Raw genomic sequence first — 278,830 nt, forward strand, 5'->3', positions numbered from 1 at the left:
ATGGTCGTTTGTTTCGGCTCAAAACGCCTTACTATACATGGTTGTTTTTTTTGGGCTAAAAACGCCTTACTATAAAAAACATGGTCGTTTTTTCCGCAAAAACGGTGGGAGAGGAAAGACCCGTGTCAAATTACTGTCTGAAAATGTTGACAGCGGACAGCATGAAGCCAAATAAATTCAGACATTACACCCCAATCACGCAGATAAGCTTTTTTTCAGCGAAAACGTGCCGAATATTGCCAACAATCATCCTGCTTTGGGACTGCTACTCGTACCTATTAATCCAGACATCATCTTTGATTTTTTTTTTTTTAATCTGCACCGGGGGGGGGCGAGATGTTTTCCTCTTCCTAGTGGGGGCATGACAGAAAATAATTGAGAACCACTGATGTAACGGAACCCGTAAGGTGAGATGCCTCCCCCTTGAACCTATTCATCTCCTGCTGTCTTTTTTTTTTCCTGCCAATCAGCCTTCCAGCGGGTTTTGTCGCGCCTCTCCACCACCCGTAGGCAGATGGCCTTGACCGAGGTGAGTCACCAGCGAAGAAGCCCCCTGATCTGGCTGACATCTTTGTCACAGTCAAGGGCCCTTTAACAGGACCCAACCGGCTGAGCGGTGACTCAAGGTGAAAACAATTTAGCCCCAGACTGAGACGTGCAATCATACACCAGCAGCGCCGGTGTTTTTGTCTTTTTATCTATAGTTCCAACACGCCCCATGAACACAAAGACTACAAAAGCGGAGGTCTGCAGACCACCGCATACAACAGGATCTGAAGCTTGCTCGCCTTCTGACAATTTCATCAAAGTGTAAATGTCTCGGGTCATAAGAATCATGTAAATATGCAGAGCATCAAATAATCTTAGTCTCGAAACGATAAATGCTCTCCGCTGCAAATGACTGACTACCGGTAAATGACTTTGCAACTTTTGCACGTTTCCCACCACGTTGTTCCAAAATCAGCTTGGCACTGCACTTTTCTATTTTCAACCGCACATTAAGTTCGGAAAACTGGCGCAGTTGAGCGTTGGCTCAACTGCCAAACTGAAAAATACAAATTCAGAAGGACCTTGGGGAGGATTTAAAATGACGGGCACAAGCGCTGTCATCACTGTGTTTTGATTGGCCTGTGGTGGATGTCAAGGTGACATGGAAAAGTATGGATGCAAACGCTTTCAAAACGCTTGTCAGGGGTGAAGCAAAGTTCCCTCTTTAGCAATTTTGTCTCGAGCCGTACTGCTTTGAAAAAATGTGCAGCTCATCCGAGTGATACGAATTGTTATTGGCCGATCACACTCACGGAAGATCGCATCAGGGTTGGCGGATCAACACACTGACCGGAACACCTTCAAGTGATCCCTCCAGTAGTCAACAGATGGCGATTTTTAATCTATTTCATTACAGACTGATCCTACGAGGGTGGGTGAGTGATTAGTGATTATTTTCCTCCTTTCTTTTCAAATGGAGCTCACCGATGTGGGAATCCCCCCTTTGCAAGCACAAGAAGGTACTGTACTCGCAGTACATCGCGCCTCGCCTACGCTGGCTCTCTCAAAGCAGGTGCTGACAATCAGAACGTGAACAATCAAATGCATGAAAAACAGACAGACGTCACAGGCTTGGCAATAACTACCTTGTGACGCAACCCGAGCCTTCTACCGCGTATTCGTTCCACTCTAATTCCTGTTTCTTACGGTCTTAAAAAAAACACCAAAAAAACACAATGAAGTAATCAGACAAGGTCAAAGTTGAACTGTTCAAAAGGTGAACCAGCGCGTTGAAAATTGTATTCGCTGTTCATCTGCCTGTTCATCTGCTAATGTCTTTTTCTTTTCTTTTTTTTTTAACTGTGGGGAAAGCAGCACAAGCTCCGTATTGCTCGAGGCGATGTAATTCCAGTGAACGACAAGTCTTTATTTCACTTTGAAATATTCAGTGGTGAATCACTACAAAGAGGACAAGTTGCTTCACGCCGTTGCCCGTGGGCTGGTTGGGCTCCCTTATTAAGGAAACGTCACCTCAGGGCTAAGATTTGTTCACGGCAAAAAAATTGTTAAAAAATAAATAAAAAAGTGACTTGCAAGATTGCACTTTTTTTTGTAATTCACTTTTTATTTGATGACCCTTTTAGTTCACATGAAGTTACATCGCATTTTGATATGCTCGTGCGCTGTTCAAATATCGCGAATGGTTTGGTTCTGATGAATCAAGGTTAAGAAAACGAGGTCATCGTGTGGCTGATGTTGCAAAATAATGACTTTCGATCGCAGTTGAGGTTGTTTGACACCAGGATGTGCGACGCAAGTGAACAGCTACTTCTAAGATAACATTGTTAAATGTCACATTTCCACCACTCAAGTTCGCTGTGTTCACTCCCACAACGGCGTAAACGGCCCGTCTGCTTAAACTACCGAAATTTTGCACTGTGCTTTTGCGCTAAATTTGCACTCTTTCCCAAATTAGGGCCCTGAAATGTAAAGGCGGATGAGGAATAAGGAAAAATAAAACGAGTACGACAAGTTCGGTTTGATACAAACACGCGGCCACTAAATTCATGCCGTGAAGCAGTCCAACAATCTGAAACTTCAATTACTCGAACTTGAGCCTCCTCTCGAGGCTTGCATCCCTCCCACAGCCGCTGTGACTCGTCTGGAAGAGGCGCGCTGAAAGCAAAGAAACAGATTCCGTCGCCATGAGGGTGATGCTGATAAAAGCTTAAAACCAGCAACCAAACTTTCCATGAGCAGAAATGTTGCCGCCGTGTTTGGATGATTCCGGTAAGCAGCCCAAAGGATCCAGTCCCGGCAGGCCTGTTGGCGTCTGGGATCCGAGTCTGAAATTATCTCATGCGCTCATCATTCTTGTTTGTTGATATTGATCGTTTTTCGCCGTGCTCACGCTGCACATCATACTGAGCGCCGTTGCTCATATTTTGATATTGATATCATGGCAGTTCGGTGACTCAATTAATGAAGGCAAATTACCCGATTCAAATCATGAGATAAAGTTTTTCGGGGCGTTAAGGCCAAGCTGGTGTTTATCGTGACAGATGCCAGGCGGTGACGGGACGGGAGTCACTGACCTGATGCCGTCGTCGCCGATAAGCCCCATCGGGAAGGCTGGCCGGGAATGATTCCTTCGCAACAAAGTTTTTGTTTTCTGTGGAGTCGAGGGTACCTTGTGGTGTAAATGACACACAAAGGGTGAGTGTAGAAATGGGTGTCGTTTGTGTGATATTGGATTTGGGGGCAAATATTTGGTCTATAATGCAACAGGAAATTTTAGCTGCCTTTCATTATTGCATGAGTCATGCTGCCAGTCAAGAGGAAACAAACAGAGGGCAGTGTGACGTCATTCCGGAGAGGGAGAAGGGGATGGGGTAGGGGGTGGATGATTTGTCTCGATTTCCATGAAAACGATTCTAAGTGTCAATCAAAAGCTGAAGCGCTGAAATTTGGGCTCATTGGATTTGAGGCTGGTTAATATCGCGGTTGATGATTGCATAGCGAGTTGTATTCCAACTCGGATCGTGCAACGGAAAGTGGGCGAAATGTGTTTGGGGGCTGCGAGTTGATGTGCAGGGCATGTTGATTTGTGGTGAAGGGAATTAAAAAAAAAAAATCAACATTAACCCTTTTGGGGACCGCGGTTACTACAGTGGACAGCTTATCATGTTACAGGTTATCATTATTTGTGTAGGAAGTGCGGGGAGGAAGGGGGGGGGGGGCGCTTGCTTTCATTTCAGGTGACATGCAATCTTGCTCAAGCAGACAAGAAGCAGGAAGCGCCATTAATGATTAAAAACAGTTTGGGGCAGCAGGGAAAGGGTGACCAAGCGAGCGCTGCTTTCTTGTGAGTGTGTAACTGAAATGAGAAATCCTGCCAAATGGTCAAGACGACTGGAAAAAAAAAAAAAAAACAACTCTCATTCGTGGTGGAACGGACGCATTTTAAGGAGATCTCGAGTAAAAGTTGGACCGTAACCTTGTTTGGTGAAAAAAGAAGATTAACGTCTGTGCGTTTGCTTTGAATCGGATGATCCCGTTTAATCCCGTGTTGACGAAACATTTGCAATCTGCTTCGCTGCTTTGTGCTGTGGCCCAAACCGCCCAATCACACACCCCGCCCACCCAAGTCAGTCAGAAATACATTTCTGGATATTGTGGGGGTCTGTTCCTTTCCTTTGCCCTGAATATTTTATAAGCGATTGGATGCACAGCAGATGCTCCACTTTGCCCTTGATTCGGATGCAAGAGGTGGGGGGCGTGTCGCTTGGGTTTAAGGCCCCGGACGACTTGATGGGTCACAGTTCAGGGACGGACGGGGATTTAAAAGAGGTGGAAGGGAGGCCTGGCGAGGCTGGGCTGCCTCTTGCAGCCATATAACCTGCATGCTGCTCTCGAACACGCCACTTTTGCCTCTTTTACCAGCCACTGGTATAACAAAGCAAGAATTCAAACACAATAGGATCTAAATCACATGTGTCAAACTCAAGGCCCGTGGGCCAAATCCGGCCAGCTGGGTCATTTTATGTGGTCCGCGAAAGCAAACCATGTGTGTCAACTTGCTAAAATTTGGACCGAAATGTGCTGGAGCCTATCTCAGCTGTCTTTGGGCAGTAGGCGGGGGACACCCTGAACCGGTTGCCAGCCAATCGCAGGGCACACCGAGACAAACAACCATCCACGGTCACACTCACACCGCGGGACAATTTTGAGTGTTCAATCAGGCTGCCATGCACGTTTTTGGAATGTGGGAGGAAACCGGAGTACCCGGAGAAAACCCACGCAGGCCCGGGGAGAACATGCAAATTCCACACAGGGAGTCCGGAGCTGGAATTGAACCCGGTCCCTCTGCACTGGGCCGCACCTGATTTAAATGATTAGTTTTTTGTTTTGTTTTTTAATGAGGTTTTCATTTCCCATCAGATTTTTTTTTTTTTTTACGCTGAACCCTACCGCTGAATATGTGGTGAAACTAAGATATGCAAATAAATCTGATGCGCAGTGTCTTCCTGCATGCATCCTGACTCGCAACCCGTGTCCGACATAAAATTTTAGTGCGAAAGGAAGCCAGGAAAAACACTGAAAAATGGATCATAATGAATAACAAACACCTCCGACCTGTCGAGGAAAAAAATGAAAAAATGAAACCTGAGCGTTGCAGCCCTCGCGGTTGATCGTCGGCGCTGTTAAGCTATCTGGCGGATGCCCGCATAATTACAGGCTTCCCATCATAAATGTGGTCCAAATCCACACGAGGATCTTTCTTCGCGGTTCAGCGGCCAGGCAGCGCGTTAGCTCCATGACACTCCGACTTCCTGAGCCGCAGCACTTCCACCAGTGAGGCCTAATGGGAAAAAAATAATAATAAAGTGAACACGGCAAGCGATTCCAGTCCCGGCAGGGGGAAAAGTGATCAGATAAACATGCAGCAAAGCCTCCAACCAGGTCTTAACGTCGCCTTCTTGCAAGGCTGCAGGTGGGCCGGCAACGAGGTGGCGCTCTCGTCCCCCGTCCATCTCCCCCCCGTCTTATTGATTCGAAACAGGCCTCGTTAGCCGTCCGTTCATTTCCGCGCGCGTGGAGCAGGTGACGCGCGTCATCTCCAAGCGGGCTGCACGCACGTCCATCATCGCGGCGCTATCCTGAGGCGGGCTCCAACTCGATTTCGTTTTGCAATCATTAGCGTGTCACTTCCCGTTTTCATCAACGGCGGCGCGTGGGCGCCCGCGTATGTCATCAAGCCGCTCGAGGTCTCGACAATCGCTGGAGGCACGATGTGGATTGTGGCAAAAAAAATAATAATAATGATAATAATAATAATAATACTGTTTTTCATATATTAATAAAAACAGATTACTCTATTTATATGATGCCATTTGGATTTTTCCAGTTGCATCATACGTGATACACAACAATGATAACCTATGCAAGGGTGTGATTGACAGGTCATTAATCAAAATACTTTTACAATGAATAACGTAACATGAACCTCAAAGCAAGTGGAACTTACCGTAGGCGGAAGAAGTCTCCACACCCCTGTTTAATCATTCACGAGGGGAAGTTGAAGATGATCGACAAAGATTATGGACCACAGTCAAACTCATCTTGACCTGGCGAGAGAGAGAGAGAGAGAGAGAGACAACATCAGACAACGCTTACAAGAAAATTAATATTAAAATATGGTTTCGTTTTCAGCACGAACAGTGTTACAACCCTGGCAGACTACAAAAATTGTAGAAGTGTGGTTATCACTGTCCAAATTTTTACCCCACAAAAATAAATAAATGACGTCAATTGGGCAGCATGTGGGTGCGATGGAATAATCAAATCCCAAAAAGATTCGCTTGCGACAGCCCAACATCATATTTGTAGAGTATTAATATCAAACATGATTGAAAATTCAGTCAGGAGGGAGGGCGGCCATTTTTATGAACAGCACTTGTCATCAACATTTGTTGAAAATCGTCGGTGAATCCCGAGGAAACTATTTTAATGAAATTCATATATTCATTAGTTTACTTAGGAAGTCTTCCCCACTTGTTCCATCTGTTTCACCAAAATAATTACGTGCGGAGAGAAAACACACACGCGCACACTCGATATCGTCCTCTAGTGAGCTCATTTGCATGTTATAATCCTGCCATCTGTGAAACCAAAAACCAAATTATTTGCGCTGTGACCAGCAAAATGAACGGCGAATAGTAACAAAAATAGAGTCCGTGTTCAGCCAGGGTAAGGAGAGACGATAGCAAATCTGGAAGCCCGAGAAGAAAGATTAGATCAGCGTGAAAATGAAGTGTAGGCACCAACGCACAAACACGCTTCAAACAACCGAGCAGAAGTCAATAAATTTGTCATATGCATTTTGAGAACTGGGTAAAACAGCGGGAGGGTTAATTATAATTATGAAATACTTCCTCATTGTTACTCTGCGGTGTGCCGTAGCTAAAAGATGCTAACTTTTATTCGACTCCCCAAGAGTGAGACACACAAACACTTGAGAATGGCTGCTATTACAACCACAGATATGTCCATGAAATGACTCATTTATTCTCCGGACAGATGTGCGATTCCTTTCAAAAATCCGAAATAATGACAATATACCGAATGATATTTGTCTTGAAATTAGCAAGCTAGCATGTTTAACGTAGCTCTGAGTCCACCAAAATGCCATGAAGATAGGTTGGCGTTTTTAATCACGACAGTTGTCGACCGAGACGTACGTTTGTCGATGTTTGGACAGGCCTCGGGTCAGCTTTTGCTTTTTCAGGCGGAGCTACGGCTAGTCACACGGAGACGCTCGGTCTCCTGGATTCGACGCTTCCTGTCCTGCACGGTCCTCTAATCCCGCCGGAATTTTTATCACTAGCAAGATCCAATCGAGTGTCGATTGACTTCACACTTCTCGCTAAATTACTTTGTTGTTCTCCTTTTGGCAGAAAGTCTTGCTCGTCTTCTTCACTTTTCACTCTAAATTCCATCAGCCAAGATGGCTCCTTTCCTGTCGATGGCCTCACGTGTTCACGGTTTTACTGCTCCAAAGAGATGAAAGTGGACGAGCACGAGAATGTCATTGGATCATACGAGCAGTTTCCTGAGAGCTACATCAACTTTTTCCACTGAAAAAAAAAAAAAACAGAGCACAGACTGAATTTTACTCCACAAAAAAACTGAAACGGACTGACAATCTTCCCAAAGTCATCACAGGAATCACCACCAAGCCATACTCAATTTTAATAACTATTACTTGCCAATATTCACCCTTTCATGCACCCTATAACCTCATAACATGATAAACCGTCCACTTTAGTAACCGCTGTCCCCGAAAGGGTTAAAATTTGGAAATCAATGCCAACAAACTGGATAAGAGTCAACCAATGAATACATTGAAACAGAAACTCGCCGCTACAAAACTCGCCTTCTGTGTACTTATTTGTCTTTCTTCAGCGGGTGCGTGCGCGAGCGTGTGTTTGCGAGCTGGGATGATCCTGATCCTCCCCCGGCCTGGTGATGACACAACCCCCGTGGGTGGTCTTAACGGTCAACAACTGCTCTGTCAACTCCGCTGCACCCGAGCACCGAAGAGGTGATGAGACTCAACAGGCGGCGTTAGTTCACACCGGGTGAAGATAAAGATGAGCATCATCTTTTTTGCTCTGTGCTCTGAACCGGGAATATTTTCTCTTTCTCTCCATGACACCGTCTTGTTGTTTACCCTCAGCCTGCTTCCAAGCACGTCCTGCTCCGTGCCGACCCCCCCGCCCCCCCCCCCCCCGTCCCCTTTCCCCATGAGGAGCAAACGGAGCTAGACACATTAAATCATCTGTGAAATTCTGGCCGGTATTTGTCATGTGATTAACTGCACACGTGTCACGTCTACGGCAGAAAAGTGGCAGTCACACAAGCCGAGGTTGCAAGATGGAGGTGACTGCTCTCTCTCTCTCTCTCTCTCGCACAAAATACCGACAAATCGTGTTGGGGATTTATAGCTCCAGCATGGAACAAAAACTGAGCAGAGTTTCAAACTTCAGTTGTGTGGACAATTAAGAACACAGCCAAGGGGGGGTAGGTGGGGGGGGGGCACATTTGGCAGCCAACTCATCATCAACACCAACACGCCAGATTTGAAGTGAGGGTGTCACTCAACTCACATGTGGGTGACGACAAAGCTAAAGCGCCTCCTGATTCGTGTTCGCTAGCATTGATTGACAACACGTTTGCTGAGGTTGTTTTCCACCGGAGACGGGCCGGATCAATCAAATGTTGTCGGACCACGTTGTCGGGCGGAAGGATGGAATCAAAAAGCGGTTCGTCAGTCCATCACAGAGAGATTGGGCACAAATGCGATTGATGAGAAACGCACGGAGCCATGTTGCTCGCAATCTTCCCCATCCGTTAATTAACAGGTCATGTTGTCTACATGTCACGTCACTTATTGTATCCCAACACCAGTCCCTGAGGATTTTTTTTTTAAACAGGGAGCAGAACTGATATCTGTTGTGCTTTAAGTGGAAACCTCTCGGGTTACATTCAACCGTGGGTGAGGTTCAGCATTTTGTTCCCCAGCTTTCCCACAGAGGCTCAAGACATCGGAGTAGATTCTGTCAGGCATGAAACACTGTACGGGAATCGGACACCCCGGTCTCCTCAATCCAACCCCGAAGAGTTGAGAACGTGGAAGAAGCTTGTCTTTCAAATCCCACGTCTCACGCAGGGGGGCTTTGTATCATGTCAAGTAGTCCATATCTTGTAAGGCCTAATTCTGTTCAAAGAGACCCGAAATATGTTGTAAAAAGTCGATCTGCATTGGTCATTTTACGATTGTTCAAGAAGGGGCCGCAGATGGGACAATCCCCCTTCCAGGGTGACCAGGCTGCAATGGATGCCGAGTGGGCAACAATGTTGGTTACAATGATCCATTGAACAAGATGACAATGCTGTAGGGCACAGGTGTCAAACTCAAGTCCCGGGGGCCACATCTGGCCAGTCACATGATTTTATGTGGCCCGCGAAAACCAATCAAAGATGTCCACATTTATGATGCTTGCTAAAATCTCAAAATTTTCAATTCTCATTTGGGATAAATAAGAGTGATACTCGAAGCATTTTCTTGTTACCAACCCCCCTCATTAGTGTAACTTAAACAATAAGTAAATAAACTGTTATTCTTGACTTCTTTACATGGTTTCGGTCAAGGGAAACTGTAACTAAAATCCCCCCCCCCCTCCTATCACTTCAGTGAACTCCAGTAGGATTGTTGTATGAAACCGTCTCATTAGGTCTCACTCAGGTTACTGTCAATCAGTTACAGCGTGCACACAAGGAAGCAGGAAGTGCCTTTGTGCGCTTGAAAAGACATTAATTTCAATCCCGGTTCGAAAATGAAATATCCTTTTTTGGAATGAGGGTCCAAAAGTGTCATTGGAAAGCAATGGGATCTCTGTAGAAGGAATACAAGAATCACTAAGTGGAAAGCCAGTCCAGACAAGTCAGAAAAACAAAGCATCATCTGTTTGGGTGTTTTGAAGAAATGAGACATAACAACTGCAAGGGCGGAGGTATAAATCCCTGTGGGGCTCCAAATGCTCAACCAGCTCTCCTCTGCTGAGGCTCAAACTAATATTTCTTTGATTTTATTTTTTTTTGTCCTCGGCGCCGTGACAAGGTAGAGAACAGGTTTAGAAGAGATTGGAGCTCAGACATCAGAGGTCCGACTCAATTGTGGCAGGGGTGGAAAAGGTTTGAGGTTTTCATGCTGGTGGGGGGGGCGGAGGCGGGATGCAATCTGGCAGCGTTTTGCTAACGGGGATCGTCTGGTTCGGAAGCAGCTGCCTTGACCGACTTCTCCTTTGCTTGTGACTTGGGATATTGATGCGCCGAGATGTGCCAAGCAGACGGGAAACAGCTCTTTTTTTTTCTTTTGCGGGGGGACGTCGTACATTTTTGGCTTCAACTCGGAGACAGGCGGTCGAATCAAATGACATCCGCCACTTCACATTTGGAATTTGCCTTTCAAATGTCATTTAACAGTGCGCCTGCCGTGTGTATGTATGTATGTACGTATTGCGCTGGTGATTTAGAGTAGACTTGAATTGTGTGACGACGATTTGGAACATTTTACCCCTGTAGTGAAGCGAAATGAGGTAACCCAAATCTTAATTAACCAAAAAAATTAATTAAAAAAAATAAGAATATCCAGAAGTGAAACGCCCTCACCGTTTCGTATATCTAGGTGAAAATGATCCTTCGTCTAATTAGCATCTCTTGAAATAAATCTTGCAGATTTTTTTTTTTTGAGGATACAATCTCGTAGTAGATCTCATTGATTATGCACATTAGTGATCCGAAATCGCGGCGCATTTATGAGGAGACTGTTTTTCGCAGCGCTTGGTATTTTTGTGCTCATCTTCTTGAGCAATTCTAACCACTCAAAGACATGGCACGTTTCGACTCGACCGACTGACGTAATTTAAGAGCGGAAACAGCCATGATGTCAATGGCTTTAAGCGGAATGATGTCAGTGAACACAATCAGCAAAATCGTCAACAAACTGCGGTGCTGTGAAAAGGTTTGTGCCCCCTTCCGGATTTCGGTGTTCTTGATTCATCAAATGTGGTGCTAGCGTGTTGCCGGATTTAGAACACGCATGACAGTTGCCTGAAACTTTGCCTAAACTGTTGATCGTTACAGTTACATTGTGATTTAACATCGGGGGGAGGGGCAATTATGTTTTTTACAATGGAACAGGTCGTTTGGGATTTTTTTTTTTTATGAGCCCTAAAAAATTTAATTGGCATTTAGTATTTCCTTGGGTTGTCTCTCTGTGATATTAAGCCTTTCGTGCACCCCTGTAGCCCGATAACATGATTACATGCAGTAACCGCTATCCCACAAAAGGGTTCAAATTGGTTGGATGAACTGAAAACTTTGTGTGCAATGAATATGCAAAGAACACAGAAATCAGGTAAGCGGGCAAATACTTTTTTCCATCGGACTGCACAACACCAAAACAAACAAAAGGTCGCCAAAGCACTTTTGGAGACCTTTAGAACGGAAGCCTCATTATAATCATTCAATTGTAAACTCAAGTTCGGTGTCTAATCTTACCCAGGACTGTATCTCCTATTTCTTCTGCAAAACAGTACTTTGTGTTTTCTAAAAAAAAAAAAAAAAATCCAATGGTTTCCCCTTTATGAATTTCCTCAACATTGAGCCATTGATACGAAAATAAAAGAGCTCAAGTTGCCTGTGTGTTCATTCACGAGCGATAAAGTGATGCAAACAAACGTGGAGAGTGAAAAGGTTACGCCCATTGTTTGGAATCAACATCCTGAATGGAATAATCCCTGAAAAGAAGTGTGTATTGTATGTGTGTGCGCTGATAGTACTGTAGCGCGCATCCAACAAAAAAATTAATCGGACACAGACGCTACTGATGGCCTCACGACAGTCTAATGCGGTGAAGTAAACAGCAAAACATTTTTGTGTCGTCGTCATAATTTACACCATTTTGTCTATCATGAAGAATGAACTTTCTATGGAGCGTTTGCATTTTAAAGGTCACAAACAAACATCTTTTGTCCTGCTCAGAGTCTACACCTTTCCCCGGGCTTTCCACGCTGGAGGTTTGTTTAGAACGAGATGCAGTGAGGTCTGAGGACGTGGGTGTTGATGGATGCGGGTAGGATGAGTAGAAGTCGAGAAAGAGAAGGGCGAGAAGGGGAGGGGTGGGGGTGTGGGGGGGGGGGGGGACTCGGGAGAGCTTTATGCAGGCAGGCAGGTTATATCAGGTTAGAAGTAGAGCTGGATAGCCTGCAGCAGCAAGGAGGTGGTAACGTGACCTTTTTTTTTTTTTTTGGAGTCCTGCCCTCTGTTCAAGAACCAGCTCCCATGAAAGTGCTTTCGCCCCAAGGTTGATAAAGAGGAAAATAAATTGGGGAAAAAAATAAGAGCAGTATCAGTGGTGGAGAAAAGGCACAGAGAAGCAGTTGTGTGGTTCTATGCTAAAGTAGCCTATGACTGTATTTATTACTTTTTTTTATTTATTAGTACTTATTTGTCGTCATAAATCGTTTTTCGTGGTCCCAAAACCAGTCGCTGTTTTGTCTATTTGTTTTTGTTCTCAATTAAAGGCAAATGAAGCTTATTTAAGGTTTAAATGATCTGTCAGTTAGCTTAACTGTGACGTTAGCATAGCATGGCCTTGTGGCGTTGATCCCAACGTTAGACGTCAATGGTTGTTGCGTCTTTCATTTGCTAATCTTGCATGTTGATAGTTGCTTCTTTTCCTGTTTTATATGTGGAAAAAATATGCTCGAATGGAATAATGTAATCATCTTGGCTGCTCCCTTCTTTTCGCATCATGGCGTGCTAGCGCGCGGCCATGTTCACGTGCATCGCGCAATCTCAAACGGCACACAGTCTCCCTCGCACAAAGCATTTATTTTTCCCCCTAAATGGCAACTGGCGAGACTTGCTGAGTCGCGCAGCTCATATTTCACCAACCAGATCCCAAATCCTAAAAATTGTCACGTAATCCGAATTCCGTTTAATAAATTCAAAATATTTGATCATACTGGTTATTATGTATTGTATTATTATAACTATTCCCGCGACTGTATTGATCTTGCCTGGCTGTTTAAAATTTACAGTCGATGCTTCGGGTTTCATTGTTTTGTCTATTCTCTTGCGCACAGCGTCGATCCGTGTACCGTGTGTGTCGCTAAGTCCCGAACGCAAGCGATCAGGACATGACTCCGTGCCGTGTCAAATCGTTTCGTCTAATCGCTTGAAATCCAAGATTTACAGCAAGAGGCAAACGCCGCGTCAAGCCAGCGACTAATGTAAACACGGCACTGAACATTCCTCGCTGCAGATGAGTTCTGCAGACAGAAACAAACGGTAGTCGGAGGAAGGCGCATTCTTTCGACGACGGGACGTTCATCTGCCCGTCTTCTCTTTTGCCGCTTCGAACGTATACTCAACGGAAACGTTTGCCTCGGCTGGCCAATGCTGCGAAAATCAGGTGAGCGTTTATGTTTGAGAAAAGCGATGCCATTATTTTCGTCGTCATTATTTGGAAACGGTTTAGAAATCAATTGAAATGTCGAGTGGTGGCAAAATATGGAGTCAGTGTGACTGTGTTGACTTGTCGGTATTTTGCTCGCGTGACAGAACAAACGCAATAAAAATACGAGGCCGTGGTTCATATTCTGGAAAAGGAAATAACATTTTACCGCGGTTAATATTTAATGAACCGTGGAGGAACCACGGCTGAAACTTTGACTCGCATTAATGTGGACAATTGAGATAATGAGTGCAATTAAAATAATAGTGCTGTGACTCAGTGCAAATTTCTGTAACGTTATTCACGTTGCGGCGTGTTTTTTTTTTTTTCGCTCAGTGAAAAGCACAGCTGCTATTGGAGCAGCCCTGCACAGAAATCCCAACAGCTGCCGCTAACATCTGCATAGGCAGCAAGCGTTGGCGAGCAGAAAGTGCTGACCACAAGTTGGCAGCTTTGACGCATACGTGTGTCCTAGCTTTTTTTTTTTAAAGAATAAATGTAATTTTTTAAAACTATTTCCACTTTTCATCATCCTTGATTTTTTTTCTCTGTGGCTTCCTGTAATGTCCTTTAGTTAATTTAACTATTAACGGCACTAATAACCGATGACGTACACCTCCGAGCGCCGCCGAAAGGAAACCTCGCAGCTCTCAAAAAGAACGCCTGTCCCTTCCCTCACCGTGTCTCATGCCGTCCTCTCCACCCACATCCATCCCCCAAATCCAGATGCTATTTTCAGTGGACTAACAAGCACGCAAAGAACCAAGCGAGGGGTGCGTTTTGGAAGTACCGCTCACGTTCCCTTCACGGTCTTGCACGAGCTTCCAAAAGAATCAAAACGCAGCGATTCCTTTATAAAATCTCGACCTTGCCCAAACTTTTGAACGAGTCATGCCATGTGACCGATCCAGCAAATCTCTGCCAGTAAAGAATACAGGTGAAGAAATGATCTGATTGGCTCATTCTGGTCACATGATCACAATACAGGTAGCTGCGTTAGCAGGCTGTTACAAAAGGTACAAGAAATTGACAGCCGGACCGCATGAGAACTGTACTTGGTCCAGATTCAGACCAGGGTCTCTCTTCCGAACATGCATTGTGAGCCAGACCTCTTTCTGATCCCTCAATTCAAGATTCAATTTCAATTCAAATAATCAAGGTTATAAGGCAAACTATAAAGAAAACCGTTATCGCCAGTGTCCTACTTCATTTTCTTTTTTTAAATCCATGTTGCGCATTTGCTCTCCGAGCAGATTTTGCCTTTAACCGTCTTTTGATAATCCGGAGATGTGCAGGTATCATCACCACAAGGGGGTAAAAAACAGCGTGAGCCTGAAAAATGATTGATAGACGCTGGGGGGGAGGCGGGGGGTGTTTTGAAGACGCGAAAAGTAGGCCACTGGCAGACCGTGTACCATCTATTTATTTATTTTATTGGGCTTTTTTACTTTTATTTTTTTTGGGGGGGGGGGGGGGGTTGCAGATTTAAGCTCTGTGCAAAGGCCCGGCCAGTGCTCACCGAACATTTGAGGCACATTGCGGCGTTATTTATAACGCTCCCTTCCAAGAATTCCCTCCCGCGTCGTCACTGCCCACAGAGCACAAAAGGATGGATGGATACTCACCATAAATAAGCAGCAGAGCAAAGCCAAAAACCGCAATGTTTTCTCTCTGTGCTTTGTTTCGGGGCCTTGGACAGCTCGAGCAGAAACGAGCGGTCCAAATGTGCTGGATGCATCGCGCAGAGCAAAAAGCGGTCTTTTGGCACGCGATCGACTACACGGAGGGGAACAGAGGACGCGGCGATGGGACTGTGCCGACGACGTCGATTTTAAAAACAGAAACGATAAACTGGGGTTTATATGTCAATCTCGACAGAAAAAAAAAAAAAGTAGGCCGTTGATCGAGCAGTCTCATTTCCGCAGTCGCAAACGGGGCAAATTTACTGCTCATCTGTTTTCGATCCGAGTTTGCGGTCAGAAAATGTAATTGCTAAGCATTTCATAGAATCCATTATTTATAGCAATATGACAACATTGAATTGTAACTACCTCCAAATCTGGACTGGTTTTACTTTGAAGCATTTGTCACAAATTACATGCCTCAGGAAAATATTTGCATTCTGGGGATTTTGTGACCAAAGCTTTTCATTTGGCGAAATGATGTCAACTTCAGATGATCTACAACGAATACGAGAAAAACGTCCGTGCGAAATACGATGTTCCTGCACATACAACCTCAGCCCCATCGCCCTTCCAGATCTGTTTTTGTGTTCCTTCGACAAATATCACCTGATTTAAATGTTTTTTTTTAAACTCAAACTAAACGGCAGAATTTTGGGTGGCCCACAAAAAAAAAGATTCTCATCATCACATTCATCAACCTTAAATGGGGCTTAAAGGATCTCATTTCTGGCTGCTTTAGCGCACCCAGGAGATCAGTGGCCTGATTAAATCTGCAAACACACAGTAAACACACACACAATCACGCGCGCGTGCACACAAGGAGAGTGGATGAGCTTAATGTGTTTCGTCTGACACTTCACCAAACTGCAGAGATGTTGCATGCTGTTATCCTTGCAGTGAACATCTTTGCTGCAGAAATGAGAGTGTCAACACATAATCAAGCCTCATGTCACACCTCGGGCTGTCTGTTCTCGGCACATTGTCACAGGGCTCATGTCCGGAACAGTGGGGTCGGGGGGGTGGGGGGGGGCACAAGTGGCTGGATGGGATCAATTTGAGAGAGGAGGACGAGGCTTATTGCTCAGTGAAGAAGATGATTGGCAAGGAAGAGCCAAATTCAAGCGGCGCCGATATCGCGTGTCAGATCTGTGCACGGTAAATACAAAAGTGGGATTTTCAGCCCGTCTTGTCGCCGTCAATAACGCTCGGCTGTAAGCGGGGTAGGGGTGGGAATCAGCAGATCATGAATTTTAAAAACTTCTCTTGACACTGAAACATTATCCTGCAGTGGCTGCTGACAGAATGATGAACAGTTGGCTCCGTGGCAATCCAAGAGCAACGCGCAGGCAAATTACTCACTTGGGGGGAGAAGGTGTGCCTGCGCTGCGTACAATGAATGAACAAGTGTGAGCCATTAAAAAATAAAATAAAATACAAAAATACAGAGTTAACAGCAGAATTTGCGCCGCGTGCATGCGGCAATGCGATCCAAGTGCAATACTGTGTATTTATGGCCTTGGGGGGGGGGGGGGGGGTCAGCCTTCACCTCTATCACTGCCAAGCTGACGGCCGGATAAAAAGATGCCGTCGAGACTTGTATAACGAGCTATTCAGGTCACTGAAATACAACTGTGAAAATTATATTTAAATGAAACCCGCCATGTCGGTCAGGTTTGTTCAAAAGGGGCCTTGGACAGGCTTCCTCTCGGCCTCAATGCTCCACTGATGTGACCGTTTTAATTTTTGCTAATGGTACGGAATATTTAAGGGGGGAGAAAAAAAAGGAATTTAGCAATTTGCCTTGACTTCATGCTGTTCACTGCAGTTTTTGAGGTAGTGAATATGGCTGTGCTAGGCCAAGTATTACGACAGGGTGAAATCAGTGTGGTACAGTGGCAGGTGTTGTCATGGCCGGTGCTACGGTCAAACCAATGACGTTCGCTTTAGCACGCGGTCATTGTCGGCAAGTTACTGAACATAAAATTCTAGACGGAGCTACACTTTGCGCCACTGCAGTTGTACTGACGGCGATCACACGAGCCAAAGCTAGCGATGCGTGGCGACCCGCTTCAATCATCCACAACCGGGGCAAAAAAGGGCTAGCATACTTCATAGCCTTTTTCCTGTCAAGACTGTCGTCTTATCGCCTGGACATTTAGTTATCCACTTTTTACAACTGATCTCAAGATGGGGGAGACGCTGCTGCTTCTGCCTGTGACCACCTCCCGCGGTCAGAGTCCAAAATGCTGCGCTGTTAGCATCACAGCTAACAAATTCCGACTTGGCAGAAGGGCTGTTAGCAAACTAAGCAGGTTTAAACACACCAAAAACTGTCTCATGCCACTCCCAGGCCAGCGGCTTTATGGGCCAAACTATTCTAAACAGATTTAGAACACGCGTGACAGGCAGGCTTCCATTTCGGCGTTGCGTCACGTAGCGATGCCACACTCTAGCTACTTTAGCGAGCTGTTCTCGTGCTAGAAAATGTCATAACTATTATCAGCACGGAGAGATCTTATTACCAGGCAAAAGCTAAAAGGTTTTTCATGGTTGTGGGGTGTAAATCAGCACTCCGAGAGTGAGGCGACCTTTGGCAACAAAACAACATTGTGTCAAGAGTTACTCGTCTTCCCCTTTTTCTTGTGTGTTCTGCGCATTCCTCCGTGCCGCTGCCAGGCCTTGAGGTCACAGGGCACAAAGACGGAGAACGCTAGCTGAGGCCTGCTCTGTTTAAATCCATGCAGAAGAGCTAGGCAACTACGGGTAAACGCGGAGGGAAGAGGCGGGGGCTGCCAGGCGCGGGGAGGTTTGCTCCCGTAAATGTGTCCGAACAGGTTCACGAGAGAGTTTGAGGAACAGTCTTTCACATTGAGCGGCGAGGGGCTACCTCCGCGCACAGAAGAGCCGTTGTCCTCCCGCCTCCGTCCATTAAAACTTTGTTCGCCGCTTCGCTGGCGCGGCTCGCACGGCCCTGTGATCTCCGCGTATGACCGCTCGCACCCACTGTTGAACCCGGGCGTCGGGTTCTGCGGGGGCACTTATGCAACCCGCACGGTGCCGACACCTGGCGAGATGAAAGGCGGGCGGGATCATCTTTCACTGCCGCTATATCCGTGCTCAAAATATGCCATCATAACACCCGCGGACGATTGCACTCGCCGACTTGCAGCTCATGTAATCTGCTCGGGGTGAGGTTTAAAAGATAGCGCTGCCACGGCGGCTGTTGTCAGGGAGACGGGGGCCCAAAAGCAGCCGCTGATTGTTTGACTTTGTCGAGCTTCAAAAGGAGGATTTTGAGAGCGTAATTCAATCTGGCGAGAGAACGCGCAGCCGCTGGATCTGAAAATTTCCCACTGCCAGCAAACTGATAATGTATGTCAAGCATGAGTTGAACAAGCTGAAAAAAATGGCATGCCGCTGGAGAGCCAGCCCCGAAGGACCGATTCCATCCTGTCAGATGGTGATGGAAACGGAATGAACAACATTTCGCGTCTGTTTGAGTCACAGCGCCGATACAAACAAATTGAAAAACGTCTGATGCTTGCTTGTCATAGGAAACAGGTGCTGAAATGCACTTAAACACATCGCATAGGCCGAGAAGAATAGGGGCCGTGCCCACTTGAATGGGCTGCAGCTGCGCAGCGCATGCTGCATAAACAAGTTGACGAGTACGTCGCACGACACAATCATGTGAGGATATGACTGTTCGGCACGAACAATGAGAGCCACTCGGAGCCCGCGACTGTGATAAATGAGCTAACACACATCAGAGAGTTGTGGGAGTACAGGTTATTTCTCCTCCTCAAACATTGTTATCGCAAACAAGCAGCATAGTCTCAATGGCCGAGTGGCGGCATTTAATTTTCCATTTTATTTTTGCTCGCTTGTTTCTAATCGGGTCGATATGTGAATCTTCATAAACGCTCTACTAAACGCAATGCATTAAAGAGCTGAGCTGTGTGAAGGCGAGGAAAAGGTCATTTACTTTAAACATGAAACATTTTGCACAAATGAAAATGTTGTTTGCAAAAGCCATTGTGATGATTATTATCTAATGTCTGTATAGTGGAGATAGGGAACAGGATTCTGATGAATAATTATTATTACTAATACTATTATTATTATTAGATTTAAACTATATTTATAGAACTACCGTGACTATTCCTCAAATTAAAATAATATCAAAAGTATAATAAGACAAATAAATCTTGGCTGGTCCTGCTGTGTGTGCAGTGGCCTCTTATGTGCCTGCATGGAGTCCACAATTTACATTAAAATAATAGAAGAAAATTGGGATTTGGTTTTAGTATAACTCGTTTTTCACAGGTTAGGAAGAGTCTATGACTTCAAGTATGTGAGTGAATTTTGGTTATTTGAAGTAATAGCCATTCTGGAAGTATTTTGTCGATACTGTAATGTAAAATGGCAATTTTGTTATTTGGTTAAGAAGTGTGTGGCTTCCTGTATCGCTTGTCACAATTGTATTGACAAGAACAAATATTCGACAAAATGTCAGAACTTGGACGACATTTATAGGTCAAACGGTGCATATCAAGAAGGTATGTTCATTTTATTTTCATTATTGACAAAATATGTATGAACGTCTGTTCATATGTTAGGTCTCGTTCTGATAGTGACGTCACTTCTGCGGGAAGAGCAGGGGAGAGAGGGAGGGCAAGGGCGGCGCAAAGTCTGTGTTCGGACCAATCAGTGATTCGTATGCAAATGAGAGCATTTCGTCAGCGCGCAGCGGAGCCGACAGCGGTAGACTTACCGAGAAAAAGGCTTAGTCCGAATCTTGCAGCGCAACAGCCGGCGAGCGACTCCGTCTTCACGGCTGCGGATGGCTGCTTAACCGCAAGAGAAGTCCCTCTTTTTTTCTCATTGATGCGACACAAGCGGATATTTCTCATCTATTTTGGAATCTTCTAGAGGAGCTGCAAAATGAAATATAAAGTAAGTGACTGTTCACGGTGGCTCGGGTGTCATAAAGTAGGTTGCAGTTCTCCGATGAATCAAGTTTTAGACCGGCCTTGAACTATGTCTGAAAACGGATCGAATGTTGGTTCTAAGATGAAAAACGAACTGTCACTTTTGCTTCGTGGACGCTTGCTTGATTCGTGATCGCCTGTTTTGTGCACGCATGGACTCTTTTTTTTTTTTTCTTCGCCCCTATTTCAACAGTCATTTGAACGGCAGGGGCGTAAATAGGGCGAAAATGTGACTTGGTTCACCACGCTGCGCACCCGAGGAAGACAATGACATCCGATCATCGTTTTCCTATTTATTTGATAATTACTTCCTACATAACGTTATATTATACTTATTATAAAATGTAATAACCTGTAAAATTAGACAGGAATGCAACATAAATCTTAACGTCCAATTTTAAGATATCCTTTAGCGTGGGACAAATAAAGGATATCTTAAAATTGGACAGGAAGGCAACATAAATCTAGACGTACAGTTCAGTTACACATTAAATGCTTTTTGGAATTCCAGGTATGCTCTACAGCCCAATACACATAACATAAGCCTTTGAAGATGGTTATTCGTACCAGTACTTCAATATCTCGTCCTCTGTCTCAATTTATTAAAAGCCGTGTTTAATTTAATCCGCCAAATGGACTACGCCCAAGAAAAATAATTCACCTTAGCTTTCATATTCATTTGTATTCAACTAAGAGTCACTTTCTTATTACACCTCCGATATCAATGTTTTGCAAGATCGCACTTGGGCCGAAGCTCAAAGCTCAGAGGCACACCTTCTCCGATCACCGCTAACGCTCGATTCCCACACTAAAGTCATTGTTTTATACTGCTATAAAATAACCACAGGTTGCAGTTTAAGTACCATAAAGTGATCATGGTGCACGGGGCCCACATATGGACATCCGCAATTAGACTCACTTGACACAACAACAACAAGAAAATGCCTTCTCGATTTGTTTTCAAGCTTCAAATTCTTCACATAAAACGCCTTCCGCTGTGCTACTTCCACTAGCGGCGTAAGCGCGCCTTTAAATACGTTGTGACGCAAGACCTAGCTCGAGATTATCAGCCGCACGGGTGAACAGAATGTCCAGATCACCGAGCGCCCGTCGTTTCCAGCGCTGGTCTTCATTAGATGAGCTCACGGGCTCTACCGACTTTCGCAGGAATCTTTCGTGATTCAGAGGCTTTCAAGGACGGACAGGGGGTTTGGGTGGGGGGGCTGCAGTTTTTGTGGCTTGTTTTCTCAAGTTGCTATTTGTCAAGCTTCCCCTGTTGCTCAGCGGCAGCCAAGTCTGTCTTTTTTTTTTTTTTTTAGGGGGCGGGGATGAAGGAGACCAGTGGGCGTGCAGATGGCCTGACTCACGCTCTGTTAAATATACACTTTCGAGCAGGGCTCGTGGTTTCAGTCTCTGATCTTTGCAAGGGGGGGGGGGGGTATTTATGAATCAGATCGAGAAGAAGCATTTCAAGACTGAGCTGCGTGCAGGAAGGAAGCTGACACAGTGCGCGACGTCACGAACGCAGAATGGCGTCTAGGCGTCTTTGTTTTGTCTTTTTTTTTCTCCTGCCTTTCGAGATAGCGAGGCAGCCGGCGCTCTTGACTTACGATGCCGTATTTCCGCAAATAGCAGCCGAGGGCGTTTCGTTACTGTACTGCAAACAGATTTGAAGCGGGCATCTATTTATTTGCTCTTCTGTCTATCATTTGCTTCCATCTAGGCCATAAATATTAAAACTCATTCAGTGCCACCCAATTCTAGACCAAGTCCGAAAAGACGTTTAAAAACGTCTTTGGGAGTGAATGAGTTAAACAATAAAATTGGGAAAACCACAAAGTGAGCGCCGCATGACGACAGATTCTCACACCGCTACGTCAACTCAACCAAAATTCATCTCGACGTCGATTCGGTTTCAACAAGATGACGAGGACGAATACGTCATGAGCTTTGCAAGTTGCGTTACATTCACAAAAACCTCCACTGCTCCCGCGTGCGTTAAATCTACTCCGTATGACAACAAAACGGGAGGGCAGAACATTCACTGCTTTGGCGTCAAGGGATTCTGTTGAACTTAGTTGAGGAGTTTGATGGAGACACGAGTTGGTCACAATCAGCCATGACTGGTCGGGCGAAGCAACATTATGTAACATGGGGGGTGGGGGGGCAAATGAGGGTGGCACGGAATGGGAAGGAATGTGCCACTGCTTGGGTGACTAATTGTGCGCTGCATTGATCAGATTTTTTTTCAGGTCAGCTGCTTTGTTTCAAACGACTACCATGATTTACGATTAAGCAGGGGGGTGGGGTGGGGGGGTCAACTGGAGTCGAACTCGGCGCTGCTCGGTCACCTGTCGTCTGTCATAGAGGCTTTCCGAACAGGTGCTCAGGTGCGAGCAGAAGGCTTGTCGAAATCCCTTCAAGCGGGGGGGGGGGGGTACGCACCCCTCCGATCTACCGGCGAGGTCCGTGGCTTGTGTTCAGTGAGTGTTCAGACTGTTCTGGTGGAAAAAATTCCACCGATGCATCCACGGTGACACTTTTACGGCTGATGTCACTGTGGCCAAAATAGCTTCACCACCCGCAGTGATGAGGTGCCCAAAATGCGATTTCCTCTGTGTTTTTTGTTTTTTTTTTAATGGGTTCAACTTCCAGGCACCGGTCCAAAGGGTAAAGGGAGCTAGAGGAGGGCGAAGCGGACATTGTTCTGAGTGGGAGGAGAATCCCCGATGCTGAAAAGGGGCTGCGGCAAGTGAAAAGCAGAGGAAGTTGTGGGGGGCGACGAAAGGGCAAAGTTAGACGTGTTTGGCGACGTGGGGGAGGGGAAGGGAAGACAGAAGTTGAGGAGCTCCCTGTGAGAATGAGAACATTCCAGGACGTTGTGCATGGAAATGTCGTCCAGAAGATGCAGAGGATTTTTTTTCTTTCTTTCTCAAAGTGGCCCTTTGCGTTGTTAATGAGGCTGGCAAGAGGGCGCGCATAATTGGGCCCACAGTGGCAGTGTTTTGCGAGGAAACAATTCATTCAAAAATACGTCCACAACTTTGCCTACTTATTAAACTCGATTGAAATTTCCTTTTTACTTCCCAATCATTTTTTTTTTTTTTTTTTTTTGCCATGCATCATTTTAGTGAACGCGAAGAGCTGCTCCCCCAATGAGAATGAATGGTGCCCCCCGCCCCCTTCTTCCACCATCCCCCTCCGCCACCACTCATCCCGCTGCGCCATTGCGGCGTCATTGCGCCTTCGCACTTTCAACATTACGAGCCAGATCGAATTGTGAGAATTGCACAACATCAGCAATTCGAATTATTTCCACATTTGACCTTTTGGGCGGAAATAATTATTAGGTAACCCCCCCACCCCCACCCCTGAGGAATGCCAACTATTTTGCAGGGTCATCTCTTGAGATGGTGAGCCGCTTGTCGGAACGATTCCACCCGGGAGGTGGGGGGGGGGGGTTGACCTTCATGGTGGGAAGTCGGAAGCTGGACAGCTGAGAAAAGTTATTAATACCAGCGCAGAAGTTAGTTTAGGCGACAGCGCTTGTACTTTGAAATACACCAACTGCGATTCTATTTTTGTCCTATAATTGTTTTGTTTTTATTTTGGACTGAGAGCAACAATATGTTGAATTGATTTGACTTTGAATGACCAAGATTGAAATCCTTTTTTTTTTTTTTTTTTTTTGCTAATGTGGCTCTTCTTTTCTATAAAAGGACAAAAGGACTGCCTGACTTCTTTTCGGAGGGGGGCAGGGGAAGACAGGCACGGTTTTGTTTTGTTTTTGCAAGATCTTCGCTTAGCGTGAAATCTGCTAGACAGTGCAATGAATTTCCATCTCATTGGCAATTCCTACATGCAAAAACCATCCCAATGTGGCCCTGCAGTGACACCATGAAGATAATTTCGGATCTTGGCCCATAGCCCCCCCGCCCCACGGAGGGATTAGTTTGTGTCTCCAGGGCCTACCAAGACGCACCCACGGTAGCATTTGGCCTTGGCATCAGGCTTGGAAATAATAAGCCTCTTCTCTTTTGCCAATACTCTTGCTAGACGCTCTGCATTATTACCAAATCCAGATTGTGTTGTTTTGCGACATTTTTTTTAATATCAACTCCCTTTCCTGGGAGCAGAGTTCTGTACTTGGAACCAAACAAAACCCATCAAGTTGGCAGAGGCCCAGTGTGACATCCTTGGCACTTCAATGTGAGAGACAACTTCACCTCACGCCCCCCCCCGCCCCCGCTGCTTCCCGGTCGATATTCCGAGAGTCCAAAAACGTTTTGGCTTAAGACACGAAGCGACATTGCTTCAACATGCTCACGCAGCACTCACTCAGACGGAAGGAAATAGACGCGCTTAATTGTAGCTCTTGCTTAAAAACCGCCATCAAGCGGCACAAGACGGGAAACGATACAGGTCAGCAGGCCGTAAGTCGCCTGGTTCGCTTTAAATTCTGCGAGAGAAGGGAAGTGCTGTGGGCTAAGGAGTGGAGATGGCACCTATAATGCCGGGTGTTGCGTCAAGCTAGCTAGCAATTTACGTGGCATGTGCTGGCTAGCTTGACGCGCGGAAAATGACTTGGACCAATGGAAACGGGTGAAGAAGAGTCGGGGGAGTTCTCACTCCTAACCGAGACATGTCACAATCACTTCCTGTGACTGAATAAAACCTCAAAGTGTTGCACTCGAGTTGTATTCATCATCATTTCAGTTTAAGGCCTAAAGTGGCTTTCGTTTGTAATCCAATGACGTCAGCCCAAAGTGGTAGAGATTGTAGCGTTGCTGTTTTGAAACGTGTGCGTAGGTACGGCATCCAACATTTTCCACCCCCCCAAAAAAAAACACCCCTGGATTTTCATATCACCTGGTATTTCATTTCCTGAGCTAGCATGTCGCTACGCTGCGGCTCGCGTTTTATTAAGTCCCACTTCGCCATCTGGACTGTACCGCTGCTGGACTGTTGGTTAGGGATGTCACTCTAAATATACCAAAAATCTTTCCTGAAATATCATGGAGAGGTGTTGTTGGTCAGTCAATGGCAGTGATCACAAGGCTAGAATGAGCTATTGATTTTTATAGTCCGTTTCAAAGCACCGTAGTTATTCGCATACACTTGGTACATAAAAGGTCACCGTCTACGTCATATGGGAAGGTTAAATGATGTTTAATTCCATGCGCAAAGACTGCAATGGACAGCCATGTTATGTTTTCCATCCCATCTTTTTTTGTCCGCGGTTAAACTGAGCCTGCTGTATAATTATGCTTCTACACAGCCACTGGCAGAGGTTCTAAATAGGCTATAATCAGGGGGTTAAATCTTCCTGAAAAATGCCCCAAATGAAGAAATTACCATGTAGCCCGGGCACTGAACCACTTCCCATGAGTCTTTCCTCCCCAGAACCCTTCACACGGCCCATTTATTTGAACTGGCTCTCACCCGCAGCAGCCCTTTCACTCTGAGGAACGACTGGAACAAGTCATCAGGTCCTCATTATCGTCATTATCATAATTATTTTCTATATATAACCGCATAGAACGAGGCCACATGAGTGTGCTGCCCCCCCTCCCCCCTGTTTGACAAACTTACAGTGGTGGATTGTCACAGCTGGAGTGGAGCACTTTTTTTTTTTTTTTTTAGGGAGGAGGGTAGTTTGTTTGTCCTCTTTCATGCAGTGAGGACACATTTTGCGCAACAGCAGATGGGGATTTTGAGCATTTATGAGCTTCTTTAGTCAAAAGTTCTTTTCAACCGTCTACCCGAAAGCGCCCCAACGGCACAGAGAGCTCCGACTGGCAGCAAAGGTACTGCCCCCCCCCACCCCCACCCCTACCCGCCACCCCCATTTTCAAAAGGCAAGCGCGGTTACGTAAGGGCGAATTTATTTTTGGATTGGTCAGCGGCGGCGAGCGAGAGGAGGTTTACACAGTCTGCGTTGAGGCCAGACACCAATGGAAAAAACCTGTGTGAGTCATCGCTGTCTGTGTACGTAGAAAGGGGATCGGGGGGGGGGGGGGGGGGCACGGCAGAGAGGGTCAGACAGCTGGATCTTTAGGTTGTGTTCAGTGATCCAGGTGCATAGCCAGACAGTTCCGCTCTGCACTGTTGCATGCTTTCGACTGATGAAAACACGCAAGGCCTTAACCAGATGTTGTTGGGGGTGGGGGGGGGGGGGGAGCCTGGCAAAGGAAATAACACATTTTTGCTTTATGCCCGACTTGATCTTGGCACGCCGATTGATCTGAGAGACGAGAGATTCAGATTCCATCTTTCAAGACTAGGCCAAGGGAGACTGTTCATTTGTTGTAATATTGCAACTTTCTATCATCGCAGAACTCGAAGCATATGTTGCATTTGTAACCGGGATTCAAATCACGGATCTTCCAAGGCCGACGTTGTGGAACACTAACCGGCCAATGAAAATGACTCCCATGTGTAGCGACAGTTACACGTGAAACTTTTTTTTTTAATGGCACTAATTTTGGCGGCTCTGCCTGCATTTTTTTTGGGTGGCATCACAGGAGACTTCAAGAAGCCCAGAAAAAGGATCACGGCAGCAAAGCAGAGACTGGGGAGTACTACTGTAGCATTTCGAACCAAGGCACGGGAACAAACTAGCATTAGCATGCTAATGCTAATGGTTTTCATGACGAGCTCTCTACCCCCGCAAAAGTTTGACTGACACAACATTAGATTGCATTTGACCTTTTCTTTTAAATGAACCATTTTTCCTTTTCTTGTCAAGGCTATCGTTTCCTGTTGTAATTTTAATCAGGTTACAGATTCAGCCAGCCTTATCTGCGCAACTTCCTGCAATTTGCCAAGCGTTGTGATGTCGAAGAAGCGTGTCAGAACATCTCCTCCCTGCTCCCCCTCGCCAATTTGTTTTTTTATTTATTCATTTTTAGGTCATCGCAGCCACAAACGCATCATAGTTTTCTTGAGGGAGCGGTAGCACGACACGCCCTATCGTTGACCTCTACGTGATAACTTCCCCTGTTCAGACTCATGGGTGGGATTCGCAGAAGATCGCCCGCCCTTTCCTTTCCCTCCCCGCCCGCCGGCCCGCATCCAAATGGCAAACGCGTGTGTTTACAGCAGAGTCAATGGCAAAGCAGCGTCACGGTGTTGTGACTCATCCGTGTTTATGTCAGCGGCGCAACGCCTGGTTAATAGTCAAGTTTTATCGGCCCAAATTACAGCGGCGTCCACACGAGTCGAGGCAACAAACACGGCGATGAGAGCCGAGTGCGTCACGTCAGAACGGACACGCGCAGCGCTTATTTTTCACAAATGACCTATTGATGCAAATCTTGATGGCTCTTTTATTGCATTTTCCCCATGCTGGCCATTCAAATTTGCATTCATGCTTTTATATTGGGCTTTAAATCTAACCGAAGCCACGGGTGATGAATATTTCCTGGGTGAAGGGGCCGTTTGAAAGCGGTCATTATTCCTTCGAAGGAAGTCCGTGAGGAGATTTACCACGACGGATTATGACACGTGTTTGTTTCTCTTCTCTCGTTGGACGGATTCAATCACAAGGTTTACTGTCAACATGGGTTGATAGCAGCATGGCGTGATCATTTTACAGCGTTAATCCTGACCTAAATTGCAATCGTGGCAACCATGAATATTTTATCACAGTGGCTCTCAAACTTTTCATTCCAAGTATTACCTTTAAAAATGTGTATTTAATAATATTGGATGGAAGCTACTGTAAAGTTATATGTGAACATCGACAGTCCGCTTAGATATAGGAAAATAAAAACTGCTCAAACTGAAATATTTCATGAAATATCACCCATTAAAGCTGAATAAAAATTGCAACTAAAAACATTTTTGAAAAGTATTAGAAGATAATTTTCAATACAACTGACACTGTGACATTCTACAGTTTGAGTATTTAATTCAGTGATACTTCCATGCACCACCAGAGGGCGCATGCAAACTATTCGTGTCACATTGACCCCACTTTGAGAACCGTTTGTTTTAATATAGGTTGATGTATTGAGCTATCGCGAGTGTCAACCCTGACGTTCTGACCCGGTTCAGCGTTCTATGCAGTCTGTAATATTCCACTTCACAACTGCAGGGAGAGCCCTGGAGTAAAATCTATACATTTGGCGAAAAGAAAATGGAGCGCAACTTAAATTTTCATTCCGGAGCTTCACTACATACATTATATATATATATATATATATATATATATATATATATATATATATATATATATATATTATATTATACTGTATATACATTTTTGGGGGTCAGTTGTATTTCTTATCAAGAAGACGAATTGTACGACATCTTATGGCGCTTTCAGACCTGAAACAGAAGTACCGGAATAAGCATTTTCTATTCAAGCCATCTTGTGAAAAGCATGAGGATTATATTAAGTAGCATTTTCGGCTATTTAAAATAAATAAAGAAATAAAGGGCCCTGTGGCTGAAGTAAACAAACAGGCAAGTCGATGTATGCATTAATCTGCTCTGTGGCTTGTGATGTGATTAGCCTTGCATAAATGTATTGCAGAAGTGTACGCCGCTTTCCAAAGCCCAGAGTCACGTGGGACAGGCTCAAGCTTTCCAGTGACCCTGAAAAGGAGAGCGAGAACAGAATATGGGAAGCAGAGATGGTCTCGCAAGAGCCGCTCGCCTCTTCAGAAAGGATTTTTTTTTTTTAAATCATCAATGCGACCTCTCCGGGAGAATGTCTTGTCTACGGCTGGAGATTGTTTAACATTTTCTTTGGATGAGTCTGAGTGCGCGCTGTGGCTCGCATGGGAGCTTAAGCCAAGAGTTGCGCATTTCCAGAACAATCACTGTAATTAACGAGAGACAAAAGGAGCAGACAAAGGAGTCTGGCGCTCGTCGTTCTTGTGTCTGCGTCAGTCACCTACATGCTAGTGACACGCTAGCCACAGCAGGCTGACGACGCCATCGAAAGCAGCTTGAAGCATCGCCCCGCCCCCCCCCCCCCCGAGCACAAATAAGAGTTGCTGCAGTCGGGAGCACAGAAAAAAGCTTTTGCCTTTCCTCATGGATGACTCTGCTAGGCGACATAAAATGATCAGACCGTCACTTCCTGCTCCTATTGGATGACAGCGACCTCAAAGGTCGCGATCGAACACGCCGCAGGTCCAGCTAGTGGGTCGGCGGGTGGGGTGGGGGGGGGGGTGTCACGGGGGTGTGTCGGGTGTTGCCGACTAATGGTGCTGACAGCGCACTTAAGACAATGGCTGAAGCGGGCCAGAAGCACACCGAGAGATGGCGGCGTTCACGAGACGCCAGCGTTTCACGTGGGAAACGTTTGATTCAGGCCAAGAGGAAGGCCAAGGAGGGTGAAACATCAAATTAGAACACAGAGAACCTCAAAGCCAACTTCCTGCTTCTCACACCACGGAAAGGCTTGATAACAAGCAAGGAAATCGTTTATCTGATTCGACGCATGAGACTCAGCGACCAATAAAAGCAAAGACGCGCAAACGGTGTCAATCAGTCAGCAAGTTTAGGCAATTTCATTCTACTCGAGGAGTTTTTTAAAATAATTGTTTTATTTTTTAATCGGCGCTATAATACAGCACACGGTTGGCTATTTCTGTGTGCATCTCTCAAGCACGTGTAAATCCAGAGGGAGAGAAAATATTCCCAAAGGGAGACAACCTTGATGCAGTCACCGTTTAAAAAAAAAAAAAATTAAAAAAGGAGGGGCCAGGGAACCATTAGTTCCACACTTTCAAAGACAAAAAGCTTTGAAACAAGCCTCTTAATCAATTATTGAATCAATAAGTAGGATTGGCAGAACCTCTTAGTTCCCCCTCAATTCGTTTGTCATCGACATTTTGGACAATTCCATTTGGTTGAACCGTTTTAGGAGGCCCCTTTTGCAAGATCCAAAAGGTCCTGCTTGGACTTTGCTGTGGATGAACTGACAGCATCAAACAATTTTTGACACGCTTGACAAACGCCTCTTCAAATGGTCACAAACTGTCCAGTTTTGTTTCAAATAAATCAATAAATACGGCTTCCCGGAACACTGGAAGCTGTAAAAATGAAAAAGGTATCCAATACGGATAACTTGTTTGTGTGCAGAGCGTGCCACCTAATACAGTATTTGTTCAGGTGTCAGTATAAAGCCCCATTCGTGCCAAGTTGATTCTTTCCAGGCATAACCACCCCCAAAAAGGATAACGGTGCATTTAATGTGGCAATTAGCAGCAAATGCCTCCGTAAAACACTGCAACGGTGCGCTCCGGGGGGGCATCTGCTATCGCCAAAATCTGCCTGTTAGACTCATTATACCTCAAGCCCTCCCGCTGGCCGGAATACGGAAAACGTGCCCTGAAGCCGGGCGCAAGCTGAGAAAATCCCGTCAACTTCAGATGTGTTTGAAAGACATCTGGCGGAGAGTTGCGCTTCGAGTTCACTGGCACGATAGCGTAAATGTTAACACAGAGCAACGCGAGGCTCTCGCTAAACAAGCATGAAAAAAATGGTCTTTGTATTCAGAACCAAAACCAAAAATGTCTTTTTTTGTTGTTGTTGTTGTTTCCGTAGAACCTAATGGCCAAAGCGCTGTACGACAACATGCCCGAGTCCCCGGAGGAGCTGGCCTTCCGGAAAGGGGACATCCTGACCGTGATTGAACAGAACACCGGCGGCCTGGAGGGCTGGTGGCTCTGCTCCCTGCACGGCCGCCAAGGCATCGCCCCCGGCAACCGCCTCAAGCTGCTCATTGGGCCAAAGTTTGAGGCCCAGTCGGCGGCGGCCGCCGCCGCTGCTGCTGCGGCCCAGTCGCCGCACCCGAGCTCAAGCTTCCAGCAGAAGGCCGGTTCGGGGGCTCAGGGGCTGTACCAGGTTCCTCCTTCCCTGCAGAGTCCACAGCAGCAGAGCATCTACCAGGTGCCCTCTGGACAAGATGTCTATCAAGTGCCACCGAGGAGTACACTCGCTGTTGATAACACACCGAGCAAGGTGAGATACGATGAGATTTGAAGTTGCTTGAGTGACTGGTTGTTCGGGCACTGGCTAGGGATGGGGCAACTTAAATGATGGGGGAGAGCACTACTGAGGGAAGGCACATAAGACGGCACTCTTCCCAAAATGACAAAAATGTCATTTCTTAACACTTGGATAAAAGATACAGCATTCAATATCAAAGGGTTTGAACAATCAAAAATAAACAAATAACCACATACTGCCTCTCACGTATAAAAAAATGACCATTCAAGGGCGACACAAAACTCCTGAACAGCAAACCAACATGAAGTCCAAGCACGCATTCTGAGTATTCCCCCACCCGCCAACACAATTTTAAATTTTTATACTTTTCAGGTCCTATGTTTGTCCTGCGTATTATTCAAAATCTGCCAAAAGTTAGTCCGACTCAGGTTGCAGTATAGGGCAAGTGCAACCACGCCGTGTGTGCCATCAAGTGGTGAATGGTGATATTACAGCAAACCCTTACAGTGGAACACCACTATATTTTGGGACTGGGCTGCCCTGCGAAGAGCAAAAAAAAAACATGCATTCAGTACCAGCCAATTCTAGAACAAGTCTGAAAAGACGTTTAAAAATGTCTTTGGGAGTGAATGAGTTTAATTGATGGCCATAAAAAAAATAAATAAATAAAACACATTTAATTAGTTAGTTAGTGAATAAAAAGGCCGCTCAGAGTTTGGTTGCGCATGAGGTTCGCCACTTCCCCAACCGTGGTTTATCATTTTACTACCATTGCCCCAAATATGATGCAACAAACTATTTCAGCTATAAGTTGAGCCCATGTTTTGCTGTACTTATCAAACATTCACACTAGAGACCTCAAAATTATTATTATTTTTTTTTAATTGCTTCTGGACTGTCCTTTTGAGCCCAACAGTACAGTTTGCTACGGTCATTATGTTGTGCTGCTATGATGTTACACTGTTTACAACCATTACTATCCCATCTGGAAACCAAAGTTGGATCCAGCTTTATCGTTCCAAAACATAATCGAGCAAAACAGTGTAGCGCCGAATGGAAAATATGGTTTGAAAATTAACATTGCACTGGGGGGAGAAAAAAAAAATTCTAGAGGAGTAGCAAGAGAAGCCAAGTAAAGAATCACACGTTAAGAATGCCGCAAAACTGTGCCAAACCCGCTTTGATTGATCCCGGGGGGCTTTTCTGTGGGATCGGTGCAGATTTACAACAAAAAAAAACTCAAATGGTGGGTGTGGCCTTCATTCGCAAGGGTGGGCATATAGACGCAATAGGACATGACATGTGCACCATTGTGCTCGACTCCCATCATTGAACAAGTGGAAGAGCCGACATGTCGGGAGAGATTGCGGGTCTGCCGTGACAAATGTGGACAGGGTGTGCCGGGCCTGGTTTTTACCGCAGAGCAAGGGTGGTGTTTTTGTGCAAGGACTCCCGTTTGGCTGGAGCCGTGCAAGGGCGCATTGTGTGTAGCAGAGCCAGTTAAAGCCGCAGAGGCCGAGGGAATCAGTTCAGTGATGGGAAAAGAAAAACTGCACAAAGGCATTTTTCTTTTTTTAGGGGGAGGGGGTGGAGCCCAGCTGTCTTTAAAATAGATTTTTTCTTTTTTTTAATTGTTGGGTTACGGCTCACTAGCAAACACATAGCACTCAGCTTGGTCACTGACGCTAGCGCCGCGATAGTTAGTCATCGCTATGGTTGTTTTATTGCTGGATCGTATTTTTTTTTTTTTTTTACTTGCACAGCATATAATTTTTCTTGGGTTGCTCTAAAATATAGCGCATACATAAAAAAAGTGGGAAATAAATCACTGTAATGGAAAATGCTAACTATTACAATATAGTTGCAAAAAATAGTGTCGTTGATGCCCGACTTTCCATCATGAGCAGCAGCAGCACGCCTGGGAAGAGTTTGTTCACGTCAAGGCGACAAAAGCAACTGGAAACGCGTGAAACGAGAAGCGCGACAGGCCAAAAGCGTTGTTGGCAAAAAGTATTTGGGCGGGTTAAAAAAATTTGGTTGTCCTATCAAACAAATACATAGAGAATACACGACGCACCGTTGTTCGGCAAATTTGGTCAACCATTAATCGCACGCGTTTGCCAATGAGCATTTCAAGTGAGCCGCCTTCTCTTATTTATCGAGCTCGCTCCAGCACTTCAGGAGACGTACGAATCATACGTTGAACAAGCTTTTTGTTTCAAACAAAGCGCACACAGACATGCAAAAAAAAATTAAAATAAAATCTTATCTCCATTTTTCATTGCGAGGTTTAAGACGCCCGCCGTCTAAAAGGATTTGATGGTCGCATGGAAAATTGAACGTGCTTCCAAGGACAGCGTTTTTTTTTTTTTGCGCCTTCATCATGTTACGAGAGAGATTATATGAATATTTATGAGTATTTTTTTTTTTCTTTGGATGCGTGCTCGTCAGGGAGCGCAATTTCAGCGTAATGGAATTTGATTTTAGGTGGCGATAAGTGCGGCACATGCAAATGAATTTTCTCCTCGGGGTTCTCATTTGTGCATTGTTGGGAACCCAGACAAGGCTCTGTTGTTTTGCAATGACGTCGTCACGATTTGCGCGCGAGCAGCAACAGGCCCGTTTTGGAAACGCGTTTGGAAACGGTGCATGCTGATGGCCGTCATGGTTCAAGAATTCCTTTTTTTTTTTTTTTTTTTTTTGCTAGGTCTGCTGTTGATGCAGTCAGAGTTATTTTCCAAATGCATGAATGGGTCCTGTGGTTCTCTTTCGTGTAATGGAAGATGAGAAATGATAACATTCTTCATGTTGGGGAGACTTTCACCTCCAAATCACCTTCATTTCTTCTTCTGTTTTGTTTTTTTTTTTTGGGAGCGTGAACACACACACACACACACATCTTTCTTTGCATGCGTGTCAATAAGTCTTAAAATGAATCTCAAAATAGCTCTTGCTCAAGCATTTTGACCGAGGAAGATATCGAGTTCTAAGCTTCCACTGCAAAAAGGGGAGCAACTTTTTTTTTAAGCAAAAAAAAAAAAAGCGGATTGGATCGTTATAGTAACCGAACCGAGCAACAGGAGTGCAGCCAGGACAGCTGAATTCGATTCAAAGTGCGCCAACTCCATCCCCACGTCCCCCCGCCCCCTTTCACAACATGCTGGTTTGTAAATTCCAAAGCTCGAGTTGAAGATTGGATCGCTGTGATTTGTATGCAAAACAAAAATCCCGACAGATCCCCGTCCATGTTTTTTACGAGATTGTTGTTGTCGCGACTACTCGCTGCACATGCACCCACATGAGACGGACCAAATGAGCACGTGAAGCGCCACCTAATTGAGTACTACAGATGATCCCCTTTTCATCTACTACTAAAATAAGCCGACTTCAAATTTTGAGTCGCCGTCGCTCTAGTCCAATTTTTGCTCTCTGAACTGACCCGCCACGCTTTATTATTTCCTCCCAAATTTGTCCTCTGGTTTTGCACGACGCAGATCCAGATTGGCAACCGCCTATTTTCTCTTCATGTGGCGCGAGGCTTTTGGTGGAGAAATGCGCGCTGGGGTTTTGGCGCGGCCGTCTCCCTCCTGGTTTGATGTTGAGCCTTGTCCTTGACTGACCCTCATCAAGGCCTCGCAGCGGGGAGCCACGTGAGCCTTGAGACTCGGGGGGGGGGGGGGGGGGGGCAAAGAGGAGAAGCCATTGTGCTTACTTCTCAAGTTTCCCCTTTCTCTGCTTGCGTCGTGAAAGGTGCGTCTTGTTTCACTCCACGCTGCCTCCGAGTCCCTTGTGCTACCCCCCTCCCGCTCTGAGTCAGGCTCTGAGGTCACGGGTGTTTCAAAGATGGGTTGGGTTCAGAGTTCAAAGACCTCGGCCAAGCGTCTTATCTACGCCTACCAGACGGCCTATTCATTCCTCACTTCCTGCCCCCATGAGCTCGGCTCCATGTATGGGCATTTCCTGAATCCCCCCCCACCCCCGCACCCGCAGATCCGATGTCTTCCCGAGCGCCGTAAAAATATACGGGACCAACGGACTCCCACCCAAATCTCGAGGAAGCTTATCGAGAATTGTTGACGGCCGACGAGGGCGTGTCGCTCACCTCGATGGAGCGGCGCTTGGAAAAGTGACCGCGCGGGGTTGTCCCCCGAACGGCTCGTTTGTTTTTGCCGCTTCCTGGATGGGGCACGGCCGGTTTCTTCGAACGCTTCGAACCATTGTTGCCGCCGTGATGGATCGCTGGCCCGCGAGAAGCGACCGAGGGCGAAAGCTCATAAATCAGTTGTAGCAACAAAAAAATAAGTAAATAAATAAATCTGCGGCAACGGTTTGCATGCCAAGAGGACTTTGCTCCGTGAAGCTTTAGAGCAGCGCTCCTCGTAAATGAGTCATAAAGTTGACGTGCAGGTTTTTTTTTTTTTTTTTTAACGGCACAATTATAGCCTTTAACTCATTCACTCCCAAAGACGTTTTTAAACGTCTTTTCAGACTTGGTCCAGAATTGGCTGGTACTGAATGAGTTAAACAGCTTTTCGTGGTTGTACGCGCTGAAGGATTATTCCAACGTGCTCCACAATATCCCCTTTTTCTCCCGGGAACGACGATGCGCGGTGACGTTTTCCTGAGAAACAAAACGGCGCGTGTCATTTATTTCAATATTCCTCGGGATTGAAATGTCACTTTTGATCCAAGTGGATGAAAGATGATCCTCCTCATTAGTCGCCTAGTTCGTTTGGGCATTTTGGGGCTAGCTATCAGCGATGCAGCGCCGGATTAAATACTTCATTATTTTGGCTTTTCACATTTCGGAGGCGACGCCGAGCGGTCGTGGCGGAGAAGGGGGGGTGGGGGTGGGGGTTTGTGCAGTGATTCATTCAAAGTGGAGACACTCCCTGCTCCCATAAAAGTTGTACTGTTAACAGAGGTGATGTCATTGCGTGGCGCGTCTTTGAAGCTTTGTCAAACCTCCAGATAAGGAAGACGAGAGATCGGGATTAAGGAGGAGTTGCCCAATAGGACCGGAAGTGTCGTTGCCGCCATCTTTTGGTGAGCTCTCTCATTAGGCTTGTGGATTTATGTCACTAAGCCATTACGGAGAAGGAAGGCCGTCTCCAAACCCAATGACCGAGTGTGATTTGATGTCTTCCTGTTCATTTGAGCCAGAAACACACGGAGCTTCTTTTATCACAAGAGATCTTTCATTCTATTGATTTATAGCCAGAATCATTGTGTAAGCAGAGAGAGCTGCGCACTATAGTGTGATCCAATGCAAAACCTGCATTTTTTTTTCGCAATCATTTGACTAAATGTTGCAAACGACTCGCAGGATTATGCACTGCGGTTATACAACCATAACAAGAAACATTTTTTATGTTTGACTCTCAGGTTCGTTCCGTGCTTTTATCTACAGTAGACTTGATGACTGTAATGGTCTTCTGACTGGACACCCTCAGATCCGAACACGTTACTCACGTCCTGAAGGATTTAGACCGTCTCCCAATCAGCTGTCGAATAGATTTTAAAATTATGCCACGATCAATCAGTAAATGGCTCAGGGACGACATACGTGACAGAAATGCTCGTGGTATGAACCCAGTCGGGTTTTCAACAGACCCGGATTGATGACTGGAGTTCAAAGCAAACATGGTGCATCGGCATTTCACTGTTATGCTGTACACAAATAAGCTGCCAACTGAACCGTTTTCTTTTTTATGTCTTAAATGTAACTTCTCTCCCTTCACGGTTGTTATTTTTGTCGTTGCTTTCACATATTTCTCGATCACCACGCCGTTTGAGATGCAGTCCGTAAAATCCAAAAAGGTTTACAGCATGCTCACGAAGCAGTTGTTGAGGTTAGGACGACACCGCTCGAATGACTCTCCAAATGTCCGACCTGCCAAAATCCCGAGCGTGCCAACGTGCTAAGCCAACAGCAGGAGAGCCGTGACTCGCTCTGCGCCACGCAAGCGGAGCATTAGCGGCGCGTCGGTTTAGCTCCTCTGGGCGCCGGTCTAAACCTGATCCCGCTTGAGTCACAGTTTGCGCTGCCTCCCCCATGAAGGAATCCTTGCAGCCTTACACCTTAGTGGGAGCAAATGTTTGTTCGGTTGCTCTGGGAGGCCAGCCATGATGTCATCGCCTCGCCTGTGTTTTTTGCACTGACAAAAAAAAAGGGTGCCATCAGCGCCTTAAAAAGCACCAACCTCATTGGAGCTGGTAAATATTTACAAAGCACCAATTATGACTGGCCAACCCGCCCTCTGAGCAACAGCACGCTGGGTAAACAAGAGGGAGGAGTGCGCCCGCACTCTGAGGCGATGACGCGTACCTGCGGAAAAAGGTCACAGAGGGCCTTACGCGGACACCTTGCTGCCATCTGCATGTGGCAGCTGAGTCCAGATATCCTCTTATCGCCAACGCACAGATTCAACCCGCGGGGCTGGACGCGACCTTTAACAGGCTCTCTGTCTCGAGGCTTTTACTTTAGCTTCCATTCCGCCGAGCAGTTTAGTTTTACTGTCTTAACAGTGCAGTCAGGAACGGTAAAGTATTTACCATTCTAGAGGAGATGACAAAATAAACCCATCCGTCCATATTGTCATCGCTGTGATTGATATCATGGCAGTTATGCTACGTACGCTTCGGCAAGCTCGAGGTCGAGAATGCGGTTCACTCGGGCCCAACGAATTAGCTACATGAAGGTGCTACCAAAAGTAATTACGACAGAGAGGAAAAAGGAAGACAGCAAAATCTGCTGTTAGACTTTTTAGAAAGATAGAAACATAAGTAAATAATGCTTGACTTTTAAATAAGTTCAAGCGGCAGCCTCGGCTTCCCCGCGCCATGCTAGCGGTCCATTAACTTCTCAACTCAACTGTATTTATCGAGCACTTTCAAACAGCCATCGCTGAAAAACAAAGTGCTGTAACATGGAGCAACGAACATATACAACAGTAAAGCAACTCATCGGTAACAACTTCCTTTGAAAGAACATTGAGCAAACACGGTCGCAGATGCTACGTTGTTAGCCTGCCGCCGTGCGGTTCTATACGGCGGGAGATTTGGGGAGTCTATGGCCGGCGGTGCCTGACAAGAGCGAGAAGCAGCCCGTCTATTTATTCCTCGGCTGGTTTATTTCGGCCTCGGTGTACATTTCACTAGTGAGCCGCTCGCCGCCGCCTGCGTGGGCAGGTATGCTAGCAATGAACACCTTAAATCACCTCAAGCTTGTTCAACTCGGACTGATTGGAACCATATGAACGTCTCTCTGGACTCCCAACGTTGAATGGCATACCTTTCCATTCTCAGCAACATACTCTTGAGTTTCCATTCCTCACTGTTCCCTCACCCCCGCTTCTTTTTTTTTGTTTTCATAAATCTCTTTAACATACCAGTCCACCCCCCCTCCACAACCCGCGTCTCCTTTCCCATTAAGCCCGTTCCATGCTGGCTGAACTTTTCTTCCTTATCGCTGATCCTATTTAGCTCGTAAGCCGGCTCGATGATGACTCAAGAAGCGTGAATTCTATGAGTCAAGTCTCATAACCCTCAACGTGGAGACCTTTCCCCACTGCTCGCATTCGTACCGATTCCCATTTTCGAAAACCCAGTCATGAACCTTGCTCGTTCCGCCGAGGCGACGGTAGCAAGTGGGGGTGGAAAAAGCAATTCTGGGCCCAGAGAAGGACATTCCCAAAATTCCTTTGTCTGTCTGACGCAGAGAGGAGGTCTGCAACTCTGCTTTTAGGGGATACGAGAAAGCAGTGTGCCGGGTGGAGGAGGAGGAGGGGGCGGGGGGTGGAAAGAGTGGGATTAGGAGGTGTGGAAGGACTGATCAGCACTGACGGGAAAGGGCAATAGATGTCGGATTTAAAGGAAAGAAAAAAAATGTCACTGGTCCAAAAGAAGCCGGCAAGATGGTTTGCTTTCCAAGCAGTAATCATGTTATTATGCTCAAAGCCTGTTTGCAGCAAAGCGTTAAATTCTTATTTGGGTTGCTCCATCCGTTGTAACAGATATTTGAAAGTATGTGGCGTGAACCGTCATAAAACCACAACCGAAATCACTGCAAAACATTAAAAAAAATATTTTTTTTAAAGATGGTTTCGCAGGATCGGGTTTTTGCAGCTTTCATATTCTCTACACTCGCCGGAGTTCACTTAAACCCGTCTCTGTGTTTTTACCTGCAACCAGAGTCATCTACTCGTGACCTTGAACAATATGAACCGGATAGAAAATGGCTGCCGTTACGCTAACTTGACGCATAATGCCGTAGCTGAAAAATGACTTTAATGACTTACTCATGTTGATTTGAGTTTTTTTTTTAACCTTTTCAAACAACCATGTTCAGCACAGAACCGACAACTGACAGAGAGAGAGATGCTAACGAGGGCTGACAGCTAGCACACGGTCGGCGTCCAAAACCTCCCGGTTAGCACGACACCTAATCGATGTCCTCACGGCGACTGACTCGCACCAATTCCCGTGACGCCGTCAGAACCTTTTAGGACTTCAGTTTTCAGTCTCGGGTTCCTTTGCATACAACTCCCATGTTTTCGACAAACCGGACGTTTTGACTCTTGAGTGGCGGGAGGGCGTGTTTGCAAATGGGCAGCATTTGTCTTGGGGCACGCCGTAAACCAGGTGTCATTTTTAGACAGCCGCTCTCATTGTTTGTTCTTCTCCCTGCTGTGATTGGACAGGTGGTGACCCCCACCAGAGTGGGACAGTCGTACACCTACAGCCCAGGCCAGCACAACCAGCAGGACCTCTACGATGTCCCACCCAGTCGATCACAAGGGGTAAGTGTCCCTTTATTTTCGCACACAGAGTTAAATCTTCTCTAAAATTAATCAAGGTGAAGGTTATTTTGGTTGCTTAAAGGCTAATGATGATCCACATTCTTGCTGCTGGAGGCTGAAATTTCCCCAGTGTGGGACAAATAAAGGATATCTTAATTTACCGGATTGGTCTGCAACACTCCAGAAAATAGGCAAAGTTGTGGCTCACCTTCCTAAGTTGAAGAAAATGTTTGTTTGTTTGTTTTTGGGGGGAGGGGGTGTCAATAAAAGGCACACCCACACACACACAGGGCGCTTTGGTTTTCACCAATCAATGCTAACGCAACAAACAGAAAAAGTAAAGAACTGCTGACCTTGATTCCTGTGTTTGGCGTGTACACCAAAAGTAGTTCATTCCATGCCATTCCGGAAATGTCGTTGGTCGAGGTTGTCACAAACTGAAGACTTTCTGTAAAAATTTGAAAATGTTAAAATGAGACTTTTGGGCAATAATGCTGAAATTGGACCGATATGAATTATGCGTCAAATTTGAAAGTTGGCATTGCGGAGTTGTGGAGGAGAGGGACAAAGCTGGAGTGCAGGATAGACTCTAAAAGTATTTACTCACAAAAAAATGCAAATGAGGCATGGGGTAGTATTAAAACCCTCAATTTAAGTTTTAAAAAAATGTAAAAAGGGAATTTTCAATTTAATATAGAAACAAGAAAGCAAAGCACCGAACAACGAGGCACACCTGGAAAAGACTGGAGCAGCTGGAAGGAGATGATCGGTTGGCACGAGGAACAGGACTGTCGAGAACATGTGGAGACTAAAATCAAATGAGCGCAAAACATGATCAGTGGAAAACCTTTGACCAAACATGAAACAAAACTAAACCTAAATGAAGCCAAGAAGAACAAACATGACAGTCCTGAAATTCAATGCACCGATTGACATCAAAAGTGATCCCCCTTGCAGGAATCACAGAGTACGTAGCTGTGATGAATTTAATCAAGATGAACGGATTTAACCAGCCTTACCGAAGATTAAACTACCGTATTTTCCGCAATATAAGGCGCCTCGGAGTCTAAGGTACACCTTCAATGATTGGCCTATTTCAAAACTGTTTTCATATATCGGGCGCACCGCATTATAAGGCGCATAGAATAGAAGCCACTATTGTGGCTGTAGTTGCATGATGCATCCACTAGATGGAGCTACTCTTAAGGAATATAATACAATAATTATATCGAGCTTTAACAAACGCTGCAGCTGTAACAAAGCACTTGTCAGTACATTTCAAATACTACGCCCAAGAAATCAGAATATTGATCCTTATATGTATAAGGCGCATCGGATTATGAGGCGGCTTTTGAGAAAACTGAATGCTTTTAGGTGCACCTTGTAGTGCGGAAAATATGGAAAAAGCCAGAGAATGTAACGTTTGTTGTTTGTGTTCCTTTTTCAGGTTTATGACGTTCCACCCGGTCAAATGTTAGGCTCACCGTTCCCTGGACAGCACGGAGCTGCGCGCAACCAGGATATCTACGACGTACCCCCGTCTCAAGCCGACCTCAGGACACAAGGACAAGACGTTTACGACGTCCCTCCTTCTTTTCAAGCGGTAATAAAACACTCCGACAGAGGGACGACCTTACGCGATTTGCTTTGCGGAAGCAAGGAACAGCCGTGGAAGCGACGATTTTCAAGTTGTTAATACGGTTCCTGCCGTTTGTCACATTTGGCACGGATAAATTAATAACACGCTACACGTCACATTTATGACATTCTTGCGGTCGCGCTGAAAATAAGCTTTGCTTGCCAGAAGCGTTGAACCAAAGCTCCGTGAGTGTGGTTTATTCTGTCTCAAGCCTCCATGGGAAAATCCAAAACAAAACCCTCGACTTTCCACAGCTTCTACGTTTTTTTTTTTTTTCAGGCAGGCGTCCAGCCGTTTGCTTCTTCGAAGCAGAAATGCGGCGGGTGTCGTAGCTAATTAAAGTTGAGAAGTGCATTTCTATGATGGTGGGGATTATTTTTCTTTCCCCCCCATTTTCTGTGAAAAGTCGAACAACGCTGCGAAATCCAAAGCGCAATTTGTGTGGTTTCAAGTCGAGGTTACATATGGCGCTCCGTGAACTAGCGCACGAACGCTTTGCTATAAATTCAACGATGTTGCAATTTTTAATCGCAATCACGAGAGCGATTGTTCATGCCCAAATGTAAACATCGCGCCTGTCCTTGACCTTCAGGTCTACTCGGTACCACCCTGCAGAGCCAACCCCGCCCAGCAGGAGGGCACCTACGATTTCCCGCAGCCTCTCAAACAGATGCAAGAGGGCATCTATGACGTCCCCCCGCCCACCCTCGCCAAAACCACACAGAACCCTCAGTCCGTTTACGACTTCCCCGCCGGCGCGGAGCCCACCGGCCATCAGCAGCAACAGAACAGCAACGAGGGCATCTACGACGTACCTCCCACGGCCCTCCTGTCCGTCGGGGCGGTCTCACCCAGCGACGTCTACGACATCCCGAGGGGCATGCAGCTCTCCCAGCACAGAAGCTCGCCCGCCGACCGGGACAAGGGAGTGTACGACGTCCCCGCGCAGGAATCGCGGGCCGTCGCCGACGTGTCCGACGGCGTCAACCGCCTGTCCTTCTCCAGCACGGGCAGCACGCGAAGCAGCATGTCCACGTCGTCGTCCTCCACGGGAACCGGTTCCGAGGGCCGACTGGCTCTGGACGTGGACGCGGCGGTCCAGAGGTTGTACCGTCTGCAGCAGGCCGTGGAGGTCTCGGTGGGGGCTTTGCATTCGATGGCGGCATCCCCGCACTGGAGGACCTTTCCTTTCATGGAACGCCACGCCAACGAGGTCCGCACGGTGCTGGACAGGGTCCGAGCAGGTCTGGGGGACTTTATCGTATTCGGGAAAGGGGCTGCGGCCAACGCCGCGGCCCTTTCCGACTCGGCCCTTCACAGCAAGCTGAGGAGGCAGCTGGGACGCTTGGAGGACTCTCAGCAGATCCTCCTGCAGATCTACCAGGTCTTGGAGAATAGCAGCTGGGCGCTAAACGCGTTAGTCTCCTCCGCCGCTGGCAAGCATCACAACAAGAGCGACGAGCTGGACCGCTTCATCATGGTCTCCAGAACCGTGCCGGACGACGCCAAGCAGCTGGCCTCCACGATAGGGAACAGCGCCGAGCTGCTGTTCAGACGGACGCACATGGAGGGCTCCTTCTCGAGCGGGAGCACGCCCGACGACAACATGAGCCACCCGCTCACGTCGCCCTCATCGGACAGCGACACCTACGGGGGCCAGACCAAGCCCTTCCCGGTGCCCTCCAGCCAGGACAAGGACAACATGAACCACAACGAGAAGTGTGTTAAAAGCTGGATGGAAGACTACGACTACGTACACCTGCAGGTAGATTGCACGGCTACACCGGCACAACTGTGACAGTGGGGAGAAGCCTGACCTTTTGGGGACTTGAATGCCCCCGCATGTGGGAAAGGAGAGCCCGATGGGCTTCGTAGCCATTTATTGAATGCCGTAAGCAATGTAAACACAACAGGCATACACACACGGAAGCAGTTGTCGACCACAGATTTCTCAAACCACCCCACCAGGCCCCCCCCCGACTCTTAAATGCACACACATGTACACAGACGCTACATGAGTGTATTTGATGTATTTGATGGTCTGCAAAATCTGCAAAAATTGGCTGATGTTTTTTTTTTTTGTGGGTCTGGGGGGGCGAAATGTCATTATCTTGGTCTTCTGGTGTCGTGTGTTAATGTGTTGAGAAAAAAAAAGTCGGCTAATTTCTGGCTGGTATTTTGTACATATCGTACGCTCGAATGACAAAAATATTTCATATTTGAGGCTTTTCTCACATACCTGTCCTCCACTTGCAGGGCAAAGAAGACTTTGAGCGTCAACAAAAGGAGCTGTTGGAGAAAGAAAACATCATCAAGCAGAATCAAGCTCAGTTGGGCCAGGAGCAGGTGAGCTTGAGCAAGCCAAGCCAAAACATTGGATGCTGTGGATAATTTGGATGAACGCGACTTTAAAAGCCAAACCAAAGTACACGGGCTTGATGATATTAATGTGAAAATTGATGAGAATGTGAAACACGGAGCAGCAACATACTTTAACAGAGGCATAGAATTTGTCATGACTGCAGAAAAGCCTGCAGATTTTTTTTTTTGTTTTTCTTTTTTTTTTTTGAAAATGTAAATTGAAACTTTTAGCGTTTTGAAAGTAATTATATTGCTTCCATTTTTTTAAATATTGTAAAAAAAAGATTTATGTAGGTTTTTTTGCACAGGGCAAGAGGGGGGATTTTTTTATTATAATATTTTTATAATATAATAGTTATAATATATATTATAATATTTTAATATATTATTTTTAAATTATAATTTAAGGGGATACGTTAACCCCTTTCATAATTTTTTTTAGTAATTTTTGTATTTTGCATGCAAATGTTTAAAATTTCTATTTTTGTCTTTTATTCTTTCGCCATTAAATGTTGCATTTTGCCTTTAAATGTTTGCAACACTGTCAAGCACATTGAATTATCTTGTGTACGTAATATGCGATATAAATAAAGCTGCCTTGCCGCCGTTGACCTCCCGGGTGCAGAAGACCGACAATTAATATCAGTCTTGTGATTTATTTATTGATTTATTTTTGTCCAGATCAACCAATTCAAGAAGCTGGAGCAGGAGGTGATCAAACCCGTGGAGAACGACGTGTCACAGTGGATGCCTCACCAACACTCGGGCAGGACCGCCACCCCCCAAACGGAGACGACGACGTCCCAGTCCGCCTCCACGCGCACATGCGCGAGAGATCGCCAGCTGCTGGGTTTCTACTCGGAGCAGTGCGAGCAGCACTTTGTCACGCTGCTTAGCGCCGTGGACGCTTTTTTCAGCTGCGTGAGCGCCGGGCAGCCGCCGCGCATCTTCGTGGCGCACAGCAAGTTTGTCATCCTCAGTGCCCACAAACTGGTGTTCATCGGAGACACGCTGTCCCGGCAGGCCGCCGCCCCCGAGGTGGCCAACAGGGTGATGAACTCTAGTAACGTGCTGTGTGACTTGTTAAAAACGGTGGTGGCCGCCACCAAGACGGCGGCGCTCAACTACCCCAACACGCCCGCCATCCAGGAGATGGTGGACAGAGTCACTGATCTCTCACATCACGCACAACAGTTCAAAGAACAGTTGCTTCAAATGGCCAAATGGTGACGCTCTTTCCTCCGCCTGGTGTAAAAACGTTGTGTTGTGTAAATATTTGCTCTATTTTTTGGGGGGGGCGGGGACATAAAACACACAGATTGTTTTATGTGGACTTTTTTTTTTCATAACATTCCAGTCATATATTATGAAGCACCTTATGTTCGTTTCACCCATTGAGTGTCGTTGGCGTGTCGTACTGCTGGATGTGTGACAGTAGATCCGAAACTATGTTAATGTTTATAGGTGCGCGCGTGTGTGTGTGTTTACGTGGGAAATGGGGTGGTTCTCCGCAGATAAAGACTTGTTCATAACCTTGACCCCGTGTTTTCTTCAGTTCTTTACACACCTCAAAATGAGCTTCGTAGAGTACTTCATATCAAATATATATTTGAACTTTTTAACGCTGACGTAATATGCCCTCGACAAGAATCCTAACGAGGAGTGTCATCGATATCAAATGCCATCAACTGTTTTTTTTTTGTGGTTTTGTTTTAACGGGAATGGGCAGAGAGAAGTTAACATCAACTATGGCCAGTAGGTAGCAGTCTTGGCCTCTTTTGGAAGAGATTTTGTTTTTCAACCTTGTAAGGCAACCAAGAACAATTTCTCATTTACGTTGCTGACCTGAAGCCAACTCGGGGTTCAACATCTTGCCCCAAGGGCACTTCGACAGCCAACACTTTTGGCCGGGATTTCAACTCGCAACCCTTCGCACACCGGACGAGCCGTACTACCAACTGAACCACGGCCGACCATTTGAAGAAATATGCAGCCAATGTGGAAACTTTCTAATAGATGAGGAAACAAGGGTGTATTTTCATTTTTCTTCCCTGTCAAACTGTCATCACGACCAGACACTCAAAGAGTTATTCATAGCTTCTATTCTAAAAATAGCTGGTTATTTTTAACGTCGCTGGCCTGACTTCTCACTAAACAGGGTGTACTGCACTGGAAGCTAGCAGACGCTGGATAATTCCACAGCGTTCCTGTAGAATATTGGATGTGACAGAGGAAAATTAGGACATGATGTGTTTTGTACGCGTTCTGTGAGCCATGAGAGACTTTTTTTCAAAAAATGCCAACACACATTTTGTCCGGCTCGAAGGCCCTCTTCACATTGGGAGTTGTTTTTGCTAGCTACGCGTCATAGCTACCTGAAACATTCTTTTCCTCCACTACATCTTTACTCAACCAAACTAAGTTGGTTTAATTTCACGTCGATAAAATAGAGTGTCTCCCCAAAGAGGGGCTGCTCTTGATAGATGGCCCTACGCGAAGAATAGACGCCCATAATCACAGCGAGGTCCCTCACACCCCCCGTCAGCTCCCAATCAGAAAATCTCATTAAACCTCTTTTCAGCTCACACAGGCTGGCACTCTGTGCCACACAATTTGTTGGTTTTTTTTTTTTAATCATCTACCGCATTCCTGCTTGCGCTCTCCGGAGAGACGAGGAGGAAAAGGAATTTGCAAATGCAATCACTTTTTATAATGCTTCTCCATATGACTAAATAGTAATCGGAAGATGTCAGCTCAATTCGGCTTGAGCAAAGTCTTACTTGGCGCTAATCTGCTTTGCCAGGGTGAAGAACAGCAGTTTTATTGAGCTAATTGCAGGGAAATAAAAATTGGCGCCTGCCTAGCATGCAGTCAAATGTAAAAAATAGTTGAATATCGATCCAAGCTTCACTTTCATTCTCCAATATTTACTTATTAGGATGGCTCAGGGTGCTGGGCTAGCTAACTCATGTGTTCATAAAAATATACAGCAACAATTTTCTAGTGGTTAAGCGATACAACAGAAGTCAGACGATTAATTTGGTTGTAAATATGTCATGTGGGAAGAGACAACACAGAAAAGCTTCAAGTTCACCCTCCTGTCCCTTATGACGACATTGACTGGATCTGCTGCCATTTAAATTGAAGGCTAAACCACAACAGGAAAATGTCCAAAACTAGCTAAACATCACCTACAACAACATGCTGAGACAAACGGAAGAAAAGCAGTAATACAAAACTAAATCCATTTAAAACAAACCCCAAATGCTCGTGTATGTTAAGACAAAGATGAAAATGAATATTTTAATTGTCATTTCAATTGGCTTTAGTTAGGTTTGTAACCATAAGATGTAGTTTTCTGAAGCATTTTTGGTTATGTTTTTTTAATTGTCGTTTTAGTTATGTCGTTTTTCATCGACTCAAATAACCTTACAGAATATGAAAAAAGCTACCCAACAACAAAAACAACAAAACAGTAAAACATTTTGACTGTCAAGGCAGAGGTGCTAAGGACTACTCCAATGTCCTAAAAAAACTAAGGGTTTTTTTTTATATAGCTTGAAATATACAACAAATGAACACATCTTACGAGTGAGCTAAATAATTAAAGCGTGTTATTTTGCATTCAGTGGAAGAGTTATTGACGACAGAAAACACCAGGTCATGTCAGTGAATCAATGGAGTTATTTTTGTCCTGGCTGCTTCGAGTTAATCGACGCCAGCTTCCGTCCTTCAACGAGTGTTTATATGTCACCCTACAGACCAAACATTACAGACCTGTTTCTTTCTCTCTCTGCCGCAGTTACACAACTCGGCAAAGTGCTGCGAAAAAAACTGTCTGAGGCTGCAATTATACAATACAATACAATACAATACATGCTCGACACGCTGCAAAAGGGACGACAACGAACAGGTGTTGGGCTGTTGAGATTGAACATTAGCAGCGAGGGAGTGAACAAATGAGTGAAACGTCAGCTCACCTTGTCTACAAGGAGACGCCGTGTCGCTGAGCATGTAGCAGAAGCAGAGCGTGCACAGACAGCGGCAGAGAAAAGCACTGGAGAGATGTCATTTCCGTGGTTTACCACAATCATTTCCTGTAAAGTATTTACAGAATCTGAAATTACAACTTCTCAAAGAGAGAGAGAGAGAGAGAAAGAAGGGCCCAGCTGCAGGTTCAAGACCAAATCTGAAGGAGGGGAAGAGAGACTTCATGCAGAGAATAGAACTGCAAGTGGATGTTGTCTCGCAGGATGCACACGAATATCCAGGAAACGTGGTTGAACGAATTTGTACGATGATGAAAAAATTGCATACATGCACATTTGGCTGGTATGAATGTAACATGCTAAGGCACATATTTTGCACGCAGAAAAAAAGGGCATCTACCATCAAACGAACAAAAGTAACAATGTGGACGCAGGTTAATTTACCTTCTGCCATCTAGTGGAAGAGTACATCACTGTACATCGCTGACATGTACATAGGTGGTGAAACGAACAGCATACACACATAGTTAACAAGTGTGTCCCCTTTTTGTGACATTTAATTGAATATAAAATATGTGTCTGGGCTCAATAAAGGTTGGCAAACTACACTTGAGTGGGTCAAACCTGGACGTATAACAAAGCAGTATACGGCGAGGATTTTAGGTGCAATGCCGCCGTTTAGCGGTCGCTCTGGGAAATGCAGCTGAAAGGACCTCAACAAAAAAATAAAATATAGTACCAAAAATCTGAGATGGCTTTGTGTCCCAAAACACCTTTTTGATGGCGATTTAAAAATATCATCACTTTTTTCCCCACCCCATCGAGTTTTTCAATTTTTTTTTTTTAATTGACCGATAAAAGCTTAGGCAGTATGAATTTTACCCTGCGTTTTATCCATCACAAGTAAGGCTTTTCGAGTCGGGGGCATTTCCACATTTATTTCAGGATTGCATATATTTTAAAATATGTAATGTTCTATTCCAGGACATATTCTTTAAATACTTTCATATTACTTTTTGTTCAAAAAAGCTTTTGGTGCTGTCGTAATTAAAAACTACTGTGACAAATTGGTATTATAGTGAAAGTAACTTGTATTATTTTCTTTGTTTTCACCTGATGAATGAAATATGGGTATTTACGCAAGAAACACTTTTTTACTTTAAAGCTGGAAAGAGAAGAAACCAATTCAATGAGGACTTTAATATAAAAAAAAGACATTTGAGCAGAAAACAGGACTGAGCTCTAAGCATTTGATTTGAAGCGGTTACGCCACAGAAATGATCATCATCCATTAAAAGGTGTAAGTTGTATTTTCTACAGTTAACCTGTAAATAAAGAGGACAGCAATGCATTTGGCCCGGTTGTAGACGGAATATAAAAGGGGCTGATGTGATGAAAAAGAAAAAAAAAAAAACACGGACGCCATCGAGACTTGATGCTGGGCTGTATGAAAGTGCTCTATAAATGCAGTTGAGTTTAGAGATGGGGTTGGACGCCATGGGGGTGGCTTGTCTGCAGCAAGGGAGCATCCGTTTGGAGCTCCGGGATGTCAGCTTGTGTCGTTTGTAGCAGCATCAAAAACAAACACCACGCAACTTCGTCAGCTCCTTGCAAACCGCTCTTCAAATGTATATTATGTTTTTTAGGACCTTGGTAACAGCTGTTTTACCCAAATAAGTCTGTCATAGGGTTGACAACTTTAAGTTCATTGCAATTTAAGAAGGTCAAGAAGTTCATTGGTTGTATGTCAACTTAAAATCAGACACTCCATGGCCACTACAGTCGGTGCCCCCACCACTTTTTTTAAGCCCAATAATGAAGGGCTGACATCGAAATGGATGGCGCTGCAAATGGCTTTCAAGTCCTGTCACCAACCGAGTGTCAGTTGGGAAAGGTCCTCATTTAGTGTAAGGTGCGTAGTCAGTGGCGATCTACATGGTGCTCTCCGGGAAGGCAACTCTTTGCCGTGCAGTCCTGGGACGGTTGCGCACGGGGGCGGTGGCGGCGCGTTCGCGTTCGCTTTCGGACGGCTTTGCCTGCGCCGGCGGAGAGGCCGCGTCCCCAATGAGTTCGCGCAGGAACTTGAACTTGGACAAGAAGAGCTGCCAGACCACATACCAGCCTGTGACGGAGGCAACCAACATTGCAATGTTAAAGCCAGGCCATCATGTGCACTCTTGTCATTATCAGTTTGATAGTTTCGGACATACTGCTTACCTAGTGGAGCGCTTTTAAATCAGGAGAGACGGCCAAAACATACATTTATGTTTGTTTACATACATACAACATACAAACATGTATGTATGTATGTAACACGTACAGTACATTTGACAATAAAGTTTTATCCAATCCAATTTACAAATACAAAAATACTCTGATATAAACTAAATGTGATTTTTTTACACTAGTGATGAAAATGCATTTTGTATGTTAGAATATGACTCGCATCTATATTTGTGTATTCCCTTAAAATAGTGCCCCCAAGTGGTCAGATTGAGAACACGTAACTAAAATGACTTGTCTTACAGGCTAACTAAATTTGAGTGAAATGTGCAGCAAGGCTCTTTAATAAACGTGCGGATGGAGGTTACCATATCAGCAAAGACAAGCTGCGACGAAATATTAGTATTTTGTACTTTTACGCGGTCTCAACAATGGTATCGAAATACTATTTCACTATTCGCCATTTCACTACGTTGTTGCTTGTGTTTAGACACTTATATAACAACAATTGTGTACTGTACAACTGTTGCCATTTGATCCATAATGTGCACTTGCACAATGAAAATGTTTAAATGGGATTCCTGACATGGTTGATGGCAGTATCGCGTTAGTCTCAGTAGTCACCGACATGCCAGCAAAAGATAGTCTTGGGCGTCATCGAAACTTGTAAAAGACTATTAATCCTCGTTTCAATTGGACACAATCGTCTAAATGTTCACTGACAATGACGCACATTGGCCTTAAATGTAAGACACTGTATTATGTGAATTAAACATGTAGACAGTCGTCCTTCCAAACTTACCGCATAACATGAAGATAAGAACACAAAGCAACGTGGCCACAATGACCAGCAATGTGAGCCCGACACTTTGCCACATCTTAGCTGAACACTTGGCTTTGCGACGAGCAGGGGAGATAGCAGTTTATTTGCCAAGGTCCACCATCGAAAATACAGAAAGAAAGGTGCAGCAGCAGATTAGCTCCCTCCCGCCACTGGCCGAGACGAGAGACATACAATAACAAAACTGCGGCGCATCGCAAACTCACTCTAGCCTGTTAGCATGTGGCTACCGCAACTAGCTTAAGCTTAAACTATAGCCACTTTCAAACCCGTAAAGGCTATTTTACGGTAACCGGGCCCAGCATATTAGGGAGAGCCGGATTTGTGCTACATAACTGCAGAATGCCTTTGTTTTGCTAGCTCTTTAATGAGTAATTGTGGTGACAGGAGAGTGACACTGCGGCTGCGCCATGACGAATTGACTTCTGGGTAATGAAGTTATTCATCCATTTAGGGCAGGGGTGTCCAAACTTTTTGCCAAGGGGGCCAGATTTTATGTGGTAAAATGTCGGGGGGCCAACCTTGGCTGACATTCTTTACATTGAACAACAATATTGTTCAACAAATTTTAGTAAGCCAGTCTGTTTCACATTTCCATTTTTATTTTAATTTCAACAATCTTAAGAATTTCTTTTGGTTCATTTGAAACAGGTATATCACATGCAACTGCTTATTCACTTGACTTTTTCTTAAACAGAAGTCTCCTGAGTGCAAATTGATTGATTTGAAACATAAAATGTATCACCATGACTTTTCAATAGTCACAAAACCTTTGACTCGAACAACAGGGAAATGAACAAGCAATACACATATCCACAACTGCAAGGATCATTTGAAATATGACATATCAGTCAATATAAACACGGAGTGATGTCTTGTTAACTCGTGAGTGATGCCCTCTAGTGTCTAAATCCTATTACTAATTTAGTGAATGCTATTACTCATTTAGCCACTAGAGGGAAGCAGTACTCTATGAAACATCACTCACCAATCTACGAGACCTCAGTCAATGCAACACGTGTTCCATTGCGCCCAACCTGCGGGCCAGACGGCACTGATTTTATGACAGGGGCCGAGGGCCGGATGAAATTCGACCGCGGGCCGGACTTTGGACATGCCTGATTTAGGGTGCAGTTGCGGGAGCCTATACCAGCTGACTTTGGGCGGAAAGCAGACAACACCCCAATGTGTGTGTGTGTGTGTGTGCGGACGGAAAACCAAGAATTGTGTCTTAAATTGATTACAATAAATTCGGTACAAATGCATTTATTTATTGTCACGAACTATTCTACACCTCTGCCTTCTACGCAACTGCTGGGCCGTGGGGCGTTGCATGTTGTTCCTCAACTGTCCAGCAGGCGGAGACATTTACAAATTCTTCATATAGTCTGTAATTCAAGATCTAACAAACAGTAAAGTTCAGCATTTTTTTCTCACATAAAAAGCAACCATCCCGAAGTAACCATGAGAATACAATTGTGGGAATGCAACTGCAAAATTGTGTCTGTCTCTCTGGGATCATCAAACACCATAAACCCATTTAGCCATCAAAACTGGAGGGTAATAAATTGTCTTGAAATTATCTTCCACTAGATTTGTAATTCCTATTACCTTATCAACCTATCATACGAAAACAAGAATCGAAACACTTCACCACGTATGCCTTGGAAATCAGTCTGTCTGACGTGAGGACCATTCACGTGCGCACATCCAGGTCCAAATATCCTCCTTCCGTGCACTATTATTCACAGATTTTCAAACAAAGCATTCAAGGTGCATCATCGTCCAAAAGGTACACAAGCTTGTGTTGATGACAATCTTCTCGTCAAACCCTTCCTTAGCTCATCTTATTTTGGCTCTTCATCATGATGATCTTCGCCGCCAACATCTGAGGGTCCACTATAGACGGAAACATGTTCATGGCCGCGTCCACCAAGTCTGCGCTGAAGATAGCGAGGAGCTTGGTCCGGGTGACTTTTCTCTCATCCCTGTAAGTCGCGCGCCGGCGTGACTCCCCAAGCGCCATGTCAGCACTGTGCCGATATACTGGCGTGAGGCTGTGAGAGAGCTGCTGCTTTGCAAAACTTTGCGAAAAGGCAAAGTAATGGATATAACAGCGGCACGGCGCACTCCAAAGATGGCAAGTCGGCATTGGGTGGGATTTACCAGATGGCGGTTCATACTGTGCATGACAGTTAGCCTGTTGAGCCTCCACTGATTTATTCTCCATCGACCCTATGCCGGAGTCCAGCTGCTTCGGAGAGCCATGCTCAGAAGAGTCCAAACTGTTCTTCCCCTTTCTACACGAGACCTGCTGCTTCGAGTAGTGAATCGCTTTGTCTTTCTTCAAGGGGCTTTTCTCAAGGCCCAGGGTCAATGTCCTTGCCACATCTTCAGCTAATGAGAGGCTTTGGCTGGGGACGGGACTCCTGACAGAGGGGACCTTTGCATTTTCTCGAAGTTCATCGGCAAGCAACCAATTAGACTGCTTGACTCGCTCCGGGTGGAGATATTTGCATTTGAGTCCAAAGGTACATTTCTTTCCTGTGAAATGAACAATAAAAAGAGTGTCGGTTTAGAAACATGCGCTAACGTACCTGAATGCATTGTTGTCACATAAAATCATTGTGCCGGAGCTACTTTGATACCGTTTTATTGCCTGTAACTTTGCGAGCTCAATTTTTGGACAGTCTGCACAGTTTAAAGATGGTAGATACTGTACAGTGAGGCAAGTCAACGAAACTTTATTGACATAGCACATTACATACACAAGACAACTCAATGTGCTTCACAGGAGAAAAGACACCTAACAGCACTTTAAAACACAGCAGCTCATGACATTCAGAGGCAAAGCAGAGAAAAGAAAGCTCTTAATCTGGATTTACATTTACACTCGGGGTTGACTCACTTATTCCATTTGCGTGCAGCATAACAGTTAAATGCCGCTTCACCGTGTTTGCTTTGAGGCATTCAAATCAGTAATATGTCAACTTTACTCACTGTAAGGACATGGAGGTTTTTTCTGTGTCTTCGGGGACCACCGCAGGAAGTTCTCTAGGTTTGGACCGTCTCGGCCAAGTGGATCATCGGGAACCATGAACCTGCATTTGAGAAATACTGCATGTCAGGAATACCAATGAGAACACGTTTAGTGCTTTTCAAGATCCTCCAGTTTACCAGAGACGGTCAAATAACACAACAAAGAATAAAGTGTCATTTTTCCAAAGGCGAAATAAATCCCAACAATTAAAGTGAAACGATAATAAAAGTACTGGTCTGATCAACTAAGGTATAAAGCAGATGGCGGTTGCTAGATTGCATGTTTGCGCTAACAGCTCGCCTTGTGCTGATAGTGGGTGTGTTCCTCACAATTTTCCAAGATTGTGACCTTTGTGGAAAGCGGTCGGAGGTTGGCGTACACACACACACACACACACACACACACACAAAGAAAAATATGCAAATCCTGAAGCTCAAAGTGTACCTAATGAAATATACAGTATGTGGAGTGTTTTGTTTTTTTTCCCCCCAGTGACTTGAATGATACGAAGAACTCACTTGTCATTCACAAAGGAGTACATGAGCAGCCTCTCCTCGATGCAACTGTTCCACTCGGGCTTGCTGACTTGCAGGTCGTGGTAGACGTCGTTGGACACGATGATGCCGCCCGTGTCGAAAGCCAGCTGGACGATGAACTTGTCGTCGTTGCAGATCACCCGCTTTTGCCTCACCCGGCGTGACGGCGTGAACGTCAGGTACTTCTTCCTCTCCAGATCGACAAGGATATGCTGATCTGCAAAGCAAACGTTGCACGAGTTCAACATTAACTTTTAACCATTGACCTTCTCCGGTGGCGTAACTTTCGCAATATTCCGGGGTGGGGGGGGTTGTTTTTTTTTTCCTCATTGAAATTTTATTTGACGGTATATTTTAATTTCACACCGTCAGAAAACCCGTCAGTTACAGGCGAAACAACAATGTTGTCCCAATTTAAAAAACGCTGCAGAACAATGCATCTCATGTTTTGTAACATGTACGCGTGTTCCAACGATAATTTGACAACAGGGGACAACTAACAATTATCACACGTTCCCGATGAAACACGGTGCCAAGGTTCTGATTCTCTTCACTCCTTTATAAATCACGAGAAAAAAAAGAAAGAAAATCAGGAAGAACTAATAAACATGCATTTGGATTAATATTGAAATGTAAACGACAACTGCATTAAAGGGCCACTTTTTTTACTGCTTGACATTGGCTTCAAAGATATATCTCTTCATAATGGACGATTCAATATGCACCTCGATACAGCTGCCCGCATAGGAGAGGTGGTTTGTTCCACTGTGATGAAATCTTGGGTTTACTCCAAACAAGGTTAAAAGGTAGGCAGCAATAAATCAAAACGATCTCCCGTAGTCTTACCTGAAATTGGAACATCGGGTCTTGGGTGCTCTTTCCTCCAGGAGGGGACAAACACGGTGATGGCTGTGTGGCCTCGCTCCAAGAAAAAATCGACTGCCAACTGGATCCCCATACAGGAGAACACTTTATTGTTCCCATGGCTGATTAGAAAAAAAGAAAACAACGAAAACAATTCAGTTCGTTCAGAATTAAGGTCAGGCCTGCCACACCTTCATAAAAATTGCAGCACGCAACCCATGACACACACACACACACACACACACACGCGCGCGGATATTTCGGAGGCTACCGGTTGCAGTCATTGGGTGTGCTGCCTTTCTGTGACAGAGACTCCCCACGATTTGCTCTTTCATATACAGGTACAAAAGAAATTCAAAACGTAGTTAAGTAGAATAAAGGGCCCCTCTATCGAGGGCGACGGGTTTATTTCGCAGTTTGGGATATTCCAGTTTTATTACTATTTCGGTCTGACGCTTGTTTGTATCGGATGTAATTGCACTTTCCACCACTAGATGGGGCACACAGCAGGTGTAAATGTGAAACAAGAAAATGCACATGCAAACTCCACACAGCGAGGCCCAAGCTGGAATTGAACCTGTTACCGGAACCTCTGCACTGTGAGGTCGACGTGCTAACCACTGGATCACCAGTAGCATTTTTTTGGGGGGAGGGGGGGTCATGTCCTGTAATCCTACTTTTTACGCCTACAAAAAGCAGCAGTTGTAGGTTCATTGGGCATAATTATTGACGCATGTGAGATTACAGGTTCAATTTGTTAAAAAAAAGGGATTTGTTGACTGTACATTTGCACCTAGTCTCAACCATGGTAAGGGAACTATTTGAAGTAGTATTTCAAGGCACCAATGTATTTGGGTTGCGTCCAAGATCATTTCAGATGTCTGGCATGATAACTACAGGTATTTGAGTCTGGATCGCAGTCCAGCTGGTTACTGAGAAATCTCTGCTCTGATTTGCATATTCAAGCTTCGACTCTCTTACCTGCGCACATGCCTGACACACACCCATGCATGCAAAGCCACTTAATGGGTAAAATAAAGGGCAAGCGTGGACTTGTTTGTCATTCCTGAGGCGCTGTATATGCAAAACATTGGAAAGCTTTTAATGACTTCATGAAAGTCAAGACTCCGGCTTTCAAGATTGCGAAAGGCGAGAGATGCCAGTGTTGTGTAACCGCTAATCACAGCATTCTTTTATGATCACGGTACACATGGTGAGATGAACTCACCTCTGCGTTACCACCCTTACAAGCACGACGAGTCTATCTTTTTCCATGGTGGAGGATTAAAAAGATTTTATAAACCCTTTCAGGGGCAGCGGTCACTACAGTGGACAGCTTATCGTGTTATCAGGTTACAGGGTGCAGGAAAGCGTTAATGCAATTAGCCAAAGGGTTATCGTTTCAGAGCTTTTTTTTTTGGTTAGGAAACAGAATGCAATTTTTCAATAAATGGAGAAAAAAATGAATTTCAATTTTTGAATGTTTGTTTGTTGTTTTTTTTGCTTGAACTCCATACTTGCTTGCCGATGATATTTGAGTTAAGGACGTTTGCGTGAATGAGTGTGAAAAGAGTCAACACGAGGCTTCGTAGGGAATTCGGAGAGGTGTCTGAGGGAGCCGTATCACCTCCACAAATGAGAAACATTGCATTGTGAAGCGGAAACTCGTTTCTTTCCTCAGTATGGATGTGGGATAAGCCGTTTCATTTTTCAATATTTTCGTAAGTAAATTTCTCCACGTGGTAACAATAGCCAATGAATAATATAAAGGGAATTGCAAAGCACTAAAGTGCCACTTGACAGAAGCTAAATGAACCCTTTCACGCAGCCTGTAACCTGATAACACGATAAGTTATCCACAACCGCTGTCCCTCAATGGGTTAAAATCCTATTTGCTTTATTTCACATTTCGGACTCACGCTTGACAATATGACAATAACAATTAAGTTTTTACCTCATGGCTACGTTACTCCCATCGATGACAATGGGCCTGAGAGCATCTTTATCATCGCCGCCGTCCTTTCTGGTTGGAGAACCAGGCGGCAACATCCCGGTGGACTCCGTGGACGGGATGGTATCTTGGGTCACCGGTACCAAAAAGGTTGTGAGGGGCGGCGACGTCCCAGTGGATTCCGTGGACAGGATGGTATTTTGGGTCTCCGATACTGACAAGGTGGTGAGGGGCTCCTGACAGACACTCGGGTCAGCTTTCATCCGAACCAGCGCTCCAAGAACTTGATTTCTGTCTGTTTCGGGGCCGCACTGCTTCAGCACAACTTCGACTTGTGCCGTGGAGTAGCCCAGCTTGTGGAAGAAGACCAGCTGGTCCTCGAGGTGCTGATGAGTCAGAGAGGGGTCAGACTCGTCTGGAGAAGGCGTACACCCAGCGGGCTCCATCGTGTCACAGGCAGGACGAGACGACAGGATCTATCAGGTTGAATTGCTTCCTGACAATTGAGGAGTGGAGTCCACTGATGCGTAATTTAAACGATCAGCCTCGTTTCATGGGTGCAGCCTGTTCATTCCCAATGGTTGGGGGGGAAAAAAAACACAGCGGAACATTTATTTGCAATACAAGAATATTTATCTTAGTTATGAAAAAAAAACATTACAGAAAACTAGTAACATAAACATAGATCATGAATAGCTGATCATAACATGTTCAAAAAGTAGAGGAAGATGTCTAAATCTTATGTTTGCCTTCCACCTTATTTCTGTATTTCATTATTAATTCACATACAGTACTTCTATCAAGAAATACACAGAATATTCTAATATTCAGTAAATTTTCTGACCCGTAGCTACAGTATGGTCACAATAAGTAGTTAGCCATAATAAACACCAGCTTTTGCAATAAGCCATTCAAATAATAGTTAAAACGCATGTTTACATGATGTCTACCAAACCGTTGCTTCAGTTATAGTATTAGAAATATGCATTATTAGGAACGATTTTCTGTCCGTTTTTCCTATGCCACATTAGCGTTTGGGCTATCTATATTACACGTACATGTTGACAAATAATAACTAACTAATAATAAAAAAACTAATAACTTAAAAACCTCATCTGTTTAAAAAAACAGACAGACTAACCTTTTGAGACGAGCCCTGGTAAGTGCATACGAGATGTGTGAAATTATTCTTCCTCGTCAAACTCCAAGAAGCCTATCCCCGAAGACGAAAGTGGTCCAATTGATTTGCTTTCTGCTGTAAAGACACTTTTTGTTTCCCCAATCTTGCACTCAAACCGCAATGGAATGATCTTACCTGGGGATTGCCTGCCCCCTATCGAGAAGGACGAGAAGTGCAGGATCGTACACGTAAAAAACAAAACAAAAAACATGCCAACTAACGTGATCTGTTGGGGATATTACAGTTTTAGTATTACGATTAGGTTAGTTAATATGTATTTTTAGACAGTGGGGTTAACTAAATACGAATTCCAGTCGACAAAAGGCACTGGTATATAAACAATGTTAAACTTAACTGATAAGACAATACCAGACATCCACATCCACCCCCCAATCAAAATTTCAACCTAATTGCATCGCATTAGGCCATAGCCAGGATATGTGGTCATTGCACACCAGCCAATGAGGATGAGCGAGGCTGTGGCTGATCCTCATCCTGACCACCTGTTCCATCTTAAAGGTTTTCTGCAGAGGCATGCTTAGAGAAGAGCGTGGAGGGAAAAAAAGCAGCAACCTGCTACAGAAAACATGTCCTTAAAAAGAGATCTGACGTTCAAGTAGATTAATTGTCTGTAGCCAGACCGATTTTGCAGGATGTCAATGAAAACTCTCCCCCTGGTTTTTATTAACCTTGGTGGGGAGATGCTTTACATACTGGACCAGCGCCTGAACGCTCACAGAGCTTCTGAGGACAAGTCTGAGAAAGGTAGGTTGAAAACTTCTGCCAGGGTTTCACTCTTGGCGCTGTCATAATGTATGCGAGATGTTTTTAGCATTTTTTAAATTTATAATTGCTTTTGTCTTTTTCTTTGGAAAGCTGCGGGAGTGTGGTCTGAAAATGACAGAAAAAGAGGTACAGGCACTACGCTAAAGCAGTGGTTCACTAGCTTTTAGCTTAGGAGTCCGTAAAATGGTGTCGTATGAGTGCATTCCGTCACACTGCCTTCAATATAGCAAAGTATCCCATGTTCAGTTTTGCCATCACCGAGTGATGATCAACTTCTTGTGTTTCCAAACCTTCCCGTTGACAGTGATGAACGACATCGTCGGGACCATGTTCAGTCAAGCCTTCATGGATGAAATTCTTAAACCTCAGCTGCTGTATTCACACAGGACGATGAAAGTCGTCCTGACTCGCTTGGCGCACGTCTCGATCATGAAGTTGAACCCGATCAGCATGGAGAAGGTAACGGAACACCAAGGCAAGATGACGATCATGAACACGCTCTTCAAAGGAATTTATCTTTGACATGGCTAATGAAAAACCGACCATGAACACAAATGAACAATAACAAGTAGAAATGGGAAAAGAAATACACACTTCCCAGGATAAATATATGTTTGGTCTATTTTCAAACAGCTCTACGAGCTGATGCTCATGGCCTTCAAGTATCAAGTCTTCCTCTGTCCACGCCCGAAGGACTTGCTGCTTATTTCGTACAATCACATCGACACCATCAGGGGATTTGTGAAAGACACCCCGGCAGTTCTCAACAAAGTGGACGAGACTCACAGAAAGCTCATCGAGGTAGACCTGATCCCGTCAGTCCAGAAAATACAGGAGACCCATTTGCTGCCAGCTGGAATAGTTGAAAATCTGCGACGGAGAGTACAAAACACATTTAAACTTATCAAAACACATTCAGACTGATTAAAACAAAATTTTGAAGGTATTTCTTAATGCCAGTTTTCACTTGAACCTTTCTAAAAAGATGTCAAGTGTGCTTGCTTCAAGCTCCCTGTTAACGTTTACTGTAAAAGTGACACATTAAACTTGGAGGAATCAAACGTAAACAGTCAAACGTTCGACCAAACCATTTCATTTTGGGTAACGGAAAACCACTAGCTTAATGCTAATATATATAATTTGAAAGATTGCCTCAGGTAATTTAGCATGGATGTTACGATAGCTGTAAACTTTCAAATAATGGCTTTTTGAATACATGGAAATATAGTCTACAATAGAGTCTTGTAAGTTTCATTTCCAGAAAATGTCGAGCTTTGCCACCATTTTGTGACATCGAGTTTGTACAGTAAGTGCCACGGAACTGCTATATGCAGAAGCGAGTTGAGGAGCCTTGTTTAAAAAAACATTTGCATCTTGTGTCATCTATAAGCAATTCTAAACATTTTGGGCGGCGTCAATTCGCGCATTTCCCCTATAGTGTACTACGATTGCGTCCGTGGCTGTCGGTTGACAGTATGTAACATTCACGAGATTTCTTTCCAATCCAGATCTACTCGTCTATGACTGCGGGTGAATTCCAGCTTCTCCGTCAAACTCTGCTCACGTTCTTACAAGACACACACATCCGCGTGAGTGCCTCGCTAACTAAATCATTGCTGTAAAGAAATGAGATTAAAACACTGTGTCATACACAAACTGTCTCTGCGCATTCAGGTATCCATTTTCCTCAAAAACAAAATCCAGAATCCCAATGGGCGTTTCGCCCTGTCAACCTCGGGCCCAGTACCTCACGGAATGGACATTCCGGGGGTCATTAGGTGAGAACGTATTATTTGTACTGTAGAATTTCTTTGCGTTCCTTTGGACCGTTCAATCCAAAAACGCTTCGCCTCCATCATGTCTATGTAGGATATTTAACAGGAAGGGACGAGAAATGCGACAGAGGAGATTCGCATCGGGGGGGAGTTACAGCCACCCGACGAAAGATGCATCATTTGGCCTGCATGGGGACCGAGTCATCAAATTGGGCGTGAACATGTTGTGCACCTCTGGCCATGTTTGATAGTCTTTTTTTTTTTTATGTGTGGCTAACACTTCCTTTTTCTTTTTTTTTTTTTTGCTGTGTTTTATTAACTAAAGGTACAGCGTAACTCTCGGAGGGGAATCATCCAAAGTTCCCTCAGTGAAGGTATAGTAACAGTAAAACTTTACTCGGAATATGTCATTCTACATTACATTCATAGAATCCTGCATGTGCCGCCCTTGATCAATATCGTATGGATACTTCTGAAAATAAGTCAACACACGCGAGTTTGATACCCACGCTCAATATTAGCATTTTTTTTTACCCGTCTTTCTGCGATAACTGTCTCTCTTAATTTCATGATGCCACAGATGGATGCCTCTCCCAACCCATTGGCGAAAGAAGAACTCAATTTGCTGGCTTGTCTGATGGGCACCGTTGAGATTGAGAACGCGTCCTTTTGTGAAACTGGCTTTCAGATCAACCTGCTTGCCTCAGCCCAAGAAGAGGAGGAAGGGTATGCATTTTATTTCTGTCATTTATCCATCCATCCATTTTCTAATCCGCTTATCCTCGCGTGAGTCGCGGGTGTGCCGGAGCCTATCCCAGCTGTATTCAGGGAGTTGGCCGGGCACACCCGGAACTGGTTGCCAGCCAATCACACGGAATACATGCTCACAACCACACCCAGGGACAATATTGAGCATTCTATTTGCCTGCCATGCATATTTTTTGGAATGTGGGAGGAAACCTGAGTACCCGTAGAAAACCCACGCAGGCACAGAGAGAACATACAAACACCACAGAGGTAGCGTCATTTATCCATCATGTTTTTCATTTATATTTTATTTTGTTGAATAGGGGAGCTTCAGGTGGAGCCAACGAGTCCGTGATAAATATACAAGCCCTGATGGTAAATGTGGATATTCTTCGCGGGTTTCTCAAACTGCCACATGATTAATGTTTTTTTTTTTTAATTTCAGGATGAACATTCCACTACTCAGCTGGCTCAAATCGCCAAACTTTTTGTTGAAGAAGAGGAGACATCAAATAATGTGAATAACAATAAGGGAGATGACCTGCTGGCTATGATGGATGACCTTGGACCCTTGTAACATGTTAATTGTGGCATCAAACCACACTTCACTAGAGTGTATCCCAGCTAAACACATTACTTAAATTATTGAAATAAAGTTCGAATTTATTGCAGTCCACACTATTCTTTTTAAAGAATAAAATATTGATTGTGGATTATTGTTTTGTTTTTTATTACTTCCTTTGGAAAATTCATAAATCAGCAATATTGTTTATTTTAAACACTGATCCACTGAGATTCTGCCAGTAGCCTGAAGGGGGCAGTGTTGTTTCGCCTGAACATCAAACGTCATCACGTTACGTCTTCTGTATCCGGAAGTGTTTTGCATTCTCCCGCGAAGGCGTTGGTATTTTTCAAATGGATTAAAACGCAAGGTAAATGTTTCGTATTCAACACACATTGATCGATCAATAGGGGGGGTGTTGTCGTTGACGTTTTCGCTCCATGATTTAAATCACCGAAAACCCGTGCAGAAAAACGTTTTTTAAGCGGCGTCTCTCGAACTTTTTAAACCAAGTAACAACTAAAACTACGAAGATTTCCATTACAGCCAAAATATGATCAACAATAAAATACAATAGCGCAGAAGGCCAAAAAAACGCGATCGAGATTTGCGTCCTAAAAAGTGTATTTATTGCAAGCCACTGTGACATTATGTCCAGTTTGAACATTAACATTTCGTTTAAATATAGGAAAAATATTTTTTGTAATGTATATAAATATATCAATGAAAACTGTACGGCACATAAATATTTATTTACTGCCCAGTGTACTGAATACATTACTTCCCTTGATCTCACCTAAATTTTTGAATGCACATGCTCAACTTTTAAACGTCTCAGTAATTTTTGCAGAACTTACTGTTCTCGAACAATGAGCTGAACGGCAAAATTCCTAACAGGTGTTTGATCCAGCCAACATTAGCATTTAAGATGGAAATTAGATGAGAGCTTCTGTCAGTGTAAAGCTCAGTCGTGCATGCCCGACAGCTAATCACTATGTCTCGGGAAGTTGATCTGGCTATTCTCATGCCGTTTGGTTCAAGAAGTGTTGACGCGTCCCGCTGGTGCTAAATCATAGAACTTAGATAACCTCGAAGCTTCTTGCAGGCGGTCATGGAGTCGGAGAGCACCGAGGGCCCGCTGTTAAGCCAAGCGGAGAGTTTCAGCTCCATCCGGGAGCGCACCATCGCGGAGAACAGCATGGTGGTGCTCCTGCAGGGCCTGCGGGGGGAGGTGACCACAGTGGACCTGAGGAACGAGAGCACAGCACGGGGCCGGGTGATCAACGTGGATGCGTTCATGAACGTACGCTTGGAGGAGGTGCTCTATCGTGACCCCAAAGGGCGCCTCACGAAGCTGCAGGATCTCTTTATCACCGGTAGAAACATCCGCTATGTTCACATCCCCGACCACATGGACATCATGAAGACTATACAGGGCCAGTTGGCGAAGATCCACCGTGTCCGCAATTTTGCCAAAGAAGGAGGCGGCAGAAAGGAGTTTGCCAAGAATACAAATTAATTGAACTCTGTCCCAACGACATGGAGCTGGTGTCGTTTTTTTCCCTGATGTTGTGGCTTTACTTATGATTGAAAATAAACCCTTACTGATCCTGAATGGTGAATTTTTTTTTTAAATTAGCTCTTTACGGTTTGACAAATGTGCTTCAATGGGTATGTCAGTTAATAATTGAATGTTTAGCCCTCCCGTTAGATTGTGTGGTCAAATCGATCAATTTCGGCTGAGTTTAAAACTCTCGTAAAAATATTTCAAAATAACACTCGTGAAATTATTAATTATAATTATTAAATAATTATTAATATATGTGGTACATCCGATATGAAGTCTAACCTTGCCAGATTTTTGTAACATATGACCGATTACCTGTTTAATTCAGTCAATTGAAAAAAAAAAAATTGGAAAGGGAAAGTAAAAATCAAACAACTGTGACGATGTGGTTGCACATGTGTGCACACCCTTTAATAACCGGAATGTGGTCATGTTTCGAACTGGCCAATCACATTCCAACTCATGTTCAAAGGGAGCCAGCACACATCTGCCAACATTTTAAGTGCCTAACTAAAGTTCGGATGTTCTAGTAGGCTCTTCCCGAAGTACACCAGACCTACAGTGAAGCATAGTGGAGAATATGCGCTACGGAGGAAGTGGAAGGAATTACGAACAGTGCATTGTTAATACAAAACTTCCCTTAGAAAGCCTACTAGAACATCTGAACAATTTGGAGGGTTAATCAGAGACACAATGATGTCTGCTGTGTAGACTTTTTATATCCATTTTATGTTGTTTTTAATAACTAATCATGCAGACCCATGAATAGTTTGAATGTACCATATGGTTCAAATGTAAATAAAGCAGGAATGTTTTTCCTGTGACGCCACAAAAGCCCTTTGTGAATCCAAAGTGGAAATGTATTACAATGAGGAGCGAGGACGGGCGTGTCCACCATTTTGCTCTCACTCGCGGACATTAGGCGTTTGCCGGCGGGCGCCACAGAGCCCGTCTGTCCGTGAAATTGTTTGGCAAGCGCCCGTACACCAAGGAAAACATTTGTCACGGTGGTTGCCACTCTGGTGCGCGACAAAAAAAAAAAAAAAAAAAACAGGCAGCTGGGTTTCTACAGCTTGGAATTTTCACTGGCATTCCAGCCGAGTGCATAGTTGACTTGTCAGTCACTGCAGCTGCATCCAATACGCGAGATGGGCCCCGTGGAAAAGGAGCGGTAGCAGCACGGTGAAAGGAAGAGAGCGTTTCCCTTGGAAACTGCTTGTCGCAGCGTCCTCCCGATACCCAAGTATGAATGGGAATTTGAGGAATTTGCAAGAAGGGCGATGTTATTCCTGCCGGGTGTCAGGAAGAGGGCGGGCCCTGACAAAACACAGATGCAGCTGGGACACATCAACCCCTGGCTCGAAATGTGTCATTTCAAAACTTAAATCGAGGGCATTATGCCTCCAAAAAATGTGTGTGCTTCTATTTACATATATTCCCCCGCGCTCCCATCCCCTTCCTCCTGGCGGTTTACTTTCAAACCAACCTTGAGATTGTGAAAATGACAAAAAGGCCACATAATGAAAGCTTACGGTTGATGCCGAACCACATCAACCGCGTTGCTGAACTCAGAATAGAACTTGACACAGGCTCAATCACGTAAACAATCCCTGAATCTCCTCATACTCTTCCACAAAAACACTCACCGCAAAAAAAACCCCCAAAAAATCTAATGAGATCCAATACATTGTCCATCTAAAAATGGATTGTCAGGCTGCTATTAAAGAGTCTCCAGACTGTCCATTATCCTGCTACTGCTACACTGCTGCTGCTTAATGTAATTATTTTTTTTTTTTACAGTGTGCTTGTTGTGCCCTCACTTGTGTGTGAGGGGGGCGGGGGGGCACACAGTCACTTTTCAACCATTTGGATGACGAGGACGACATTGCCCAACAACACGATGAGCACTCTCCCTCGTGTGGTGGGACGCAGCGAAATGCCCACTAGCCGGCGAGGAAGGGGGTGGGGTCTCACCGGAAGGACCCGGGATGGGGGGGGGGGGGGTGCAAGTCCCTGATGGGGGCCGATTGCCCAGGAAGAGGAGGTTGACCGCTCTGACGCAGGAGCTGCTGTAGACCACGGCTCACAGCCAGACACTCCCACACAGAATGTTTGAATCAAAAAAGTACAAAAAGTTCAAAGCAGAATAAAGTCGAACGATTCGATTTCGGGGCTGCAATTAGGATGGATCCCCATGTCCTAAATCCTCTCCCACATTTAATCAACAAACACCACCTGCTCGTCTGAGCTACTCCAGGCTTGGATAATACATCCTGGGACAGCACAGCTTTTTTTTTCTCTCCCTTCCTCGATTAAAATACAAAGAGCTCAATTAATCCACGATTTCTCCAACCCCCCCCCCCCCCCCCCCGGCAAGCGTCAGCAGCAGGGCCCGGTGCCCAAATCAGTCGACAAGCTATTTCCTGTTCCACCCTCCTGGCTCTCCAGTGAACAGACGGGTGGTGTGTTTTGCAACGAGCGGACACATCACCTCATTCTGATCAGCAACGAGCCAGCAACTTGGAAGCAAGTGGAGTGGCTTTGTGTGTGTTCATACCTGCAGGGACCTACGCGAGGGCTTATTTTTAAGGAGAAGGAAGGACTTGAGTTTCATCAGGAGTGGAATTGACTAGGTGTCCTCCCACTGAAGATGAGTGGGAGTGGATGTTAGGACTCTTGGAGCAGCGATATCCCTTTTGTGGCGGCTGGAGTCATCTCACTGCTTTCCTGCGGGGGAACAATGACATGTCACTCTTTGCACATACGGACTTGTACATCTGCAGTGGACATTTAATTGCAGATCATCGATGCTTATCAGGGACTACGGTGAGTGATCCGCTGAAGCTTTTTAAAGGTGATTTGCAGGGGCGGCAAACAAACTCTGGATTTAAGCCGAACTACTGGTTCAACTATTGTAACTGAAGCAAAAGTCACACTGCCTAAATTTATGGGGGGGAAAAATGTATATCAAGAAAAAGAATGATCCGTGTAGTCAATTTCTGTAGTGCTTGTCCACATATTTTGACTGAATTTATTCATTAGCATTTGCGGGGCTTGGGGTCTTTTATTACAGTTCCTCTGAGGTTTTATTTGGTTTTTAAATTGCCTGGAGGACTGGATCAAATAAGAGACCCCGTTTTAGGCAATTAACAACCAACAGGTTCCTCGCAAAGTAGTTTTACGGTTCCTCATTGGTTGCTTGTAAAGGCAACTTGAAACCAAACGAGCTCAACATTCAAGTAATTTCCCACACGTGTTTTCATTAATACTGCTGCCCCTCTAGTCTGTTGTTGAAAACAACAAGATGGACCGCTTTCATCTTAAATGGGATTATCCGGGCAGGAAATGTGGGAGGGTTGCGCCGGAGTCGGTTTTATGGGGTCACGTAAACAGCTAGAGCTGACCTTTCTCAATGCGCGGAGGTTAACACGACGCTAGTGGGCTAGCCTGGAATCGCTGCCCGTTTCATTTGTCTGCCCAACATTGTGTAAAAATGGACATTTGTCTCCGTCTGGTATTTGTGTCAAGCGCTTCCTGCTCGGGCAACCGCTAACTGCCTGTTTGTGCCACTCGGCATAAAAATACACTTGTTGAGGGAACAACAAAAATGTGTTTTAAAATTGGGGGATTTATATTTGACATGCAGCAACCTGTAATTATTTTAAAAGCAAGTTGAAAAAGTTAAGAGCTGGATATTTTGGGGAGGGGGTGGACAACAGAACATGAGACAAGATGCTAGCTTAGCTTTGCCCATCTTTAAAGTTATCTAAAAAACACTTTGTAACCATGAATTGGGGTATTGGGTGAAATGAAGGTTTCAATAACGTTGTTGACCAACAATTATTGTGCTAATGCCAGAAAACTATAATCAGGGAAAGGTTTTGTGGGGGTCTGCCAAGAATCATGAGGATAAAGATCAGGGTGGGTGAGTGAGTCAAACTAGCTGATGGTGGCAACTGGAACAAGGGTTGAATTTTGTTCTTCCCAGCGAGAAAGCTCAAGAGGGACAACTTTTTGGCTCCCATGTACTCTGTTATTTTAATGATGTGGGCATTGTGAGGGGGCTGGGAAACCAGCCGTCGTGTTTACATTAAACTGAACTGCAACCGTGGGACCGTTGATTGATGGTGCCATTTACATAATTTCCCCCCATTTGGGGCAAAAAGTGGTCGCTGGGAAGAAAGTCTCAGACAGCAGCTAAAATCCCGAACAACTGTTGTTGGATATATATAGTATATTTAAAACATTGAGGTAGCCGTCACCATTACTGTGTGAAACAAGAGCCAAAGCGTAGCTGTTTGACACCGGAAAATGGAAACGAGTCCCCCGGGGCGGTGATGTCAAAAATATAAACATCCCTTATTAGTTAAGCCCCATGTCGCTGCTCAAGGCTGAAGATAACACAATGTTTTTGCTTCCCAGTGCTGGCCAGAATGTCTACGCCCCCGGTTTAAAAGTTGCTCAAAGAGAATGAGCGTCTAAACTCTTTGCATGTGATTTTATCCGACAGGAGCACAGGGTCCCGGAGTTCAGCGCCTAATAAAAAGCAAAAGATCGTGGAGATGCTAGAAACTTCAAGCAGCTGTTAAATGAGAATGGAGCCCATTAGGAAAGACATGGAGCTGCTCAGCAACAGCATGGCAACATACGCGCACATAAAAGGTAACGTTAAATAATGTTCGACACAGATTCCCACGATGCAGTCTACGGCACGCGTCGCCAGCCTTTTTGAAACCGAACGCTACTCTATTCACGACTGTACTCTAGCCTGTGAAACAAATAAATCCAGCAAATGACTGTGAAAGTGTCGGCATGACCTGAGATGGTGTCCAAGTTGAGGGTTTTCGTATGAAAACGCTAGAGGATCCAAATGCAGGGAAGCAGGGAGCCCAAAAACAAAAGTAGGGGCGGGTGGGCCTACAAGAAACATTGTCATTAAAAACAACTGATACATTCTAATCAAACAAAAAGTAAACCAAAACACCACTACTGGAACAATGACGTGACAACGGTGACATGACCAGCGACACCAACATGGAGAAACGACAAACCGACACAGACTGACAGAAAACAAGGCACACCCGGAAGTGACTGAGCCAGCTGATTGGTAGACACACGAGACCGGGCTGATGAGAACAGGTGGAAATGATGAGGAAAAAAATATGAGTATAGCACATGAACACGGAACACGAGACAACAACAACAAAACCAACCAAAACATTTTAGAAACCATCAGTAGCGATACTAAAGAAAATCAATTTTGTTGTTACACAGCTCAATCGAGCTGATTCTGAAGGCCTGTGCCTGATTCGGTTGACTCCGGCAACACACAGATGCTGAAAAAAAAGAGATGGTTATTCATTATGTTTGTCCATCCAGCCAACCCGGAGAGCTTCGCCCTCTATTTCATGATGGGCGTTTGTTTCGGCCTCCTCATGGCGCTTTGCCTCCTGGTGACCGGCATCACCTGCAGGTCACGCCGCCGCATCGGCAGGCCTGTTCCGTCCCCCGAGAGGAGGCAGCTTAAGGAGTCCAGCGAGGAAGAGGAGGAGGAGGCGGAGGAGGAGGAGAGCGTAGCGGAGGAAGAGGAAGTGTTAGGGAGCCACAAAATGACTCTGGTCCCGACGGACGACCGAAGCACGCGGTCCGACGGCACGCTGAAGAGCGTCGACGTCTTCGCCTCGGTCGAGGAGCTGGAGAAGGCCCGACGTCTGGAGGAGAGGGAGCGCATTGTCAGGGAGATATGGAGGAACGGACAGCCCGACATCCTCGTCACTGGGACCGGTACTATCGGACGGGTCCATTACCACTAAGGTCCCAAACGGCTCTATCATGTATTTTCAAAAGGGGCATAATAGGCATTTTTTTCTTTCAATTTTCAAACAGGTTCTAAAACATGTCAGCTACTCTCAAAACACCCCGAAAATCAAAAATTGTAGTACATTCATAAATTACGCTGTGTGTAAGTGGCGCACGGCCATATCGCCGAACATCTGAATCTTCTTCAACACACATGAACAAGTCACACTTATCTAACGCAAATCTGCGCATCCTTCAAACTCATTGCAGCTCCGCTTACCTTTCGGCTCGAGTTTAATGAGCAGCGATGTCGCACCTGTGGAAGATGTCCCAATATTTCTGCAATCAAAGGTATCTCCAATGTCGTCATTTGAAAGTGGATTTGTATCTTCGCCAAGTTTATCTGTCACGTCATGGGACGGAATACTCCGCCATGGGTTGGATTATGTAAATTAGCCCCATTATCACATGGGCGTGGGAGGTGGGGGGGGGTGTTAATACCAATCATCATTTAACATTTGATGATTGGTCAGACGCAAGTACTTTATTGAAAGCATTAAAAAGTGCATTTCCCATAATCTGTTGAATCAACGAGAATAGGTTGCATACAATTGTTATCGCGATCACATTTTAGAAATAAAAAGACAGCCATGGAAGTGTTTTGTCGACGTTCCTCCATACAAAGGAATGTCTGTCTTGACTGAATAAAATTATTAGAACATGTGTAAAAGGAAGTCTCTTGACAGTTTTATACACACACACACACGTTGCAACGTTTATTTATTTATTTTTTTTCTACGCACTTTCGTTCCGTTAGGAAGGACGATAATTTCATTTTAAAATAAAGGCTTTTGTGGGTTTATTAACCACGCCGGGGGGGGGGGGGGGGCGGAGCCTATCCCAGCTGTCTTCGGGCAGTAGACGGGGGACACCCTGAACCGGTTGCCAGCCAATCGCAACTTTTGGAATCTGTTTTCAGTCCACTCTCATAATTCATTAGCTTTGAGAAGTCCTGCGGAGCCCAAGCCCATCATAAAAGAAAATAAAGGATAAAAGTTGGAGGGGGGAGCAATACACACTTCATTAAGACCACAACTTTTCCAAAAGAGGCACTTTCTGGGTATGTTTCTCACAGCATAAATTTCCTGCCGTGTTTTCCGAGCGTTCCCACCGACTGGTGTCACTGACACTCGTGTTTCTCTTTCCACACAATTCCCAGTAGCCTCCCAACAACTCTCTAGTAAAGACACGTCTGTTTAGCTCTATGAAAGGGCCATTTAGTTTAGTCATACTGTCCATGTGTTGAGCTTCCCAGAGTGGATCAGAGCAAAGTCTGGAGAGGGGAGTCGATTTTCTGTTGGTTCCCTCCAAGCACCTCGCCATAAAAAGGTTCATTATGCAAGTGAGTGGAGCGCCTGGTTGTCATGTTTTGAGTGGCAGAGGCTGAAGCAAGGATTGTCCTCTGGACAGAAAACACCTCTGCAAAAAATGAAGCACTCGTGGTGCTTTCTGACAATTGATTGGTTCATGTGTTTTGTGTGACTGAGCGCTGAATTAAGGAGAAATGATGAGGAAACATTTTAAAAGAATGAATTCAATGTTTCTCTGCAAATTTGATTTTGGTGGACAAAGTTTGAATTTGTAACATATGTTGTGTATATTTTTGCCCATTTTTAATACCCATCTTACATAAAGGATGTGATGAGACACTTGACCCAACGTGAGCTGAATATTTCCTTTTTCTAATCTTGTCCCAAACATAGAACTCTTACAACTCGTTTCCTAAATCAAAGAAAAGGACATTTATTGAAAATTAAAAGACAAAACATGACAGCTCTTCAAACGATATAAAAGTTGTCAGCTTCCTACTACTCAGAAGAAAAAAAAACCCGCAATCACACCGTTGCGTCGTCTACATGCAGTATGGACAATCAGCTCGAAAGTAGTTCTTAAAACATTTCGCCTCTTCTTTTTCACGTCCGCTTTTAGGACGAGTCGAAACTGACACTTAAAACGATCGATCATCTTGCTGACCGCAAAAAGTTCACAACGATTTCGAGTTTGTAAATGGGTACACAGTAACGCAACTTTGGTTGCCAATCAAAACTACAAATAAGAAAAACGGATCCACTTCGTTCAAACGACCAGAGACACGTGTAAACCTACATAGCTAGTATACATTTTTTTTTTCTGAAAGCAAAAGCAAGTTATTTCCCAGTGGACCTTTTACATGAAAACACATATGTTGCTGATAATCACAGAAGAACTGGTGCTAATTTTTTTTTTTGGGGGGGGGGGGGGGGGAATCCAAATGGTGGCAAGGATTAATTATCGATTGGTCCCGTGGGGAGAAGCATTGTTCATGCAATTTTAACATCAATACGTCATCGGGCCAAAAAAAAAAAAGTAAGTAAAAAAAAAGTACGAGAAAACGGGCAGGTTTCTCCGCTTCAAAAAACACTTCTACATGGAACTGTATTTTTTTTTTAAATCATCTAAGGCACAAATATTTTTATATATATTTTTTCTCGTGTTTATTGAATATAATGATGCCTCAGTGTGATTTAACAATCAACCATGTATTCATCGGACAGATGACATAAAAACCTTTAAACCAACTTCCTCACTCGAGCTATCGTGAGATTTAAATGAGGTGCGAGGATAGATACAGGAGGAGGGGAAGAAGAAGAAAAAAAAAAAAAAATTTTACAAGCGAGTCGACTCATGGACGCACCGAGCGGTCGTTTATGGTTTCAGGCCTTCGTCGGCATTCTTCCCGTCTTTATGCTCCGCATCGACGTTGTCGTCTCCCATCTCGGGCTGCTCGGCGTTCTGGAACATGTCGTGGGTCCATTTGGGGCTGCTGCCTCCCTTGCGGTACACGAAGCGTCCCCGGCGGGGCATGAAGGACCCCCGGCCCCGCCCGCGGTTATCCACCCAGGTTTTCTCGCCGTCGCGGTCGTCATGCTAGAAATGGGACAAAATGAAACTTGATCATTCTGGGGGAGGTGGGGGCAATTGGAATTTGGTCAAGTGACAAAAATCTGAGACACCAACGAGGGCTGGGCGAAAACAGAAAAAAAAAGAATGACATTTATTTTGGCTGGTCATCACGATGAATAAAAACGATTATTCCTCAATTTCAAAACCATTCTTCCCTGCACGTCGAACACTTCATTCTTCAGCTCTTTATCGAGGACAAAATGACCCTTGAAATATGTGAAATTCAAGCCTCCTGCATTTCATCTCCTGTATCTCATTATCATATTACGATTTTTAGTTTTACAAGTCTTTCCAAGCCAACCCGGGACCTCGGCTATTGCATTTCTTGCCAGAACATATGAACAAGTATAAAAACAACCAGAAAAAGAAATGAGTTTAGTCAAATAAGAACGTACTAAACTAAAAGCAATCATGAAGAATAAATAAAAAATAAATACCGGCTGTTCCTGCTGTGCACGCGTTGGCCTCTGAGGGGGAGAGTGGTGCCGTGCATGCAAAGAGTATACACAGTAAGGAGAGTAGAAGAAGAAAGTTGTGATTGATCCCTCGATATAACTCGTTTTTTTTCCAGAAATTAGGAACGTGTGCCTTTGAGTATCGTTTTATTATGTTTCCGTCGGCGTTCCCAAATCGAGGAAAAGTTTTTTGAACGAACATCACACGTGGACGTTAAATGCTAATATGACCCGTTAGCATGCCAAATGGATTTCACATTGACTTTAGCATTCGCAAAAACCACGTTTGAATTTTGAAGAAGAATTGCCCAGCCCTGTGATGCCAAGAAGCCACAAACAGGTCAACGTGACTCACCAAGTAATACTTCCTGCTCTTGGGCGTGTACTCGGGATCCCATTCCTCCTCTGGGGGGCGCCCTTGAGGATTCATGTTGGCGGGGTTGCCATTGCTGCTGTTGTTGCCGGGGTAATTGCCCCTGTTCCATCCTCGTCCTCTCATTCTGGGGAACTGAAATGGGAAGAAGCAGGTTTGGACCGCCATCCGCTGTAATTGCTTTTGTTCCGCTCGAGAGAATAAGCGGACGCGAGCGGCTGAGCTATCCGACACGCAGAACGGCAATCAGACGAAGGCCGCAGATTTGCACTACGTTACCTTGGTCAAAACCATGAGGGGCGAGGACTACGTAGGATGGGGAGTCAGCGTTATCACCCACATAATGTTCCTGAGCATTTTACCAAGAAGGACTAGAGTAGAGCAGACGACCGCGTCTCCTTTCGGACCGAAAATTCAACCCGAGACGTCAGCACCCGAGCGAAAAAAAGAAAAAAAAAACGGGCCGAGAACACGCAATCACTTACGAATCCGCGGCCTCTGCCTCTCTGGCCCTCCATGTGCTGGCCCTCAAAATCCCGGGGGTGCCCGCGGTCCCCGTAGTCGCGCGGTGGGTAGCGCGTGTGAGAGAAGCCCTCCTCAAAATGATCGGGCCCGTCTCCCATATACTCCTTGCCCCGGAAAGGCGGCGGGGCCGAGGGGAAAGGCGTTGGCGTCGGTGAGGGTGAGGACGAGGACGAAGAAGAGGACGGCGAGCGATCACGCTTCTTCTTTCCTTTCCTGCGAGAGCACGAGAGAGACATCAATATGAGAGAGAGGCTCGGGATGATGATATTTTTTTTGGGGGGGGGGGGGGGGGGGGGATTCACCACTCACTTGGACTTCTTGTGGTGCTTGCCAGATTTCTCAGAGGACCTCTCTTGGGAGCCTCCGGGGCTCCGGCCCGCCTCGCGCCTGTAGTCCTTCCCGGCAAACCTCTTACGCCTTTCAATGTCCAGGCGAAGGTCCATCGTGTCGCCTTTGAACTTTTTGCTTGAATCCTGCGGCGAAAAACGCATTCGGCCGTCAGTCAAGCAGCGGCCGCCGAGACCCGGAGGTCGTTATGACACATGACTCAAGCCCCCGGGTGCCGGTGATACATTTGTGAGGTGAACTCCAATCGGCTCACATTGATTTGGTGTCGTGTCTCCCCCTAGTGGCCGAGACCAAGCACTGTATATGTACTGGCTGTGAAATGGTTACAAAAGCTCCGACACGTCAGTTTATATCAACCAGCAGCATGCATGCATGTATGTGTGTATGTATAAAGCTGAATCATTCAACGTGACAGCGGTTTTGTAGCTTCATTTGTTTCTTTTCAGTGAAAGATACTTACAAGGTTACGGTATTGATAAGCGTCCCATGAGAGGCTTGGACTCAGGATCATAACTCCCTTCCTTTTTAGCCTTTGCTCGGGAGGGGGGTTGGTACATACCCAATCAATAACCATATCTCATAGGCCGCAGGCTTGCTTGGCACTTACAAAACACAATTGGGCTCTTTTGATTTAGAAAAATGCATCCTTTGAAAGAAAAGCACAAAGCTGAGCACTGCCGGTTTTGGGGTCGTGGAAAATTCGGCGGTGGAAAAAAACGGCTCGAGTGTCTAAACAACAGGTCACCTTGAAACTCGCCTCGTCCACATCCTCAAACAGATGAGAGTGCCTCTTAAAGGCACTGGGGGAAACATCAATTCTCCTAAGAGACAAGAGAGCGGCTCACTTTAGTCCAAAGGAAAAAAACGAAAAATTAAAAAGAAATAAAGGAGCGTTCCAACGAGACGCCGCACTAACCTGTGGATTTCGGGGCTCTTCCTTGGCTTCATTTCTACCTCGGCAGCTTTCCTTTGGTACATGGCGAATCGCTCACTTAAAGACATGTCTGAGGAAGTGAAGTGCTGAGCTACAGGCAAAAGAACAAGACAGAGAGATCCATGAGAGCCCCTGCGGGCGGCGCGGGCGGGCGAGCGGCGCCGTACCTTTGATGTAATGCACGATGGACACGACGTGTTGCGCGAACAGCTCGGTGGGGCTGCTGCGAAGCTGGGCGGACTGAATATTCTGGAAGATTGAACGGAACTCCGGGTCTTTCTTCGAGGGATTCGCCAGATCTCTGGCCGTGAATCGACTCTTAGACATGGAGGAGCTGAGAGGGAAACGAGGGAGGCGGAAAGGTTCTTACTAAAGCAGTTGACGATACTGTCACCGCCCCCCCCCACGGGAGCGGGATCGGGCGGGCCTACCTGGGCATGTCGTCCAAAGACGACACTCTCAGTTCAAAGTCCTCTCTGGATGACGCCAGACGGACGGGAGAATCCTCGCAAGGGAAGGCCCCGGGGAAGAGCGGCCTGTCCTTGCCTTTGGAGGCGACGGCCGGGGAGGGGCTGCGTTTGCTCTTCTCCTTCTCCTTGTCTTTCTTCTCCTTCTTCTTGGCCTTCTCCTCCTTCTTGCTGTGCTTGCGGCTCTGGTACATCTCCTCCACCATTTTATCCAGGGCCTCCGCATCCTCGTCCCGGCGGCTTTTCTCCTTGGGCAGCGGGTAGGAGGTGGAATAGGCGGGCTCGTCGCCCCACTTGCCGAATATATCGCGAGAGCTCGGGTTGGATTTGCCCGCGCCGTCCTCGTCGGCGTCCCGGTCTTTCAAGCCGTGCGACTTGAGGAACTCCTCCTCCTCCTCGTCGAAGAACGGCAAGGTCTTGTCGTCCTTGGGGTCGCCGAAAGGAACGGAGAGGCTGAAGATGTCGCCCGACTTGATGCCCTTCTCTTGCTCTCGCTCGGCGCTGCTCTTCTCGCTATCGTTACCGTCGTCCTTTTCGGCGGCCTGCTTTTTGCTTTTGTTTTCCGCCAGGAACCTGACAAAAGACGAGCCGCCGTTATAAAACGGACAACGTTCAACCGGCAAGGTAGTCCCCTCCAGGGAGAAAATGATTCCGCGTCATTGGGTTTTACGTTTTTTTTGGAAACAAGCAAAGGAAGGCAACGTAGCAAGAGACATTGTATGTGTTGGAGGGGGGTGGGGGGGTTTTGGGAGTGGGGGGGAGACAGAAGACCCTCCCCGCTGCAGATAGTACAGACAGTGAGACAGCATTGATACTCACGTAATGCGCTTCTTTCTAAGTACGTGGGGATTTCAATAAAGTTCCTCTCAGTGCGCACCCAAAGGACAATTGTCATACTTAAAATCAGGAGTCCTATTCCATTTTAAACTGATGACTCATCCCAATGATCTTTGGCAAAAGGCTAAAATATTTGAAAGAAAAATGACACGTTTGCACAATTGGCGGTTGCAAAAAAGAAAGAAAAGAGCAGGAATCCCATTGAGCTGGGAGCAAAGACGAAACGGGACATACTTTTTGAAGGCAGCCGAGATCACCGTCTTTTCTCCGGATTTGGCGTCCTCCTTGGAGAAGAAGCCGAAGCCGCCGAAGGAGGCCGTTTGTCCCGACTTGGGCGTGGCGTCGCCGGCCGCGGCTTCGTCCTTCTGGGCCGTCTCCGAGCCGGCTCGGCCCGTGTCGTAGTCGATCCATTTGCCTCCGGAGGCCTTCTCGATCACGCTGCCTTCCCCCGCCGGCTTCTCCGCTTGGCCCTCGCCTTGCTTCTCCTTCGTAATCTTGGAGCTGGGTTTGCCCTTGTTGCGAGGGCACGGCGTGGAGGAGCGTGACCGGGAGGAGCTGGAGGCCCTGGAACGGTGAGACTGCTCGGACGACGAGCGGTCCGAGTGACGGGAGTGCGAGCGGCTGGCCGATCGCTTGTTTGGCGTGTGGGAGCGGGAGCGCCCCCTGCGGGGGCTGTGCGAGCGGTTGTCCTGGTCACGCTTGCGGTCGTGCCAGCCGCCGCCTCCCCCGCCGCCGCCTTGCCAGTTAGACTTGTAGCCGTAGCCGCCTCCCCTGTTCTGATAGTGACCGCGAGGGTAGTAGCCTCGATTTCGTCCGCGGAAGTGGAAGGGCCTCCGATAGCCGCGGTTGTAGCCGCGGTTGTAGCCCCGGTTGTTCTGATAGTCTCGGGAGGGATAGTTTCGGTAGGACATGGGAGTGCGGGAGCGAGAGCGGGATCGGGACCTGGAGCTGCATTCGAACAAGAGGGAGAAGATGAGGTCAATGATTGTGCATGGCCAGTGAAGCTAAAGGCTGGATTTGTCCAAGGACAATTGTCAAAAGCAGTCGGGGAGACGAGTCAAGACAGCCGCCAGGAAGCTGGCCAGGAACAACTTCAAAATAAAAGCACACCTAGGGATTGACACCCAATAAAGGGATTTGTTTGAAGTTGGACTTGGTGAGCGATCTTAAGTGAGCGAATGTAAATGACTTCACGCTAGCCTTCGTGCCGCTTTGAATCGCGACGCAAAAATCGACAGCGGACCTTCATTTGGTTGCAAGCGGCCACGGCGTTGGTAATAGTTGGCTATCACTTTCAAATCGCAAAATGACACCAACGGGACGCCACTGTCTCAGAAACGGAAATTTTGTTACTGAAATTCATGATTTCGGAAAAACAAAACACTGAAAAAAAAGCCCAGATGCAAATACCCCAAAAAGTGAAAGCAAATGATCTGAACTGTAGCACCTGCGCCACAATTTTGAAACAGAAACACTAAAATAATATAAAGATACAAACAAATAATATGGAAAGAGTGATTTATTTCTAGAGCTGACAACTTGAACCAAATATGACAAAAAGAGCGCATTTTTGTCATATTTAGTAAGAGATCAAAAAGGCGAGCTACATTCAAGTGTGACTGGATTTACCTGTAGCGACGTTTTCTGGATCTTGAGCGCGAGCGGCTTCTCGACTGAGATCTCGTTAAAGATCGAGACCTGGACTTAGACCTGGAGTTGGAGCGGGAGGGAGAGTACGGAGCCATAGTAGCACTTATTTTAGATTTAATTGCCCTGGGAAGAAAAAAGAAGAACAAATGTGTAAGCTGCTGCGCCACAGTGACCATTTGCCTGGCAAATGTGCGCCCGGGGAGGCAAACACTCAAGCCAGTGCGAAGGTTAAATTGTTGAGCAACAAAAGGAACTCCAAACAACAGATCCAGAAGTGAACCATTTTTTTCAAAGCGGGCCTGCGCGACTCCACTTTTGCTGAGCTGCTGACAAAAAACACATTTTGCATTCAATTTTGATCACAAAGCACACACTTGGTCTTGATCTGTCAAGAAAACCTGAAATCATAAAGGCCAACGGCCTGGACAGAGAAATACTGCAGCAGCTGGAGCAACATGCAAACATATGGACATTCGCCTTGAGCATGAGATTGAGCGGCGCTCCTGTGCACGCAAATGTGCGCGTAACATCGCTGGCAGGCCGCGCTTCAAACGATACTGGATACAATTTACAGCTTCAAATTTCATTTGGAGTCTCTCATCAATCTAACGACCACAAAGCTTGTCCTGCTGATTATCACGACGTTGTTGTATCGGTGTAAAAAAACATGGATCATCCCAATTCAAATATAAACATATGTTCAGATACTTGGTCACCAAAACTGCAACGTCACACGTGCACCGTATTACGAATGTCGAGTAAATCACATTTGCGTCTCCTTGCAGAGTCCCTTTGACAGACCTGTGACAAAATGGCCTTTGCACTCGATGCGGTGGAATGTCCACAACAAACGGTCGCCATGGGCCCGCACACCAGTTGCCATGACGCTCAGCCCATTTCTATCTATAAGAGAGCCCATCGAATGTTTTAAAATACCCCGTACGTTTACCCAATGCTGGCTTTTAGCAGGCATCGCTGCATAGTTGACGAAACAGTTGAGAGGCCATTTTAGGCAGAGGGCAACAAGCGCGTTTATTATTTATACACACACACGGTTGCCATTGTGGTCACACACACACACAAGCTCTTCAGATCGCTCGTATGTTCTTAAATAGGATGATTAAGGTGAGACTTACACACACTTTTAAGAGATGCAACCAAATAGCAACACGCCAATATAGGACAGGATGTGAATGGTCTTATCTGAATACACGACCGCCCCCCCCCTCAACCCCCACGAGTGTCTTAAAACAGCCGCGCAGCCGCTTCAATGACTCGATGTCCGTTTACCAGCCTACAAGCGTCATCGGACGCCAAGTAAAAACAAATCCCAATGAGAAACTGAAACGCGGTGCATATAACAAAAAGGCGTCTCGATGTACGTGTCACACGTATAGCATCAATTGAGCACTGCTACATTTGTCATAATGGGAACACGTGCTCCAAAGCCTACAAGAAAAGAACAGTTGACCCTTGATGCTCAATGTATATACAAAAAGGCAGTTTAAATCGGGACGAAATAATGCACATTTCAACATAAACGTTGACACAAATGCGATTTGTTTTAATTCTATCGCCGAAACTGCTCCCGACTGCAATGTTACGCGCTGCCATTAAAGACGAACGTCGTCACAATAAATGTTAATCATATTTTGGACTTCTTAACTTAGCTCGTGTATTTGGAACGTTACCGACACGACAAGATAAATTGAAACCGTGCAATTACCTGCGTAGATTTTGAGAATAATCAACGTAGTCTGTTCGTAGAGCGAAACCTTTTTAGGCCGCGCTTCGTCCGAGCACTGCTTCCTGTATTTTTCCGAAAAGGATTTTTAGCAAAGAAGCTAACTCGCTCGACGTTAGCAGCAGCTACGGAACAAAACCCGCAAATGGGGCGATTCCTCCACGTCCTAAATAGAAGATGGTATTGTCGAGCAAATTTAACTTATATATATGTCAAGTAAAAGCATGTTTTTACGATCCGATTGCAGTTCGTGTATGGCGTCGAGGATTCGAGCGTTCTCAGCAGCTACCGTCTCCAGACGAGCTGGTCGACCCTAACGATCGAAATATCGCGAGATTTCTCTGACGAAGCAACGCCCACTTGACCAAGTTGTGAAACAAAAAGTTGATTTTGTTTTAATAAGAAGATAAAGATTCAGTCTCATTTTTAATTGTAGTCTTTATAACCAATACCATTTGGATCATTTGAGCAATTATTTATTTTCATTATTAGCTCTTTTTTAAAATTTCATCATAAATGTAAATATAAATATAATATATATTATTTGCTTGGATGTTTATCTTTCCCAGTTGTTGTATTCACCGCCTGAAGGGAAAGATGGGCAACCTTTCCAAGGTTGGAATAGAAAATGTCAACTTTGCCGCCAACTTTTCTGTCAACTTTTCAAAGGACTCTGCCTTGTTAATAATAAGTTACTCTGTCTTTGCTATCATATCAGAGTCATTTAAAATGACAGCACACCACTGCCACGACATCTCTGATAAACCCCAAATAAATTTCAGCTGTTCATGTACAGCGAGAGGCTGCCTATGATGCTTCTGTGGACGAAAAGCAATAACTCGTAATAGAAATAGAAGATGGACTCGCCACTGGCTCACATATAATAATAATAAATAACACAAAAAAGGATATGTGACATTTTTCTCCTTTTCACTCAGTATGCCATTGGCACCGTTGTGTCAACAGAAGTCGAGTGTGTCCAAAAGACTTGACAAGTCAATGGGGCATGCAGTGATGGAGTCTTTCTTGTTGACCTCTAACCAGGAGAAGCAAGCAGTTCTTATGAACGCTCATTTTCCGTCACGGCGCAGGTGTTTGACACTTGAACACACCACGGGTATTATTAACAGTGATAAGCTCTCTTTTGGCTCCATTGTCAGACCGCTTATGTCTCCTTGTCTGTCACTCACCATTACGGTCTGTTTACGGCCTCACTCGGAGGTGTGGATACCGACTTCGACCGAGGAGGTCAGGTAAAGTCAGTTCATATAAAAGGAGGACTTAATGCCACTCTCAGCGTTGTCAAAGTTAAATTGAGTAAAACAGCACAATATTGTTTCGGAGAAGGTGAGAATCAAATGTTTTCATGTTCAGCACATACCGGTAATTTAACTTTGAGTGCAAAACAGGTTGCTGGAATGCCGTGGTGGGAAATAACATGTTTTTGTAATGACGTTGATTTAAATGACACTAGTTGTCTATAATTGACAGCAAAAATAAGGTATGGGCTAGGGAGGGCTCACAAGGCCTTATTTTCAGGTATCGGATACTCGCGGAGGCTGCTAATACCAGCCACCGATACTTATGGGGGAAAAAATCAAATATCAAAAGTACAAAAGGTATTGGTGCATACACAAAGAGTGGAGTGATAAAACAATCTGCATTTACAAGGAAAAGAAGGTCCACTGAAAGGAGTTGGGACTGGACAACGAAGCTGAGTGACAACCCCTTGGTGAAAACACTTCTAAATTATAAATCCATCATGCCAGTAAAGCTGTCCGCATCGGTATATACTTTGTGTACAGTATGCAGCATTGGCATACTCGGCTGCAGAGCACAGCTTCTGTCCAAATGATGCTTAATTTATTGTAAGTTTCTTACACTAACTGGTCACAAGATGGCGCCAAATCAACACCTTAATTGCTTTGGTCCGAGCACAAAAAACAGAAAAGGAATAGTGAGGAGAGGCTTTGCATGCAAGACCGCCTTTAGATGGCAATGTACTTTTTGAGTGGTCACCAAAAGCAGAGCAGAGCAAACGCATCGAGATTCAGAACACATTCATTGCGTGGTCAGCGTGAAATCGGGCACAGTGTAGTTTTTGTTGTTATTTGGCATGCTGTGCGGTAGATGTACAGTACCGTATTTAGAGACCACAGGGGGTTATAAATTTCATGAGGATACCTTTGACGTGCGGGTAAGCTGCTTTTAGCACTCTGCGATGTACAGCTACAGCCCGACCTAGAAAAAAAGGACTTGTCGGACATAACATTAGGTACATAATGTCACGAGAGTGAAATGAGCAGAGAAAAAAAAAGGATCCATCACATGTCGTATGGCATTACAGTTTTTAAAAATATTTGGGATACCTTATGGGTCTTAAAAATATCTCTCAGTATGGCAGCACGGTGAACCCAGCGGCGAGGACATCTACCTTTCAGTTCCAAGGTTCTGGGTTTGAATCTCAACTCCAGCCTTCCTGATAAACAAAATACAAACCAGTAATTTACAATTACCTTGCTATTGGGAAGCTGACTCCACATTAGGGCAGTGCTTCCATCAACTGGGATCTAAATATATGACACTATTATTTAAAAAAAAAAAAAGCTGTACAGTACTGAAATGTTCGATCCTCAGCTCCACGACTCCTGTTTCTCAATATATGACGCCGAATCTGCCGCGGAATTTACTTGGCCAAAAGAAAAAAAAATGTAGAGGCATTGCTTCCCTTTCATAAAGCTTTATTTCACAGATCCCCTGCGACAGGAGGCCTATAGGCAGCCAGGCTCATTAAACATTTACATACACTGTCTGCTCCTCATGTTAAATAACTCAACATTTCAAGACAAAAAAAAAAGGGGGGACCCCAACAACAACAAACACACATTGTTCAACTTAACAATATCAGAATGGGCGTATCAATAACAACCATTGTCCAACAGGATATCTGTTTTTTTTTTCCTGCCCCTGGAGTCTTACACTGGATTTTTCCAAAAATTCAGTCATCTTTAAGGTGCACCGTAAAACTTGTATGTAACATTTCAAAACAAACTTGCACCAGACCACATGTTGAAGACAGAGAATACTGAATGATCCCCCCCCCCCCACCCCCACTCATTTTTGGGATGTTTCTCTCCTCCTTTGTCCTCCTGTATCAGATCCTACAAATTGTCATGGAGTCAGCACAGGGGTGTCATTTGTTTGGCACACTATTTTTTTTTTTTAAACTTTCTAAGCTGTTGTGGTGTGGCATGAATTTCTATGCTGAAGCGGAGACATAAGGCGCATGTCCACGAATGGATTGATGGAGGACTCACAGGACCTCTACAAGAGAAGAGAGACATGATGCAGAGAGAAAGAAAACAGGTTAATGCCATTAAAACCGACTTCATTAAACTCATGACAACACATTTTAAAAAAATATGATAAATGTTATTTGAGGACAAAACAAATATAAGTTTCCTTTACGGCCAAAGGTTCTAGCATTGACTCATGCAATGTTTTTGTCCCTATCACTGTGGATTTGCATACCTGCAACGTGCTGAGGTTTCATGGGGCCCGTTTTCATTAGGAAGGGCTCCCCGCCCGTCACCAGTCCACTCTGAGGAGCAGCCGGGTTAGCGCTGCTGTTCAGCTGCATGATCTGATCAAACTCGCCGGTGGCCGACACGCCGTTCTGGTGACCGTCAGACTGCACGCCGTTCGCAACGGGACCGGATGCGCTCGCAGTGGGACTCAGCAAGTTTTTGTCTGTCACCCCCCCAAAAAAAGAGAGGTTTGTGAAACTCAGACATTTTTTTTAAATCACAAAAGCTATCCAATATTTAGTTTAGTTTAGTTAGTTTGCCATTTCCTAGTGCTGTTAACGGCAGGCCAAAAAAATTATGTGTGCAAACTATTATTCATTTCAATGAGAAGTGAACTATGAAGTCCACTGCACATAAGTGCCGATGTAATAATTACGGATTGGAGACTGGCTGCAACGTTGCAAATGCATCCAAGATGTCAGTTACCTTTACTGACTTCTGTGTCCTTTCCATTCACCTGCGGAGATGCCTTCACATCCTTCTGTACAGAACCCAAATGTGGATGTTATTGTGGCAAGACATAATGACAACAAATTTTACTTGGGGGGGGGTGGGGAGTTTTTTTAAATCACAAACTTTTTCTCCAGCATCACTCTTGCGAGTCCTTTTCATGATCTCCTCGAGGCGCTGCACAACACAGGAAAAAAAAAACTTAGCTGTGGTTTCCTCAAGATGAGATGACGAGGATGTACTTTTAAGGAAATGCTACTGCGCACTTTCTTTCTCTCCAGTCGCTCCTGCTCTTCTTTTTGGAAGTGTTTTTCCCTCTCGACGCGCTGCTGCTCGGCTTCTTCGCGTGCTTTGGCCTCGGCCTCCTCCCTCTGCAATCGGTCAATACAAAACACACGGCTCGTAAAACAACACGATGGAACGTTTGCTTTGCGTCATAATTATTGTTCGATTTTTGTGCATTGTCGATTGCATTATTATCCATCCTTCCGTTTTCGGGAGTCGAGGCTGGGCTGGAGCCTCTCCCACCAGACTTTAAATTCACACCTATTTCTAGCCAAAGCTCAACACACCGCTGAGGATAAATCGAGATTCCAGCCTGTCTCGATCACTGTCGCGTCGAACAATGGATCTAGTGAAGGAGAAAAGGGAAGTCGAAACTTGCCGCGAGCTCCGACCTCGGCACACACTGACGCCGCTTGTCTGACCGGCGCAGTCGCTCGGTGAAGGAGACACGAGCAACACAGGCCTGTCACTATCTCCTGCATCACAATGGCTCCCTCAGCTGCCACTCATCGCTCTTATGGAGGTCACCAGCTGGCATGTGCCCGGGAAGACAAGTGGGCCTCTTCTGACTATTAGGGCTCACGCACGACACATAAAATCCGTGACAGCGGCGCACATATCCCCCCCGCCCCCCGCCTTAATCTGCCCAGATGCCAGACAGCGCAGTAGCCTCGGCTACGCTCCTATGCATTAAGCAGCCCAGATGGTAAATGGCTTCTCAGCGTGGAAGGGGGTGACTGCTAGTTTCCATGAGCCTTAATGGAAATTTGAAGGCTTTACAATACCAACAGTATTTAGATTTTAGAATATTAGGGAATAGCTAAAAGCCAGTGGAGGCTATCATGTGAATGATAAGGTGCTAGACGGTATAAAAAGTGAGTGTAAGAAGTTATTAAGACTAACAAATAATTTTCTGTTTTCTGTACTCGTCATATATTTTACCCAGACACATTTAGGACTCGACTCGGGGAAGATTTTCTTTGCAGTCGACGGAAGCACGATTCCCCAGAGCAACCAACGGCGATTGCTGCGCAAATCGCGCTCCAAGTTCCCATGCTTCCTGTCGAACTTTTATCGATTGCATATGCAAATTACAAGGAAAAAAACAATGCTCTCACTTCGCTATCAATACTGGACAAAATTGAATAATGAGCTGTATTCAGTATATCGTGCGCCTAGCTTAAGATTCTTCTTTGGACATGCTAAATTAGTATGATTTGGCTTTGTTTTATTTATTTCAGTATCGTTTGACCTGTTCCACATTCAAAATGCATCAAGCTGTCATTCAAGCGCTGACCTGCTTCTGCAGTCTGTCGTTCTCCTCCTGCTCAGCTCTGGCCCGCTCCTTGGCCTCCTTCTCCTCTTCAGCTTGCTGGGCTTCATCCCTCAGACGCTGCTGCTCGGCCATGAAACGAGCCTCCTCCTCTCTGCGCTTCCGCTCTTCTGCATCCCGCGCCATCGCCTCCTCCCGGAGGATCCTGGAAGGATGCGGGCATGTGACAAACAGCGTTCGCGTATGCACGCGATGGTGGGAAGTAACAGCGGTTTGTTCTTTCTTTCAATAGAGCACATAGTAGATGAGTCAAGCCGACCTGTTCCTGTGCTCTTGCTCTTGACGCTCCTGCTCCTCTCGCTCCCGCTGCTCCCGCGCTTGTCTGCGTTTTTCGGCCAGGACGCGGGCGGCCTCCTCGGGGTCGTTGGTACCAGCTGAAGGCCTGCCGGCCGCCGCGGCAGTGGAGGCGGCAGGGGTAGCGGGATTACTTGCGGGGGAGGCAGCTGGTGTGGTGAGCTCTTCTTTAGGCACGGCACCAGAGGAGGCTTCAACAAGTGGCGGGCCGGGGGAGGGAGATGTGTCGGCTGCTGTCCCAGCCGCCGACACATTACCGGAGTCTACAAGGAGAGGAAACAAACATATGATGAAGGACTCAAGCTGTGCAACAGTGCCGGCGGGCTGAAAAAGCAACATGCGTCAAATAATTATATGTGTTTATGTCTTGTGACTTGTTGTAACTGTCATATGCTAATTTATGTGCTAGGGTCTTTTTTTTATCCTGGACTTAAATTACTATTAAATCTATGGTCACGAGCTATGGGTCGTGACCGAAAGAACGAGATCCCGGTTACAAGCGGCCGAAATTAGTTTCCTCCACAGGGTGTCCGAGCTCTCCCTTAGAGATAAGGTGAGAAGCTCGGTCATCCGGGAGGGGCTCAGAGTCGAACCGCTTCGAGAGGAGCCAGATGAGGTGGCTTGGGCATCTGATTCGGATGCCTCCTGAGCGCCTCCGCTGAGGTGTTCCGGTCATGTCCCACCAGGAGGAGACCCCGAGGAAGACCCAGGACACGCTGGAGAGACTATGTCACCCAGCTTGCCTGGGAACGACTCGGGATCCCCCGGGGAGAGCTGGAAGAAGTAGCTAGGGAGAGGGAAGTCTGGGTTTCCCTGCTAAAGCTGTTGCTGTTAAACAGTGCTGTATCCAGACAAGTGTACCATGGAAGGCAGCCAAAATGTGAAGTCATCTCAAAGGATGGATATCATCACCGTGGTTAGCAGACTCACCCTTTTTCTCCTCGGGAGGGTCAGACTCCTTGGGTTCTTGGCCGGTTTCCACGGCGACCGCGGTAACCGTCTGGAGCTGCACCCTGGCGGGTGTCTGAGCCCGTTTGGGTCGGGTCTTGGTGCCGCAAGGGGGTGTCTTCTTCCCCGTGGGCGCCTGGGAACCCGCCGCCAGTACCAAAGGCGACAAGGGCCGACCTTTGGGAGGAGCAGGTGATGGAGGTCTTGGCCTGGGGGTGCTGAGACAGGACACAAGCATGCAAAGGAAAGAGTGAGCTCAAAAGGAAACGGGACCGTCGCAGCGTCAGGACAAGTACTTGTATATAAAACAAAACTGGGTCAAGGGGAAGCGCGTGTGAGATGAGACTCCACTTTGGGTTGTTGACACCAGTTTCTGACTCGAGGGAGGTGAAAGACGAAAGCGTCAGTTGATAAAACCCAGTTCTGCCCGACAACTCCTCACTCTCATTCCAACAGACATGACACGTGCAGACAAGACATACGAAGAGCAGCAGCTACAAGGACTGTTCGCTATCTGTTAAAGGTATTTTATTTGGTGGTGTATATGAAACTTAATGTAAGATCTGACTGTAATCGTTATATTTGTTATGTATAAATCCAAAGTGTATTTTTTGTTGCCCAAGACCTCGGAGGTGGCAGGCGGCCACGAGGTAAGCTTTAGCCCACATTTTGCATTAGCTTCGTATATTGTTTCTGTATTATAAATTGGTGAATGTATTTTATTTTACTGACAGTTTTCACAGGGTTGGTGTACAAAGAAAACTCACCAAACCCAGCGCCAGTGGGAGGCAGCCATTTTTTGACGACGGCAGTGCAGTGAGACCGAGACGGTACCGTGGTAATACAGCAGAGGGCGCTATTACCAAGGCCATCGCTCACAAGCTCAACAAGCATCGTATCAACTTTATTCAAAAAAGTGAAGTAGAAATCGATTAAAAGAAATGTATTAAAGGTAGAATTTGGGTGATAAAGTAAAGTTTGAAGGTTCACTATAAGTTTCTACAGCACAGTCAAAGATTTCTTCTGAGCTTAAAGTAATGTTCGAATTCAAATACTTTTGTGCATTTATTTTGAGCTAAATTGACATTTATTACAATAATCAAATGTCTGAAATATAAGTTTAGGTGTCTGAATGTGAAAGTTATAACCCCTAAAGTTTTGTGGTTCAACTTAGAACACTGACTTAGATTTGACTAAGCATTCAAAATGGCTGAAGAAAATAAGGAACGGTTCCGTACTACAACACTTAATGAAGGTGATGAAAAGTATACAGCCATTGAAGCTTCAGAAGTACAACCTGTTCGTAAAAGAAGAATAACACTTACTGAGAAAGGAAGATGTCTCCAATAAGATGAGCTCAAAACACTGCTTCACAAATATGCAGTTGTATTTGAAAGGTGGAGATATGAAGCAAGAATGAGGAAAGTCATGCTCAGAAAAGAGGCTTCAGAAAGTGAACTCGGAGAGCTTATTTCTAAAATATAGGCAACCTGTGAAGAAGTAAGAAGTTTCGCTTTTCTTAGTGTCAGTGAAGTGATCATTTCTGTTTTTCTAAGGCTGTCTTTGAACACCTCTCGAGTCAAAGGAGAAGAGAAAAGGCATGGAGTCTGACCGCAGACGTGTCTGTTTGTCAAGACTGTTAAAAGCATAAATAAAGTGTACGTTTAAAAAAAAAACAACAACACCACAGCTCTCCTTTTTGGAGCTGCAACATGTATCTATATCTACTGTATATTAGCCTACTATCAAAATATTTTTCCATTTTCAAACATTTTTATAAAGCTCCAGGGAGCCACTAGATGTCGCTAAAGAGCCGCATGCGGCTCTGGAGCCGCGTGTTGCCGACCCCTGCTCTAAGCAATACCTGGACTCTGTCTGGGATCTCCTTGTAAGCGTGGTGGGCGATGGAGTCTGTCTCTTCTTCTGTACTCTCTCTTTTGTCAGTGCGCTCTTCTCTTTCTCATTCTCTCTCTCCTTGTCTTTCTTCTCCTTCTTCTTTTGGTCAACCTTGAAAAGGACGACAACAACATCAACAACAAAGGGAGGATTCAGGACACACCTTGATGTGAGCATCCATTGGTTGCCTCGGAACAGATGCTGCCGCAGATTCTTCAGAACCGCTTTGAAATAGGTTTCAGACACAGTTATTCATATCATGTTCCTATTAGCTCCCTCTCAGCCTAGAGGGTAAACTCGCATCTTTTTACACTCAAATGCACTCCTCCCTGAGTTCATTTGGCGGTTTGTGAGAAGACGCGGCGAGCAGCCAAATGTATTTATACCAGCCCGCAGTGAAAAGTCATCAATATTCAACAAGATAGTCCTGCGGATTTGAACCACATAGCGCTTAAATCAGAAATATTAATGAACCTAGCAGCGGTCATTTGAGGATCCGGGATGGAGACTTTCGCCAGAGGGATGTTAGTTTTGCTGGGCAGTCTACAAATACTCCTGAACTCAACTAACAATGTCAATACAGTCTATTGACCGGACACGTTATCACACGGCCTACCGGTGTGGATATCCGTTGGCGTTGGCGCTGGGTGATGTCGGGCGTGCTGGCAGAGGAGTACCTCCAGCGCTCGGCGGAGTTCCGGTGCTGGTGGTGTGAGTAGGCGTTGAGCGGACTGGCCGAAGCTGAACGGGAGCAGTGATGAGAGTCTGAGTAGTGCGGCAGACATGCAGAGACAAGGGCGGGGTGGGGGAGGTCACACACAAATATACACACCATGCAGGCTGATCCTAAACATTCAGGGTCACACAGTCCACGACAGTAACTGCCCAACCAAATTGAGAATTGAGACTTCAATGTCCCTCTAGGGCAGGCGTGTCAAACTCATTTCACATTGTGGGCCACATTACAAAACCAAACAAAATTGCACCTCATTAAACATATTCATTCCGTGTCTATGCATTTTTTTCACTTTTAAATGATCCTACGGGCCTGATCAAACCTCCTGGCGGGCCGGTTTCGGCCCGCGGGCCGCATGTTTGACACTCCTACTCTATGGTGACATTCACTGATTTGTGTGATGCTTTTCTTTACCATGTTGTCCTTCATAGCTTTCTTTATCTTTGTTAGAATCACACAGAAAATCTCCTGCAGGAATTAGCAACGGCAAACAAAAGATGCATGCAAACACAAATACATTGAGGAAAAAAAAATGATGTTTAAGCTTCAATGTTAGCGCTGAAAAAAAAAAATAAAAATACACGCCGGCGATGGGTTGTGACACTCACAAGAGTCACTGTTGTTGAGGAGGGTGGCGGCGCTGCGACTGCGAGCCAGGAAGGAAAGCGTAGGCGTCATGAGCCGCTCCACGATCCTGCTCTCCCACGGGCTCAGGCGCAGGCTGCGGGCTGACATAAGAGGGTGCCGTCAGTAACGGGTCATTGTCCAATCCTCGGCCTGTTGCGACACGTCTCTTGCTCTTAGCATTTGTCCTTACTTTGCCGGTTCTGTATTCTTAACATGAGTGTGAAGGTGTCAATATTGCAGCGGTGACATTTGAACCCTTTCATGCGCCGGTCCTGATCACCTGTCACCTGATAGCATGCGTGGCTGTCCACTGTAGTGACCGCCCGTCCCTGAAAGGGTTAATTTCACTCCCGGTATGTGTAAAGTGTCTCCACTGGACATCTATATCCAATGCATCGCACACGAGTCAGAGCATCTGCTTGTCGGACAACACTTAAGCGCGACACCATCCGCTGTTTCGGTGACGTGTTGTGACTCAGCTCTTCCTGCAACACTGCTCAGCATTAAGCGGGTCCACGCCTACTGAGTACCATGTGATTGACATTCATCACAGTGTCATACATACAGACATGATGTCAGGGAGAAAAATAAAAAAAAACCCAACAACAATCATGCATCATCACCAATTTCAAGCACGGAAAGCAAATTTTCCTGTCAGAGAATCACGATCCTTTCACAAATTTCATAAACTGTCTGACGATGATGCGCGGAAACCGTGGACCGCTAACTCAATTACTATTCGCAACAAACTTTTAAACGGGAATTTGAAAACTTTAATAGTTTGCAGAATATCACTCTTCTGGGAAAAAAAGGTCATAATGCTTGACACTTTTTTTTCAGGTGCAAGTAAATAATTAAACATGCATACAGTAGAGGGCTGAATTTCTCTCTTTTTAATGCCGAGTTGACATCGACAAAGGCATCGATAACATGCCCATAGGCTGTCGTGTACATGCTCGGAGAGCGCAATCACGTTTGGCGGCTCACGAGGCAAAGGTAAAATGACTTTTTGGATCATAAAGTACATTCTTTATAGAAGACCGCAGGCTGTCACCTTCAACGTGTTTTTTTTTTTTTGGGGGGGGGGGACAAACCGATAAATTGACTCCCTCCTGTTGCTAAGCAACCACGGCGGACTGCCACCTTCTCTCCTTTTTCTCCGATGCGGTAAGAAGGAGGCGGCTGTGTTGCTGCCGATCGACTACTCTGTGTGGGTTGCGTCTATGTTTGAATGTCAGCGCATTCTCTCGACCAACTTTGCAGAGACGCAATATGTTTCGGGTGCCAGCTGCCCTCTTTTATATTATTGTATATATTGAAACGATGTCGACGTGATGATCAAGTGTCAAATCAGAATCGGAATCGGAATCTCCATCGCGCTGGTGTGTAAATTGCTAATCACGTACGCAAGATATATAGGGTCCGTAATGGTACGTGCGGCTTTGCATGTGTGAAATGGCTGCGACGTGAAATATAAACAACTGTCATCTGAAACTGTGGCTCTGGGAAAAAAAAAAAACAACAAGAAATGCATCTCAGCATCCACGATACGGAAAATACGGCCTCACAGAGGCTCCATTTCTTACAACGATAAGCCACTTAAGGACATGAGACGGGGTTGAATCTCTTTCGACAATCCCGAACGATGTATGCGGTTATGTAAGGCAAAAGTTCTGTTGAGCAATACAAGAAAGCCGAAGTGACGTCGTGACACAATTCAAGACGTTACCGATGACATCATGAACAGAAAAGCACATTTGTGTGCTTTCTGTTACTGAGATGCGCTTGCGAGAAGACCGTTTCAAATCCGCCACCGATACCACCACCACCACCACCAGGAAACCGAGGGCAGACACCACATGAAAATGCCATGAAGACACGTAGAAGATGATGAAACACACTCCCGCCAAGCATGGTGCTATGACTTCCACGGTGAGAGGACGTTGATCCAAAATGCACAGACAACCAAACCAAAATGAAGTCAAATCCAGGGGGGGGAAAAAAAAAAAACACAATGCATACGAGACCGTGAGAGTGTTGGGGGGGGGGGGGCGAATGACCGGTCACCAAGCACAGGCAGGCAGGCAAGTCACCAGACACGATCATAGTAACAATAATTTAAAGAAAAAACAAATTAGGGTAAGAGGAGGGGGGGGGGGGGGGGATGAGGAGGGTTGGGAAGCCTGGCGGACATTGACGTTGGATCGTCCTTACTTCTGTTGGGGGAGTTCCAGAGCGTGGCAGAGGACTTGGACAGCCTGTTGTTAATGACAGGCTCCACCTGTCTTGGCAAGTTGACCGTGGAGGCCGAGCATCTGCCTGCACCGGAGAAAACGCAACACACAACATCGGTTCACACGAGCACCGGGGGAGGGTGAGGGTGGTGGGGGAGGGGGGGCCGCCCGCTGCTTTACCGAGGCGGGATCATCCCGGGAGTAAGATTGGCAATTCGTCCGCCACAAGGAGGATCAATGTGAATGCCCACTTGGTGGAGGAGGGGGCGGGGGGGGGGGGGGGGGGGGGGATTTTGAGGAGAACTAGGGGGAAGGTTGAGGTTGTTAGGAATCAAATATTTGGTTTGGAGCTGCAAAACAGAAAAAAAAAAGGGAGTTGTCTTATGTTTGCGCCGGTACGCGGCCTCGGGCAGAGTTCAGTCCAGAACGGCTAAATGACATCACAACTAGTCACACAAGTCATCTAAAAACAAAAAAAAAAGGACGACGACAACACTTCTGCCCCTCTGGCAGCTTTAAAACGAAGAAAGCAGCTGGTGAAAGCCATATCGCAGGACACTTCAGAGCAGTGACATCATGTATGTCGGAACCTCCGGTTCTGCGCCCTCGCAAGCGCCTTCTGAAGACAATTTCCTCGAATTGCGTCAGCTGGATGATCGGCCTCGGACGAGGGTGTGTGTGTGTGTGTGTGTGTGTGTGTGTGTGTGTGTGTGTGTGTGTGCGCAACGCTTTGTGCGGATGTGCTCCATTTGTTTTTGTTACCAAAAACTCACTTTCTCTGCGGGAAGTCTGGTTGAGTCCACCCGCCCAAGACCATCTCTGCTGGCGGATCTCGGCCCACGTCTTTTTCGTCGACCTCTTGATGGCTGACTCGTAACGCTCCTGCGCCACAAAGACCGCCAAAGCTATCAAGCTTGAATCTTTTTTTTTTTTTTTTTTGCCGAGAGTTCCAAACAAAGAATGCTTTCAGATTTGCCTCCTTTGGTCCATTTTAATGGAACGGGGGAGGAGGGGCGGTTGTTTTTTTCCCCTTTCGTGTAGTTTTTGGAGTGCAGCTGTGAACGCAGATTTAAGACTCTGATCCGTTCAAAATGCACCGTGATCCAACGATGGATTTGGACCAGACGAAGCAAATTCTAGGCGTGAAATTGAAACCAAAATGCATCAGCACCTTGTTCTTCTCCAGTTTCTGCCGCTGTTTCTCCTCCAGAAGGGCTCTGCGCTTTTCAGCCTTCAGTCGCTGTTCCTCAAGCTTCTTCCTGCGGTCCTCCAGCTGACTCTCTCTCAGACGCCGGGCCTTCTCCTCCTTCTCCAGCCATTGAGCTTTCTTCGCCGCTGAGGAGGTGACCACACGCACGTGTCGCAAACGTTTTTAGAGTCAAGCCAGGGTTGTTCTTTCACGCCGGAATCCTTTGCGACGGTAAATATCGACGTTTCCCAGCGGCGCTTCGGTCTTGACATCACCGCGGCTCATTTCTTCGGGGGGAGCGATTAAACGGGCAATCGGTCCTCTTCAAAGTAAACTTCTGTCATGCTGGATCGCGACTGCGTCTTTGCTTTTGAACGCGGAGCCGCATTTCTAACAACCGTATTGTGGTGAGGGTACAGAACGCGGAACTAATCGGCAGTTTCTTGAGTTGCTTTTTTTTTTTTTTAAACAGTATTACAAATACTTTATGGACTTAGTCCTGAGGAATTTAGCAGCGTCACGCCAAGAAACGAGAGGATTTTTCTCCCATTCAGTGTTCAACAGCTCTTCTTTGCAAGGAAGCGGCAATGACAAACTCTTCTCGTAATCCAATTGCTGGGGAGCAGAAAAAAAAAAAATCTCATTATGACCGCAGGATTACTGCAGAATTGCCGGAAAATACGGCGAGTTAAAGCTTGCGTTTGTGCTTATAGGCTTCAGGGTAAATCACCGCTCCCCGGTAGACACTCCTTCGTTCGGAGTGTTCGTCATGGGCCCCGAAATCTGCCGAAGGTGTCGAAATCGGAACGCGTCACTCATATCAGGATTGGAAGATTGCGCAAGAGGAGAGAGGTCAGCGTTTGGGATTTGATTTGCGGCGAGCCTTGTTGAGACATGAGGCGAACACATCTTTACGGCCTATTTAACACCGACGGTGGACATGCAAAACAGACTGCAGCAAATTAGGAGCCACTGCGGCAGAATCAACCTGACGGTAAACAAAAAGACACGAGTCCGACGGTGGCGTGACAGCAGCGTGACCCCGCTGGCAATGCTAATGAATGCGCTAATTAAATGTAAGCAAGGCCGCGAGGCCTGGCTTTCGGCTCACGTTTATGATGGCTCATCTTTTACGCCCGGGGCGCCGTTAGTACAGCATCTCCCTCTTCTGGGCACGTGGCGGGACATCATTTCTCTGTTCTGTCATTTAAAAGGTCACCGAATATGGAGGACCCACACTGAGGTAAAGCCCCGCTTGAAAAGGAAAAAAACTCCTTCCTTAAAACTGTCCCCTCGCAAAACGGAAGCACAGTTTAATCCAAATCTCCGGATGGAATAATGAATCGATGAAGTGGTGTATGCCAAGAATGCCGGCCCACATTATTTATTGTCGTTGCCCAACTAAATGATGGTGTTAAAATTGGAAATTGAGGCGGGAATGAAAATGAAAGGAAAAACAAGGTCACACTGATTAAAGATTAAAAAAAAAAAAGAATCACAGTGTCATGCACCAGAAAAAAGAATCACCCCCCCAAAAAAAATAATTGCAAGTTCTTTTTAGAATAATACAATCGCAGGTACGTTGACGGGTTTTAGTAAAGCGCCTTACCTTGCAACTGCGTTTGTTGTTCTGAAAGCCATGCAAGGAGACAACAATAAACAACGTCAATAACCATCAGCAAAGAGCCAGAGGAGGGACGGACGGACAGGGGGATAAGAAGTTAGTAGAAAGTCGCTCGGGCAGAATATAAAACATGCACCGACTTGGTTAAAGTGCGCAAAGCAGTTCCCCGGTAAGGACATGAATCGAGCTTCTTACTCACCGATATATCGAGCTCTTTCCTCCCTCCTTTGCTTGGCGAGCTTTTGCCGCTGTTCCGAGTTCATGGCATCTGCGGAAGAGCCAAACGGCCGTTTGCAGTCAGCGCCACAAATGATTGACATTACATTTTAGAAGAGCACATTGAATTTTTTTAAAACATCACATAGCGATTTGACAAGCAGCGCGTCGACTTTTCGGCTGCTTCGACGGATCGATTTGAAACGCTAACTATCTGCCCACTTTTGAATTTGTTGAGGAAAAAAATGTTTGTTTGTTTTTTTTCACGCCACGTGTTTGAATAATTCGTCAAGGCCGAAGCGATCGTGTCGATGAAAGCTCAGCTCTGAATGGATTGTGTGCAACGCTTTCTGCGCCGTCACCGTGGCAACCAGATTTCCCTCCCTCCCACCATGGGGGGGTCTGTTATATGGATGTAAAGTATACGCCGGTCACGCAGAGACGCTGTTTAATGTGCCCCAGCCTTCCCCCGACCTGCCACGACACAAGTCGACGCGGTGCAAATGATTTCATTTGGCTTTTGTCCACAGCCATTTGTCTGGTGGGAATCAATTGATTGGCACCAAAGTACAAAATTATGCAATCGTCTCACACGTATTGATTGAATATTGATCATCATGGGTTTTTTTTTTCTAACGCCCTCATCAAAAAGTGACAGAGGCTGCTTTTCACCCATTTGAAGGTGATTCAAATAGATCATTCTAAGATTGTGCTGTCGTGCGGGATGATGAGCAAGCAAGTTGGTGATGCCCCTACAGAGGAAAATGCTTATTCATCATTTGATGCTGAAAGATATAAAACAGGACAGAAAAAAAGACAATTCATGAGGGAAGGCCTTGTTCTCTCTCTTTGTTTGTTTTTTTTTTACTGTATATGAGCGATTCCGAATTTTCAAGCGTCGCACCGCTCGGTGAGGTCTTCAAAGGCTGTCCTTAAAAACGCAGCTCCAAATCCACAATTTCGATTCGAGCTAAATCCAACGAGGACGTTGACCGCACACGAGAAGCAACATGTATGCGGCGACGTGTAAACGAGCAGTTCATAGCTCACCTTTCTTGGGCTGGGGGCTCCCGTCGGGGCCGGGGGATGACCTGTCCGTCTTGCAGGAAGCATCCGTCGTCTCTGTGGGGGTTTCTGCTTTGGTGCAGGACTCAGTCTTGGGAGAAAGGTCTGTGATGGCTGAATCGTCCGGCGTCAGAAATACGCTCCCCGTACACTTGTCTCCATTTGGGGTGGACTGAGAGTCACCTTGCAAGGGCAGAGCTGCGGAGAGGGGGAAAAAATGAAGTCAATTTTTCGCTCAGCGTCAAATCTAATGATGTGAGCTCGTCCACGTTACTCCTTCATTGCTGACACACTTTCAGTGTCAAACCCGAGGAGCTCGCAGCAGCTTCATTATCGCCAACACTCCAAACCTCATTAGAAATCATTAACTAACGCTTTCGCACGTCATTCGCACGCACGTCAGCGGCAAGACTGCTCTGCCCCTCCTTTTGCTTTTTCAGCCCGGCGCAAAATAACCCCCCGTCAGCATTGTTTTTAACACGCCAGCAGGCGTAAAACTAACAACCCCGAAGTTCAGGACATTCACCGAGACTGAAACGACGGAGCGGCTCAAATTCAAATGGAATTTTTATGTTTAAAAATAAATAAATAAAAAAGACAAGTGAACGTTCCCTTAAAATAAATTGCACAAAACCCTAATAAAAAAAAATCCAGTGAAAAAATGAAGATGATGGCATTGCATATTCTAGCCTCTTTGCAAATTAGGGGGTCAGCATTGTCTGGCGCTACTCCCAAAAACTTGTCATCTACAGTATAAAAGAAGCTAATGTACATTCACCGCCATCATTCCGTTTGAACCCCTGTTCTGACTTTTGGTTTCATTGAGCCTCTCGAGACCCGCCGATGACCTCACTGTGTGGCCCCCGCCCGTGGTTGTCTTTATCGAGGATACGAGTGACAAACTGCGCGGTGTCTCACTGTGACAGGAAATAGAAATGGAAGGCGGTAGAGCCACTGAGGCATGAGAACATTGCAGTAGATATTTGCTTAGAAAGAAAGACGGGTTGGAGGCAGGGGAGGGGGGGCAATGAAAGTGGAAAACAAAGAAAGTAGTGGACACTTTTACATGAGCAGACTGTTGGATTAAAAAAAAAAAAACGATGAGAGAGAAGATAGAGATGGAGGCCGAAGGCCAACTCGCCTCTCGGTTTGCCAACAATGTGCAGATGGAGAGTGACGCTCTCGTTGGGCCCGACCAAACACTCACCCAACCGCATAAATTACAGATTAACACTGGGCTACTTTCCAAGGCACCCCACTGTACGGCACTAATGAGGAATCGTGGGATGGAAAGTTGGATGCTATTTGTTACAACGGGACAGGAACAAGAAGGGGGGGGGGAAGCTACTCTTGGCAACAACTTGTTTGGACAATTTTGTTCTTAGAAAGTTTCTTAGGGGGGAAAAAAAAAATATCCTGAGCGGGATGTGTTTCTGCGATTGCCTGACACACCACTCAAGGGTCGCCCAAAGTCATGTGGGATAAACTCAACGGAACCCACAACCCTATTGAAGACAAGCATTATAAAAAAAATATATGAATGGAAGAACAGATGCGTGGATAATCTGTGGTTGACGCCACCGCATTCAGTGGGGAATTGCAGAAAGTCATCTATGTGAACCACTACACGACCAATGTTTACCATAATCAACAAGTTTCGATAAAACCATCCTGGATTCCCTGATAGGATCTTCCTGTTTTTTTTTTTTCTTGCTTCGACCATGCCATGGGGTCAAAGCGGAACTCTGTGTCATTTTTTGAAGTTCTGCTGGAAACATTACAATGTCATAAAGAAGAGCAGGCGTCCCTGTGATAAGACACATTCAAGTAAGAGAACAAAGGTTCACTGTGGGGCGAGAAGACCGTCCATCACATGACAGGGCGAGGCAGCAACAGACTTGGCTGGTTGCGAGCAGCGCGGCACGGGCGTGTTTTTTGTTGTCTGTAAGCACTGCAGGAACGATACGCCCATTGTTGAACAAATAAGACATTGTTCTCTTTCAAAAGACTTCGTTCGTCGCCGTGGGAGCTAATGTTCACCAAACGTTACAACGTGAGAACAAATTATTTATTTCACCTAAAAAAGTACAATTGCTGACATCACGATCATCCAGCAAATACATTCTTTTGAGGTTTATAGTATTTGCAATTAAGTATCATGTATGTAAAAAACAACAAAGAAAATGCATAAAAACACATTTTGGGTTAGCCTCATAGCATGCTAACGTTCATCAAACGTTACAACGTGAGAACAAATTATTTATTTCACCTAAAAAAGTACAATTGCTGACATCACGACCGTCCGGCAAATACATTCATCTGAGATTTATAGTATTTGCAATAAAGTATCAGGTATGTTAAAACAAAAAATATATAAAAACACATTTTGTGTTAGCCGAATAGCATGCTCTAACTTATTGTCGCACCTTCAACAAAACATAATGAAAAATTTGGTTGTGTCTTTACGTCCGTGTGGAATTTCAGTCACAACGGGCGTAAAAGGACAGAGCATGGACAAGAACGCCAACAAGCCCTCGTGACAGGATCACAACTTCAACTCCCTCACCTCTTTCCCCGCCGCCTCCTCCTCGCCCTCACTGCTATCTCCGGTTTCTGTGCCACTGTGACAGACTTGGCGGTTTATAAATAGCAACGGGCACCATACTGAGAATGTCGGCCTTAAAAGGGGCGGGCGTCTGGCAAGTTGTCCCAAAGGCAAAACTCCACGGAGGAGGCCGAGTGCAACACGGTCGCAACGGGGGCAGGAGACATTTCCTGCAAGTTTGTTTGAGCCTGGCCTGTAGAATAAGGCGGGCAACTGCAAGTGCCAGATTAAAACAGAGCATGGAAATAAGGGCTGGATATCCGCATATGACGAGAATCAAAGCCAGGCCAGACTGCTCATGTTACCGGAAGACTCGCACTCTCATTCTTTCCCGGAGTTCTTTTTTGGAAAATACTCGATGAGACAGACGGTTTATCAGTCATATTTTGAGGGGACTTCTATTTTAATAAAAGAGAAGCAAACGGGATTTATAATTCCTTGCAAACTAAAAGACATTTAATCAGCGCAGTGAACCAGTGAAATCCCCAACCCAAAGAGTCAACCCCCCAGCCCCAAAAAAACCAGACTGCAGGTCAGCTTTTATCGGGTCTCTAATCGAGTAAAAATATTAACATGATTGATTCTAAATCTGGTGTAACAGTTCACTCCCCTGACTTAAGTTCTGTTTCCGACTACAGGACGGTGTCAATGCTAGTGTGAGGTACAGATTTGATTGACAGGCAACCAGACCAAGGCGCAGTCTTGTTTTTCCTCCCCCAAGTCAACTGGGATCAGAGACCGCCCCCCTCAAATGAATGGAAGGAACCGTTGTTTCTCGGGTAATGTCCTTGAAAAGACGAGTGTGTTCGACCAGTTTTCATTCATAAAACCGAATGGTCCATTGAATGAACGGGTGGGGTACTGAACAAGCCCCGCCCCCGTCCCCACTTTGTACTGTGTAAAGCAGGTCAGACTCCACGCAGATAGGAGTTATAGGCATGAGCGTGTCGTTGTCATGAGTGGAGTGTGTTGTTAGATATGGGTCAGGCCAGCTCAGGAATCTCAGGCATCCGCAACTCTACTTCCACACATATACAAGGAGTGCGGGGGGGGGGGGGGGGGGGGCTATGTCTGGTGGATGCGTCCGCCGAGCACTCACCACCTAGTTGAAAATCAGGACTTCCATACATTTAGTGTCATATGCGGTACATTTCGACTTCACTGGATGTGTGTGAGCAAGTTTGTGTGCCCCGACGGCACTTCCCGCGTGTGTTCAAAACACGGAAATGCTCGCGAGCGACAAGAGACCGCACCCGGAGGGAAGAAAAAGAGGAAGAACATTCCTGAGTTGTCGAGAAGAACAACAATGAGGACACGGGGCGGCTGAGTGTGTGACATTCCCTGCATAGTAGGCCTTCGATCAATGAGTAAGTTTTCCCCGATAACGCCGCTCGTGACGAGTAAAGTTAAGCAGAACGAAATCGACGATCGGTGAGTTTTGAGATGAAGCGCGCCCTGCGGGATAAAAACAAACAAATAAAATGGCGGCACCGTTTGGAGGCCACGGTCGAAGATGCCACGGTCGGAGATGCCACGTTGAACCTTTCAACCCATCGATCGTCTGGTGGCCAACGTGAGCGTTTAACGGACCAACGGCTGTGTTTGGAAAAGGCAGCACATGCGAGAGTCAAAACAAACCCCCGTGAAGAGGAAGAGGAAGTCAGGATGTGACGCCATTGAGAGGACGGGTCTCCAGATGCTTTTAAAACAAAGACGTGGGCTACTCGGTCGCAGAGCTGTAACGCACGCACAGCACTGATTATTGATGACTCATTCATCATTCCGATTTTCCTGGTTGACTCTTCTCCGCTTGGGGATACGGACGGGGTAGATACTAAAAGAAGGCCAGAAGTGGTGCCAGAAGATCAACAAGAAGTCTTTTTTTTTTTTTTTTTGCATCTCGCTTGTAGAACAGCGGAACAAAAGTTTTAAAAGGGGGGAGAAAATAGCCCAGAAGTAACGTTTCCTTCGGCCGTGACCTCATCATGAGCTCATAGGCACACTGTTGCTATGGCGAGCAAGAACACGGCGTAAATAAGGGCAGATGTTCACCATAGGCTCCGCTTGAAGATGAAAACGGGACAGCCGAAACATGGAACAAGAAACTGTATGAACGAGAGAGGACAAAAAAGTTTTATGCTGTGAAAGCACCATGACACCTGACTACAATGCGGTTCATCTTTTCACGGCCTTCGGTGTAATCGGGTTTGAGTACAACTCGCCGGCTCCATAGCTGCGAGATGTTTCGTGGCTTGACTGCATCTGAGGTTCATGGGGGGAGCTCGCGCAGCATCACCGAAGGGGGCTGGCAAGGTCATCGATTTTTCCCGGCGCAGCAGGAGAAGCTGCGGTTCGATTGGTTTCAAGTGTGCTCAAAGCATCCATGAAGGAAAGCAGAAAAGCATGAAATTGATCCGAAGTACAAATACGTCACGTTGACAGCGATTGAGAGCGAGCACATGCGCGTCTTTTTCAATGTCTGTCGACTCGAATTCTAATATGAGAATCTGAAGGATCCGGTGACAGAATTGATGTCTGCTGGATGACGTGCGAGTGATTGTCAAGTGGACAACCAGGGTTGCAAACAGGCACTTAAGGCAGAAAACAGAGTGGTGCCGCATCTGTTTGCGACCCCCCCCCCCACACTCCCTGAGGTTAGAGCGGTGCGTCAACACAAACGACCGAGCACAGTTACTGCAAAGCGCAGTCAGAGAAGAAGCACGGACGCCGGCTGACAAGATGTAGCGGAGCCTCTGTGGGACGGAAAACCAATTACAGTCAAACCTCGGTTTTGGAACGTCTCTGTTCTCGACCAAATCACAGTTTTCGACCAAAAATTTCGAGGTTTTTATGCCTCGGATTACGACCGAAAATCGGTTCTCGACCAAAATGCGCCACTTGACTGTTCTCGCCTTCCTTACACGCGGAAGAGTTTTTTTTTTTTAAGAGCGTCGTTTCAGTTTGCGAACAGCCTTCTGGAACTGATTCTGGTTGAAAACCGAGGTATGATTGTACTTTGAGGTCAAGGTGAATTAAAAAAAAATGCTCTCGCAAAACTGGAGGTTAGATTAAACACATTTCTACCAGTGCACCCACCAGATTAAAAATAAAACCCGTTCTAATAAAATGTGACTTTGATTAGCTAGGACTCGCATCGAAAAATCTCCATTCGTGTTTAAAAGAAAAAAATAAATAAAATATATACTGTATCTATGAAATAATCATTTAGTTCTCAGCACGAAACTGTTCGCACTCCTTGCCACAAGAGCTAATCCCTCCAATTTGACGTGACGGGTCTATTTGGGCCTAAATGCTACCTCACTCGGGAAATAATCCCCCGCAAACAGGATTAACAACATCAATGGCAATTCATTTTTAACTTTTTTTTTTTTTTGAAACAACCAAATAGGAATGAGGAGGGGAAACATGAGTAATCGGAATATAAACCCTCAGGAAGCCCTTTCTTTCTGCCATCCTTCGACTTTGCAGCAGAATGGAGGCCTTGCTCTCCTTTTCCTGTGCAGGCGTCGGGGTGAGATTTAGAACATCTGCTCTCGGCTTCGCCGACGCTGACGTGGAGCGTGTACAGAGAAGAGCGCTGGTCTCTTCCTTTTCTATGCCCCCCCCCCCTCACCCCAAAACACCAACTCGATAGTTTCCAGTTTCTCAATCATTCTAGCCCCACCCATTCCACTCCCCCCATCCCCAATATTTTTTCGCCCTCCAATTCAAATACTTTTAAGAAATCTACACCCACTTGGCGAAATTGTGCGTTCCATCTTGTCAGCAGTTGGTTACATCATCCAAAATGTTACGCCCAGAAGAGACGATGCTGAGTGAGATCCTTTCAGTGTCACGTCAAATTACATTTGCACGAAGACAAAACCGGCCCCAAAAGTGAGCTCGTCACCTAAATAACTAACATTTTTTTGTCTCCGCGACTGATAGCAAGCCCCTGAAACCAATTTCAGCGTGACAGGGTGAGCGCATCCATGGTTTTTGAAGCGCAAACGATTTCATAATGGCAAAAGACGCTTGGTTCAAAAAAAAAAAATCCTCATTGGTTGATGATCACGAAAAGCGGCTAACGAGTTAGCTAGTTATGACTTTACGTGCGTATTTACGGTTTAGTCAAATCTCAAATGTGAGGCGGTTCGTGCAAATCTGTGACAAAGCACGACGACATTGCTAAGTAACGCGAGTGTGACTAGTTTTTCAGCGACCCCGCTGAAACCATCAGCTAGTGTTGCAAGGTTTTGAGGCTGCATTTCCAGACCAGCAGTGAGCTCGACAGCGAGCCAACAACATGACGTCAACATAGCTCGGGAGCAATCTGGACAAAAGGGAGTGAGTCGACGTCTCGTGATTATTTTCACAATGACGTGTTCGACTGAAAACCGAGATTCCGACTGCGGGGCAACATCACAGAAGAAGACACAAAGTTTTTTTTTTTTATCCGAACCGCTCACACACCGCCCAAAAACATGGGCTTGGGGAGTGAAATGATATCCCTCCAAATAACAGTCCAAAGTTCTTCGGTCATACTTTGGTCAATATCGGGAATTGAACAAACCAGCCTCACAGCAGGCCGAGACTGAGATGCGGGTGTTCCAGATAAGAAAACGTACTGCAAGAAAGCGCAATTGATTTATTTGACAAAAGGTCACAACCATCGTTGTGATTATATCAGGGGAAAGGATAAAGTCTTCTCTTCAAGCATTTGGGGGGATGATTATACCCTTTTTTCAGAGCTTTGCATGTACACTAACCAAGCTGTAAAAAATAAACAGCCCTTGGCTGGGATCCTCTTCTTTTGTCTTCCCTTTTGCTATTTTTATAAGACCGAGACTCAGAGAGAGGAGACACACACAAAGAATGTTTGTTTATCTTGCGTGGCCGCCTCTTTCAGGTGTCACATTCCTGATAACGTCACATGCTGGAGCTCTCGGTGGAAGGGCCGGAAACCAAACGATGCCTTTCACGGTCACGTAATTAGGGAAGCATGTTCGATACTAGACGGCAACGGCATTACAGTGAGTGAGCGGTAAACGCCAGATTAGGTTTCTAGATTTGAATCAGGATCAATTTGGGGCTTTGTTGCACCGTCCAAAAAGCATACGGTGGGCTTTCAGGGGTGGCCGTCAAATGAGTACAAGCGAGAATCTGCAAAAGACTATCGGTACGCAAACAAAAATAAAGGAGCATGAGCATGTCATGGACAGGGTACGAGGATTATTTGACAAGTGAATGAGAGCGGATAGAAAATTGACCACTGGAGCAAATACTGCCGACATTGCTCTGCTCACCAATAATCTTCCATCTGCGCCAGTTAAATTGACTTCTCAAGGCTAGTGTATGGTCGTCACAGGATTTTTTGGACCCATCAACGTCTTGGCAGTTTGGCCTGTATGAGCAATTGGTCGATTGATTTTTTTAAAAGTAGAAGACAAAACAACAGAGTCGATGAGCGCCATGTCAAATAACGACGTTATACCGTTTGACTCGAATTTGAAGGTGGTTAATGGCCATGATTTCCGATCTGTAATATCACACAAAAACATTTTTTTGCCTCCGACATGAAAAACTCAATTTATTGGAACCCATTGGCTCGTTTTTTTTAATTCTTGGTGCGTTGGACTCAGGTCAGAATGGCCAGACTCAGAACTTTGATAGACTGTCATTTGTTGTCACATCGCTGTTGCCAATGGAAAGGCTTTAATGCGGAGTAACTTTCTTTACAAGAAGACACTCCATGGGAATGAGGTACAGATCGCGTATGTGCTGGTTTCATGGTACAGTAATCAGTGCAAGGTGTACCCCGCCCCTCCCTAAGTAAACTAGGATGTCCTCCAGCCCCCACTTGCTGTGACCCTATCCGGCATAATGGTATAGAAAATAATTGGATGGGTGCATTTTCAAGCAAACACACCCATAAACAATTCACTAAAATACTTGAAATGAAATTCTCGAGCCTCAAATGTTCCTCTGAACTGCACGACTGTCCGTGTTTTATGTTATGTGTTGTGTTTATTGTTTTACTTGATGTTAACTGTTTTGTTAAGCGCTTTGTTACAGCTGCCGCTGTTGTGAAAGCGCTATATAAATCAGCATGTATTGTATTGAACATCCCCCCGATTGGCACCCATGCACACCCCCAAACATACAACATGGCAATTGGCAACATTGATCAAGGTAATGCACGTCTGCTGGAAATGGGAGTGGGGGCGGATGACATCTTCCATCAAGATGTTGAGGTCAAGGGAAGATGAAGGGTAGATGTTTGTCTCCAGATTTATGACCTAAGCTTCGCCATTAAAATGAGGCGGTGGAGACTGAGAAGGGTTTGGGGAGAAGCATCTTTATCGACTCTTCATATGTGATGTTTCTATCGACACATGTTTTGCAGAGATGTGCTATGTGTCTGCATGTCGAATGAAGGAAGACCAGTGCAGTATTTCCACTGCTCTACTTCCGAGCTGCCTGGTTGAGAGGTTGGGGGATGACACGGGCAAGCCAACATTTGTATATATACACTCCACGTCGGAATTTCCCATTTCGATCGAGATGGAATAAAAGAGTGGTTTTAAAAATATTACTTCATAATGGCACCATCCCAGCTCTTTTATTTTACAACTAACCATGACCTATTTTGATGCAGTGTTGTGCACTCACATTTCTCTGTCAGTGTCAGCTTCTCCTCGAAATGATGTCCAAGATCTTTATAATCCATTGCGTCCATTCAGGCGGATTGCAGTGAATTTCCAGTTGCTGTCATTCCTCACCAGTCTCCCAAGTACAGGAGCTGCTAACTCCCGGTCCAGATTCAGCCAAACACGCCCTTTCGAAAATCCAACCGGAATAGAAGAAAAGCGACGCAAAAACAGGACAAGTAGCTCAATGCCAACTTAAAACGACGGCGAACATTCGAGATTGTAAACTATGCGAGGTGACGCGATTGTTTTGCGCATATATGACTAGCTGGCATTGAACGAGTGTAACGTGTCTTCTGTGGAAAATCCACAGTGGGAATAAATCGCACGAGTCTTGCCCACAGCAAATTGGTCATTGCCGTGAACAACAATGAACTTCCGGTTACGGTGTTCACTATAAAATGTATATACAGGCAATGCATTTTTATAAAAAGCTATTTATTTAAATCTCAACCTGAGAAGAAATGCCTGCATTGAAAATATGGTTAATATATTAAATCTAAAATGACTTGTAGTATTTTTTCGGTGTACATTCAGTGGAGCGAACGGTGAATTTGCTAAGGATTTTATTTTGAAGAAAATTTTGGCCTTTCGGTCATTGTCCTTGCACGCTATAATTACCTTGACGTCGTTTCTCGACGAGAAAACCGCACGTCGGAAAAACTGGACTTTACCATGTGCTGGAATGACAAGCGAAATTGTTATTCTATACATTCAAATGTGTACGAAATGTACATTTTAATATTACTGCAACATTTCATTCACTGCGTGTTGTATTTAGTTCGTAGCTTCATGGAAGGGCCGTTTTCCTGTCTTCTCCGGGAATGGTTTGACCCATCAGATGATTTCGAGCAGCTGAAAACAGGGTGACTTGCGAGGCCTGCGTTATTTCAACACAAGAGTCCAAGTTAACTGTTCGCAAAAGTAGAATTGTGTAACTCACTGACAACATTTCAACTTGTACTCAAAAGTAAATGAAAGATGGAATACAACCAAAAATAAACCACAGAACATTAACCGCTGTGATTCTATGGACACCAATTGAATGCTCATGTAGATTACGTCTTGGTAAAACAATTAGCAGCAAAACGACACTTTTACCAATCCCAACCCTGTCTGAAGGAAAATCGTTGCTTTCAAATACAAATTTAGAAGAAGATAAAAATTATAATAAAAAATAAAAATACAATGAGGGCGGCCCGGTAGTCCAGTGGTTAGCACGTCGGCTTCACAGTGCAGAGGTACTGGGTTCGATTCCAGCTCCGGCCTCCCTGTGTGGAGTTTGCATGTTCTCCCCGGGCCTGCGTGGGTTTTCTCCGGGTGCTCCGGTTTCCTCCCACATTCCAAAAATATGCGTGGCAGGCTGATTGAACACTCTAAATTGTCCCTAGGTGTGAGTGTGAGTGCGAATGGTTGTTCGTTTCTGTGTGCCCTGCGATTGGCTGGCAACCGATTCAGGGTGTCCCCCGCCTACTGCCCGAAGACAGCTGGGATAGGCTCCAGCACCCCCCGCGACCCTCGTGAGGAACAAGCGGCTCGGAAGATGAATGAATGAATGAATGAAAAATACAATGAAACATGTATGTTTAAATTGTCTTTTCCAATTGAAAAGCAGCACATAAAGTCCTGTGCGTGCCTACTTTTATAAATAGACCCACCAGCCTCACGACCACTACGGCTCTTTGGCCATCAGTGAGATCAATTATGGATGAGGTGATGCACACATGCATCGCCTTTTCATCAAACTGAAGGATGTACACTGAAGGATGTACACTACTTAATGACACGTGGTATGAATAATTGCACGATCCATGCTAAGAATAATAATATAAAAGCCTTCACGTTAAGGCTTTCTTCACTTGAGTGCAGGGAGGCTGAAAACACTAATCAGCCCACTGGTCACAGCAAAGCAGCTTCCCTTGGGACTAATGAGGACAATCTTATCTGCTGGTTTCAATGACTAAGGTTGCCTGGAAGAAAAATGCACGGGCAATGTATAAATATATATATCGATATATATTGAGAGCCGTTCGCCCTGTCCACTGCGCTGAGCTTTTCGTGCGATGAGGGGCATGGCTCAATGCAGGCTGTCTTGCCAAGTGCCATGCCGCGCCGCGCCCTTCATCACAAAAGAGTCTCGTCCGCAGCTGACGAATATTAACGACACACCCTGATCTTAACCCCACAGGAGGGCATGGAAAAATTCATAAAACCCGCATCCGGGGAAAAATAAGAAACCTTGAGAAGGGGTCGCAGATGGGGGAGATCCCCATCCAGGATGAACAGGCTAATGGATGCTGAGTGGGGAAACATTTAACACAATATGGTGCTATACAATTATAGAATAGTATGAGAGTCCATTTAGTAAGATGAAGCGTGGCATTTTTTTTTAAATTCCTAAGTGCCCTTTACGACAGACAGACTAGACCCTTTGAGTAAGTCTTGCAACAAGATTAGATGGATCGCGTCTAATCGCTTCCTGAAATGTACACCACAGTGTGTACAAAAACAGTGTTTCGACTGTCGATTTCTCTTTCAAGGGGCAGGGGGGGGGGATACATGTCCACACTTGTCTGCAGCAGACTGAAACGCAGGGCGGATCAGAGAGACTCTCATCCTTCCACAGAGCCATGTACAATTGCACCTTGTCCACACAAAAGCAACAACAAAAAAAAGAGGTTAACGCAACTTTGCCTGCAGTTCTGCTCGTCGACATCCTCCTTTGACTACAGGAAGGGTGCGTTTTGCACAATGGCCAAAAACCACCACTCACTGTAAAAAATCCCCCAAAGCTCACACGAGCGGAGGTTACACATATTTGGAGAACGCACGGCTGAGGTCACAATCTGAATATAACTACAGCTGCTGCTGTGTCGGAGTCAAGCAGTTGTTCTGATGAGGGCGAAAAATCTCACGAGCAGATGACAGCGTGGTTTCAACGACAGGGCATCTTTGTCGAGAGAAAATTGCGGGAGGTAGCCATCACGGATCGCTGCCATTTATGCATTACTAGTCGACTTTAAGCTATACCCAACGGGAGCCATCCCGTGTCTAAACAAATGCGGGCAAATGTAACTTCGTCGTAACTTTGGTGTTAATTATAGTAGTGTTGAACTAGTGGCAGGTTACTTCAGCCTCATTTCTTTGATGAACACTTAGGCCTACTACACCACTCAATTTTACTGTTGCTCAGGTTAGTGATACTTCGAGAGGTATTTTTGTGTGGGTGTAAAAAAAGTTTTGAGAACCAAAGGACTGACACATAAACAGCCTCCTACCATCCATCGCCTTATTTCGACCCGTCGACTAATAAAGGGAGCGATTGATGCGTCCGTTTCTCCCTGGGGGCGTAGCGCCATCCCGGCCTCATGTCCACGCTGTCACATTGCACACATAGAGAGTCACACTCTGTGCCCGCCTGCCCTTGAGCAGTTGGCAATCTGGTGACATCACAACCTCTCAGCTGTTCCAGTGGCGGACCACGGACTGGACACGCAGCAGCTGGGATTGCAGCAACTCCGGCACACATATCAGAAGGTGCACAGGAGAGCATCAGAATATTATCGAGACGATCAAAAATAGATGGCTTAGAACATCTTCTCATCACTCCCCGGTTGAGGATTTATTTGGGGAAAGATTAAAAACAAGCTCCTATTTTGAATTCATTCAATGATACTTGCTGAGCCAGTTGCGTGAGTTTTGTGCAATTTAAGAGGCAAAATGTTCCTAATATTATCGAAAATTGACCTCAGGCTCCATCCGTTTAACAAGCATATTTAAACAGGTAATCACATTGTTTTTCCTTCTTTCCAAAGCAAATGATTGCGGAATGCAAACAATGTGAGCACAGGCAGATGCTCAGTCTTTTAAGTGTTTTTAAACTACCTGTTATTATTACTGGTGATTTGCTAGAAATGCATGCTTCCCTTTTGTATCTTCTTTAACATTGTAGTTTGCTGATCTCTTATATGATGGTCTTTCAGCTGCTCAACTTAAACAAAATGATTGCGATTTTAGCTGGGATGTATTTATTTATCTCAAAAGCATCATAGCCTTGCATACAAACAAATGACACAGGAATACACCCTTGCCCTTAAAAAGGTGAATGAGATGGTCAAACTAAATGTAATGCTAAAATTTTATGCTGGGTGTTATTATGGATGAAAAGGTTGTCATTCAAAATTAATGTGCACCCTATTTTCCGTATAGCTTAAGTCGGCAGTTTATATGTCTTAAGGTTCCAGGGGGCGAACTGTTGCGCAATACCATCCCATCTTACACCATTGTAGGCACTGTTGTTAAAATTGCATTACCTGTGTATGTTTCACAGTAATAGCTTGTGAGTCTTGCATCATCCTCCTGGTTTTAGATGCAAATGCAGCAGCATTGTGTGACATGCCAATGGGGCCTCGCAACCCTGAGGTTACGGTGACCAAGGCCTGGCAATGGTACTGCTGAATGTCTCCACCTTAAGGCACAAAGAAACAACGTATATATTTTAAGGATAATGACAAAAATCAACAGGGAACACACAATTATGCTAGGTTTAGTCAAAGCAATGTGATTTGCTTCGCAAAGGCCTCATTTGGATTGTGTACTCCTAGAAACTGGTGGCTAAGCAGCTGTGAGATTTACTGCATTTAAGTTTTGGTGCAGCCTACGGTGAGGGTGTCCTTGACATTTTACCGAGTTTGAATTCTCTGTATGCAACTTCCCCAGATCAGATTCGAGACCTTTTGCTTTCTGGTGCTTCTTGCACACGCGTCATCGTATTTAACTTTAATTAGACTACACAGCGTGGTTGCTCAATTTTACTGTATCATCAAGAATTTCCGCAAAAATTGCTGAAGGTATGACGTAAGGCCGTGGGCTGCAACCAATGCGCTCCGCTCCAGCTTGTTGTTATGGTGATTGGGTGGCGAATGGGTCATTCGCGACTTGTTTCTGCGGTCCTTTAGCTCCATCTATTGGCTGCAGCGACCCATTTAGGAGTCGTTGCGAGCTATCCCGCCATCTTTTTGTTTCTCCACGATCCACACTGCTCCATCCATCATGGCGATGCACGCTAAAGCTACTCCACCACAGATCCCAGACACCCGCCGGGAGCTTGCCGAACTGGTAAAGAGGAAACAAGAGCTTGCGGTATGTTGATGCTATTAAGAAAAAACGGGTGTAAAGGTCTTAATGCGTGGAAGCCCACCTAACGCAAAACTCAAATGTTAAATATAACATTTTAATCAGGGTGTTTATTGATAGCTTAGGCCTTGCTAAATGCTAGGCTAATAACGGCTATCTGTGTCGCGCCGCTTCCTTTGCTAAAATCTGCGCACGTATTGATCGTGTGTTTGACATATTATGTTCCACCTTCTGTTATTAAACTTACTGATATTGCAAGACGCTTACGACCTATGTTTGTGCACCAGCTTAATTTTTTCGTGGAGGCTAACATGCTAGCAGCTTCACCGGGGTCCGCGGTAGTGTCAAATTCTCGCGTGATTAAATATCGTGACGTCATCAAACATGGACACACTTTGTGTTTTGATTTAAATTTAACACAATGGAATGTATAAATACGTGTATGTACGCGCAGAAGAAGAAAAAATATTGTACCAGTAAACAATACTCGTGTTCCACAATGATAAAAATAAAAATATACTTTATTTATTCCGTGAGGGGAAATTTGGTAAATTCATACAAAATACAATCATATTAATAAATGAAGCTGCCATGAAGTGAAAATAATTCCAAACAAAATCATAAGAACAACGGGATAAAGCATTCCACTTTCACTGCTCCGGCACACAACACGCTGCTACTCAACAATGTAAAATACATCTTTGAGTTAATTTTCAATTGTGTTGTAGGAGACGCTTGTGAATTTGGAACGGCAAATATACGCCTTTGAAGGCAGTTACCTAGAAGACACCCAAATGTATGGCAACATTATCAGAGGATGGGACAGATACCTAACCAACCAAAAGTAAGTTGTAAATCAGGACGAAAAAGCTGCACCTGTGTGTTCTCTGTAGCTAATAAAACATTACTAATCCATATCATGTTTCTTACAGGAACTCGAATAGTAAAACCGATCGAAGAAATCGCAAATTCAAGGAAGCAGAGCGTCTGTTCAGCAAATCATCAGTCACCTCAGTTGCAGTAAGTCTCTGTCGTTTTGTGTTTCCCATTTCATAAATGAACTTAGGTTTGAATATTTACATGTTTTTTGTTGTTTGTTTTTTTAATCAACAGGCGGTATGTGCGCTAGGCGGTATACCAGATCACATGAACGAAAAACGTGAGTGATGTGCGCCCGAAAGCCGTGTTGCCATTATGTACGCATGCTGAGATCAGTGTTCTCTGGCCAGGTGAGGCGGGCAGCGGCACGGAAAGCGACGCCTCACCGGACCTACAGAACCAAGAGAACGAACCCAGCCAGGAGGACACGGAGGATGTAGACTCCACCTTGCAGGACTTGAAGCCCCAAAAAGCTGCGTCTTCCTCTTCATCTGGTAGCCACCACGGAAGCCATAAGAAGAGGAAGAACAAAAACAGGCACAGGTAGACAGAAATGACCTGAAATTGGACACTAGTTTAGTATTCCTTGTCAATTTGTAGACAATAGCAAAGAGCATAACATGGTAGAAACCATGCTCCAGGTGGCATGACCAAATATTCTCTTGTTCTTGTTAGTTTGAGCTACTGCACAAAAATGTTCTTCTTGCTGCATTCAAAACTTCAGAGAATTTTAAAATATCCATCCTGGTTTTAGTTTTGGCAATTGCTATGACAGAGATATATTTTCCTTTGAAATAAACGGAAAGCTGAAATAAACCACGAGTTGCGTCGCACAAAGCAGATTTCTGGTGTTGCTCTTTTTGAGTGAAATCAGGACCCACCTTCCAGATCAATTGGTGGCAGTAGTGCACCATTAAGTTGTTTGCTAACTGCCAGGAAAAACGACCAATAGAAGAACATGAAGATTTCTGGTGTAATACCAAAAGTGACCTGTGAGAGGCAGCACTGCCAGACATCCAGATTACTGGGGGGGAAAATGTGGCTGTCTACATCTGATTTTTCATACTTTTGGGTATTCCTTCTCTCACTATATATTAACCCAGCTGGCTCTCCTGCTAACACACTGAGGCGACACGTGTCAATCTGTGGACTATTGTGTCGATAGAGGGGTTCAGACTGGGTGGTGAACTAAACTAACAGTTGCTGATGTTTTCCTCCGCTGTTGTCGTGCTGACTCCTCCCCTTTCCGCCCCAGCCCTTCTGCCATGTTTGATTATGACTTTGAGTAAGTCCTGAATTTTACTTCTGCTCCTGTGGTCTGCGCATCCTGTCTGCTCGTCACCGCATCCTGAACTCGTCTCCTGTGTGTCGAGTCGAAGCCTGCTAGTTTGAGTCCGTGCCGCATGTCTTTGAATGCCTGTCAGCATCCATCACCCCCCTCATGGCTTGTCACTGGGCTGGCATCTCATTTTTTCTGCAAGTGCGTTTGGCAAAAGCTGTGCTGTTGTTGTAAAATGACGGGCTGGCTTCAAGTTTGTCTGCAAAACCAAGAACAAAGTTTAGCCTTTTCTTTTTTTTAATGGGCTGTGGTTTGGTTTTTAGGCTCCCTCATGGTACAGTAGTGGCACCGCTTGTTGTCGTTGTTCTCAGAACCAAACCTCATATCTAAAGCTGACCCCTCTTTGTCAATGCAGGTTCGACATGAAAGTGAACAAGAAACCGAGAGCCGTAAGTTTGATTTATCATCCCTTCCCGAGTCGCCCCACGCAAATCCAGCGATTTCTGCCTTTTTGAAGTTGATCGATTCAATTTTCCCCCCTTATGCAGGAATATTCTAACTGAGAAAGACAAGTGCAAAATGTGGACCAAGAAGAGAAATTAGAGACTTTGTGGACACGTATGCCCCCCGCCCCCCCCAGTTGTTATATTTCAGCTGTGATGACTGTACTGCGCTCCAAACATTCCCCAGCTTCCATGCGTCCTGCATGTTACTCCACACCAGCCAGTAACATTTTGTATAGTGCAGTGGTTCTTAACCGGGGTTCAGTCGAAACCAACCGGTTCTGAGAATCAGTCTCAGAGGTTGGACAGAGCCTCCGCCATGGAGGTGAAGACACACCCGACTGAAGATGTCAGTTACTTATGACATGCTCGCTTGGCCATTACTGACTGGTTCATTTTGTGCACAATAAAATTATACTTAGAAAAAAATACACAATTAGTATGTTTTTAATGTGTTTTTTATGTCGTGAATTTGTAAAAAAAAAAATCTTTATTTTTCACTAATGAAGGGTTCGGTGAATTTGCATATGAACTGGTTGGGTTCGGTACCTCTAACAAGGTTAAGAACGACTGCTATAGTGTTTAAAACAAAAGACTATTTATTTTGTTGGCAATTAACATTTTTTCTTTTTTGTGGCCACTTTGTTGTGAATCCCGTATGAATATCTGTATTCTTTTTATGTCATTGTGTTTTTCAAGAGAATAAAATACCACTGATGGGTTTTCTTTTTAAATTCAAATGTGTCAAGTTTGAGTAACGTTGGGGTCGAACTGAAAAGTGACATGTTGCCTTAGTTTTTTTTTAATTTTTCGACAAACGCTAAAATTTGATGTTGACGTACATTTCAGATTCCGATTCTGTTAGTAACTGACATTTTGCTTTGGAAAAATACAACTGTAATCTTGGAACAATGTTTTTTTTTTCTCGTGAATTCTACTTTTGTCAGTTGCAGTTCGGCCCTGTATATTTCTTTTATACATAATTGACGGTGCTAGTCTATATTTTAGTGTGCAGGGTACACAAAATGACCAACACCACCGCGCATAAATAGCCGGTGACTCCACCGACAATCCTGAGTCATCTCTCCCAAACCGGATGTCTGGTGAAGTACCAAGACTGGCCTGTGAGAGGCAGTATAGAGCCATGGGGCATCGAAAAGAGAAGCAACAGTCGTGGTCAAAACAGCTTGTACAAGGACTGCTAACTCAACGACTGTGACAAAAAATGCGAGGCAACAGCATGCGACTGGCCAGATTGCTGTTGTTGGGATTTAACCCTTGCCAATGAGAATAGTTTTAAGTTAACATTGGCCACTTGGGCGGCGCTGTTGATTCTGAAACCTCACGGGCAGATTGCGTCGAACGTGTCAACGTAGAGGCTGAAATCTCATAGGACAAAAAATAAATAAATTAAAGTAGATTGAGGCTCGACACTGCCGTGTGGTTTTATTTAGCGTAGCATTAATGTTCCAAATACGCCCCTAATCTTTCACGGGACAAAAGTAGCCCATCCGCATGACAAAGAAGCTGGAAACTGTAACAGAGAACTTAATGCTCTGCTGGCAGACGCGGTGATGGATAAACTGTCAAGTCTCCAAAATACATTCCCTGGTTTCATGCAGCTCGACTGCCTTTCCCATCCTAGAGTCACGTTTCATTTGGCTTACCCCTTTCTTCAGTACTTTTCCTAAATGGGAGCAACAAGGCCTTCAAACTGTTCATTTTAGGGTCAGAAACTTTAGACTGACGGTTCAGTTACCGAGGCGATTAGCTGGCGTTGGGCACAGAGGTGGTCTGAAAATCTGGTGTCGTGCGGAATAATTCCAAAATGTACTGGAGACACCGCTTTTCCACTATAATTATGGTTTGTCTGTGGAGAGATTCTGTCACGGTTATACATAGCTTGTTGTGCAACATACGGTTATAGTTGAGGTCAAAAAGAAGGGCAATGGGGGTGCAGGAGGGGTGGTGGGTGGCAGTTGTTTATGCTTTGATGGTTTGAGCCCTGCAGGGCGCCAGGTTGGGACCAACATAATCAGATCATTTGACACCAAGACCGATAATGATACAGTTTCACGCTTGCATAAACCAGATTATGAAAGTAGTCACCTGAAGACTGAGCATTTTATTGTGACAATTTAGCCTAGCGACACCTCGAAAACAATGTGCCTGTTTTCAGTTCGATACACCAGTCGCTGATTAATCTTTATTCGGAAGGAAGTTAGAAAAGTTATGAATAGCTTTAGTAAATCTCTGATAATAAAGTAGCAGCCTCCAGTGTCCAATAAAGTTTAATCTTTTGGCATTGAAGTACATTTTATTGGTTTAAAAAGTGAGTTTCATTGAGAAGAAAGATGTCTGGATGTCAAGGAGCGATTTAGAAATTAGTTGAGGAGTTTAATTTCACTAAAAATAGTGCTTTGCAGCTCCCCAGTGGCACAGTCTTAACGGCTCGCTAAGCGAAGGCATGATTGAAAATGAATTTGACACCTCAGATAAACACAGTATCATTATCTCGTTTGCCCTTAAGAGTCGTCGCTGAGTAGACAGAAAAGGACTTCGGCGACTGAGTACCTCTAAGCCCTCTCTGGAAATATTTCCGATCACATTACACCGCGTTCCACTTGTTCCACTTTCTGATGCGGATGACTAAGGAGGCACATGCTGACTGGATGTGTTAAGAGCGCTTCCTGTCACGTCGGGAAATTTGACAAGGTTTTTTTTTTTTTTTTTTTTTAATTGCAACTTGTGGAGCTGAGCAGGATTCTAAGATGGAATCGGATGACTCGAAGAGTTGCGTTGGGACGGCAACTACACAGTAATGATCAAGAGAGTCACTGGATTGGACTTTTATTTTGGTTGTCCTCCTGAGTGCAGAGAGGAAATGGCAGTCTGTGGCCTGAAGCTGTTTGCGATTGCGGTGGTGGGGGGTAGAAAATTGTTGGGTTCGAGTGACATGTCATAGGGGACCCGCTTTGTTTTCGACATTTTTAAAAGCTGCTCTTGGAATTTGCATGACATTTTTTACTCATAAAAACAAAATGCATGAGAGTGATTCAAACAGTTTTCAGTTGACTGTAACCCCCCACCCCCAAAATATCTGAAGTTCAAATTTCTGATGTTAATTTCTATATATTGCAGTGGCAGAGTGTGCATTGGATACCTGGGCCGTGAGTGGGGACTTTGCTGTCTTTGAATCCACATCATCCAAGAGTTGGCTCTTTTTTTTTTTCTACGTTTATGTCAGTCAGTGACGATGACCTAAACGGTCTCCACCAGATGGGTCGGAGTCCACAGAGGCTGAGGCAGGATGACACGACTTTGTGAATATTTGCCGTGGAGCTTCCACCATCTCCTTCCTCCTCCTCATCCTCCGGGGAGCAAACAAGTCCTGTTCTCCTTCACTGCCTCAAACAAGGTCAAATATATTTCAGGATGAGGTCTGGGAAACCGGTCCCCCACACACACACGCACAAAAAAAAGAATAATAAAAAAACGAAACTGTACCACATGGCCCTTTTATTATTTATTTTTCATCAGGAGTCGATAAGAACCCGAGCGCAGTGTCAGGCTGACGGGGCTTGTTGGAGTAAAGGTCAAAAATGGCGCTCAGAAGCAGGAAGTGGAAGGATGCTCAAGTCACCGCGTGACAACCACACATTTGGGAGAATGATGAAATAAAGCAGACTTAAGGGGAGGTCATGTGTTCACATTGACATGATTTCCATTTTTTTTTTTCGGGTGGCTTTTATTAGTTTGCAAATATAGTCCTTGAAAGATAAAGCGGTGGCTTTTACACGACATCTTGGTATTTCGACATCATGAGGTCATGATTATCTAAGCATGCTCGGAACAGGGGTGCTGAACTGTAAATATTTTTACGGTTTACTGGGGCAATTATAAGAGTCCGTTCGCATGGGAGCGCTATTCTTGGGAAGCATAGTGGGAAGAGCTCAGTCTCGTATGAGTGTTCTAAGAAGTAATATGACAGAAGGGATGAAATTAAACTAGTTGATGACATACATGACATTCATTATAACGACGGGTTCAATGATCAAATGCATGTCATGCCCAAGGAGATGGATAAGCTAGGAGTGATCTAACTGGGGCATTTGCAGTGTTCATGTGCACCGCTGAGGTTTTGGAGGTTTTGTGGTTCAATCAGTCATCATTGTTGCAGTCCGTACACAGAATCTGGTCGCGGTCCGGAAAGAAGCCGGAACCGACCAACGACACGGAGCACCGGGAGCACTTGAAGCAGGGCTGGTGCCACTGTCGCTCTTCGAAAGAAACGTATTTGCCATCGCCGAACCCTGTGGGGTACACATGACGAGTTACAAGTGGCCGGCGATTCCGATTTTGAGTGAGATGGGTCGATCGGATTGACATAGGCGCAATCGGATAAAGCGCTGGAAATGAGTTTTGCCGCAAGCTGGACTGACCTGTGATGGCCGTGTTGCAGCCAGCGCATTTTTTGGCATAGAGGCTGCTGAAGCACTTGACACAGTAAGGACGTTCCCCCTCGGAGGTGAAAGGTTGGCCGGCCAGAGTGGTTTTGCAGCCCGTGCAGAGGAAGCACTCTTTGTGCCACACCTCGTCCCTGTAGGTCACCCCTCCTTTAGTCAGAGGCTGCAGGTCAAGAACACATTTCGATGCATGAAGTGATTTGAAGGAATTTCTGGAGTTGACCGAGTTCTAACTTGGAGTCGATATATTTTCTGTTTATTCTACTCAATAGGCAAAATTGCGATGTGAGGCCAGGTTCACCTTATTGCAGTGGCTGCACCGAGGAGCAAGCCTGCCCTCGTAGCACGGCACACAGTAGTAATTGTTTTCGGCTGGGATGAAGGCCTCGGCGCCGATGGGCTTGCTGCAGCCGTGACACACGAAGCAGTCCTCGTGCCACGTGGAGCCACCATACTCCAACATTTTGGATCCTGCAACAGAGGAGAGACGGAAATGTTTGCGATCGTTCTCTTCTAGTGTCATCGACAGGAACGATGTGATTTTGCAACATGATGGTGAAACCTGTTCCGCAGTTGCGCCAAGATCGTCTGACTACACTTCACACTTCCTGGTATGAGTTGAACATGTGGTGGGAAATGATCGAATTGTAATTCATGGATCTTTGTTTATCCGTCTATTTGGGCAACATATAGTGGCAGGTCTTACCGTTTAACAATTTCTGGCACCCAAATTGTAGGTTGAAACTGAGTGCTAACATTTTAAAAGGTCAACAGCTTTGAAGTGCGTCCAAGGCCGAAGGGAAACCACCTACTTCAGTTGCATAGCTGGAATAACCCTCGCAACAAGCCACATGATCGGAAAACCTTTCAGCCATCCGACACCACCGCAGCTGCCACAGCCTGACACCGCAGGCGCAATCAATTTGTCGCATCCAACCTGTCAGGCCTCGAATGAAAACAACGCAGCCCCTACATCACAGAGGAGCTTCTTTTTGCCCCCAAGGGCAACTCGGTGGCTCGGTTCCCAGGTTGGATGTGTGAGCTCGGCGATGGAGTAGGCCAGCAGGGTGAATGAAAGCCATCTCACCAGGCATCACCTTCTTGTCGCAGACCACGCATTTGGAGGAGAATTCGTTGCTGTAGCACTCGCTGCACACCAGAGCGTCGTCCTGGCTGGTGAAGGGCTCGTCGGCCAGAGAGCGAGTGCAGCGCATGCAGCGGAAGCAGTGTTCGTGGTAGTGCCTGTCTTTATAGCAGAGCTCCTGGAGGAAGAAAGGCAAGCGGGTCACCCTGTGTAACTTGTAAAACATTCAATCACAATATGCCGAATGTGAACGTTATCAGAATGGACCATTGCATGTGATCGAATAATGTAAGTCTCGAGACTTGAAGTAAGTTCGTTCTGTGCTTGGTGCTCACTGTAAATTAATTATGCCACGATCGCCGCCTATTAATAGAATACCACAAGATTTTATGAATTGCAGTTATATCCCCCCCAAAAATGGCACTGTGCATACAGTAAATCACAAACTTATTGAAAAGTGGCAGCTGGTGTAATTTTTGTGGAAGTTTTCAGTCAATGCCTTTCTTAAAGGCACTGTAGCCTGTCTGTCATTTTGTTGAGGAAACCTATGATTAAATCCACCATACCTGTTCTTACCACTGTGGTCCGGGCTCCACGTTCTCCTCTTGAAATATGTGTAAGTTACTTCACTGAGTTGTACATGAAAAAAAACCTTCCTGTAGAAGCCTGGCTGAGCCACATCCAATATGGGCACCATATCTACACGTCGCACCGCGATCGTCTGGGCCGCAAAACCCGAAGTCAATTTTTGAGACACCAGAAATAAATGAATCAATTTCACTCATCGATAACTGTATCTTATTCGGCCTACTCGTCTAAAAACGGACACACGTATATTCTTGGATATTTGTATTACAATATTTCATTTTCACAAATTTACATGCCTCTCAAGATAATTCGGTTGCGCGAGAGGCCGACGACGCCCCATAGCGCCATCTGCTGACCAGCCAACACTCCACAAAAAAAAAGTCTCACTGCCCTTTTCTAGCTGGGATATAACTGGTTCAAATGAGACAGTGTTGTAATGACAGCATAAGGATGAAAGTCACCCCCCAGACAAAATATATAACTCATGAATAATGACCAAGACTGGCACTTAGCACAGTACTTTTCCTTCTCAATGTTTTGGCTTTTTCCTCATCATTGTCACCCACGTTGATGTGGTTTCCTTTTTATGGTTTTCCTCTTTTGGCAGCAATGGCGCCCTTGTGGTCAAACAATCTGTCTCACAGTTAGGAGAACCCTGTTAAAAATCACTTCTGGAAAAATGGCCGGGGCGTATCCCGCCTGCTGCTCAAGGACAGGCGGCACAGAAAACGGAGTGATGCACGTTTCTCTGTTTTGTTCCTGAACAGCTGCTTGCGATCCAGTTCAACAGCAGTTCATGTTGGCCTTTTGAGAAATGGGCCCATTGAACAGTGGGTGAAGAACGTATTTTACAGGCGTGGGTTCTCACAAAAACAGTTACATGCGAGGGAGAGAGTGGGATGAGGGATAACCGCCGCTACGTCTTGTGAGCAGGCTGGAGGGCCAAAGTAAGCAGCAGTGTAATTTACAGTCGCTCCCTCACGGGGAGCGCATGATTCACAGGACAATCGTGGCCTTCACGACATCCGTGGGTGTTTTCTTTCAAAGCTCCTTTTTAGATGGAACTAAAATGGTCGTGCTGCAAGCAGTTGTTCGAACCCGTTAAGTGAAGGCCTCCCCCAAGGGAGATTTGTTGAGCGTGCTTGTCCTGTTTGTTGCTTGACATGCTACTTCCTAGTTTGAGGAGGACTATGCAAATGGACAATTGGTTTCACAATGTAATCTTGACATCATTTAAAAAATTTTTTACTCATTGTTCACTGGGATGGGAAATCATCTTAACATGTCCTACCTTGCATTGCAAAAAAATTAATTTAATTTAATTAAGCACCCTTCCACGGTAGTTTTGCATAATCCTGCTAAAAGAGGAACAGTGGCAAAGAAAACAATAATAATGAGATATAAAAAAAGTCAGCTTACTTTAGCATTATGAGTGATTATTTCTTTACATTCCTGGCACGTATTGGCGTAAAGGTGGTCATAGCACGGGATGCAGTGGGGGTTGTCCTCCACCTGGATGTACTTGCGTCCATAGAGGGACTCGTGGCAGTTCTTGCAGTCGAACCGATCGCTCATGATGTCAAGCCGACCTCCTGCGAACAAAGAATTCACAGTTTAGCAAACATTGTCAGCAGCACGAAGGCAAAGGGAGGATCGGGGGCGAGGGAGTCGGTCAAACACTCAGAGATAGAAGGAAAAGAGGAAGGGAAGGGCTAACACAACTGTCGCTTTCAAATACCGTATTTTCCACACTAAAAGGCACACTGGTTTATGAGGTGTGCCTTCAATGAATGGCCTATTTTGTAATTTTTCTCATATATTGTACGCACCACATTATAAGACAATCTACAATGCATCCACTAGATGGAGCTATGCTCAAGGAAATGCAAACAGAACGCTAACAGAACACTACACTACCCTGATTTATATAGCAACGATCAGATGTCAGTAAAATTTATTGAATGAGTAATAAGTAGCGACACGGTTCACTTAACCAACAGCAAGTTATAACATTGACTCCTTAACGTTGAACTCTCTTGCCGCTGCTCTATTTCCGTGTTTAACTGCGAAATTGATCGCCTTAAGTTTGAACCCTGCGTTGTAAGCATGTCTCGAGCAAGGAGCCATTTTGGGGTTGACATATTACCGTAATGGCCACACACAAGGCGCATCTGATTTTAAGGCGCTGTGAGCTTTTAAGAAAATGGAAGACTTTTAGGTGCACCTTTTATTGCAGAAAATACGGTATTGTGGAGGTGTTCTCAACAAAAGGTGAGAGAGAGAGAGAGAGAGAGAGAGAGAGAGAGAGAGAGAGAGAGAGAGAGATACATAGAAGCAACAATTTTCAGTGAAATTCAGTTCAACACTCGAGAGGCATTTATGGTTAAATACTATAACCAAACAATATTACATGTTTACTGGTGGAGTTATCAATCAGTCAGGAATCACAGTTCTAGCCTTCGTTTGACCTCCATTTGTTTGGAGATCAATATTAGCATTGTTAGCCACGTTAGCCACCCTCCTTGATGGTTTAGAAACCCTATTTTAATTTAGCTCATGTGTGTGTTCATAAATACAACTACAATCTTACATCTGTAATTTGTACATCTGCCATCAGAATTTTTGTCTTCTTTATTTATTTATTTATTTATTTATTTTATGTGACAACATTTTGGGCATTATGTTTACAAAGACCGGGCTGTTTGATTTCCATCTTTTTACCCTAATTTGGGCACCATATGGCTCTGTTGTGGCTCTCTGACATCATAAAAAAGGAGATGACCTCAACAAAGTGCAGCTGAGAAACCAAAAGGCTCCGAAATGTTCCTCGGGGAACATGGAATGAGCCGAGACTCCCCTCCTAACTGCCTCAGTGGAAGACCCGTGTCGAAACAATGACACAACCCAGAGCTCACCAACTATCGAAGGCCTCATATATTTTTCTGAACATAAATGTTGCCTTTTATTATGAAGCCGGCTTGATATAATGATCATTTACGAAAAGGCTTCCTGCTCTAGAATGCTGACCTTTACCGATACTGCGTTCAGCAGCTTTTTAAGTCTGCATCTGGTGTGTCAAAGAACTCATCTTTTACATCTCGTTTACATTCCGCATGTCTGCGTCGACATAAAATCCAGTAAGCAACGATGCAGCTACTGTATATGAGATAAACACGCACGAAAAGATAAACAATTTTTTTTCTTCGCTGGAACGAGGGAAGATCATTTGAGAAGAGACATCTTTAACCCTTTGGTATGGTCGTACTGGGAGTTAAGACAACCCTCCCTGCTGATAATGTTTCTTCTTCAAAAAACATTCAGAGGGAAAAAAAAAAACTTAAACGAGTCAAGTCAAAACATCCCATCCTCTCCGTCTGTTTCATGTCACACGGAGCATTGTGCGTGAGGAAACCCGGTCCCACTTCCCTCTGAAAAGGTCTAAAAATGTCCATTTTCTATTCAGGTTGATGCTTGGCTGCGATCAATGCCGCAACACAACAATGGCTTTCCTTCCGGACATAGTCTACCCCCCGCCCCCGACCCCATGTTTCTCGTCTAAAGACACAACAGATGCAAACATTGTGTGGGCTGCAGCTGTTGTCGTTAATATTTTTGCCCCCACCCCCACACCCCAAATTGCGCTTCCCAATGGGTTTGTATGGGATTGATGCTACTGCAGACAAACAGCGGTATCAAATATTTGCTTTGCCGTTTTTTTCGCTTGTCATTCACGGCAGATTGATCCATCACTATTCCATGTGTCGAATCTGTGATAGCACATTTACGGATTGTCTCAGCACCTCTTTGAGGGGACTGTGGAGTGCTTCCGCTCTTATCCTTAGATTTAAACTTAAATTTCAACCCCATTTGGGGCGTAAATGGCGCGTTTCATATGAAGGTGTAATTGTTTGCATCTGCGTGGTCTCTGGTTTATGACCACATTATTGTTGCACAATTATTTTGGTGGAAAATAGCAGCAGCACATCTTTGAACCTTTTCCAACTTGGCTTCAAATTATTAGTATATGCTGAGGAAATGGTACGAGAAACAGAAACTCCGTGTTTTTCTTATTTTTCCCCCCACTGAGGTAACAATCAGCGCTTTCTTCTTTAATGTAACACCCGCCAAATGACCCAGAGCAGTAGAGTCAGTAACAAAGTGGAGTTATAATTACCTCCCAAAATTCAACTGTTTATTCCCACAGAGGAATAGATTTGGAGGGGGTTTAACGGCTTTCTCCGGCTCAGCACAGTCCAGGTATTGTTTGACTCTCGACTCCTACACCCTTGACGTTGGGGAGGGGGTGGGGGTGAAAGAGAATATTGATGGAAGTGCGCACACAATGTTGGTGTCCCATCGAGGAGCCCCTGCCTCCAGCTCTGGAGGAAAAGTGACACCCTCGGGTTTGCAAAGCGCTAACAGTAAAAACAAAGAAACAAAGCTGCTCTCTTGCAGCCATCAGATGACTGCACCACCTTTCATCCCCAGTACAAAGTGCTGTTGTTTGCGGCCCCCTGACGCCACTTACACATGAACACACGCACAAAAACAAACAAACAAAAAAAAAACGATTTGGGTAAGACCAATCAAGAAAGGCAACTCTGAACCGAAAAAATAAATTAAACTGCACAGTGTATTATCTGCATATTTTTTCAAGTAACCTGTCGCTGCAAATAATAGTAATTGGTTAAAAGAAACAAGAAACACTCATTTGTAGAGTGAAATGTATTGCAGGATGTCTGACAAACGTCAAAATGAATCACCGAATAGACCGCAGAGATGGGGGGGGGGGGGGGGCGGCAGCTTCACATTCACCTTCAGAGGAACAGGTTAAGTGATGTGAATCATTTAGAGATCATCATCCACTCGATGCAAACGTTACCAGCTGAAATGCTGACTATAGACAATTAAAAAAAAAAAAGATTTTCCAAGCAACTGTTTAGTCACAGCGGGGTGTCCACTTTAGGTCTTGGGTGTTAACGTCACAAGTGCTTGTTATCTGAGAGACGCAGCCTGGAGGAACGCTCGGGCTACTTGATTTATTTGCCTTTCATTTGGAAGTCGCTTGTGTGATGCGCAGACTTTTTGAGTCGGATGTGTTTCGCCTATAAATGGTTGCGGAAAAAGGCAAGACGTCAAACCTGCACAAGAGGGAAATTAAGCAAGAGGGATGAATAAAATGTTTGGGTTTTTTCCAGTTTGGGGAGTATATTTCTTCTTTTCATTTGGTTGCAGAGCGTTGGAGGAGAACATTTATGTTGTACGTCTTTTAATCTTGAGCTATGATATCTACAAGCACGGGATTTATTGTTTCTTTGCTTTTTAACTGTCTTTTTGGTGCTTACTGTGATACAAGTAGTATTTAGAGAAACTTTCGAAGGGAGGAAAGGTGGGAGGTGAATACACCCACATAAGGGAATACAGTATCCCAATGTTTTTTGTTTTTCTCCGTGCTGTCACTTGTTGACAAAGCTAAGCTTGAGTATATTATTGTTATTTTGACTATTCACGCTTGTTTGAGATTTAAAACATGCTCTAAAAAGGCACTTCAAAAATTGCCTTGAAAAAATAGTTTTATGATGTATTGTACATGACATGAATTTGGTCAGGCTATATTTTCCTGCCTGATTCCAGTTGCTACGCGAAGCGAATCTGTTGCTGCCATATTTCATATTGAAGAAATACTCATATTGGCATGCATCATTCCCATTATTCAGACGGGATAGTACTCTCTCTTCCCCACTGAATATTCTGGTACACAGTCTCAACTGTTTTCCCCCAATGTAAGAATTTCAGAGGAATGTGACTGCGGTCAAGACATGGCAAAATTATGCAGCTCTGAGACACGAGTAGGAAAATAATTTTTTTCCCCCGCCCTGTTTTATTTAAGAGCAAACCCAATTACTGTATGAAACAAATGACAACACCTCTTCAGAAAGAGAAATGTAATGCCTGCAGGAGTTTCACCCAAATGGCACAAGAACAAGATGCTGGTGTGATGCTGGATGGAAACTATGAACTTGATGGATGGTTTTCTTAAGGCAGAGGAGGGGCTTGGGGGCATCTAGCATAAGAGACATGATGTCATTTTAACTCACACTTATGAATTAGCTGTAAACATGTTTTAAAGAATAATTTATCTTGCAAAAGAGAGAAAGCGGGTGACTATTTTCTCTCTCAAATACTTCCATTATGACTCTCGTAAAAAACAAACTAACAACACTTTAAAATACTAAATGATACAAGATTGAACACCGACGAAGGTGTCAGTTCTCATCTTATTGGATCTCAGTGCAACGTTTGACACAGGACACTGTTAAACAGGCTGGAAATCTTGGTTGGACTAAATGGAACAGTCCTAAAATGATTCAGGTCCTACTTGGAGAAAAGTTATTTGGTTACCATTGGAAGTTTTAAATCTGTTCAAATGGTCATTAGATGTGGGGTTCCTCAAGGGTGAGTCCCTGGTACCCTTTTGTCCAGTCAGTATATGCTACCCTTATCAATGCTTTTATCTCCAGTAAAACTTGATTATTGAAACGGTCTTCTGACTGGACTCCCTCAGAAGAGCATCAAACAGCTGCATCTCATCCAGAACGCTGCAGCTGGGATTCTTACCAGAGCAAAGAGATCAGAATAGTGTACTCAAGTCCCAAAGACTGTACACTGGGACCTACTACATTACACATTTCATTTCCCTTTAAATGTTGTTGCTTGCCTCTAAATGTGGCATTTATTGTATTCATTTGTAACTACTGTACAGTATATGGATCATATTAAGTTACCTTGTGTATGAATACCCGCTATAAATAAAGCTGCCTTGCCTTGCCTTTAGTAGTAATAGTCCACGCACTTTTGACACACATTTTAGCCCCCCTCCAACTCCCTCAGACCATTTCCATCTTCTCAGGAAAGGACATCCTTTCGGGTGCATCCTGGATGGCCAGAGTTACATGGTTGACTTCAAAACGCACCAGAAATGTGTATACGTGATTGTCTTTTATATATTTGCTAAAAGTGGATAAAAAGATTTAAAAATAAAAGACACGAGTGAAAGACGCTAAATGAACGATTGAGCACACTTTTACATTGGGAATGAATGCGTTAAGAACAACGCCTACGCAGTCAGTGTGCATCGAGGTTTCAGAATTAATATAAGACGATCGTACATCACGTCATGTAGAGATTCGAACTACCGGCATCTTCGTTATCGTCCCAATATACAAACTCATAAATATTGTTGGACTTTACCTTTCTTTGCGCATCTGAAGGCAGCGGGCAGCGTTTCTCAGCCGGGTCTTTTTTCCACTCTGACCGAGTGTGTGTTGCCCCTGTTGACAAAATGACAACTAATTACAGCCCTGCGTGGGTCCTATGGGGCTCGCTTGCGTACGAGTTTGCACACAGAGTTGAAACGGGCGCGTCAGATGCGTAAAAAAAAACAAAAAACGCCAAGCATTCCTCTCAAACACCGCCCCCTTTTTTTCGTCCCTTCTCTGCGTCGTCTCGCACTCCTGTTGGCTCCTCGACGGGAGTTCCCACTCGGAGGAGGCAGATCGTTTGTGGCAAATGAGTGCGCGTCTAAATAATTAGACGTACAAAGAGCTTGTGAGAAAAATCAGCTGGCTCCCAACTGCCACTTAAGTGTTTGTTGACTACAATCATTCCATATAGGAGCTGTGGGAGAATTCCACAATAATTATCCCAGCTTCAACCCCCTCCGCGTATCAGTTGCAGCCCCCCCCCCCCCCCCAAATTCCATTTCCCCCACTTTGTTGTGTTTATTTTGTTTAAATACACAAGTGTGGCTTGTATTTCTTTATCGGTCTGGGCAGGAAGTTTGGAGGTCACGAATTATGCTTCCTTTAATTAAATGTGCGTGAATGTGTATGTCATAGGTGTCAAACTCAGGTCCTGGAGGGCCGCTGTCCTGCATGGTTTTCCAAGTCTCCCTGTTGCAACACACCTGATTCAAATGAACAGGTTCAATGTCAGGCTTCCGCAGAGCTGGCTGATGATCTGATCATTTGAATCAGGTGTGCTGCAACAGGGAGACTTGGAAAACATGCAGGACCCGAGTTTGACACCCCAGGTTTATGTGGACCACATATGAATGAGCACATGCAGGTGGATTTTGAAAACGCTGAGGTGCACATGTTGAACTATGCTGCCATCTTCTGTACAAACCTGCAAATTACAGTACTTGACACTATATGGCCAATACAGGGCCAAGTCCCAGGAGAAAAAGTTTCTTGCTAAGGTAATGGACAAGGACAAGTGGACTGGAGACATGAGGACTGACATGTAGCTATGCCCTATTTCAACACCCCCAACACATCTCCAAGTGGACCACGGCCTTGATACAGGAGCTGAGGGCAAAGGTGACGGACTACTCCATCATACTTCAATATTGAGCATCGGAGGAGCATCCTGAAAAGAAGAGTGGAGAAGTCATTTAACACTCACCATGATGTCATTCTGGAGGAGTCTCACAGGGCTCCAGTGGCTTGTGAATCTCTGGCGAAATCCATGACCAAAAAGGTTTGCTTGCAGTGCTGGAGGAGCGGCGGGGGTGGAAAAAAAAAACAGTCACCACACTAAATATTGACGCTGAGCACAATTTGGACCGTTTCGCTTAACGGGTTTACTCACTTTTGTTACTGGTCATTTCAATGTCAACGGTTGTGTGGCGTTATTTTGAGAGGACAGTAGATTTACAGTACAGATATACAAGCTGTACATGAACTACTTTACCATGTAGCAGTGTGATTTCTACAGCATTGTTGAATAAAAAGATGTAATAATGACCAAAACTGTGATAAGTATACTCAATTTTAGCAACCTGAGATAAAGCCTAACCTTATCCACTCACGAGAGCCAAGAAAAGGCGGCAACTATTTCCACGTCATGTAACACATGTACAATTTTGGTCTGAAATTTAATTTTCCAATGCGCATCAACAATAACCAAATAAAAATAAAAGCAAAATCAGAAGATCTGCTTCAATCAACAAAATAGTAATGTCTTTATTAAAAGAAGCTATGTACAGTAAAAAAAAAATCATGGCCTTTGGAATTTCCTATATGGCCTTCGAAAAATGTAAAGCCCCTGTACTAGGACATAGCGTACAGGGAAGCGCAGAGTGTGTGAACCCCCTTCAGGTTAACTATTTCAAAGAGCGACAAGAACAAACAAAGCCGAGCGCAATGGGAAGTCCCTCCAAATATGTCGCGCTGCACAACAAACCGGCTGAGTAGGTACACAAAGCTGACAGCATCTTCAAAGCGATAAATATACTTATCTACATGACATGGGAGACCATATGCCATGGATGCATAACCTGGAATGTTAACAAACCTGCCTTCCCCACAGTGGCACTAAACAAGGCAACAAAAACGGGGAGGTCATAGCATTTTGCTATTGCGCTTTGAGGCTGTTCCCATTTAGCGTAGCAAATTTCGGGCTGCCGCTGGACGAGTCTGATTCTTTCAAGTCGGCACTTTGGTGGGCTGCAGCAACTTCAAACACCTCGTGGATGGCGTTTCGGAAACAGTGAAAATTGTACTCGATGAGACCTGCGGCGAGGGAGAGATTTTACAACTCAAATTTGCGTGAAAAACTTTTTGATCCATAAATGGGACATGAAAACGCACGTAGGAAAAAGTCATTAAATATGACATAAACCCATTCGGTAGACTTTCACAATATAATCTCCAATAAATTATGCTTGGACAAAAATAATGCTCACTTTTGTACTGCAGTTGTATTTTTACGATATTTTCTATAATTGTACCCCCTCACCAAAATATTACAAAATCTCTTTTCGGTATGCAGAGAATCTAGACATGGCTGATTTGATCGATTACAAATAATCAATCACTGCTATCTGCGTCACACGGCACCGGCGCCGATGTTAGCGTTTTGCGCTAACAGCTGACAATTAAAGGCCGCCGTGTGAAACTAGAATACAAAACATTTGTATTGCGCTAAGTTACACACCTTTCCTCTCAAAACGCTCCTCTCTGAGGATACAAACGAGCGCGAGGAACTTTGTGACCTGTTTCAAATAAAGCACGGTGGTGTTGTTCAGCTTGATGATGGCCAAAGACTCCTTGTCGAAGGCACAGCCGCTGCCATCGTCCTGCAGCCTGCCGAGGGATAAGAAATGTGGAATCCATCGAAGGAACAAGGGTCTCGGCGAATTCACATCTTACCCGTAAATGCACGAGACGTCAATGACAACATCGATCATGTCGCAGCAGAGCTCATAACACTGCATGTCCACGGCAGAGCTGTCTGTGGCGATGTAAATCTTGCTGACGACATCAAACAGGAAGGCCTTCTCGATCCCGGAATGCTACCAACAAATGAATCCCGGGTTCACGAGAGGATATACTTTTCAGCTTTTTCACACAAGGAAAAACAGGATGGGGAGGGAGGAGGGGAAAAAAAAGCAGCATACAGATATGAAAATATTTAGGAGGTTCTCCAAAGTTGGCAATTGAGGGATGAGCTTCTGGACTACTTTGCTGAAGGCCTCGAAAATGGAGTGGTCGTAGATGCTGGTCAAGTAGAAGCTAAGGAAGGAACAGAAGGACATTTAAGACTCCAAAGAAGTCTGCCATTAATTTGACGTTAAGTACACAATCCTCCTTTATCCATTCATTCATTCAGTTTCCGATCCACTTTATCCTGACAAGTGTCGCAGGAGTTCTGGAGCCTATCCCAGCCGTCTTCGGGCAGTAGGCTGGGGACACCCTGAACAGGTTGCCAGCCAATCGCAGGGCACACAGAGATGAACAACCATCCGCGCTCATATTCACATCTCGGGACAATTTGGAGTGTCCAATCAGCCTGCCATGCATGTTTTTGGAATGTAGGAGGAAACCGGAGTACCCCGAGAAAACCCACGCAGGCCCGGGGAGAACATGCAAACTCCACACAGGGAAGCCGGAGCTGGAATTGAACCCGGTATCTCTGCACTGCGAGGTCAACGCACTAATCACTGGACCACCGGGCCACACTCCTATATCCATTCTCTTCATTATTCTCGTCAGGAAAAAATACAAATGGGTTTGTTAACGCTTTAATATAAGATAAGATATCCTTTATTCGTCCCACACTGGGGAATTTACAATCTTATCTTGTGTGTCAAGAGATCCAAAATTCCTAATGTGGGTTTTACATGCCGTGCAAGATAGTAGAGTCCCTTAGGAAAGTGCACAGGTACACTCTGATCCAGAAAAAAAAAAAATCAAACACTTTTTTCTTTTTTTAAGGCAAGCTGATCCAGCAACTTTAAACAACAACCGAGAACAGCCAAAAGCAGAGCTTCTAACTTTCATCCCTCCTGTTTTCCTATCACCCACTCTCACCCCGTGCTATCCCCTCGCTGCGTCAGCGGCCTCACCAGCAAACAAGCGCCGATCAAAGCGCTTTTTAAATTTACTTTCCTAAGAGGAATGGATCAACAGAATCATGAGGTAAGCCGAAAAGCGATTTCTAGGAATGAAATTACTGGGAAGGAGTTTCATCTGAGCCGCTTCACCGTAAAGCAGCATCGTCTCATCATCCATCGCTTACCTGAAGTGAACTTTCTGGAGACTGGCATCTGCGAGGTTATCATTGGCCCGCTCATGAATGTCTCTTTGTGTTTCGATTTTGTGATCGTCGGAAATGCCGTCTACTTTATGGATGAACACCTCAAAGTTGATGTCAGGTTTGACTTTGTAGGCTCTTGACACCGTCACTTGGAGCTTTTCAAGAGCCTCCATGTAATCATCCTAAAAACAGGGGACAAAGGAAAAGCTGTTTTATTTGAGCCTTGTAACTCATAATTTAGTCATATCTCACCTGAGCGTCAATAACAAAGATCAATGCGCCTGTTCCATTGAAGATTATGTCACTGTCAAACGTCGGGTCACAGAAATCCACTTGCCCCGGAAAGTCCCAGATTTGGAAGTTGATGAAGGAGCTGCTGGAGATGTCATCCTTGCAAATTTTGTTGGTGCTCTCCAGAAACACAGTCTCATTCGGTGACATTTTGTGGAAAACCACCTGAGAAAAAAAAGAAAAAAAGAAATGTCGTTGGTCAATTTAGTCAAAGGTTACCTTCGCTCAGTCGAAAAAATGCTTTCCATACACGATAGCACGGTACAAAAGAAATAAGTGTTCACGTAGTATTTTTTTCTGCAACTGTAGACACGAGGTTTATGTATTTTTAACCAAATACATTCTTGAATAAGTGGGGATATACCACAAATAAGCGTTTTTTGTTTAAAATATCTTGGAAAAAACACTCGGTTGATGTAATGACCCACACCTGTATCCAATTCACTTTTTAATACTTCAAAGGGACGCTGTAAAATTGTACAGGACCTCGCGTGCTTTATTAAAACAATAACTGGTCGCTTTAACTTAAATATATCGAGGATAAATTTTGAATTGACCTTCTGAATGGACGACTTCCCGCTGCGCCTCCGTCCCATCAGCAGGATCCTCGGCTGGTCAGCTGACACGGGGCTCTCCTCCATGTCTGCTTCCTCCAGCCCGTATCCAAGACTTTTGGGAAATGAGCCTACAAATGTCGTAACTCCCGGTTAACCCCGGCTCTTCAAAGTGTATCGACATCGTGGACCTTGTCGAAGAAACCCAAACCACTTTAATGACACGAACTCACCGGAGTGTGAGCAGTATTTCAAGTGGCTCAACGATCCGACGAGGAATGATGTCGATAATGTTCAGCGCGAGCTAGCATGTCAAGCTAACTTAGGCGACACACTATGTCCGGTGAAAATGTGTAACCATCACATTAAACCGAATTATATCTTCTTGGTGTGCAAGTTAAACTAGACCGCCAGATTAAAGTGTCATTATGTCATAAAAAATCTAATGAATACGGGCTAAAGTTCGGCTATACAAAACCAGTCACAAGTGTAGCCACTTTTGCTACGGGACCCCTCCCCTTTCGCTCTGATTGGTTGGTCGACCTACCCGTTGTCACGTGATAATAAGATATCGGAAGATTTCAAGAACGGTAAGTATGGCTGGCAAACAAATTTGATATCTCCGGTTTTGAGATTTGTTCTATCTGCGCTAATGACAACATTATGTTTTATTCGCTGTGGTTATGCTTCTGTACATGTGGGGGTTGAAGAAAATTTTTGAGGCGCGAATTTGTGCAATCCGTCACTGTGCGACGAACAAATCAGGCAATGCGAAAACCACAAACTGTTAACGGCCACAACGTGTGCCTTTGTGAACCACAGATAAAGTCAATGTGATATCACCACGTTTGACTGAAATCTCATCATATAATGTTTCCCGACCTTTATTGGGCCATGACACATATATTTTTTTAAATCGCATTGCACACCACCAAGAAGAATGTCACAACATGTACTGTAAAAACACTGGAACGATGCTGCTGATGAAATCCGGCCGTGTTTAGTTGAACACACATAGCTATTACAGTTGCATGAATTGCAGCAAGTAGATATAACTACAATTAACCTACCATCTAGTGGAAGAGCATTTAATTATTCCACCTGTCACAATAGGTCACCACATAGGTGAATATTCATTATGTATATAATTTTGGGACCAATCGTAATGGGGAAAACACAGACATAATTCATGCATTGCAGGTTCCAAGATGACACTGGTTATGCTGTGGTTCATCCTGGTGGCTCCAGTGATACTGGTTGCAAGTAGGCCGACTCAAGATTCCATCAATAGGACAGTACCTCTGGTTATGTGGCATGGGATGGGTAAGTACAGTACAGGACTCAAATTGTGTTGTCAACAAAAAAAATATATATATATGTACAGTTGTATTATATGCTTTTGTGAGCAGCAGTATGGTTTCATGCAAAAAAAAAAAGAATACTACCGATGCAGTATTTGCTTTATGGGTGTTGATAGAGAAGGTCAGAGGGAACTGCATCGTGTCTATTGTAGATCTGGACAAAGCGTATGACAGAGTGCCCAGAGAAGAACTATGGTATTGTATGAGGAAGTCTGGGGTGACAGAAGTACGTTAGAGTGGTGCAGGACATGTATGATGACTGTAAGACAGTGGTGAGGTGTGCTGTAGGTGTGACAGAGGAATTCAAGGTGGAGGTGGGACTTCACCAGGGGTCAGCTCTGAGCCCCTTCTTATTCGCTATGGTGATGGACAGGCTGACAGATGAGGTTAGACAGGAATCTCCATGACTATGATGTTTGCAGATGACATCGTCATCTGTAGTGAGAACAAGGAACAGCTTGAGGAGAAACTAGATGGAGGCAACCGATTCGCTGTGGCGACCCCTGAAGGGAAAAGCCGAAAGGAAAAAAAAAGATTAGTCTGTAAAATCTAATGTTTGTACCGCATCACAGTAATCTCATACCCGTTATCTGCAGTTCTGTACTTGATTTTTTTTTTAAGTGTGGTAACTCTTACTGCGTCTAGGTGACAATTGCTGCAACCCGCTCAGCATGGGATCAATAAAGAAAATGATCCAGCAGGAGATTCCGGGAATTTATGTGCTTTCATTAATGATCGGCAGTAATATTATGCAGGTACCGTTCTATCGCCTTCAGTTTCAGTTTTAAATTGCTTGCACCATCACGAGGATGTCTTGAATATTTCGCTCACAGGACACCACAAATGGATTCTTCATGAATGTCAATGAGCAGGTCTCATTGGTGTGCAGTCAACTGGCCCGGGACCCTCATTTAAAGGGAGGATATAATGCGATGGGATTTTCACAGGGGGCGCAATTTCTGTATGTAACTACATGCTAATGACATGCTAATGACACAAAAAGGTTTTGCGCATGACATAACAAATCGCTTCCCTTGCGCAGGAGAGCCGTGGCACAGCGATGCCCTTCTCCACCGATGAAGACGTACATCTCCGTCGGGGGCCAGCAACAAGGTATGAAAATCCACCACAGCAGAGAATCGTTCAGGCCCAAACACATCCACAGCGAGTAATGTACAATCCTCAGGTGTGTACGGGCTGCCGAGGTGTCCGGGAGAGTCATCTCACGTCTGCGACATGATCAGAAAGGCCCTTAACACCGAAGCTTACACCAACGTGGTTCAGAAACAGTAAAATGTTTTAGTTCTCCATTTTGACGTTCATCGGATCCACATTTGAAGCAGCTTTGACCATCTTGCCTTTTTCAGTCTGGTGCAGGCCCAGTACTGGCATGACCCTTTAAATGACGACCTGTACAAGAAGCACAGTCTCTTCCTGGCGGATATCAACCAGGAGAGGGTCAGTATGTTGTACTGTTACGAAAATAGTGAATGGAGCAAAGGTTATGAATCACGTTATGACCCCCAAATTCTGTTATCAAGGTTGTAAACGAGACTTACAAGAAAAATCTTCAGATGCTGGACAAGTTTGTCATGGTTAAGTTTCTGCATGACACGGTGGTGGATCCTGTTGATTCGGAGGTGAGGTACCGAACGTCCCTTCGGATGTGCAGCCTCATTTCGTTTTGGACTAACAGCCCTCAACTCTTCTCTTCAAAGTGGTTTGGCTTCTTGAAAACGGGTCAGGCCAAAGAGACCGAAACGCTGCAGCAGAGTATTCTCTACAAAGAGGTGTGTGTGCGTAAAGTCATTTTGAGAGAGCTGGGGTTTTTTTTGCATACATAGAAAAAGAGAATCACTTCAGCCGTTTTAGTCGAGGTAAGAATTTCAAACTTTGTCCTAACGTAGGATCGCCTGGGTCTGGCTGCCATGGACAAGGCAGGAAAGCTGATTTTTCTTGCAACAGAAGGAGACCACCTGCAGTTTACTAGAGAATGGTTTGATGCAAACCTGATGCCTTACTTGCGCTAAGAGTGGAGAGAAAAAAAAAAGGAAATGCAGAAAGCGCAAGATTCCCCACCATTGCACTGATCTGTTAGCCTGCTGTTAGTGAAAGGTAAAGCCAATTTGTACCTTTGTGAATTTTTTTTTCAGTTAAAATTTGCTTTTGCAACGTTAAGAACCTTTTTCAAGATTAAAGAGTTGCTGTCGACATGTGCTTCTAAATCCAAATAAAGACGAGAATGTTATTGCAACGTTTTAATGATCTCTCCGGTACTAATGAGCAGTAATCTGATTGTGAAAACAATTCCCTCCCCACACACACACACACACAAAAAAAAACCCACCAAAAAAAAGTAGAAGACAATATAAAAGACAATCCACAGCTTCCAAGTGCTGATGAACCAAATGGTACAGACATGGGCCCTGGAGCAAGTCGTCAAGTGGGTGATGGTGGCGCCAATAAGACTCAACATCTACACAGATATTCAACGTTATTTTCAAGGCCGTGGTGACATTGTGGGGTGCCCGTTTTCCATTTCGAAACAACAGCACGAGCCCGTCACTAATAGTCATGTTCGATTCCACATTGCTCCTCACTGCCATCGTTTTTTTTTTCTACTTTCAAGCCTCTTTCCATGGAATGTCTTAACACTTGGGAATGTGTAATACAAAAACGCACGAGTGTGATCCGAGTTGTATTCGAATGATCTGAGATGAAAACTTTCTGTTAAGATGTCGGCACATACGCAACCTGATTTGACTAATTAATGCGTTGGAATAGTTCACATACACGACAACCGTGAATATTTTTAACGTGCGATGTGGAGGCTGTGGAAACAATTTGTTCACAAGGACTTCATGGAATTGCATATTAAGGAACAGAAACCTTCCAGGCCGTAACTTGGGGGAGGGGCATGGGAAGGGGGGGGCTCCTTCGCCAGTAAGAGATAATTAAGTGCATGAAGCATCCTGATAATTGTGGCTGCAGAGGCGATATCCACCTACCTATGACGGCTAATTTAGTACAGCATTATCCCGATAAATATACAGATACAATTGGCAAAGTGCTCCCCTGCTGATTGGCTGGAGGAATGCTTCGGATAAACGTGAGCAGTCCTCATTGGCTGTGGGAAGGAACAGCAAAAGCTCTTGATTGGCCAAGGAGAAGGGGCGGGGGAGAGAAAAAAAAACCCAAAACGAAATGCATGACGTTCGATTCTCGACTCTACAGCGCGCGTGTTAGCTGGTGAGTGCGGGGTCATCAGTCAGGTGGGCTTGGCGAAATGGGGAGGGGATGGGGGAGGGGGGGGGGCAGGCGCGCGAGAGGTGCAGAGAAAAGGCGGCCGCGTGGCATGCCGCCCCATCTATCCCGCGATCTCTGTCGATGTGGTCACGAGCTTTGCGCCGTCCCAAACCGTCTTGAACTGCTCAGGGACCGGGAACTCCGACTGTGGACCACAACGAAACGTCACTGTACATCTTCCACCTGAAGCTGATCGACAAATTGATCCGCCCGCACCACCAAAGTAGTGTTGGGTATCCAACTCCGGGTGGCATACTCACAAATTCTCCATCTTTGCCGGGCACCAGGATGTTCATCTCTGAGCTCTTGGCGCTGATGACCTCACAGTCCACCGACTTCTGGCTCAGGTACACGTGGCAACCGTCGGTCTTGTTGATGGAGATGGTGGGAACCCGACCGATAACCTGCGCGTGATGGCCCGCTCTCATTTTTTTAACGCCGCCGAAAATCGAATGTGATCGATCAAATGCTGCACTAAGACACTGCGGGTTTGTACACACCTGGACTTTGACATCTCTGCAGTTTATGATGTCAACGATGCCCACGACGTCATCAAACACCAGGCCCATTTTCTTACAGTTATCTGATGGGGAAAATTACAGAAGGTTGCCCTTGTTCACATTTACAACACTGATTGGACATTTTGAGTAGCGCCGAACAAGTCACAAAATTAAAAAAATGACATTGCAATGTTGTATGATGCAATTTTCTAATTACAAAGGCTGCCAGTTTTTTTTTTTTCCGGGGGGATTCAGGCAGTTGGCTTTATTATTACATATACTGTAGGCGCAGTATATTTTATTCATTATCATGAACAAACGAGTCTCAATGGTGCATAAAGAAATTTTCAGAGGTGCATTCCACATTAAAATGATAATAATTCAAATTCATCCGTTCCAAACTAGAACAATGCAAGTCCGTGCAAAAAAATAAATAAATAAAAATAAAATAAAATAAACTCCACTGGACCCAAACTGGTTCTTACCGATAGTAATGGAGTTGATTTTGCCTTTGACCTGCAGGGTGCTGTTGTTGCACTTGAAAGCGTAAACCACTTGCTTGAGCTCAGTGTCGCTGATCACCAGTCCCTGTGCACCTTCTTGGTTCTCCTGTGGAGCGAGCACGCGCACACACACAAAATCAGGAACAGACTGCTGGCTCAACACAAACGGGTTGTAGTCTCGTGTAGGTCTGGGGAGGCCAATTAGGAGGTGGGCCAAGTAACGTACCACTTTCCACTTCTTGCCCTCCAACTCAAGAACGGGAGGCGCGCTGCGTGTCGGAGCGGCCGATGGAGCGGCTCGGAGGGAAGGGCTAGTGAAGGGTTTCGGTCCGGTACGCACGGGAGCACCCTGACCCCTGAGTACAGGATTCTTGTGGGTCTTCTCATCATCCTTAACATGCCTGAGGCCTGAAAAGGGAAACCGAGGACACTGAAAATATTTCCTCGTGGAAACTATTCCTTCGCTGCCGCTGACTTCCAAATTGCCGTCATTTCAAAACACAAGGTGATAACGCACATTTGTCCGTACCGGGCCTAAGCCATCGCCGTCACACTTTTTACTACAGGCAAAGTCTTAAGTACTCAAGGATTTAGCCGTCAATTCAAAAGATTTGCTGCGCGGAAATGAAGTAACGCGGCACACCCTTCAAGACGCCTGACAGACATGGAATGAAAGAGGGAGCAGGAAAGTGTCTGCTGGCAGCATGTACTTGTCATTCGCTTGGTTTATTTTAGGTTTAGTTCCTTTAGTTATGCTCATTCTCATGAGCCCTCAAGAAGAAAGCCCAAGATTACCCTCGACTGTGTATGAATATTCAAGCTTCATCTCAGGATTAAGATAAATCGTACCGCAGACCTCCACAGGCGAGTTTAAATTTCTCTCAACTTTGATATGCATTCGTCACTTTATTCCAGTACTTTTACTCAACTTGCTCAAAAACAAACCAAAAAAATAAAAAAAATTACATCTAAATTGTTTGAACCGTGAATCGAGATCAATCAGAATTGAGATTTCAATTGTCGTCTTCTTGATACCGTTCACATTTTGACATCGCTCAGACCAAGATGGCAACACCGTGACATTTGGCAGCCGTCAAACTGAATGCTCTCAGAGGGAAGTTGCCACTGAGTGTGTCAACATTCAGCGGCTTGCAACGGACACAGTAACAGAAAGGCACAGAAGTGCATATCAGGTGGAACGAGAAAAAAAAAAAATAGTCGATTCATGGAATGAACACATTCTGAATTTTGCAGTTCTTGTTAGAGAACAGCAAGTTGAGCAAAAACTATTCAAACAGTCAACGGCAGCGATTATTTTTGCGGCTTATTACAGCTTACCCCTGGTGATGTCGGCCCCCCTGTTGATGGCCTCAAACAAGGCATTCCGATTGAGGGCGTCGCTATCGCCGTGCTCCGAGGAGCCGCCGATTTCCGCGGGAGGCGGGGGTGGTCCGGGAGGAGGTGGGGGCGGGGGAGCGCCGCCGCGAGGCTTGCTGGGAGGCGCCGCGGAGGCGGAAGCCACTGTGCCCTGGACAGGAAATCGGGTTTTTGGAACCAGCCCACCAAAAGCACGCTCTGCTTTATCCACCGTCACTCAAAACGAAGCCTTCGTGGCAATAAGTGTTGTGTTTTAAGACCGATGGTGCTTACGGTCTTGCTCCAGGACAGACCAGTGGTGTGGTATTCCTTGATGTAATTCTGCAACTCGGTCCAGATTGCCAAATAGGAGCGCACCCATTCCACGTGCGTCTTGTCTCTTTCAATAAAACAGGAAATGGGATATATGAAAGGCTCCTTTTCAACTCTTTCGGTTTTTACGAAGCCCCAGACATGATTATATATATATGTATATATTTTCTGTTTATTTCAATGCGAATGAGCATCACAGCTCACGGGGTTCCTGGTTTGGTCACGTGGCGTTCGCGATGCAAGGCTGAGAGCAATTTGATTTCCATTTCCGTCAACGACAGGGGCGGTGCGCGATGAAACGTCAGCCTCTTTGGTTGGCTGATCATCTGCTCAATTCTTACTCCGCAAATGCAATATTGATTCGAATACCGTGTTTAGACTCGATATTTTTTTTTGGAACAACCATCTAAAATATCGGCTCTCAAGCCAACTTGAATACCGATACTTGATAACAGCCCTGAAACAAAATAGAGCAAACATTATGGTATCTTATTGAATCTACTTTTAAACCCTTGGGTCAGTCAGTCACCGGAAAAAGCAATATCGGAGAAAGGAAGATTTTCTTTACTTTTCCTTGTACTCCTTGAGCACACGGTTGGTGTAGAACATGGCGGCATCCTGCATCTCTTTCACATAGGGGCTTGGCTTTGGGGCCTAATACAGAGAAAACATTTGTTTGATAACCTCAGTTTGATTTAAAGTGCGACGCTGACCACATGTCAAAGCGAGCAAAAAAAAAAAAATCTCACCACGGCAAGCCATCCGATGGCAGGCACGCTCTCGCTGATGGCGGACAGATGGTTGAAATGCGGCGACGTGCGGTTCTGCTCGCGTAACGCCTGCACCTGCTCGATGACCTGGCACACCGGCTGCAGGAGGGTGCTCAAAACATCCTGAGCAAAACGAAAACTGGCATGAAAAACTACCAGGTGACGCTTCAATTGTTATGCGGGGAAAGTGACAACAGTATTTTTTTGTGGCAAATGAAAACATTTCAAAACAAGAGTGGCATACATCCGATGGCTTCTGTGCAGCGGAGGCTGTTAAAATGACTTGTCGCTGACTGGAGAAGGCCTGCTTCATCATTTCTGCCTGCGAGAAAGACAAGAACGAGGCAGCGGTCATGACAAATACTTGGAACAAAGCCGCTGGGATGTTCTCCAAACGTTTGTCAAATATAATGCCCGTAATAACGTCGTGGATGACTGAAGGTACGCGAATGGTTGGGTAGATGCGCTATTTGGATTTCAAGAGCTACTGCGGGGCGTGACGGGTTACCCTACATGTTTCAGGACATCGCCCCCGATCTGCTGACTGTGGCAGTAATATTGATTCACAGGACCACGGATGATCTCGTCGAAGGCCTCAACGTAGGCTGGTACAGCTGCAAGAAAAATAGGAGGTGGGGGAGGGAGATCTCAGCACAATTTAGTCTCTTGGTGACATCGCTAGTCATTAGCTCACAATTATAATTATATTGCCGTCACCAAGCACAAGGCAAGGTTGCAACATGGCCGCTGAACTGGATTTCACGATGACAACAACAACAAAAAAAACCCTCTTAAGTCATCGACATGTTGCGCAGCACGCCTCTCTCAAAATAAATAAATAACAATAATGAATTACCTCCACCAGCAGAACCTTCGTTGCTGCCACCGGGGCCCGACATCGCCTCCAGACGGCCCACGGCCAACTCCAGCCGCTGCACCAGATTCGCCAGCTCTGCCATACCTAATGGATTAGAAGCGATTAGGAATGTCGCCCAATCAGGACGAGGTGACACCAATGTGGAGTGAGGCCGATACAAAACAGAGCCTTGGAGCTTTGGCAAAACACCTTTGGCAAAATAAATGAATAAAATGTAAAAAATAATGACCACGTTTTCAAACAATTTAGAACGATGCGCTTAAGGACATGTTCTTGATAAAAAACATTCTGCAAAATGACGATCATTGGTATTTTCCTAGTAAGTGGGCGATCCCTGAAAGACGACTGCGTCAAAAAAAAAAAAACGAAGAATGCAAGGGAAGCATGTCAAGACTTGAGAAAAGGTATGTAGATACCAGAAACAAGGTGTGTTCGGAAAGTCCTTTGTGGACAAAAGGTTAGCACTTTGTGTTAATGATCAAAGCATGATCAACCAGTTCGTGGGCGTACTGACAGCCGGTGACAAATATTGTCAACATTACACAAGAGTGTTGTAACCTGACAACAGTTTCAGGCACAGCCACCTGAGCAGATAGCACGGTAACATCATCAACAATTAAAAGCTACAGCGGCAGCCAGCTCGCTTTTAAAACAAAAGACTTGGCTTCATCTTTTGGGACATCTGGGGCGGACAAATTAGAACCGAGTATATAGGTCGGGCTGAGGGCTCACCTTTGCCTGATCAGCAGCACCACTCATTGAGAGGCAGCAGTAAATTCATTTCTGAGCCAAGATTGGAGATATAATTAGATTAAGGAAGGACACTCACCACTAATACCCATGACCTAATTGCTCTGCAGCGCCAATAAAAGCATTTGCACCTGGTTCTGGACCAAACCAGTATTGAATCATAATTTATGTTTAAGCATTTAATATGCCGTCAACTGGAAATAATAGCATGTTTCTAAATAGACTAATGGATTTTTTTCTTAATCGCAGTCATTGAAAACAATCAAATCCACAGATTGATGACTAAAATTATTTGTTGCGATCCTAAATTCAACACACTACCATTACACTGTAAATGTAATCTTTAAAAAGATTTGCTCAGAGTCACGACACAAACAACTGCTCAGGCCAATGTCTAGCCAACCACGTTGCCGTTTGTGTTCTACTTTTGCGATGTTTCGAGTCTCCTGTGGTCTTATTACATGGGAATGAGTCATGTCACAAATCCTCTATATAATGAACATTTATACTTCGATACAGTCTAGTTGTAAATACATGACTACAGTCTGTGCATTAAGAGACCTACGTACATCTGTCGGAGAACTTTGTTGTCAAAGAGCACCACCATGCAGCAGGAAGAATGCCTGTGAGAGGTTCATTGGCAGTGAGACGTTCAGGTTACCATCGGAAAATCGGATATTCCGCGCTCCCCGAAAATCTCAGCTCACCTTTAAAAGAGGCTATGCTCCGCACAAACATGGACACTTTATCGAAATATGATTTCAACATCCTTGCCGTTTGTCGTCGATGTTACGCGTTTGGTTAGGAAATACTACCCGGTGCTACCTATATGTTGCTGTAATGTTTTGAAAAACCGCTAATTCGACAAAGCCAGGAGAAGAATTGTTGGTTACGGTGCCTTAACGAGTGTTGCTCGGCTGCCCACAGTACCCAGTTCGTTCACGAGAGGCACACCAATGAGTTCTTTGTCTACTTTATGAACAACAAACTCATAGAGTTCTTTCAAGTGTGTGACGTCACAAAACTACATTTCTTTAGGGTGTTTTTGCGGGGAACAAAAACGTGTGTTTGTTGAAAGCATGAGACAAACAAACGTCGAACGACCTCACTCCCGAACGTGTAGCACGAAAACAAAAACCACCTATAGACTCGAGTCAATGCACTTTAATGCGTCAAATATACTTCTTTTTGCGATTCAAGCAAAGATGACGGCGAAGCACGGCTAGGAAAACTGTCCTAGTGGTTTTGCAGAATCTGCTGGCGGTGGTTTTGCAGAATCTGCATTTTCGGCAAGTTCAGGCACACTTCAGTATAACATCCTCATGATGTTTTTACTTAAATGTAAATCACACAAAATGTGAGTAACTTGGACTCGAGATGGTACGATCAATTTTCGACATGGCGTGAGGAGAACAAAATGCAGTATCGGGATCACGGCAAATTAGCAACAATCACAGTCGTTTTAATTAACTGCGGTGCAGACACACTTACGAGTGCAGTACCGTAAAGTGCTTACATCTTGCATCTTTACTGCTTCCCTCTTTGCAGCTTTCGGCATTTCCTGGTTCTCGTTATCACGCCCTCCCTTGTTAGCACAATTACGCCAATCTGTTTTTGTTTATAATACACTCTTTTAAAAAATAAACAAACCTCACATTCAGCCGGTTTATTCGACTACAATAAGCGAACAAGTGTGATAACTCCCAATATTCGTGCTAAAACAGTGCCGCGGTTGTGTTAGCCGCCACGGCTAACCGGGTGTGTTAGCGTCCCACTGATTGCAATGATGACTTCTGAATGATGACGCGTGCGCTCCGTTGTGTTTTACGGTAGACGCAAAAAAAGCTTCAACAGACAACCGTAAAAACAGTGCAAGTCTTACCGACGAGAACGGGTCAAGTGATCACTCGGTCGTTGATTCGGACGTCGGGCTGTATAGCCTGAACGAAGCAGATCGTGCTGGGTCTTTTTTCCTTCCTGGATGAACTTACCCAGCTGTCACCGCGCTTCGTTTCCGCCCTTGTCCGAGCGAGCCGTTCCTTTGCCATATAAGGCGTGTGAGCCACACACGGGAAGAAAAAATATGGAGGAAAGCGAAAAGAAAAAAAGCTAATTTTTTTTCATATTTTATGGCAATGCCGCGTTCTGTGAAAAAAATCACGCACTGTTCACAATACAAATGCAGTCATCTACATGGATGACGGCATCATTCTTGCAACGAGATTGCAATTTAGCCCGATAAATGTTTTGCAAATTTTTATTTCACCTTCACACACGCAGCTACCTTGTTTCTTCTGCAGGGATGTATTGATCCATCTCTACATGACCGAATGAGTGCATTATATTTGTACATTGTTTTCTCAATATGCAGTCAAATTCTCATTGCACGTTTGGAAGTTTTAAGTGCAAGTCAAGAAGGTCATATATGTAGGGGCGCAGCTACATGGTTGCCAGGGGAGGCCCTGGACACCCCACATCGAGGGATAATTTCTAATACCTGTAACCTTTCGCAAAGAATGTTATATTGTTAGTCAATATCAGTTTAAAAAAATACTTTTACACCATATGAGGTATACAACCTGGCTGAAAAGTCATTTTTTATCATACCATCCAGCCGTGGTTTGATGAAATAAAATGCGATTTATTAAAATCGCATTTTATTTCAAGATATGGTTTGAATAAATGGGCCATCAATCACAGACAATAGCTACACGGCCATGTCAGGTGAGAAAGGAGGTTGGGCGAGAAGACAATGTTCTTCTTGGACAGGAACTGTCAGATGCTCAAGTGATTGTCGGTCGGCTTGAAATAAACGTCGCGGGATCTCTTTGTAGATGTGCCAGTTAATCATCTGGGCCACAATCAAAGGGAATACTTTGTAGTTTTAAGGTTTGAAATATACGGCTCCAAAAAATAAAAAAAAATAAAGGGAACACTTAAAGAGCACAATGTAACTCCAAATGTTGCCTTTATTTTATTATTTTTTGAAGCCGTTTGTATTCTGGCACCTTGCATTTAAAGATGACATTCAATGTTGTAAGTCTGAATGCTTAATAAAATCATGAAGGTCTTTAATGTCATCACATGAAATTCATTGTCACCATCTTTCTCATAGCATCAATGAACAAACAACACAAATCATGGCCCAATGTGTTTCCAGTCGGGAACGTGTAAAAACATGAAGTAACTCTCCTTCATAAGGGCAAGAATAAAATTTTAAGTCTTTATTCTAATTCCCAGATTATCCAGTTGTATCAGGTCACATCGAACACAAATGTAATCCTTCCCTTGAAACTTGATTTAAAACATGTTAAATTACTCCTCCGTCCGTCATGACTGTTTCCGCCTTCACAGTGGACTCCAGCAGAGTCAAGGTCAATTTCATGGCAGTTTTTTGTGTCTTGGACAACTTTTTTTTTCCGTGAATCAGCTTTTCGAGTTTTTCCAGGTGTGCACAGTTGCAAAGAAGATGGGAGAATGTGACTTTTTTTTTTTGCACGGTTTCAAAAAGATACAGTAGAGTTGGCACTTGGGTGCGCTTCATTTTCTTTGTCTACAGCTCCAATGACAACTAAAATTACACTCCTGCCCTGCTGTGCACGGCAGAGTAAAAAGTAGTGCAGCAGAGTTGACCTCACAATGAGATGATTTGACAGTACAGTACACATTTATCCGCAAAACATTCTAAAGTGATTGCTTCACATTAACTGCAGACTGAGATGAAACAGTGACACGACCCTTCTCGACATTCAACGCTTTACGAGTGACTTCCAGGCTCTTTTGTGTTTCACATTCTTGCATGCGGAGCGATCGCAAAGTGGAATTGGAACATGACCAATACGCAAAAAAATTATCTTTTTTTTAATATACTTCTGACTGTGTGTGGCCGCTGGAGTTAAAAAAAAATAATAAATACATTATTTGGTTTTAGCTTCTTCACACAAAACAACTGAAAAGCTCATAATTGTGCTCCAAATAAGAACAAATCCTACATTGCAATCAAGGATTAAGATGCTGGCTGTGATTGGGCTGCTTCTGAAGAAAGTGACGTTTTCTGAATCAAGCGGATACAAGTGAGGACTTGGAAAGAAAAAGTGCATCGGCGTTGAATCACAGCAGGAGGCTTTTGTTTAAAAAGTGGTCTTCGTTCATCTTCTACGCTCCAGCGTGTATTCCAGTGGCTTCATTTTGTGCGGAGCGGAACCTTCGGTATAAAAGCAGCATTTTGGCTCGATGCATTTGCCTGACAATTGAGCAATCAAGCATCAGGATGCAGACGAGCAACAGATAAAACACTTGGAAGAAATACGATTTGGCACATCCGCCAGGGGGAAGAAAAAAAAATCTTGTCATGCACTTTTTTGTTTTTTAATCTTGTGCCATTTTAGTTTCAGTAAATCAGCTATGCCGACTTCTGGATTTGTGGGCGGCGTTTGGTAGCAATCAGGCTAACCTGTAACAGTGTGATGGACAGTTCACGTGCATGTCGACAAAAAGCAAGCTTGGGAAGTGTGACGTGAACTTGCTGGTTTTAGGTTTGTGAGTCACCTTGGTAATATCTCGGTTTCAAAATTCAGGTCCTTTTCTGTGTTTCTTGCTCCATAACACGGTACACACGGTAGGCTTTTTCCTATGCCATGGCTCAGTTTTTTTCCAGTGTAACAGCGTGACATGCTCTCAAGTCCTTAAGGTGTCCAGGTGGGGGGAAATGGAAGAAGCATCAAAAGTATGGACGGATCCGTGTGTATTTGAGGACAGAATCGAGCCCCCCCCCCCCCCCCCCCCCATGACGCTATAGCTCTTCTCTGTGCTTCTTTCCTCTCATGGGACCCTGGCCGTTCCTCAAGGAGCCGTTTTGCGGTCGCAGAAGGTGACCGCGCTCCTGCTCCGTCCACGGAAACCCGACCTGTCCGTCGTCGCTCTCCAGGTCTGAGTCGGAGTGCATGAGGGCGGATGAGGTGGGGGCGGGTACTGGCTTGACGCGGCCTGGGGAGGTGGCACCAGCGATACATCCGGTACTTGGTAATTGTAAATAAATCATTCATATGTATTTAAATGTGGCATTCTTACCGGCTCTGGGTGGTTGGAGCTCCAGAGCGTCTTGCTCGTCAGCTTCCAGCATTTTATAACGGCTTTTGATTCTGCGCGCTTTGCTCTTGCGCCTTTGTAGGAAGACCAGGAAAATAAACCATATCGTAAGTCGAGTGCTGGAATCAATAAACTGCAGTAACAAACTGTCTTTTTTTTTTTTAACAGATGATAAAGAATATATGCCCGTGACTACGGAAACTGATCTCACCTGTCACAGCAACACACACACCCCCAGACAACCGTCGCCACAGCAACCACAATCATAAAGGACGCGATGGTCACATAGAGTACGCTCCATTCTGAAAGCAAGCACATTTATCATTTAGGTCCAAAATGGCTTATTTTGAAAATTCGAATGGAATGTTTGTAGTGAGGATCAAGCGGTTCGGAAGATGAATGAATGAATGAATGTTTGGTCCATGTCAACGGGTTCATCTGGGTGCTTTCCTGCTGAGGGCATATTGGTCTCATCTTACCGCAGTTGCTCTCTGCATCCCCGAACTGCGCTCTGATGAAATTCTCCATCCAGAAGGGTTGGCACACGCAGCGCCGTGTGAATGAGTCACATTCGCCGTGACTGGAGCAGTTCAGCTGGCAGACTGAGGGAGGACGGCGTGATATAAACGGACATTTTAGAAGACAACCGTGACTTAAGTTATGACATGATTTGGGACAAGAGAACTTTACGTATCTTTTGGGAACAACTTTGGATTTTGACCAGTGAACCCAAATCGGTCCTTACCCCACAATTACCTTCAACAGTATAAGAAGTACAGTACAGAACTCACTGACAGTGTCCACCCGCAGCGCCTTGTAAATGAGAAAGTCGTTCTTCTGTTTACGCAGTTTGTTGCGTAGGCTGAGTGCAACGCTGTGACCAGACAGCGGAGGGCGCCCTGGACCGCCCGACACCAGGAAGACCAAGCGGGTGCTAAGGCCAGAACAAGAGGGGACAGGTAGCAGGAGTACTTTATAACATTTAAAAAAAATAATAATTTCCTTCAGCATTTGACTTATCTAGACACCATATTAAAAAATATAAAAATGTACGCATATAGAAAAAAATAAACCCCAATGACTGACCAAAACGAAGCCAAGTTTGCGCATTGATGTGCTATTCATCCATCCCGGTCGCCCAAAAGAATTTTTGCGCCATAACTCGACTCACCTGTGCTCATTGAACGCGGCGATCTCTCGAACGATGATGTCACTATCGAGGACGCCGAGCAACACTCCGACCTGCCGCAGGAGCATGTCACGTTGACGGTGGGAAACCTGCGTGATGGGAACCTCTAAGACCAGCTCCACCTGGTCGCGCTCCCACGGGTCTGAAAGAGAGACACACGCAATTTCATTCAGCGGTTCTCAACTAGTATGAGCGGCCTGTCTGTGTTTTCGACATGCGTTAATTACCGCGTACCTGGTTTGACCTGCAATGTGCCGCTGTCCGTGTTGGTTTGACCTTTGCTGTCAGTGACCGTCAGAGTGAAGCTATACTTGCCCTCCACCAGGTTTCCCAGAAACAAAACCGCTTGGTGATCGGAGTTGTTTAGCACATCCTGTGAAACAAGTGGCAAGTATGTTGAGCTCTTTTTTTTTGGGTGGGGGGGGGTACCTTTTCTCGGAACTGTTTGAACCTTTTTAGCGGAGGAATTGTCAACAAAGTCAGAAATTGTCTCACCCCGGCCGCAGGGCTGCTGTCATCTCTGGTCCACAGGTAGCTGATCCCACCTTTGTCGTCGGTGGAATGAGATCCATCCAGGGTGGCGGTCCGCACAGGGAGAGAGATGGGTGGGCTGGAAATCACGCGAGCAACTGGTGGTTGGTCCAGTTCTGGTTGAAAAGAAGTTCCGGTGGAGGTGATTAAACATTCAATCAAGTATTTTTTTTTCCACTTCCACAGATTCAAGGGCAGTAAAATAAATCTTCTGTCACTTTAAAAAAAATGTAGCAGATAAAAAGCTATCATAAATTTGTATATAAAATTTGCAACCCCACCCGACAAATCCTAACGCGCACCTTCTCTGACGATGACCGTCACGGTGTCGCTACTCTGCAGCTTTCTCTCATCCGTCACTGTCAGGGTGAACTCATAAGCGCCCACCTCGAGACCGGTCACTGTGGCAACGGCGCCGTCTGCGTTCTCAATTTTCACGCCATCGGGACCCCTGGGAGGGGGGGGGGGGGACAGATGGCAACGGGGAAAAAAACGTGACCGAGAAAGTGATGCAAATTTTTCATTGCGTTTGTACACAACTCCACGCATTCTTAACTCCTCACAACTATGTGATTGTGCATCAATAAATTCTGCTTACTTGGTCTGTTCCCAATGGTAGGTTGCTATTTTTTGGTCGTCGCTACTCTTACTGCCATCTAGCATAGTTCGATCAACCGGTAGCGTCAATTCTTTTTCCGGTCCTGCGTCTGCCAGTGGCGGTTTATTGTTTTCTGCAGGGATGAAGGGAGAGAGAAACAAGAGGGTGGCGGCAAGACGCTTATCGGAAGGAACCACCTCACACGCGGATCAAGCGTGGACTGGCCTAATGTGACTTGAAGGTGTTTACCTGGCTGCACAATAACCGTGACATAGGCTGTGTCTTGCTGTCCAGCGGAGTCGGTCACAGTGAGCTGGAAGGTGTAATCTCCCTCTTGCATGGCTGACAGCTGCAAGGTGTGCGTGCGCACGCCCTGAAAAATGCAAACGCGGGACCCCGTTTTTTAAACCAGACAAACTGTGCAGGGGGAAAAAAAAGATCTCATTCAGTGTAAAAAAAAAAAAATGTAAATTAAGATCCCGCAAAGACTCACTTGCATCTCCACCACCTTGTCTTTGCTCTCAGGACTCAGCGACCATTCATAGGCAAGGGAGTCGTGGTCATCTGTGCTCTGATTGCCATACAGAGTGATGGAGTTACGTGGCAAAGTGATGACCTGCATCACAGAAAATCAAATAATTTTAAAAAATAATAATCATTCGGGCTCACGCTATTTCACTGCGTTAACTGGTAGCCGTTTCTCGACATTCTGCAGTGGAGACCAATTTCTCAAGAATAAATAATACAACTCCAAAATCTGGAATTCCCAATTTGATGATTACTTCTCCTTGGTCCCCATGCCACGCCTCTCTACAGAGTTCAGTGGAAGTCAGTCAGGAGAAAAAAAAATGCAGACAAAAATGATGACCTGCAAATAAACTAATACAAATAAATGGATGGTTTATTGCAGCAGAGCTCTGTGTAATAATGTTGACCTGGTTGGGGCCGGCGTTGGCCTCGGGCTTGTAATCCTTGGCTTTGTTGACAGACAGGGTGGCCTGTGTTGAGTCTTGGGCGCCATCGGAGTCTGTGACAGTCAAACTGGCAAAGGACAAGAAATAAGAAGCATCATTTTTTTTCTTTTAAATGAGGCCTTCCGTGACGGTGGCTCGATTCCTAATTGCCACTAAATTGCCTGGGTTTTTTTTTTCAGTGGGCGGGGATGGACAAGTTTCTGGATGACAGGCAGTATGAATGTGTACTTGAACGTGTAGTTCCCCGGAACCAAGTTGGTGAGCGTGAGGACGGCCGTGTTGGCGGACACCTTCTCCTCCCTGAGGGGACCTTTGACCTCTTCCCAGTGCCACGCAACTACTTTGTCATCGTCTGTGCTGTCTGGAACAAAACATCAGAGGGCAGTCTAAGCACGTAGCCTCAAGTGGTAACAACGTTTGGTAACGTGTGCTGATCCGAAAACTCACGGCTGCCATCGATCACCGTAGAGCGCGTTGGCAAGGAGATCTCTTCGAACTTCGGGGAAACTACGGCAACGGGGGGCTTGTTGACCCGTGGCTCTGACAGGTGGAAAACAAGCACGTAACATGCTTGGTGAGCTGTAAACCGCTTGCAAGTGACTCAGGCGCAAAACCAATGTTTGTGGAAGGGTCAAACAGAACACGGGATGCAATAGGAGCGCAGGCATGCTTTGTAGTATGCAAACGACATTTGTTACACAGTGCAACTAGCTACTTTGTTAACAAACATTAAAAAAAAGAAAAAAAAGTGACGTAAATAGCACAATGTCCATTTTATGTTTTCACTTACCTGGTTTGACAGTGACATTGACGTAACCTTCTCCGTGGGCCCCTCCCCCGTTGTCCACGGTCACCTCAAACTCATACAGACCAACTGTGAGCTGGGAAAATAAATACCGGTCAAGCAATCGGAAAGACAAAGCGATTTCAAAACCGACTACGGGTCCATGCAAAAAAAAAAAAATCTTTAAAAAGACCTATGGACAGTTTGCTCTCTCCACTTTTCACAGTACGCTGTGACAGTCCCAATTTGCAGCCACCGTATAGACGGGAAACAGGGATTTGTTTTACAGTCCAAGTATGTACTTGTATATATAATTTGGAAAGAAATTGGAGCGTCAGATTAGTATTTTGCCTTTTGAACATGTGCTTTCAATCAATTCGGTTGAATAGTTTTCTTGAATGCATTAAAAAGGCACTGACGTCCATTTTCTATTCAACAGAATCGCTCCACTTTGATTACGAAGGCTGTATACCTTGCTGAGTTTCAGGGTCTTGCTGTGCTTCCCTTCCATCTCCCCGCTGTAATCTTTGGGATGCGTTATCAGACGCCAATCAAATGCATACTTCGTATCTGTTGGGAAGCAGAGCCAGAAGAAGTCAAGAAATACCCTGCCGATAAGGATCATTTGAAATAACTGATTTCCCATTTCGCTTCATTCAAGCGCGTCGAGGAGAGAAAATGGGGCTAAACAAAATCAAGCCGAATCATTAATCGAGTTCTCCGTCTCACCTGGCGGGGCTGGGGGCACCACAAAGGCATTCAGCTCGACCGAGTTGCGCGGTAGCGTGACCTCAACGCTCTCCCCCGCTGACACCACCAGCTCCCTCACTAGCATGGGAAACAGATCAGGTGACGGCAACAGCGCAGCATGACGACAACAACGTTGGCAGTCTTCAGGGTTAATGTCCTCGTACGGGAGATTTAATTGGAACACATTAAATATTAACAAAATGTTAGCTTGAAGTTGTGATTTTTTTTTTTTTACAATCCGCACAATGTCAAGCCCCATGAAATGTTAAGAGCGCTGGAGTAAGACAACGCTAACTTGTGTATTTTGGATTCGTTATTTGATCTCAGGGGAGACAAGATTTCTTCCAGACACCTTTCCAAAATGCCTTGTTGCATCATAAAGTCAATGCTTAAACGTGTCTGTCTAAAAGTGTCACAGTGAGCTTGCGAGTGTATTCAAAGGAAGCAGTGGCTAAAGAATTAAACCAGTTGTACGTTGAAGGCAAAACCCAATTAACCCTAGAAAAGGCGTCATTTAAATTTCAGGCCTTCAGACCAAAAGCTTAATGAACTCATTCACTCCCAAAAGACGTTTTTAAATGTCTTTTCAGACTTGGTCCAGAATTGGCTGGTACTGAATGAGTTAATAAGAGTTGGGGGAAAAAAAAATCTCTCTTTGCCTCGAGGAGAACTTCCACAGGCTGATGAGCACCAATCAAACAGATTACGTTTGTGAGATTTACACAGAAAAAAATAAATAAATCTATTTCCCAAAGGCAAAGAAACACTGAACAAGCAACACCTTCGCCAAGGTTGACTGCATCCGGGTCACGGGTTGAGCACGTAAACGTGGTAGTAAGCCACTACCGGGACTTGCTGGCAGTTACAGGCGGCTATGAGAGTGTGTCAATCACTTAAGCTGATTTCCAAGCAGAGATGACCTTTCTACAATATCTCCTTGGACACTGTGTAGACAACAGTCGCTATTCCCGTGCTATGCTATCTGCTTTAATCCATGCGGCTCGGGACAGCTCAATAACGTCATGTGCCGCGACTCGCACCGCAGTTGCCGCTGAAACCTTTCTGTTGTCATTTTTTTTCTGTCAACAGGTGAAACCGCCTTGGCAAGCTCTTCTTGTTTGTTTTACGGCCGCTTCTCTCAGCGCGCTCCTGTGCACATCCGCGTAACCTCGCTGCCACCAAAGAGTTACTTGAAAAAGTCCATACGTGAAGGGTCACAAGAAAATTCTAAATTCGCCCACCGCAAAAAAATAAATAAATAACAACCATCGTAATAATTCTCAAGAAGCAAACCTGTGAATGCCAAACCTCAAATATGTGAGGATGTCATGTATTTCTTACCAGCCAGTGTTGGAGCCACGCTGATGGTGGTCGTCGTGGGTGTGTCGACATCGCTCCCGTTGGAAAACGCAGGAGCCTCGACAACGGTGGAGTTGTGATGTGAGGCACGGTCACTCGTCGTGTTGGTTATGTGAGTGATGTTCTTTTGCAAGGCTTCCGGAACCACGCTTGGGTTGGCCATCGGCAGCATTGGCTGCGCTGAATCAAGTTGGGAGTTTTCCTGAAGAAAGGGTCAGAAAGAGCGAATGTGTGACAGCCTAACAAGGTGCGAATTTTAAGAAAGTGAGAAATTGTGTCCATGTCATGATTGGACTGAGGACATCAGATATTCAGAATATGAGATTTGAATGAAAAAACTCAAATGTGAAAAGAATCGAACAGAAAGTTCATACATGAACCTATTATTACCGTGCTGGGCTGCTGTTCTGTTTCCACTTCATCTCCCGCCTGACGAACGTTCCTCCATCTTTTGGCGGGAGGACCCTTGAGAAAAGACCACAAATAAAGCATAAAAAATATATATACGTCAAAGCATTTCTGAAAAGCCGGTCATGACAAATAAAGGATTATCTTAATCTGAATACCTTGCTCAGTATCTGAAGGAGGCCGAGAGACTCCTGATCAGGTTGGGGCAGAAACAAGATGGGACAGCCCCCCTTTAGGGCGCAACTAAGAAGCACACATCGCCCACCGAGGCTCCACACAGCGTTGCAACTGGGCCTCAAGCAGCAAGTCTCCCAGCACGTCGCCCCGCCCCTCCCGTCCGCGAGAGGGTACCAACCCAAGCTCACGACGCTTGTCCAGTGGAGCCCCAGCACTCCTCCGGTAACACGGCAGACATCTGCCGACACACCTGGAGAGAGTCCGAGGAAGTCGATTAGCTTCTAAATGGCCATTTGGGAGTATGGGGGGGGGGGGGGGGGGCATGTTGGACTGTGGTGATAACAGGAGCTCGTGCTGCATACAAATATTGAATCTGGGGCTAGTTGTCAAAGAGATGCTAATTATTTTTTTGCGCTGCATTTTTAACATGAAAAATAATGGGTGACAAGTTCTGTACTTTATAAAAAAAATAAAAGTTGTAAGAAATCAGAGTGTAAAGAACAAATATCAGGGATGCGATTATAAAGGCGCCACTCAAGCTTCCAGAGTCTCAAATCGTTCAGAATCACTGTAAAAAAACATGACAACAAGTCAAGTTTTCCCAAATGGAAAAACCCGAGAAAGAGCGCCGCGGAGTGTTGCAACTGTCACTTGATTGGCAGGCCTTCTTGGGATTTCATCTTGAGTCGTTAAGAGCCGAACGGAACTGTCGTCCAACACCTCGGGAGACGACTTATTTATGTTTTGGCGCTTTGACTGAGCTTTTCTGAGAAAACAGCCGCATCTTGAGTAATCTGCCCCGTCAGCAGCCGAGAGAGAGGAAATTAGGCTTTTCCCTGACAAACAAGACGCTCGCTGATTAGAGCCCGCAGCGCATTACGCAATAAACGCCAAGACTCCGCCCTCTGAGCCGACGGGTACCAGCAATCATCTGTCAGTGCAGTGAGTGCACTGCAGTCTGTTCCTCGTTGGTGGCATGACGGCACTCCACAAATCACTTAACAGAGCTGATATACATTGCTGTGAATTGGAATGTTTATTTTCAACTTTTTTTCTGGAAAGAGAACACAAGACTCACCAAGCCAGTGATTGTTTGGCAAAAAAAAAAAAAAAGACTCTTTGGCCTCTGTTCAGTCACTCTACCTCTTGTCCACTCTTCTTCTGTCACCCACCCTCAACACACAGAGCACTTATTGTTCCGTTTCACATTGTATACCCGGGAGCCCCCACGCGCTCCCCCGTCACACTATTTAGTCCACGAGTCTAATGGCTCTGATTGGATCAGATGAGCGACGACAACAAACGAGCAAAAAAACAAAAAAAAAACTGCAAACGGATTCCAAAGAGGATGAGGACACACGTTGAGTAACCGTCGCGACTGCGTCGCAGTTCCCCATTCGCAGCGTTTAACAGCTGCACATGTCAAATATGTTATCAGTCCTCAGTCAATAAATGTACTTGGAAGATTTATCATTTGAGTTTGTTTTACCTGTGGGAGGGGCCAAAAGCCAGAGGTGGCTCAGCGGCAGGAAGAGGAGGTGTGGTAAACTCCAAGTGAGGAGATGCTGGTATGCAGAAGACATTTGAAACGACCTGAAGGCAGAAGGAGGGCACTGTCAATTGCTTCTCATTCACGGTGAAATGTATGCTGTCAATTTGGATTGCTACAGGACTCGAGACACACCCAAGAAGCGTTGAAGCACTGCGAGGGTTGGGCATGTCTTCCTCAAAGTGCTGCCAAAAAGAAACGTCGCACCTGTTTCACAACGGAAGCTTACCTTTTGCTCGGCAGCCAGATGCTGCGGGGAGGAGCCGAGGGAAGTCGCTATTCCCGTGCTGTGTGGAGCTAGGGTGGCAGCAGGGCGGCGCGAGGCGATGGGTGGGGGAGGAACGAGACCGACGATGTGCGGAGGACATGCAGCATGGCCGTCGGTGGGGCCCGCACAGGTTCAGATGCTCAAACTCAAAGCTGGAAATAAGACAGTGGGAGAATATCAAAAAATGTGTCAAATATGAATCTCAATACATTTACAACACCCCACCATCTCTTCCGACATGTTATTTACGACTACAACATATGTGAACTATCTATTAATGAATACAATCCATTTCAATGTGATGTCTTCTAGCCACACAGACGCAGGGGCAGATTTATTTGATTCCTGAATATTTGTAGTTTTTCAGTTGTCCCATCAGGAGACTATCACGAGCTAATCAGGAAATAAATCGCGCAGGTTACACCCAAATCCGCCGCGTCGACAGTGTGTTCCAGCAAAACAGACCCTCCATATCAACAAATCATTTTTCGCCGGGTCGAGCAGCACTTTGAAATCCTTTTGACTTCTCAAACAAACAAGCTGACACAAACCTGGTTTGATGACACAGTCTGCCTCCACTCCCCCTCCGTGCATCTGAGGCAAAATAAATATATAAATAATCCGGGTAAAAATAATCCAGAACAGAAAAAACTGTATGGGGGGGGAGGGGAGGGGAGTAATTTAGCCACATTTGTTCCACCTTGTTGTTAGATATTCCTTTTTTGACTCAAGTTTGGGTGAGGCAGAAGTCAACTTGGTCACCTGGGTTGATGAAAGCGAGGAGACCTTTGAGGCTAAAAGGCTCCTTTTCTCCTGAGAATCTCCATCAGAAAAATGTTCTCTGTGACCAAGAGGTGAAGGTCACGCGTTTGTTTCACTCTCCCCGTCCTTCTGAGATGAAGAGAAGCACACTTGCCAACTCGGTTTGCTTCCAGTCAGGTTGGATGAGGGCTTTCAATTTTTATTTAGGCTTTAAAAAAAAAAGAAATACATTTTAATCCATTTCCAACATCAACGGCCACATTTTTATTCAAAAAATATCTGGAAAAGAATAATGTCTGATTATTGTGACAAAAAATGTGACATGTCCCTTTGATACATTGCGTCATCGTTGTAATAGTAGATGTGTACAATGTAATGAGATTACATACAAGAGTAGCATCACAACTGCAGATGCAAAGGTCAAGCTTAGTTGTGCTTGGCAGAGACGTGCAGTTTGTCAATAGTAGTGGTTGTTTCATAAAATGTGCAGGGGGAACTAATAAAGGCAACAGTATTTTATAAGTCATTCCAATAATGGCAGAATTCTGGATAGATAAATGAGGGCCGAATGAAGGCAAATAAATGGATTGCCATGTTATACATTAAAAAACATCATGCACTGTAAACGGTGGGTGGGCAACATTGTATAATTTAGACGCATTGTATAGTTTAGCCAGCTCATATTCACTGGTTTCAGAAAAGACTGCACGACTCTACTGAAATCATACTGCGGTCCTATATGAGGCCGATCGTTAACGCTTGGCAAGTCCATTGAACGAACACGCCATTACAAACGCTTGGATCAGGAATTTATCGCATCTGGTGGATCGCTTCACGCAATACATACTGACATGCGAAGAGTACGGTACCTGTTCAATCCAGGGTCCTTTAAGGCACCTTGAGCCAAACAGCTGCTGGCATTTCTATGACTTATTTACACGCCGTGGCCACGGGTCCATCGCGTGGGTTTTTCCAAAACGCTGCTCCTGCTACACCATTTCAGAAGATAACCGTTGTCGTACTCATTCGCCTTTCTCGTCGCGCGATCGCCATGGCGTGTTAAATCCTCGTTGTCCCCCGCAGTACAGTAAATTGGGTCACTATTCCTCTCACTTGCTCAGCTGATGTGCACTTCTAAGCTTGACCAAGCCCCCTTATAAGACAGACGTGTATTTCCGGTGGCAATTTCAAAATAAGTAACTCGTGCACCAGGAATTTTAACGTTGAATGAGAATGATACGCACATTCCCTCGTGACAAAAAGGGAAAAATTGAAACAATTAATAGCCTAAAATGATACGGTACATAATGCGGATTGTTGTGAAAGTAAACATGTTGACGCGCCAGTGGTTAATGATGGATAACTTATTGTATCTTAATCCTACTTTTTCCGGTCTGTGCGCCACGACTACCAAAGACGAAATGCAAAACTTTAACACTCACCTCGTCGAATGTCATGAATGATTCGGGGTTGTAGAATATTATTCGTTAACAACAACAAACGGCGTAGGGCGAATTTCTTTTAATTATTGTGGCCAATTTCGCTTCAAACGGCACTAAAATGGCGACGGCACCTTCCAAGTAGCGTTACTGCGATTGGTCAACTAATCTTGTAGGAGCGTTTTCATTGGCTCCCGATAGCTTTACGTTGACATTCCATATCCGGCGGGAGCTCAAGAGAAACGTATTGAATCTTTCGTTCAAATAATCTATTTCTAAACAAAACCGTCATCTTTCCTCATTCTAGTAACCCAGACGAGCAGTGAAAACATCCGTGAGTAGATGATGCTGGTTTCCTGATTGCAGTGCGTTGCTAACCGCTAGTAATGAAATCTCAACCCTTTCACAGTATTTTCTCTATGACGCCTTGCTGACACTGTGAGCGCACGATGGCTGACGGTGCAACAGTAGACGTGAGCGATCCGTTCTCAGGGGGAGAAGAAGGTGGAGGAAAAGGTCCAGAGAAGGATGCGGGAGGTGGTTTGACGGATGCTAAGAGGGAAGTGTTGGAGAGATGCCTCCACGCTCTCAAACATGCTAAAAATGATAGCCAGACTTTGGCCGCACTACTTTTGGTACGTTTTCATCGGCTCTCCTTATTTAATTACATCTTTCGCACAGGATACGTTGATTGAATTTGCCTGTAAATGTAACAAGATGACTGCAAAGCACTTAAAACGGGGAAGATCACAAAGTATCAACGCCATGCATCGAGAATGTACATAATCAAGAACTCATCAATTCTCTACATTCCCAGATCACACGCTTGTGCCCAGCTTGCCAACTGGACAAACCTACCTTGAGGCGTATCTTTGAGGCTGTGGGTCTTAACCTTCCAGCTCGGCTATTGGTGACTGCCGCGAAGGGAAGCGGGGACCCCGGATTGCCCCCGCACGAGCTCCTTTCATTGGGTGCAGCTTTGTTGTCTGCCATAAGCACCGATCCAGACATGGCCTGTCAGCCTCAGCTCCTTGCCACCATTCCACTACTGCTGAAAACTTTGGCATGCGGTGCAAGCGACCAACAGCAGACGGGTGATGAAAATGGAGACGGAGACGCTGGGCAGATTCCAAAAAGCATGAGTGATGAGGCGAAGACAGCGAGACAAAGTGAGGTCAGCATGCAAAAGGGCAAGGATGATGATAACGGTGCGGCAAATGAACCATCAACGCTGAATCCAAACTCACCACCTGGAAAACTTGATGAGGCCGTAGCGGCTGACTGTTACCAGGTCCTGACTGCCGTGTGTGCCCAACCCAGGGGTCCGGACCATCTGCTGAACCGAGGTGCTGTTCCTGCTCTCTGCCAGGCTTTAGAATGGAACCAGACCTTGAGCCATAGGATGGGGCTTCCCTTGCTTATTCGCCTCCTCTCGGGGAAAACCAAGGACAAAGCGTGGCGCGCACACTCAGCCGAACTGCTGCCTCTGCTGGTCAGGATGTCCAAAGACTTCTGCAAATCCACAGACCAGAGCAGGCTGGATATGTGCTCCCAGTTGGTCAATGTTCTACCCCCAGGAGGAGTCACAGTAGAGAGAGGGGTGCTGAGGGAAGTGGTGAGCCGAGTGTGGGGGACACTGAGACCCATGGTGCAGGCTAAATTGACTCCGAGACAGATTGGGCCAGTTTTGGTACTCGGCGCTTGTCTGCTTGATTTGTATGGTTGGGAGCTGGCTGGATCGCCCAAATTCTGCTGCTTACTGGTGAATCGGGCTTGTGTGGAGGTCCGGATGGGATTGGAGGAACCACCTGGAAACGATCTGAGCCAAGAGCTGCAAGACACGCTCACGGGTAGATGAAACTTTGAAACATTTTAAGATCTATTTAATATGCTTTTATGTCTTGAAATAAGTTGTGCCTTGAGTAGTCGCCAGTTCTTGCTTGTTAGCATAATCTCTAAATGGGAACAAAAAGCGGTATAAGACACCTGTCGCCGACTTAATTGGTACAATAAATTCACTCCATTGATAAATACAATTAGGTCCACGCGCCTTCTGGCGAGCAATAAATAATGACAAGACTAAAATTGGGTCATGAACGAGGTGGCGCTGTGAAGCTTAGCATGTGTTCAAACACCATTAACCTCCTCCTTCATCCTCGTCCAGGTTGTTATCGGATCATGGAGGCGGCCATCGAGCAGGCCTGCAACCCGGCTGTCATGGCCGCTGCTTCGCCCGCTCCGAGTTCCATCTCCACCTTAAGTCTGCAGCAGAGCAGGCAGGTGCTCGGCGTACTGGAGGAGGCCTTCTCGGCTCTCATGTACCACCTGCAGCAGGTGAGACGATGGATTTGAAAAGCTTTTGGACCATGAGCGAGATCCAACGGAAGAACCGTGGCCGTCTTTCATTGTGTTGTGTGTTTTATGCGCGTATGTTACGTTTTGGATGTCTGCGCGTCACTCACCGAAATCTTGGTCATTTCCTGTTTTCCAAGCTGGACCAGAGTCGCTACGGCGACCCTTTTATTTTCGCCACATTCCGCTGCCTGTGCTCCTGGCTAGCCGAGGAGACTTCCTGCCTCAAGGAGGAAGTGACCGCGTTGCTGCCAATTCTCATGAACTACTCGCGGAGCCACCTGATGGCCGAGAATTCCGAGCAGGGGCTCTCCGACTGGATGGGGAAGATGTCCGTCACCGATGAGAGCGGGACCTGGACGGGCAAAGAGGCGCTTAGGTAAAGTTGACAAGACCACTGACACCTTCGTGGATTAGTTTCAGATTCCATTCAGTACCAGCCAATTCCAATTCTAGACCAAGTCTGAAAAGACGTTTAAAAACGTCTTTGGGAGTGAATGAGTTAAGTATTTTTAGACCTGTCTCATGTCTTTAGGTATCTCCTGCCAGCTCTGTGTCACCTCTCTGCCGAGGAAGGGCCCAGGAAGGTGCTGCTCACCCTTGACACGCCGGCCTTACTGGTGTACTACCTTTCGCACAGCTTTACTTCCTTGAAGGGTAAAAGCGGAGCGTCCTCAGCGAGGGAGCCCAGCATGGAGACGGCCTGCTCGGCCCTCCTTAACTTCTCCGTCACCGAGGCTGAAAGAGTCAGGTGGTTGCCGTCTTCATTCCAACTTAGAACCGATTCTCAAACGTCGGTTGCTGTTTTACCGTTTTGCGTGTTTGATCGCCTAGTTGACAGGCAAAACAATTAAATGTGATTAAATTAGATTTCTTTTCATGTGATACATGCAACATTTGTAACGCAATGGTGTTTTCTAGGAAGGATCAATGCTTCCAAATTTTGGAGAAGCACCTCAGCGAAGCACTTCCTGTTTTGGTGCACAAATCTGGCCTCCTTGTCCTTGCAGCAAATTACTGCACGTTGGGTTTGATGATTGGCAGACTGAAATCAGCTCCAACAGGTAATGTTGTTTTAGTAAGCCATCAAACTGGTCTTAATTATTAAGATGCCCTAATATAAAATACATTATACTATTACCATTTTCAGGGCTGAATTAATACATTGTCACCAAAAGCTAGCAGCAATGAAAGCAAAGTCTTATATTTTTCTTACCAGGTTCGGGGGAAGCCAGTCAAAGGCGCTTCTTTTCCACGGCTCTCCGCTTTCTCCACGGCGCCCTGGACGCTGAGCTCAGCCCGGGGCCGGTGAAGGTGAGCTCCGGCTGGGAGGACAGCTGGGAGGAGGTCGCCGAACTCTGGAGGTTGGCTCTGCAGGCTCTGGGGGGCTGTTTCCGCTCTCAGTCCTGGTTGACCGAGCTGGTCAGAGAGGAAGGATGGTTGAGGAATACGCTCGGCATGTTGGGCTGCTGTAGCGCACTACCGGACCAGCACACGCAGGAGGCGCTAGAGGAGGCTCTGTGTGCCTTGGCCAACCAGTGCCCACTCTGCAAACAGGACATTATGGATGCCATGAAGCATCATGATACAGGAGCTTTAAGCTGCATGAGAAACCTTAAGAAGATGAGAGGAGTGAAATGACTTGGAAAAAAAGTAAAGCTTTCAACACTTGCAGACGGTTGTAATGAAATAAGGGAAATCCTGAAGCCAAGGTGCATCTGTGACGAGCAACAGTTACCATTGAGCACCAACTGAATTTATCATACTTCAATTGGAAATAATTGTCAAATGGTAACAGAATTTAATAAAGAAATACTTTTTTATGATTGAACAATATTCCTTCTTTCCTGTGTTTCGCTTGATTTGATTCTCTTCGGAGCAACCGAGTATTTCCTCCCTTTGACCACAAGGTGGTGTTGTGACACTGATGTGACTTTTCTTCAGCGTGTCCTTTCTGTTTTCGGATTGAACACATTTAATTTAATTTGAAGACGTCTGAAATGGCTTTTTTGTGGTGTATTAAGACACGAGAAAGGGGCAAAACGTTTAGAAATAGCTCCCACTGTGACACAGCAATTTAGCCAAGCACACAACTGCAATTAGGAATATACCAGACGGATTGTTAAAAATTCAAAACGGAGCAATCATATATGTAAAGGTACAACATCTGATACAGAGTTAGTATTGGATCTCGATAGATCATGGAAAGTGGCCCTCATATTGTCCGATAATTCCCACTGAAATTTATGACATAAAAAAAAACATACCTTTGCATATACTGTTTAAAAATGGTCTAAACCAGAGCATACTCACAGTGGTTCTCCACTTTTTTTTAACACCCAAGTCGCTCAAAATAACGTATACGTAAATCACGATTCAATTGAAATGTATTGCACATACAATTGAAATATAAACTGTATTTGAATACATGTTTAAACAAAACAAAACAAAAAAAAACAAACTGCATAGCTGCAAGTGAAGTATAACTGAACTCTGTTTAGGCAGTGATTCTCCGGCGTACCACAAGAGGGGGCCAGTGCGTACTAGGGGGACCTGTACAACACTTACGAGAACCCCTGCTCTCAAAATATATAAATGACACGTTTTTTTAAAAAAAAGTTTCGATCATCTACCCCCCTTTTACGATACTTCACACCTCCCGCCCTCTTTTCTTTTGAAACGTGCCCTCCTACTCCCTCTTCTGTCCTCTCGACTCCTCGCTCATACAAACTCCTGCATGGAGTGACACACTAACTCACTTCTCTCTCACCTCTCCACCCAACATCACTTCTCCCCCCCCCCCCCATGTTTATTTATTAATTTATTTCTTTATTTTAAATTCATTTAAACCCTTCAGCTGCATTGTTTCTGACGGGCTGCTCTGGCGAAAGCATGCTGTGGAAGGCTCGGAACAAGACTGATGGCATGCAGGTATATCGCTATTCCGTTTATTTAGTTTTGTTGGGCTGTGCGTAAAAGTCTGGGGGCGTTGAATGCGCGGATTTGAAAGTGAGAGGTTAAATTGATCGCAAATACAGAAAGAAAACGCGCCACGAATCATGTAAAATGTCTATGTGTCAAAATAAAAGGTCCGTGGAATTCATACAAAAAAAATACAATTTCTCATTTAAATTCGAAGCGTTAAACGGAGCGTTAAAGTTCTTTTTTTGAAGTGATTGTACTAATTGACTGAATATATCTCTTTAAGAGAAGTGGACCCCGTCGACCCCTCCCCTTATTCTTGCAGCTGCACCAAACCTATAAGTAGTGCCTTCATGGAGAGCATCCACGCCTCCGTCTATATGTGTGTGCGTGTGTGCATGCGTGCGCGTGTGTTTGTGAGCGCGCGCGCGTGTGTGTGTGTTTTAAAGACACCGAGCCTTGAAGAAAGTGTAAATAACACATCGGGTTCATTAATGGACCCGTGCAACGAAGCTGGATTACATGGTGGAGAATTTTCCTGATCCCTTAGAAGGTTCAGCATCCTGTTGATTATTTTGGTTGTTTTCTCTTGTTTTTTTTAACATTGGGGGTGTTCAGAGTGGGTCCAGATGTTGATCCACACTTATTCGGCTATGGTGAGTGTGGCGCTTTTGACGCATCTTTTTTATTTTTTTGACCGCTTTGTAATGTATTTTCGCGTGATATCAGAACGAATGTGACTCGTGACAATTAATACGGAACTTGCTTGTTTTATTATTTGCATATTAATAGTGACTGACTTGAGTCAAAAAAATTTAACCAGTTTTCTATTATAAGTGACTTTACACTTGCATTTTGCAATCCTTGCGCACTAATTTCGAAAACGAATGACATGAAAAGTGGGTTGTTTGGCATTGACAATGATAGAATGTGGAGCGGAAACTGTTCGGCACATTTGAAATTTCACTTGAAATAAAGTGGTGCAGAGCCTTTCTGTGTCAAATAATGGAGCCACATTGATTCGGCTGACCCAGCTCCCCCCCACATAATAAAAAATCCAATTGTGTCAGGATATGTGTGAACCTAAATGTAGGCTAAATGGATTCAACAACTTTTTGACGGACGACTTCGAAAATATTTGTATAATTTTAACTACAACGCCAAATGTGAATGTAAAAATGCAACATTTTGGAGAAAGTGTTCATCGTGCATCGCATATTTTTTGCAGCGCTTTGTGGTGGCTGCGACCTTTGTGACACATGCCAAGGGGCGATTCTGCCAGCGTGCATTAAATCAGATGAAAATATTTGTTTTATATGGCCGGCCATAAAAGAGAGCTGCAGCCATTATTTTGGTGTAAAATCTGATGTGCATTTTATATTCGTTGCACAGCTTCCAATTGAGTGAATGGCATTGCCTGGCTTTTTTTTTTTTCATCAACCAAAGTGTCGAACGTGTGTGCTTTTTTTTGTGCAGGAGCGCGCAGACGGACTGAGCAGTTCCTCTCCGAGCGGGCGCCTCTCCCAGTTATCCTCCCTCAATCAGGCCGCCTACTCCTCGGCTCCCCCCCTCTGCCACACTCCGGCCTCCGACTTCCAGCCGCCGTACTTCCCTCCCCCGTACCCGCAGTCGTCCCTGTCATACTCCCAGAGCCAGGACTCGGCCTACTCCCACCTGTCGGACCCTTACCCCTCCATTAACTCCATCCATCAGCATCAGCAAGCCGCATGGCACTCCCAGAGGTCGCGCTCCGACGAAGGGGGGCTTTTGTCGCAAACGCACCGGGCTCTCGGGCTCGACCCCCGGAGGGAGTACGCGGCTGTCCCCCGCCTCCTCCACGGTCTCGGCGAAGGGGCCGCCGCTCTCGGGGACGGACCCCTGGGGATGCACATAGGACATCACGGCCTGGATGAGCTTCAGGTGATCTCTCTTATGGCTTCGCCTTCTTCCCCCCCCAGCCCCCTCCATTTTTGGAATGGTGGTGCTGTGAAATAAACGGCGTAGGCGTAAAGTTGACGATTTTTTAAAAAGTGTACGTGATTTTATATGAAGTGAAAAACGCAGTGCTGTAATACTGCCTTCTCAATATATTTTAAACAATCAAAACCCGATCAAGTCGATATGTTTTTTACTCGACACTTTAAAAATGATATTACTGTGGAGGCAATATTTGTAGATTGCAAAAAAAACAGTCCAGTGTCACAACTGGTGTAAAAATAGCCGATACGATTCGAGCAATAAATCAGTTAATCGGCGTGAAATTTATAAACATCTAAAGATTTTAATGCAAACTATTTTTATTTCCCAAAACACATCTCGATTACCTGAAAGGTTGACTAAAAATGAATCTTATGTTAAAATTACAACGAAAAAAAAGTTCACTTTCTATTTTTAAAAGTATTTTGGCATTGCCTTGTAAAGTTTACACGGAAAAAATCCACTTCCAAAAAACCTTTTTAAAAGCTATAAATCGCAAATAAAATAGTGACGAAAGCACTTTTTGAACACATATTTCCATCACAAAACAGATATTTGTTTATGTTCTAGCGGCAGATTCGTCATTTTCTTACATTGTGTGCTGCCATATTTCCCGAAACGATTAACAAAATTCAATTGTTTTGTTATTTATATACAGCAGGCACTTTATAAATCAATGGATCCGCGTGTCTTTTTTTTATTTTACGCCTGGCGTATATGAGACATCATAACTCCCACTTTTCACACTTTTTTTTCTCCCCCTCCCTTTTGCCCAGCCCAGAAGAATAGTTTGTAAGCTTTAGTGAGCAGTCAGCTTCCCCCGCAGCAGGTGCAGCTGCAGACGCTGTTTGTTGCCCTGCGTGCCGCACAAACACACCGCGACCAATTGATGTTCACGCTCATTATTATAGAAGAAAACCAAAAAGCGACGTCGCGGAGGCGAGCCAGAAGAACACAGTCGAGGCGGGCATGTCGCTGCTAAACGGGGGCCCCTGTTCGACAAGCGTCTTTATTTGATTAATGGGCGATATCCTGCACCTTGAAAGCCGACTGTGAATTAAGCACAAAGGAAGCTCGCCTTGTGTCCTTTTATCGATGCTTGAATGAATTGGAGCGAACGTATTAAACGGATTCGATTAAGTCAAACGAGCGCTACGCCGACGAATATTTTGATGGCGACGCAATTGCACTTTGGGACCTGCCGTGCAAATATGATTCTTTTTTTTTTTTTTTGCTTAACTAAGACAATAGTGTGGAACACGAAATCTAATGCTCTAATCAGGCCGATAATAATTGTATTAGCCTTCGTGTGAATGTTTAGGCAAACATTTAATACAGTATTTTTTTTTAAACCTCAACGATCTGCCTTTTTTTGCAAACATTTTGGACAAAAATAATTGCATTAAACTAACTTGAATTAATTCCTTACTATAGCGATGTGCTTTAACACACCAATTCAACGTATCTGCGTGTGTCTATAAAAGTGTGTATATAAATGTGTGTATACAAATATACACTTACACACGTGTGTACCACTTTCAGATATTACCTAGCACCCATTCTTCTACGTGGAACCAACTATTATCCAAAGTTCGGATTTAGCACTGAATGAGAACCAAATCGATTTTTTGATATGAATCCTAATCTATGATCAAAAGACTTCCCTGCTGCTACAAAATCACCTTTTCTAAAGAACCAGCACCATAAAGTACCCCAGAGGTGAAAAATGGTGGTATATGGTACTGGGGTGGGGGGTGCTACACAAACGGGAAAGCAATATAGAACCTCTGAAGCATCTTTAATTTTCAGGGTGTGCATTAGCTGCCTTTTAAAGCGAAAAGCAGGATCTCTGTGTGTGTGTGTGTGTGTAAGCTATAAGGCCAGTGGATAAATGATAGTGACTGTCTGTCTGACACAGGGAATGGAGGAAGGATCAGCCTTGGGCATCCTGGACCACTCTGTCATTAAAAAAGGTAGGATCCCAGTATGTGTGTGTGTGTGTGTGAAGAGAAAGGGCGAGCGCCTGTGTCCAAAGTGCGCACCTATATAATTGTGCTATACATGCTGAAGGGGTTTTTGTGTTTAGTAATGGCACTCCAACACCAGTCTTGCCTTGCTGACACACACACACACAAACACACGCAAGCACACACACACACACGCACGCTATAAATAATTCTGTTTTGCTATTTCATTTGAAGTCAAGAAGTCCTCTAATACTCAGCTGCAGACTTTCACCCCAAAGGCACACATTCTTAATGAACTGTTCATGGTCATATGAGTGAGAGAGAGAGAGAGAGAGAGAGAGAGAGAGAGAGAGAGGGATTAAAGTGAACAGAAAAGAGAAATGGGCCAAGGAAAAAAAATTAGTACGATAAAAGCGGAGTTGTGGGGACATTTGCAGTGTCGTCGTGCTAATATTACAGATATTGAGTGGCAGTTTTTTTATGGCCTTTCCAGAAGACACAGGGGCACAGTTAGAAAGCTCAAGTAGCATTAAAAGATGGTGGAGTCAGGATGCAAGTGTGGGAGGTGGGGGTCGACGTTCGTTGAGTCTGCATAGCAGTGTGGCTCAACATTATGAAGAATATGATTTTGAACGCTTGTGTGAACGCTGTGCTGGTTCATTGCAAACTTCGATAAGTTTTCAAGACACAACAAAATTGATTAATTGTTGCACCTCTACCTTTGCAATCCAGATAAAAAGACAAACAACAGAATATCATTACTAGCTCGATCACGGTATCAGTGGAAATACCTCTTTTCTTTTTGGGCCTTCCAGTTCCTGTCCCATCCAAGCTGAACGGTTCATCCTTGTCCGCCTTGTCCCTCGGGAAGGACGGCCTCGGCATGGGCGCCGTGTCCAACCCGGCCGAGGTTTTCTGTTCGGTGCCAGGCCGCCTGTCGCTGCTCAGCTCCACCTCCAAGTATAAGGTCACCGTCGGAGAGGTGCAGCGGCGGCTCTCCCCGCCCGAGTGCCTCAACGCTTCTCTGTTGGGCGGAGTCCTCCGCAGGTAAGAGAAAAAAAACAAAACACCAATAATACCGCACAGAATTCCATTCATACCTCCACAAGAGGTGGATAAAAATACTACCATTCTGTTCTGCTCTAGCTAACATGGTAGCTAGCATTGGCTCGGGCTAACGTTCTGAATGGCCTAAAAAAAAAAAGATAAATTGGCCATTAATAAAAAAAATTAAAAAACAAATACAAACCTGTATGGTTTGTTTCAGATTAGCTGGATAATTTTACTTGAATATTCACTTTTTTGATGAATTCTGTACTTTCAATCGCTCTATTTCAACACACGTGTGCTTTCGACTTCTTAATTGGTCAAAATAAGCCAACCACCATGGATGATCACAGAGCATTTTACTCTCAGTGATGATGGAGTGATTCAAATTCTGACACCAAAGGCACTTTGTAATGATACTGATCCCAAAAGAGGCTTGCGCTCAATGACCAAGTTGAGGTGGGCCATGGAACTGATGCACAACTGCAAAATACCGAGAAGGATTTGAGAGTGTGTGTCAACAGTGGTCTCAGTTCAATCCAAACCTCTCTGGTGATGTCTTCCGAATAAAGGCGCCTATACAAAGCAACTGTGAGGTCAGAGCTTGTGGACCCAAAATGGGTCATGGGACTAAATCACAAGAGCGGGCAACGTTTTAATGAATCCGGGCCTCGGGGCAAGACAGAGCAAACTCATGGATGGGGCTCATTAAAGGATCAAAAGGGAAGTAAGTTTCTTTCTCCTCTACGGAGAAAGGCGAACTCCTGCTTGGTGACATTTTGTCGCTCTTTGTCATGCCCCCCCCCCCCCAAGAAAAGTGTGCTTATGTAAAAATCAACAACCCATAAAGGTGAATATCAAGGAGTGAAAACAAGGCAAGGAAATAAAACAGAAAACACATTTTAAGTGTTGACGGGAATCAGAGGAGGATTTCAGTGAGACACACACGCACACACGCAGAGATTGGACCATCTACTAAAAACTGCTCGCTGTCTCTACCTCCCCTCAGGGCGAAGTCCAAGAATGGTGGCCGCTGTCTGCGAGAGCGTCTGGAGAAGATTGGCCTCAACCTGCCCGCCGGGCGACGCAAGGCAGCCAACGTCACTCTGCTAACATCTCTGGTGGAGGGTGCGACGCACACTCACACACACACTATCCAACACTGACCTGCCCACATCCTAACAGATAGAGACATGCAGAAAGATGTTCAAATTAGCTGATGTGAATATTAAACCAGGCAAGGGTGGCGCACACAGGCGCACACACACACAAGTCCAGGGTGTCGTTTAAAAAAAAAAAAAGAAGCCAAAAGACCATTGATCTGTGTAAGTAGTGCAAGTGAGAATGGTTGCACAATGTTTCCCCTGACCTAACATGACAAAGCAGCAGATTGTGCAGCATTTTGAAGGGATTTTCATGGCTACTAAATAGGAAACCCGCACAGATGTCACAATAACAGCTTTGTTTTTCAACATACCAAATTGAAAATCCTCTACGAGACTCACACTGCCTCTATCGTCGCCCTCCACCTCCTCCTCCTCCTATTGCAGGTGAGGCCGTCCATCTGGCGAGGGATTTCGGATACGTGTGTGAGACTGAGTTCCCCGCCAGAGCCGCCGCTGAGTATCTGTGCAGGCAGAGTGAGCCAGACCAGCTTCCCACGCGACGAAGCATGCTCCTCGCCACCAAGTGAGTGGGGCTTTCCGTATTTGAATCGACGGGTGACATTTGACAGCGGGCACACCCGCAATATGAGTCCAAGTATAGCGAGAACATTCAATGGGACAGCTCACGAGATGCACTCTCTGGATTAGATTGAAGACAAGCTCTTCGATTGATAGCCTTCTGTAGGGGTGTCAAACTCATTTTTTGTCGCGGGCCAGATTTTTTTTGTAGTTCCCTTAGAGGGCCGTTATGACTGAAACCATATAAAGAAGTCAAGAATAACGGTTTATTCCCCTATTGTTTAAGTTACTGAAATGAGGGGTTTGTTCACAAGAAAATGCTGACAGTATCACTCTTATTTTTTAAAAATGAGAATTTTTAAAGTTTGGTAGAGGTTTCAGCAAGCATCATGAAAGGTGACATATTTGATGCGCAGGCCACAAAAAATGATGTGGCGGGCCAGATTTGGCCCCTGGGCCTTGTGTTTCACACCTGTGGCCTACTGTTTGAGGTATTCTTTGAACAGTACAGTGGAAATTAATTAGCGCACCAATCGACATATATTTTTGGGTGACTCTTTTGATTTGTGTTGCAAGAACACGAGCAGGGGCGGAGCTACACGGTGGCCAACGGTGGCTGCGTCTGGGGTATTATTTTGATGAACATGAATCAGATGATTAGTACGGCTTTACTGCCCATTCTACAGGGTCATACTACTTGGATGAAACTTGGATGATGTACCACAAAACATATTATGACTCGGAATAAGTCTCGATACTATTGAACAGTGTCTGAAAAAAAAATCTCTAATAACATTACAAATACGGGGTGAGCAATAATCAAGACGATTACTTTCAACATGGCCTGAGAAATCATTGTTTGAAACCATCCGCAGTCAGGGTTTAATCATATAAAACTGACACATATAATCAATCTCGCCCAACACATTCATTATGATCCGAGCAGGAATAAATATATGGTGAATAATTTGTCAAAATACAAATACATACATGGGGAATGACCAACAGTATTGATCTGTGAAAAAGACATCTACTAAACGTTTGTACCTGTATTGCAATGACAATGTGACATCACATGGTCACATGGTCATGACTGGCTCTCATTCGATGTTGCAGGTTTGCCTGATGTTGTGTCGCACAGGTGTATGCTGCCAACGGAAAATGTCTAAATAAAACCGTGAGACGCCCCAACACCCCCTCACCTTCTTTTTCTTTCTTAAAGGGAGATCTGCAAGGAGTTTGTAGACCTCATGTCCCAGGATCGCTCTCCGCTTGGGGGCAGCAGACCTAACCCCTGCCTGGAGCCTAGCCTCCAGGGGAGCCTCACCCACTTCAGCCTGCTCACCCACGGCTTCGGTACCCCCGCCATCTGCGCTGCGCTCTCCGCTTTCCAGAGCTACCTGATGGAGGCCATTAAAATGCTGGACAAAGGAGACGGCGTGGGGAAAGGCCACCACGACAAGGAGATGAAACATCGTAAATAGACGGTGAAGAGGCAAAAAAAGAGGCAAAAACTTCTCGGTGTTGCAACCTTTGGGACAAATAGAGAGACCAGCCTGGACCCTCAGGCATGAGGAGGTCTACTGTAATGTACTATAATGTTTGTCCATAAACTTCATTTCAAATGGACCTCTTCTAGTTGCATCCACACCAGGATGCACTCCTACATATGGCAGTATTGTTTAATTTCACACCAACCTTGGTTGTTTTTTATTTATTTTAATTACTTGTTCGTGGAAGCGGATTTTTCCAACATTTTGGACTCATGCTGGACGTGTCGTACGTAAGCCATATCTGAGGCAACAACCTGCTCTTTTGCTGAAAGACTTCATTTTCTCAGCTTCGGTTTATAGTTCTTAGCAAGGTGCTCACGGGAAATGGCAGTTGCATGTTTGGTCTTCAGTGGACAGAGAGGGTTGAAAATGCAGCTCGAGGCGAGGGGAGGCTTCTGCGTGTTCTGTACATAAGTGAAGCAAAGAGCAAAATCATTTTGTACTTTGTGTGTATGTTTATTATTATTACTGTTATTACTGTTATCATTGTATTACAACATAAATGTAATATATTATTAAAAAAATAAGAATGATCTGTTTGATGGATGTTTTTCATGTTTTGATCAGGTATATCAAAACAATTTTAAAAAACTCCCATGCCCCTTTAACTGCACAGAATGAAACACTTTACATATGTAAAGGTCAACAATCATACATTGACCTCCAATCCTTTGACCACAGAGGAAATCAACATAGTCACATTTTCAAACATGACATCACTCGTAGATAATTACAATGTCCCACCACTGGTAAGGTATTTTTAGAACAGGCCCATGGCTTACTCATGTCCATGGGTGCTACCTGGTGAATGCGGAGACCACATTGGTGACCCATGCTCAAGGGAAAAGCTGTCAGGAAGGTTCAATGAATCATTTATAGAGATATTTTAAAAAACAATAATTTGACACCTCAAAAAATATTTTGCCTCATAGTATAGCAATTAGATTTACAGTATTCAATGTGTATAGAGTACTCATCAACAGCAGGATGAAGCCTGCAGTGACTTCCTCTTCCTCTATTGACGGTTGAGTTCTTACTAACCTTAAACGACTCTCTTTACAAGAACATCAAAGGCTCCAGAAGACGCGCTCATGTTTTTTTTTCTTCTTATCATGATTCCCCCAGTTCAACATTCAAGACAAACGCAACAGATGGATCGTGGAACTTCGTCCTCCTGTCGGCATCAAACTGTGCAAACCTTGGTTAAAAATCTCTTAACATGGTGACTATAGTAAAATTAAAGGGGCCTAAAATAGACTCAAGGGGGCTCCGCTCCATCTGCAGCCTTGAACACAATGACGGGGTGAGCCCATGCAGAGGTTTGACCCCCAATGTCCAATAAGCCAAACAACTCAGATTCAACCATCTGTTTGTGCGTGACTTACTTCCCATGGACCAGCTCGCCTGGTCCACCAAATGCTATTCCAGCTTTCCCGGGGCCGCACACATCCTCTCAAATACCTGTCTTATCTCTCTCTCTCTCCACCCATCTCATTACTCCTCTCAGTAACCTAACCTCCGCTCTCCTCCTCCATCACCCCCCCACCACCACCCCCGCCCCTTATCTGACACTCAGCAGGGCCGCTCTCCATCTCTGTGTGTGTGCCTGCAGGCAAACATATGCTGCTCTTCCCGTCAAGAAGATTCCGGTGTGTTTGAGAGAGGAGGGATTGTTTAATGTTTATTAATCACCTGTCTGTGGAATGAGGTGGCGAGACAGCAATGGAGCCGCACACACACTCACACACAGGTCTATTCAGTAAGGTTACCAGTCTGTCCCCGGTTTTACATTTACATTTACACAAACTATCTAAAATTTAAGGGAACAATCTTTTTAAGAGCACATGCTAAATCACAGGTGTCAACTAAAAAGTCAGGTGCCATTTCCCATCCCATCAATTTTTTTTGTGATCCAATAAAGCAAATAAAGTGCATCAACTTCGTGTTTCTTGATAATTAGTTCTAATCATTATCAATGGTCTACAATTTAATGCAGATCCAAAATAAGGACAGGAGAGCCTTGCCAGAGGTCTCCACTTTGCGAAGGAGATTTCAATTGAAGGCTTTGTGGGTTGCCCCTATGCCTCAGAGTAAATCTTTTCCTTCAAATACACCTAAAGATTGATAGTCCCCAAAAAAGCAGCCGGTAGATTTGTCAAAACCTTACACCAGTTACATCCATGACTGTATGACTTTAGGCAAGATTCAAAACAAATGGGCATGAGTGCTGGTTCATCTGGTACAGCTGTCGATCATAAATCAACAAATCTGCCTTTTTTTGGTCACTTTGCCCCCCCTCCCCCCCTTCCCCATACACACACATTTTTAGCAAGCACACAAGCATGAGCAAGTGTCCAATGCACACGGACTGAATTCAAGTGCAAAAGTACACAGCCAGGAGCGTGTTCTCATGTTGCAGATGAGTAAACTAGAGAGCATAGCGAAAAGCACCACAGGGGCAAAGAGCGTATATCTCAACTGCGCGTCACTTTTTATTGGAATAGAAAGAACAAGGAGGTCAGTGGTAGAAAAAAAAAGGGGAACGATCACTTGGTGGGAGAGAGCTTCTCCAGGTCATGGATGCCCTCTTTGTCAATCAAACGGACGGTGAAGAAGGGAAGGTTCAGAATGAAGCGCCTGTTCAGCTGGCGGCGGCAGAAACAACAGTGACAATCAGAACAAATCAAACGAAACTCTCCTGAGAAACCGAATCGAGTGAGAAATGACTACTAATTTTCCAAAAGTTATGTGATTAAAAAGTGCAATGAAATGTTAACCAACCTCTTCAATGCACTTCTTCAACACATCCAGCGCTTCATCTCTGGTCAGATCTGGAAGACACAAAGATGACCATGAATTGTGGGGGGACAAATTGGAGATGTTTGAAGGTAGCTTTTGGGGGCCTAGCACACACCTGGTTTGTAGTAGCGGTCAAGGATGGAGAGCGTGAAATAGGCGCCATAACCGTGGGCGGCGAAGGGGGCCTTGACTAGCGAGGACAAGTGGTCCATGTAGTACAGACCCGGCCCGTCTGTGTCGTCGTAGCCCGCCAGCAACATGTTGACGTGATATGGCGTCTGAAGACAGGGGAGGATGAAGGTGTCACGGCGCCCGCCTTTGCTCACGTGCCCGTTTCGAAATTTCACTGCGGCCTCGCGTGTTTCTGCTTAGCTGCGATCAAACGCCTCCGGCTTAAAATAACCGCAAAAAGATCCGAGGTTACTTCATTCTTTTTTCCGTATTGACCAAGTGAACTTCCACATTTTCGATAGATAGGGACCTTTTTCATCCATTTCCTCTGATATGAAAGAGGGAGATGGGTCAAATGTGTGTGTTTTTCTTTATTATTTTGGGAGGGGGGGGGTTAGTCACTTGCATTGTGACATCTGCTGGAAGTCAGCACCCCTGTCACCGCCTTCATCACACCCTCCCTCCTTCTTCCTTGCTTCGCTCGTCCCCTCCTCTCCCGCTGCCTTCACCCCGAGCCCCCCGAGTCACGCCAGGGCTCATTAAAAACTTCTAAAGTCGTTTCTCTTGCACCCCCCCTCCGTCTTTCGAAATTACATCTTCCACGCTTCCAGCCTCTTCTCTCCCTCCAGTACACTAATTTCTTTCCTCAATTAAAAAAAAAAACACACAATTTGGAGGACTTCAAAATATCTTGAAGCCTAAATGCTTGACAGACAAAGGGTGTTTTTTTTTAGCGCCAAATAGAAACACAAAAACAATTACAATGTCGCTCCCTCTTGTAGCGAGGTGATTCATTCAAGCCGGGGCCGGTGACGATCTCAACACCTTCCCCGTCATTTCAATTTGGCACACATTTGACCTGCTTATTTCTGTGACTTGTGTTGCCGTTATATTTGCCACGAGGGGGATGATCGTTATATCCCCTGTGGAGTGGGCTTTAGTACGAGTGTTAATGATGGCCTCGCACAAACACACACACTCACTCAAAAGCATAACTATATGTGTGTGTGTGCGCGCGCGAATCGGCGCACAGCACGTACGGCCACGTATCGCACCCGCGCGTGTTTGTATGCGCGCTTTTACTCCTCTGTGAGCCTGCGAACGCCCCAAGTGGCATCACCCCCACCCACCAGACACCTGCCTCACTGGTTACATTGAAACAATAATACGCAGCTGGCATCAAAATAACCTTCCCATGTCACCTCAAAGGCACCTTGTTAACCCCGCCACCTGAACTCACACCTTGATTCACATTAACAAACAATGTGCATTATCTGATCAACCCCCCCCACCACTCCCCAACACACACGCACTTTTGTATTAAAGCACACACAAGATAAAAAGCTGCCTGTTCCTAGTGATAACCCAAATCAAAATTCCACCGTTCTTTTCACAAACCTTCAATTTTAAGCACAATCCAATGTCCAAAATGAAAATATACAAAGATATGAATCCAATGACTAATTCCGAGGCATCATCAGAGCGCGTGTTTTGGCCTCAGAAAGGGACTACTTTAGAAAGGTACAATCAGGTCCATTAATATTGGGACGTGGACATCAGAACGAGCTGCTGACAAAAGCACCACTGTGAATTCTGAAGTGTTTGCGGAAATACGATCGGCTCATATTTAGCCGAACGCTTCAGAATTCATTGGGCGGTGCTTCACAGTGCAGATGGACGATAACCCGGAACATACTGCAAAAGCAACCAGGGAGTTTGTGCGGGAAAGGTCAATCACCTAACCTGTTATCCAACCGAGCAAGCAGTTCATTACCCCTAGAACGAAAGACAGTTGCACTTGAGGCCTGCCAAGTCTGCAATTAAAGCTCATCTTGTTTCATTTCATTTCAAATGTATGGTGGTGATATTTCGACCCAAAAAGATGAGATGAATATTTCAGGAGCTGACTGTAAACTGGTTTCTGCCCCCCCCCCCTTTAAACCTTCCAAACCTCCACTAATAGTATTTTGAGAAAATTGTAGAGTGCACAGAAATACTGCACCGACAGTCAAACTCTTCTGCCAAGTTTAAGCGCTGCCTTTCCATCCTCTCTTTCCTGTCGCCCACTCCTCTCCCCTCCGTGATTGCCCCCGAGGCGTGTTCTCTATATTGGCATTCCTCCTCAATCTGTTGTATTAATTGAGCGCGGGAGCCGTTGCATTGTGTGCGCAATATGGTAGCAGTAATTATTTGTGCCCGTTGTGTGCCCCCGTTGGAAAATTTATCGCCAAAACGTATGGGCCCCAGCTGTAGCGTGCCGCCGTGCAGAGGCTAACTGTTGCCGTGGCCTAACAGAGCAGGTTCCTGTCGCAATCTATCACTGATCGCTGCTGGGGGATGCCCTGAAAATCCATCGCTCCCTTAAGTATTCTAACAGCATGTTTAATTGCTACAATAGTGGTTAATCACTGTCAATTAAAAAAAAAAGAAAAAACTATCTGCTATGCTAACTACAGCAACAAAAAAAAAAAAGAGAAGAAGCCATTTATGAGTGTGTTTTTCTATTTTCTATTGTATATTAAAGAAAAAATAATAATGTTCCCCTAGTTACAAACAAGATGCCAAAAAATGTTGAAGATGAAAACAGAGGATTCGGATTTCATCTTGACCGCAGAAGATGGCAGACATTGCAGCCATCTCAAGGACCTTGGCAGGTACCCTCTGAGCGCTCTTGTAGATCGACGTGTCTATTCAGCATTGAGACAAAAGCTCCGAAACGCAGCGGAAGACAGACAGGATTCCACGGACCCATCGGCTTTGAACTTCTCGTTTGGCCCTGCGCTGAATCCTGCGCCTCATTACTGATGCGGACTTGTCGAAGCCTCAGGTGATTACGTTTACCGCCAACTTTTTTTTTTCCCTCTCCTCTCTTTGTTTCGCTCCACTCTCGCTCTCCCTTGCTCCCTTAAGCTGGAGTAAATGCGGTTCTCCAGAGGTTAATAGTGCGGCCCTGTTGTTTTCCTGAACGGCAGGTTGGCCAGCGCGGCGCTACATAAGGCAAGTCCCGGCCTCCTACGTTTCGACATGCTCTGCTGGCGAGAGTTAACGACACCTCCCGGTGGTCGGCAGCCACTGGAGTGTGACATCTCTCAGTCTACAGAACTCATCTGGAATGTGTCCTGCAGGAATAAGGCCATAGGAATTAACAATATAGGCCTGATTAATTTATCAGCCAGTCGGTTTTTTTTAACCTAGGGCTTCGGATACGTTGGCAGTGCGGTGATCGTTTTTGGGGATGGGGGTTAGGGGGGTGGGGCTTTGATGCACTCAGAAGATGACTTAAGGATGGAGGAGTAACAATTTGGATCCAAAACAAATCATTATCTTGATAAATCCTCTTTTTGCAGTGGTTAGATATGAATCTACTCTGATTTAATCAAATTAATTAAAACCAATTGCCAAATATCTGGGACAGTTGCCCAGAAATCAACTGGAAAAAAAAAAAGGTTAGGCATCTGGAGGCATCTTCACATAAATCGATAGTTAATGATGTCGTATTCCGCCAACCATCTTAAGCTCCACGAGTTCATTAGTTTTGGCTGATGCAGAGTAGATACGAGGAAGAGTCCGCCGGTTCATCTTTTTGTTTTTATCATTACCAATACTTCAGAAATAATTTGGCCAGCCATAATTAAAACAACAGAACATTGATCGTGAAAATTGACGTTTCAGACCCCGTACTCAAGACGGACTAATAGAAAACATTGGGAAAAAAAAGTTAATCCAACAAAATCTGCAAATGTCCGGATACTCTGGAGGTTGCTGAATGCAAGAGGAAACATAGCTGGAGGAAGGTGTGGGATGCTGGTTGGGAAAAAAATGCTTTGGATTTGGTTTCTCAGCACTCCTGAGAATGCAGCATTGATAAATCCACTGCTCACAAAGCCAAAGTCGTAACCAAGAGGCACAAAAATAAAGATTCCCTTGAAGCGTATGACAAGACATGAATAAAAATGCTCCTTCTGGTTCAACGTTTCCCAACCTTGACTGAATACAAATGATCCTGCAGCCCTCTTCCATGTGCAAATTATTTGAGGTTTCTTTTTTGGGCAGATGTAGAGTCGACTCAATTGAGCAGTTTTGTTTTGTGCGGTGTGCCTTTTATAAAGTTTCTTTCGTATATGGTCGCAAATGATGCCACCCTGCACCATGCCCATCTTCTGTAACCTTGTGTGACGTATTGTTGTTTACTCAAACTGAAAAGTGTCAATTGGTCCAAGGAAAGTGATGTAAATGATCTTGATTTGTTTTTAAGTTGAGGTTGGACTGACACTTCATCGTGAATTCTATTTGAATTAATTAATAGACAAACGGATCATTTATAGGTTGAGAGAAATATGAGGTCCTTTACGGTGCTGCTGTAATTCCCAGCTGGACAGGAGAATTTAAAGTCTTGTGTACACTGACTCCTCCTGGTTCTCACACTCCATTTTGTACAGTGTGGGTCTACTGAGAGTACATGTTGTGCCCGCTGGGACTCCCTCCGCTCCCCTACTGCTGCTATCGCACCTCTATCCCTGGCTCGATGTGTCCCACATTCCCTTCCCGGCCACACTAATTGTTTTTTGTAATTATTTTCACCCTTCTGCTCTTGTGAAAGGAAGCAGCTGCACAACTGCTGACAAATTAGCATGAGCATCACAACACCTTCTAATAATCACTTTTTTTCGTGTCAGTGTGAGGCATATAGTGATACTAAATCAAAAGTATAATTGCAGCACAAGTGTACCCTGGACTGGCATTTAGCAGAGATTCCGAACCACCAGTCGGTGGGACTTTGAGTACTGGGTTGGGGGGAAAAAAATTAATAGATTAATTTAAAAATCTGGTGTAGCCACTACATCCAGATTATCAACAGTCATACTTAAGTCCTACTTAAAACAGAGTTTTGGAGTCTCACATAAAAAAGGCCACTCTGTCCATTATGTGGCAACAGGTTAGTGAGCAATTTATTATTTTTGTGTTTGTTTCTGTGTCAGTCTGTCAAACTAATGCTTCATGTGAAACCAGTCTGCTGCACAATAATGGTCAGGTGCTGCCGCAGTAAAATTGTCGTCAAAACCGATAATGTACGAATATTTTATGTTTTAAAAGGTTTTTTTTGCAACAGGTTTCCAGCTCTAATTTTGAGACACAGAAGGCCATGCAATGACAATTTATGATAAAAATTTCTGATAAAAAAAGTACTGTAAATTCCGTACAGGAAATTGTATTTTTGAATTCTAAACTAACAATGTGTTGAACTTATTTTAAAACTATTCTTTTAAAACCACCACACTGAATCCAAATGGTTTGCCTACGATGGGTATTGCCATTCTCTCCCTAAATAAGACAGTTTTGGGAGTCATGTGTCTCTTGTATCCCCCCAAATCTTTTTCTTTACGATTGTTTCGTATATTTACCCTGCTTCGAAGGTACTCTGCGAGGTTCTTTCTCGTAAAGTTTGCTGCGGCTGCTGGGCTGAGTTCATAGCCTGTAAAGGAAACAAACATTGAACAAAGAAAACTTCGACCAAGTCTTTCGTCAAGTGGATTTGTAGTCCAATTTGAGGTGCTTACCGTTTCGCATTTTGTAGAGCTGAACATTCTTCTGGATATACTCTGCAAACTGCAACGTGTCTCCCGCCTCTCCCACGCACAGCAGCAAGATCTTCTCGCTTAGTTTGAACATTTTGTCATCGTCTGACACATAAGGGAGAAATTAACTACCACGAAGTGCATCCAGAACATATAAGTCACTATCGGAAAGAATACAATACCGCTGTGGGTGGACTGATTTTAAAACGCAATGACTTTCACTTTCGTTAGTATTTTGGGGTGAATTTAGTTACTGCCGAACGAAACTTTCTGGTGTGGATATGTTCTATATACTAACAGGATATGCATGCGCATTTGCGAATGGTGAAATCTAAATGGAAGACGGCAAAAGTCAAAAACAACCTCGTCATTCATAAAGGTGCAAATGTTGCCATAGCAGATTAGACATAGATGAATGCAGACACTTTTCGAAAAAGCTAACGTCATACCTGACACACAACACATTTCATTCAAGACGTTCTTTAGTTCGAGTAATATCCGAATATAACATTGACATTTTAGTCGGGTAGTCATGCTAAGCTAACACATTGTCACATTACCTTGTTTCATCTGAATAAAACTGCTGACTGCGACATTATCGGCAGCGACGAGGACAAAGTCCGGTCCCTGTATGCCGATTAAATATTCCATTTTAAATTACGAGAGCTATTTTGGCAGAGAGTATTCAATATAAAAGACGCGTTCGAGCCGCGCTTGTACAGATTACACAGCAAAAGTTACTGGTCGTCGGCGCACCGTCTAAACGTCGGCGGAAATCGGATGACGTATCTCGTACGCGACGAGGGCGGGCATTTTGAACGGACTTTGCTTGCTCTGTGTTTTTCGCCGAACCCACTTCCAAAAAGAATATCTGTTTTTCTACGGGAGATCGAATAAAGGGACAAACACATACGACCCACAAGACGATGACGGATTCGAATAAACTAAACGACTCGTCGCAGCGAAGACGGTCCCCGCGGTTGACATCTCCCTTGGTAAATACGGAAAACAACATGGCGCGTAACAGTAACGCTCCAGTCAAGCGTTTCACTTTGAAGAAAATAGCGCCCAGGAAAACTACAACTGCATCTGTTCATACATCTCCCTTGGTAAATACGGAAAACAACATGGCGCGTAACAGTAACGCTCCAGTCAAGCGTTTCACTTTGAAGAAAATAGCGCCCAGGAAAACTACAACTGCATCTGTGCACGACAAAGAAAATACGCCGAGGCGATCAGAGGGAAGCCAACAGAAAAAGGACAAGATGTCCACTCCTGGTCCGGTTCGGGAGACCCGGCGGTCCTCCGGTGCAAAAAACAAGGCCGCCATGCCATCGCCGATCCTTCCGCCATCGACGCCGGTCCAGCCTTGTCCCCAGCAGCCAGTCGAGGATGCACGCGAGGCGATGTGGTCGCAGAAAGTGCGTCGCTCCTACACCAGACTCGGCGACAAATCCTTCAACAGCCACGACGCCCGAGAGACTCTTTTCGGGTTTGAGATGCTGCAGACCCCCGAAGTGGGACGAAGCGTGAGTCGGGCTCAGTCGACTCTGGAGGTTTCAAGTACCGCATCTGGTCCCAGTTCCTTCATTCTGGACGCCGAGGACTGCGTTCCGGTCCATGACATCCCCGGCGTGGCGTTGGCAAAGAAGAAAAAAAAACGAAGGAAGGTCCAGCAGATCGACGTCACGGAGCTGGATGCACTTTCGGCCAAGATGAACGCCGAGTTCCAGGAGGCTGAACAGTTCGAGTTGGTTGTGGAGTGAAATAAACATGGAGACCGACAAAACACTGAACAGAGGGCGCCTGACAGCATGTTGTGTTCAACGACATGCTGATTAAATGCCAGTTTTGAAAGGACAGACAGTTCACTTAAATGTGATGTGTTGTTTTTTTTTCACATGTTCTAGTTGTTCCTGCATTATAATTCTGGCATCATGGTGTAACGTATGGTCTTAATGGGATTTATTCTGAACCGTTTTCTCTGTTTTAATCACCATTGTATCGTTTAACTTGTTGCCTCTGTAAAGTCGTATGTGAGACAAGAGTAAAGGTGAAGTTGCCTACATTGTTTTCTTATTGTTTTATTTTAGTGACTGGAAAGTCCAATTCTACATCTGCTCATCAATAAATAGTTCCGTTTTTTTTGTTGTCACTTGGGCCTGTGACATTGCAACCAATTATCAAGTCAAATATTTTCCAACCACATCGAATGCATATGCTTTCGTGAAAAATATTTATCCAACACATAAAGTTATTTTATTTTTGTGCGCACTTGGAATGTAATGTACGACGAATATCGTACCTCAATAATATTCCTTGTTTCTTGTTCAGCAGTTTTTTGCCGTCCTTGAACGACTTTTTTTTTAATGCAAGAGGCCAAACAAATCCATGGCACTCAGAATGACACAGCAAGCCCCTCATTTGAAACAGATCACTTTGATTGACAATGTCCTCTTTACTCTATACCGCAAGTATCAAGTTTGAGTTTTACACCAGTTGACAGTCGGTATGAATGTGCGGAGAAATAATGAATGTTTGTCGGCAGGGAGTAAATCCACAATTTACTCATACATTTAAGGATGTTGCACTGTTTGCCTCCTCAGGTGCCACATTGTGTCGGTACCCTTCATTTGACATTTCCGCTGCCTGGCAGAGGGCCATGTAGCGCTTCGTGCGAGGCCTTTTTTGGTATATTTTTAACAAGTGAGCTTGTCACCATCACTGAACGCTACAAACGGAGTGAGACGGAAGCTGTCAACCAGCAGCAACTAAATCAAACTGCCGCCTTTTGCTTGGGAGCGTCTTCATGCAGATTTTTCTAGCAGGGTGGATATTTTACACTCTCAGTATAAGATGTGTTTTTCCCTCTTTCCCTCCCATGCCCCCCCCCCCAACTGCCCCCCCCTTCCCATTTCACTCACGGCAGTTGTCGCCGGTTCAGCTTGACTGCTTCGTTAGGGCTCATCATTTGCATTCAGATTAATTATCTAATTACTGACAAATGTCCGGAGGCCACCCCACACTCCGGCTCGTCATCTCGCAGCCTGTAATTATTTTAATCATTTACTTTCATCTGGAGCGTGGCTGCTTTACGCCTGTGTTTAGAGGCCATTCTTAATTACCCTGCCAAGACACTCTTTTTGAGAGGGGGGGGGGCGTTTGGGGGAGAAGAGAGGAATTGGGTGAAGGATTCGTGTGTTTGCGTGTGTGTGTGTGTGTGTATAAAGCGAAGGACCAACGGGGACATGATCCAGAGGCTTTTTAAAGCACAGAGGAAGAACTCTCCTCTACTCCAGCCCCTCCCATCCAACCAACTAACTTCTTCCTCTCACCCCATCCTCCACAGACCCCCCTACTCCCATCCCTCCCCCCCATTGTACTTCCTCTCCCTTTCCCCCCTTTATCGCAAGCTCACACAGGAATCGCCCGTGGGCTTCAGTGCGCCGACTGCTAATACGCTCGCACACACGCACACACACACAAACACTACATACAAGAGAATCGTGCACCCTATTTGTGGCGCTCATCAAAATGCGTACGTCTTTCCACCATATCTGCATGGAAAATCTATACTTGTCTGGGCTCGATCTGTCTGTTTCTGTTTTCCCGCCGCATCACCTCCACCCCACCCATCCAACCAATGCACCTGCACTACAAGTCTTAACATCTTTCGCTTTGCCGTGTCCTTATCGCAGTGTTTGGACAGCCTGGCATGAGGCCTGCTGCTCCCTGTCTCCCCCATTGAGGGACGGTAGGTCACTCCTTCCATCCCTCCCTCCCTCCGCTAGACCGCTCCATAATGATGCTCTCACTCAACCCCTCAAGCCACGCGGCTTCCCCTCGCGCGCTGACTGCTCTTGTTAAGGATAGCCAGAGTGTGAGAGAAAGAGATACAAAGCGCCGTAATTGGCCCCTTGAATATTTAAGTCACTCGGGATGAAAGTTTTAATGAAAAGATGATTATCTACCAGTTTATCACACACACTGTTTCATATTTCATTTTCGTATGTTCCAGGCGAGCCGCGTCGTCTGTCTTGGCAGTTGTGGGGATGAAGTTTTTGCTTGGGGGGGGGAGTCCGGAAAATAGTGCAAAGGCGAGAAATAAATGCAGGGGTCGGGGGGATTTTGCCAAATGGATGCGTTTCATTTCCAAGCGATTTAAGATGTCCACTGTAGTAACCGCTGTCCCTCAAAGGGTTAATAGGTTCAATTCTTTCTTTCTTTCTTTATTTTCGGTGAGAGCAACAAAATACCTTTAGCACCTTCATCTAAAATAGGGGTCTGCTTCAAAAAAACGATGTTTTTGAAGCAGGGGTCGGCAACCTATGGCTCGGGAGCCGGATGTGGCTCTTTTGATGATTCCATTTGGCTCGCAGATAAAACAAAATACTCTCGCTTGTTTAATCTCTCTATCGATTTTTCACCGCTCACGTTCTGTTAAGGGCTGCAGTTGGCAGCAGGAGCAAATTTTAATTGGATGATACTGTCCAACGTAGGCCGTTGCTGGGGAAACAGGTAAACGCCCCCTTTTTGAATCAGCCCGCTCGGTCATTAGTTCAAAGCTAATCCTGAAAAAGAAAAAAAAAAGATGACGAGTATGGTACACTTCAGATTGCAATGACAAAATACCATCGATGAAACGGCACTTTGACACGCGCCGTGCTACGTTCGCATCAAAATACGCCGCGGGAGACACTAGAAAGGAAGCGTGCAAGCTACTAAGCAGGGTGCAAGCTAGCCGGCAGCAACTCCGCGTATGGACCCGGCGAGCTGACTATAATTCCGGTAGTTTTTGCTTTATCTTTAGCAATCGTGAGGAACGGAAACCCATTCACATTAATGGTATTATAACAACAATATTTAAAAGTATACTGTACATTCTGAGGCTTATGATGAGGACATTTTGTTCTTTCTTTCTTTATTTTGTTGAATTCACAAATACATAAATATTATATATATATATATATATATATATATGTGTATTTGTGAATTCAACAAAATGTCATCATCATAAGGTGCATATATCTATCTATATATATATTGCGCGTCGTCCCGCACGCGGTCTGTCCTTCTGTCTGTCCCTTTTCAAAACGTACCTACTTCACCGCGCCGCTGCGCGCCGCCACTGCGCCGCTGCGCGCCGCCACTGCGCCGCTCAGGCAGTGGCTCACTACGATCGCGCGGGCATCTTAGCAAAAAAATGTTGTCTACCCACAAGCATTGCAATGAAATTGTTAGTTATTTAGTAGAGCTAAACATCTCTTTATTTTCGCGATAAGCAATGAAGATGAACAAAAAGTTGAACCAAGCAACAACACTTTTGTGGGCCGAAGGCCCACCTTACCAGCCTTCCGCAGGAACTAGCTGATGAGCCGCCCGGAGGGCGGCGAACCAGCTAGTATATATATATATATATATATATATATATATAAAATGTACAAATGTAGTAAAATAAAATTCAGATCTACTCCAGCATGGGACTGTTCAGATCAAAGTGGGTTCTCATTCACGAACATTTTTTTTTGTGATCATATATGCACCCAACAACGTCCATGTGCAAACTTTAATTCCCTGCAGGGAGACTTAACGCATCATATGGTAACTTAACACGCAGATTTCAGACCACGCTTTTTAAACAGAAAGAGAGAGAGAGAGAGAGAGTACGGGGGGGGGGTATATAAAAAAAAAGATTTAAAAAAAAAAGCACAAGGACACATTTTTCTCTCCAGGATAAACAGACGGCTGTTTGTTATTCATTTTCATTGCAAATAATGGTGGGGCCATTAATCCCCTTTTTGCTCGAAGATGGTGTGAAAAAGCGTTCTTGTGCAGCTTTGACATGTAACAGTTTTGCCAAATCCCAGCGGAATATGTGGGACTTGGATGGATTGGGGGTGGGAGGGGAAGTGGGGGGGATTAAGCGAGGACCCTCACATAGCCTTAGGCCACAGTTTGGAATGGGACGGCAGAGATTAGACGCCAAGGTATGGTGCAAACAGCTCGTTTTGGAGGGGGGGCGAAGATGCAGCGAGGGTCAGCATGGCGAACAACCATTGCTAACTGCGGTCTGATCACAAAGCATTGACCTTCTTGTCAATGCGTGAGAAAAAAAAAGATAAGACTCCGTGAAAAGACACACGACGTGAGGCTAGTTTGCCAATTTAGCGCGGATTTGCGTGGCGCGTGTTATTTGATTGATTTTTTGGCAACGTCGCACGGCTCGATTCGCCAGGCGCATTATTCAACAGCTCGGCCGACAGACCGCCATATGTTGCCGCCGTCGCTTCAAAAATCGGAATCCAATAACTTGCAGAAAAGAGGCCTGCGGGGGACGAAAAGCGCGACGAGCCACAAAAGTGTGTCGACGTTGAGTCTCCCCGAGCAAAGCGCCATCTCGATCTCCCTTCTGACTTATCGCTTTGATCCTCCATTTCACAGCGCTGAGGTGTTCGTGACCTGCTCCCCATGTGGTCTTTGTGGACAAACTGTCAGCGTTTAGCTCCATCTTTTCCGCAGAGGAGGCATATAGGGAGGGGGGTGGGGGGTAGGTCATTCATGGGGGTCTGCGTTGATGTGTGAGGGGAATGAGAGGAAAGAAAAAGAGCAAGTTAAATGGAAGTGACAATGTGCAAACATTCCTGCCGGCAGCTGCTAACCATTCTCTGTACATGCACCGCAAACCTGAGTGGTCACCAGACCCCAGTGACCCCCCCACCCCCTCAGTAACCCCCATCCCCTCACCCCCCCGTGCCTGGCACACGCACCTGCCGCTCCCAGCCTCGCTTTCATTTGACAGCCACATAATCTATGGGCGGGTCGAAGGCCCGGCTCCACTCAATGTGCTTTTGAGAAAACCTCTTATGCGTGAAAAAGCCCCCCCAGTCTCCCTCTTTTGTCCAACACGGTTTTTATGGGACAACATTGAGCATTATGAGGTTTGGGGGATTTTTCATGGGACTCTATAGAAGACTATAATCCTTTGAGACATAAAAACTTTAACCTGCTGTTTTCATATTTATTAGCTGGTTAAAGCAGGCGAGGCAGCTGAGGCGTCAACGACAACCGCCTCACGTGCGCGCATGCGCCGAAAGCGAGTGACAAGTGGTCGCATCTTGAGAGGGGCTTTTATAATGAACCCGATTGCTCGACTAACTAAATTAACGGGGAGAGACAAGTGGTTAAGTGGCAACGAGGTCGACAAGGTCTGCTCAGTTCAACAGGTTACGATATAACGTAAGATTCAATTATTGTGCTCGTCCTTGTTGGGTCAAAGTTAATCTCATTTTGGCTAATGTTTGGCCTAATTTAACCAATGCCTGACAACACAAACACATATGAGTAAATAAGTACTGAAACGTGGCTTAAACGAGAAAAGACTTGCTCTAACACATTTTGTCCAGGGGCGTGTTTAGTCATCCGGGGGGGGCCCAAGGCCAACACGGTCATGGGGCCTTCGTCATCGAAAGGTTTTGAATATTTATGTTTGCCATGCACTAAAAAAGGGTGAAAATTCAACTAAAAGAAGAGAGTCTGACTATTGCTCTTAACGCACGTTTAATATCACTGTGAAATATTGCTTTTTTTTTTTTAAATCAAAACAACCGGTTTTGTTTTGCTGCTGTGTTCCTGCATCAAGTCTGCACACGTGCAGTGAGAAGATGGACGAGTTCATTGCACGAGAAGGGTCATGGTGTGAGGGGCTGCGGGGCACTTGTGATGATCATAATTTAATAATAATCATGTATTTTTTTTAAGCATGCGAATTCAGCTTAAAACAGTAGCAGATTGTTTTAAATGAGTGAATATCTATTAATCAGATTTTATGAGGTTTTTGGGTGTCCCTGGAATTGTGGGTGCCCTCAATGAATACCTTTGTTTGTCTGCTGATAAATCCGCCCTTCATCCAGCATGCCGGGGAATATTTTAAATTGAATCTATAAAAAAAATCATGTGACAATTCTTCCCCTAAGAAATGGAAATGCAAATGTTTGATGCAACATTTTAACACGCATAAGAAGTGTGAAAATTTGGCTGCCCGACATTAAAATGGAAGAACAATAAAATACATTTTGGAACTTAACGGTATCCTCCAGAAAGACATGAGATGAAAGCCTTGTCGCATTATTGTCTACCTACTCTTCCATCTGTCTTCGTGGCAGTTCATGTTGCCTCGGTTCTTTAGTTTTGCTGTTGTCACTTGAGCTGTGTCGGACTGAACAGTCACACTCGGCGCAGGAGCGCACTACCAGTTATTTTCCGGCTCCTTTGGGCTTAACGTATTTCCTCACTGGTACCCAACTGTGTAGCAAAGTATTGCAATCCTCATTTCTGTCAAACACACTTTGTCCATCCATCCTTTCAAGCACCCGTCCATCCAGCTTTTGCCTCAGTCGACAACTCTTTTCATCCAGTTTATCATACCCAGGCCTCCGGCCGCAAGTTCCCTGCACCCTCACTCACCCTTCCTCACCCCCCCACCGTCCAACCTCTCCCCGCAAGCTCACCCCCACCCCACCGCATCCTCTCCACCACCACCAGCACCACCTCCTCCACCCCCTTTCTGTCAAAGCTGATTGTTTCCAAGCCAGCAGAGTGCTGCGGGCTAACACACTGTCACACTACATCAGGCAGAGGAAAAAAGGGGCGAGAGAGACTATGATAGCTTCTATATGCATGTCTATGTTCAAAAAGACCCCCCCACACACACCAACTGAAGACTTGGCCACAGCAGGAGTGTCATGTGATGAATATTGTCCAAAAGAAAGAGGCGAATGCCACTTGAAACACTTTTTTTTCCCTCCAGGTTTTCTATCAGCATGGACTGCAGTTATATATTAAAAAAAGACGTCAAGAAGAAACGTTCATGGACTTGTGATTATTAAGCCATACTGACCTGTCAAACTTGACTTCATATCAAATCCTGGATAAGATGATTCAAGAGTTGCCAAAACATGCCACGTTGGTGTTGCTGTAATACAAACGGTGAACCTTTGATTCGAAAAGTGCAACGAGAAACGTGAAATGGAGGAAATGCGAATCGTTGTGGGACGTGGTAATTCTTAAAAATAAAAAATAAATAAAGTGTTGTTTTCTTGAAAGTCACGTTTAAATTTTCAAAATAAAATTTCTTTGAAATTACTTTTTCGATTTAGGGGTCCGTTGAGTTCCCAAAGTTGCCCTTTAGAGTCCATTGATGTGAACCGGAATCAATGGCAAGCTAATACTCGTGTGTCTGTGATCTATGGTCGCCCCCTAGTGGTCATTTCTGGTTCAAACTTAAAAAAAAAATAGAGCCACAACACAATACAGTATTTGACACGAAGAAATACGAAGTGAAAGTGGCACTATTTGTACATGCGACAGCTCTTATTTCATTCCATTTATTGTCACAGGAATCACGTTATTTCTGATTGGTAGTGGAGGCTCAACAAAATCGATCTTGTACTAATATCAGTAATTGTAAACAAAGTCATAAAAACAAAACAAACGGATTCTTTTGACGATTAAACAGAAAGAAATATTCCTCGTGTTTGTTAACACATAAAATAAACCACACGAGGGGAAATTTGAAAACATATTACTGTATATTGCTGTATGAACTGTACAGAGCACAGGTATCAAACTCAAGGCCCGGGGACAGTATCTATATATAATAATTGGACGGTATCGGTTGTTTTAAAGGCAAAATTTGTCATACATTGCCACTCACTGGATTGCCTATTGTTGTAGAAAAAAACCTGTAAATTAGGCATGCAATTTTTGTCACAATAACAATAAAAGATTTATTTCAGTCTGCATTATGAGTCGTATAACAACAAGAGAGACATGGGTTGCCTTTTGTCTTCAGTTGCTTATATCCAGTTAGCCCACCTTGAAATCAGCTTGAGTGTTTTACAAATCCGCATCCAAAGCAACGTTTGTTCTCACAGTGTCCTGTTGGAGAACTACGCACATGACAAACCGTTGTAACCGCTGTAAACGTGTTATCCCTCTTTTGCTTTGGTGCCTTGCGTACGCCCAGCCAGCAAACTGGAGAATCAATCCCGAAATTCGCTCCGCTCGCCGTGATGATTGCACCACAAAGGGGCGATAAGACAAGCCGAACATAGGAGAGGTTCAGAGGGCCTATAGCCGTGGATTTTCTCTTAGGCAGCCCCAGGCTTTGGCCTCCCCTCCTGTACCTGACGTCTGTTTCCCAGGGGGACCCTTCTTTGAAGGTGCAGGGCCCCGGGGTACCGATTGACATGCTCCCCCAAGGGCGTTCTGCATGGGCGAGGCCTCCCCCCCCCACCACCCGTCAACTTCACAGGCGATTAAAGGGTGGCAAAGATGCTGGTATCTGTGTGAGCACACACACACAGAGGTGAGACAATCTCAGTGCCGGGGGGTGGTCAGCAGCCTCACACGGCAATAACACTGTCTGCAGGAACAGGCTCTGCCCAAGCCCGTGTGATGGGCTCATACAAGCCAACTTTTATTCACGGGACAAAGAGCCAATTGTGAGTTAAAAGGACATTAAGCCCGAGGGTGGGTTACAGTGTGCACAGCAGACGGAGCGAAACATCGATAAACATGCTGATTAGGAATAAAATGAAGGCTGTGTGCTAAATGTACTCCCCTTCAGAGCAGATAAACAAACCATTTCATTTTTAAAGCTGCCAAGAATCCAAAAAACACAGAAACTATTTTGATATCTTTATTGACATTTGTTTAACCGTCTTTATACAGAGGATCACAACACGATTCTGAGATGTTGGCCACAATCAAAGACTTGAGTTACACGAATCCCGCAATGAGGCTTTTTCATTCTTCATTTTTTAATTTTGTTTTTTTTAAAAATAAACATCATTCCTTTTACTACTTTTAAGGTTTACTATGGTAGATATAGACTCCAGTCGGTCAGAAAGTCACCAACAAGATTTTCGATCATTCCAGTCACAAAACATGTAAAACAAAAACAAAACAAGCAAACAAACAGAAAATATACTGAATATATGAGACTCTAGATTGTAATAATTTCTCGGTTAAACTGAGATCTTAAACACGCACTCTAATTGCCCCACAGGGATAAATAAATTTTGGTGAATCTGAACAAATATATTAAAAAAAAAGGATATATATATAATCCATTTCGACAGATTCTAACTTCATTTTCAAAGTGCAAGTAAAAGGGAAATACATTTTTTTGGGATGGGAGGAGGGGGGGGGGGGGGGTTGTCACCTTGACATGACATCACAGTGTGCAAATTCGGATACATATTCGCAGATTTGATGCTTTTCCTTTGCAGTTTATATTCAAATGATAAAAGAGGAACTCCCCTAGTTACTATCCCCCCCCCCCCCCCGCACCAAAAAAAAAAAAAGGTTGCTGGGTAGCTCTGGACTTTGAGCAGATTGGGTTAATTTTACCCAAAGTTGGGTTAATTATTTGGACCCATCAGATTGAGTTTCCGAAAGGGTGACCTTTTCCACAAAAAAAATAAAAAAATAACATGAAATTAAAAATGGACGTATTTACTTGCTCCCGGCTTCTAACTGGATGAAATTGCCCGATGTCAATAACTCAGAGCGCTTCCCGTTGCTTTGCCTTGCTAATACATCTCTTGTGAACAGATGTTTTTTTTTCTTCCTTTTTATCTCAGATGAAATTAACATCGCTTTCATTGTTCCTCGTTTCCGCTCCTATGACTGTCCCACGGCGGCGGGCGGCGGGGCGTTGACCACGGCGGCACCCATGCGCAACAGTTCCTTCCTGTGCGTGAGGATGATATCAAAGCTGGACTGCAGGCGATTCTGTTGCTCCTCCACGCGTCCTTGCAGGGTGCGCAGCCAACGGATCAGAGCCAGGCGCCGGTACATGGTCAGCTGCACCTGATGCTTCTCCATCTCCTGAGCCTTGAACCTCTCGCGGTCCCGCAGAGTCCACACGGCATCCATCATTTCGGGAAGCTCGCCATCAGAATCCGATGACTGGTCATGCCCCTCCTCCGCTCCTTCCTCCGGGAGGTCTTCCATGTGACTTCCCGATATGGAATTGCGGCCTAAGCTTCTCCGTTTTCCCGATGACTCTCTACTTCTGGTCGGCTCGCTGTCGTGGCGGCTCAACTTCTGTTCCCCAAACGCCATCCGTTCCAAGCCTCCCGTCGACAACCAGTTGCTTCCCTTCTCCAATCGGATGGAGGACATGCTCCCGCCAGAGTCCGAGTCCGAGCCGCTGTCCCCCCACTCGTCGTCATTTTCAAGCTTCATCATCTCCTCCGGGTCATCCCTGCTTCGGTTGCTGCTTTTCCTCCTCTGGAACTCCATCTTCTCCCTGTGCTTGGTCATCATCTGTCCCTCCTCTTCCTCCATCCTCTTTTCCTCAGCTCCATCGGGAGGCACTCGGCCATAGCCGTCATCAGCGTATTCGATTTCCTGAAGGGGCTCCAGCGTGCTCCAGTAGGGCAGGCGGGAGCGAGGTGATAGGATGCCGGAGTTGCTTGGGGAGGATTTCAGGTCGGGGCCCAGAGGGCCCAGTTTACTAGGGCGATGCAGGTTTTGATTTTCATCGCCTCTTCCTCTTCCATTGCTCGTCAGGAAATTATGGTTGGCATCTTGATCATATTTCCTCCTTGACACTGAGGAAGAGGAGCGATTTGTGTTTTGACCTCTGTAGGCCAGAGGCTGATCCTGATGAAGCATTCCCGATCTGGACTGATTCTCACTGTAATGACACAGGATCAAGTATCAAGTAGAACTTTATTGTCAAATGTGCTGTATGTACAGTGTATATATAATTAAAATCAATTGACATTCACTTTATTGTGCTGCGGTGTTTTCCAGCTTTTTGCAACGGAGGCACATATTATACATCGAATAAGAGTGTCAGGCAACCAACATAAATAAACACGTCACCAAAACATTATAATATGAACATAAAAATGCTCACAAAGAAAATAATAGATCAACAATCGTGTAGTCGGATCTGCAATCAACCAAAAACAGAATCCAATGCGTTTGATGAAAAGACCCCCTAAAACTCTTTCACCTCTAAATCACCCTTTGCGGGTCACCCCCAATATAGTTTTTTTTTTGTTTATAACTACAGGCGGCTGCGCTGCACTCCAATTCTATTAGCATCACACATTAACATGTCACCCCGGAATGGAAATTTCTGTAATCCTGACTTGGGGCTGCTGTCAATCCACCCCCCCCTTCAATCCCCCTACCCCCCCTCCACCCCCTCCCTCTTCTCTGAGTGCATGCGCGTTCACGCGGTGCTGAAGGACAGCTCATCACCGAGCACGCGCGGACCAGAGAACAAATACTAATTTAATAATACAACAATTAAAATGAGAAGGAAAAATACCCAAATAGAGTCGAAGCAGGATTGGCGTTCCGGTTCTTTAAGAGGGGTTCCGTGGATTTGACTAGATGCTTATAGAAAGCAGAAAAACGACGACTAGTGGCTCTCGCAGACTTCATGTTTGATTTTTTAAAAAAATTGGTCGTAATAACATAAATAGCGTGTTAGCGCGGAAATAAACGAAATGTATCTAAATGCGTCTTCCCTTGCGCGTTATGTAACACTCACCCCATCTCAGTGTTCTCTCGTCTCTCTCCCCTTCCCGGATAAAAACAACACAAGCCGCCCTTCCCCGTTCCTATTTGTTGCTCGCTTAAGTCACTTGACTGACATTTCAGCCTCATTTGCATGCGCTTGTGATTTCTTTCTTACCTTCGTTGCGGGTTCGCTGCTCGTTGGACGTGGGAGGCTGGACCGACGCTGCGTTTTTCCCAACGTTCCCCCCCCCCCTCCTCCGACGCGGTGTTGTCGATCCTCCTCTTCTCTCATCACCCCCCTCCCCCTTCTGATCCTGACTCATGCGGTTCCAGGAAAAAAAAAAAAAGACGTGGACGGCTGCACTGGGGGGGGGGGTCAGGAAAGGAAAGAATAAGAGGAGCGTGACAAAGCATGTTTGATGCATTTTTTTTTTACGTTGTGTTTTGCTGGGATGCAGAAAGAGCGAATGCCGGGTGGGCTGTTATATTTTGGGGCAAATTGGATTGGATCGGATAAACTTTATTGTCAAATGTACTAATAATAATAAGATATCCTTTATTCGTCCCACAATGGGGAAATTTACAAAGTTACTGTATGTGTAACATACAGCACAGATGAAATTTCTTCCCTCTTAACATAAAACACGAGGAGCCGCTGCGGGTGTCCGTGGCGCTATCAAAAGAAAAGTCCCCCCCCCCCCCCAAAAAAAAGACAAAATAATTCAAAACAACACATGAGACACAGACAATCGTGCATACACTTTGAAGCAGTTATAGATGAAGGAGCGATTCAAAGTGTCCTTTTCACCAGTGGATCAAAGACGTCATGCTGTAATGTGCACACGTCTGCTACAAGCTAAGCTTGGAAGCAACAAGAAGCTTTAGCATCCATTAACAAAAAAGAGATTGGCTCTCTTCTCCTGTCCCATGTAAGTCCGCTTCAATTCCAAGCCGCGATATGGTTAATTATTATTTTCTTTGAAGGCATGGGGTCAAACTTATTTTTGTCGTGGGCCATATTTTAGTTACCGTTTCCCTTGGACGGCCATTATGACTCAAACTATATAAACAAGTCAAGAAAAAACTGTTTACTCCACTTTTGTTTCAGTTACTGTTACGACGGGTTTGGTTACAAGAGAATGATGACAATATCCTTCTTATTTATTACAGATGAGAATTTAACATTTCGGTACAGATGTTAGCTAGCATCATGAAAGTTGATTTATTTTGCTTTGGCGTGCCACATAAAATGAGATGTCGGGTCAGATCCGGCCCCCGGGCCTTGAGTTTGACACCTGTACTCTCAGGAAACATACTTGTGAAGACATTGTTTGTCATACAATCCTCAATCATGTTTGTACACACGGTCAGGTCTAAGACAAAATTTTTTTTTGTACCAGTCAAGCCCCGCATATGTCTCCAAGATTCAAGACCCGCAAAAAGCTGGTACAGTCATGTGTTGTTTGGGGATCAGACCTGACATATTTCATTTGATAAAATCCACAATATTTTAAACAACTGCTCATTTCTTTTTGAAATGGGCAACCGCAGAGGGTCCAAAAATTCTTTCCTTCACTGTATCGCTTGTCTACTTAAATAGCCACATGATAAGTTATACAATCACATCAAGAAGCCCATCAAGTTCATCTATGTCCTCAGGAAATACAGAATCGTACAAAATAAGCACAGTGTGAATCTCGAGTTAAGCCATCTTTGGTCTGATGATTCAAAATTATGCAAACACTTTAAGGCTTAAATTAGAACCAAATCACCAGAGGGGGCAAAGGTATTCACTCTCTGTCTTTAAGAAGTACCATATACACACACACACACACACAAAAAGACACGTAAAAATACACGTACTGATTCAACTCCATTACTTAAGTAAAAGTACAAAAAGCCTGTGAAGTGTACTTCGATGCTGGATTAATTAATGACAACATTAACTACCACCCCCACCCAAAAAAAAACACGGGTTTCATTTTTTCAGGTTAACCAGAAACCTTTGAGTGTGACAAATGTCACGGCTCTGCTGCCTCATAGTAGGTTGTATAGTATCCATTCACTCTCTTGTCCTGAAAAACTCAAGGATTGAGGAAAAAATTAAGTTTAAAAATAAAAAAAAATTAAATTTATACATTTTTATTTTTTCCATATGCTATTGACTAAATGCTGACAATGTGTTCTTCAAAGGCTTTGGCAATCAGGTTGTTTGGTTCCAAGATAATTTACTTGTGTTGAATAAACTTATTTTACAAATTGTAGTACAGAATATTTATTTATCTAACGGCGTTTTCATATAGCACAATATTGTTGAAGGCAATTTATGTCCTGAAAAAAAAAACATACCCCAAAAAATATTGGTGTTTGTAGGGCATGGTGAAACGGATTAATTCAATTTCCATTCATTTCAATGGGGAACAATGATTTGCAATACAGGATGGGTGTTGTTAAAGTCATACCTAAAAACACTGACGAATTTATTTAGCTATAATTAATGAAACAATAGTTGGAAGATGGAAATGTTTTAATGCCACCCATAATGCAACTGTAATCCCTTAAATAATTTCTTGTAACTGATGACCAATCTCAGATATAAGAAAGCATAGTAGCTATTAGCAAGTGATTTTGTTTTTGTATGAGTTAGGGGTGGGGGTGTCAATACGTATGTGTGTGGTATCGAGAGGCAACATCAGACAGACTTAACAAGTGTTCAGTGTCTCTCTCCTCTCTGCTCTCGTCCCCCTGACGTGTCGTCGCTGGCGGCGGAGAAACTCATCCCCTCTTCTTCTCCCCGCTTGCACGAACGCACACACACACACACACTCACACGCACATGCACACACTTCCATCCCTTCTTGCTTCTCCTTTAACAACATCCACATTCAAATACACCAGCTCCAGGCGTCATTCGTCTCTCCCTCCCCTCTCCATCGTACACCAGTAGCCTAAGCCCATAAAAAATACATCAAACACAAGCCACACGCCCGAGGCCTCGTCACACGCAAAATCATCACTCTCTCCATCTCACTCTTTTAAAAGTTACAAAACAGCGCCACTGCGGAGAAAGCGATATCAGCGGAATTGAGGCCTAAGACCGTAATGTTCACACTAAACGCTTTCCACACAAGGAAAAAGGAGCCTAACTTACCTTGTACATAATAAGACTTTTTGTTTTTTGTTTTTGAATGCTCCCACAGCCTGCAGCACCGTGACCCACTTTCCTCCGCTTCGGCTCCACATCTGGTCCAGCAGAGGTCTCGGGCTGTGACAGCGGCCGAGGGCGGCCAGCACCCATGGGCCACACTGTCAGATCGCCAGTGCGGAGAAGAGATGCACATAAGAGAGCGCGAAAAACACAGACCAAGAGAAGGAGAGTGAGCCAGCACAGTTACAAAATGAGCCAAACTAGCCTGGACGTGCGAAAGTGAAATCCAGCATGGCTTGTTTTGAACTATAATTACACTTTTATCCCACATGCATAAAGTGGATGCTGCATGGCATACAGAAAAAAAAACACCCTTAGGTGCTGCGGCTTTTGTTTCTCTTCAATTATTCCACCCTCTGTCCTCTCTTATCCTCAAAATCAGAATAGAAGCGGATCCATGTCCTCTAGATATTTAGAAGCTCGGACCTCTGTGCCAAAATGTGTAACCTTCCCGCTCTTGTGTGAAATGAGAGTTCACTGAGGTTTTATGTTAAGTTTTACAGATTTTGACCCCACGGTTCACCCGCCTGGGGAGTGGGGGGGCTAGGGGGTAGTGTGTTTGGGATGTTGGAGGAAGACAAAGCATGAAAATAAAAAAGGAATATCAATCTCGAGATCCTATTAAAATCTAATTAGATTGGCTCGCTTGACCCCACAAAAAGGACCCTTGGCATTTGGAATCCGCTTCATGTCAATGAAATGGACGGTCATGGCTCAATAATAACATATCTGGACTATTCTTTTTTTCATAGTCCCATGTGAAGCAATAACCACGTTAAAAGGTTAAATAAAACGATACATACTGTAAATCTCACAAAAATCAAAAAAAGTGAAGGCTCCCCCTTCGCATTGGCTCCTAATGATGTCTACTCGGGCCCTCCTGCAAGGCATCCTAACCGCAGGCCACTTGTCTCCTAATCGCCATAGCAACTAATGAGGTGGATAGACAAAAGGGTCTTGTTGAAATGTCTGCCTATTATTAGCCACTTCAAACATTAGGATTGAAATGGCGAGAATACTTCAAGAAGATTCTTTCATACAGTAAATGAGCCAAAACAAACATTCTGAGTCGATGCAATACAACGTATAAAAGCGCTGTCTAAATAAAGCTGTATTGAATACATCTTTATTTAGATAGCGCTTTCACAAAAGCGCCAGATGTTACTTTTGTTCTTTATAAAACCAAATTGTGCTTTGGTGTGAATGTGTGTGTCACCGGTTGGTGCCCCGGGGGTGTTTTCAGCTTCTCACCCAATCATAAGATGAATGATGTGTGTTCACCAAACAGTATGAGTATTTTTGAAACTATGTGACAATCCAAGGTAGACAGCATTTCCACAAATGTCTTAAAATATAATTGTATTTACATGTAAAATACATTACACAAAACCCAACAATTTAGACTTCAAAAACAATCCCTATATACACACACAAGCAAAAAAAAAATAATAATAAAAAAAAGTCATTTATACAATTAGTTGGCTATCAATTGAACACAACATGAATTTAAAAATTTAAAAAGCGAACACGGGTTTTAGTCATTTTGTAGAAATGTTAATACTCATCAGGCTATGTCCTGAATTCAGTGGTCCAAGAAGCTAAAAATGCTTCTCTGGGGTCCCTTAGTGTGTCCGACAGATGTGTCCTGCCTGCAGACCCTCTTGGCTGCCGGGTTCACGGTTCCCGTGTTCCCCCTCCTCTTTGTCGTCTGTCAAACAAAACGCAAGTTGTCCCTAAATTTGGTGAAAAATCTCAAAAATTGTTCACATTCATGCGGCAGTCTGCTTATCGAAAATGCGGGCTTTGGCGCCGCCCCGTGGCGAAATGTTAGATTGCTTAGGTTTACCGAGCAAACTCAAATTATTTTCCTCATTTTTGTTGGGAGAAAAAAAAAAACATCACTTTCCAATTTTTACATTATGATTTCTTTCACGCGACACAAATATACGATGTATTTGTGACGCGTGAAAGTCACGTTTCTCTCCAAAAACAAGTCACCGCATTTAAAGATGTGATTTTGTGCATCGCATTGATTGAACGCCGTCCTAAAAATAAACCTCTTCACTTTGTTGAATTTCCACGCCACAGATGTACACTGGGGGCTGTTTGGCGCTTTTCTCAGACAATTGTTCCAAAACAAGTCTCCAGCTTTCGATGTGAAACAAAAATAGGACGTGACACATTTTTGGTGGAGTGCCCTTTTGTCTACTCACATGATTCTGAGACGCTTTCCGGGTTGAGTCGTCTTTCTCGGGAGACAACGTCTGAAAGAGGAACGCACGACTGTTCCTGGGTGCCAGCGGGTTGCCTTCGGTTATGGACGCCAATTTCTGAAGGACAGCCCGTGGCTGACTCAACAAGGAACCTCTTTTAACCTTCACGGACACACACACACACACAAACCCCCACCCCAAAAAAACACTCTTATTTATCTGATATTGAACATAAACAATATACAGTGTACCTCGAAACGCAAATGGTGAAAGAGTGCTAATATGTTAAGAAACTAATCTAGAATTGAATACATACATTTTCCTCTCTATTTACATGACCTACCTGTGAGGATCGCAGGAAGGGATTGAGGGTTGATGATGTCTTCAGCGGCGGCGGTGCAACAGGAAGCTCTGCTTTATAAATCAAGAACAAAAGTCTCAATGGAAAAAAAACCCCACCAACATTCTCGTTTTTGTATCTTCAAGACATTGTCGATACTGTTCAGATTACATATGTCTTTTTGTATAGTGTAGCTGCTATCTTGTCTTAGCTGTGCGTGTTTAATGCATAGCATGTTTGCACCGAGGATTGAGAGGAAGAAATTTCATCTATGCTGCATGTCATACATAAAGCATATTTGACGATAAAGATGACCTTGACCCTTGATTAGATTCATCTGCCATGTGTTCGGGAATATCTTTGTGAAAATATGGTTGTACCTTGATTTACAGGGTTTATTTGCAAATTGCAAGTAAATCAAATTTCCCATTGACGTAGGGGGATATTAATCTGTTCCAGCCCACCACTATTTTTTTTGCTCAAATTCTTTTAACAAAAAAACAACAACAAAAAAAAAACTATTTGTGTGCTGACGTGTGCCTTTAAGGGGCGTGGCCTAGAAAGTGACTAAAGAAGGTACAGTGTTTCCATTTTGTATTTTTCTTGATCATCACCCCCCCAATAAATATATAAATGAAATTATATTATATATATACACACACACAAACACACATTTGCATAACGCAACAGCTTGTGACTTTGCCATCGGACCGTAATGAGGCTCGGGAGCAAACGGACCTTTCTTCTGCAGAGTCTTTGCAGTCACCTTCTTGGCCAACTTCAGGAACTGACTAGCTTCCTGGTCAATCTCGCCGTCCTCCTCTTCCAAATCTGTCGCTTTCTTGGCTTTCTGTTGGGACTGAAGAAACGCGGGGAAATGAAGAGTCAACATGAGCACATTTTTTTTCTTCTTCCCACCTCCAAATATTTCCACTCATTCAGACTCCTCATGTTAGCCTGGCATGTTGTGACTTGCGTACAAATTGAAGTCACGTCACCCTCATGCAGGGAGGATAAGCAGGAACGGGGGTTTTTTTTTTTTACACTCTACCTGTTCTCTGAGCCACTGTTCCCTCTCCAGTCTCTCCTTCCTCCTCTGGATCTCAATCTGATCCATGTCATCATCATCCTCGTGCTCCTCCTCACCCTCGGCTCCAGTCCTGTCTGCGTCGAAGGCCTCATCTGCAATGCCATGACCATCGGGTGATATGAAAATCGGGGAAGAAGCCTCGCAAATCCGGTCCGCTCCCCCACCTCCTGTAACAAACCGAGATTTTTCCAACGGAAGCGGCGAGCTCTTCCGGGCCCGTCGGAATGTAAGTCTCCATCGGCGAGGTAGCGTTCCTGGTACAGGCGCAAGCGTCGCTTGTCATCATCCATGATCTGCTTCCTGTCAGGATACGTCAACTTTAGCGCAACAACTTCACTTGACGGTTCCGGTTTTGGAATTTAGAGTTTGTACAATGCGCTCGCGCGTCGAACGCAAAGTCGCATTTTCCTCACATGTGGATCTTGTTGACCTGCTGGTGCAGCTCTTCATCGGAGGGAAGCTCCTCCAGGAGCTCCTCTTCCTCATACTCGCTCCCTCCCTCGTCATCTTCATCGCCACTGCCCTCGTCGCTGCCTGACAGTTCAGCTTCCGAGTCCACGTAGTCGGTCAGGTGCCTGCAAAAGGTTGCAGCTCAACGCCCGGAACGCCAAAACATCCACATCGACATGTCGAACGATCGCACCGTAAGCCGAGTGGCATCTTTCACCTCTGCTCGATCTTCCACTTACATTTTCTTCTTTTTTTTCTTCGCGAGATCGGGTGCAAACACTCCATTCAGCTCCTCCTCTTCGACCTCATGATTCTCTTCGTCCTCTTCATCAGCATCCGTTTCCTCATCCTCATCACTTTCGTCGTCTTCCTATAAAGACAAATTCAGATTTGTTCTTGGATTTGAATGGAATCTCAGACAATACCAGCGACGTTTCTGCCCCTTATTTTTTTTGGGGGGGGGGGGGGGGGGGTGGGGGGGCTGTCCATACCACGTCGGAGAGAAGCCGAAATTCGCAGTCCTCTTCTTCCTCCTCTTTCTCATCCTGAAGCGTCTTCGTCCTGCGAGGTGGGAAAATCCCGTCACGATAGTCAATTTACACACACGATTTCCGCTCTTCTCAACAGAGAGCATGAATTCAGAGTTGAACCCTTTTCATGCGCCCTATAACATGAACAACTGGCCACTGTAGTAGCCGCCGTCACTCGAAGGGTTAACAGGCGACAAACCAGGGTTAAAAAAAATAATAAAAATTAAATAATAATAATAATAATAATAGCAGGGCGGCCCGGTAGTCCAGTGGTTAGCACGTCGGCTTCACAGTGCAGAGGTACCGGGTTCGATTCCAGCTCCGGCCTCCCTGTGTGGAGTTTGCATGTTCTCCCCGGGCCTGCGTGGGTTTTCTCCGGGTGCTCCGGTTTCCTCCCACATTCCAAAAACATGCGTGGCAGGCTGATTGAACACTCTAAATTGTCCCTAGGTGTGAGTTTGGGTGCGAATGGTTGTTCGTTTCTGGGTTCCCTGCGATTGGCTGGCAACCGATTCAGGGTGTCCCCCGCCTACTGCCCGAAGACAGCTGGGATAGGCTCCAGCACCCCCCGCGACCCACGTGAGGATTAAGCGGCTCGGAAGATGAATGAATGAATGAATAATAATAATAATAATAACGACAATACCTGTTTTGTGCTGGTGAACTCATGTGGGAAGAACCTAAAAAGGGACAGCAAAACGGCAACCTTATCAGGAATCGTGTTAACAAGTGCTTGGAGCAAAATATTACTACAACGATAATGATACGAGTGGAGGAAAGGAAGTTACCCGAGCTGGGAAATTTGCCAGAACAAAGGCCAAGTAGTTCATCCATGCTGTTTTCGTCATCTTCCTTCTCCTTGCTTTGATCAGTCTGTGACTTCTCGCCCGCATGTGTGCTTGGAAATGCGCCCGAGCATAATCCGAGAAGTTCTTCCGTTTCGCGGGCGGCCGGTGGCGCTTCGCCGCTCGGCGCCGTCCCGAAAACACCCGAGCACATTCCTAAAAGCTCCCCCATGTTGGCGTCCATTGCGTTTTCATCCAGGCTGTCCAGGACTAACTTTCTCTTGTGGGAGTGGACGGCACCGGGATGCGGACCCACGTTCAGGAAGCCGTCGGCGTCGAGTAACTGGGAGTGGGCGTCGTCCTCGAGAGAGAAGCGACCTTGAGAGTCTCCGCCCAGACCGCCGCGTCCGCCGACTTCACCACGGGGCTCATAGTCCGCTGGGGAAGGAGGGGCGTACAAATCTTGGGAGTCTTCAACCGGTAGGCACAGCGAAGGCTCGGACAGTTTACCAGAGCTCTGCCAGAAAGATACGACGGGGGGGTGTCATGTCAATAATTTAGATCTTCAAACTTGATGTGAAACATTTTGAAACCCCCCTTTTAATCTCTGGCAGACATGCGTTGCCCAGAATTTCACGTTTGAGCGTCCCAACCTTGGAAGCGGAGCTGAGGATGCTCGGCCTGAAGAGGCACGGCGACGGCGAACGGAACAGCGAGCTGGAGTTGGAGTTGCAAGCGCCCCTCCCCGGACGCTGATGGCTGATGGGTTGATAGGAAGTGATCATGGATCCGCCCAGTTCGAAGCTACTGTTGTGGCTGATGTCCTTCATTAGAGACAGCGAGTCGTCCTCTTCTGGAGACAACGGCATCAACGCTTGACTGTCAAACCTCGGCCAATGAGGGGTTAAAAAAAATAAAATAAAATCATAATAAGTTTGGAAATCAAACAAGCTTACCCACTTTACTCCCACTGTATTGCCCCGCTCCAGATCTCCTTCCACCATCACTTCAAGGGGGGGAAAAAAAAAAGTCCTTGAAGGTGTATGCGGTGACCGGTAGACACAAAAATAAAATCTGAACACAACAGATTTCCCTGCCTACGGTGACAAGGTCAGAGGTCACAATGTGCCATTACCAATGCCGTAGCAAAGACTCACTCACTCACTGAGAAGTGTCGGGATCGGAAAGCGACCAGGCAGGTGAACTGCAAATATCTAACCAACTTACCCGGTGCGAGAGCAGGAGTTGCCAGGGAACAGTATGAGGGTGCCATCGGTGTTCATGATGTCCGCAGTTACCGACGGGCAATTCAGTGCCGCGGGGGAAAAACTTCGGGTACTCTGCGCCCCGCTGCCATCCTCTTCTTCGTCATCGCCTCCCAACAATTCATCTAAACCCTGCGATGCATCAAACCAGAAGCTAACGTCAATAGCAGAAAGGGGCAAAACCACATTGGTTGTCAAGGTAACGAGAACCCGCCCCGCCCCCACACACCTCATCGTCCTCATCCGTCATTTCGGCCTCCTCCTCTTCCTCCCCACAGTCTTCATTATCGAGGCGATTCAGCTCGGCCTTGCGCACTCGCTCCTCCTGCCTGCGCTGCGCCATGGCGAGCTGCAGCCGCTGCTTCAGGGTCAACAATTTCTCTCCTGCGAAAAAAAGCCGATGATTTGTCAAAAGAACAACGCCGCCTCCAAACCACACGTTTGGTTTCATACCAGGTTTGGTTGGTGCTGGTTCTTCTTGTCCTTCTTTAACGGTGACGGCGACAGTCTGGGCACACAACTCCTCCTTGCCAGACGCCGCGGTGTCTTTACGGATGATGTTGAGCTGCAACGTATGCTCTCCCTTCGGCCGGACCGGAGCGTGGATGTGACGGAGGTAGCGCTTTTTCAGAGCCTCGACGCCTGATGGATGAGCAAATATCGTAAGAGGAATGACGGCCGGCGGCGGTGACATTTTAAAAAGCGTGACCGACCCGGGTTGTGCGAAGCTGGATCGAGGAGGATAAAATCTCCGGCGTTGGCGCACAATTTAGCAACGGGCGGGGGGTCCAGTCCGAGCTCTTTTAGTCGGGCTAATTTGTCCATCTTTGGCTTGCCGGCCAGCGTTGTGAGGGGCTCGGCAGTAAGAGTTGTAGACTGAGGTTCAACCGCAGCTGGGGGTCCGTCCTCCGCTCGCTGGATGTTCGACAGCGCTTCGGTTTGTTTCAAAAGACCCCCTTCTTCGGATGCGGTTTTCATCGACGCATCCGCTGAAAGCGACTCCTGCAAACTCTCCGAGAGATAAAGCATCGGAGCGAATCCACGGTCGGATGTGAAGATGGCGGCATCGCGCGTAGGACTCAGGTTCTCTGGCTCGGGTAACGGTTTGAGTTGAGAGGATGCTTGGTGAGGAGGGGGAGCGGAGTCTTGCTCTGCGGGCGCCTGTTGGGCTTGGCTGGCGGGGTCGGCTGCAGGTAGCGGCGGTGTCGGTTTCTCCAACATGACTTCAGAATACTGTCGAGATCTAAAAAATAAAACAAAATTTAAAAAAAAATGAAAGACTGTTTTTTTTTCTTACCCGCCCGAAAATGTTAAAATGAAGACCCCCAACTGGTCAGGCTGAGGTAGTAGCCGGCCATCAAAAGACCCTTAACTCATTCACTCCCAAAGACGTTTTTAAACGTCTTTTCAGACTTGGTCTTGATTGGCTGGTACTGAATGAGTTAATAAGTGAACCTGACGTATGCATAACATATTTGCATTTACTTCAACAGAGCCATGGCAGGTCCCTCCGGCCTGGCTCTCTTCTTAAAAAACTGGCTGATGGTCTTTGGCTCCGGCATGTGGTACGGCAAGCCAAGTTCTGACTCTACATCAGACGAAAAGACGCATATTAAAGATTGAAGCATCAGGTTGATTGATGACAAATATTTGTGTGTGTGTGTGTGTGTCAACTGACCTCTGACCAGCCTCTGAGACTCACTGTGGAGCTGCTTCATTGCCTCTTTGCTTGCACGTGCTGCTTTTCGCTCCTAACAGCACACAAAATAGTCAGTCAAACTCACATTTTTTTTGTCTTCCTTGCGTTTCGGATTTCCGAGGGATTCGGCACTGCTTACCGCACGCTGGGGCTTTTCCGCTCCATCTCCAACCTCTTCTTCATCCAGGAAAGGTGCCTGGATTCATATTTGGAAAAAGAACCACATGAAGGCCTGAATATGAATTGATTTCAATCTAGCCAGTCATGTTGAACGCAACATACCTGTTGCTTTTTCATCTTTTGTTTGACAGCTGCTCGAATTGAATCCAGTGACTCTTCCTCCTCTAACTCGTCATCGATACCGGCGTCGAAGAGATCCGTGTCAGCCAACAGGCAGCCGCTGTCATTCGGGGCAGTGAGGAGATGCGTACCCTGCGTGCAAGGAGGCTTGTCATTATCGGTTTGATGCAACACCCCCGAGCAGTTTTTCCTCTCTGAACAGATTGTTGGGGAAGTTGTTTCATTTTTTTTTTGTAAGCGGGATTGCGTAAATGTTTGATTCAAGGAAACCGGAAAGGTCTGTGTGAAAGCCACGTTTGAGAGAAGTGGGAAGCGGCGCCTTGCAGATGGAAAAGTAGCCACACTGTACGCCAAAAATCACTCACTTCGTCCATGTCGGAGAATCTCTCTTTGGTCTTCAGTTTTTCCACCGTTTTGCTATGTTTCTCCTTTTTGTCTCGGCGCCGCTGGCTCCTCTCCCTCCTTTTTGGATCTTTAGTTGTTTTGGCGACCTTCTTAGTGTTCTGCCTGTGCTCATCCACTTTCAGCTCGGGTTCGCTGTCTTCGTCATCTACGGGAGCAGAAATTCTTCTCCTGCTTTTTTCAACCTCTTGTTTCTCATCTGTTTCTATCTCCTCTCCACGAGAAGCAGACATTAAGAATGTTTCTGCCACAGCCGTCTCCTCCTCCTCCTCCTCCTCGCTGTCTCTGATGGCATGACGGCGAGGCTTTCGGCGAACTTGAATGTCTTCTTCCTCATCAGAGTCTGTAAATACAACAGGGGGGAACAAAGTGCAAATGCTGATAAGCATAGTTGCTCTTTTGCAAACAATCCATCCACAGTCGTCATCCATGATGAAAGCTTTACACATCAATGGCCAATCAAGCCATCCATTCACTGAAACATTTGAGCCATCTGCGGCTCATTCAACCTCTATTGTTGTGCAACTTCACCTGGATGATCCTCTCTGTTATTTGTTGTCTCTGGCATAGTCCCCTCTGCTGGAGAGCCCATTCCACTGTCTGAATCGCTCTCGGTTTCCGAGGGGGCCATGGAAGGAAGACCTTCAACCTGAGTAGACAGAATAAAAAAAAGAACATTCACATGTTGCACATCAAATGGGGTCCTATGTACATCCTAAAGAACAACTTAGCTAGTTAAGAAGGACTCTCTCAGCTACAGCTTGAACCATTCATGCATTTTGGCGTGATTGTTTGAGGACATGAGTGGCGCCTCGGAGCAAGCCAAACAATGAGCACATACGTTAGCTGGCGATGGCCTCGTATCATGACGTGGAAAGGAAACTTGTCTGGTGTCTATTTCGATTTGGGGAATATTACTGACATTACAATTTAATCACGGTTGCTATGTAACATTGTTCAACCAAGACGATGAAGGGAGACGCCGATGTAATTTACAAGTAGCTAGCTGCGACAAAGTCGCCTCGCTCGCTAACTAGCAGAAGCTAACAATAGGAAAGAAATGTTAATCACACAAAGGAATTGATACATTCTAGTTTATTACACAACAGGCGAAAATGTCTTGTGGTGAAAATTATATCCTCACCTGTTGCTGAGAAAGGACCAGGCTCATCTCGTTGCCCGCTTGCTACTCGAAGATTGTCACAAAGAAACCAGCGGCGAGAAATCAAAAGTCTCGTCAAGTTTTGGCAGCGTCAAAAAGCATCCAAAAAGTTCATGCCTGAACAACGGAGGATAATTCAGTCGTTGATGTCCAATGAGATGGCCTTTAGCTCGGTTGCCTCTCGTCCTCCCGCCTGTTCTCACAGCACAATTTTTTATCTTTCGCGCGCCGTGACAGCTGGACCACAGTTTTCGTCAGCGAGGTGTCAATCGGTGTCGTATGGCTTTTCTATTGGTCGTTAAGACACATCTGTCCCGCCTACATTTAAACAACCTGTGCGTGCCTGATTTAAGTCTCGCGACGTTTTCGGCGGGCGGGATCGAGGCGTGTGGAAAGTGATTATTATTCAGGTCGAGCAACAATAATTAAATTACGTATAAAAAACCTTATCATTATTACCTATGATGATTCCCATATTTTGAGGGTCCAAACATTAACAACATAAAACTCTTTCTCTCTCTCTAACTATATATATGTCTACTAACTCTCTCTCTCTATATATATATGTATACACTCTGTATAAATAAAATAATGTAATGATTACTGATTTATTTTTTATAACAGATCTGTACTATGATCACAGAAGACACCTTGCTAATTATTATTTCGATGTGCACAAATCTTAATTGATAATTAAGGTAAAATGGGCGTAAACTTAAGTTTCTTTTTTTTATATCTTTTTATTTTCAAATAGCCCACATAAGGAGTTACAAAGTTTAATAAATCATACAATGAGGGCACAGCACCCTGTTTTAACACATTTGGCTGAAAAGATGAATCTGATTTTGACTGTAAAATGCATAAGAATTACATCCAATTCTTAAGATAATCTTCATTTTATATTATGATTTATGAAGCAAAATCGACATTTCAAAGGACTAATTGTCGATTATGTGTTAGCGTTATCTGCCGTCATTAAAGTTTGATGCGCACCTGATGAGCTCGCGCATGCGCACATTACAATTGAATGCTTCCCACTCGCGCATGCGCAGTTACAAATCCCCAACGCCAGAAGCGGCAGTATCAGTAGTTGGGGTCAACCAGCCCAGTCAACAGCACTCTTCGCTGTCTTTTATTCCATTTTTTTCTTAAATTAGCCACTTTAAGCTTCGCGATACCGCCCCCAATTTCAGCGTCGGTACGGAGCCGCCAGGCCGGGACAGAGTCGGAGAGAGAGGCCTCGGCAATGGAAGCGCTCGGACCCGGTAAGAAATGAGACAAATGAGAGGCGAGCTACTACGCGGAGAGATCCGCGCTTGCGACTCGTGGGCTCAGGTGTGCGACTTCACTGGGGGCCGCGGCTGCACTGAGGCCTCGAAGCACTGACGGAAAACAAACACAGACCCACCCCGCGTGTCTCTTTGCGTGACATTATCGACGTGGGGTGTTCGAACATCGAATGCGTGTGTATTGTGTGTGTTCTGCGACCATGCCCGTGTGGTTTTATTTATGTGAGGCACGCACGTCTCGTCGTGTCGGAGCTGGTATTGTGTGAGTGGGGATTTAACTAGGACCTCCTTCCTTCCTTCCGCGTCGTAGTGTGTTCACACGTTTCTTCATTTCGATTAAAACCGCGATGTTTTTGGACAGTGACAACAGGCCGTCTGGCCGACGTTCAGTCAATCGTGTCACATATTTTTCCCACCCTTACTCTCAAGCCGTTTTATTTTTGAGCCATCGCCATCGGGACAGCGTGCTTGCTTTCTGGGGCTGCCTTCGTTCGAGATCCGTCACTAACAAGAAAAGGGGGAGAAAAAGGCAAAGATTGCCCAGGAAAACGAAGACGTTTAACTACTCGCTGGTGATATTTTAGTGGCCGTGTTATTGCGTCGGACTCCTCTGCCTGGCCAGCTGCCATGCGCATGTGAAGACACAGCGGGATTGGATGGATGGCGCTTTTCACCATCACAAGGCTGCAGGCATGCTCCATGTTACTCATCTGCTATATGATAACAAAGCCACTTCCCGGCTGTGCAGTTATTGCAAGGAAGCGTGCACCCTAACACTCGGCGATAACAATTGCAAGCCGCAAAAGCCTCCCACCCCACTTTTTTTGTAACATAAACGCATCCTTCCTCTTGTTTGTAATAGACTGCTTTGTTGAGAGCAGATCAACATTTTCTAAAATGTATTAACGCGCATTAGTGTGCTTTTTTTGTGGCCAGTCAAAATTGGAAAGATATTAACAGATCCTGGTTTTCTGGAATGTCCAAGGAAATGCGGAGGGGAAAAAAGTCAATTGGACAAGTATCCACAGGTGTTTGTATTCACACACCATGGAAGCTTTATCATGTTTGTTTCCTTCGACTATTCCGATTTTCACAAAATTGTAATCAAACCAGATAATGCACTGTTACAATTTTAGAAAACTTGCAGCAGAATGCAAATGAGGTGGACCATCACACAATAAAATGAGCGTGGGCAACCCGCACGCCAAGCAAATGAGCACCGGGCATCTCCTGGCATGCTGCAACGAGAACACCTGCAACCCTCTAATGCAGTGGTTCTTAACTTCCTTACAGGTACCGAACCCAACCAGTTCATATTCACGTTCACTGAACCCTTCATTTGTGAAAATTAAAAATATGATTTTTTTCCCTACAAATTCATGACATTAAAAAAAACACATTTATTAAAAACAGAAAAAAAATTATAAAATTACATGGCATAATGTAGTTTTTTTTTTTAATTGTATGACATACACTCGGACTGAGTGAACAAAATTTTCCCACAGCACTGATTGGACAAGTAATTTGATGTGATCATCTGCAGCCAGCGATTGCCAAGTGGGCGTGTCATACCAAATTGACATCTTGAGTCGGGTGTGTCTCGGTCGAACCCATCAGACGATTCACCGAACCCCTCGGGTTCGATCGAACCTGGGTTAAGAACCACTGTTCTAATGGGTTTTGAGGATCCACATATAGTATGCTGCTCTGTATTACTTATCAAACCACAAACATTTGGTGCGGTGGTCAAGGAAGAGGCAGTTTGCAGTAATGTGAGGAGAGAACAAAGGAGAAAGTCAAAATATTCTGACAGGCACCGCATGTAATGATTTAACACCCCTTCACTGACAGCACCTGTGCATTTCGGTGACAGAGGCGCTTCATGCTGTGCTTTCTAGCCCCATGAAATAATATTGCATCAAATGTATATCTTACAAATTGCACATCATGTTTTGGTGTGACGGTTTGCAGTGATATGCTGTTTTTGGCTTGCTCCTTAAAATCCTGCGCATACAGTGAAGTTTAATACAACTCCAAATGTAGTTGCTTCATTTGTAATGAAAATAGAACATTTCAACATGTTGTCAGTGTAAGGGCAGAACTTGGATACTGCTTTTTTTGTTGTTGTTGTTGGATCTCATGAAAACGCAATTCTTTAATCCAGGTGTGGGTATCGGTGCCCTGGCTGCTTAGATCGCTTCAGTCTCTGAGTCATCACCTGGTCCGATCATCATGCTCAGTAGAGCCTCGGCTCTCCAACTGCTTCATCACGCTGTGGTTACCAGGGACACATCAACATGAACATAATACATTTGTGCCTTCATCACTGCGCATGTAAATGCGAGGGGGAGGGTCAGAAGTGTTACCCCCCCCAATTTTTTTTTTTTTTTTAGCCCCATTACCACCAAAGAGTGCTGCTGGGTGCAGATCAGTGGCATGCAAGTGGAAAACTGCTCGTATCGTGCAGGTTCCCAAAATAATAGGAAGCTGTATTTAAAGACAGTAAAATGTACACCTTTCAATCGCCGTTGTCATTTGTTGAATCCATTAGCGGACTACGGAATGTCGGCATGTTTACATGGCTCTCACCATTCCGCCTACACTCCCCTTGATGGCGATGGAAGCCAGATTCAGAGCAGAACTGTGCCACTTACCGGTAAAGTAGCTTTTTTTCCAAATTTTTTTTCCTCCGGTGGTCTTTGGACATGAGGTGGCCATTTAAATGCAAGCTGAGTGACGCACACAGACTACAAAATCAGCAGAAAGATTGCCGAATTGACTGTGTTCAGGAAAAGCGTGTTTCACTTTCATTCTAAATAGGGACTTGCTTCGTACTAAAAAAAAAAAAAAGTCAACTAGTTATTGGGGTCATATTTTGTGATGAGCCTTCGCTGGACTTTTCCAACTATCAGCTGAGGAAGCTATAGATGGGTTGAAGCTCTTTTTTTTTATGCTTCATGTGAATGAAGATGTTAACTGCACACTGAGGCTTAGATGTTTTTATACCCCGGCAAAATTTGGAATATGTGGAGGTGTGCAGCGCATTTGTAGTCGAGCGCCGAGCTAACTTAAACTCGCATGTTACATCAAGACTGCATCGTGGCTCGATCAAGGCCACATCGGGAAAGAAAAGCACCGCGCATTGTCAAGACGGGTGAGTTACGCGCTGCCAGTCACACAAAGGTAACAATAGGAAGGCAGCAATTAAACTACTATCTAAACTATGCTTGAGGAGTGCGTAGCTGTGTGGAGGAGGGTGTCATTTGGGGGCCCGCCCTTGGTGGGGCGGGGGGCATACAGACGACTGTGTTTTGGGGGAGGCAATGGGGTCCTGATTGTCTGTGCTCTCGCGCCTCACTTGTTAACTGGAGCGTGTGGCTCCATGGAGTTCAGCGGGACCCCCGCATTAGGCTGGCAGTTGACAAGAGCATTAAGCGACCCCCCCCACCTTTGTCCTTCCTACCACCAAAACTGATGACACTGTAGGTCTGCGTGGTCATGCGTGTCCAATGAATTCAAAGTGAAGATAAATGCAGTGATCATGTTTAGGCAGAACTGCGATTACAATGCGTTCATCTCCCCATTTGGAAGGAAATTTGATGTGAGGGAGATGACTCGATGTGTGGAGGAGGGAGCTGCGATATGGCACATCGTTGGCTTCTTTTCACATAGATGACGTTGTGCCGAATGTGACTAAATTCTGAGTAAATCATACTAAGTTGTCATGGGAGTGGAAAAAAATGTATACATCTGCGGCTTGTACGCAAATGGAACGGTAATCCCAGACTCTGCGCACCACCCCTCCATATGGCATTGCTGCTGTCTGTCTGAGAGAAGCCTCGGCTTTGTCTCAGTGTTTTGAGGTGGGTGCCCTCGTATGTCTGGGTGGATCTGGGGGTGGGCTGACTGATAATTGGAGGGCATTGTTTCGCCGGCCCCTCTATGACCCACATGGTCAAGCGGGGGCAGAGTTCTGGATCAATTGCGGCACTTTTGCGCCGTGCCTCCATGTGCGTGCGCGTGTGTCTATTTCAGCGCAGGCCACCCTGATGAAATGGTGAACAAGCCTGGCATTGAGACAGTTAAAGTTTGGCATCTTGATTAAAAATCTATGATTTTTTTTTGGTCCCCCCCCCCGCCCCCCCTGAATCTGCACTGCAATCGTTCCTATGTCCTGGGCAGCGTGCGTCAATGTGCTTTCCCATAATGGCTGTTCCTTCCTGTCTCCAGGCCCGCCTGCCCCTACCGCTCTGTTCCAGCCTCCGCGGCGTCCCGGCCTCGGCACGGTGGGGAAACCCATCCGTCTCCTGGCCAACCACTTCCAAGTGCAGATTCCCAAGATTGATGTCTATCACTATGATATTGACATCAAGCCTGAGAAGCGGCCGCGGAGGGTCAACAGGTAGCTTTGCATACATTTGGACCCCCCCCCCCCCCCCCCCGCTTCAATAGGATTGCGTGAGGACTTTTCCAGTGTAATTTTTACACCCATTTTCTTGCCTTCCAGAGAGGTGGTGGACACGATGGTGCGGCACTTCAAGATGCAAATTTTTGGAGATCGACAACCTGGCTATGACGGGAAGAGGAATATGTACACAGCACATCCACTGCCAATTGGAAGAGACAGGGTTAGTTTCTCAAATGAGCTCCCCTTTTACTCAGAATGGTTCAAACGCAAGTCAACGGGGCACTCGTAAGGCACCGCTCTCGAGTTCTTAATCCTCCTCTCTGCCCTTTTGGCAGTTATTACTTGTCTTGCTGTTGTCACCCATCTCCTTGCTCTGTGGTTTAAAGTTTCTCCGTCACGATTAGGTGGATCTGGAGGTGACCCTACCGGGCGAAGGGAAAGATCAAACTTTCAAGGTGTCCCTGCAGTGGGTGTCCGTGGTCAGTCTTCAGATGCTCCTTGAAGCCTTGTCCGGTCACCTGAACGAAGTCCCGGAGGACTCTGTTCAGGCTCTGGATGTCATCACGCGGCATCTCCCTTCCATGAGGTCTTCATTTATTTTGTCTGTTTACAACACGTCATTCAGTACATGTCGCTTCTGATTGCGTTTCGCTGTTTAGGAGTCTTCAGCTGGATTCCACGCTATGCAAGGAATTTTTTTTTTGGTCTACAATTTTTATTTTTGGTGTCTCTTTCCACAGATACACTCCGGTGGGCCGCTCGTTTTTTTCCCCTCCCGAGGGCTACTACCATCCTTTGGGTGGAGGCAGGGAAGTGTGGTTTGGTTTCCACCAGTCCGTCCGTCCCGCTATGTGGAACATGATGCTCAACATCGATGGTAAGCCTGTGCTGCAACTCTGTGTAAAATACAGAGTATGGCACCCAGCAATGAGACTGCGCCCAACCATACGGTGCGCCGAATGGTCGTGAAAATACAGTACTATGAAAAAGGGAAACCTTCTAAATGTCTCGTTATGGTGATTGATTTTTTTTTTCCCCCTGCAAAAATAAGTTTCTTTAATCATGGGTTACATAAACTTTTCAGCACCTCCCACAAATGCAATTTATTTAAATTAAAAGTCCCAAGTGTAGCTTGACCGTAGTTTAACGTTTAGGTGAACAATTATTGTACCTTCACAATTCTGAAAAGTTGTTTGTTGTACTTCAGCAACCTCCCGAGTAACTCCAGCTCGATAGTCTTTTTGCTCTTGCTCTATTGTTATGAAGATCAGCCTGATTTGTGGCGGTTCCATTACGGAAAGTCCGATGCACTATTTCGACCCAAATATTTTTCTTGAAATGGGACCTTCAGCCTGACTACAATCTGTCCGAAGCCTCCTAAAAAAAGCATCTGTACATCATGCTTTCCTCTTTTTGCCTGTTCCACTTGATCCAATCCCCCCCCCCCCTGCTCCCACATGACGATTTCATGCACAAAATTGTTCAGCTCGTAGCTACTAACGAATGGTTACTCTTGGATGTGGCGTCTCTCTTATCCTCCCAGTGTCGGCCACTGCTTTCTACCGTGCTCAGCCCGTGATTGAATTCATGTGCGAAGTTTTGGATATACAGAACATCAATGAACAGACCAAACCCCTGACGGATTCGCAGCGTGTCAAATTTACCAAGGAAATAAGAGGTGAGCGTTGGCTAAATATGTCATGTGAAAGGATTTCATATTTGCAAGATGCGCACATGTAACATTTCATCCTCGCCGGTCAAGATTTTCTTGTATTTCCAACTGGCACACTGGAAAGTTTGCGAAAATTGAATCCTGCTCCTTTGCGTTGCCGTTGCGCTGTTTTCATGTTTGAACAGGCTTGAAAGTGGAGGTCACACACTGCGGTCAGATGAAGAGGAAGTATCGCGTCTGCAATGTTACACGCCGGCCAGCCAGCCACCAAACGTAAATGACCTCCAGATATCGTCACCTCGAACTTCCAATCTCAAGCAGTTTTGTTTTTGGAATTTGCATGAAGACGAATTGGACTGTGTTGTTTGCCATTGATCTGCGTTGTCCTTTTCTGGATAGGTTCCCCTTACAGCTTGAGAACGGCCAGGCAATGGAGTGCACCGTCGCTCAGTATTTCAAGCAGAAGTACAATCTGCAGCTCAAGTATCCACATTTACCCTGTCTGCAAGTCGGGCAGGAACAGAAGCACACTTACCTGCCGTTGGAGGTGAGGAGGAGATTCTTTTTACACTTGAAACATTTAAAAAAAAAGAGCGCTCACTGTTTTTTTTTTTTTTGGGTATGGGCGCTTGCAATGTAGGTCTGTAACATCGTAGCTGGACAACGCTGTATCAAAAAACTGACAGACAACCAGACGTCCACTATGATCAAAGCGACCGCACGCTCCGCCCCTGACCGACAAGAAGAGATCAGCAGACTGGTGAGTGAAGATGTTTGGAATTGCCACTGGATCTACGAGGGGGATTCTGTCAAATGTTCAAACACAAAGTAACCACATTACCGCCTCTTTATCCTCGCCTTTTCTTCTCGTCCAGGTCAAAAGCAACAGCATGGTCGGGGGCCCGGACCCATACCTGAAGGAATTTGGCATTGTGGTGCACAATGACATGACCGAGGTGACCGGACGAGTGCTCCCAGCGCCCATGCTACAGTATGGGGGCCGGGTGAGTACAGACACAGGGAGGGACTGTGGCAGGGTGAGTATCGGGACGGGGCGACACTTTTGGGGATACTAGCCTAATGATGAATGAATTGGGTTGGCGTTACGTCAGAGCGAATGTTTGGACAAAGGGCTTTTTTTTTCCAGGTTTGCAGGACGAGTTAACGTATTGAGTTACTGATATTCGTGCTGAATCAAAATAAACACATGGCTTTATCAGGGGCCGAACATGACCTTAAAAAAACGAACTCCCGTATTTCCCGCACTATAAGGCCCGCCTGAAAACTTTCTATTTTCTCAAAAATCAACTGTGCGCCTTATAAATCCATGTACCTTCTAAATAGATGGATATTCTGATTTCTTGGGCATAGTATTTTCAAAGCTCTTTCAAGTGCTTTGTTGCAGCTGCGGCCCGGTTGTGAAAGCTCAATATAAATAAAGCTATATTTGGCGTAGCTCCATCTAGTGGATGCATAGCGCAACCGCTGCCACTATTGTGGCTTTTGTTCTCTGCACCTTAAAATGCGGTGCGCCCGATATATGCAAACAGGCCATTTATCGAAGGTGCGCTTTATCGTGCGGAAAATGCGGCGACGAGTGCAGCGATTAAATGAAGTTGCCCTGCAAGACCTGGAACTAGCCCTGCGTGGGGGGGAATCCTGTGGTGCAACTCAGCAGTCTAAGTGTGCAGATCCTCGCTACCAGGGGTTAGTTTTCCAAAGGCGCCATGTGAAAAACTGGAACAGTCGACGAGGGCGCGCCGGTGTGCTGCATCGCATTCCACGTTAATTGACTTGACTTGATTATATGATGCATTAAATGGTATCGTTTTAATACGCCACTAATTGTGGAGCTATGTATGTGATTTCTAAACGCAGAAGATGACCTTTTATTAGTCCCACATTGAGGACCTAGCTGTTGCACAAATAACCGATTTTAATAGACGGTAAAGATGTTAATATGTACACAAAGTTTAATTTCTTAACGTGTATGGGGTGGTGAGGGGCGCGTGTTATGATATGGGTGGATTTGGTCTAATCACAAAAAGACTGCTGATTCACCCACCGAATCTCAATTCAGCCATCCGGCCCGCATCTGGAGAGAGGACGTTGAATCGCGTGCTTGAAAACAAAAATTGGCTGTCAATGTACTCGTGCTGATCCATGTGGAAATGCTGAGATGTTTGCATCCGTATTTGAACGCTCGAGCCTGCCTGTCAACTTAACCCAGCACGATGCTCCTCTTTGGTAAGATGGGCTGAATGGGGATTCAGGGATTGCGAGGAAGTGGGTCTGAGATGAATGCGTTGCCACGGGGATGTCGATGAGACTTGTTATCACCCAGCACGAGGCCAGCAGTAATTTTTTTTTTGAGCCACTTGAGGGTATATTTGGCTTTCATTCAGGAAATAAAACTGACATTCTGCTGACACGAAACGTAATCCTGATTTCTCGATTAGCTTTTGGGAGGATTTCCCCATTTTTTGTTTTGCGCTTGATTTATAGTCGTTCAAATTGTTTGAAGTGCTCAAACGCCGCCGGCGCTCTTCTTCCGCTCTTAGTTGAACACTTGGCCGTTTGCCACCTGGGACAGCAAGTCTAATCGGCTTCCAATGAACACCTTTAAGTGTGGACTTGTCAAATCCTTTTATATTTTTCTCATTGCTATGAATGAATTGTATTGATTTTTTTCATTTAAAAGCTGTATGCTGTTTTTTCTTTCAATTGTCGGGGGGGGGGGGGGCAATACCGCCTAAAGTCACTGGATACACACTTGATCTGCTAAAGGCTCATTTGTAACATACTCCAGGACTTCATTTCGACATAATTGTTGACCGATACCACGTTTGTCCTTTAAAACTTGCAATCCAAGTCTGTATTTGGGTATTTTTCACAATTTGAGAAATGCTTCGCCCATGCTGACGCCAAATGTCCGCGATTAACTACTCGGGTGATTTGCTCAGGGGCCTACGAGGCTCTTAATAGACTTTGGTAAAGCTTGTTAACCAGGTAGAAAGCTTTTTGGATTTACAACCTTAGTGATGATATTGTGTGTGCAAATCATCCCACAATGCAAACGGATTTGATTGGAAGACGAAACGTAAAGCGCGTTCCGTTCTTCATGCAAGTCAACCTCGTGTATCGGCTCGTCCAACCGGGGGGTTGACTAAGAGGTTAGGGACTCTCTCCGCAGAATAAAACGGTGGCCACGCCCAATCAGGGCGTGTGGGACATGAGGGGCAAGCAGTTCTACGCCGGCATCGAGATCAAGGTCTGGGCCGTGGCCTGCTTCGCGCCGCAGAAACAGTGCAGAGAGGACCTGCTGAAGTGAGTGCCGGACTGTATGAAATCAGAAACTCTGCTTGCTTAGTCCGGGCGACGACGTTGGAGCTTGATGGAGAGCCTCGGCTGGCTTCTGCTGATCGCTAATGAGCCCGGCTTCATTTTGGTAGGAGCTTCACCGACCAATTGCGTAAGATCTCAAAGGATGCCGGGATGCCCATTCAGGGCCAGCCGTGTTTCTGTAAATACGCGCAAGGAGCGGACAGTGTGGAGCCCATGTTCAAGCACCTCAAGATGTCCTATGTGGGTCTGCAGCTCATTGTTGTCATCCTGCCGGGCAAAACGCCCGTCTACGGTAAGCGCACCATTTTTTTCTTTTGCCCCATTGCATGACGTAAAACTAGATGAGGCTGAAAATTTTTTGCTTTGGTGATTATTTGGTCACCTGTGGGTTCTTCTCCGCAGCTGAGGTGAAGCGGGTGGGAGACACCCTCCTCGGCATGGCCACCCAGTGTGTTCAGGTGAAGAATGTGGTCAAGACGTCCCCACAAACTCTCTCGAACCTCTGCCTCAAGATCAATGCCAAGCTGGGAGGCATCAACAACGTCCTCGTGCCGCACCAGAGGTCGAGGAAGCCTTTCTTCGTTTTATTCTTTTGGTTTCATGCAAATATGGAAAGAATTGTTTGCTCATCCGTGACTTTTTTTTCTTTTTGGAATGTGGGGGTGTGTTTTGACTTTTTCAGGCCGTCCGTTTTCCAGCAGCCCGTCATCTTCCTGGGTGCGGATGTCACTCACCCTCCAGCAGGTGATGGGAAGAAGCCGTCAATAGCGGCGGTTGTGGGCAGCATGGATGGTCACCCCAGTCGTTACTGCGCTACAGTCCGAGTACAGACGTCCCGTCAAGACATGTCCCAGGTTTGTAAGCGCGTTTTTTTTTTAAACTCCAGAAGCAACGTCACCCTGTCTTTGGAAACGACAAGACTTTCTGGTCTCTTCAGGAGCAGCTCTTCAGTCAGGAGGTCATCCAAGATCTGACCAACATGGTGCGGGAGCTCCTGATCCAGTTTTACAAGTCCACGCGCTTCAAGCCCACTCGTATCATCTACTACCGGGGCGGTGTGTCTGAAGGCCAGATGAAACAGGTTCCGCATTGCGCACATTTTCTGTCTTGCCGTGTTCCTAATTATGCGTGGAGGAGTGCCGAAAATATGCTTTCCTTTTGACTGTTTTTAGATCACTGCTATGAGTCTCAAACTGCTTTATTTATCAGCTACACCTGCGGCGTTTAAAAGGGAAATGACCAAAGATTACAAAGCAAATCACACGAATCATTTTCTGCTGAGTGAAATAGTTTATTGCCTTGTGGAATGAAAACATTTCAAGAAAACTTCGGGGAGAGCGTCATGCGTATGTGAAAAGAAAAAGGATTTGTTAAAAAAAAATCTTTCAGCCCATGCATTGTATAAAAGACAAATTGATAAAAAAGTTTCTGCCGGGATTGAAAGTGGCGGGTGCATCTGTAGTTGTCCGAACCACCTGGAAATATTTCCCACAGGCTGATCAATTTCTGGAAATTTGGTGAATGGCTACAATTTTGCCGTTTTTAGAATGTCATGATAAAAAAAAAAAAGACAAACTCCCACGTTATTATAGAACCTATTGTAATTCCCCATGATAAAAAAAAAGTTCCCATAGGAAACTGGATATTGAAATGTAGCGCGTGGGAAATATTTTTGATGATTAACACTGCTACTCACAGATTTTTCTATTTTATTTTTTTAAGAACAGCCCGTTACACTTTTCTTTAATGTTTTCAGGTAGCATGGCCGGAGTTGATTGCCATCAGGAAAGCGTGCATCAGTCTGGAGGAGGATTATCGGCCCGGCATTACCTACATTGTGGTGCAGAAACGCCACCACACGCGTCTTTTCTGCTCTGACAAAGCTGAGAGGGTCAGAACTGTTTGAATATGTATCTTTTTAATGTCGAACATTCATTTTATGATTTTAAAACGACACGATAAACGGTTGTGTTCTTTCCGCGTGTCACTTTTAGGTTGGGAAGAGTGGTAACGTGCCAGCTGGCACCACAGTGGACAGCACCATTACACATCCGTCGGAGTTTGATTTCTATCTGTGCAGCCACGCTGGAATTCAGGTGAGGCAATCGGCTGTAAATCCCAAAAACTAATTTATAGCGCAATTCTGTTCTAAGTTCATAAGATTTGGTGCTACTTTTGGTCATGGATGATGACGTGATGTCAACTCGGAGTCAAGGTACCACTGTCAAATCCATTTGCCACATCAGGGTACCAGCCGTCCATCCCACTACCACGTCTTGTGGGACGACAACTGTTTCACGGCCGATGAGCTGCAGCTCCTCACCTACCAGCTCTGCCACACGTACGTCCGCTGCACGCGCTCCGTCTCCATCCCGGCGCCCGCCTACTACGCCAGGCTGGTGGCTTTCCGTGCTCGATACCATTTGGTGGACAAAGACCATGACAGGTGAGCTTGCAAAAACGTTGGAAATTGGTAGTTGGCGTCGCGAGACAAACATTTTTTTATTTTTGTCTTGCAGTGCTGAGGGTAGCCATGTGTCAGGCCAGAGTAACGGCCGTGACCCCCAAGCTTTGGCCAAGGCGGTTCAGATCCACTACGACACCCAACACACCATGTACTTCGCCTGAACTTGGGAGCCTATCCGCCCGTCCACACTTGGACTTCCAATCCCGTCTGTATTTTTCATTATTATTTTTCAAATCGGTTCACTGTTCGTCTTCTCCTCGTCGTCTCGTCCCCTCTCATCATAGTCACTTTTCCATTTCCCCTCAAATGTGCATCGGGGCGACATTTTTTTGGACGGTATTCTGTGTCCACTAGCTTTCGAATGAAACGAGGCTCAGTCCGTCCAGTGTACACCCCAGAGGCAAGTCGCCGTCCTAACCAGCAATTCAGCACCGCAAACCCGCAGGGGTTTCCAATGCGCAGAGGAAAATGACAAAAAAAAACCAGACGCATACATACTACTACTAATTGAGCCATTATTTTGTTTGATTTCATTTTATTTTCTGAATCTGAATGTCTGCACTCGTATTTTTAAGATACACTGAGCTACGGAGTATTTCGGCACCACTTGCGTCGACGAAGCTCTTTCGCTCTCCCAGCTAAGCAGGACTCTGATCTACTTTTACCTCAAAGCCCACCAGGGCAAATTCTGTCACAAGGTCTTGGGTTTTATTGGGTGGTCGGGAGGGAACTCCAAATGAGGAGATGGAGGGGGGTGGGGGGGTTGACCTTTTGAGAATGATTATATATATATACATATATGATATATTTTTTTTCCTTTTTATGAGTGTGTTTTAACTTTTTTCCTCCTTGAGTCTTTTACAAACGAGGTGACCTGGGTGTCCATACCCATTCCTACTTTCCTCCCATCCTTGCGAACGAGTAGCCGGTGTATGCGTGCGCGTCTCTGTAAATGCGTTGTGCTGTCGGTTTGAGTGCGTGTGCGTGTCCACGTGCTTTTCATGGCAGGCCACTGAATTGTAAAGGGAAATTGAGGAGATAACTGCTGTATATGCCTCAGATTTGTTGTTTTTTTTCCTAATCACGCGTACAGTACATATAAAGTATATTTACATCCCTAGAGCAGCTTTGACAGAAATGACTTCAACAGGCGTCGTCGGGGGGGGGGATTTCTAGCAGTCCTGGGTCACGTATTGATTCACATCAGGTAACGCCTTGGCGGGGATTTGCACACGCGCGACGATTGATTTCCAGTTGTGCGTGACATTTCATCTGAGGGACAGTGATGTCGGAGGTCGGGACCTGTTTGGCGACAAAAAAAACAAAAACAAACGGCAGCACAGTGGTCGTATCAGCGGTGTGACAAATTGGATTTTTCTTTGGACCTGATTATCTGAAAGACTTTATGACACTGCTGGAATTTTTTTTATATATATAAATATCTTTTAGTGGTAATTTTTAGGGCCAGAAAACGGTTGTATATATACTGTATTTTTTTTGTTTTGAGGTCTCATTTCCAAATGACGGCCAATTCATTGCACTGACCCGGGACGCTAGGCAAGTAAAAGAGGACACTCTATCTCTATTACCTTTATGCATTTATACATACGAATCAATAAATCAGATTTGTAAAAAAAAATTAATATAAGGATGTTTTGTGGCGATCTTTAAAAAAAAACCCAACTGTTTAGAATTTAGTGCTACCGTTGATGACGTCGTGGTGGTTGTCGGTGTTGTAATTGTTGTGATTTTTTTTTTTTTTTTTAAGTCAGTTGCGGTGAATCTTTTTCCAAGTAGTTCAGAGGTTGCAGGTCAAGGGCGGTTGGAATTTTGTTGTAGCATCCCGGCTAATGGCGAGGAGATGTGCCACCCCCTCCCCCTGGGATGGATAAACTCATGCTTCCTTTGTTGGTCCAAGGACGGCTTGAAGCTTCGTGGCAATTTGAGGCTTTTATGTAGCACTCCGTAGTGATGAGACAGATCTGCCTCTGTGTGTCACTGTGTGCCGGTTTTTGACCAGTTGGCTGGAGACAATCAGGGATCGTACTTGTAGTTGAGCTAGATTGGGTGGTTGGGGGTGGGATTGTTTTTAAGCGGTTTGCAATAGGCAATGAGATTTTTTTTTCTTCTAAATAAATGGTTTCAATGACTGTATTTGATGTTTACCCCTTTTAACTCTTAGTCTTTACTATACAAGGTGTGAGTTTCTCATTCTCATATTTTTTTTTTTTAAACACTGGATTGAACGAATCGACTTTAGCGTGACCACTGCCCCCTTAAGACCCATGAAAGCATTGCTTGCCGTTCGGTAGTTGCGCAAGCGGCGCCCTCAGAGCGTTGCTTCTGGAAAGCCGACAGTGCGCGGGCTGGCAGTCGCCGCGCACGCCTCATCAGGGGGGTACAGCTCGAGGTAAAACCCTTTTTGTAATAAACCACCCGTAAAGCAGTAGGTTTATTCGGATTGAGTTTGAGCACTTACCTGTTGAAGGCGTGCGCGTTGGCCTCAAGCCGAGAGAGAAGGGAGGCTTGTCCGGAACTTTGGAACGGCGTGAAAGGAGGCACTTGAAGGCTAATGGGGGGTGGGGGGGGCTGTGTTTTAATATTCATTCTTGCCGATTGAATATTTCGCCGAAGGCAAAGTCGGATTAACAGTCGTGTGCTGTTTGTAAAAATGGCGGCGCAAAAGCAATATGGCCCAGCTGGATGGTTAAAATGCAGGAAAAACATTGTCATTCTTGCCATTGTGGTTTTTGGTCTACTGTCGTCCCTGTATTTTAGTCCCCCCCCCCCCCCCCCCCCCCACGTTTCATTTGCTTGTATCAATCAGTGGGGATGTGCATTTGGTGGTATAGTTATAGGCTTTAGATCATTTTCATTAGATTTTTGCTTGCCTGCATGCCAAATTATTCTACTTAAAAGGAAACAAAAAAAAGTTTTTGGAATCGTATTTATAAGGATAAAGAAAAAAATCAATCTTTTTGGGTGTAAATGTTGATCACTTTGTTGAAACTGTTTAGCAATATCTGTTTTTTTGTTTAAGATTCCCACACAATGTCAATTTTGTTTTGTAAGGCGGAGACGTGTTGTGGGGGGGAGGGCGGGTCTGCTCTTTGGGCCACGTTCAAATTCAAACGAGGTACTTTGTTCAAATACGGGCCAGTTTAAGAGCACCCCCTTCTCCTCTTTACCTAGTTACAGTCGTGATCCTCCACATTGTCTTCTTCGTGGTTTGTACCTGTGGCCGAGCCTCTTTTTGGGGGGAGGGGGGGAAAGTCTCCTGTCTCCATGGCAACACCCCCCCATCCCCTAACAAGTCGCATATTAGAAATAAAAAGTTATTTCTGTCCCAAATGGGGAGAAAACATGAGAAAGCTGTTCAATTCCCATGATCACTTTGTTATATCACTTATCTTTAATGGAGTTCTTTGTTTTTTTTTGAAGGGTGGGGGGGGGGTCAACTTAGCTCTACTCTACAATTTTGTCAGTGTTCTCTAATGGCAATAGAAGGTATTGGAATGCTTCCATCCAGTGGATGGAGCTGTCCAACACTTTCTGAGCTGAGCTGGGGCATGTTGTAGAGCCCCCTCCCTTGTATCGGGGCATTCACACGGTATTGCTCAAGTACATTTTTTTTGTTTGTTTTTTTTTTTTAGCCTGCAGGGAACTCTTGTGTTAATGTGCAAAGTAATAAATTGGTATTTTATGCCCGTAACATTGTGTCTTTTGATCTTTTTGCTCTATCAGGCCTCTGTGTGCATCCATTTTGTCACAAGAGGGCGTTTTCGGCCCACAAATCTCACAATAGAGACCTCCTCCTCACATTGACCCCCCCCCCCACCTCCCTGTGTCCCAACCTGTTGTCATGACCACTGTTACCTCGGTGAGCTGTGCGACAGAAGAAAGGAAACCCGAAACACAGATCTTCATCATGACATATTTAATTCATGAGCGCATGGAGGTTTGGTGTACGTAATGCAAGTGGGGGAGAAGAACAGTATTGATTTAAAAAGTTTAAAATGCCTTTTATGTTGGATATTTTACCCTTAAAAAAAAACAATTCCATCACAATCGCATAGAAATCACACGGCAGGGTCTTGAACGCCGCCCCCCCCCCCCCTTTTTTTTTTTTTGGTCAGGGTACAACTGCCGACGTTTTTACTTTTTGCTATTTTCAAAATGACTTAATACTTTCATTGTGGTGTTTAAAAAAAAAGAGCAACTCTTGGACCTGCTCTTTTTTTTTTTAAAAAGAAATGTGCCATGACGTGAAACTGCACGTACGTCTCCTTTGTCGAGGACCCAATGTTATCAACCGATCCACCAACCATCCATTCATTTCTACCTCCTTTTGTTACCCACCCCTGCCCTTCTACCCCCCCCCCCCTCCCCAATGCATCCGTGTGAATGGGGGACACTGTCAGTATTGTGCCCCCCACATTTGAAGACAGCAGGTTACACTTGATCTTCCATTCGACCTGCTATTTCGACACCGAATCTGACCCTTTCGGACTACCCTGTTAGCATTCGAGGCGGTTGGGGTAGGGAGGGGGGTAAAGCCGAGCGGCAGCTGAAGTGGCTTCATCAAGACTCGGAGCCCAGAGTGCTTATCTGCATAGCGACGACGTTGGATGACAAATCCACGCTGCGTGTTTTCCACCATTCTTGAAGATCTTTTCTTTTGGGAATCGCTCACAAGACCACGTGGATATTTTTACCCAAAATAAGGGCGGCGGATTTAACCTTGCTTGACATGAGGTGCGAATCGGACCCGTCAAGGTAAAGCTTCGCACTCCAAGTCTGCTTGTTAAACTTGAAACACAAGGCAGCTTGGAAATTCCACTCCAGCAAAATCGGGGCTGAGACCAATTTCCAGACCTTTTGCTGAACTTCAATTCCGCTGTGCCCGCATCAATCCCGCACCCGAGGGCTGCCACAGGTGGCCGCGCAGCTATTGCCTACTCAATAATGCATTGAGTCAAGCTCAGGAATGAGGAGGAGAAAGTGAGTGGCACTGTGATCCTTTTCACCGGATGGATGTCTAATACCAGGAGAAAGTCGGGGGGTGGGGGGGCACGGGGAGATTTACGCTTGGTCGATGCAGCAACTGGATGCCAGGCGCAAGGGGACACTGTGAGCTCAGAGAAGTCACTTGGGTGCAGATAGGGAGCCAATAAATACACTTGACAAAGACCAGAGAACAATTTCCATCCTTCAAAAACCGCCGCTAAGCTCCGGACGCCGCGGCCAAGCCTCGGCCGTCGCCATGGTCAACACCGGCATGCAACTCATCAGCTTCACCTGCGCCGTGACCGGCTGGATCATGGCGATAGCCGTCACGGCCCTGCCTCAGTGGAAGGTGTCGGCCTTTATCGGCAGCAACATCCTGACGTCAGAAATCAAGTGGGAGGGCATCTGGATGAACTGCATCTACCAGACCACCGGTCACATGCAGTGCAAGACGTACGACTCCATGCTGGCCTTGCCTCCCGACCTCCAGGCCGCACGCGCCCTCATGTGTTTGGCCATTTTCATGGGCTGGCTCTCCTGCACCGTGTCCTGCTGCGGCATGAAGTGCACCACCTGCGCCGGAGATGACCGCCAAGCTAAGGCGAGCATCGCGCTCTCCGGTGGGATTCTTTTCATCCTGACGGGCCTGTGCGTTCTCATTCCAGTTTCCTGGACCGCTAACACGGTCATTCAGGATTTCTACAACCCCAACGTGCCCGTCATGCATAAACGCGAGCTCGGGCAGGCCATTTATTTAGGTTGGGCCGCCGCGGTTATTTTGATGATCGGCGGAGCTGTGCTAAGCAGCACGTGCCCCCTGGCGCAGCGGGGCGGCAGGTACCGCAGGGGCTACGCGGGTCGCAGCTTTGCTAATTCGCCCGCGTCTGCTCCCAACCTACCCAAAACCATCACGTCGACCGGTCTCCCGCTTAAAGAATACGTGTAGAGAGAAGACATTCCGGCTTTCGGGAAACAATGGCAAAATGACAAAAAAATAAGGTATTCAATTATTCTGTGACTATATTGATGTTTGCCTATTTTGTGTTCTGCAAAAAAACAACCCCCATTTCTATGATGCTTGTTTAATGTGTTATGTTTCGCTAACAAGTTATTTCCTGTCATTTACAGCCTCTGTGTGGGTGTGTCCCTGTCCTCTTGTGTGCCGTATGATTAAACATATTTCATTGGGAGACAATAAAAGAAAACACAATGAAGCTGTTTTCATTGTTCCAAAACAAGACCCTATTGTTATCTCTTGTTATCGATCTGGTGAATAAATCTCCCAATTCTGTATTCGTTTCTTCCGATACTCGCACTCGTGCCGTTGCGATGCCGTCGCAGAGCGCGAGCGTTGTGTCCGTTTCCCCTCCGCTTAGCTCGACTCCACGAAGAAGGACACTTTGCAAAGTGTATCTGAAATTGGACAAGGAAGGGATTAGTTCATGAGCCTTATAATTAAGATCCGAAATGCAACCAAGGCAATTTCAACGGTCATTCGTTCACACGAAACAGGACATGAACTCACATCATGCGCTGGAGAGTGTAGCACATATTCTTTCAATGTTAACAGCACAAACTAATAATTAACATCAACCTGAAATTTGATCCTCTGCGCCGGGAGTGTCCAATTCTTTCCATTTCTTGGTAGCCGTTGCCAAAATGTTGAGGTTGCCTGAACTGAGTGCGTGCAGCTGAGTCTTCCTCCTCACGAATCTGAACACACGATTTGAGGATGGGCACAACAGACTACGTGATACAATTCCATATCCAAGCAATCGGCAAGAGGATACTGTTGTCGATAGTGACGCTCTGCGTCCTGCAGCCACTCCAGCATGTCGACGACTGATGGGACAGTGCCTGAATGCTTGGTTACTGTGACCAGATCCAGAGTGTCTGTGTTTTGTTCATACAACTGGACGACTGTCGAGACCTGGTTCGTCAGAGAGTCTCTCAGTGACTGGAGTGAAGCCCTGAGAGAAAGAGTCAGGGGAATAATCACACGAGTGTAAAACTAGCACATGTTAACCCTGCAAAGTACCGCAACGATGAAGGTCACCCACTGTCTTTGATTGCATTCAATTTTGACCATTTACCACCATCTTTGTACAGTTCTTTTTGTTAGTGACGCATATCTACTTACATATTTTCATGGAGTTTGCACAAGACCGTATCCATAGCTTGCGAGAGCTTGAAACGCAGCAGTTCCTCCACTTCTGGAAAGTCTTTGAGCGGCGTGTTGGAGATCTGGACGTTGGAAAGCGCCTGCGACTGCTCTGCCAAGTTCTCGAGAGATGCCATCAGAGGGATGCACTCTGCTAAGACGCTCTTCCACAATTTTTGGTTGTTTTCCAGACTATGGAAGCTTCTCCTCAACGCTTGATGGATGGTTAGTATGGCAGATTTCGACATTTTGGGATCGATCTGAACAATTGGTGCACATAGAATAGACACCAACACATTTCTATCGGGTTCCCTTTAATAAAAAAACAACTGTTAAAATAAATACGCAAGTCGCTCCTGTCTTACAATTCACATGGTTCCATGTTGTTTTTTCGCCGATTTCCGGCCATACACTGTAAATAGATGACGTTTTGGACTCTCATTGGCTTGCTCTCGATGGAAAGTGACGTCAAAGATCAATAGCTGATTGGTGCATTTTGGGTATTAGCCCCTCCCTCACAAGGTTTTCAAATTACACTACGGTTTGCAAACCGCCTTGAAAGGAGGAATTGGTTAAAAAGAACGCGATTTAAAAGGGCAAAGTGAGCGAAAAAAGTTCAGGTAATATTGCTTATAAACCTACAACACTGGAAATGTTGGAACGTTGTAGATTTAGTTGGCCGAATGAAACGGTTTGGACGATTGGAATCTAAATGCTAACGTCGAAAATATCTTGCAACCTCCATGCGGCTCAAAGGAGCATAACGACTTAGCTGCATATTCACGGTAGCCTATTTTGTCAATGTTTTCTTTAATGGCTATGTAGTTTACGACTAAAACGTTTTGCTTGTGCTTGTTTTCTACATCCAGTCATGGCTCCCAGGAAAAGACCTACTAAGCAAGGGAAAAAATCACCCAAGATGGTCAAACTCGAAGCATTTCTGGATGATTTCGACAGTGAAGGTAAAAATGTGTTGAATAGGATGGAAACGTTATACATAGTTATTCGGAATCATGCGTACCCATCACTGTCAGTTTGTTTCTTTTTGTCCACTTGAGTACGCTCTTTAGTGTTTGTGTCCATTGACGTTTCTTCGTTAATTTAAAATATTGTTTTCACAGTAAAAACAAGACTTGGACAGCTGCAAGAGAGAAAGAATCAGATGTTGAGAGATCTTCGCAACAGCTATAATGTGGCACTCATTAAGCTCCCAGCCAATGTTCGCAAAATGACATGGATGGAACATTTCAGTAAGTGTAGTACTGCATCTCATTAATACTTCTTATTGCCAGCCATCATTTGTTTACTCATTGTTAGAATTTGTCAAGGTTAGACCCCCCCATAGTGTTGTGGTTTACACATGGAAAACCATTTCAACGTTTTCCTTGTCTATCTGCAGAGGTTGAGAAACCCAAGTCCCCGGAAGTGGATGATGCTAAAGTGAGTTGCGATTAAGTGTCCCGGGCTTCGTCTTCCTTTTTTACCTTGCTTAGAGTATCTGTCATATCTGTTCGCAGAGGCAAGAGGAGGCAGCAATTGTGGAGAATGTTGTGGCAGAAGACCATACAGTTCTCATGAAAACAGTCAAGAAAAGTATGATAGTAGTTCCCTCCCAATATTTTATGATGGACACAATTTAAAACAGTTCCCTGGTGTACCCGTCATTCTTAGGTGTAAATGCATAAAGGGTCAAGAAATATCCTGCACTTAATCTTTGCTTCACTTCCGGTGTTTGTAGACAAACAATTACAAATGTATTTTTCCATAATTCGTCATCTTTAGATCATATTCGTGGAGATGAGATTATGTATTATCAATATTTAAAAAACTAGCTGGAATTAGCCTCTTGATGCTTTTCAAAAGCAGATGCAATTAATTTATTACTTGCCTCCACACACACAGTGTCGAAGAAGAAGGCCTCAACCAAATCCAGTCCGAATGATGAAAACACAACTAGAACGTTGAGGAAGGTGATTTGCTCATTGACATGCACCGTACATCGTCATCTGTGCACAGTGTCTTGTCTGTAACCACTTCTTCTGCATTCAGGGGAAAACTTCAAGGAAGCCCCCGACGACATCAAAGCGAGCCAGAGCTCTGTCAGTCAGCCAACAAAATGGACCAATCAGAAGGTAGGACAGGAATGAGTTTGTGATTTTGGCTTTGTGCTCCAGTTAATCGCTAGGTGTGGAAAATAACTGTGGTCGTAGTGCACACACACACACACACACACACACACAAAAAATAATGACACGCATATCCTCTTCAGTACATCCTGGGGTGGGGGGGGGGGGTTCAATAAAAAAAAATTACAAGCTAGTGTTGTGTTGATTAATATGCTCTCTAAATTTAGATCATCGAGGAATCCTCTGGTGACTCCTGCCAGGACCCTGGTGGACTCCTCTTTGATGGGCCCAACTCCCCTCATCACACCACGCTTTGACCCCAGGTAACTGCTCCCCGTGTGGCACCGCACCCGGCGTTGCTCGCGGCTGCATCCGTGAGGATGTCGTTTGGCCAAAGGTCCAAACGCGTGACTCAATTTTCAAATGTTGCCGATCTCAGGCTTCCCAAGACTCCAGCTGTGAGAGTTCCTCGCCACAAAGAGAGGGTCTTCAGCATTTCCGTCAACGGCTCCCCCATCTCAGCCGGCAGTGAAGAAATTGTCATCAGTGTCCCGGTTGGGAATGGAGAGGTGAGTGCACTTTAGAACCTGCCCTTAAATAAAATCTGCTTCCAAAGGCGACATCGGTCCAAAAAAGAAAATGGCTCTCATGTCCTTGTGAATATTTTTTTGCGATTACCTTCCTGTGGGCTACCTTCCTTTCAGAGTATTCAGCTGCTAGCCAGTCAGGTGGATTCAGTGGATCTGTCCCTGCTGGGTGAAACGGCCTCGAGGAGCATTCGCAGTTTGCAGGTAGTGTATCGCCACCATATCTGGATGATGCTAGGTTGACGGTTTTAAAATCGTTTTTCTCTCTTTCTCCAACAGAATCGCCTCACATCACTTTGTGAATCCTAGATCTCAGCAAGCCGCCTCCTGTTGATTTGTAAAATAGCAATATTGGATGCTTTTTATTTGCCCCCCCCCCCCCAATGTCTATTTCAAAAGATTGTCTTGGTGTTGTAGAGTGCTATTCTTTGTTTTCCAACACATTCCCTGGAATTCACTCATTTAACCGCTGTACGTGTGTAAATATGCATTTTAAATGCACACATTTTTCCATTTGTGTTCTGTCGCCATTTTGTAATGTTAGGGGTCTTATTTGTAATTTCTACTTTAAACCTCGGGGGCACTCAACCATGTCACTTATTTTTGCTTCACACTCTTAAACCTGGATGTTTAAATTTTTTTAAAGTTACATGGCTCAGTTGTTCTTTCAACCCTGGAGGACCCAAGAACCCTTTGGAAAATGTTGAATTTTACATTAAATGACTGCTATATGTTCACTGAACACAAAAATTATTCATACATTCATTCATTCATTCATTCATCTTCCAAACCCCTTCATCCTCATTAGGATTGCGCGGGGTGCTGGAGCCTATCCCAGCTGTCTTCGGGCAGTAGACGGGGGACACCCCGAACTGGTTGCCAACCATGCACACCCGCACTCACACTGCGGGACAATTTAGAGTGTCCAATCAGCCTGCCGTGCATGTTTTTGGAATGTGGGAGGAAACCGGAGCATCCGGAGAAAACCCACGCAGGCCCGGGGAGAACATGCAAACTCCACACAGGGAGGCCGGATAACACATCGACTTCACTCTGCACTGTGAAGTCGATGTGTTATCCACTGGACTACCGGGCCGCCACACAAAAATGTATTTTTCAAATATTTAATTTAGGATTTAGGGCCAAATTTGACTCTTTGGGATTTAAGGGTAGCATTTGAGTAGCAGAACTTATAGGGGCCTAATTTGACCCCGTGGGTTCTCCGGGGTTAGACTGGTGCTTTGTTGGTTGTATGCCTTTTCATTTGAATGTACATAATGCAGAAAGGAACTGAGCGCCAACACCGAATGTATGACAATTATTTATATCATGGTTTCGTCATTGTGGGTATTTATTTCGCCTACGTGTCAAAGAGACACTTCAGCTGTACATGTATATTTTTTGGTAGCTTTGCAATTGCAATACCCAGTATTAGTCGCAAGAGGGGGCACTTTAGATTAGAATGTATTAGCTGAACTGCAGTCAAATGCCACTAGATGGCAGCATCTATTCATTTTTGTGCAGGCCTGACTCATTGGCCTTTAATATTTTCAAACAACAAATGCCTCCATTTCGGAGTAGTTATAAATATTTCAGATAATTTCACAACATTCACCCTTCGTGCAAAGCTTGCTTAATTTTCTTAAAATGAATACATTTAAAAATAAAATTATATATATATATATATATATACAGTATACGTATACCTAAAGGTGGAAGCCAAGTCTATAATTGCCTTCTCCATGAAGTGACATCATGATAAATTGACATATAATTTTAAATTGGAGATTTCTACTTTGCATTTTCCCCTTTATCCTCAGTAAACTCTTGCTTTTTGCTTCGGATCCAAGTTCCCTTGTCCTTTCATGACTTTGTTTGCACAGACGGATATTCGTGAGTGGCGAAACACGGCTGTTGGCAGGAAGTGGCAGCCTCTCCCGCTGCTGGCACAGGAACACGCACTCTGACCTTCAGGGACAAGTGAACTGCCAATTAGAAGCTCGTTATGACGCCGAAAGACCTCGTTGGGGTTTTCACCTGGGATGTGGCAATGGGTCAGGCCGGGGCTCACCTTGAGTCTCTACAGTCGAGCGCACAAATGCTCTCAAACTATTCCCGCTTGCTTCTCATGCCTCATATGCCACCGAGGCGTGGGACTGAAACTCTGCCCCTGACAGACACCAACCCTGGCCCCGCTTCCATCCACACACCGCCGTGGCATCTTACCAACAAGCAATGCGACAATGCCGATCAATGGAAGGACTTCCCTCGCATCTCTCCATGTGACGCCATTTCCGAAGATTGCCGAAGAAAAGCATTTTCGTTGTCAAGGGCGTTGCTACTGGTTAAATAAAGAATCTGGAAGGGTTGCGTTAAAAAAAATAACGGAAATATGCTTATAATTATTCAGCCATTGATATTACTCAAAAACATGATTGGCCAACTTTACTTCAACTTGGTCTTTAAGCACTTGATCAACTGCTGTCATTCACCACGCAAACGAACTCCGCTGCTTTCGAAAGAAAAAAAGAATCACCTCCGTAGCCTCGAAAACGACAGATGTCGTGGTCAGCAGTGCATGCGGTTCAACTCCCTTGTTGGCGAAAGTCTTTTGCACACCTGCTCTACATATCTGAACCTTCAGTTTCGCCTCTGAATGGGTCGTATATTTATTTTTTTCCTCACCCAATTCTCTTGTTGGTTGGACGATTGTACGGAAGAGGATAAGGACCAATAAAGAACATAAAAACAATGTTGGCACCTGTCATACTATTATCTTAGAAGTTTTACTAGAAAGTTGAATTATGTGTCTCAGACTTAAAAGTCATAATTATCACTTTAGGATTTAATTCTGACAGTCTAAAGGTGAGAGTGACATAAAAGTGCGATTTTGCCAACTTTGTTTTTTTTTTAATTGGCCCCAATCGTCTTCCGTACAATATTTCATGAATGGCTTTTTTCTTTTCAATAAGCATGTAGGCAGAGGTGCCGGGCAGATTTTGAGGCCGCGGAGCAACTCTTTCCACATAAATCATCCGCTGTGATGTACGGGATGAAGGATTGGAATCTGAGATATCGCGACCGGAGACCATACCTGGATGCTCAACTTTAGTACCTCTCACGCAGGTAAACAAACAATTTCAGTTACTTCACGATATTTAAAACCACTTTCGAGAAGGTTGATTTGATTCAACATTGCTCAATTTAAGCCTTTGGGGAAGTAGTAATTTAAAGTTGTCCAATTTTGTGAAATGTCTCGATCAAATCAAGGTGTTTGATATCATAAATGGCAGCTGTCCAAATTGGGGTCGAATGTTTTTGTTGACACAACGACGGTCAAAATATAAACTGCGTATCTGTCGTATTATAACAATATTGCGTGGCGGAGGGTTTAAAACGTTTCAAGAAGCTGATTGTTGTTAGATTTCCATTTTTCTGTGTGTGTCGAAGGACAATTTCAAGCCTCTAATTAATTAAGGACCGTGTTCTCGGTGTGTCTCAAACATTCCCGACAAGCTTTCAAAAAGGACCTTAGGAGAGCGAGTCAGTATCTCTCGTAGTATTTTAAATTGTAAATATGCTACAAACTATGATCCACACGAATCTAATATCAATTCAAATTGATTCAAGTAAATGACTTACATAGGATTTAGTTAAAAAAATAATAAATTGCGCCGGCGGTGCACATGTAGACCGTGTCTGCATGAGCATACATCTTAATTTCATTTTATTAGTTGTGTACGGAAGGAGGTTTTGCAAATCAGTTGTTGATTGTACATCATGTTGTTTTCTGTGCAGGCTTGTGCGTTAATTTGAATATATGTTGGTAAAAAATGCTTGGTTGGTTCCCACTAAGTGGCATTGTGTGGATGTGGGTGTGAATGGTTGTTTATCTCTACATGTGCCGCGCGACTGACTGGCATAGGCTCCAGCAACTCCCCGCGATACTGTTCTGGATGAATGATGTTGAAAATGGATAGATTTGGCTCAGAAGAGCCACTTTTATTTCCGGGTTGAATGAATGACCGCATTTCAACACGTGCGGGTGTCCGCCATATTTCTGGATGGATTCTTTTGCTCAGCGCAAGGGTTTTGCTGCTTTCTCTACCATTGTAGTAAGTAATGTTGTCATGGATACACCGTGTCTTAATCTCTTACAGTTTTCAACCTCACAATTGGTTTCGACTGTAACCGTTCCTCGACAGAGCTGTTCTCTCCCCCTGACGGCCGAAGCCCTTTGGTTAATTGAGCTCCCAACCCTGGGGAACCTGCCAAATTTCCCGCCAAGACGGATGAACCTGTTGGGGGCACGTTCTCCCGGAGAAATGAATTCTCCATCGCGTCGGGGCCGCCTATAAATCCCATCCGTCAAGTGCTCTCCTAATCGATTTATTCACAAAGTTACATTGCCTCCTGCCACTGTCTCTCACTCAATCCATAGTGAAACATCCACGGGTTGACACCCTTCTTATGCCATGTTTGTCATCAGAAAAAAAAAATAATGAAAATGTCATTTGATAACTTAAAAATGATGACGTGGTGAAACGGCATACTGTATGCCCCCCCCCCCCCCACCCCCCGCCCCTGCACGTGTTGCATTTGAGACACGTATTTGTTGGGGTGAGCAGCAGGGTCCTGATGGTGTTTTGATGGTCGGTCCCTGATGACAGGTGGGATTGAAAAGAACATCTGCTGCCATTAAAAAAAAAAAAAAAATCAGACGGAAATTAGGCTCCGAAGGAAGCGAAGCGAGAGTTGCTGATGGCGCACGGACAAGCTTTTCCTTGGACTCCCTTGGCGACGCTAAAAACAGAGATATTTTTCAGCCAAGGACATGATGTTGGATGGTGATTGTTGTTGTGTAATATCAACATATGTGTGTATAGTACTCATGGGGGCAGGGCTTGAAGAGGTGCGGCATGTACGTGTGTAGTACAGAAACGTTGTGAGATGACAGGAGATGGTTGCTTCTATTACAGTAGAAGCTGTAACTAAAAGGGTGCGTCGACGCTGAGTGTCTAGAGTCCAAGTATATGCATCTCTCCCCATCGTTAACGTCACTGGAGGCTCAAAATGAGATTTCTGATCTCATCCAATCTAATGTGAAACAAATTGAGTGCCCTTGCTTGCATCGGTGCATCGGTTTAGAGTGCCTCATTGTTAGCTGTGTAGCCAGAAGAACGTGGAGGAGGTTATTTGTGTCTGACTTGACAGCCAGAGTGTGGACCGGGGTTTTGGGCTGGAGTGGCCACTTTAGAGTGCCTCGTTGTTGGAGTGTGGAAAAGCCCGACGATGACTTGGTGGGATATAATTTTTCTCAACATATATTTCAGCCACTGGAAGTAGTTTCAATTTTTTTTTGGGGGGGGGCGGGGTGTAGGTTATTATGCTTGTATTTGATTGACAGTTCAGATTAATTTACCACGAGGCACTCATATCACTTCAATGGAAATGGCCCTGATACGGAATAGGATTAAAATGGATAGATGCATGCGCTGAGTAAGACGACCAAAATATTATCTCATAACATATATGTAACCATTTTTCATATGGGGGGGCGGGGGGCTCATTAAGGTATGATGCAGATCTTGTTTCAAAGGAAGTATCCTGTGAGTCTGGTTCCTGACTTGTCTTTCTGTAAATAATCATATATAATTTATTCCTGATTGTAAAGGTTAACACTTTCCAATTAAATGTGTTATTTTGTAAAAATGAAAAAAAAACTACATTTTATGATTCGTAAGATGCAAACGGATGATGCCCAATGTAGGCAGATAACTTTTCCATTCTTTTTTTTTTAAGATCCTTTATTTGTCCCACAATGGGGAAATTTACAGCCTCCAGCAGCAAGATTCAAGCGGGACTCGGGCGGATTGAAAACTCGTTTCTTATTTGGCTCAATGAATACGTGATACAAATTCCCGGCAAGGCGACGGAGCAGGGATGAAATAAAGTGAATTCTCACCTCATTAATTATCTCCATTATAGAAAGAGGAGGAGCGAGGCCATAAAATGAGTCGCGGTAGGTAGCGAGTAGCAATAGCCGGGGGATTGCCTTTGAGAAATAATTAAAGCCTCGTTGCGAGAGCCTCTTGGGGAAAATCCCCACCTTCGATACGTTCTTACAATTGATGTTTGCTTTTTACCAGCTCCTCTGTATAAAGCAGACCTTCAATAAAGTATATCGCCCTATTTGTGAGAGTAATGCAGCCCCGTGCGGCCCTCAATTAGGTATAAATGACACAGCAAATTGGAAAATTAGGAGGGGAGGGAAGGATAATTTGCTCCGAAAGCGGCTAAAACCAATTCATTAGGAGACTGGGAAGGACGCAAAGGGTCTGAGACTCTGTCCTTGAACAAAACGGTCCCTTATTTTTTTTTTTTTTAATTCAAATGTCGAACCATTCACACTGTAGGAGGGTGGGGGGGAAGAATTGTCTTTATCATCTGCGCTATGTTGTGTGAAGAAGTTTTCTGCTCATGACCGCACAGCAATATCATCTTCTTTTGCACATTATGCACAATCCAAGAGCTGCATCAAAAATGGTGTCTTCCCCCCATGCACACCCCCGCCCCCCCCAAATAACGCTCCTGTCAGTTATTCCTGAGCATGTTTATTGATTCGAAGAGAGCCGAAGATGTCGGATTTTGCTTAGGTAAGCAACAGTAAACTATTCATCAATCAAAAAGTGTGTGTGTGTGGGGGGTGGGGGGTAGTGGCGCATTTAATTGCATATGGATTAAACAATTATATTTTCAAGGGGGAAGATGCTGCCATTGCTCCTATGTAAAGTTTTGTCCCTCGGTCGTGAACGCTGAGAGGCGTACGCCATTGACACATCTTAAACATTGCGTTTTTCCAGCGTGGTCAATCAAATGCTTAACGGCTATTGGAAGACATCCCTCAGGTGCCATTTGGATGCGCGAGCGCTCACAACCTCTAAACGTGCGTCATCCATACTTTTTTTTTTTGGGGGGCTCTATAATAAAACATAACATCCCGCTTAAAAAAAAAAGCGACTGTGGACTCTCCTATTCCCTTCTAAGCTTGGATGTGGAATATGTCACGTAAGAGCTAGTAATGTTTATATCGGTCCTGTGAGACCCACAAAATTCCACAGCCGTCCATTTGGAAAGCTTGAGAAACACCTGTCTCTTGGATTTGTGGCAGCGGACCTCTGATGCAATAAATCGATTGGGGGGGGGGGGTCAATTTATCTTCATTCCCTGCTCCTCTTTTTATTAGAAGCAGAGGTGAGTGATATGATTAGGCTGCCTCAAGAGTTACAACACAATGATCCCTCCATTCCCAATAAAAACACACACACACACACTCTAAATACGATAATGTTCTACATAGATGATTTTGTTAATTAACATAACTTGAGTGACAGCAAAGTGAATATTTCAAACAATTATTTACTTAAGAATGGTCTGCTGGCTCCCAAGGCTTCACTGTTTGATTAATATCCTGGCGTAACCTTTTATGTTAAATTAAAGATGAAATTGGAATTTTAGTCTGCGGATACCTCAACTCGGCGTTGCGCAAGCGATTTGGGGAAACGTACGTCTGGGGCAGTAATCGGAGGGGAGTAGTCGTGCGGCATTTTGTGTCAAAGAAGTCGGAACACTGCCTTAGTTTTTTTTTTTTCTCTTCCATGTCACTCTGAAATAACTCCGACGCCATTTTGTGTTCTATTGGGTGCACCGTGATGTCATCACAGCATGCCTTATTAAAAAAATAAAAAGTTATCGGATATTTAAAAAACCCAACTATACAATATGCAGCACTACGTATGCAAGCAGAAAAAAAATGGCATAATCTTTCAGTTTTTCCCTTTTAACTCATTCAATACCAGCCAATTCTGGACCAAGTCTGAAAAGACGCTTAAAAACGTCTTTGGGAGTGAATGAGTTAAGAGATACCGTAATTAATTTAAAAAAAAAAAAAAATGCTCTTGGCACAGACACTTGGCATCGATGGTTCTATGAATGCCAGCAATGAGTGAATGACGTACTGATGACTTTTGGATGAGTGGGAAAAAAAACATTTGAAGCGAATAAAAGCCCGTGTCGGAAAGATTAATAGACGCGCGAGTCAAGGCGTTAAATGATGCTCCCATCATTTTCCCTGATGTTTATCTCTGCTCGTGGGAGGCTGAGGCGCGTGTGTAAAAAAAATAAAAATAAAAATAAAAATGCTGAGCTGGCAGTTCGGCTGTTATACATCACAGAGCTTTTGACCTTCACATCCTTGCCGGGTTGAGCACTAAAATGTGGAAAATGTTTATTAGCACTCCAGCCTGAAGTGGTGCCCTTTTCTCTTGTTCTGAAAGAAACACGCCGACCCTTCGATGTAAATAATTCATTTGATGAGCGCTACTGCTCATATGCTCCCTCTTTTGGAAGATTTGAACCAAAGTCTGGAACATTACGCATTCTTAATCACACGCAGCTCTTATCTGTGTCGGATATCTTTTTTCTGAGACTTAGTTCTTGCCGAGTAAACACCGCGCCGCTTTGCTTCCACACTCTTTCTTTCTCTGATATCCTTTCTTATTTTGTCCTCTGTTCCTTCTGGATACCAACATCGCTGGGACTTTTCCCTCACAAAGCACAGGAAGCTATAAGAATACAGATCAACATGGCTGACAAAAAAACAAAAACAAAACAAAAACAAAGCTCATTGGTTTGTACCACAGTGATTCGCAGCCTGCGGCGGTGTTGAAGAAAACGACGTCCTTCCAAGCCCCGAAAGCCTTCAGAAGATTGCGGCGCTTGAAAATCGCAATCCACTGATGTGCAAATTGGAGTCAAGAGTCAACAAGAGAATGCGTCGAATGTACACGGGTAATTAACATTTCCTTGTCAAGCGGCACGTCGCACTGGGAGGATTAAATAATTCCGCGGAAATTGCGAGGGTCAGAGTACGGCACTCTGGGACGGGTGTCGTCTTCGATTCATTTATTTATTATTAAATACTCTTTGCTGTCAAAGTTGTGAATTGAAAATTAATTGAAATAAACCGTTTGTTCCCCTGCTGAATTTTGGTACTCGAGCGCAATCAGATGCGAGGAAGAAGTACAAGGCTGCAGGATCATCATAACGATCGTCATAGTTACCGTTACAATGATGATTCTTTTAATAGTGGTTGCAAATCAAAATCCAAGATTAGTAACCTGAATCTGGATGGAAATGGGAAGAGGCCAAAGTCTGTCACTCTCATGAGCTAAGAAAATCAAATTCTGTATTTGTCTGAAAAGCATTTCAAGACTGATTTGCCTAATGCGTCTCATTTACCAAGGAGGATTGTGTTCAGCAGAGTTTTATGTGATCGAAGTTTTGTTTTTTTACACAATCCTTGACTCCACAAAGCCCATTTTTAGGGTCGGCTCAAATCCAGCGTGGCACTTAAGTATGCGATCAGACGTCTTAGAATGGTTGTTGGTCATTTTGCATGCAAGCCCGTGCATTAATAAAAAAGGGTGGTTTGCGCCATTGTGGGAGTGAACACAACCGACTCCTTTTGTTACAAACCAAATCGTCTCATTCACGATGGGAGACTTTTTTAGCGGCAATCATTTGTGTGTGAAAGTGCTATATAAATCAGCATGTATTGTATTGTATTGTATTATCATGCTAATTGGTAAAATCAACGTTTAAAAAACAAAAAAAACCAAAACACATATTTTTCAGAAGGCATTCAGCCGTGCTGTCAGACATTAATCAAACCGCTTGAGAGCTTTTCTTTCACAAAAGGAATTTTCGGGGTGGTGGCAATGTATTGATTAGATGCTGGGTCTTTAGCAGTTTTAATACTGGATCGATAAGTGTCATCTGTGCCATATGCGAGCGAGCAGACGGAGGTGATGAAGGGAAATGCTTTCCTGTCGCGTATGACCTTATTATAATGGGCTGGTGGGGTTGGCGGGGAGTTTAGCGAGGGGTGGGGGAGGGTGGGGGTGTCACGTGTTAACGTGGTGGCGGTACGTAGAGAAAACGCACGGCCGCACGTTTAGCACATGGCTCACTTGCCATTTTCGTGTTTGATTAACGCCGGTCTCGTGATGAGAAAGTGGTTTGTTGACGTTTTTTTTTTCATTAGACAAACGCGTCATTCAAATGTTAATTGACAACAATTTGCGATGTTTGTGTGCTACGTGTAATAAGGATTTATGTTCTAAATTGCTGCAAGCTTTTTGTTCCGTCTGCTTCACCGTGGGGGCGGGGGCGGAGTGGGGGGGGGGTGGATTCATCGTACCTTGTTCTCATCCTTATTTTTCACCAATCCCCTGATATCCCAGTGGCTATATTACACCGGCAGGTCTATCGTTGGAGGAATCAAGGCAATAAAAGCTTTATTTACTCTTATCTGGAGCCATCCCCCGAAAAGCGCCACAGTATAATACAGACCGAGACACTTTTAACAGGCAACCGGCGAAAAGCTTCCAGGTTCCTGTCGGCTGGCATAAATTTCCTCTTATTTTCATTTATTAAAAAGCCTTCTAGCTTGTCACTAAGAATTGCACATGATTGCGGGTGATCGCCCCCCCCCCCCCCCCCCCAACAAGAGTGACTCAACCTAAACGAATGAAGGCTCTGGAGAAAAGGTAGAATGATTACTCCAGGTTCCTAAAAGTCACATTTTAAACTTTGACCTTTGCACCCTGTCACCATTCCGTTTGTCACTTTTGTTACACCCGCTTGCATAACATACCTTTGCCAATTAGACGTTCCACTGAGTGTCAATAGCGGTCACGGGGGGGGGCGGCCATCGGGAATTCTGAGAAATGAAAATCACGCGGTATGGCAGTGCACGGAAGTTGAGCAGTTTGACGACAAACCAAACCATGTCGGGAAAATGTTTCTGTGAATGGAATCTATTCTTTTCCCTTTCCTGGGATCAGTGGCCTTCATGGAAATATCATCCCCCCCCCCCTCCCCCTTGATGTGGGTTCAGAACAAAGGAGTGTATCTGGTGAGCCTCTGGTTGCGACATTCCCAGCGGGGCTAATCTATCACCATATGATTTATAGGCTTTACACAGAAGGAGGTGGGCTGAGGTGGAACCGAGATGGGGGGACAACGTGGGTGTGCAAGAACGAAAGATGGAACAAAAAATACATAATTACAATGTAAAAATACCTTGTTTTTTATTCCAGTGCATACCAACTGCTCGTTACTCACCATGTTGCTAAGGAGACCAAATGACATGATACATACCGCATATATGATACATTTAATAAATAATTCAATTGTTAGCAGGTTGATTAATTTTACGGCAGGTTCCATTTTATTGTCTATCGGGATAAAATGCACCGACATGTTGATAATGACCCACATTATCTGTCTGGTTTATTTGCAATGTGCAGTTTCTGTGACAACACGCTAATGAAAAGGGTTATTACTTTCAACGGTGGGGATTGAGAGACTTTCAAAGCGTTTCCACTGTGCCCGTTCGATATCGCGCACATATTAAAGGCAAATATAAGAGCGGGAGAGTTTGTGTAATTGACAATCTAATTGAACTGGCAGAGGAGTACATTAGGCTAAGCTATTAGCCTTCGCGCATGCATTGTTTTCACCGATATGAGTTTGTATGGGTGCACATAATTGCCAAGTGCAGCTCGATAGAATTTGACATCATTCAACAGACTGGTCAATATTGTCAAGATCTAGACTTGATTACATTTTAGCAGCAATAGATTGAAAACAGATTGGAAAACTGGAGGTGAGATGGAAAACCCATCCACGAGGGATTTGGTTGCTTTTATTGGCCAGCACAGGGCTAACATCCAACTTTTGGAAGTGAGAACTTGAAATATCCATCTATCCACATGTAGCGAAGTTGCGCATAAAGTTTATTCAATTAAGTGACGTAACGGCACAAAAGGTGGCACCCGCTTCCCGCCTTCGCTTCAGTCAGAGCTACGAGGAATGTGGAGTGGTGAGTCACATGTATTTTGTAATCCGGATCAATTAACAGTTTTACCTTAAAACAGTATATCATTTACTTTTTCCTTATATTGTTGTGTGATGTGTTCAAACGTTTCCCCTAGTTGTTCTGAGCACACATTGTTTTCGGTTTCGTTACTCGAGTCACGTGTTGACAACTGAAACTTTGAATTTAAACAACAACGCGTATGAGGGAAAAGTGGATAGGATAGCACGACTGCCCGTGTTTTATGTTGTGTGTTGTGTTTATTTTTGACAGTTTTGTTACAGCTGCAGCTGTTGTGAAATCGCGATATAAATCAGCCTGTGTTGTAATATGTTGAGTTAAGTAGTAAACATTTTTTTTTACCAGATAGTTGTCCGCAACCGAGCGGAACTTCACCTAGTTGTTCATGTTGTTATTTCTCATTTATTCGATTGTATTTATGATGCGAACCCGCAGTACATCGCGGCCGCCATTCTTGTTACGCAATCGTCTCTGTTGCGTTTGGTGTGTTCATGACACTTGGTAAATGAGAGTGATAACGTTCTCTTTCTCTTTTACTGCATCTAGTTGTATAATTGGATTACTAGGATTATCATTTTCATCATAACACTTTAGTTTAAATTCCTACACGATCAATTTATATATTTTTTTCTTTATTTAATAAGATTAAAGACAATGTTTCAGTTGTAAAGAGAGCTATTGAGGAATGCGGTGTGATAGTTGTCTGGGACCGAGTGCGAGTTCACCTTTCTTCTTGCCATAGTGTGTTGCAGGTTTATTTCTTTTCAGTTTTGCTATAGCTAGTTGTTCATGTTAATTTTCATTTAATCGATTGTATTAATGGGCCGAACCCGCAGTTCATTGCGGGCGCCATTTTGTTACACTGTCCTTTCTGCTGCATTTGATGTGTTCAATGACCCTTAGTAAATAAGAATGTTCTTTTCCTCTTTTACTGTATATAGTTGTAAAATTTTATGACTGGGATTATAATTTTTATCAAGTTTTAGTTTGAATTCCTATACGATCAACTTGTATCTTTTTCTTTTTTTAATTTTAAATAAGAGTCGACACAGTGTTTTGTTTGTAAAGAGAGCTACGAGGAATGCGGTGTGACCGTTGTCTGGGACCGAGTGAGAGTCCACCTTTCCTGGAGCTGCAAATTGCCACCTTCCATAAATGGGCCGTCACACTTGCTTCTGTCATCCTCTATCCCGACGCTAGCAAGGTTATCAGTCGCTATCGGGCCGCACCGTCTGGCCCACCTCCACTAAAACCAAAGTCAATGGATTGCCTCCGCATTGGAACGATCCCAATCCATCATACCTCTGATTTTTTTTTTTTTTTATGTTTCCACACTTAAGGTTTGTATTGGCCAGATTGCTCCACGGTTGACTGCGAAAGGGGTTAAAGGTTATTCCGCCATAAACGAGTGGCATTCGGCCCGGCCCAGCTCACTGTGTATTACCCAAGGTAAAAGATCACTTAGCTTTGTAACCTCTCTTCACGTGTGTTTGAACTCATTCAGTGCAAGCCATTTTCAAACCCTTCTTTACCCTACCATGTGAAAAAAAAATACATCGGCGTACCTGCGACTGAATGTCTGCATTCTTAAAAAAAAAAACATGAAGAATGTCCTTGCCGTGAAATGAGTTTAAAAAAAATCACTCTACAATCTCACTGACTTCCATGGAGGAGAGCTCGCATATTTACAACGAAGAGAAAGTGTAGCTGAGTGCGGGCGCCGGGTGACCTCGTGGTATTTTGGAGTGCTCGTAAATGTCAATAGAGTAGGTTGCTCAGTTTTACAAGAGGCTGTACTTTGAAGTCAAAAGACCGCTAGGATGCAATAACCACTGCAAGAGGCTTATGTCCACCGTAGTTTCAAATGAAGCAACAGTATTCCTCACCAATATGGAATTTGATTCGACATGATGTTAGAAAAGAAATGATGTAACCCATCTCCAGTTTGTAGGGGAGAATTTGAGAAATACTGCGTTTTAATAGGCTTGGGGGCGAACAAGGACACAGCTCTCATTACAAACTAATCATAGACCACAAACGCAGCATTTATATCGTTTTCCTGGATGATTAAATATGCACCTGGGCTTTTGTTTGTTAATATTTTAATGCAATCAATGTCACAGCTGCAAGCAGCTTAGAGTCTGTGGAAATCTGTGTGGGGGTACGTCAAATAACACAACAGATTTTTCGGATTCTAATCTCCGCTCTGCCCGACCTGTGTGGAGTTTGCGCAGGTATCCATCTAAAACCTGATGAGTGAGAGTTTTTGGATTGGATTGCTTTGTCATTACACATTCGTGGAACAAAATTTTTCAGTTAAATGTGATTTTTTTTTTCATAATGTGTGACAGATTTTTTTTGGTGGATTTTTTTGTGTGCATAACAGATTTTTTGGTTCATGTTAGTTTTTTGTGAGCGAGGAGGTCTATTATTCATTCATTCATCTTCCGAGCCGCTTGATCCTCACTAGGGTCGCGGGGGGTGCTGGAGCCTATCCCAGCTGTCTTCGGGCAGTAGGCGGGGGACACCCTGAATCGGTTGCCAGCCAATCGCAGGGCACACAGAAACGAACAACCATTCGCACTCACACTCACACCTAGGGACAATTTAGAGTGTTCAATCAGCCTGCCACGCATGTTTTTGGAATGTGGGAGGAAACCGGAGCACCCGGAGAAAACCCACGCAGGCCCGGGGAGAAGGAGGTCTATTAGTGTGAGTTTGTTTTTATGTGCCTGAGAGAGGTTTTTGGTGTATTTCATTTGCAATGTTTTGGGGTGGGGTATGTAGAGTTCTTTTTAACTAGTTTTTGGTGAGAGAGTTTTTTTTTGGGTGATAGGAGTTCTGCAATGTGAGATTTTTTTAATAGGCAGACTTGCATACTACTGGCTGGTTGAGCCGTCCGATAAACGCACGAAAATAATCCTGCAACTCATAAAACCTTTTCAATTACCATTTTAATGCTCATTCATTGCATCTTGTAATATCCCAGCGACCACTGCAAATAAAGATAACAGCTCAATTAGTAGAAACCGGGGCCTTGTTGAACCATAAAGTGCTTCGAGGCTGCGGTGTGTTGAGCTTTGCCCAGTTGTGATTTACTTTAGTAATCACCATATTATTGAGACTTGACGATACTTGAATTGTAATCCAGCGAGTCCATCGATCCCCCCACCCCCCTTACTGCTAATAATTTCCATGAAGGTTTTCTTGTCATTAACCCCATTATGAGGGTCTCTCTCAACGACCGCAAACAATCTTTTTTTTTTTTTTTTTCGTAAACAAGCCCCCTGACCATTGTGCCGTGGAAGTGGCTCACCTCCCCTCACTCAAATCCACCCCCCGGGGGGGTGGGGGGGGGGGGTCCTTCTCGCATGCAGACGCAGGAAGTAAATCACCTGTGAGGGAATAAGGCTGGGAACTGATTGCCTTTCAACTTTGACCTTTTTTTGGGAGGCTGATACAGGAGCGCGCTCATGGGAACGTCATGCCTGCTGAGCAGGGATTAAATAATAAGGAATAGTGCGATGTATGGAGAGGGTGTAAGGAATCCTATTATTAGTTACTTTGTGGGGTCAGGGGGATTCTACAGGCGTCAGCAAAATTGTCGTCTCATTACTGTCCGACTATTTCAGCAACATCCTCCCTCGTCCCCGTCCTGTTCTCCATGTGCGGTGAGATTATTAAAAAGATGTTGCACATAAACAAGGAGAAGTTATGAATTTGTAAGTAAGCTTGAAGTGACTGAGAGACTGCTGATTAAAACATACACGCTCGTCTCTGGTGACAAACATCCCGAGTTGAATATGAATATGGATGATGAAAAGTTGATTCATATTAATAAAGTATCAGACTGTCTGTCGAAAGAAACTAGCCCAAGTTGTTTTAGGGTTTTCTCTTATACTCACCAGATTCGGCCGATTTTGAGTGAAAATGCAAAATATCTGCTGGTCTGATCCGGCCGATCATATCGATGTCAAGTCTAAAATTCTTTCTTAAGTAACTCCCATTAGAATTGCTAAACAAATTTAGCATGTCGCGACATGATCTGGACGTTCATCTCGACAACAAAGAACGGATTTCTAACTTAAAATGTACCAACTGGGTTTGTCTTGAGTTCTCCACAGTCTGTCAAAGTTGGAAAAGTTACAATTTGCTGCTTGGCACATAAGGACCCGATCGATACGCGGTTCACAGAAAGGACTCATTTCTGATTCGTTTATTAGAAATAATCTTTTATTTAAAAAAAAAAAAGCTTATTGGAGGAGATTAAGTTTGCGTGCTCTGGGTAAGAACTCTCAGCGGGAAACAGAAATAACAGTGAGAAGAGGATATTAAGTTTGCATTTCCTTTTATTTGATGCTCCCACTGCAGCAAACATGATATGGATGGATTAATAATTAATAAAGATTAAAAAAAACTGCTTCATATTGCAAAGCAGTGGGATGCTCTGTGGTCTGATGTTTGGGCAGCACAGATGTGCCGCACGTACTTTTACACAGCAGCAGGCGAAATGTGCTGTGGTTGCAGTCAATGTTTTTTCGAGGGTTACCATCGATGTTCTGAATGGGTTTTAATTGCCGGCTGAAGAACTTTCCTATCCTGGGACGTGCAATATTGTCGACTTCGACTACTTCTTGTTGGCCTCGCTGTGCTCATATGCTGCTACGTCAACAAGGGTTTGGTTAGAAATGGAGCAAGCTGTGCGCCAATGCACACACACAGAAAAAAATGAAGTATTTCAAGGCTTGATTTTTGCCTCCAATTAGAGACCTTAGTCAGAGTGTAACAGACTGGCAGCGCACCAAATTATGCTATGAATCAGGGGTGTCAAAGTCATTTTAGTCACGGGCCAATTTGGAGTTAGGTCTTCCCTCAGAGGGCCGTTATGAAAATTATTACTTGTACACAACAGATGAATAGATTACTAGTTTTGAAATCAGTCAACTATGATCGTTTATTCAATTATTCAACAGGATAACAAAATACGTTATTGATTACACGTGACAATTTAACATTTCGGGCCAGACTTTAGCAAGTTGACACACATGATTTGCTTTTGCGAGCCACATAAAATGACCTGGCGGGCCGGATTTGGCCCTCGGGCCTTGGGTTTGACACGCGTGCTACAAATGATCATTGGCAAATTAGCGAGCTCAACCTCATTCCAACGCTGATTTTATGCTAAATATGTGAGACCAGCTTGAATTGAAGGACAGTAAAATCAAACTTCTGAGGACCTTGCAAAGACTCCAAACTAGTTTGTCTGTATGTAACTGTACAAAAAAAGACCCCCCCCAACCCATTAAAAAAACCCCCCAAGAAACGAGCTGATCTTCCACCTGAGACTTCCGCGTGCGCATGACCCCGTCTTTCTGATCTGCATTGGTACACGAGTTTCCCTCAATGCCCGCCAACCACGTATAGATTGAGGTGCGCCTGACAACTGACACCCCGATCCGTCTTTCTGTAGCTATTTTACCACCCAGACCGGATTCTTCAGCACCTGAGTAAAGCTCAACTGTCTGACCCCATCCTGCATTTGAGCCAGCCGCACCCGTGCTTTATTTCCTCAACCTGTCAACGGATGGACGGACACACACATGCGTCGGCGGTGACAGGTAACCACGCAATTATTTTTCCTCCATCCATCACGGGAAGGAGGGCAGAGGGCAGCGTCATTTGAATCGGAGCTTTCGATAAATAGTCTGTCACCTTGCATCTCTTGCCAGGCCCACCCAAAGTCTGCCGCAACACTTGTCTGACTGTCATGGTATTTGATGTTTTCTTGACTTTATCGTCCCATATTTTACTCTCTCATTTAATCGGTGGCTACCTCTTTTAACGGGCAGGTGCTTTTATCCTTGTGTTAGATCTGAATGAACTTTTGCTAGTTGCTAGTTTGCTGTTGCAGTACGGTGATACAGTGAAACTCCTCTACAACGAAATCATGTTTGCAGCAAGTCGTTTTTCTCAACAGGGGGTTTTTCACTGTAGCAAATTTCATCTCGGATGGAAACACACGCACACACACACACACACACACACACAAACCAATGTGTACACTCACATGTAATGAAAATGAAATGTGCACTCTTTATTTTTATTCCAATAGTGCATCATTATGAGCATACACTTATTTGACACTTCACAAAAAAAAACAAAAAGGGAAAGAAATTGCGAAATTTACGATCAGCATTCACTTTCACTTGCATCAATTTCTTGGATAATGTCTTTTATTTTGTTTCCTCAATCTTTCATTTCATCACTTTTACCCTCTCTTCCAGCGTCAGTGCTCGTCTTAGCTGCTTGACATCCGTTTTGCAAGAGCAGAGAAAAAGATTTCATATAACGCAACAGGGTTTTTTTTCGTTGTATGGGGTGCAGGAGAGGGGGAATGGTGTTAATACATGAAGATTTTTTTCACACGAGGGGTATTTTCGCCCATGTAGGTTTCATTGTAGAGGAGTTTCACTGTAGTGGTGAATAAATTTGCTTCGCTCGAGAGGTTTTCTGGTTTGAATCTTTGCTAAGCTTCTTTTGTTCGGTCAATTGAAGACTAAACTGTCCTGGCTTTTGTTGGATTTTAGATGGAATAGGCTCCACTTCACCTGAAAACCTAATGAGGACAAGTCGTATCAAAAAAAAAATGGATGGTTAGATTGAAGTGAACTTGATGGTGGGTGACATTTCAACCAATGGCAGAATTGTCTTTGAATACCACATATACTTAAGAACTAATCATTGAATGTTTCATCGGCTTCCACGGTTCCTGCATTACAGTAGTGGGATCAAGTTAGTGGGCTTCCTCCATGTTCCACCGTATTCGGCCCCCCTCTTCTCTCTCAACCCTGTGCGCCTCCTCTCTCCTTCCGACTACTTATTTACTAATGATGCGCGGCAAATGCTTCCCCTTGTGTTTTCCTCCCTCTCCTTCCACCTCAGCTTTTCACCTCTTCCCATCTCGTCCAGCCCCGGTATCACTTTCATCCTCTTGCCAACCCCTGACATCCCTCCCTCCTGACCCCATCAAGGTGAGACCCGGGTGGCTTTAATTGGCTGGTTTCAATTAGAGTGGGATAGTATATGAACTCACGGGCGGGTTCCTTTTAGTTATCGCTGCGCCCGCCTTCTTTTTGTCCGTGGACAACCAGATTTGGGTTCATCATCAGACACGCCATGCCCTCCAACTTTTCTGTCACTCCAACCAAATATTCCCTTTCATTAGATCTCCCCCATGGACCTCCGTCCTTCTCAGTTTCTCTCTCTTCTACTAACTCTCCTGTCCTTATCTATTCCAGCCGCCACTTTTAAATAAATCCCTGCGGCAGGGACTGAACCAGACATGGCCATCATGGGACCAAGAGGAGGCTAATGCCTTTTTAATGAGGCCTCGGCCACAATGTGACACAGTAAAGTGGCAGGAATCGGTGGCTGGTGAGCCCTTGGTCCAAGGTATTTATCACCTGAAAAGCCCTGATCCACTGTGCCCGTGGGAGGGAGGGAAAGATGGGCAGAGTGGGAGGAAGGCCGAGGTTGAACAAAAGAAGAAATTTCCACATAAACCAAGAAAGCAGGCAAAAAACAAGTGTTGCTTATGAATTGGCAGTAACATTTGGGCATACAGTACATCCAATACATCTTTGAGATGGCGCTTTCACAATAGCTGCGGCTGTAATAAAGCGATTAAACAAGTTTTACTGACATCTGATCTGTTGGTTTTTCCATGAGTGTAACTCCATCTAGTGGAGGCAATGTAGAATGCATCTTATAATGCTGTGTGCCCAGTGAATGAAAAAGAAAAAAATACAACATGGGCCATTCAATGAAGGTGACTCTCGGTTCACGCCGATGCTCCTCTCTCCTCGTGCTCATTGATTCCGTCACTTTCTTTTCACTCCTATGAAAAACGTACTTTTAAAATGAGAACAGGTTGAATGTCAAACAGTGTGTCACAATAGATTCCGTTCGACTTTGTATGTTCCACTGTCGATGAAAAAAGGACCCATGCAGAAATTTAAGTGGCTACCACTCCTGTGATTTTAGTCATACCAGCAACTGCAAGATGCATAATGAGAAATCCTAATAACATTCACAGTGCTTTGACAGTAATTAATATTCCCCCACAGTGATTGCGGTGGTGCCTGAGAGAAAAGCACTGCGTGTGGATTGCCTTCTTTGAGGGTTCTCACATAATTATAATCCCATTTCATCTCATTTGAATACCCACTGGGCCATATATTCAAACACAAGATCGAGTGAATTGCCCTAAGTGGCTGAAAAAAGCAAATAAGAAAGATTAGCAACCAAAGAAAACCACCTTTCATTATTAACATACCTGGCTGAATGTGCCGAAGGCATAGGACTGAAAGAACTTCTGAAATATGAACTGCTGAATCCCTATTTCTGCAACTACAGATGTGCTTAGCATGTCAATGGTTGCCCATTAAGGCTCCGCACCACATAAAAAGAGCTCAGCGAAGTGGAAGCGAAAAAAAAAAGCCTATTGCCGTTCCTTCAATCTTCGGAGAGGCCCGTTCTCACACCGTATCATGCTAATCAAATACATTTCTCTTTTATTGTGGCTTCCCGGAGGTACGAAGTATTCATTCTCTCAAATGTCACTTGGACAAGACTAAACGGCCGGTGTTCCTCGCCAATTGTGCCACAGGGCACTTTATCGCCAGATTTTTTTTTTTTTAATCCCGAAAGACCAAAAATAAAATAGTACCTTGGTTTAAAAAAAAAAATTGAATCAATGGAATGTCATTTATCCGGAAGGGAAAAACTGCAGCAATCCATGGTTATGATTGCAAATCTGTGAAAGGAGAACCTGCTACGATTCAATTTCGGAGAAGAAATATGTGACTAAAGATGGGAACATTCATATAACGCTCCTGCTTGGGGGAGGGAAAAAAAAGTGTCATAATCTGTTCTGGTGTGGCAGTTGCACGTTTTCCAAGATTATCACAGTGCTCCACCGCAGCTTCAGTTGCCATCCTGCACCCCGCGCCGCATTAGCGATCCAAAGCAGACTTGTGATTTACATTCAAATGACAGGCGAAATTGACAAGATTAAGAGGACGCCCCCGTGGGGGAGATTTGTTTTGAGCTCCAGACACTGTTTGCTCCAGTAAAAGTCTTCAGCCGTGCTATGCCGCCAGAGAATTGATGTAATGCTGTATAGCGTTTGTAGCAACAAAAAAAAAAAAACGAAACCCGCCTAGTCGGATACCAAATAACCCGTGTTGGTTGCTGGCGTTAGGATAAGACTATACACCCATCGGTTTTTCTGCTGCTAGCGTATGTTCCAGACAGCCATAAATGTTGAATGAGTCGGTGGAAGGCCTGGGGAGAAGAGAGGAGAGGAAAGGATGAAGAGGAAGTGTGTAGGTGGGGGGGGAAGAGGACGGAATAGCAATCGAGAATGCGAGAATGTTTGCATAGTCAACACTACAAAAAAAAAAGTTGCATTTACACGAATGATGCTTGCTAGTGTTGCGTTCCATGGTGATTAAAAGGCAGTTTAACGACGCTGGCCTCCGTTTTTCATGTGTGTTTTTCCTGAGACTCGCGGGATCAAATCCTTTTCTTAATTCGGATCACCCCGAGCAGTCGTGAGCCAGGAGTGCTCATATGACTAGAGGGAAAAGTTCCTCATAAGTTGCGAGTGGCCTTGAACGACCACGCTTTAGTCATGATCAGACTCGCAGAGTGCTCAATAGGTTGCATTAAATCAAAGCGATTTACATTAATCTCCATTTGTGAGTGGCTGGCTGATTTCAAAACAAGCTCTCTTCATTTGACTGCGGAGGACACCAATTCATCACAATTTGTTCAGGTACTCATGGCCCGCGAATGAGTGCTTGTTTTATTCATCCCGCCAGTGCTAGGCAATGAGAAATCATCTGTTTGGACAAGGCGGCTATGTTTTGTAAATGCAGACGTGGCTTCGCCTTGCCTCTCCGATTTTGTTTCCATCGTTCATCCCTGTCCCTTTTCTCCCCCATCTACAAACGCGACGACAATTATTTCGATTTGTTTGACCGGCTGCTCAATTATGGTCTGTTTACCCCAGGATACAACGAAGGAAAACACTAAAATCCTCAAAGGAAAGAGGGCAAAATTACAAAAAGTTAGATGATGTTAAGCATATATTTGCATATATTTATGACGACATCTGAAAATATTTTTCGGAATGCCTACGGAATACTTCCCACTTGCCCATTGTAAGCGTAAAACTATGAACTTTATTTAAATGAAATATCTGTATGTATCACAACTGAAGGTATGTGACTATATAGTTCTCCCCAAATTTGAGTTATTTGGAAGGAACACACCGGAGACTGGTCTAGGGGGCTTCATAGTTTGGGGCTGCTTTGTTATTGCAGGGCCTGGATGAATTGCTATCAACATGCGGCGCACCCCACCATAGAACTCCCGAGGGCCAAAGTTGAGCACCTCTCGTTCAGCAAAGCACATGCACCATCCGGGAGCCTGCTGATTGTGTAGCTCGGGGGTGTCAAACTCATTTTTGTCGCGGGCCACATTGTAATTGCGGTTTCCCTTGGAGGGCCATTACGAATTTTGGGAAAGCGTTAAAATGTTGAATCCCCTCCCCATATTACTTCCACGGCACACAACAAATTGATGAATTACTAGTTTTAAAGTTAGACGTTAAGAAGAATGACTGTTATTGCGAATTACATTTGACAATTTGAAATTTGGGTTCCGATTTCAGCAAGCATCGTGGAAGTTGACATGCTTGATTTGCTTTCGCGGGCCACATAAAATGATGTGGCGGGCCAGATCCGGCCCCCAGGCCTTGACTTTGACACATGTGGTGTAGCCAGTCAACTGATCCACAGTTAGGACAAAAATCGCAATCAGTAAGTATAGTACTATCAAAAAGCAAAATACAATCGTATCCAAAGTCCAAATTCAATTTGCCTGCATGTTCATTTTCGCATATATGATCAAATATTCATAAATTGAAAAATTCCCAAACTGAACTTTACCATGGATGGTTTCTGAAAATATTCCATCCATTTTCGGGTAATTGCCTCCTTTTCGAACCTCGTTATCAGGTTGCCAAATTAATCAGACTCATTTAGTCCTTTCGTCTCCATTTGGTCCCACAGACGGCACGCGGTCCGACTTTAACAAGGTGCCCGCCCGTCCTTGAGAGATTTGTCTCGTCATCAATCAGCGGCAGGCGTGGTGTCGCAGCAAGGCAGAGAGATTGAGAGCTCGAGTGAAAGACACCAAGAGGAATGAGACGAATGAGGGAGAAAAAAAGGTGAAGAAGGGGGGGGGGTTAATTAAGAGATGGGGAAAGGAGTGAATGAGGTGAAGGAATACATTTCAGGGAAGTCTATCCCAGATGTAGCAAGTCATCATCCTCTCACAACAGTGAAGGAATATGAAGCAGCCCCCCACCCCACAACCCCCAAAAGCTCAATCTAGCACAGCTCTTCCCCACACGGACACCAACCAAGTTTTTTTTTTCTTCTGATTTATATCCACGGTATAAGTCATGATCACGAGTCGTTTGTTTTTGTGTCTCCTCGAGAGGCAAGCAACTGACAAACTAAGTTTTACTGTCCTTTTATCGTCTCGCCACCGGGTCCAGTAAAATTCAGCGCGGATGAAAAATTGTCGCGATATTGACAATCGCAACCTAGTGCCGTGTGAGTGTCACGACGGGCGTGGAGGCGGCTTTTTGCAAAAAAACAACAACAAAAAATTCATATCTCACAATTATTTTTAATTGAAGAGAAAATGTAAGAGCCTCGCAAAATTAACAAAGGAGAAAAAAAATTGCGTGATCACACACGCGCTAATGAGCTTAGCACACGTATTTATTTAACATGCACAATAAACAGTAAGACAAATCGGTAATAAAGGCGGTAGAAAGCACCAGACAGTAAAATCAAGAACGAATCTAAGTCGTGCTGAGTCGAACGCCAAAGAATACAAGTGAGTTTTGAGTCGTTCGAAGGTAACGGTCAGATGTCGGCCATTATGCTAAAAAACAAAACAAAAACATTTTGTACGAATACGTTGGAATGACTTTGTATCAAGTTCAAGCAACTTATCTCACGATATTTAGTACATCATTAATCATGTCGTTTTGAAAGTCTTTCTGTAGCCTTTCAAAGCGAGATTACACACACTTGAATTTCCGTACCTTCCTGAGTGTCTTCAAACCAAGTTGTTTACATCCTCTCGTCGCTCTCACCGTGCTGGACCTGATTTTTCGCCAATTTGCCGATGTCCAGTCAGGCGACTGAGTGCAGTGGCACTGTGGCTCTGTTGCGTGTACGATTGCGCCTTGTCCATCCAAATGGACGCCGCTGAGCTGAATCCGTCACTGGGGATACGACACGTTCGGTAGAATACTCAGTTTCAAAAAAAAACAAAACAAAACAATCATTGATAGACTGATGTGTGTTTTTCCCCTATCTCTCGTAAACACACGCACATTTATTTGGCTCGCCGCGGCCGTAACATTGAAGCTCAATGCCAACTGTCAGAAGTGTTTGCTTTTGGACTGCACGGTTGAGGGAAGCAGAGCATGTGACAACTGTGGCTCCCTCCCGCGAGTTTATTCTTTTTAAGTGACTGCAGTTTAATTGTTAAGCTTTGGAAATTCTGTGTCCAAAAATACTTTTATGTTTTTTTTTTTCACCTCCACTGAGTTGAAGGCATTTTAGAAAGGCACAAAACTTCCAATGCCTCTATCCTACATTGCTGCAGGGAGAATTGCACCAAAGAGTAACTTAATTTCACAGAGAATGTTCTGCTTGGTGTCCAGAGGGAGACAAAAGTTCAGGGTTCAAAAAAGTTCCCTTCCTTTCTTTGGAAGGAACTTTACAAATGAGCTGTATCGACCGTACTAAAGGTATCCGAAAGCAAGCAAGCAGGCTCCGAGGGGGGGGGAAAAAACGCTTTTTGTCCTTGACACAGTGTGTGGATGTGCGATTTCCTTTTTGTATGGTACCGTATTTTCCACACTAAAAGGCGCACTGGATTATGAGGCGCACCTTCAATGAATGGCCTATTTTGTCATTTTTTTCATATCTTGGACGCACCGCATTACAAGATGCAATCTACAATTCGTTCACTAGATGGAGCTACGCTCAAGGAAATGCCAACAGAACGCTACACTACACCCTGATTTATATAGCGACGATCAGATGTCAGTAAAACTTATTTAATAAAGCGGCGACACAGTTCACTTAACCAACAGCAAGTTATAACATTGACTCGTTAACGTTGAACTCTCTTGCCGCTGCTCTATTTCCGTGTTTAACTGCAAAACCGATCGCCTTAAGTTTCAACTCTGCGTTGTAAACACGTGGTTAGCAAGGAGCCATTTTGGGGTTGTCATATTACCGTAATGACCATACACAAGGCGCATCGGATTTTAAGGCGCTCTGAGCTTTTAAGAAAATGGAAGGATTTCAGGTGTGCCTTTTATTGGGGAAAATACGGTATTTATTTCTGACGGCGAGAAATGTGGGATGCAATGTCTTCGTGAGCGTGGCGGCGTAAAAGCATATGTCATATGTTTCGCCTTAGCCTCTTCCGTATTCGTTTGCTGGTTGATTAGTGATTTCGTCGCAGAGTAAGTCTTGAAAAGCCTCACTTAATTGCTTCTGCACTGAAATCACAACGCCAAGTTGAAATCGCTCGCCTTCGAAATTACAGTCGAAATTTGGCGATTCGTCAGTGAATCCTCCGAAACTTCTTTGTAAAGTATCTGACGAGAGCTAATAAACGGCGACACAAAAAAATAATAATAATAAACAGACAATTTTTTTTTTAAGTACCGATATGTATGATTCCCTGATACATGACACTAGTCAAGCGGAACACTGCATCTACTGTATTTTCCAAAGGTATAAAGACATGTGGATCGATGCTTTGTGTCTTGTGATTGATGGACTGAAGTGATGTATTAGTCATGTCTTAGGAAGACGCTGCAGGCGAGGGAAACTCTTTTGTCGCGGTCTTTCTAACACTTCAGTGTTGTTTCTCATTGAACCCGCCCGCCTTTTCCTCCCTGATGCTCGGTCCCCCGCCACCCGCCCCGACGCACTTTCTCCCTGGCTGTTTTATTGTTGCCCTGCAGTATCCTTTTAGATTTAGTTGTGTACTCACCTTGTAGCGCGGTAAGCTACATCGCAGAAGTCTTGCCCCCGTGCAGCTCTTTGGTGTAACTCAACACAACCTCTCCAAAAAGAGCCAAAGGCACAGCCAGGCAGAAGAAACCCGATGTCATACATCTTGCTCTGTGTGCTTTGCTCTCGTCCGTCTCGGAGGCCCAATCACACGCTGCAATATGCAGCGCCAAAATGAACAAATTCCCGGTAATCACGTTGGGTAGAGAAGAAGCCACAAGGAAGAAGAGGGTGAGGAGGTTTTCCACCCTTGCTTTCAACATTGTAGCAGTTGTTGGATTCTTTGAAGAATGCACATGATTGTTTTTTTTTTTCCTCCCCGCTTGTCCGAGTCATCGTAAACAAGTTATGCTCCTCTGTTTGTCCAATCAGGATTCCAAATCACAGGGATGATGGCGGTTTACGTCAGGGCGATTATCCAAATATCAGTGACAGGCTATATTTTAGGTTTGTGGAGAATAGCTCCGATTGATGCTACAAACAAACCGCGAAATGAACAGCCATCTTTCCCCGTCAGGATTTTGCTATTGGTGGAGGCATGTCAAAATGTAGAACGCAAACCTCCCCCAAAGGCCATTGCGTGTGCTTCTAGAGCAGTGGTTCTTAACTCATTCACTCCCAAAGACGTTTTTAAACGTCTTTTCAGACTTGGTCCAGAATTGGCGGGTACTGAATGAGTATTCACCTGGGTTCCATCCAACCTGAGGGGGTTCAGTGAATCGGTCTCAGGGGTTTGACGGAGCCTCTGCCATGGAGGGTAAGACACACGCGACTCAAGATGAAAATGAGTTATGACTCGCCCGCTTGGCCATCACTTCCTGCATATGATCACATTTCATTGCTTGTCCAATCAGTGCTGCGAGAAATTTAGTTCGCTCAGTAGTCACTGGGTCACTGTCGTGATAGTACGTCATACAATTAAAAAAAAAAAAGTATACTTGTCTCTAGAAGTTTTATTTACTTTTTTTCTGTTTTTCATAAATGCGGCTTTTTAAAAAAAATATCTGGAATATTTATTTTTCACTAATGAGGGGTTTGGTGAATATTAATTGGTTGGGGGGCGGCCCGGTAGTCCAGTGGTTAGCACGTCGGCTTCATAGTGCAGAGGTACCGGGTTCGATTCCAGCTCCGGCCTCCCTGTGTGGAGTTTGCATGTTCTCCCCGGGCCTGTGTGGGTTTTCTCCGGGTGCTCCGGTTTCCTCCCACATTCCAAAAATATGCATGGCAGGCTGATTGAACACTCTAAATTGTCCCTAGGTGTGAGTGTGAGTGTGGATGGTTGTTCCGTTTCTGTGTGCCCTGCGATTGGCTGGCAACCGATTCAGGGTGTCCCCCGCCTACTGCCCGTAGACAGCTGGGATAGGCTCCAGCACCCCCCGCGACCCTCGTGAGGATCAAGCGGCTCGGAAGATGAATGAATGAATAATTGGTTGGGTTTTGTTTGGGACTTAGTGGATGGTTGTAGTGCCGTGGCGGATGGTGGAGTTTCCTAAAGACACGATAAAAACGAAAGAAGATTCTTCTTTCATTTTGAGCGTGTTTGACATAATCATGTTTTAAAAAAAATCCTTAATGTCCTTGTACAAACTGCTGTAGGCCCACCACAGTCCTGTGGGTGGCAGTAGTTTGCATTGTTATTCCTCAATTGCATCCTTTCCCCTCACTGATGGATCCATAAATTTCTGGATCTACACATTTTTTTAAAAAATCACCCTTGAAATTTAATTAGTTTTTTTTTAAAATGAGGTAATCAGCTGAAAAAATGGAGCCCTTGTAGTCATAAACGATTTTCCACAACAAAGTCAATTTGCTCCTATTTAATCAAGCCCAACATTTTGTCCTACTGGACGTTTTCAGTTTGCATATGTCCTAATTTAAATGAAATAGTTTTTGTTGAGAGGACAATCTGGCAATACTAAGCCGTCTATCGTGATGCCCTTGTTTCATATTCATGAGCGCGCGTGGGCGTGTGTGCGCGTTTGCGAGGGTGCTGCTTTGTTTTCCCCCGGTAACAGAATACCAACGAATGCCTTTCCAACTGAGACTGATGCTTTTTTTTTATGCGGCAGGGATTTTTTCCATAGCATGTTTTTCAATTTGGCATGTAACGTCATCTGAAGGGATACGACGTGATTCAATAGAGCCTGAACAGTTCAATTTTAATTTGGTTACGCTGTGTATATTTTAACGCTGGTTTCCTGGAAATGAAATACGAGAATTGATTTTTTTTTTCTTTCTCTGTGATGTGAGAGAAAAAACGTTGGCAGTGGTATTAATGAGAAAATAGATCAGTGATCTTGACAACATTGATATAAATTAATTGTTTGGAGCCTAACATTCTGATTTCCAAATAAAAACAATTTCAGAAGTGCATCAAATACTTTATTTATTGGTTCAAACTGAGTCAAGTGTTTTATTGTCCGCTCCGTTGTCGTGACTTGCTCGAGTTTGGGACTTATTTTATTCGCACTGAAACAATGCGGAGGCATGAAAATCCTTTGATCATCATATGATCATCGCTGATGCGGCTCTCCTCAATGATGAGGTGGGCTATAGAGTAGGTGTAAAGTGCAGAACTTCTTGTGCATCAGTCTTGACTCATATCGAGGGAAAAAAAAAAATGACGAGCGGGTCATCAACGTGTCGGCCGGCCTTGGTGCTTATAGCTTGACCTGGATTTGCGCAATCCGGGAGACAGGGCGTAGCTTTTTCTTCCTTTTACTGTGGAGTGCAATTGCCGCTTGGTGACTGAGTCAGAGCGTGATAGTCACCTCGGCCCTTTCTACACAGTGGAGCGGACATAACAACCTGCCAAAAAGGAAAGGCAGATGCAAGGTTTGAGCTTTGCTTTTGGACCCGCGGGGGTTTAAGACACTCGTGCAGTTCCATGCGAAAGCTCCCAATCTTCTTGCTTTGCACCTTTCTCCTTCACCGACGTCTTTGCTTCGTACATCATATTATGCAGTAGGTCCCGCTCATCTTTGTAGACCGCGCTAACGGTCAGTACGACGCTTCTTGCTACCTTTGACGACCAGTTTTTTTTCTCAGTTTGTTGCCGAGAAGTCAATCACCAAACTGAAATGACATCATTCATCTTTTTCAGTGTAATTCCACTGTCAGCCACTCGATGGCAGCAAACTATTTTCTTTGGCACAGTAAATTTGACGCCGTCAAGTTGAGGATGAAAAATGGAAAGTATTTGAGCACAGCTTAGTAGATGAAGATTATTGAAAGTCATACCCTCCTCAGTCCCTTTCTACATTTTATAACTACTGTATTACAATCTTTGGACACAATTACACTGGTCAACAAATTTGATTTTTTTTTTTAATCAGAGCTGCAAAGTAGATTATTTATTGATTTAGTTTTCTATGATGTATTGGGACACAAGTTTGCCTCATGGTTTCAAAATGTGACTGTGAATGCATTTATTTATTTATTTGGTCAACATCTCCCCCCCCCATGCATTCTTGAGATGTCTTTTGAAAAGCCGAATAACGAGAATGCGCCGATTCTTTTTCCCATTACTCCACAAACTACACGACAGATGAATATTGTCATTTGATAAATTACAAAACAAACCGACGGGAGCACGGATGAGAGGGTATCGCACATTTGATTTCATGTTCTGCCTTACAGGAGCTTCTCATTTTGGAAGATTCAGTAGGGAAGCGGCTTAACCGTTCGGGGGCAAGGGCAAGGCGAGCGTGAGAGAGGTAGGACTCATGATGCTGAGCGAAATGAAATAAGAGTTGAGCGATACCTGCAGGGAGCACTGGCGGGAACTAAAGGCGAAGTGTGTGGGTGACGTGTGTGACAGCGCACGCACACACACACATACGCGCTGCAGTGAAGCAGCACAAGACTCAGAGAGGAAATACTGGTGCAAAGGAAGATACTGAAGCACCACAAAGAGCAAAGAAAGTTCATATCAGACAAAGTGTGGAGGGGGGGCTTATGGTAGCAGTATGAATAGATTGAACATGCATGGCAGGCTGATCGAACACGCTAAATTGTCCCTTGGTGTGAGGGTTAGCGTGGATGATTGTCTCTGTGTGCCCTGCGATTGGCTGGGAACCGCTTCAGGGTGTCCCTCGCCTCCTGCCCGAAGATGGCTGGCATAGGCTCCAGCACCCCTGCGAAGCTTGTGAGGATGAATCGGAAAATGGATGGATGGATGGATCCAAAAAGACCATTTTAAGTTTGAGGACTCAATATGAGCTTACTTTGATATATGAACATTTTCATACAAAGTTGTAGTTTAGGTCAAATAAATAGCCAGATTTTGGAAGGTCTAAAAGTGCTACATTGTATTCTACATGATTAAAAAAAAAATAATTAAAAAAATCAACATTTCTTTTGTGGCATTTTATGGCGGTTCCGTTAGTGACCGATAGAGGGCGCTGTGTGACTGCACAGCGCCACCCTTGCCAGAGCTGACATCTCTCCGCCTGCGGTGCACTGTTCTCTCTCTATTTGTCGCTTTACGTGCAAACACCCTCCACCCTGTCCGACCACGGCTGTTGTCAGCCAACCCCGCCCGCGCTCAGGAAAAAAAAAGAAAAAAAAAAGAAGATTCGGGCAGGAGAGTGATGAGGGCAGGAAGCGACTGGCTCACTGGCACATGATTTGAAGATCATTGCGCCCCCTGAAATAGCTCGGCAGTTAGGAAGGTTGTCTGAAAGAATTAATAAGTAATGAAAGAGCACCGGCGGAGCCTTTTGGGGTGTGCGTGTTGTGTTAATGTTAGGTTGCGCTAATTTCCCTTTGATATGAGAGTGCGGTTTGAAAAAGCAATTTTAGTTTTAATTTCAGCCCATATTACGACGGCGCCTGCGGTGTGTCCATTAGCGTAGTCAGGTGTATGACTTCTCTGTAGTCTCTGCGGTTGATCTGACGGGGTCACGTGTTTGCGTGACCACGGGCACGTGAGAGAGGATGAGAGCCGGCCGGGGATGTGCCTGTGGAAATGTCATGTTTTTGATGTGAATAATTTGCAAGGCCATCCATGACACCCCCCTCCCACCCCCCGACTTGAAAACCACGGGTCCCCGGAGCGGTTCTGAAGAACATCTGGAAGTAGATGAAAAATTCGGAAGTGCACACAAGAGAATCTGTTTTATAGTCGGCTATCAAAAGGGTCCGTGTCTCACAATCTGTTTGATTGACCCTTGGCTGGTAGAGAGCAGGTCGTGTTTTAAATAACAACGTAACGTAGATCAGTTTCAAGCAAGTAAAACAAACAAACAAACAAACAACAAAAAAAATAATTGGTAAACGTGAGCATCCCGATTAACTTCCCTCTTTGGTTGTTGACTCGACTTGGTTCATTATGTCCAATGCACTTGTGAGAGGGAAAACATATTAAAAAAAACAAAACAAACAAACACAAATATGGACGATATCAAGTAGCCGCTGAGTCTCGGTTGCTTGCACACTGAAAAAACAAAATGTTGAATTTAGTTTATTTGGTCAAGTGGTCACATCAAATAAAATTATCTGGGTCCAGATGACTTAAGTAAGTGCAACCACTTGATAAATTGCGATGAAGTAATCCCCTACCCCAAATTTTCAGTGTCATTTTTTAATTTTATTTTTATTGACTTGATTTGTATTCAAAGGGCTTTGAGTGTCGAATCAGTCAGATTCCCGAGGTCTAGTTCGAATCCATCGAAAAGAAACGCCTTGAAATCAGTTGGATGCTAAAGTGGATTGAAAGAACAATACGATCTGTGTTGTTGCCACGGCAACCCCGCATCACCTCTACTGTAATACAGGTGGGCCAACCCACACACCTCATGGTGTGCTAAAATGTTTCTTTCCACGCATTAAAATTAAGATTCTGTCAGCGTTTTACATGTAGATTAGCCCCTGTCACCGTCGATTCATAATTACACTATGATGGCTTCCCGTCAGAAATAATGTCCGCAAATGCACGCAAAATAGTTTTATTCAAACATGCGGTAATGAAGCTTCACAAACTTTCAGTTTTGTTCAGTCCAGTTTCAGATCTATTCTGTGGCGATAAAGGGCAAAACAAAAAAATAATAATAATTTTTTAACCGGTTGCCGGCTTCCCAAATGTCCAGGGAGGCACGGAATGTTGCACACACACTTGGTGAGTGTGTGGCGAGCTGGCCATGTGCCAATCAATGACACTGATGTTGACAGGATCCAGACTTGTGATTGACGGAGTAGAGGCAGCTTTCGACGATCCGTGCGGGCCGGGATTTGCTCAACAGTTGCAATTGATGCGGCCACCATGCGGTTGATCAGCTATTTATTGATTGATTGTCCCCCAACATTCATCTTCTCGAATAGTATCGGGTAAAAATAAAAAAACAAAACAAAGTCCGAAGGCCTTTTCATTATTGGTGGGAAGAATCTGGTCGTTATTATGATGTGATGAAGGTGTTCGTTGTAAGCAAAATTGGCAAATTGGAAAATGAATTATGTGAACACCAGACTTTGAGACACGAGATTTACTTTTCAAACGAGATTCAACTGCATCGTGATTCTGTTTAGGGACCAACAGTGTAGGGCCCCCCCTGGCAGATGCACACCTGTTGGTCATCGGTAATCAGGCCTTTAAAAGGACTCCCAGCCATTTACATTGTTTGCTCTTGCTACTGTCATGTGTGTTGCTTTTTTGCTCTTGTTTTCTTTCATGTTTAGTTCATTGTTATGTTTTAGATTTAGTCATGTTTTTTGTTTGATACTTTGAACTTTGTGTGTTTTGGATTTAGTTTTCTTTGTTTTAAATACAATTCTTCAAATACACCCCTCTCCTCCCTCCTGCCTGCTTTTTGGGGTCCACCAACACCCTGCTACGTGACAGACTGTACCCTAGAAAAAGCACCGAGTTGAAAAAATATTGGTGAGTGCCGCTTTCGGGGTTGGGTGGGGGGGGGGGCTGTCATTTATCAACAAGGGCCTGCTCTTTGTGCTCTTCCAAGGATACTGATTGGTCCAGTTATTTTTGGCCAAGCCACTATCATAGCAGCTTTAGGCTGCTTGGCAAGATGCCACCGCTCACTTGCAAGGTTAATAGACCATTTTCAGACATCATTTAATGCACCCCACGGGGGATACATTGTGTTCGTATTTTATCGAGGCGACCACTGATGCTGATTTGTGTGCGCGGAACACAGGGGACGGTTTAAAATAGAACCTGTTCAAGTGGTGTGTTGGCACAACTTTTTTTTTTTTTGGCGGGTAGGGGGTCAAAATAGGACCCCCTTCTTCAATTTTAATCACTTTGTAATTTTTTGAGGGGGCGGGCGTGTATATTTCATGTGGGCTTTATTCTGCTTGGGGATTGGAATGGATAAGAGAATGCACAAGGATACCTTGTGGGCATTTTCATATCTATCTTGTCATTCATTTGACACCCCAACTTTTGTTCTGGTCCCTGCTTTGCATGCATTGCCAGTAAATACTCACTTTAATTTGACTTGGGACTCGGTGTTGCACAAATTAAATGTAACCCCCCTCCCACCTCCACTCTCCCGTGTGCAATCATATTTCTTTTAGAAGGGCAGCGAGAGCAGTCGGGTAGAATGATGTGGGTTGACTACAGAGCATAGACGGAGTGCAAAAAAAAAGAAAAATGTCTCTTAATGTGGCGCTTACTCTTTTTGCTACAAACGGATCAAAATCCGAGCGGCTTGTCGGGAGCGTATTTTGTGGACCTTTTTAAGTTGCCGTTGCTCAATCGGCCCCAGCACCTGAATGGCGCTAATAGATACAAGGCTGCAATTTGTCCTCTGAGTTAATCAGCCCTGAGCGGGAGCGGAGAAGTAGCCTGTGACTGCTAGCGAGGTGAAATTTATAGATTTTGTAAGTAGGAGAGAAAAGCAAGTGTGAATACGGGCGATTTTTACCGCTGAAAAGGAGAAAATAAATCGGGCTATCATACATGGGCCAGTAAAAAGTCATTTTTCTTCGAATAAATGATCTCGGCGTGCTACATAAATATCATCATGCCTCACAGTCGTGTCAATTTTATTAAGTACTGGCATGAAACACGGACAAGACAAAAAAATTGTGTTCACATTCTTTGAATGTTTTATAACGCCGGGGACCAGAGAGGCTCACAATTTCCCAGTGTTCTTCAAACTGTCATTTCTCTTTGTCAGACCAAGAACCCGTTTTAGACCTACAATTATATTTCGATAGAGTGCAGACTTCCGCCAGGAACGCCGATCCTTGTGCGGCGTCGTTCGTTAGCCGCGATCAGTAATTTACATACACTCAGCATTGGCGACGAATGAAATACGGGGATGGATATCCTGAATCATACTCTGCTAGGGGGTTTCTTCCAGACACAAACAAGTTATCTTTTTTGGTTCAGTATGGATGTTTTAAGGATTCGATGAAGCTCAGTATCCCCAAATGCATTCCGTTTGTTTGTTTTTGTGTGTGTGTGTGGAGGGAGAAAGAAGGAGAGACGGAGAGAGGGTGACATGGTGTGTGAAAACGTCTCCAAAAACAGACTTGTCTTCAACAACCTCGAGGGACGTTATCAGCACAAGTCCTGTAGTTTCTCCTATTATCTCACCACAGAGGCCTCAAGGGTCGGGTGGGCCGGGTGGTTGGGGGGGATACTTCATTGTTCACGGCGATATCATCAAAACACACACAGATGATTCCTTGTCATGCTGCCCGTTGTCTCTCTAATGGTCGTGTAATGCCCCGTGAGTGTCTTGTCCAGGGAAGCCAAGACAACAAGTATTAAAAAAAAACCAACAACTAAAGGATGAGATTTATTTGAGTGTAAATTGGGGAGGATAAATTCAGAATTTTGTTCCGGTCCATTTTTACTCTGTGAGTTACCCATTTTTCCCCACTTTTAGTCTTCTCAAGACCAAAAATAAAATAAAATTAATACACTTCAGCCAAAAACAAAATAAGCTCAATGATAACAATCGGAGAAGGCAATCATTCAGCATAGACACACACACACACACACACACACACCCACACAATAAAATAAATCTCATTTTTTATAATACGAGTTGTCTTGGTTTCCAAGACGAGAGTTCTCGACCAGCTTCCCGTAACATGTGACTGTGTCATCTGCCATCGACTTTTTTTTAAGGTCTTTTTGACAAAAAAGACCTTAAAAAACCTAAAAAAAATGGTGAAGGCATTTATTTGACCCCCCCCCCCCCCACCTCCGAGTTGGACGCCGTGGCTACCAATCATTCCCTACATTAAAATGTTGCTGCTGAACATAATCACCCACTATTGTCATAACACCGCACAAGAACATCGATCGGCGATGTTGGCTTTTATTTTCCATTTGAAGACGGATATGTTCGTTGCTATTTTGTTCGAGCTAACCGCAGGACAATGGAGGAGAAGGGCGTTTAGGTCGTCGGCATGTTTGCCTCACGGTCCGTCGTCGCTAACGTTGACCGGAACATCAATCGTGGGCGACATCGTGTCTGACCGTACATACAAAAATCCCACAAATTGGCCATGCGTTAATATTTAATGCGCATCTTTGGTGTATGTTGCAAATGTCTTTAAGTAGGGAATACTGATGGAAAAGCGCTGGCAAAAATAGCTCTGACGTTATCTTTGACTCCAGCTCCAGTTTCTTAGGAATCAGATTTTGAAATATTGAGCTCAGTGGAATATATACAGACAGTCTGAGCTATTAGGCCTCTTTTTAGTTGAATATTCTTTGAAATCAATATTGTCTGGCATTGAGTAATAAATTAGAAATGAATCCGGGAAAGTCTGATAAGAGATCGATTGAGTGCGACAAGGGGGCACCTACAGTTCTGACATATAATATCAGAGACCTCTGAAATCATGCGGCAGATCTTTTCTAAAACGAGGAAATTACGACTCGCATAGCTCATGGTAGGAACACGCCGTAACGATTTGATATGCAACCTCACCCATCACTCGTCAGATTTCATGGAAGGAAAAAAAAAAGGCAACATTTTAGAACAAACATAACATAACTGAGAACTTGTTTTATGATTGCGCAACACAATCATAACTCGTCGGGTGCTCAGACACCCCAGAGTGACAAATGAGGCCTGTGGACGTTTGCATTAAATTGTAGTTGACACTTTGAGCCCAAAACAGATTTCTTGATGAGCTGATATTAAACAGCAAAAAAAATAAAAATAAATAAAGGCAAGAGAAAAGAGGACAGTACAAAAAAAAAAAAAGTAAAGCAGGAAAAAGCAAAGAGTTCCACGGTTCCACTCTTGGGACCCAATCCAAACTTGAAGCTGTCATGTTTAACTATCTTTTGACAGTGACGAGGGTAAGTCAGGCTCAACTTGAAATGACTCCCTAAATGTTTTCAGCAGTTCCCCCCCAGTCTCCGATCGATCCTTTAATAGGCACGGACTCCGTCAATGAGAAGCAAGGAGAAAGACAGTTAAATCTGAGAGCCATTCAAATAAGCCCCCCCCCCCGCCCCCCTCCCACCCGTCTATCCTCAATTGTCTTTGCCTGCCTTCATTTTTTCTTTCTTTTTTACTTTTCATAAACGTATCCACCCCTCTCTTCCGGTGTCACTTTCTTTTCCTACTCTCTCCTATTCTCTTCAATTTTCCAAGCCGTCCCTCTCATCTTCCCTCTCCAGTCAAGTGAGATTGGGTACTTTCTTTTGGTTTGTACGCTCCATGAGCAACGCTGAGGTCGGGTGCCTTTGGATGCGATTGCACGACGGCATGCGCGTCTGGATGATATCTGGCGCTCGCTTCCGTTCAAAACAATGTTTTCAAGCCCGGCTGCAATTTCATCATCTGCTTCGGAAAAATCGATACTTTGAGTACTTTGTGCTGCCATCATCACTTTTATTTGTGCTACGTTAAATTATCTTGATTTTTTTTTTTAAATCATCTGTTTGTAACATCCATATGGAAATATTTTTCTTTTTTTATTCTTTTTTTGTGGGGGGGGGGTGGAGTGGGGTGTATAGCATTCATGACAATATAAATTCCAACGGATGCCCTTGGATATCAATTTGGAAATTTTTTTTTTGGTAAAGCAATTATTTAATGGTCTATGTTACTGGTTATATATGGCTCTTATCATTTTTGGCACATATACTCATGTTCTTGTTTAATGTAATTTTTAAATTGTTTTTATACAAAATTGGGTTCTGTGAACTGCCTGGCCCACCCATCAAGTGGGAAGTACAAAACCAAGTGCAGTAAAAAAAAATAAAAAAAATCGGTGGTTGCCTATTTTTGAAACTAGGCAACTGTTTATGTACACATGTCAATGCTAACACCTTTATAATTATTTTTTTAATGGTTCCAAATCGTTCTTCGTGTTGCCCATCATTTTATCATCGTCTTCACCCTTTCATTCCACAAGACGTACTTGTACGTCTTTTTAAAATTAGGCCCCTCCCACCAAGGCCGATTGCTGAAGAATGGACAAAAATAGAAACAAAATGTTTTTTTTGCTGCTGAAAGACGAAAGGCCAAACTTTATTTTGGTAGGCTCCATGTTTATATAGCATTAGAACCAAATCTTCTGTAGGCCTTGCAAGATCAGTCAAAATCCAGTAAAATGCTGGGATTGAGGGGATTGCTCCAGTGAAAATGGCTGGGATTGAATGAGTTAATTGGGAGGGGAAAAAAAAATCTCCAAAAGTTTAACTCGCTATCCGTGAGCCAAACTGTAAACACATTTGAAGAGGTTTCACCGTGATGGATGACGTTGTCGTGAAATGTTCCAGTATACCGTAGTTGCAGTTTCGTCTTTGAATTCTGTTTCAATGCCGCAACCTAAACATGAACACATTCCTTTTCAAGTGATGTTTTGAGTCGAATTGAAGTCAAGCCTATCAGAAGTTTTTGTTGAGCCAAGTCTTAAAATTGGCGAGTGACGCATCATGCGACTCGGGTGCCTCGCCTTTGGTTTTGAGGCCGTTGCCCCTTGTGTGCTGCTGAAACATTCTGGATGAAATTAACGCAGACAATCTGGCCGTCTGATATTATGTATTGACCTTTTGAAAGAGATCAGAGATTATTCGGCATCACAGATTACTTTCTCTGCCCGGAGTCACCCTTGGGAGCTGCACATTACAGTGTGTATGGCCTCCAACGAATGACACTTTTCTCACTCGGGACTGTTTTCTGCCAACTTTCTTTTCTTTTTGCAAAATGGACAAATCATTTCGCAATTTAGTTACGACTAGTGATATACTGATTGCTAACCGCTCATTTTAAAACATTTTTCCCCTTTTACTTTGCCATAGAGACTTTAAAAAAAAAAAAAATAATAATTTGCTGGTGGACAGTCAACGTTTTGTGTGAAAGTTCCAATTTAAAATCAAGTTTCAAAATGAACTCAATCGCGTGAAACGCCGACTTGTCATAAAGTATCCAAATATGCAAAGTGGAAGAACGTTGGTTGACACACTGCTACTATGCTGAAAAGAAACCCGATTGATGTTGTGTACTCAGCCCCAATCCTCTTCCATTTTTTTTAAAGCCTGCTGTCAACCAACTCATACTGATCTTGTGTATTCTACAAAGAATATGCTCCAGGTGATGATATCATCCTTGATAATCTTCTGTAAATCTGACGTCTCGGCGTAATACACTCTGTCACGTCTGGCGGATCTCGGTGCCAGGAAAGGGCTCATTTTCCCTCGCTGACAAATATACAGTCCTGGATGTGTGTCAGTTACACGTGTATTGCATGTGTTTATTCCGACGAGGCTGTCACATAGACTCTGGGTCACCACACGGTATGGAAATATCACGGACGCAAGATGGTCTCATCGGTCTTGTCGTGTTCTGTCTGGGTGTAGAGTCACTCTGTTGAATTGGATTGTTTAGAATATAATGAACCGTACAAGCAGATACTGTCGTTTTTCTTGTTGCTGCTAGGTACATAATGCGATGTGATCAGTTGGCTGGCTGGTCAAAACTGCCACCACAAGTCAAGCGAGGGGGGGGTGGGGTAGGGGGGGGGGAGATTAAGAGAAATGCAAGAGGTCAGTCATCAAACCTGAACAGCATAAGAATTAAAAAACATTTTTTAGGCCCTTGTGAATACAGTCTGCTTTCATTCAAGATGGAGCTCAGCCATCTGGTAGGATCCTGAGGTTTAATTTTCTCTTTAGCAGAAGCACATTTCCTTCCGTTTTCTTTGTCCTTCGGTTACTGGCGAGCTGGAGCCAATCCCAGCTGATTTGAGATGCGAGGCGGGTACACAAGTCGCAGCTATCACAATATAGCAGCACAAAGATGGCATTAGCACTATAAACAAGCCAGCATTAGCCATGGCAGCTACGTTGCTAGCATGAATACTTTGTAGTAGTGTTAGTATATATATATTTTTAGGGGGAATGCACAATTAATTCAAAATCCAAAAATGTTGTTTATGAAAAGTAGTGTTCTGAATTTAGTCAGTCATTTAGTCAGCATGCCGTAAAGTGCCCCAGAGATGTGTTAGCATACTCTTTGTCCTCCTAACACTGTTCAGATTAGCGATTAAATGCTTAGCATCTTGCCGTAGTGTCGTGTGCCGACGCACTTTTACACCACTGTGCAAAGTAGCACGTCATGCGGCGTTCTTCACCTTGAGATGTCATATGTCTTTGTAGTCGAGGCCAAGGGGCCTCGGCGACTGCTCGGGAATCTTTCGGCGCGAGATCAAAGTTACGTACCACGCTTAAGGGAACGAAACGTCGCTCTCAGCTTCGGCATTCACTACCCTTCAGGTATTTACATTTTCTGCATAATTAGAGCCTCATTCGTGCAGTCTAGTTTCCCTTGCCTTTTATTGTTACAAACAAACGTGTAATAATACAATTATTACACGTTTGTTTGTAACTTGTGTGTGTGTGTGTATGTATATATATATATATATATATATATGTATGTGTGTGTGTGTGTGTGTGTAAAGTAAATACAAACATAAAAATGTCAAGCAGAACTGGATGAAACTAGCACGAAGGTAAATTTGTAGTCCACCAGAGAGGAGCAACATATAATGGTGGTAAATGATCATGTGGAAAGTTAATGACCTCCCCTCCACACAAGGAGGTCATCACGCGTCGAGAGGCAAGGCGCCTTCTCCATAACGGATTAATATAGACCCATATACCCCCCCGCACCTCCCTTTCCCGCCCCCTTCCCCCTACTATCATTTCTGTCTCCCTCCACCCCGACTCTCAATCTCCCGGACACTCGTTCATCTTCCGCCATACGCCACTGCTCCCATTTGTTCTCTCTTGACATGGCCTTTTACCTCAGATCCAATTCCCACCATTTTAATCGAGACAAAATTACATTACGGTGGGCTTCACTTCCTTCCTGCCTGTTTGTGCTTATGTGTGTGCGTGTGTGTGTGCGCATCAAGGCTATTTTGAGTTTGCTATTGGGTTCCTACATGGTCACAAAGATGAACTTCAATGTCATGCCAATAAAGGATCTTGTAGCCGACCGGAATTGCACAAAGGGAGACAAATACGACACCGCCTGTCTTTGATGGATATGTTTGACTGCTTTGCAGGAGGACATTCTACCGTGTGAAGCTGCAAAAGTGCCCTTCTGCACATACAATATTTTGTAATTGTTTCCCATTCATGTCCCATACAGTATAATACATTGGTCAAAGGCAAATAAATAGTCTGCATAATAAAACCTATTTTTCTTCTTTCACACAAACGCACACGGGCTAAAATAGCGGTGTCCAAAGGATGGATCAGGGCTATTTGTGAGTTGTTTTTTTTAAATGTCCCACAGCATATTTCATCGACAACACATACAAGTAATCCATTAATGTCACATTTAAATGAAAATAAAACGGGAAAAGATAATTATGCAAGAATTCCTGTTTCCTGTCTATGTATTCCAAATCATCAGGCAGATGCCTCAGCATGTTTCTGCTTTCCCACTACAACTACAGGGCCATTTTACCACGGAAGCTCTTTCCATGCATTCACACAGGAGACTGGTGAGCGCATGCAAATGACTGTGAAAGTATTGTTTCTTTTTTTATTGTTTTTGACTGAGGCAGCAACTCTATAGAGCAGGTTGTGCATCTTCAAGTTGGAATGAGTCAATGTAACTTTATGGTAACGAGGCGGGACATGACAAGGGCAGCGTGTTATAGGAGAGAGTCACAAATATAGGCCCGAAAGTGCTTTATGCTTCACAATATAGGAAAGGAGAATTTGATGGCGGAAGATGTCAAGTCTCCCCGTCTTGAATATGAAGTTCTTGAGGAGTACAACTTTTAAGGTTAGCCATTTGTATGTCACCTGGGCGTCCTACTTGACAGATGTTGTATTTCACGCACAAAGTGTATTCACGGCTAGAACGCCCTCCTGCTGGCTTCATTTAAAGCAAGACCAAACGTTCAGAGTGCAATTCTTGTTACGGTTAAAGGACTGTTTAAAAAAAAACAACAACTCTTGTTTATGATCTGCAATTAACCACCTCGACGCTCATTAGCAAAGCCTCTTGTAAACAAATCGCTCTGTGGAGGTCTATCGTACTGTCATAAAAGAACTAATTGCTCATTCAACTCTTCTTGTCTCCAATATGTGATGGTAATGTGTGGCGTTTTTCTTTATTTTTTTTTTTTTTGCTTCAGACGTAACACGATTAATGTTGGTGCGAGGAGATTTTTTTTCTGGGATTGTGGGTGTTGCTCCAGTGAAAATGGCTGTGATTGAATGAGTTAATTGGATGAGCGCTTTATGTGCGAGGACCGACAGGAGTCAGAGAAATCATTTGACGGCACGCCGAATACATCAGCGATAAACATAATGCAAACAAAAATATGTAGAAGATGAGTTGAATTGATGAAATAATCATTCCCACAAAGGGAAACTCTTAGCTCAATGTCAAGTGAAGTGCGTAAAGCTAAAGCTGGGCAAAGCTGTGTAAAGCTGGGCAAAATGCCGCTTCTGTAATTGATATAATAGAGTCGGACAAACGTTTTCGGGGCTGTACTTTGGTCCCATTTGTTTGGTGAGGCGGGAGCACTGCAATTCAAATTGGGCGCAAACCATAATCACAGCATAGACATCCTCTCAAGGATGTGCTCCAAACCGCCCTGCAGTCCAGACACAGACACATTTGTCCATCAAGCATAAAATTGGTCTCTCCAACTCCCCTTTTAAAGGCAATTCCTGAGCATGACTTCAGAGCAGCACAGTGGTTGCAATAGCAACAAACATCGGCAGGATAATTTTGGGCCCCTCATGTGTACTTGTGTAATCTGCTAGAATTTTTTTTTTTTTTTTTTTAAACAGAAAGGTGCGACACGTAGACAGCCACAAAGGCCTTCGAGTGTATTCTCGTCAAGAGTGTTTGTGATAATGAGTCAACGTGATGATTTGTGTACAGCGTTTGACAAGTGGAGGTTGTACTTTTGGACATAATCCTTGATGGTTGTTCTAGATTTGTGCCACACACAAGCCATAAAATAATTTGATTCCTTCCAATTTTAAGGGTTACAAAATGTCGACATGGTGGTATGATAATAGATATCATGATGTCGCTTTTAAACACATTCTAGAACAACTCTGAAAAGACGTTTGAAAACGTCTTTGGGAGTGAATGAGTTAAATATGGCTGTGGCCCAAAATTAAGCAGATGCCCTCCATATTTTATTAAAAAAAAAAAAAAATTAACTCCAGACTTCTCACCCGTGTTGATGAATTCTATTTCTTCACAAATTCAGTTGGAGTAACTGACCAGAAAACTGAAATTGACGCCAATAGAAAAAAAAAAGGTCCAAACCCCTGCCTGACAGGCTGGCTTCTATTTTGGCTTCATTTTTCCAAATCTAGCTTTGTCCATCTCTTAGTACAGTTCATGGTTCAACAAGCCCCATTGCCCTCCCCTCCCATGACCATCTGTGAATGTGTAACATATCACCGTCTCCACCCGTGTGTGTCCGTAGGGGGTACTCCATGTCCTCCCACGATGCGACGACGCCAGTGAATGAGTGCTTCGTCCCTCACAGTGTCCCAGGGGACTAGCATCTGTCGCCGTGATGCACTCTCTGCTGCTACAAACTCCATTACCCGCTGTCCTGCTTCTCTGTCATTGTCAGCCACATTCCGGGACCCACAGCGGGTAGGTGAAACACGGCCGCGTGTGCGTATTTGAACGGCGTCGCATGTGTGCTGGCGACACTTTTAGATCCAAGTAGGATTAATGAAGATGTATGCTCACTGGCCGCAATATATTTAACTGACCTGTTCAGCTGTCTGGTCAAAGAGGAAATGGGACCCATCCACTGTTGCCAATGAACCAGGGGCCCCCCGAGCTGTGAGCCTTACGCACCTCTCACCCTTATCACTGTGGTCACTGACGGATCCATTTTACGGGTTGCATCAAAAATTACTCTCGTGAGAATTAGCTGGCCCGGTGGTCCATTGGTTAACACATCGACCTCACAGTGCAAAGGTACCGGGTTCAATTCCGGCTCCGGCCTCCCTGTGTGGAGTTTGCATGTTCTCCCCGGGCTTGCGTGGGTTTTCTCCGGGTACTGCGGTTTCCTCCCGCATTCCAAAAACATGCATGGCAGGCTGATTCAACACTCCAAATTGTCCCTAGGCGTGAGTGTGAGTGCGGATGGTTGTTCATTTCTGTGTGCCCTGCGATTGGCTGGCAACCGGTTCAGGGTGTCCCCCGCCTACTGCCCGAAGACAACTGGGATAGGCTCCAGTACCCCCGCGACCCTGAAAAATGGATGGATGGATGAGAATGAGAAATTTAATGAACAGTATTTGGATTTCATGAGATGGGACAGGTGTACCAAATGAAGTGGCCAGTGAGCATATGTCCGGCAGTCCATGGCTGAACCACAGAATAACACTCCCACACGCATTATCTTTAAAAAAATAAATAAATCAATAGCCCATTGAGGGCCCTTTCCCTCTCTTCATTTCCAGGAGGGTTCCTCATAATGGCTAGCAAAAGCCCGAAGAGCTTTTCTGCACACACTTTGGCAGCTCTTTCATGAATGAATACCCAATCAAAACATTTTGTGTGAGTTATTTATTTTTTTTTCCATGGGAGAGATTTAAATGTGGCTCTACTTGTTGGCTACAAGGGGTAAAATGCCAAAATGACGCAAGAAAAAGCAAATGTAACCACTACGCCCAACTTGTTTTTGTTAGTATGGTTGTAGATCTATAAAGAGTTTCTTTTTTTTTTAATTTCATTTGCAAAACGGGATGAATAGACCCTGTTTCTGGAATTGAAAAAGAACCACTGAGGTAAAACAAAGTCTTGCGAATTGATACCAACATCAAATGCGATTGAAGGAAACACTGAGTAGGAAACAAAAAAAAACATTAAGTAGGAAAGCGAAATCAACGGTGTTAGTGGAGGATTTAAGCATCTTAAGCCATTTCACCAACATTAGCCCAAAGTAAATCCTTCCATTTTTTGGCGTCATTCACAGCTGACAGAATGGGGTTGTTAAGATAAGATAAGATAAGATATCCTTTATTTGTCCCACAATGGGGAAATTTACAGCCTCCAGCAGCAAGAATGTTGCTAAATCATTCTTAGTGATATATTTTATCCTCTTCCAATGTTTGGTCCTTTTTTTTTTTTTTTTGACCGAGTGTCGTAAATATGTGAGGTGACAAGCTCAAGGGCATTGGCCCAAAGAGGTCACCCTTTATTGTAGTTTCATTTTTCTCAACTAATAGTGCAAAATGATTTTGGAGCACGTTCTATTTATCAACACCACGTAGTGTCTTCTTCGACTATCAGCAATTCCCTCCAGAAATAAGACGGAATAATATCTTTTGTTCCTGCGAGGTGAAAGGCGGGTCAGATTTTGTCTGCTAAGCAATCACCGCGGCGGCTGACTGTAATTGCGGCAGGCGCAAGGTGGTCTTTGAAGGTGACATTGTAAAAATAAATAACACAACAGAGATGATGAAGCCAAAACAAAATCGACAGGGACGCGCCCGATTCATTTATTTTGCAAACCCCTCCGCCCCTTCCCCCGTATAACCGGCTAACATTGATGACGCTGTCATGACAAAAATGAGGCACTCCGTTGTCCTCTTTGCCAGTCGGCATGCATCTATTCCCTATTTCCGCCTTTATTCATTCCCCCTCTTGCCTCATGTTGCATATTAATACGAATGGCGCTTAGGTGGGAATTTGTTGAGAGAGAGAGAGAGAGAGAGAGAGAGATGCTCGAGCTGATGAGATGGCAAACACAGATAGAGAATGATTGACTTGGAGAAGACAGGAGGGTGGGGGCGATGATAAGCGATGGATGGAGGGCAGAGGAGAAGAGGCGAGATCAACATGGCACTAATTGTTTCCTCTGCACCCCAACCGAGCCTCCATCAGCCATTCATCACCTCGCTGCAATCAGTCCAGAGCAGACACATTGGCAAATGAGACCCTCCTTTCACTCCATCCATTAAGGAAGCAGTAAAATGGAGGTGCACGGCGTAAAAAAAGAGGGAGATGCATTTTTACGCCATTGCGATTGTAGGCGCCTGAGCCCATGTCGGAACCGGATTTTGTCAGATGAGCTTGTGCCTTTTTTTTTTTTTTTTTTTTTTTTGCCCGTGGTTGAAGAACACATTTTTCATTTTTCATCCTCGCTTTCAGGGGTGGGGTGGGGGGGTGGGGGGGTGTTACGCCATCAATCACCTCTGCTAAATCAAACGGAAAATCATCAAACTTGCGACATGACGTATGCACCCTTCTATGAAAGGCAACACAGCAAAACATGGCCGTGAAGCTCATTGCATTTATTAAGGAAGCGTTGTAATTAGCGAGTGAAAATGAGCTTAGTTCCAGCTCTGCGCCTGCCAGCTGGTTGCGACTCGGGGAATAAAAAATGTGACCGTGAAAAATCAAATCACCAATAATAGCTGGAGCCACAACTTGACAACCGCCATTACCGATGTCATCGGATTAGCACGTTCGACACAAGAAGGGATTTGGCTTTAGTACTTCCAACAATTGAGACAAATGAGGCAAAAATCTTCCATAATGTATTCGCTAAACTGTATTCACAGACATGAGTCGGTGGGTGTTTGGGCCACATGATCATTAAAAGACTTTTAATGACCATGGGAGATTTTGCTCACATGACCAACCCCCCCCCCCCCCCCCCAGTCTCTTGAATGCTTATCACCCCAGCGTCGCCAGTTGCCAAGGTCAAATGCGATCTTTAAATCTCAGTCGGTGCAGTGTACCTGTCTTTTACTGCGCAAAGTAAAACACATAAAGATAAGTGTTTTGTCAAGCAGGAGACGGCCTTGTGAAATAGTGAACAGGATGTCTTTATCAGGCTTTGAGTTATGTGGGAGCCAATGGGGGCAGAGCTCCCATAAAGGCAGTAAAATCTTATATTGTATGTGCGCCACAATTCGACGGACTATTGAAAGTGAAACCTGACAGAAATTCTGTCCTGTGTTCAGACATGTCCTATTTCAGGATGAGCCTGCATTTGCACTTTATGGTTAAAGTGATACAATTCAGATTTTGTTTTTTTTCTCTGAAGTTTTATAATTTAATGTGCATCTGCAGTTTGGAATTGGGCCTCGAGCAACGGATGCACACTCATGAATGAATAGAATACTGAATAAAAAGTACACGTATACGTTTTGTGTGTGTGTTCTTGTTTACGTCTGAGATAAAATTTGCTCCAGTGAAAAGTCCACTGTTGTGAAAAATGTCTTTGTGCAAACATGATTTCGTTGCAGAGGAATTTCACTGTAACAAAATGCGTCAAACGGGAAGTCACGCGACTTTTTGTGGTGTTAGAGCTTTCAATAGATATTTGTTGGGATAGGGGACCCATCCTCGTTGCTAATAGAGACAAACCACAAATGTTTTTTGCCTGTAGTTCATTGGCCGCACGATAGTCCCAAAGCAATGTTTTTATTTTAGACATGGCTTTGGTCTGAGAACAAGGAGGCTCCTGTTTATTGTTGATCATATACGGTGGCATTCATGTGTTTCTTTGAAATTGCTCGTAAAATTTTGCTTTCTGTCGCAGTTTCTGTAGCAGTGTCAAGAAAACATACTTGCACTAGGATAAGATTCTAATGTCGAGGTAAATAGTTTGTTTTTGTTTCCTGTCTCTCCTTTGCAGTGATTATTTATTGACTTGGCCAATCACAGCTGCAGTACTCTCCGCGGGCAATAATTAGAGCTCACCTTCCCACATGCTCTGCCTTCCCCGAAAATCAGCAGCTGCTTGTGTACAAAGAACATAAAAGCCATCCTTTCTTCGCCGTCATCTTAAAAGTATCAGCGCACCTCCTCTGTGTAGCCTCCGATCCCGTCTTGATTTCATTGTCACCGTTTTAAATTAATTTCGCCCTCATGCCATGAGGGGTTTATTCATTTATCGCTTGAACATGAAGAAATTGCATTAGATGGGATGTCCCCAACCACTACCAGGCCCCTCTCTTTGGAGCCTTTTCTTCCAAAAGCTGGTTGATTGTTGAGTCTAATCCAGACTCAGCAGCACTGCTTATTTTTTATTAGTCGGGGCGGGGGTAGCGAGGGTGTCAATTAAGTCAGCTCCTTCTTGAGCGAAAGCGCCAAGAGGAGTATGAAGATAAAAAGGGAGTTTAAGTGACACGTGTACTTATGCGTGCATGTGAATGATTAATGCGCACATTTAATTACAGGAAAATGCTTGGATTTTCCGCACTTAAAATAATGCCCAAGTATGGGCCAAGGGAAATGGTGTCTTGGGGAAGTAGAGAAAGAAAGGAATAACATGATTGCAAAGAAAATCTCACAAAACATATTTTGTCCAGAGCGATGATTCTCGTCTCTGGTTTAGTCTTTGGAGATGCGCCATAAGGAAACAGTACGGCGTTATTTGTCATGTTTTCTCAATCAAAACAAGTCAGACAAACCTGTTCGGCCTCGGTGAAAGTAAACAATTGGTGTGGATGTACGATTGCAGCGCGAACATATCAAATCGATGAATCAATGACGTTTTTCTGGAATAGAGTGGACCCGGCTGCTCTTTGTTTCCTTTTAGCATTGCAGGGTGCAGTGCACTGAGGGGAAGCAGGGCGGGGGGCGGGGGTGGGGGGGAGTCTGGCACTAATAATATCCTTTCCGACTATAATCCATTTTGTTTTGCTTCTGTGTTCTGATCGCTCTCCCTTTTCTCTCACGCACCATGATGCCTCCGTCGAGTGTATTAATATTATAATTTCAATTTCTTGTCGTTAATCTCCTCAGGTTTTTTTTTTTTAGGCCGTTTTAAATTTCTTTTGTCCAAATCTCACATTGCAAGGTATGTCACGAGTTGAATTTCTCAGCCTCATTTGAATTCTTTAGTAGCCTGGTAATTAGCTTGAACTGAAGCTTCCTTCCTTCATTCATCCTCTGATTTGGTCTGAAGGCCCCCATTGTTCTGTAATTGGCATAAACAGCCGTCGGATGATAAGAAGCCACAACGTGTTTGACTCACAGTCAGGGGCGCAACCGGGGATCTGGGGTCCCACCAAATCAATTCCGCAAAGTAAAAATACGATTTTTTTTTAAGGCCCCTGTCAATCATGGGCCCTCAGGATTACATTTCTCCTCTTC

At 44.8% G+C, this 278,830-nt stretch overlaps 24 protein-coding genes and 4 long non-coding RNA genes across 55 annotated transcripts; 13 read left to right on the forward strand and 15 right to left on the reverse strand.

Annotated features, from left to right (window-relative positions):
• Positions 1-2,092: 2,092 nt before the first annotated feature.
• LOC127604402 (uncharacterized) lies at positions 2,093-4,962 on the reverse strand. Its single transcript, XR_007963307.1, has 2 exons — positions 3,084-4,962; positions 2,093-2,834 (listed from the first exon to the last, which is right to left on the reverse strand). It is a non-coding gene; the product is annotated as an uncharacterized LOC127604402 (long non-coding RNA).
• Positions 4,963-4,973: 11 nt separating this feature from the next.
• On the reverse strand, positions 4,974-48,833 carry LOC127604401 (uncharacterized). The gene is made up of 7 exons (XR_007963306.1): positions 47,999-48,833; positions 43,897-43,946; positions 40,752-40,826; positions 40,372-40,466; positions 20,033-20,195; positions 6,017-6,116; positions 4,974-5,769 (listed from the first exon to the last, which is right to left on the reverse strand). It is a non-coding gene; the product is annotated as an uncharacterized LOC127604401 (long non-coding RNA).
• nedd9 (neural precursor cell expressed, developmentally down-regulated 9) lies at positions 20,059-45,556 on the forward strand. 2 transcript variants are annotated; one of them, XM_052071405.1, is made up of 7 exons: positions 20,059-20,214; positions 30,813-31,229; positions 39,920-40,018; positions 41,466-41,621; positions 42,250-43,422; positions 43,914-44,003; positions 44,700-45,556. In XM_052071405.1, exons 1-7 carry the CDS (start codon positions 20,203-20,205, stop codon positions 45,246-45,248), a joined length of 2,496 nt encoding a protein of 831 aa, XP_051927365.1. In that variant the 5' UTR covers positions 20,059-20,202; the 3' UTR covers positions 45,249-45,556. The 2 variants fall into 2 exon arrangements, with proteins under 2 accessions (XP_051927365.1, XP_051927364.1); XM_052071404.1 differs by lacking the exon at positions 20,059-20,214 and adding an exon at positions 26,108-26,218.
• A 359-nt stretch (positions 48,834-49,192) lies between the features above and the next one.
• Positions 49,193-51,445, reverse strand: smim13 (small integral membrane protein 13). The gene is made up of 2 exons (XM_052071444.1): positions 51,033-51,445; positions 49,193-50,129 (listed from the first exon to the last, which is right to left on the reverse strand). The coding sequence occupies exons 1-2, from the start codon at positions 51,106-51,108 to the stop codon at positions 49,939-49,941; spliced, it is 267 nt and encodes an 88-aa protein (XP_051927404.1). The 5' UTR covers positions 51,109-51,445; the 3' UTR covers positions 49,193-49,938.
• Positions 51,446-52,321: 876 nt separating this feature from the next.
• Positions 52,322-59,426, reverse strand: zc3h12ab (zinc finger CCCH-type containing 12Ab). Its single transcript, XM_052071425.1, has 6 exons — positions 58,604-59,426; positions 57,466-58,026; positions 55,494-55,633; positions 54,630-54,864; positions 54,072-54,172; positions 52,322-53,615 (listed from the first exon to the last, which is right to left on the reverse strand). Exons 2-6 carry the CDS (start codon positions 57,906-57,908, stop codon positions 52,909-52,911), a joined length of 1,626 nt encoding a protein of 541 aa, XP_051927385.1. The 5' UTR covers positions 57,909-58,026; positions 58,604-59,426; the 3' UTR covers positions 52,322-52,908.
• On the forward strand, positions 59,252-62,705 carry oscp1a (organic solute carrier partner 1a). Its single transcript, XM_052071432.1, has 11 exons — positions 59,252-59,407; positions 59,519-59,554; positions 59,733-59,887; positions 60,062-60,229; positions 60,937-61,017; positions 61,103-61,206; positions 61,298-61,426; positions 61,529-61,577; positions 61,784-61,929; positions 62,274-62,325; positions 62,396-62,705. The coding sequence occupies exons 1-11, from the start codon at positions 59,296-59,298 to the stop codon at positions 62,525-62,527; spliced, it is 1,164 nt and encodes a 387-aa protein (XP_051927392.1). The 5' UTR covers positions 59,252-59,295; the 3' UTR covers positions 62,528-62,705.
• Positions 62,706-62,788: 83 nt separating this feature from the next.
• Positions 62,789-64,127, forward strand: lsm10 (LSM10, U7 small nuclear RNA associated). The gene is made up of 2 exons (XM_052071442.1): positions 62,789-62,882; positions 63,618-64,127. Exon 2 carries the CDS (start codon positions 63,624-63,626, stop codon positions 64,029-64,031), a length of 408 nt encoding a protein of 135 aa, XP_051927402.1. The 5' UTR covers positions 62,789-62,882; positions 63,618-63,623; the 3' UTR covers positions 64,032-64,127.
• Positions 64,128-66,499: 2,372 nt separating this feature from the next.
• eva1bb (eva-1 homolog Bb (C. elegans)) lies at positions 66,500-70,608 on the forward strand. The gene is made up of 3 exons (XM_052071441.1): positions 66,500-66,905; positions 68,590-68,741; positions 69,459-70,608. Exons 2-3 carry the CDS (start codon positions 68,669-68,671, stop codon positions 69,890-69,892), a joined length of 507 nt encoding a protein of 168 aa, XP_051927401.1. The 5' UTR covers positions 66,500-66,905; positions 68,590-68,668; the 3' UTR covers positions 69,893-70,608.
• Positions 70,609-71,656: 1,048 nt separating this feature from the next.
• On the reverse strand, positions 71,657-80,544 carry thrap3b (thyroid hormone receptor associated protein 3b). 3 transcript variants are annotated; one of them, XM_052071415.1, is made up of 12 exons: positions 80,197-80,544; positions 78,450-78,593; positions 77,055-77,768; positions 75,948-76,556; positions 75,684-75,850; positions 75,499-75,607; positions 75,328-75,403; positions 74,544-74,707; positions 74,195-74,447; positions 73,692-73,844; positions 73,319-73,348; positions 71,657-72,845 (listed from the first exon to the last, which is right to left on the reverse strand). In XM_052071415.1, exons 2-12 carry the CDS (start codon positions 78,563-78,565, stop codon positions 72,624-72,626), a joined length of 2,613 nt encoding a protein of 870 aa, XP_051927375.1. In that variant the 5' UTR covers positions 78,566-78,593; positions 80,197-80,544; the 3' UTR covers positions 71,657-72,623. The 3 variants fall into 3 exon arrangements, with proteins under 3 accessions (XP_051927375.1, XP_051927373.1, XP_051927374.1); XM_052071413.1 differs by lacking the exon at positions 80,197-80,544 and having other exon boundaries at positions 78,450-79,247; XM_052071414.1 differs by lacking the exons at positions 73,319-73,348; positions 80,197-80,544 and having other exon boundaries at positions 78,450-79,244.
• Positions 80,545-82,938: 2,394 nt separating this feature from the next.
• LOC127604406 (MAP7 domain-containing protein 1-like) lies at positions 82,939-106,353 on the reverse strand. Of its 7 annotated transcripts, none has more exons than XM_052071418.1 (18): positions 105,976-106,353; positions 96,684-96,896; positions 95,617-95,685; positions 95,403-95,423; positions 93,776-93,939; positions 93,378-93,486; positions 92,585-92,689; positions 90,352-90,471; positions 89,624-89,772; positions 88,976-89,118; positions 87,094-87,329; positions 86,129-86,426; positions 85,834-86,014; positions 84,518-84,622; positions 84,378-84,428; positions 84,228-84,279; positions 83,746-83,964; positions 82,939-83,538 (listed from the first exon to the last, which is right to left on the reverse strand). In XM_052071418.1, the coding sequence occupies exons 1-18, from the start codon at positions 106,040-106,042 to the stop codon at positions 83,528-83,530; spliced, it is 2,313 nt and encodes a 770-aa protein (XP_051927378.1). In that variant the 5' UTR covers positions 106,043-106,353; the 3' UTR covers positions 82,939-83,527. The 7 variants fall into 7 exon arrangements, with proteins under 7 accessions (XP_051927378.1, XP_051927380.1, XP_051927377.1 ...); XM_052071420.1 differs by having other exon boundaries at positions 84,228-84,282; positions 89,624-89,748; positions 105,976-106,352; XM_052071417.1 differs by having other exon boundaries at positions 84,228-84,282; positions 105,976-106,352.
• A 4,479-nt stretch (positions 106,354-110,832) lies between these two features.
• On the forward strand, positions 110,833-114,538 carry meaf6 (MYST/Esa1-associated factor 6). Of its 2 annotated transcripts, XM_052071438.1 has the most exons (8): positions 110,833-111,155; positions 111,878-111,993; positions 112,082-112,169; positions 112,263-112,308; positions 112,379-112,571; positions 113,284-113,313; positions 113,723-113,756; positions 113,856-114,538. In XM_052071438.1, the coding sequence occupies exons 1-8, from the start codon at positions 111,066-111,068 to the stop codon at positions 113,868-113,870; spliced, it is 612 nt and encodes a 203-aa protein (XP_051927398.1). In that variant the 5' UTR covers positions 110,833-111,065; the 3' UTR covers positions 113,871-114,538. The 2 variants fall into 2 exon arrangements, with proteins under 2 accessions (XP_051927398.1, XP_051927399.1); XM_052071439.1 differs by lacking the exon at positions 113,284-113,313 and having other exon boundaries at positions 110,836-111,155.
• Positions 114,539-116,171: 1,633 nt separating this feature from the next.
• LOC127604422 (uncharacterized) lies at positions 116,172-117,311 on the forward strand. Its single transcript, XR_007963311.1, has 2 exons — positions 116,172-116,628; positions 116,952-117,311. It is a non-coding gene; the product is annotated as an uncharacterized LOC127604422 (long non-coding RNA).
• A 1-nt stretch (position 117,312) lies between these two features.
• LOC127604414 (four and a half LIM domains protein 3-like) lies at positions 117,313-127,351 on the reverse strand. Its single transcript, XM_052071436.1, has 6 exons — positions 127,200-127,351; positions 121,368-121,540; positions 119,364-119,538; positions 118,578-118,747; positions 118,253-118,439; positions 117,313-118,123 (listed from the first exon to the last, which is right to left on the reverse strand). Exons 2-6 carry the CDS (start codon positions 121,521-121,523, stop codon positions 117,972-117,974), a joined length of 840 nt encoding a protein of 279 aa, XP_051927396.1. The 5' UTR covers positions 121,524-121,540; positions 127,200-127,351; the 3' UTR covers positions 117,313-117,971.
• Positions 127,352-128,949: 1,598 nt separating this feature from the next.
• LOC127604412 (ras-related GTP-binding protein C-like) lies at positions 128,950-132,578 on the reverse strand. Its single transcript, XM_052071433.1, is given in 8 exon segments — positions 128,950-129,523; positions 129,948-130,096; positions 130,163-130,305; positions 130,411-130,525; positions 131,532-131,731; positions 131,802-132,005; positions 132,398-132,532; positions 132,534-132,578. Coding segments are annotated over 8 exon segments (1,149 nt in total). The 3' UTR covers positions 128,950-129,365.
• Positions 132,579-132,614: 36 nt separating this feature from the next.
• Positions 132,615-136,079, forward strand: ppt1 (palmitoyl-protein thioesterase 1 (ceroid-lipofuscinosis, neuronal 1, infantile)). Its single transcript, XM_052071434.1, has 10 exons — positions 132,615-132,984; positions 133,595-133,717; positions 134,401-134,510; positions 134,589-134,716; positions 134,798-134,868; positions 134,942-135,044; positions 135,123-135,213; positions 135,297-135,395; positions 135,474-135,545; positions 135,663-136,079. Exons 2-10 carry the CDS (start codon positions 133,603-133,605, stop codon positions 135,783-135,785), a joined length of 912 nt encoding a protein of 303 aa, XP_051927394.1. The 5' UTR covers positions 132,615-132,984; positions 133,595-133,602; the 3' UTR covers positions 135,786-136,079.
• On the reverse strand, positions 136,001-144,205 carry cap1 (CAP, adenylate cyclase-associated protein 1 (yeast)). Of its 3 annotated transcripts, none has more exons than XM_052071429.1 (14): positions 144,033-144,148; positions 142,720-142,773; positions 141,380-141,484; positions 141,037-141,137; positions 140,768-140,845; positions 140,503-140,646; positions 140,322-140,407; positions 139,715-139,820; positions 139,403-139,592; positions 138,291-138,472; positions 138,047-138,170; positions 137,562-137,644; positions 137,322-137,465; positions 136,001-137,206 (listed from the first exon to the last, which is right to left on the reverse strand). In XM_052071429.1, exons 3-14 carry the CDS (start codon positions 141,480-141,482, stop codon positions 137,123-137,125), a joined length of 1,425 nt encoding a protein of 474 aa, XP_051927389.1. In that variant the 5' UTR covers positions 141,483-141,484; positions 142,720-142,773; positions 144,033-144,148; the 3' UTR covers positions 136,001-137,122. The 3 variants fall into 3 exon arrangements, with proteins under 3 accessions (XP_051927389.1, XP_051927387.1, XP_051927388.1); XM_052071427.1 differs by lacking the exon at positions 144,033-144,148 and adding an exon at positions 142,858-143,040; XM_052071428.1 differs by lacking the exon at positions 142,720-142,773 and having other exon boundaries at positions 144,033-144,205.
• Positions 144,206-145,197: 992 nt separating this feature from the next.
• kiaa0319l (KIAA0319-like ortholog) lies at positions 145,198-158,175 on the reverse strand. 6 transcript variants are annotated; one of them, XM_052071407.1, is made up of 26 exons: positions 158,030-158,175; positions 156,588-156,795; positions 156,377-156,419; positions 155,693-155,977; positions 155,498-155,601; positions 153,990-154,258; positions 153,814-153,888; positions 153,406-153,625; positions 152,044-152,142; positions 151,787-151,884; positions 151,321-151,411; positions 150,978-151,070; positions 150,759-150,891; positions 150,492-150,597; positions 150,050-150,172; positions 149,806-149,929; positions 149,557-149,689; positions 149,261-149,409; positions 148,923-149,074; positions 148,662-148,800; positions 148,410-148,569; positions 148,030-148,172; positions 147,718-147,840; positions 147,450-147,540; positions 147,221-147,312; positions 145,198-147,136 (listed from the first exon to the last, which is right to left on the reverse strand). In XM_052071407.1, the coding sequence occupies exons 4-26, from the start codon at positions 155,725-155,727 to the stop codon at positions 146,943-146,945; spliced, it is 2,946 nt and encodes a 981-aa protein (XP_051927367.1). In that variant the 5' UTR covers positions 155,728-155,977; positions 156,377-156,419; positions 156,588-156,795; positions 158,030-158,175; the 3' UTR covers positions 145,198-146,942. The 6 variants fall into 6 exon arrangements, with proteins under 6 accessions (XP_051927367.1, XP_051927369.1, XP_051927368.1 ...); XM_052071409.1 differs by having other exon boundaries at positions 156,588-156,716; positions 158,030-158,172; XM_052071408.1 differs by lacking the exon at positions 158,030-158,175 and adding an exon at positions 157,457-158,023 and having other exon boundaries at positions 156,588-156,716.
• Positions 158,176-158,207: 32 nt separating this feature from the next.
• On the forward strand, positions 158,208-162,214 carry ncdn (neurochondrin). The gene is made up of 8 exons (XM_052071416.1): positions 158,208-158,360; positions 158,436-158,661; positions 158,844-159,876; positions 160,191-160,360; positions 160,519-160,757; positions 160,914-161,129; positions 161,300-161,442; positions 161,598-162,214. The coding sequence occupies exons 2-8, from the start codon at positions 158,476-158,478 to the stop codon at positions 162,017-162,019; spliced, it is 2,409 nt and encodes an 802-aa protein (XP_051927376.1). The 5' UTR covers positions 158,208-158,360; positions 158,436-158,475; the 3' UTR covers positions 162,020-162,214.
• An 842-nt stretch (positions 162,215-163,056) lies between these two features.
• tfap2e (transcription factor AP-2 epsilon) lies at positions 163,057-172,047 on the forward strand. 2 transcript variants are annotated; one of them, XM_052071430.1, is made up of 7 exons: positions 163,057-163,309; positions 164,777-165,220; positions 167,196-167,250; positions 168,060-168,291; positions 169,301-169,419; positions 169,842-169,980; positions 171,199-172,047. In XM_052071430.1, the coding sequence occupies exons 1-7, from the start codon at positions 163,271-163,273 to the stop codon at positions 171,458-171,460; spliced, it is 1,290 nt and encodes a 429-aa protein (XP_051927390.1). In that variant the 5' UTR covers positions 163,057-163,270; the 3' UTR covers positions 171,461-172,047. The 2 variants fall into 2 exon arrangements, with proteins under 2 accessions (XP_051927390.1, XP_051927391.1); XM_052071431.1 differs by lacking the exon at positions 163,057-163,309 and adding an exon at positions 163,686-163,956 and having other exon boundaries at positions 171,199-172,046.
• On the reverse strand, positions 165,134-170,929 carry LOC127604421 (uncharacterized). 3 transcript variants are annotated; one of them, XR_007963310.1, is made up of 4 exons: positions 169,797-170,929; positions 169,291-169,469; positions 168,036-168,283; positions 165,134-165,284 (listed from the first exon to the last, which is right to left on the reverse strand). It is a non-coding gene; the product is annotated as an uncharacterized LOC127604421 (long non-coding RNA). The 3 variants fall into 3 exon arrangements; XR_007963308.1 differs by having other exon boundaries at positions 168,036-168,774; XR_007963309.1 differs by having other exon boundaries at positions 168,036-168,774; positions 169,769-170,929.
• Positions 172,048-173,997: 1,950 nt separating the features above from the next.
• On the reverse strand, positions 173,998-180,850 carry psmb2 (proteasome 20S subunit beta 2). The gene is made up of 6 exons (XM_052071440.1): positions 180,636-180,850; positions 180,058-180,180; positions 179,902-179,972; positions 174,444-174,606; positions 174,311-174,360; positions 173,998-174,174 (listed from the first exon to the last, which is right to left on the reverse strand). The coding sequence occupies exons 1-6, from the start codon at positions 180,724-180,726 to the stop codon at positions 174,076-174,078; spliced, it is 597 nt and encodes a 198-aa protein (XP_051927400.1). The 5' UTR covers positions 180,727-180,850; the 3' UTR covers positions 173,998-174,075.
• A 127-nt stretch (positions 180,851-180,977) lies between these two features.
• On the forward strand, positions 180,978-182,141 carry cdca5 (cell division cycle associated 5). Its single transcript, XM_052071437.1, has one exon. It carries the CDS (start codon positions 181,002-181,004, stop codon positions 181,839-181,841), a length of 840 nt encoding a protein of 279 aa, XP_051927397.1. The 5' UTR covers positions 180,978-181,001; the 3' UTR covers positions 181,842-182,141.
• An 8,619-nt stretch (positions 182,142-190,760) lies between these two features.
• LOC127603565 (UPF0500 protein C1orf216 homolog) lies at positions 190,761-193,900 on the reverse strand. Its single transcript, XM_052069904.1, has 2 exons — positions 193,796-193,900; positions 190,761-192,781 (listed from the first exon to the last, which is right to left on the reverse strand). The coding sequence occupies exon 2, from the start codon at positions 192,757-192,759 to the stop codon at positions 191,761-191,763; it is 999 nt and encodes a 332-aa protein (XP_051925864.1). The 5' UTR covers positions 192,760-192,781; positions 193,796-193,900; the 3' UTR covers positions 190,761-191,760.
• Positions 193,901-198,166: 4,266 nt separating this feature from the next.
• LOC127604511 (claspin) lies at positions 198,167-207,332 on the reverse strand. Of its 3 annotated transcripts, none has more exons than XM_052071619.1 (24): positions 207,047-207,332; positions 206,434-206,551; positions 205,866-206,245; positions 205,483-205,632; positions 205,340-205,396; positions 205,180-205,252; positions 204,987-205,089; positions 204,215-204,744; positions 203,955-204,143; positions 203,731-203,885; positions 203,464-203,633; positions 203,193-203,242; positions 202,890-203,086; positions 202,240-202,753; positions 202,098-202,131; positions 201,413-201,482; positions 201,161-201,291; positions 200,885-201,046; positions 200,650-200,771; positions 200,433-200,563; positions 200,120-200,240; positions 199,385-199,455; positions 199,042-199,203; positions 198,167-198,536 (listed from the first exon to the last, which is right to left on the reverse strand). In XM_052071619.1, the coding sequence occupies exons 1-24, from the start codon at positions 207,071-207,073 to the stop codon at positions 198,411-198,413; spliced, it is 3,843 nt and encodes a 1,280-aa protein (XP_051927579.1). In that variant the 5' UTR covers positions 207,074-207,332; the 3' UTR covers positions 198,167-198,410. The 3 variants fall into 3 exon arrangements, with proteins under 3 accessions (XP_051927579.1, XP_051927578.1, XP_051927577.1); XM_052071618.1 differs by having other exon boundaries at positions 199,385-199,452; positions 202,890-203,089; XM_052071617.1 differs by having other exon boundaries at positions 202,890-203,089.
• Positions 207,333-208,115: 783 nt separating this feature from the next.
• On the forward strand, positions 208,116-220,730 carry ago4 (argonaute RISC component 4). 6 transcript variants are annotated; one of them, XM_052071629.1, is made up of 19 exons: positions 208,116-208,329; positions 212,584-212,755; positions 212,861-212,981; positions 213,166-213,347; positions 213,502-213,638; positions 214,305-214,439; positions 214,619-214,706; positions 214,833-214,980; positions 215,074-215,193; positions 215,309-215,470; positions 217,612-217,760; positions 217,886-218,070; positions 218,181-218,340; positions 218,461-218,632; positions 218,716-218,859; positions 219,535-219,669; positions 219,773-219,874; positions 220,025-220,224; positions 220,298-220,730. In XM_052071629.1, exons 1-19 carry the CDS (start codon positions 208,311-208,313, stop codon positions 220,404-220,406), a joined length of 2,640 nt encoding a protein of 879 aa, XP_051927589.1. In that variant the 5' UTR covers positions 208,116-208,310; the 3' UTR covers positions 220,407-220,730. The 6 variants fall into 6 exon arrangements, with proteins under 6 accessions (XP_051927589.1, XP_051927590.1, XP_051927584.1 ...); XM_052071630.1 differs by having other exon boundaries at positions 215,309-215,437; positions 217,627-217,760; XM_052071624.1 differs by lacking the exon at positions 208,116-208,329 and adding an exon at positions 210,754-211,009.
• A 2,781-nt stretch (positions 220,731-223,511) lies between these two features.
• Positions 223,512-227,822, reverse strand: c19h1orf109 (c19h1orf109 homolog (H. sapiens)). The gene is made up of 4 exons (XM_052071650.1): positions 227,393-227,822; positions 227,043-227,222; positions 226,847-226,965; positions 223,512-226,665 (listed from the first exon to the last, which is right to left on the reverse strand). Exons 1-4 carry the CDS (start codon positions 227,659-227,661, stop codon positions 226,625-226,627), a joined length of 609 nt encoding a protein of 202 aa, XP_051927610.1. The 5' UTR covers positions 227,662-227,822; the 3' UTR covers positions 223,512-226,624.
• Positions 225,509-226,236, forward strand: cldn35 (claudin 35). Its single transcript, XM_052071644.1, has one exon. The coding sequence runs from the start codon at positions 225,509-225,511 to the stop codon at positions 226,196-226,198; it is 690 nt and encodes a 229-aa protein (XP_051927604.1). The 3' UTR covers positions 226,199-226,236.
• Positions 227,823-227,909: 87 nt separating the features above from the next.
• Positions 227,910-230,714, forward strand: cdca8 (cell division cycle associated 8). Its single transcript, XM_052071639.1, has 11 exons — positions 227,910-228,033; positions 228,283-228,375; positions 228,535-228,663; positions 228,813-228,853; positions 228,931-229,006; positions 229,316-229,383; positions 229,463-229,545; positions 229,767-229,862; positions 229,979-230,108; positions 230,244-230,330; positions 230,406-230,714. Exons 2-11 carry the CDS (start codon positions 228,285-228,287, stop codon positions 230,433-230,435), a joined length of 831 nt encoding a protein of 276 aa, XP_051927599.1. The 5' UTR covers positions 227,910-228,033; positions 228,283-228,284; the 3' UTR covers positions 230,436-230,714.
• Positions 230,715-278,830: the final 48,116 nt, after the last annotated feature.

This window comes from Hippocampus zosterae, chromosome 7, assembly GCF_025434085.1.
Source record: "Hippocampus zosterae strain Florida chromosome 7, ASM2543408v3, whole genome shotgun sequence".
Lineage (NCBI taxonomy): Eukaryota > Metazoa > Chordata > Actinopteri > Syngnathiformes > Syngnathidae > Hippocampus > Hippocampus zosterae.

Bases quoted from the DNA above. Each gene is read 5' to 3' on its own strand.
- nedd9 (XM_052071404.1), top strand. The intron at 43,423-43,913 runs GTAGATTGCACG...CTCCACTTGCAG, and splicing joins ACGACTACGTACACCTGCAG to GGCAAAGAAGACTTTGAGCG. The intron at 44,004-44,699 runs GTGAGCTTGAGC...ATTTTTGTCCAG, and splicing joins CTCAGTTGGGCCAGGAGCAG to ATCAACCAATTCAAGAAGCT.
- smim13 (XM_052071444.1), bottom strand. From the start codon at position 51,108: ATGTGGCAAAGTGTCGGGCTCACATTGCTGGTCATTGTGGCCACGTTG. The intron at 50,130-51,032 runs GTAAGTTTGGAA...CCTCCGTCACAG, and splicing joins TCTTATCTTCATGTTATGCG to GCTGGTATGTGGTCTGGCAG.
- zc3h12ab (XM_052071425.1), bottom strand. From the start codon at position 57,908: ATGGAGCCCGCTGGGTGTACGCCTTCTCCAGACGAGTCTGACCCCTCT. The intron at 54,865-55,493 runs GTAAGACTACGG...TTTGCTTTGCAG, and splicing joins ACCCGATGTTCCAATTTCAG to ATCAGCATATCCTTGTCGAT. The intron at 53,616-54,071 runs GTGAGTAAAGTT...TTCATTTCACAG, and splicing joins AAAACCTCCATGTCCTTACA to GAAAGAAATGTACCTTTGGA.
- oscp1a (XM_052071432.1), top strand. From the start codon at position 59,296: ATGTCAATGAAAACTCTCCCCCTGGTTTTTATTAACCTTGGTGGGGAG. The intron at 59,408-59,518 runs GTAGGTTGAAAA...TTCTTTGGAAAG, and splicing joins TGAGGACAAGTCTGAGAAAG to CTGCGGGAGTGTGGTCTGAA. The intron at 61,578-61,783 runs GTATAGTAACAG...ATGATGCCACAG, and splicing joins CCAAAGTTCCCTCAGTGAAG to ATGGATGCCTCTCCCAACCC.
- lsm10 (XM_052071442.1), top strand. From the start codon at position 63,624: ATGGAGTCGGAGAGCACCGAGGGCCCGCTGTTAAGCCAAGCGGAGAGT.
- eva1bb (XM_052071441.1), top strand. From the start codon at position 68,669: ATGAGAATGGAGCCCATTAGGAAAGACATGGAGCTGCTCAGCAACAGC. The intron at 68,742-69,458 runs GTAACGTTAAAT...TTGTCCATCCAG, and splicing joins AACATACGCGCACATAAAAG to CCAACCCGGAGAGCTTCGCC.
- thrap3b (XM_052071413.1), bottom strand. From the start codon at position 78,646: ATGGTCACTGTGGCGCAGCAGCTTACACATTTGTTCTTCTTTTTTCTT. The intron at 77,769-78,449 runs GTAAATCCAGTC...GTTCGAATGCAG, and splicing joins TCCAGAAAACGTCGCTACAG to CTCCAGGTCCCGATCCCGCT. The intron at 75,404-75,498 runs GTTAGTGCGGCG...CTTGTCTCTTAG, and splicing joins AAGAGCCCCGAAATCCACAG to GAGAATTGATGTTTCCCCCA.
- LOC127604406 (XM_052071417.1), bottom strand. From the start codon at position 106,042: ATGGACGCAATGGATTATAAAGATCTTGGACATCATTTCGAGGAGAAG. The intron at 95,686-96,683 runs GTGAGCTATGAA...GCTCTTCCGCAG, and splicing joins GAGCCCCCAGCCCAAGAAAG to ATGCCATGAACTCGGAACAG. The intron at 95,424-95,616 runs GTGAGTAAGAAG...CATGGCTTTCAG, and splicing joins GGAAAGAGCTCGATATATCG to AACAACAAACGCAGTTGCAA.
- meaf6 (XM_052071438.1), top strand. From the start codon at position 111,066: ATGGCGATGCACGCTAAAGCTACTCCACCACAGATCCCAGACACCCGC. The intron at 112,170-112,262 runs GTAAGTCTCTGT...TTTAATCAACAG, and splicing joins CATCAGTCACCTCAGTTGCA to GCGGTATGTGCGCTAGGCGG. The intron at 112,309-112,378 runs GTGAGTGATGTG...TTCTCTGGCCAG, and splicing joins AGATCACATGAACGAAAAAC to GTGAGGCGGGCAGCGGCACG.
- LOC127604414 (XM_052071436.1), bottom strand. From the start codon at position 121,523: ATGAGCGATCGGTTCGACTGCAAGAACTGCCACGAGTCCCTCTATGGA. The intron at 118,748-119,363 runs GTGAGATGGCTT...CCTCTGTTGCAG, and splicing joins CGACAAGAAGGTGATGCCTG to GATCCAAAATGTTGGAGTAT. The intron at 118,440-118,577 runs GTGAACCTGGCC...CTTGACCTGCAG, and splicing joins GGTGCAGCCACTGCAATAAG to CCTCTGACTAAAGGAGGGGT.
- ppt1 (XM_052071434.1), top strand. From the start codon at position 133,603: ATGACACTGGTTATGCTGTGGTTCATCCTGGTGGCTCCAGTGATACTG. The intron at 134,869-134,941 runs GTATGAAAATCC...TACAATCCTCAG, and splicing joins CGTCGGGGGCCAGCAACAAG to GTGTGTACGGGCTGCCGAGG. The intron at 135,045-135,122 runs GTAAAATGTTTT...TGCCTTTTTCAG, and splicing joins ACCAACGTGGTTCAGAAACA to TCTGGTGCAGGCCCAGTACT.
- cap1 (XM_052071427.1), bottom strand. From the start codon at position 142,918: ATGTTGAAATCATATTTCGATAAAGTGTCCATGTTTGTGCGGAGCATA. The intron at 140,647-140,767 runs GTATGCCACTCT...CGTTTTGCTCAG, and splicing joins CTGCACAGAAGCCATCGGAT to GATGTTTTGAGCACCCTCCT. The intron at 139,593-139,714 runs GTAAGCACCATC...TTTCCTGTCCAG, and splicing joins GTCTGTCCTGGAGCAAGACC to GGCACAGTGGCTTCCGCCTC.
- kiaa0319l (XM_052071407.1), bottom strand. From the start codon at position 155,727: ATGCCCAACCCTCGCAGTGCTTCAACGCTTCTTGG. The intron at 149,410-149,556 runs GTAAGCAGAATT...CCCCCCTCCCAG, and splicing joins TACCATTGGGAACAGACCAA to GGGTCCCGATGGCGTGAAAA. The intron at 147,313-147,449 runs GTGAGATCAGTT...CTTCCTACAAAG, and splicing joins TGTGTGTGTTGCTGTGACAG to GCGCAAGAGCAAAGCGCGCA.
- ncdn (XM_052071416.1), top strand. From the start codon at position 158,476: ATGGCTGACGGTGCAACAGTAGACGTGAGCGATCCGTTCTCAGGGGGA. The intron at 158,662-158,843 runs GTACGTTTTCAT...CTACATTCCCAG, and splicing joins CTTTGGCCGCACTACTTTTG to ATCACACGCTTGTGCCCAGC. The intron at 160,758-160,913 runs GTAAAGTTGACA...TCATGTCTTTAG, and splicing joins ACGGGCAAAGAGGCGCTTAG to GTATCTCCTGCCAGCTCTGT.
- tfap2e (XM_052071430.1), top strand. From the start codon at position 163,271: ATGCTGTGGAAGGCTCGGAACAAGACTGATGGCATGCAG. The intron at 163,310-164,776 runs GTATATCGCTAT...TTTTTTGTGCAG, and splicing joins ACAAGACTGATGGCATGCAG to GAGCGCGCAGACGGACTGAG. The intron at 169,420-169,841 runs GTGCGACGCACA...CTCCTATTGCAG, and splicing joins GCTAACATCTCTGGTGGAGG to GTGAGGCCGTCCATCTGGCG.
- psmb2 (XM_052071440.1), bottom strand. From the start codon at position 180,726: ATGGAATATTTAATCGGCATACAGGGACCGGACTTTGTCCTCGTCGCT. The intron at 180,181-180,635 runs GTAATGTGACAA...CTTATGTGTCAG, and splicing joins TTTTATTCAGATGAAACAAG to ACGATGACAAAATGTTCAAA. The intron at 174,175-174,310 runs GTTGGTTAACAT...TGCCGCCGCCAG, and splicing joins TGAAGAAGTGCATTGAAGAG to CTGAACAGGCGCTTCATTCT.
- cdca5 (XM_052071437.1), top strand. From the start codon at position 181,002: ATGACGGATTCGAATAAACTAAACGACTCGTCGCAGCGAAGACGGTCC.
- LOC127603565 (XM_052069904.1), bottom strand. From the start codon at position 192,759: ATGCTTCATCAGGATCAGCCTCTGGCCTACAGAGGTCAAAACACAAAT.
- LOC127604511 (XM_052071617.1), bottom strand. From the start codon at position 207,073: ATGAGCCTGGTCCTTTCTCAGCAACAG. The intron at 201,483-202,097 runs GTATTGTCGTTA...CCCACCTCGCAG, and splicing joins AGTTCACCAGCACAAAACAG to GACGAAGACGCTTCAGGATG. The intron at 199,456-200,119 runs GTCCGTTTGCTC...TGATTTATAAAG, and splicing joins AAAGACTCTGCAGAAGAAAG to CAGAGCTTCCTGTTGCACCG.
- ago4 (XM_052071624.1), top strand. From the start codon at position 210,790: ATGCAAGTGGAAAACTGCTCGTATCGTGCAGGTTCCCAAAATAATAGG. The intron at 212,756-212,860 runs GTAGCTTTGCAT...CTTGCCTTCCAG, and splicing joins CGGCCGCGGAGGGTCAACAG to AGAGGTGGTGGACACGATGG. The intron at 215,471-217,611 runs GTGAGTATCGGG...CTAAGAGGTTAG, and splicing joins CAGGGAGGGACTGTGGCAGG to GGACTCTCTCCGCAGAATAA.
- cldn35 (XM_052071644.1), top strand. From the start codon at position 225,509: ATGGTCAACACCGGCATGCAACTCATCAGCTTCACCTGCGCCGTGACC.
- c19h1orf109 (XM_052071650.1), bottom strand. From the start codon at position 227,661: ATGTCGAAATCTGCCATACTAACCATCCATCAAGCGTTGAGGAGAAGC. The intron at 227,223-227,392 runs GTAAGTAGATAT...TCTTTCTCTCAG, and splicing joins TGCAAACTCCATGAAAATAT to GGCTTCACTCCAGTCACTGA. The intron at 226,666-226,846 runs GTTGATGTTAAT...GTCCAATTTCAG, and splicing joins CGCAGAGGATCAAATTTCAG to ATACACTTTGCAAAGTGTCC.
- cdca8 (XM_052071639.1), top strand. From the start codon at position 228,285: ATGGCTCCCAGGAAAAGACCTACTAAGCAAGGGAAAAAATCACCCAAG. The intron at 228,664-228,812 runs GTAAGTGTAGTA...GTCTATCTGCAG, and splicing joins GACATGGATGGAACATTTCA to AGGTTGAGAAACCCAAGTCC. The intron at 229,546-229,766 runs GTAGGACAGGAA...CTCTAAATTTAG, and splicing joins CAAAATGGACCAATCAGAAG to ATCATCGAGGAATCCTCTGG.